At 47.6% G+C, this 278,838-nt stretch overlaps 13 protein-coding genes and 1 long non-coding RNA gene across 38 annotated transcripts in view; 7 read left to right on the top strand and 7 right to left on the bottom strand.

Moving 5' to 3' along the window:
• B4GALNT1 (beta-1,4-N-acetyl-galactosaminyltransferase 1) overlaps positions 1–4,988 on the bottom strand; it is a 6,211-nt gene extending 1,223 nt beyond the window's left edge. Inside the window, exons 1-9 of the mRNA XM_022571705.3 lie at positions 4,770–4,988; positions 4,068–4,232; positions 3,824–3,930; positions 3,334–3,374; positions 3,006–3,186; positions 1,897–2,004; positions 1,566–1,756; positions 976–1,116; positions 486–726 (exon numbers count right to left, since the gene is read on the bottom strand). Of these exons, the coding sequence (XP_022427413.2) occupies positions 486–726; positions 976–1,116; positions 1,566–1,756; positions 1,897–2,004; positions 3,006–3,186; positions 3,334–3,374; positions 3,824–3,930; positions 4,068–4,232; positions 4,770–4,987 (1,393 nt within the window). The 5' untranslated portion in view covers position 4,988. The remainder of the gene's footprint in view (positions 1–485; positions 727–975; positions 1,117–1,565; positions 1,757–1,896; positions 2,005–3,005; positions 3,187–3,333; positions 3,375–3,823; positions 3,931–4,067; positions 4,233–4,769) is intronic.
• Positions 4,989–25,378: 20,390 nt separating this feature from the next.
• OS9 (OS9 endoplasmic reticulum lectin) lies at positions 25,379–55,010 on the top strand. Of its 4 annotated transcripts, none has more exons than XM_022571694.3 (15): positions 25,379–25,571; positions 25,998–26,174; positions 27,323–27,386; positions 27,517–27,593; positions 27,779–27,877; positions 50,121–50,331; positions 50,445–50,546; positions 50,779–50,879; positions 51,081–51,132; positions 51,519–51,607; positions 51,809–52,084; positions 52,370–52,559; positions 53,491–53,655; positions 53,813–53,925; positions 54,237–55,010. In XM_022571694.3, exons 1-15 carry the CDS (start codon positions 25,410–25,412, stop codon positions 54,360–54,362), a joined length of 2,004 nt encoding a protein of 667 aa, XP_022427402.2. In that variant the 5' UTR covers positions 25,379–25,409; the 3' UTR covers positions 54,363–55,010. The 4 variants fall into 4 exon arrangements, with proteins under 4 accessions (XP_022427402.2, XP_022427404.2, XP_022427401.2 ...); XM_022571693.2 differs by having other exon boundaries at positions 25,380–25,571; positions 50,442–50,546; XM_022571696.2 differs by lacking the exon at positions 53,491–53,655.
• Positions 55,011–62,094: 7,084 nt separating this feature from the next.
• AGAP2 (ArfGAP with GTPase domain, ankyrin repeat and PH domain 2) lies at positions 62,095–78,735 on the bottom strand. 2 transcript variants are annotated; one of them, XM_022571688.3, is made up of 18 exons: positions 78,471–78,735; positions 71,923–71,981; positions 71,197–71,284; positions 70,925–71,010; positions 70,630–70,777; positions 69,454–69,588; positions 69,014–69,123; positions 68,427–68,585; positions 68,179–68,265; positions 67,991–68,095; positions 67,402–67,564; positions 67,108–67,227; positions 66,246–66,374; positions 64,800–64,948; positions 64,609–64,699; positions 64,270–64,492; positions 63,886–64,141; positions 62,095–63,706 (listed from the first exon to the last, which is right to left on the bottom strand). In XM_022571688.3, the coding sequence occupies exons 1-18, from the start codon at positions 78,628–78,630 to the stop codon at positions 63,464–63,466; spliced, it is 2,511 nt and encodes an 836-aa protein (XP_022427396.1). In that variant the 5' UTR covers positions 78,631–78,735; the 3' UTR covers positions 62,095–63,463. The 2 variants fall into 2 exon arrangements, with proteins under 2 accessions (XP_022427396.1, XP_022427394.1); XM_022571686.2 differs by lacking the exon at positions 78,471–78,735 and adding an exon at positions 73,655–74,837.
• A 2,308-nt stretch (positions 78,736–81,043) lies between these two features.
• Positions 81,044–83,971, top strand: TSPAN31 (tetraspanin 31). Its single transcript, XM_022571692.2, has 6 exons — positions 81,044–81,262; positions 81,811–81,978; positions 82,238–82,318; positions 82,616–82,747; positions 83,067–83,180; positions 83,281–83,971. Exons 1-6 carry the CDS (start codon positions 81,200–81,202, stop codon positions 83,353–83,355), a joined length of 633 nt encoding a protein of 210 aa, XP_022427400.1. The 5' UTR covers positions 81,044–81,199; the 3' UTR covers positions 83,356–83,971.
• Positions 82,238–86,931, bottom strand: CDK4 (cyclin dependent kinase 4). 2 transcript variants are annotated; one of them, XM_089920940.1, is made up of 8 exons: positions 86,770–86,931; positions 86,089–86,343; positions 85,795–85,930; positions 85,512–85,679; positions 85,238–85,347; positions 84,926–84,976; positions 84,650–84,785; positions 82,238–84,416 (listed from the first exon to the last, which is right to left on the bottom strand). In XM_089920940.1, exons 2-8 carry the CDS (start codon positions 86,304–86,306, stop codon positions 84,324–84,326), a joined length of 912 nt encoding a protein of 303 aa, XP_089777066.1. In that variant the 5' UTR covers positions 86,307–86,343; positions 86,770–86,931; the 3' UTR covers positions 82,238–84,323. The 2 variants fall into 2 exon arrangements, with proteins under 2 accessions (XP_089777066.1, XP_022427398.1); XM_022571690.3 differs by having other exon boundaries at positions 86,089–86,325; positions 86,770–86,930.
• Positions 86,932–89,484: 2,553 nt separating this feature from the next.
• MARCHF9 (membrane associated ring-CH-type finger 9) lies at positions 89,485–95,304 on the top strand. Its single transcript, XM_022571684.2, has 4 exons — positions 89,485–90,374; positions 91,429–91,584; positions 92,206–92,398; positions 92,650–95,304. The coding sequence occupies exons 1-4, from the start codon at positions 90,018–90,020 to the stop codon at positions 92,982–92,984; spliced, it is 1,041 nt and encodes a 346-aa protein (XP_022427392.1). The 5' UTR covers positions 89,485–90,017; the 3' UTR covers positions 92,985–95,304.
• On the bottom strand, positions 93,449–102,249 carry CYP27B1 (cytochrome P450 family 27 subfamily B member 1). Of its 5 annotated transcripts, XM_030763032.2 has the most exons (9): positions 101,173–102,249; positions 100,349–100,539; positions 99,634–99,836; positions 99,352–99,552; positions 99,096–99,268; positions 98,716–98,888; positions 98,429–98,507; positions 97,955–98,152; positions 95,353–97,626 (listed from the first exon to the last, which is right to left on the bottom strand). In XM_030763032.2, the coding sequence occupies exons 1-9, from the start codon at positions 101,365–101,367 to the stop codon at positions 97,513–97,515; spliced, it is 1,527 nt and encodes a 508-aa protein (XP_030618892.2). In that variant the 5' UTR covers positions 101,368–102,249; the 3' UTR covers positions 95,353–97,512. The 5 variants fall into 5 exon arrangements, with proteins under 5 accessions (XP_089777054.1, XP_030618892.2, XP_089777056.1 ...); XM_089920928.1 differs by lacking the exon at positions 95,353–97,626 and adding an exon at positions 93,449–94,839 and having other exon boundaries at positions 97,955–98,507; XM_089920930.1 differs by lacking the exon at positions 97,955–98,152.
• A 261-nt stretch (positions 102,250–102,510) lies between these two features.
• METTL1 (methyltransferase 1, tRNA methylguanosine) lies at positions 102,511–106,234 on the bottom strand. 2 transcript variants are annotated; one of them, XM_022571682.3, is made up of 6 exons: positions 105,923–106,234; positions 104,775–104,938; positions 103,664–103,848; positions 103,458–103,571; positions 103,199–103,300; positions 102,511–103,046 (listed from the first exon to the last, which is right to left on the bottom strand). In XM_022571682.3, exons 1-6 carry the CDS (start codon positions 106,036–106,038, stop codon positions 102,927–102,929), a joined length of 801 nt encoding a protein of 266 aa, XP_022427390.1. In that variant the 5' UTR covers positions 106,039–106,234; the 3' UTR covers positions 102,511–102,926. The 2 variants fall into 2 exon arrangements, with proteins under 2 accessions (XP_022427390.1, XP_089777067.1); XM_089920941.1 differs by lacking the exon at positions 102,511–103,046 and having other exon boundaries at positions 103,255–103,375.
• On the top strand, positions 105,985–112,556 carry EEF1AKMT3 (EEF1A lysine methyltransferase 3). 2 transcript variants are annotated; one of them, XM_089920942.1, is made up of 4 exons: positions 105,985–106,117; positions 106,412–106,830; positions 106,948–107,059; positions 112,165–112,556. In XM_089920942.1, the coding sequence occupies exons 2-4, from the start codon at positions 106,654–106,656 to the stop codon at positions 112,554–112,556; spliced, it is 681 nt and encodes a 226-aa protein (XP_089777068.1). In that variant the 5' UTR covers positions 105,985–106,117; positions 106,412–106,653. The 2 variants fall into 2 exon arrangements, with proteins under 2 accessions (XP_089777068.1, XP_030618893.1); XM_030763033.2 differs by having other exon boundaries at positions 105,985–106,830.
• Positions 112,557–114,470: 1,914 nt separating this feature from the next.
• On the top strand, positions 114,471–123,431 carry TSFM (Ts translation elongation factor, mitochondrial). Of its 3 annotated transcripts, XM_022571673.3 has the most exons (6): positions 114,471–114,551; positions 114,816–114,989; positions 115,644–115,772; positions 116,509–116,631; positions 120,465–120,552; positions 122,849–123,431. In XM_022571673.3, exons 1-6 carry the CDS (start codon positions 114,495–114,497, stop codon positions 123,253–123,255), a joined length of 978 nt encoding a protein of 325 aa, XP_022427381.1. In that variant the 5' UTR covers positions 114,471–114,494; the 3' UTR covers positions 123,256–123,431. The 3 variants fall into 3 exon arrangements, with proteins under 3 accessions (XP_022427381.1, XP_089777065.1, XP_089777064.1); XM_089920939.1 differs by lacking the exon at positions 114,816–114,989 and having other exon boundaries at positions 114,474–114,551; XM_089920938.1 differs by lacking the exon at positions 114,471–114,551 and having other exon boundaries at positions 114,560–114,989.
• Positions 123,432–123,893: 462 nt separating this feature from the next.
• AVIL (advillin) lies at positions 123,894–143,151 on the bottom strand. Of its 2 annotated transcripts, XM_022571669.3 has the most exons (19): positions 139,793–143,151; positions 138,352–138,426; positions 137,474–137,670; positions 135,969–136,077; positions 135,766–135,876; positions 135,300–135,502; positions 134,760–134,838; positions 134,533–134,631; positions 133,699–133,852; positions 133,496–133,596; positions 132,872–133,009; positions 132,609–132,767; positions 131,626–131,805; positions 129,995–130,140; positions 129,741–129,885; positions 128,086–128,274; positions 127,390–127,458; positions 126,123–126,239; positions 123,894–124,680 (listed from the first exon to the last, which is right to left on the bottom strand). In XM_022571669.3, the coding sequence occupies exons 1-19, from the start codon at positions 139,928–139,930 to the stop codon at positions 124,567–124,569; spliced, it is 2,523 nt and encodes an 840-aa protein (XP_022427377.2). In that variant the 5' UTR covers positions 139,931–143,151; the 3' UTR covers positions 123,894–124,566. The 2 variants fall into 2 exon arrangements, with proteins under 2 accessions (XP_022427377.2, XP_089777070.1); XM_089920944.1 differs by having other exon boundaries at positions 133,496–133,852.
• Positions 143,152–143,244: 93 nt separating this feature from the next.
• Positions 143,245–172,435, bottom strand: CTDSP2 (CTD small phosphatase 2). Of its 7 annotated transcripts, none has more exons than XM_089920933.1 (10): positions 171,880–172,435; positions 170,615–171,118; positions 152,822–152,970; positions 150,979–151,017; positions 150,444–150,545; positions 149,773–149,829; positions 149,416–149,457; positions 147,507–147,599; positions 147,217–147,420; positions 143,245–147,012 (listed from the first exon to the last, which is right to left on the bottom strand). In XM_089920933.1, the coding sequence occupies exons 2-10, from the start codon at positions 170,916–170,918 to the stop codon at positions 146,887–146,889; spliced, it is 1,116 nt and encodes a 371-aa protein (XP_089777059.1). In that variant the 5' UTR covers positions 170,919–171,118; positions 171,880–172,435; the 3' UTR covers positions 143,245–146,886. The 7 variants fall into 7 exon arrangements, with proteins under 7 accessions (XP_089777059.1, XP_089777058.1, XP_089777060.1 ...); XM_089920932.1 differs by having other exon boundaries at positions 170,615–171,296; XM_089920934.1 differs by lacking the exon at positions 171,880–172,435 and having other exon boundaries at positions 147,217–147,402; positions 170,615–171,833.
• On the top strand, positions 171,936–191,988 carry LOC149748020 (uncharacterized). The gene is made up of 2 exons (XR_016394962.1): positions 171,936–175,245; positions 185,469–191,988. It is a non-coding gene; the product is annotated as an uncharacterized LOC149748020 (long non-coding RNA).
• Positions 191,989–248,411: 56,423 nt separating this feature from the next.
• Positions 248,412–269,462, top strand: ATP23 (ATP23 metallopeptidase and ATP synthase assembly factor homolog). 5 transcript variants are annotated; one of them, XM_089920945.1, is made up of 7 exons: positions 248,719–248,830; positions 249,164–249,429; positions 260,326–260,371; positions 261,080–261,161; positions 264,716–264,853; positions 267,010–267,093; positions 269,013–269,462. In XM_089920945.1, exons 2-7 carry the CDS (start codon positions 249,369–249,371, stop codon positions 269,214–269,216), a joined length of 615 nt encoding a protein of 204 aa, XP_089777071.1. In that variant the 5' UTR covers positions 248,719–248,830; positions 249,164–249,368; the 3' UTR covers positions 269,217–269,462. The 5 variants fall into 5 exon arrangements, with proteins under 5 accessions (XP_022427375.1, XP_022427376.1, XP_089777072.1 ...); XM_022571667.2 differs by lacking the exon at positions 249,164–249,429 and having other exon boundaries at positions 248,412–248,839; XM_022571668.3 differs by lacking the exon at positions 249,164–249,429 and having other exon boundaries at positions 248,413–248,830.
• Positions 269,463–278,838: the final 9,376 nt, after the last annotated feature.

Consider the following 278,838-nt stretch of genomic DNA (forward strand, 5'->3'; position numbering starts at 1 on the left):
CCCTTTTGAGTCTTAGTTTTACTCTTGTATAAAATGGAGTCAATATCCTTACCTTGTGCTTTGAAAACTGATCCTCCGCCCCACCCCCCGCCCCTCCCTGCCCCGCCCCCAACACGCACACGCAGAGGTTCAATAAATGCCGAATGGGCTGCTCCGAGGTGGTCGGAACCAAGGGATACGGCTGGGAGCGAGATAAAGGTGCAGGTGGCAGTGGTGGGGAAGCTCAAGACGGACCCAGCAGTTGTACTGGCTGTGGAGGTTTAAATGATGCTCGGGGCTGAGAGGGTGGAAGCTCTCTCTCTTGCCCGGGCACAGGTCTTGGTAAATCTTCGTAGAACTGCTCTAGGGGCCCCGGTAGCAGCCGTGGGCTCCGCGGGGGTGGTCGGGGAGTAGTACCCAGGGCCCTTGGCGCCTTACTGCACCGAGCCCAGCCCAGCGCCCCGCGGGATTCCTGCCGGGCCCGGCCAGGAGGGGGCGCCACTCACCCAGGTGCGCCACGCGGCTGAGGCGCGGGTCAAAGCCGACCTCGCGCACCTTGTCAGTGCGCGCCAGGAAGAAGTTGACCACGCCGTCGGTGACCACGCACCCTGGGAAGCCGACGAGCTCGTGGTGGAAGCCGCGCTTCTGCCGGAGGCAGTTCCCGCGGCCTGGCGCGCCGGGCTCCACGCTCAGCAGCTGCCGGTAGGTGGTGGCGAAGCCGGAGATCTCGCGCACCGCGCCCCCCACCTGCCGGGGCGGGAGGACGGCTGCAGGCGGGGCGCGGACCGGAAGGGGATCCTCTCCCCCCCAGGGCGGCTCTCCTGCCCTGTCCTTTCCCGCTTCTCCCCTGCAGGACCCAGATAGTGCCCCAGGCTCCGCTTCGTCGTCCCCTCCCGTCCCAGGGCTGGCTGCCCTCAATCGGGTCTACCGGCCGGCCGCGGCCTTAGTCTGCCGAAGGCTCTCCTCCCACCCTACATCTCAAGGCCCCTCCCCTACCAGGTCCAGCGGCGTCCGCTCCAGCACGTCCACAAGCCTCTCCAGTCGTGTCCGCGCCGTGAAGACGAAGTCGTCGTCCACCCACAGCACGTACTTGGTGGTTACTTGGGATACGGCCAGGTTCCGGCCTGCGAACCAGCCCTGGGGAAGGGTAAGTACGGTTGGCGATGCTGTCGAGATAGAACGTAGCCCCCTGCCACCTTTCCTCCTCACTCCTGACCCCTCTCAACAGCCTATGCCCCTCTCCAAACTTTCGAGTGCTTACGAATGGCCGGGAGCTAGGTAAAAAATGCATTTCCCACTTGTGCGAGGCGCTGAGTCAGTGTTCTGGGGGAAGGTATTGGAATGCATTTAATTCATGCGTTCATTCATTCATCAACTATCTACTGAGCCCCCCACTAGGTGCTAAGCACCATTCTCAGAACACAGCGCTAGTAAGACACACGATTCCTGCTCCCGTGGAGTTTACATTCCAGAAATCCTCATGCTTAACAGGCGCCTCAGTGATTCTGAGGCAGGAGACTGCAGACTGAGGGTGCGCCCCCTCCCGGTGCCCTGTGGCGCACAGTTCAGCCTCGCTGGCTGCTCACCTTGCCAAAAGGCATGAGATAGTGCTCGATGTGGGGACCTCTAATGCTCTCTGGCTTGTCGCTGTCGTCGGCGATTACCACTGTGACTGTCGGGTAGAAGCGGCGGATGCTGGCGATGAGTGCCCGTAGCCGATTGTAACGAAGGAAGGTCTTAGTGGCAATGGTGACCAGAGCGCTGATGTTGTACTGGGCTGGGAGTGAGGGGCAGGGTTAGGTGCAGAGGAGAGTAGGGAGTGAAGAGCAGGAAGACATCTCCCAGGGGTGTCTCCCAACTTGTCGCCCTCTCCCAACTTGCTCCCCATCAGGGCTGGATCTATGTCCCTGAGCATACCAGTCTCACCTCCCAGGGGTAGAGACCCAGGTGGGTACAGCTGAGGGCTGGGTGGGTGTCTTATGCGTATGGTGAAGGCAACTTTGTGTCCCTCGGTGGAGAACCGGACTGGGAAGAAAGGACATGAGATGTGGCCCCTAGGGCTTGGACAACATTGTCTTTTCAGTAAAACAATATTTAAGCGCCTACTCTGTGTAGCACTTTTCTAGGCCCTGTTAGACAAGAATGCAAGGTTCTTATCCCCATGGAACTTACATTTTAATGGGTGGGAGAAAGATGATAAAAGAGTTCATTAAAAAGCTAACCTTTATTGAGCATTTACTATGTGCCAGGCACTTTTAAAGTTACCTTAAATATATGAACTCATTTAATCCTCACAGTAGCCCTATTAAGTAGATTCCTACTACAGAAAAAGAAGGCACAGAGAAGTTAACATGTCCATAATTACCCAACTGTTAAGCAACAAAGCTGGGATAGGAACCTAGTCAGTCTGGTTCCAGGCTAAGTAAGTAAGAAAATTCAGATACAGATAAGTATTGAATAGAAAATAAGACAAGTAATGTGATAGTGAAGAGGAGCCATTTGAGCTGAGATCCAAATGATAGGAAGGAGCCAGCTATGCAAAAATCTGCGGGAAGAGCATTCTAGGCAGAGGGAACAGCAAGTGCAAAGGCTCCAAAGTGGGAGTAGGTTTGGTACAGAAGCCTTGGAGAGAAGCAGGAGGACTGTGTTATGCCCCTTTTGCTAGAGGAGAAATGGGGGCTCTGGGAGATAAAGCCCTTTGCCCTCTAGTAAGTGGTGGGCTGGGAATAGAGCTTGAGTCTTCTGGCTCCTGGGGCAGGTCACTTCCTGGGGCCCCCATGGTTGGCCTGAAGGGGGGACACACCCAAGGCTCGGGTTTCCCTCTGGCCTGCTCCAGCCCCAGATGAACAAAGGCCCCTTCTCTCCCTCCCTGGCCCTGCTGGCCCAGCTGAAATGCCCATTGTGTGGCTGGGCAGCGCTGGCCATGGCCCGAGTGTCTCCCACACCCTCTGCCACTTGCTCGCTCCTGCCTTTCTGGGCTCCCTGTGTTCACCCAGCCTGTTACTACCTCCACCTGGGCCTCGCACCTATGTCTGCTGTGTTTGCCTGGTAGCTTCGGCTGCTATAAGTCACCAGTTGCAGCTGCCGATTGAGTTGGTCCAGCCCTGGGCTGGCGAGGGTGAGATCTGGCTGCCCCTCTCCAGTGAGAGTCACTCCAGTCACTTCCCCTGCCACGTCCCAGGTGCCCAAGGAGGCAGTCAGGTTCACCTGGGAGAGGGGATTGGAGAGTGCAGGGTGAGGCCCCAGACCCACCTCTTGCCTCCCTGGTTCCTCCATCCCTCCTTTGGCAGCTTTGTTGCCCTCCCGGCATCCTTAATGCCCACCTGGCCTCCTCGCCCTCCTGTTTCTTCTCACCTGGTATACCTCCTGACCAGAAGTGGCCTGCAGGCTCAGTCCTGGGAGGAAGGAGAGGGGATCAAAATCACAGACAATCTGGAATTCCTCATTTTCTCTTCCCTCTTTCACCACACCCAGCACAGAATTTCTCATGCATCCCTCTTGTTGAGGCCACAGCAGGGCACACTGCGGGGCATAGCCTAGAGTAACTTATTTTTTACTCCTTCCCATCAAAGCAGTAGCTCTTCTGTGGCCTGCCCTACCTGTCCACCTAACTTTGGCCAGTCAGCAAGAATAGACCCTTCTCCCCGAACCTCTCCAGTCACTGTCTTCTACAATTCCTGACAATCTTGGAGTCCCTTCTGTCCCCATCTCCCACCTCATGAGCCCTCCCTGACCTCAAGTCTCCTACCTCCCATTCCAATCTTCCCTCATTCTTCCTCACCCAACCTGGGCTCTGCCACCCCCCACCGTGGCTTAGGTCATCCCCTAGGACCGTTCTCCCCACCTGGCACCAAGATGCTCCTGAGGGGCTGGACCTCCACACCCTGCAGGGGGTACTGTAGTGGGGAGTTGGCAGGGGCTATGAGCAGCTGGTCAGCAGCAGACTGGCTCCTGGCAGTGAAGGAGGGGGAGGACAGAGGAGCAGTCAGGGGGAGACGGGCTCTCCCTCCTGCCACACCTACCCTCCAGGCTTCCCCCTGCTCTTCCCCTACAAGAGTCATGCCCTCCTTTCCCACTGGTACCGGTACCTTGAAAGGAAGGCCTGGAACTCCTGCTCCCTCAAGGCAGATGCAGCCCTCAGCTCCTCAGGGTCAAAGGCCTTGGTGAAGTCAATGGCTTGGACCCGCCTCTGGAAGGGGAGGTGAAGGCTCCCCCCACTGGATTCACAACTGCAGTTGTTCGTGGGCAGCAGCCTGGAGCCGGGAGGGAGGGTCCTCAGAGCCCAGCCGCGCAGCTCACTCATCCCACAGAACATTTACACAGGACCTACATCTTGGCCTTTCAACCCTGTCCATCCAAAATCTGTCCCCTTAAACACTGCTCTTCAAATAGTCCCCAGGAGGAGGAACCACCAAAGGAATGACGCAACCCCTAAATCTGGATTTTACAGAGGTGTAGAATAGGGCCAATTGCTAGGCGTTCAGAGTTGCCTACACGCCATTAGGACCCCACCTGGACTCTCCTTTCATAGGGAATCACCAGGACTCAGAAGGTCAGGGCCCTCCCCTGACGGCACACCCTCCCTTCCCCATACCGTGACAAGGTTCTTGGAGGACAGATTTGTCCCCCCGCAAGCACAAGACTCAGCGGCCCCCTCCACCTCCCACTTCACCCCTCTGCAACCAGTCGTGGGGAGCCCAGGCATCAGAGCTCAGCAGTGGAGGAAACAAGAGCTTCCCACGCCACCCCCCAGCGAGTGCCGTGCCGGTACCACGACTCCTTGCACTCACCCCACCACTTGCTCCTTGATCCTGACTGGGATGTGTGCGTACCGGGGCTCGGGGGCAAGACCTGGCAATTCTGGCCTGGGGTTGCCCTGCAGGGGCGTCCACAGCGCAAGAGGTGCCTGGAGGCCCGGCGCGACCCGGGTGCTCGCGTACAGGAGCCCCAGCGAGGCGCAGGCGAGCAGCAGGACCAGCACACAGAGGGCCCGGCGGCCCAGCCGCATCCTGGGTGGGCGGTAGGGATGGGAGAGTGAGAAAGGTGGGGAGCGAAGGCGTGGGTTGGGGCCCCCGCGCTTCCGGAGGCTCCTGCCGGCCACCTGGGGCTTTCCACATCTCGCGCGCCAGGATTTGCATAGCGAATCGGTACCCCTGTCCCCTCCCCTCACTTCCCGGGCCTCGGGTCTCCCGGCCTCCTTTCTTCTCTCCCTCTCCCGCATCTTGCTTTCCTCTCACGCCTGAGGCCGGGCATCTTGAAGCAAGAGAACGTTGGAGGTAGTGGTTTCGATGCGGAGGCTCATAAGTAGAAGAGTACCATTTTATCAGAATAGCGGGTGTTCCCGAGCCCGCCACCTCCCCTGGCCCGCGCATCCCCCAACCCCTCAGTCCGAGCATCACCTGGCCCCGGCTGGGCTGCAGAGGGCAGCGCCACACCTTGCCTGTCATGAAAAATGCAGAATCACGCCCGCGCTACTGGGTGGCCCCGGCGGAGGTGACCCCGTGAGTGGCCTCGGGAAGCTGTGCGGGGGGACAAGGTGGACCGGCGTGCGCGCCTCTTCCCGCCTCAGTCTCGGCCCCTCATCCCGCCCGGACACTGACCTGTCTAACGCTCTGAGGCCGCCGCAAGATTTCGGTCCGGGCTGCGCCAGGCTCTCACCTCCAGCCTGGGGGTCCTCATGGGGCTGGAGGCGGCCTGATGGGGGAGTCGGGTGTGAGGCTGAGAGTGAGGGGGATCCTCCTGCCTCCCGAGCGCGCCCGACCCCTCCCGCCTTCGGACTCTCCGGGCTTTGTAGACCAAGGCGCTGGGGTGGCTCTGGGCGTTTCCTGCGGGGGTGGGGATCGGAGTCCAGAAACCTCCGCACCCCAGTCCCAGAAACAAATCCGGGCTTCCCCGGTACCCTGTTCCACTTGCCGGGCCGGGAGAGGTCGGGCCGCCGCCCGGCTCTTCAGTTCGCGGTGCCGCGCGGCTCAGCTCCCGGGCTGGTAGCGGCGGAGGATCCGGCTACGCGCGGGGATGGAGAGCGCTGGGGCGCCTTCTGGTGGACGCCGAGGACATTGCGGGGGCGCGAAGCCCGCGCCGAGCGCAGGTCCTTCTCTCCACCCCCCCTCCCCCTCCAGCCCTTCGCCTCCGAACCCTGGCATCTCCCCCGCCTGCCCCCGATCCCAGTCACTCTATTCCCTATGCGTTCGGAGCCGCCCTCTCGTCTAGACTGTAGGCAAGGACAGGCGACAAGGGCTTCGGGAAGAGTTGGGGCGGAGACGCCCAGTAACCCCGTTTCAAGGAAGATTTGGGTACTTAGGGTGAGATAAAGGAAGACAGACAAGACTCTGGAAAATAAAAAAATGCCTGGCTAAGAAAAATAGGTTCACAGCCTCCCTCCCATGCTCGCCTCCCCCGTCCCCCAACCCCCAACCCCAGTTATCTAACGAACACTCAGTGATGTACCAAACACTCGGCAATTCAAGGGCCTGCTTCTCCTGACTGCTCCTTGTTGCAGGTTTGCGGGAGGAAAGAAACCCCAAACAGTGGCTAGATTGGTTGTAGTTCTGCGTGCAAGCCGCAGACCTGTAGACTCCCTTCTTTGTAGCTGGATTCTTGACGCTGCCCTAAGTTCCGTGGTTCCACGGTTCTAATAAAAGATGTCACGATTTAACAGGGAAAAAAGATATAATAAGAAATGTAAAATAATGAAAATGTGGGGACGGGGAGAGGGAAGGATGGATTGTTGGATGAATTGTGTACAAAGAAATGACGAATCAGCCGGGGAGAAAGTGCGATTCTCACCCTCCTTACACCGAAATAAATTCCAGATCTATCAAATATTTTAGTATTAAACGTGAAATCACAAAGAACAGTAAAATAATTCATGGCGTTTGTTTTGTTTTTTATGGCCTTGGAGTGGGGAAGAGATATATAAAAATATAAAAAATATTTAATATCAAGATATATAAAAAACTCGAGTGAAAACATTTCTATAAACAAACTTGAGAGAGAAATGACAAACTGTGAAAAAGTATTTGCAGCATGTAAGACAGATGAAGGTCTGCTTTTCTTAAGAGCTCTAAAACATCAGTAAGAAAAAATGGGGACTTCCCTGGCGGTCCAGTGGTTGAGACTTCACCTTCCAGTGCAGGGATGCAGGTTCAATCCCTGGTCAGGGAGCTAAGATCCCACATGCCTTGGGCCAAAAAACCAGAACATAAAACAGAAGCAGTATTGTAACACATTCAATCAAGACTTTAAAAATGGTCCACATCAAAAAAAAAAAAGAAAAGAAATCTTAAAAAAAAAAAAGAAAAGAAAAAATTATCAATTACCACCAAATGAACAAAAATTGTGATTAGGCAGTTGACAGAAAAAGTGAAAATGGCTTTTAAAATATATGAAATTATACTTGACCTTATTCATAATAAATAAAATGCAAATTAGAATAACAATGAAATGGTTTTTGATTACCAAGTTAGGAAAGGTCAAAGAGCTTGCTAGCACATTGAGTGGTCAAGTATTTGGAGAAACAGTCACTACCATACATTGCTGTGAGTGTAAACTGACACAACTTAGAGCAATTGGCCAATCTATTAACACTTAAAATATTAATCATTTAAATTTTAAATATTAGTAAGTTAACATTTTAAAGATATGGTTCAGGCAGACAATGGAACACTGGGTTAATCTATATCTATTGATACTGGATGATATCCAAAGCTGTTAAGCAAAATAAACAAGGTACAGAACAGCATATATAGTTGGCTCCTGAGTGTGGGTTTTAGCTTCTGGGTTTGTCCAAAATCTGGAAATGAAGTGCTGCCATAATAAAAACCTAAAAATGTGGGAAAAACTTTGGAACTGGGTCTTGGGTAGCAGCCGGAAGGAATTTGAGGAGTGTTAGTGAAAGACCTAAGAATGTTGAAGAGCATGTTAGTAAAAGCCTCATGTCCTTTAAGGAGGCTGCTGATAAAGAGAAGTGAGGAAAGTAGGGAAATTGAAGGAAAGGGGGTCCTTGTTATTGAGATACATTTAGCAACATTGTCACCAGCAGTGGGGTGGAAAGTAGACACTATACTAATGAATTGCAGATCTCATTGAGGAGATTTCCAAGCAGAATGTTGAAGGTGCCATCTGGTTTCTTCTTGTTGCTTTTTTTTTTTTTTTTAAATAAATTTATTTATTTATTTTTGGCTGCATTGGGTCTTCGTTGCTGCGCGCAGGCTTTTCTCTAGTTGCGTGAAGTGGGGGCTGCTCTTCGTTTCGGTGTGCGGGCTTCTCATTGTGGTGGCTTCTCTTGTTGCAGAGCACAGGCTCTAGGCGCATGGGCTTTAGTAGTTATGGCATACAGCCTCAGTAGTTGTGGCGCACGGGCTTAGTTGCCCCGCGGCAAGTGGAATCTTCCCGAACCAGGGCTTGAACCCATGCCCCCTGCATTATCAAGCGGATTCTTAACCATTGCACCACCAGGAAAGTTCTTTTTTTTTTTTTAATATTTATCTTTATTTATGCTCTGGGTCTTCTTAGTTGCAGCATGTGGCTTGTAGTTGCGGCATGTGGACTCTTAGTTGCGACATGCATGCCGGATCTAGTTCCCCGACCAGGGATCTAACCCAGGCCCCCTGCATTGGGAGTGTGGAGTCTTACCCACTGGAGCACGAGAGAAGTCCCTCTTTTTGTTGCTTATAGTAAAATATGAAAAGAAAGAGATAAGCTAAAGGAAGGAATGCTAACAAAAAGGATCTGGGGATTGTTGGGTTTGAAAATTCCTAGCCTCTCCAAGGACAAATGAAGCTAATATTTAAAAAATGGCTTGCAGGCAAAGATCATATCTAAGGAATGCTCAAGAAAACATGGTCTGAAAATGAAGCCAAGGAGGTGAACATAAATTCTTTGTTAAGAAAGAGTTAAGGCAGTGCCTCAGAGAATAGTTCAGTTTAACAATAGGACTCTCAGTGATCAAAGGAGAAGCTCAAGGAAGAGAAAGCCTTATCTATAGTATTTGTGAATATGGCTTTCATTTGATGTAGTTAATCTCAATAAGATTCACAGGAGGGCTTCCCTGGTGGCGCAGTGGTTAAGAATCCGCCTGCCAATGCAGAGAACACGGGTTCGAGCCCTGGTCCGGGAAGATCCCACATGCCGTGGAGCAACTGAGCCTGTGCGCCACAACTACTGAGCCAGCACGCCACAACTATTGAAGCCCGCGAACCTAGAGAAGCCGCTGCAATGAGAAGCCCGCGTGCAGCAGCAAAGACCCAACGCAGCCAAAAATAAATATAAATAAAATAAATAAATTTATTTTAAAAAAAAAGATTCACAGAAGACCTATAAAGATTTTAAGAGAGCTGTATCTGCAGAATTTTATTGGTGATAGAATGATTCTCTCTTATCATTCTGATAGATAAATGTTTGCTGTTTTAAGTCCCCCAAGTTTGGAGTAATGTATTACATAACAATAGATAACGAATACTGAATATTATACAATTGACCTTGAACAATGAGAGGGTTACGGGCACCAACCCTCAAGTCGAAAATCTATATAGGGACTTCCCTGGTGGTCCAGTGGTTAAGACTCCACATTTCCACTGCAGGGGGCACAGTTTAGATCCCTGTTTGGGGAACTGGTCGGAGAACTAAGATCCTGCGTGCCGTGAAGTGCAGCCAAAACAAGAAAAGAAAATCCGTAGTCAGCTCTCCATATCTGGGGTTCTGCATTCACGGATTCAACCAGCCATGGATCGTGTAGTACTGTACTATGTATTTAGTGGAAAAAAAAAAATCCTCATATAAGCGGACCCGCACAGTTCAAACGTGTGTTGCTCAAGGGTCAGCTGTATAGACTGAGAAGAAATGGTCTGCAACTATACACGACAACTCATAATGCTGAAAGAAAAAAGCCAAACACAGAAGATTACATTCTGTGTGATTCTTTTTATTAAAGTAGAATACAGGCAAAACTTATCTGTGATGTTTGTAGTCGGGATCTTGATTATCTTTGAGGGGTGGAGTAGTAACTAGAAGGGGTCAGAAGGAATCTGGGTGCCAGTAAAGTTGTGTTTCTGCATTGGAGTGCTGATCACACAAGTGTGCTTAATTTGTAAAAATACACAGAGTTGTATACTTGTAATCTGTATACTTTCCTGTATGTATATTGTACATGGATACACAGTTTAAGAATATGTGAGACTTTCAAATGCCTGCTTCACTGGGTCTCATCCCCTCCAACTTTCTCAAAGACTGTTTCTGCCATTACCCGCCCCATACATTGTCAGTCTGTCCTCCACTGGCATGCAAACATGCTGTCTTTTCTTCCTTCTTAATAGACCCCTCCCTTGACCCCTGCATCACCTTCCAGCTACCTCCCCATTTCTCTGCTCCTCTTTATGGGAAAACTTCTCCAAAGAGTAGTCAACATGTCCCTTCCTCCCCTGGATCCACATCAATCCAGAATCTACCCCATATTTCCACTGAGTCTGCTGTTATAAGATCCTCCATGGCCTCCTTTCTGCTAATCCAGTGATGACTTCCCTGTCTTCATCTTACTGAGCAACTCAGCAACATTTGACACCACTGGCCATTCCTCCTTGAAATCCTCTTTTCTCTTGGCTTCTGAGACATCATGCTCTCCTTGATCCTCACTGGCTGCTATCCTATCTTCTTCACTGAATCCCCTCCTTTGTGTGATCTCTCATTGTTAGAGGGCCCCACGTTCAGTCCTTAGACCTTTCTCCCTGGATTCTCTCACCAGACAATGTCACTTAAGCTGTGGGGGAAGAAAACTTTTTTCCCCTATGCCCTTAGGTTTTATACCTGGAGTACTGCAAATTAAACTGACAAAAGACAGATTAACATGAGAAAAGTCTTATTATGTATGCATACGGAGGGCTTCATAGAAAAGAACTGAGATCCAAAGAAGCAGTTAAGCCTGAGGCTTATATACCATTTTAACAAAGAGCAGTAAATTGCGGAGAAGTAATAAGGCAAAGGCAAAATGGGTTTGGGCTTCTAGGAGTGGTAAATTGTGAGACGGTAAAAATATGGGGGAAAGGAAGGTAAGGGTTATTTTAGTAAGGTTTGTTGTGCAGACTCCAATTTGTGCAGTCGTGGGGTGAGAAGTGTCTCTGGTTATTAAGAGTTGTTCTTTCCTGGTCTAGTTGAGGAGAAGGGGGGACACCTTCACAAAGGAAAATTTATACCCTACCTTTGGGCAGATAGGGAAAGGGTAGAGAGCTTTTCCTGAGTCTGCTGCCTCCAGCTCAAAATAATCCTTATGCCAAAGTTGCATATTTTGGGGTCACATCCTCTGATCCCCTTCACAGCCCATGGCTTTAAAGCCCACCTATCTGCTGATGACTTCCAGAAGAATAACCCCAATCTTCCACACTATGCTTCAAGACCATAGGTCTAAGGGCCAACTTGACATTTCCACGTGGATGTCTAATATGTATTAAAATTTAAAAAGACCAAAAAAAAAAAAAAGAATATGTGAGAACCACAATTGTAATCTGCTTTTGAAAATATTCAGAAGCTTTTTTCTTCAAGCAGTACACCCAATTTCAGTGGGGTGGTTCTTCTGATAGTCACCTTGGGTCAATCATGTAGCTGTAGCCATCTGGCAGCTCAGCGGGGGCTGGGTGATACAAGTTGCCTTTACTCACATGGTGGGAGTTTGGTGCTGGCTCTTAGCTGAACCTCTCTCTCCTTGTGGGCTTTCATCCTCCGAGAGGCTAACCTGGGTTTCATTACATGGCAGTTCCAGAGGAGCAAGTGGGTGAGAGTGGAAGCTGCATGGTCCCTTGAAGCCTTGCTTGCAATTCACATAACATTATTTCTCTCTCTCTCTTTCTCTCCTCTCTCTCCATATATTTCTCAAATATGTTTCTGCGCCAAAGCAAATTTTCAGGCCATCTCAGATTCAAGGAGTGGCTACACTCATAAGTGGATATGGATGCAAAGAACTTATGACCATTTTTAATCCACCAATATCACCAATGGCCAAATCTTTAAATCCAGGAACTGTTTCTTTTCTTTTTTAAAAATAAATAATTAATTAATTTTATTTATTCATTTGGCTGCGTTGGGTCTTTGTTGCTGCGCGTGAGCTTTCTCTAGTTGCGGCGAGCAGGGGCTACTCTTCGTTGAGGTGCGCAGGCTTCTCACTGCAGTGGCTTCTCTTGTTGTGGAGCACGGGCTCTAGGCGTGTGGGCTTCAGTAGTTGGAGCACGCAGGCTCAGTAGTTGCGGCGTGCGGGCTTAGTTGCTCCACGGCATGTGGGATCCTCCCGGACCAGGGATCGAACCCGTGTCTCCTGCACTGGCAGGCAGATTCTTAACCACTGTGCCATCAGGGAAGCCCCATTTATTTATTATAGAAACTAGATGTTTACCCCCTTGTTTTCCATAGTCTGCTTTTGCTGATTGCATCCCCAGGTGTCTTTTAATGTTTTCAGTCCCCCTGTATTTTCCATAAATTGGTAGTTAAATATTGATCAGATCAGATTTCTTCTTTCTTTTTTTGTTGATCCCACTTTTTGGCCACACTGCGCAGCATGCGGGATGTGGGACCTTAGTTCCCCAACCAGGGATGGAACCCATGCCGCCTGCAGTGGAAGTGCAGAGTCCTAACCACTGGATGGCCAGGGAAGTCCCCGATCCCACAAGTTTTGATATAACAATATTTTCATTATCAATAAATTATAAATGTTTTCTAGTTACATTATGATTTCTACTTTGAACCATGGGTTCACAAACAAATGACAGAAGAGAACGTGGGTGATCACACAGTATATTTATAGGGCCAGAATTGAGGGTAGTGTACATCACTTCACGCACCATTGGACAAAACTCAGTCATACAGTTCCATCTGACTACAGCAGAGACTAGGAAATGTAGCCCAGCTGTAGGATCAGGAAGAAAATGAAATCGGTTTGGTGAACATACGATATGGCTTTTACCAGAGTCTATCCTTTTAGTCACCAAATATTCATTTTATTTTTACTCACACGTGTATATAATACACTTACCTCAAGTGAGAGAACTCAAATTCCCATCTAGTTCTTGCATCAAGTTCAACCCAAAATCTCAGAGTGATTTGAAGTCCTCTTCCTCAGTTCCAGATGTGGCTCCTCTATGCCTCCCCACCCGCTCACTTATAAGTACAGAAGAGCTGCAAATAAACACTGACACTCAGAAAAGGAAAGAAGGGAAGGAAGACCCGCTGCAGTCAGTGGCTCTTAGTGATACGGGCATCCTGCAGGGCAGGCATAGTGAAGTTTCCTGCTGTGCAGCAGGGAATTCCTCTGATTAGACTTTGGTTCTGCTATTTGAATAAACCTTGTTATCTGTATTCTCCAAGGAGCCACCTTTGGCATGGGGTGGGGCGTTTACTTATTCTCTATCCTCATGATTGCATCTCATGTAGGCTTTGGAGAATATTCCCTCCTTGGGGCCATACAAGTTTTAGAGCCAGCTTTCTATAGTAGAAATTTGGAAGCCATATAGTAGTTTTACATTTGAACTGTCAGAGACAGTTTGTGGTTTCCTTGCAGTGCAATGCTGCAAAAACTTAGAGGAGATTTTTGCTGTCTCTTAATTCAAGAGAGGACACATTCTTAATCTGTGTTTTGCCACAAGGCTGGATATTAGTAAGACTTTTTGATCAGGGCCTTCTCAATTTTATTTCTCCCTGTTTTAAGTCTTAAAGCAATAGAGTTTTCCAACAGTTTAAGACCTAATGTTTCTGGACATGTAATTCCCTTTAATATTTGCTTGCAAAAAAAGCCAGTACTCGCCTGAGCTCATCTCTTTTTTGTAATGCATCCAAAATTTTCCAGTGCATGCTGGCCATTTGATTCTTTCCAACCTCTTCCCTTTGTGCTCAATAGCGTATACTGTGTTTTCCAAATTATTACAGGCATCATTTTACCAAGTATTTTGTCATTGTAGAACATGATGTTCCAGATAGTGTCTTTGGTCTCTTAGCTCCACACTTACGCTTTTGGAACATCTTCTCTAATGTCAAGTAGGACTACTTTCCTAATCATGTTGTTTCCTGTTATGTTCTAACAGCTGCTGGAGGGAGCTGCAGTGGTAACATTGGTAGCAATGGGATTCTGAGTTCCTGTTCAGGCATCTGGGTTTCAACAGCAGCAGCCTCAGTGCTCAGCAATGGTAGATTCTGGGTAACACCATTTCCCCTTTTGCTCCACTGGCCCTAGAGTTAGTGACTTACTGCACTTACTAATCATTGAGTAACCTTATCTACCCCTTTTTTCTACTCCATCCCTCGTGGCACTTTGTAAATGATTATCTGTATTAAATTCTCTCTATTTGAAATACCCAGAATTGTTTCTGTTTTCCTAACAGAACAGTGTTTACTGTCTTGTTTACTAACACAAATAGATTGCCATCCTTTGAGCCTCCAGTATAGTTTTCTCATTGCTGGCCATCTGATTGCTATGTCAGTGCCATATATTTTGGGTTTTGTTACAGCAGCACACCACTTCCACTATCATAACCCTGGTACCAAAGCCAGACAAAGAACTACAATAAAAGAAATCTACAGACAAGTATCCTGTATGAACATAATGCAAAAATCTTTGATAAAGATTTCTATTCTTTCTATTCTAGCAAATAGAATTCAGCAGCATGTTAAAAGGATCATACACCATGAGCAAATGGGATTTATTTCTGGAATGCAAGGATGATTCAATATACAAAATTTGATCAGTGTAATATCCCACATTAACAAAATGAAGGGAAAGGACCGCATGATCATCTCAATTGAATAAGCAATCAAATAAACATTCAATTGCTGGAGAGGGTGTGGAGAAAAGGGAACCCTCGTACACTGCTGGTGGGAATGTAAGTTGGTGCAGCCACTATGGAAAACAGTATGGAGGTTCCTCATAAAACTAAATATAGAATTACCATATGATCCAGCAATCACACTCCTGGGCATATATCCAGACAAAACTATAATTCAAAAAGACACGTGCACCCCTATGTTCATAGCAGTGCTATTCACAATAGCCAAGACATGGAAACAACCTGAATGTCCATCAACAGATGAATGGATAAAGAAGATGTGGTACATATACACCACATATATATACCATATATACCATTTGCAGCAACATGGATGCAAGTAGAGATTATCACACTAAGTAAGTCAGATATCATATGATATCACTTATATATGAAACCTAAAATATGACACAAATGAACCTATCTATGAGACAGAATAGAATCACGGACATAGAGAACAGACTGGTGGTTGCCAAGGGGGAGGGAATGGGGGAAGTGATGGATTGGGAGTTTGGGATTAGCAGATGCAAACTATTACATATAGAATGAACAAACAACAAGATCCTACTGTATAGCACAGGGAACTATATTTAATATCCTACAATGAACCATAATGGAAAAGAATATTTTTTTTTAAAAAAGCAGGGTCTCAAAGAGATATTTGTATACTCATATTCATAGCAGCATTATTCACAAGAGCCAAAATGTGGAAGCAACACAAGTGTCCATCAAGAGATGAATGGATAAGAAAAATGTGGCATATACATCCAACGGAATATTATTCTGCAATGTGCTACAGCATAAATGAATCCTGAGGACTTTATACTGAGTTAAATAAGCCAGTTACCAAAGGACAAATACTATACGATTTTACTTTTATGAGGTACTTAGAGTAGTCAAAACCATAAAGACAAAAAGTATAATGGTGGTTGCCAGGGGTTGGGATAGGGGATAATAGGGAGTTATTGCTTAATAGGCATAGAGTTTCAGTTTTATAAGATGAAAAGTGTTTACAGGATAGATGGTGATGGTGACGACACCGTGAATGTACTTAATACCACAGAACTGTGTACTTAAAAATGGCTAAGGTGGTACATTTTATATTATGTGTATTTCCAAACAATAAAAAAGTCCTTTAAGACAGTTGCTTGCCTATATACCAGCAATGAACAAGGGGAATTTGAAGTTTAAATCACAATCATTTACTTTAGCACTCCCCAAAATGAAATACTTAGGTATAAATTTAACAAAATGTGTATTACGTCTTTATGAGGAAAACTATAAATTCTGATGAAAGAAATCAATGAAGAATTAAGTAAATGGAGAGATATTCATGTTCATGGATAAGAAGACTCGATATTGTTAAGATGTCAGTTCTTCCCAATTTGATTTATAGATTCAACACAATTCCAATCAAAACACCAGAAAGTTAGTTCGTGGATATTGACAAACCAATACTAAAGTTTATATGGAGAGACAAAAGACCCAGAATAGCCAACACAATATTAGGGAGAAGAACAAAGTTGCAGACTGACACTGCTTGACTTCATGACTTCCTATAAAGCTACAGTAACCAAAACATAGTGGTATTGGTGAAAGAAGAAACAAATAGATCAATGGAACAGAATAGAAATCTCAGAAATAGGGACTTCCCTGGTGGTCCAGTGACTAAGACTCTGCGCTCCCAATGCAGGGGGCCTGGGTTCAATCCCTGGTCAGGGAACTAGATCCTACATGCCGCAACTAAGAGTTCTCATGCTGCAACTAAAGATCCCGTGTGCCGCAACTAGGACCTGGTGCAGCCAAATAAATGAATAAATATATTTTTTAAAAAAAGAAATCTCAGAAATAGACCTACATAAATATAGTCAACTGATCTTTGAGAAAGGAGCAAAGGCTGGGAATTCCCTGGCAGTTCAGTAGTTAGGACTTCACGACTTCACTGCTGAGGGCCTGGGTTCAATCCCTGGTTGGGGAACTAAGTTCCACAAGCCGCGAGGCACAGCTAAAAAAAAAGAGAGAGAGAGAGAGAGAGAGAGAGAGGAGGGAGCAAAGGCAATACAATGGAGAAAACACCATCTTTTCAACAAATGGTGCTGGAACAACTGGACGTCCACATGCAAAAAGAAAATGAATCTAGACACAGACCTTACGCCCTTCACAAATGTTAACTCAAAATGGATCATAGACCTAGGTATAAAACGCAAAATTATAAAACTCTTAAAAAACAACGTGAGGCGTAGAGAATGGACTTGAGGACACGAGGAGGGGGAAGGGTAAGCTGGGACGAAGTGAGAGAGTGGCATGGACTTACATATACTACCAAATGTAAAATAGGTAGCTAGTGGGAAGCAGCCGCATAGCACAGGGAGATCAGCTCAGTGCTTTGTGACCACCTAGAGGGGTGGGATAGGGAGGGTGGGAGGGATATGGGGATATATGAGGGAGGAGATATAGGGATATATGTATATGTGTAGCTGATTCACTTTGTTATAAAGCAGAAACTAACACACCATTGTAAAGCAGTTATACTCCAATAAAGAGGTTTTTTAAAAAAAATAACATAGGGGAAAATCTAGATAATCTTGGGTATGGCAATAACACTTTAGACACTACATCAAAGACACCATCCATGAAAGAAATTATTGATAAGCTGGACTTCCTTAAAATTAAAAAATTCTGCTCTGTGAAAGATGCTATCAAGAGGATGAGAAGACAAGCCACATACTGGGAGAAAAATCTGCAAAAGACATATCTGATAAAGGAATGTTATCCAAAATATACCCCAGAACTCTCAATTTCAACAATTAGAAAACAAACAAGCCAATTAAAAATTGGGAAAAACACCCGAATAGACACGTCGCCAAAGAAGATATACAGATGGCAAATAAGCTTATGAAAAAATGCTCTACATCATATGTCATTAGGAAATTGCAAATTAAAACAACAACACGATAGCACTACACGCCTATGAGAATGGCCAAAATCTAGAACACTGACAATACCAAATGCCAATGTGGGTCAACAGAAACTCTCATTCATTGCTGTTGAGGATGCAAAATGGCACAGTCTCTTCGAAGGACAGTTTGGCAGATTCTAACAAAGCTAAACATACTCTTAGCATACAGGCTAGCAATCATGCTCCTTGTATTTACTCAAGTGAATTGGAAACTTACATGCACACAAAAACCTGCACACAGATGTTATAGCAGCTTTATTTATAATTGCTAATACCTGGAAGTAACAAAGATGTACTTCAGTAGATGAATGGATAAATAAACTGTGGTACCTCCAGACTGTGGAATATTATTGAGCAGTAAAAAAAAAAAGAGTTATCAAGCCATGAAGAGACATGGAGGAAGCTTAATTGCATATCACTAGATGAAAGAAGCCCATCTGAAAAGGCTACAGCTTGTACCATTCCAACTATATGACATTGTGGAAAAGGTAAAACTACGGAAACAATAAAAAGATCAGTGTTTGCCAGTGGTTAATGGAGAGGAAAGGATGAATTGACAGGTCACAGAGGATTTTTAGGGCAGTGAATCTATTCTGTACGATACTATTAATGGTAAATATATGTCATTATACATTTGTCAAAACTCGTGGGAACTAAAGGCCCAGGCCGTGGAGGTAACACAGGTGGCTGGTTTCAGGTGGAGCAGGATTGTTTGGCCACAGCAGAGACCTCCCAGTCGGCCACAGGAGAGACCTTGAAGGACACTAAGATGCCTGGTGAACAGCAGACGGAGGAGGAGGTGGGAACAGGAGGGGGAAGAGGAGGAAGAGATGCAAGAGGAGACTGGTGCTGCTGGTGAAGAGTGAGCAGGATGAGGTTGAGAAGTATGAGATGATGAAACTCAAGATCCCCATGGACCACAAGGAGGTCTCCAGGGAGGCACCAGCACCCGTGGCCAAATAGGGCAGGTCCACACTTGGGCTGGCCTGCAGCCATGCTTTTGTTGGCCCTCCATGTCGACCAAGTAACCACTGACATGGGTGAGAGGCTCTTCCTGTACACCTAGCACAGCCAGGGCTCCTTGGTGAGACTGGTGCACAGCAAATATGGCCAAAGGAAAAAAAAGAAAGAAAAAACCCTCATAGAATGTATAACACCGAGAGTGAGCCCTAATGTAAACTGTGGACTTTGGGTGATGATGTGTCAATGTAAGTCCATTGATTATAGGGAATGTGCCACTCTGATGTGGGATGTTGATAGTAGGATAGGCTCTGCATGTGTGAGGACAGGGAACTCTCTGTACTTTATGCTTAATTTTTCTGTGAACCTGAAACTGCTGTAAAAAATAAAGTCTGTTTAAAAGAAAAAAAATGAAATGTGGCTTTCAGAATACCAGCTCCAACATCACAGTGGTATATAGAAGGGTGGATTTGAAGCCAAAAGACATAATAATCAGCATACTCTCCATGCAGACAATACAAGAAACCTTGAACAATTTACTTTATTCATCAAGTTCCCAATGTGTGTTATTGCTTTGGTGTGTTTTGATTCCATCTTAATAGTTAAACCCCAGAAAATATTAGCACTGTTTTTTCTACTGTCAATAATCATGTAGGATTTTTACCTATTTCTCCACTTCATTCCTTCTTACATCTCAGACCTTCCATTTTGTATCCCTGTCCTTTCCTCTGAAGTATATCTTTACTGGTTGCAAACCCTCCTGGGGGGTTGTTTTTTTTTTGTTTGTTTGGTCTGAAAATATTTGTATTTTTCCCTCATTATTGAAAGATATTTTCACTAGCCATAAAATTCCCAGTGGCAGTTATTTTCTTTCATCACACTGACAATATCATTTATTGTCTTCTGACTTCCATTGGTGTCATTTGAGAAGTCAGTTCTCAGTCCAACTGCTGCTTCTTTGAAGGTAATCTGTTTCTCTGGCAGCTTTTAATTTAATTTAATTTAATTAATTTATTTATTTTTGCGGTACACGGGCCTCTCACTGTTGCGGCCTCTCCCGTTGCGGAACACAGGCTCCGGACGCGCAGGCGCAGCGGCCATGGCTCACGGGCCCAGCCGCTCGGCGGCATGCAGGATATTCCCGGACCGGGGCACGAACCCGTGTCCCCTGCATCGGCAGGCGGACTCTCAACCACTGTGCCACCAGGGAAGCCCTAATTTTATTTTTATTGTGGTAAATGTACATGCAGTGAAATGCGTGGGCCTGTGTTGTAGGTCAATGAGTTCTGACACATGCATCCACCCATCCAACCCATACTCTGGATGCTTTTAATATCTGCTGTTATTCATTAGTGTCACTTAATTTCATGGTGATATGTCTTAAGTATAGACTTCTTTTCCATCTATTCTGCTTTAAATTTTGAGGGGCCTCTTGAATATGTGGATTTTGTATCTTTCATTAATTCTAGGATATGCTCAACAATTATCTTTGCTTCATTCTTTCTTTCTGTTTCCAGGACTCTAACCAGTTTTCTCACTTTACTCTCTGTATGTCTTATTTTCTCTTCCATATTTTTCTCTTTGTTGCTCTGTGTTTCATTCTGGGTATGTTCTTCTTATGTATTTTCTACTTCACTAATCCTATCTTCAGCTAAGTTTAAACTTTCTTTGAGTTTTTAAAAAGAAAATTTAAATGAAAAATTTCAAATACAATCAAATGTAAAGTATAATGAATCTCCATGTATTTATCATGCTGCTTCAACTAAAAATATGGTCAATTTTGTTTCATCTATACTCCCACCACTTCTCCCAGACTCCCACAGAATTATTTTAATGCAAATGCCAGTCATTATACTCTTTCACTGATACATACACGAGTATGTGTCTCTAAGAGATAAGGAGTATCTTTTTAACATAACCGTAGTAATACCATTATTACATCCAGCAAAATTGACAATGATATCTTAATATCATATAATATCCAGTCAGTGTCCAAATCTCCCTAGTTGACTCATAAAAGTCTTTTTCTAGGTAGTTTGATTCAGGATCCAAACAAGGCTATACATTGCATTTGACTGATACATTTCCTAAACCTCTTTTAACCTATAACAGTTCTCTTCCCCCTTTTTTTCTTGCAATATATTTGTTGCAGAAACTGGAATATTGATCCTCTTTTATTCTTGATTCTCATGGTGTTGTTTAACATATTGTCCTGTTTCTCATATTTCCTGTAAACTGGTAGTTATATACAGAGTCTTGGTTTTTTGGCAAGAAGCCTTTGTAGATAATGCTCTGTACTTCCTACTGTATCCCATCAAGAAGCACATAATGTCTGGTTGTTCCTCTTTTCATGGTGTTAAGTTTTATCAGTGTATGCACATGGTGTCAGCTTGATTCATCTATAAGCCTCTTAGCTAATGTTTCTGACAGTCATTGACTACTACTGCCTCGATCAATTATTTCATTAGGATTATAAAATGATGACAGTATATCATTCCTTCTGCTCTTATTAGCTGGAATTCTTCTCTGAAGAATAATTGCTTCTTAAACTATTTAGTTATTTTATTTAGTTTTTAATTTAAAACTCTATATTTTAATTTCTAGAAACTCTATTTTAAATATGTTAGATTATTTTTATAGTTTCCTGTTTTCTGATATATTTTCAAATTTCTTTTATTTCTTTAAGTATAGTAAGCATAATTATAATCAGTGTCAGGTAATTACAATACTGAATTCTTTGGGGCTCTGTTTCTGCTGTTGTTTCTTCTGGTTCTCATTCACAGTGTCTTATGTCATTTTGGGTTTAGTTATTTTTCATTATGAGTTACTAACTTCCCTTGGAAAATGATTTGTAGGAGTTCTTTGGTGCCTGGGATGAAGGGGATATTTTTCCAGAGTGGATTTGCATTTGCTTCTGCCAAGTGCCTGGGCCATTATTTTCTCCTCCTCGGAACCACTTAAATCTAAATTTACAGCTTGAATTTTTTTTAAACCATTTAAATATTGTGAAATTGGTCTGTAAATTTCTTTAAGGGCCTACTTGTGATTACAAATTCTCCTTTGTTTGGCACTGAGGCAACCTTCCTTGCAGTTCCCTGGAGCTGGGGACCTGGGGACAGGTTCACTACCAGGAGGATTTTCTCTCAGAGTCTCCACCTCTAGTGGACCTTTTGTCCCATCCTCTAGAAAACAAAAACACATCAACAAAGCTCAAATCTGTACACCTTTGGTGGGAATGTAAATTGGTGCAGTCACTGTGGAAAACAGTATGGATGTTTCTCAAAGAACTAAAAATAGAGCTACGATAGAGCAATCCCCCTCCTGGGTATAGATCTGAAAAAAAACAAAAACACTAATTCAAAAAGATATGTGCACCTCAATGTTCATAGCAGCATTATTTACAATTGCCAAGGTATGGAAGCAACCTAAGCGTCTATCAACAGATGAATGGATAAAGAAGACATGGTATATGTATACAATGGAATCCTACTCAGCCATAAAAAAGAATGAATATTTGCCATTTGCAGCAACATGGATGGACTTGGAGGGTATCATGCTGAGTGAAATAAGTCAGACAGAGAAAGACAAATACTGTATGACATCACTTACATACGGGATCCAAAAAATACAACAAGCTAGCAGACTCACAGATGTAGAGAAAAAACTAGTGATTACCAGTGGGGAGAGGGAAGGGGGAGAGGCAATATAGGGGTAGGGGATTAAGAAATACAAACTATTATGTATGAAATAAGCTACAAGGATATATTGTAAAGCATAGGGAATATAGTCAATATTTTATGATAACTGTAAATGGAGTATAACCTTTAAAAATTGTGAATCACTATATTGTACACTTGTAACTTACATAATATTGTACATCAACTATACTTCAATTTTAAAAAGAGTTCAAAAAATACATTAAAATAACAAAGGTTGGGGACTTCCCTGGTGGTCCAGTGGTTAAGAATCTGCTCTCCAATGCAGGGGATGCGGGTTCAATCCCTGGTCAGAGAACTAAGATCCCGTATGCTGCAGGGCAACTAACCCCATGCGCCACGACTACTGAGCCCACACGGCACAACTAGAGAGGCTGCAACTACTAAGCCCACGCGTTCTGGAGCCCGTGCACCACAACTAGAGAGAAGCCTGCACACCACAACTAGAGAAACCCGTGCACCACAATGAGGAACCCGTGCACGGCAACGAAAGATCCCGCATGCCACAACGAAGATCCCACATGCTGCAGCTAAGACCCAACACAGCCAAATAAATAAATAAAAATTTTAAAAAACTAAAATAAAAAAAAAACAAAGGTCAACTCTGCAACTTTGGCAAATGCCTTCCAAGCAAATGTGACTACAGGGTTTTGACTGTCAAAACCCTCTAGGTTTTCTGACTTCATTTAGATTTTGGTCTGTTAATTCTCCACTGTCTTGTTGGCTTTACCATGCTTTCAGAAGGAAGATAATTATATTTTACTCAGCATTTTAAGTTGTTTTTAGTGTGAGGATAACCAACCACGTTGAAGAAAAAAGAAGTCTGTTTAGCTTTTCCAACACAACTTTTTATTTTCATTGGAATTAATGTCTTTTTTCCCCCTTAACTTTCTACATAATGATACTTATCATTAATATATTCCCAGGCTCTCCTCTGGTTAAACAAATCTGTTCTCAATAAGTTCAAATGTATTCGTATTCAATCAGTTTTATTTCTTAAAGAAATCACTCCCAAATCCTTCTGAACTGCTCTAATCTTATGAATTGATCTCTAGTCCTGCCCTACAACTTGGAATCTCCTTTCAGCATCGCCTTGGGGATTCCTTTTGTTTCTCTTTTGTGCAAGGATACCTTGTTTCTTGGATTTCATACTTTTTCTGTCTTTTGACTAACAGTTGTCCTGGTGTAATAAATCCTCTCCTATCTTTCTGAAGAACAATGCATGGAATATCCATATTTTGAGACCTTGCATGTCTGAAATTGTCTTTATTCTGGACTCATAATTAGATCATAGTTTGGCTGTGTGTAGAATTCTAGGTTGGAAATAATTTCCTTCAAAAATTTGAAACCATTCTTTCTTGTCTTCTATCTTACAATGTTTTGATAAGCCTAACTGCTCTGATTCTTGATCCTTGTATGCAATTTGTCCTTTCTCTCTAGAAGCTCTTAGAATTGTTTGTCTGTGTCCAGTGTTTTGAAATTCTATAATGATGGATGTGGTGTGGGCCTGATTTGTTTTGCTATCAGTGTGCCCTTTCAATTTAGAGGCTCAGTTCTGCATTTCAGGATAATACTTTAAAATAATTTCTGTGATGATTTCTTCCATTCTGAGTCTCTGTTCTTTTTGTGGAACTGTCATTATTCAGATGTTCAACTTGCTGGACTGATCCTTTGCTTTTTATTAATTTTCTCCTAAAGTACAGCAAATTTGATTTTCAACTTTATCCTCCAGTCTTTCTACTGAATTTTTATTTCTGCTATCATGGTTTTGATTTCCAAGAGCTCTTTTTTTCTTACCTGAATAGTAGTTACTTTTAAAAATAGATTCCTGTTGTTATCTTACACACACAATATATTATCTCTCCGAGGATCTTGATGGATTTTTTGTTTAATTTTCAGTTGCTTTTTCTCCCTTGCAATTTGTTTCCTCTAAGTTGCTCTTTTTCTTCTTGCTTGTTTTGGTGTCTTTCTTGTACATTAAATACTTTCCTTAAATGTTTTATGATCCTTGGCTGTCAGCTTATATTTTAGAATGAGGATATTAAAAAGCTGATTGGAAAGATTGTGTGAGGGCTGGGGCACATAGGCCAAGGGCTTAATTGTAGGATTCCTTCACCTATTTCTTTAAGAGAAGCCTGATGAGAGTATCTTTGGGATTTCTCTTTGGGGCTGGACAGATTCTCCAGATGAGTTTTTCCAAAGATACAGTCATTTCATGTTTATGTTTGTTTAGGAATCAATTTCACAGGTTTGCTAAATCAGTTACCATTCCTCCATTTGCTTTCTAGCTTCTAAAATGTTGCTGCTGTTGTCTCCTTTCCCTGTCCCTTTGTTCCTACATGGCCTGGAGGATAATACGTGCATTCGCCGCCTGCCCCTCTCCCCCCAGCTCCCAGTTTTCAACTGGAAGTCCCCATTATTTCTTTAGGATAATTTTATTAGACGACAACTGCAGGATCGCGCTGAAAGGTTTTGACAGAAATTTACCAGATTGCCCTTAAGTTGTATGTACATGTGAAAAGAGGAATACTATTATATAATAATTGTTTTGCCACAAGTATTAAGCAGCTTTCAGGAGTATTGCGTGCACGCACCCATCCGCCTCAATCCTCCGCCTGGCGGCGGCCGGACACAATACAAGAAACGGCTTAAAAAGCAATTAGAGATGCGCACAACAGCTGGGCGAGGACCGAGAAAAACTGCTTAACTAGGCCTAGCGGGTAGACGGTGCCTCTCTGGAACTGATAGAGGGTGGGAGGGGGTCCGATATCGTTGGTGATTGGTTGGCCTCTCTGACCAATCGTGAGCAGCGAGTGGTTTTGCTAATCGTCGTGATCCACCTCCTCGTGGGCTTTGGAGCCACATTGGCAAATGGGACTAGGGCACATAAGAGGGACAGAACATTTAGCCAATAACACCTTGTGGCGTTGATGGGCGGGGTGAGGCCGCCGCCAGGTTTAGGGCGGAAGGAGTTGTTCTGGATTAGAAGGGGAACGAAAGATGGCGGCGGAAACGCTGCTGTCCAGTCTGTTGGGGCTGCTACTTCTGGGGCTCCTGTTTCCCGCAAGTCTGACCGGCGGTGTCGGGAGCCTGAACCTGGAGGAGCTGAGTGAGATGCGTTATGGGATCGAGATACTGCCGTTGCCTGTCATGGGAGGGCAGGTGAGGAGGCGTAGAGGGGACGAGGGTCCGGGGCAGAAGGGGAAGGGGGAGAAGGTAGAGGAAGAAGGGCAGCTGTGGAGTCTGTGGCGGGAGCCTAAGGAGAATCGGGAAGAGTTAAGCAGGGGTTTTATGAGGACTCCGGAGGGTCGTAATCAGAGACCCATTCCCTTGGGGCCAGGGCCTGGGAGGGGTGGGGCTTCCCACTGTCCGCTTCAGGTCCCAGTTCCTGATTGAAACACTCAGACTCCTCCCCCGTGGAGAAGTGGGAGTGCCCTCGCCCCTCACCCGCTAAACACAGCTGGAGGACTTGTGGTTCTCTCTGTCTTGACTGGGCTCTTCCCCAGGATATGAAGAGGGATCTCGTTGTTCTCCCTGATCCCAACCTCTCTTTGCCTCCCTGCCCCCCGACCCCCACTTCTTTCCCAGAGCCAAGCTTCGGACGTGGTGATTGTCTCCTCTAAGTACAAGCAGCGCTATGAATGTCGCCTGCCAGCTGGAGCTATTCACTTCCAGCGTGAAAGGGAGGAGGAGGCACCTGCTTACCAAGGGCCTGGGATCCCTGAGTTGTTGAACCCAATGAAAGATGCGCCCTGCCTGCTGAAGGTGAAAGGGACTGGGATGGAGGGAACTAGGGCTTGGAAACTATCTATTTGGGAACCATTGTGCCTGTGAATGAGGAGTGATGGGGAGGATCTGTTGGAATTAAGAAGGCCATTGAAGGAGTAGGCATATTGTACAGATAGGAAAGAAGCAAAGAATCCTGTAACCACTGATGACACTTTGCTGAATGTAGAGGAGAGTTAGAAGAGCTCAGAATAAGGGTTAAGCTAAGATTGAGGTGCTAAAGAGGGTCAATGTGGGGCAGTAGGGGCACTCCCCTAGAGAAGCCTTCCTGGTAAAGTCACCCCCTCCCCTGTCACTCTCTGCCCAGTATCCTATTTTATTTTCATCATGGCACTTTTCATGATCTGAAATCATCTTTTTAACTGAATCGTCCGTTTATTCATTTTTGGTCTGAGTCCTAGCACTAGAACGTAAGTCTGTGAAGTCAAAGAATTTATCTTGTTCACAGCTGTATCCCCCGTGGCTAAAACAGTATAAGGGAGTTCAATTAATACTTTAATATTCTATGTTTCCCTGGTCTGAATGCTACAAGGATATCATGGTTTCGTATCTTTATGGATGACAAAGAAGGATTTTTTTCTTTTTTTGGCTGTGTTGGGTCTTAGTTGCCGCACATGGGATCTTCGTTGAGGCACACGAGATCTTTCATTGCGGCGCGCGGGCTTCTCTCTCTACTTGTGGTGTGCGGGTTTTTCTTTTCTCTAGTTGTGGCACGCAGGCTCCAGGGCGCGTGGGCTTTCTAGTTTGAGGCACGCAGGCTTAGTTGCACCACGCTATGTGGGATCTTAGTTCCCTAACCAGGGATCGAACCCACATCCCCTGCATTGCAAGGCAGATTCTTTACTACTGGACCACCAGGGAGGTCCCCAAAGAAGGACTTTTTTATAAGAAGAGAAGAGTGGAAAGCCTACAGGTGCAAACCACTTAGGCTGTGGAGGTCTCTCTCCAAGTCACAGAAGGCAAACAGGCCCTCCCTCCTCACCGAGAACCTGGAGGATTGAGTGTGGAAGCAGAGGGAGATGAAAAGTAAATGAGAGATTATGTGTCTTGGAGCCAGGAGAGATTCTGGTTCCAAGAAGAGACATCTGTACTCCATCCCCCGATTGTTCATTTTTTTTTACTGTCAGACCAAGGACTGGTGGACATATGAATTCTGCTATGGACGCCACATCCAGCAGTACCACATGGAAGGTGACTCCCGCCTACATTTTTCCTAAGCCCTCAGCAACCTGTCATGGAAGGTGACCTGCCTCCCCAGTTCCCTTCCCTCCTAGTCCTCTGAGGACAGGGTAACCACGCTTCACTGTGCTTTCTCTTGCAGATTCAGAGATCAAAGGTGAAGTCCTCTATCTCGGCTACTACCAATCGGCCTTCGACTGGAATGATGAAACAGCCAAGGTGGCAGGATTGTGGGATTGGGAGAGAAAGGGGTCTGGGCTGCAGACTGAGGGCCCTGACGAGAAGGGGAGGGTCAGGATTAGCTGACGTGTTTCTTGGGGTTTGGTGGCTATTAGGATAAAGTGCTCTTCTTCCCCCTTGCTGTCTTTCTCACACCCCTTCCTCCTGCCTGATGTCCTCCCCAGGCCTCCAAGCAGCATCGCCTGAAACGCTACCACAGCCAGACCTATGGCAACGGGTCCAAATGCGACCTCAACGGGAGGCCCCGGGAGGCTGAGGTTCGGGTGAGTCTTGGGTGAGGGAAGTTGACACTCCCCCAGTGACAACTCAGATTCTAAGGGAAGAGGGCAGGTTTGCGTGGTATAGTCAAGAGTTTCTCTCCCAGACCCTAAACTCTTAAGTTTAAGACTCATATTTCTAGCTTCGCGTCACTGCCTGGATTTTCAGAGGCAGTTCAAGTCAACATTTCCCAAATCCTCCCCTCTGAACCCCCAACCACACTTTTATCTGTGTTTCTCCTTTTTGTCACCTAAGCTGGACATCTGAGTGTCATTATTGACTCTTACTTCTTCAATTTGTCCTCCTTTCATCATTTAACGACTCTGCAATGAGGTCGTGCTGGTGTAGGTATTGGGCTCTGCTCTGGGGGTACAGTGGTGAGCAGACACGCAGCCCCTGCCCTCATGGACTACAGTCAGGATAGGAAGACAGAGACTAAAGAATCACAGAAATGAGCCTGTGATTACAAACTGAGAAGTGATACGGAGGAAAGGAATCAGGGTCAACAACAAAGTCCACTCTCTACTTCTAGACTTCTCTCACAACTCGCCTCTTCTTTCCCATGCTTGGTACCTTCATCTCACTTCCATCACTGCCAACAAGTGTTGCCTCTTAACAAGTGTTCCCCATCCAGTAGTCCTTAACTGAGTTCAGGCAGACAGCTGTATGGTAGGCAGAGTTTCTCAGGCGATTCTAATGTGTATTCACAAACATAAACACCTGTAGAGAACCACATGACACAAGAATTATCTTCATGTAATACAGATTTGCACATGCAGCTGTGTGCTGGTAAATGTGGAGCACCGGGATCGCCAGGGTAGGGTGGGGTGGTGGAGGGGGAAGCCCAGATGTAATGTTTGCCAGTATCCATGGTATAAATATCCCCATCATGGCAAAATTCATACTATCACTGTGATGTCAATCATCTTGCGACATTCCTGAAAACTTACCAGTTGGCTCTGACGAACTGGCCTGAGTTGGCTTCAGCACACCACTATGAGCAAGTGTCCCTTCTCTACCGAGTTCTGGAAAACCTTCAATAATTATGCCTCACACAAAGGATAAGATCCAAATACTTCAGCACAGGCTGGGGTGGCAGCAGTGGAGGTGGTGGGAAGCAGCCAGATTCTGGATATATTTTGAAGGTAGAGGCAAGATTTGTTGATGGATTGGATGTGAGGTGGAGTCAAGTATGACGCCAGGGATTTTAGCTTGAGCAACTGGGAGAATGGAATTGTCATTTACTCAAGTGGGAAGAAACGGGTTTGGAGGAAGAAACTAGGCTGGTGTTGGACATATGAAGGTCAAGATGCCTATTAGATATCCCAGTGGTGATGGTCAGTTGGTAGTTGAGTCTGTAACTCTGGAGTTCCGGGACAGGGTCTGGGTTGGAGATATAACATCTTACTGCGTTTCTGTCCCACTGCCCTTCTTCCTGTCCTTTGAACCAGTGAGTCTTATTGTTCCCTCTGCCTAGCGCCATCTTCCCAGAGATCTTTGAATGGCTGGCTCCATCCTGTCAGGTTATATACACCTATGACACCTCCACAGGGAGACCTAACATAGGCACACAGACACACACACCCTTCCGCCTTGATCCTGGTAAACACCTATGGTGTTTTATATTCTTCAATGCATGTATCATTTCCTGAAATTAGTTTATTTTTTGAGTTTAATCTCTCTCTCTATCCCCAGTAGAATAAGCTCCAGGAAGTCAGGGACAATGTCTGTCTCATTTTATGCTGTATCATCAGTGCCTTCAACAGCGCCTGGCACCAAGTAGGTGCCCAGAGATTATTTATTGAATGAATGGAAGAAATGATAAGCCATTTCAAAGGTCACTTTATTTTATGTGACCTTTCTTGGCTAGCCCAGAAAGTTCATTGTGTTCCCTCAGCGCTTCATATACATACAACCACATCCACATATATCCACGTCTTAGCCTGTTTGGGCTGCTATAACAAAATACCACAGGCTGGGTAACTTATAAACAACAGAAATTTATTTCTCACAGTTCTGGAAGCTGGAAGTCTGAGATCAGGGTGCCAGCATGGTTGGGTGAGGGCCCTCTTCCAGGTCACAGACTTCTTGTGTCCTCACAAAGGAGCTCTGTGGGGTCTCTTTCATAAGAGCATTAATCCCATTCATGAGGGTTCCATCGTCATGACCTAAGCATCTCCCAAAGGCCCCACGTCCTAATACTATCACAGTGGGCATTAGGAATTCAATATACGAATTTTAGGGAGACACAGACATTCAGACTATAGCAACCCACAGCATCCACACACATATATGATCTATTATAGCACTTGATTGTATTGTTTGTTTCTTTACTTGTCTGTACCTTCAGTAGGCTGAGAACTGAAGGCAATTTTCCTCACATCTGCTGAACCATATGCCTGTGCTAAGCACTGGAGGTGAAATGGTGACTGAGAGACCCAGTCCTGCTCTCAGGAGACAGCCATTAAATAAAGAGCCACAGGAAGCAGGGTAGACTCTGATGGGTGAGGCACTTTTCACAGGGGAGCACACAATAAAGGAACTAATCGAGTCCAGGTCAAGGGGAGGCCTCTGGAGGAGGTGACCTTTGAACCAGCAGTTGAAGGATGAAGAGTCAGTCCAGCAGCTATAGACCAGTGGGAAGGAGAGGGCATTCCAGGCAGAAGGTACAGTGAGTGCAAAAGGCCTGGAGGCAGGAGGGATTGATAGCCGTTCCCAGTGACTGGAGGGAATTGTGGGAGATGAGGCTGGGCAGTCTTTAGGGGACAAGTCACAGGTCATGAAGCTCTGTAGCTGTGTTGAGGAGTTTGGACAATCGGAGAAACGAGGGGGAGCCAGTGAAGTATTTTGAGCAGAGTGGGGCCATATTCGGTGTTGGTTTTGAAGGCTCACTCTGGCTGGAGCATAGCAAATGGTTGGGAGACCAGTGAGAAGGTGGTTGCAGCAATCCAGGTGAGAAAACAGGGTGGTCCAGGGGTGAAGACATGTGAATTATCGGAGAGATTTAAGGGGCAAAATCAATATAGTAAGATTCCCAGGTTTCTGGCTTGAGCAACTGGATGGATGGTGATTTGTTTTTGAGATGGGTACAGTGGGAAGAGGAGTAGGTTTAGTGAAGGAAAATGATGATTTTGATGTTGAATACGATGATTTTAGTGGCTGTAGGCATCCAAGTAGAGATATCTGAGGAGGCTGTGGATCTGTGGGTCTGGAGCTGACGAGAGAGATCTAAATAGAACCCAGAGTGCTGGAGCCATCAACATACTGTTAATAATTGAAGCCATGGTATGGATGAAATCCCCCCCTGCCCCCCACCCAAGAAACAGGATATAGTGAGAAGTGGGACAGAACTGTGAGGAAGCCAGCATTGAAAGCCTGGGCAGAAGGGAGCTTTGCCAAGAAGAAGCGACCAGAAGGGAGACTGTGGTGACATGGAACCCAGGAAGGACATGTCGGCTCAAGGAGGGACTGGTCCGTGGTGTTGGCTGCATCTGAACCTTCAAGGAAGTGGAGAATTAAAAACTGCTTGTGGGTGCTCATAGGAATTGTTATTTTAATAAAAGCAAAACAGGAACATGGAAATAAAAATTCAGACTGTAGGGATGGGAACCAGATGAAAATTGGTAAGTCCTCTGCTCCCAGTCTCCCCTGACCAGTCCTTGGGTTGGACTCAATGCCAGAGGTCATTGGCAATCTCCACCAGAGCAGTTTCAGTGGGCTGGTGAAGCTGAGGTGTTGAGGAACGTGGTGAGGAAGTGGGAATCTTTGAAGAAGTCTGGCTGTGAAGGGAAGGGAAAAGGCGAGCACTAGTTAGCAGGGCTGTGGGCTTGGGAAAGTGGGACTTTGTGCTTGTTGTTTCATGTGTTAAGATGGGAGCGTGTTTAAATGCTGGGTGGACCTAGTAGAAAGGAGGCAAGGCTGAGGTTCAGGAGAAAGAATGAGAAGAGAATGTGGGCAGGGCTGCGATCCTGAGGAGGCAGCTCTGTGCTTGTAACTAGAACAGAAAGATGGCATATTTGCTGGGGAGTCTGGAGGTTTTAGTGGCAGAAAGTTGAGGGCGTTCCTCTGTGGCTGCTTTTATATCCTGATGGGCCACCCAAGTTCGTAGCCTGAGTGACTGAGTGAATCCCCCACTCCGGGGCAGGCCTGGTGAAGTTCCATCTTCCCAGTGCCTCCTTGGCGGGAGCAGTGTGCACAGCGTTTGGTAAAAGTGCAGCTTCCGGGGAGTTTTGGAGCAATCGGTTAGCCATCTGGAATTAAATAAATTTGGATCCCTATCTCAATTCGTACATTAAGTAAGATTTCAGAGAGATCTAAGATTTTTCCATTAAAATGTTTAATTATGAAACATTTCAAACACACAGAAAATAATGTCAAAGAGACCCATAAATCCACTGCCAAGTTAAACAGATGTTAACATTTTGCCATATTTGCTTCAGATCTGTTTTTTTTAATAGAAGGAATAAAATGCTAATGATATAGTAAAAGCCACCCTCTCATTTCTTCCCTCTCTCTCCTCTCCAGAAACAACCACAACCATCTCTGTGCTTGCTTTGTACTTTTATTAATGCTACACATATCACAGGCAATATATATATTTTGTATTTTAAAATTATACATCGGTATAGTTTTGCTTTTTCACTAATCGATGTTTTTACCATTCTGTGGAGTGACATGGAGATCCAGCTCGATGACTTTTTTAAAAAATAAATTTATTTATTTTTGGCTGCGTTGGGTCTTCATTGATGCACGGGGGCTTTCTCTAGTTGCGGCGAGCGGGGGCTACTCTTCGTTGCGGTGCGTGGGCTTCTCATTGCGGTGGCTTCTCTTGTTGCGGAGCACCGGCTCTAGGCGCGCAGGCTTCAGTAGTTGTGGCACGCGGGGTCAGTAGTTGTGGCTCACGGGCTCTAGAGCGCAGGCTCAGTAGTTGTGCTGCATGGGCTTAGCTGCTCCGCGGCACGTGGGATCTTCCCGGACCAGGGCTTGAACCGTGTCCCCTGCATTGGCAGGCGGATTCTTAACCACTGTGCCGCCAGGGAAGTCCTAAAATGGGTTTTTCTATATCTGTAAAATATGCTGTTGAGATTTTGATAGGGATTGCATTGAATATGTATATCACTTAGTGTAGTATTGCCGTCTTAGCAATATTATGTTTTCCAGTCCATGAACATGGAATGTCTTTCCATTTACTTGTATCTTCTATAATTTCTTTTAATAATGTTTTGTAGTTTTCAGTGTACAAGTCTTTCACCTCCTTGGATAAATGTATCCTAAATATTTTTTTTTGATGCTATTGTGAATGAAATTTTTTTTTTAATTTCCTTTTTGAATTGTTCATTGCAAGTGTATAGAGATACAACTGATATTTGCATGTTGATTTTATACCCTGCGTCTTTGCTGAATTCATTTATTAGCTCTAACAATTGTTTTGTTTGGGTTCCTTTGGATTTTCTTTTCTTTTTTTTTTTTCAGGAGAAGGAAGGATTTATTACTTACAGCAAGTACGAAGGACAGGGGGGATCTTTCCCAAAGCAGTGTCTCCCCGAACAGCAAAATTGGGGAATGTTTTAGCTAAGGGTACATGCATACTCATGAAGAGGCTTGAGTAGAGGAGATCAGCATAGAATTGGGGCAGAAGTGGACAGAGTCCAAGCTTTAGTGTATTGAAGTCAGGAAGGTCAGTATCATCATTCTGGCCTCTATCTGGGTGGGGGCCTTAGTTCCTACAGAACTCAAAGAGTGTATCAGATTGTTATGTATATCCCTTGAGGAGGAGCTAAAACTGCACCCCAGATGGGACTCAAACCCGCAGTCTTCCAAGTGAAACCACACAGCTTGTCTCAGGACTTAATGAAGCTCAGGTTCTTTATGTTTCAGAGCAGAAGGAATTCAGCAAGAGGGAAAGTGATAGGTAAGAAGTAGATTTATTAATATCCTTTGCAAAGAGGTTGCAGGAAAATGAGGCACAAGAGATGGTCATGTCCCAGGTCTCAGGTGAGTTCCTGGAATGGGCCATCAAGTGAGGGTCCTTGATTTTGTGCAGGAAAGAATTCAAAAAGCAAGCCGTAGTAAAGTGAAAGGAGAGATACACATTCCATAGACAGAATGTGGTCCATCTCAGAAGGCAAGCATGGCCTCCTTTGGATTTTCTATGTGTAATGTCATGTCACCTCTGAAACAGATAAATTTACTCTTCCTTTCCAATTTGGGTGGCCTTTATTTCTTTTTCTTGCTTAATTGCTCTGGTTAGAACTTCTAGTACTGTGTTAAATAGAAGTGACATAAAGTAGGCATCCTTATCTTGTTCCTAATATTAGGGGAAAGGCTCTCATTCATTCATCATTGAGTGTGACATTAGTGGTGGGGTTCTCAGGTATGGCCTTTATCATGTTGAGACATTCTCTTCTCTTCCTAGTTTATCAAGTGATTTTATCATGAAAGAATGTTGAATTTTGTTAAATGCTTTTTCTACGTGAATTGAGATGATCATGTGGCTTTTTTCTGCATTCTATTATATTAATGTGATGTATTATGTTATATAGATTGATTTTTTTTTATATGTTGAACCATCTTTGCATTCCTGGAATAAATCCCACATAAATCATGATGTATAATGCTTTCAGTGTGCTGCTGAATTTGTTTTCCTCGTATTTTGTTGAGAAATTTTGCATCTGTATTCACAAGGGATATTGGCCTATAATTTTCTTTTCTTGTAATACCTTTGTCGGGCTTTGGTATCAGGGTAATGCTAGCCTCATAGAATGAGTTAGGTAGGCATTTTTTTATATATTCCATATTTAATTCCTTAGTTATTACATTTTCTCTATAGCTTATCTTTTTCTTTTGTTTAGAATGTCTTAAATGTACTTTTAATTAACAAAATTTTTTTTCAGAACAAACTTTTTATTGAAGTAGAGTTGATTTACAATGTTGTATTAGTTTCAGGTATACAGCAAAGTGATTCAGTTATATATATTTTTTCAGATTCTTTTCCATTATAGGTTATTACAAGATATTGAATATAGTTCCCTATGCCATACAGTAGGTCCTTATTGTTTATTTTATATATAGTAGTGTGTATCTGCTAATCCCAAACTTCTAATTGATCCCTCCCCCACCCCCTTTCCCCTTTGGTAACCATAAGTTTATTTTCTATGTCTATGAGTCTGTTTCTGTTTTGTAAATAAGTTCCTTTGTATCATATTTTAGATTCCGCATATAAGTGATATATGATATTTGTCTTTCTCTTTCTGAATTACTTCACTTAGTATGATAATCTCTAGGTGCATACATGTTGCTGCAAATGGCATTATTTTGTTGTTTTTATGGCTGAGTAGTATTCCATTGTGTATATGTACCACATCTCTTTATCCATTCATCTGTCAGTGGACATTTAGGTTGCTTCCATGTTTTGGCTATTGTAAATAGTGCTGCTATGAACATTAGGGTGTTCTTTTTGAATTATAGTTTTATCCGGATATATGCCCAGGAGTGGGATTGCTGGATCATATGTAACTCTATTTTTAGTTTTTTTGTTTTTGTTTTTTTTGCGGTACGCGGGCCTCTCACTGTTGTGGCCTCTCCCGTTGCAGAGCACAGGCTCTGGACGCACAGGCTCAGTGGCCATGGCTCACGGGCCTAGCCGCTCTGTGGCATGTGGGATCTTCCCGGACCGGGGCACGAACCCGCGTCCCCTGCATCGACAGGCGGACTCTCAACCACTGTGCCACCAGGGGAACCCTATTTTTAGTTTTTTAAGAAACCTCCATACTGTTTTCCATAGTGGTGCACCAATTTACATTCCCACCAACAGTATAGGAGGGTTCCCTTTTCACCACACCCTCTGCGGCATTTATTATTTGTAGACTTTTTAATGATGGCTATTCTGACTGGTGTGAGGTGATACCTCATTGTAGTTTTGATTTGCATTTCTCTGATAATTAGCAATGTTGAGCATCTTTTCATGTGCCTATTGGCCATCTGTATGTCTTCTCTGGAGAAATGTCTATTTAGATCTTCTGCCCACTTTTTGATTAGGTTGTTTGTTTTTTTGATATTGAGCTGTATGAGCTGTTGTATATTTTGGAAATTAAGCACTTGTTGGTCACATTGTTCGCAAATATTTTCTCCCATTCCATAGGTTGTCTTTTCGTTTTGTTTATGGCTTTCTTTGCTGTGCAAAAGCTTTTAAGTTTAATTAGATCCCATTTGTTTATTTTTGCTTTTATTTCCACTTCTCTAGGAGATGGAGCCAAAAAAAATTTCTGTGATTTATGTCAAAGAGTGTTCTGCCTATGTTTTCGTCTAGGAGTTTTATAGTATCTGGGGTTTTTTGGGGGGTTTTTTTTGTTTTTTTTTTTGACTGCGTTGGGTCTTCGTTGCTGTGGGCGGGCTTTTCTCTAGTTGCGGCAAGCAGGCTTCTCATTGCAGTGGCTTCTCTTGTTGCGGAGCACAGGCTCTAGGCGTGCAGGCTTCGGTAGTTGTGGCATGTGGGCTCAGTAGTTGTGGCATGTGGGCTCAGTAGTTGTGGCTCGTGGGCTCTAGAGCGCAGGATCAGTAGTTGTGGTGCACGGGCTTAGTTGCTCTGAGGCATGTGGGATCTTCCCAGACCAGGGATCGAACCCATGTCCCCTGCATTGACAGGCAGATTCTTAACCACTGTGCCACCAGGGAAGTCCCAGTATCTGGTTTTATATTTAGGTCTTCTAATGGGATTGTTTTCTTAATTTCTCTGATATTTCATTGTTAGTGTATAGAAATGCAGCAGCTTTCTGTATATTAGTTTTGAATCCTTAATTCCAATATGATTAAAATTTTCAGTCTTTTTCTTTATAGTTTGTACTTCGGATCTTTTATTAAATACTTTTCTATTCACCTATAGTTTTGAAGTTTTAGAAGATTTCTTATTATATTTCGGACTTCAATCAAAAATTTAATGTATAGTGTAAGCTTGGGACCTAAATATACCTAATTTCCATCAGGATAACCAGTTGTCCCAGCGTCATTATTGAGTAATCTGCATTTCCTCTCTGATTTGTAGCACCTCAGTCATTTATCAGGTTCCAATATATTTGTGCACTTTCTTATTGGCTTCTCTTTTGTTTTAAAAGTCTGTCTATTACTAAGTTTCGTTATCTGATAATGTGCATTTTCCTTTGTTCTTCAAAACCATCTGGGCTATTATTGGATAAGTTCTGTGAAAAACTGGGGAGTTTTAACTGGAAGTATGTTGAATTTTAGATTAATTTGGAGAGAATTGATATTTTATGATATTGAGTCTTCATATACTATGAACATGATGTTTACTTCTTTTTATTGTCTTGTACTTTAGTAAGATTTAAATGTTCTCTGTGAAGCTCTCGTACATCTTATGTGAGGTTAGTCCTAGAGACCTTGTAGCTTTTGTTTATTTGTGTCTTGTGCGTATATGTACATGTTTCAAGCATACAGGCACCTTATAGTTTTTGATGCAATTGTAAATGGCATCTTTTAAAAATTACATCTTATGATTGATTGTTGCTGGTGTATGGTCACATTAATTGATTTTATGTATTGATCTTGTATTCAGCAACTTTGCTGAACTCTCTCATTTCTAATAGTTTGCAGATTCCCATGGATTTCCTGTGTAAATAATCATGTCATCTGCAAATAGGGACAATTTTGGTTTCTTCCTTTCTAATTCATATACATTTCATTTTCCTTATACTTACAGTGCAATAGAAATGGTGATGATGGCCATCTTTGACTTGTTCCTGACTTTAAAGGAAATGCTCTACACTAGTTTTTAAAAGTATTTTATTTATTTATTTAGCTGTGCCAGGTCTTTTTGTGGCACGCAGGATCTTCGTTGTGGCGTGCAGAATCTTTAGTTGCAGTGTGTGGGATCTTTTTTTTGGCTGTGTTGGGTCTTCACTGCAGTGCGTGGCCTTCTCATTGCGTTGGTTTCTCTTGTTGCAGAGCAGGGGCTCTAGGCACGCAGGCTTCAATAGTTGCGGCGCGAGGACTCAGTAGTTGTGGCTCATGGGCTCTAGAATGCAGGCTCAGTAGTTGTGGCACATGAGCTTAGTTGCTCCACGGGTTGTGGGATCTTCCCGGACCAGGGATTGAACCCGTGTACCCTGTATTGGCAGGCAGATTCTCAACCACTGCGCCACTAGGGAAGTCCCCGTGTGGGATCTTTAGTTGCGGCATTCAGGATCTTTTTTCACTTGCAGCATGCAGGATCTAGTTCCCTGACCAGGGATCAAACTTGGGTCCCCTGCACTGGGAGTGCAGGGTTTCTATTTATTTATTATTTTTTTTAAAATTATTTATTTTATTTACTTATTTTTGGCTGCGTTGGGTCTTCATTGCTGCGCACAGGCTTTCTCTAGTTGTGGTGAGTAGGGGCTGCTCGTCCTTGAGGTGAGCGGGTTTCTCATTGCGGTGGCTTCTCTTGTTGTGGAGCATGGGCTCTAGGCTCACGGGCTCAGTAGTTGTGACTTGCAGGCTCTAGAGCGCAGGCTCAGTAGTTGTGGCGCACAGGCTTAGTTGCTCCGCGGCATGTGGGCTCTTCCTGGACCAGGGCTCGAACCCGTGTCCCTTGCATTGGCAGGTGGATTCTTAACCACCATGCTACCAGGGAAGCCCGCGCAGGGTATTTAACCAAGGTTTTTGTTTTGTTTTGTTTTGTTTTTAATAAATTTATTTATTTACTTTTGGCTGTGTTGGGTCTTCATTGCTGCATGCGGGCTTTCTCTAGCTGTGGCGAGCAGGGGCTACTCTTTTGTTGCGTGTGCAGGCTTCTCTTGTTGTGGAGCACAGGCTCTAGGCGCGCGGGCTCAGTAGTTGTGGCTCGCGGGCTCTAGAGCACAGGCTCAGTAATTGTGGCGCACAGGCTCTAGAGCGCAGGCTCAGTAGTTATGGCGCATGGGCTTAGGTCCTCCGCGGCATGTAGGATCTTCTCGGACCAGGGCTCAGACCCGTGTCCCCTGCATTGGCAGGCGGATTCTTAAACACTGCGCCACCAGGGAAGCCCGGGAGTGCAGGGTCTTAACCACTGGACCACCAGGGAAGTCCCTGAAGTTACACTATTAACATATTTTCCTGTAGGCTTTTTGTAGACTCTCTTTATCAGGTGAATGAAGATCCATTCTATTCCTAATTTGCTGAATATTTTCATGATGCAAAGCTGTGGAATTTTAACACATGTTTTTCTGTATCTATTAAGAGGGTCCTATGGTTTTTCATCTCTGTTTTTTTATATGGTAAATTAAAGTAATACATTTTCTAAGGTTTTTTACCCTTGCATTTCTGGGATAATCCATCGTCATGAACTATTCTTAACACATTGCTATGTTCAGTCTCCTAATACGTGATTTTTACAGCTATTTTCATGTGTGAATTGGTCTATAATTTTCTTTTTTTGTATTGTGCTTACCTTCTTTTGGTATCAGGTAATATTAGCTTCATAAGTGCCTTGAGAATCTTCCCTCTTTGTTCTCTGAAATAGTTTGCTAAGATAGGAATTCATCTGTTCTTTAAAGGTTTGGGAGAACTCTGTAAAACTGCCTCATCCCCACAATTCACCACAGTATTGGTATATTGTGGGCATGGTTTTTACTACTGTTTTAATTTACTTAATGATAATAAAATTTTTTAGGTTTACTATGTCATGAAACATTAATAAATTATCATTTCTTAAGCCATTATTTCATTCCTAAATTTTCAAATGTATTAGCATAAAATTAGTGTTTTATTTTTATTTAAAATCTGTTTTTGTAGATATACCCCCTTTTTAATTCCTAATATTGACTTTGCCTTTTCTCTTTTTGTTGATCTGTCTTGCCAGAGATTTGTCTATTAGTCCAAGAGCTACCTTTTGACTTTGTTTATCCTCTCTATTGTCTGATTACTATTTCATTAACATCTTCATTATTTTATCTTTATTATTTCTTTCCTTCTTCTTCTTTTAAGTTTGTTCTGTTCTCTTTCTAACTTGGATTTTTTTTCACACTTAAAAAATTTCATATTTAATTTTTGAATAGGTATTAAATTTTCATAGCTCCAATGTAGAAATGCTTTACAGAGTATACAGAGAAAAGCCTCAACACACCTTTCCCCTCATCAGTCTCTTCCCATCCCCATAAAAAGGTAACCATTGTTAGCTTCTTTTTATACACTCAGAAATTTTTTTTGCTCTTATTAAAACATTTTTAAAAATTGAAGTATAGTAGTTGATTATATTATATAAATTACAGGTGTACAATATGGTGAGTCACAATTTTTAAAGGTTATACTCCATTTATAGTTATTATAAAATATTGGCTGTATTCCCTGTGTTATACAGTATATCCTTGTAGTTTATTTTATACATTATAGTTTGTACCTCTTAATCCTCTATCCCTATATTGCCCCCCTCTTCATCTCCCCACTGGTAACCACTAGTTTGTTCTCTATATCTGTGATTTGACATTAAGTTATTTATGGCTTTTCTAATGTTAAACCAATTTTGCTTTCCCGAGATGAACCCAGTTCAGTCATATGTATTACCTTTGACTATCCTTTTATATCTTGTTGGGCTCAGTTTGTGATGTTTTAAAGGATCTTGTATAGTGTATCTCCTGAGAGATATTGACCTGTAGTTTTTCCTTCTAGTACTGTCCTTATCATGCTTTAGTGACAAGGTTATGCTAGCCTCAGAAAATAAACTGAAAAATGTTCACTTTTTCTATACTCTGAAGGGTGTGTAAGATTGCAATTTTTTATTCCTTAAATGTTTGCTAGAATCACCTGGAAAATCATCTCGGTCTAGGTTTTCTTTGTGGAAAGATTTATGGAAACCCTCTATGATTTGTGGAAATCATAAACTTATGATTCATTTGATTTAGTAGTTTTAGGAATATTCAAAGTTTTCTATACCTAGTTGGGTCAGTCTTAGTAAGTTATATTTTTTAGGGATTTATCTAGTTTGTCTCATTTTTCAGATTTATTGGTATAAAGTTGTTCATGATATCCTTCTATTATCTTTCTAATTTCTGTAGCATCTGTAATTAGGTTCCTCTTTTCCTTGCTCATGGGTTATTTTTGCCTTGCTCTTTTGTTACTGGTCAGTGTCTCGAGAGGTTGGTCAGTTTTAGTAGACTTTTCAGAGAACTCATTTTGACTATGTTGACCTTCTGTATCGTATTTGTTTTCCATTGTATTTATTTCCACGCTAATCTTTATTTTCCTTCCTTCTACTTTTTTCAGCTTTAATTTCCTGTTTTCTTCTAACTTCTTGAAATGAATACTTAGTTCATTTCCAGCTTTTCCTCTTTTATAATACGTCTCTTATAAATTTCTCTCCAAGTACTACTTTAGGTATGTATCACAGTTTTCTAAGCCAATTTTAAGTTTATCTAATTTTCAAATGGATAATACTTTCCCATGACTCAAAACCCAGAAACTATAAAGAGGTGTACAGTGAAAAATTTCCCTCCAAACTTCCCTCCCACCTGCTCATTTCCCATCGTGCCCTCCTCCCACCCCCGCCCCCCAAGTAACCCTGCTTATTCTTTGTCCTTCCAGCCTTTCTTTGTGTGTTTAAAAGCAATTATGACTAGAGATTCTTATTTCCTGTTCCCTTTTTTTACACACAATACACAGTATATTAAACACACATTCTGCACCTTGTTTTTGTATATCTTGACAATAATTCTTAGACATCTTTCAGTGGCAGTACATCTAGAACTTTATTCTTTGTTTTCACATTTGCATAATGTTCCATTGTGTGAATATTCTATCATTTTGTCACCATTACTGTACTGATTAAAATAGTTTCCCCCCTACTTTTTGTCATTACAAAAGATTATTCCATTATACATATGTATATGTGTAACTGTATCTTGAAAGTGTAATTGCTGGGTGCAGGTTATATATATTTAAAGATTGTCTTTTTAAAATTTTTGTTATGGAAAATTTAAAACATAGAATCAGAGATAATTGTCCAGTGACCCACCTGTGTGTCGTCTGGCTTGAGCCAATATGGCCAGTCTCATTTCATCTATCCCCTTGCCCACCCCCCTGCACTACACCTCCACTCCCAGATTATTTGGAAACAAATTACAGACATCATATCATTTCATCCATAAATATTTCTGTATTATCCCTAAAAGACTAGAGCCCTTTTAAAAATATAACCACAATACCATATCACACTAAAAAATTAACCATAATTTCTTATCACCAAATATTCAATAATTTCGTTTCCCTGATTATCTTATATATCTCATAATTATATAGATTTTAATGGTGGTACCAGTTAATTTGAGTCCTCAAATACAAGTCCTGGACCATGTAAGTTTCAATTTGTTGAGACTTGTATGGTCCAGTATATGTCAATTTCTGTGAATGATTCCTTGTGCTTGAAAAGAACGTGTCCTCTACTGTTAGGCACAGTGTTTTCTGTATGTCTTTCAGGTCATGATTGTTCAAATCTTTTGTATCCTTACTGCTTTGCCTCCTGCTATAATTATGGATTTGTGTGTTATTCCTTATTATTCTTTCAATTTATTCATCATTATTCTGTCAGTTGTTGCTTTTGTGTCTTGGGGCTATGTATTAATTTGTTCAACAAATGTTTATTAAGTGCTTCTATGTGCCAGGCACTGTTCTAGTTGCTAGCGATATTTCAGAGAACACAACAGACAGAAATGCCTGCTCTAGTTGGGAGAGACAGACAATAAGGAAGATAAAGAATTACACACAATTTAAATTATCTTCCTCATAAATTGAACATTTTAACATTATGAATTGACCTTCTTTATCTTAGTAATTTTTTTACTTAAAGTCTCTTGTGTGATAATAATATTAGCTGTAACAGCTTTCATTGAGTTATGTTTACTTATTTTTTTCATCCTTTTGCTTTTATCTTTTCTATATTCTTATGTTTTAAATGTGTCTCTAAATAGCATATACTTGTATTTTTAACCATTTTTAACCATTTATATGTGTGTGTGTGTATATATTTGGACTTATGTCTAACGTTTTATTTTATGCTTTCTTCTGTTCCACTTTCTTTTTCTCTCCTTTCTTGCTTTTGGTTTGTTTTATTTTGTCTTAATTATGCCACTTTTCCTCTCATCTCAGTGGGAAGTTATGCTCTTTATTTTTTTAAATAACATCTTTATCGAGATATAATTCACATACCACACAATTCAGTGTGCAATTCAGTGGTTTTTTGTATATTCAGAGTTGTACAACCATCACCACAATCAATTTTAGAACACTGTCATCACCATAAAAGAAATCCACTACCCTTTAGCAGTTACTTTCCATTCCACCTCTGCACCAAACCCCATCCTCCCTCTAGACAACCTCTAATCTTCCACTCTATAGATTTGCTTATTCTGGGCATTTCATTTCATATATATATGCAATGTGTGACCTTTTGTGTCTGGCTTCTTTCATTTACCGTGTTTTCAAGGGTCATCTGTGCATAGCATGTACTAGTACTTCATTACATTTTATTGCCAAATAATATTCCACATTCTATTTATCCATTCATCAGTTGATGAACACTTGGGTTGTTTGCACTTTTTGGCTATTATGAACAATGCTGCTTTTAACATATGTGAACAAGTTTTTGCGTGGACGTATGTTCTCATTTCTTTTGGTACATACCAAGGAGTAGAATTGCTGGATCATATGGTAATTCTATGTTTAACCTTTCGAGAAACTGCCAGACTGTTTCCAAAGCAGTAGCATCATTTTATAATCCCACAAGTGGTGTATGAGGGTTTCAGTTTCTCCACATCCCCATCAACACTTGTTTTTCATCTTTTTGCCTATAGCCTTCCTAGTAAGTATGAAACGGCATCTCATTGTGGTTTTGATTTGCATTTCCCTGATGGTTAACGACGTGGAGCATCTTTTCATGGGCTTATTAGCAATTTGTCTATCTTCTTTGGAGAAATATCTATTCAGATCTTTTGCCCATTTAAAAATTGCAGTGTCGTTTTATTATTGAGTTGTAAAATTTCTTTATATATTCTGGGTACAAGTCCCTTCTCAGATGTGTGATTTGCAAATATTTTCTCCCATTCTGTGGGTTTCCAGTTCACATTCTTGATGGTGTCCTTTGCAACACAAAGGCCTTTAATTTTGATGGATTCCAATTTATCTGTTTTTTGTTTTTGTTGTTACTTGTGCTTTTGATGTTGTATCCAACAAACGATTGCCAGGAAGACTTACACCTATGTTTCCTTCTAAGAGTTTTATAGTTTTACATGTAGGTCTTTGATCCAGTTGGATTTAATTTTTTGTATATGGTAGGAAGTAGGAGTCCAACTTCATTCTTTTGCTTGTAGATATCCAGTTGACCTAGCATCATTTGTTGAAAAGATAATTCCCACTGAATCATCTGGGTAACATTGTTGAAAATCAAATGATGATAACAGTGAAAATTAATTTCTGGACTCTCAATTCTGTTTTCTTGGTCTATATATTTATACTTATGTCAGTACCACAATGTCTTGATTATTGTAGCTTTGTAGCAAGTTTTGAAATCCATAAGTACAATTCGAAATCCAATCCTGTTCTTTTTTTTTCAAGATTGTTTTGGCTATGGGGAGTTCCTCGAATTTTCATATAAATTTTAGGAACAGTTTGTTAATTTCTGCAAAGAACGTGTCTGAAATTTTGATAGAGATTGCATTGAATCTGAAGATCAATTTGGGGAGTATTGTCATCTTAACAGTATTAAGTCTTGTAATCTGTGAACTTGGATGTCCTTCTGTTTGTCTTTAATTTCTTTCAGCAATGTTTTGTAGTTTTGGAAGTTTTTTTGTTTTGGTTTGGTTTTTTCCTGGGACATAGTGGGTGTTAAAGAATAGTTAGCTATTGGGGGTTTTTTGTTTTTTTGTTTTGGCTGCGTTGGGTCTTCATTGTGGTGCACAGGCTTCTCATTGTGGTGGCTTCTCTTGTTGCAGAGCATGGGCTCTAGGCACGTGGGCTTCAGTAGTTGCAGCACACAGGCTCAGTAGTTGCAGCGCAGGGGCTCTAGGGCGTGCGGGCTTCAGTAGTTGTGGCACACAGGCTTAGTTGCTCTGGGGCATGTGGGAATATTCTCCAACCAGGGATAGAACACATGTCCCCTGCATTGGCAGGCAGATTCTTAACCACTGCGCCACCAGGGAAGTCGTATTGTTTTTATATTGTTATTTTTTAAAAATTGAAGTATAGTTGATTTAGGGAGTTCCCTGGCAGTCCAGTGGTTGACTCTGTGCTTCCAGTGCAGGGGGCACGGGTTTGATCCCTGGTCGGGGAACTAAGATCCTGCAAGCCACGTGGCAGAAAAAAAAAAAGTGTGAAGTCTAGTTGATTTAGTGTTTTGTAGTTTTCAGAATAATAGTTCTATACTTATTTTGCTACATTTATTCCCAATTACTTAATTCTTTTTGATGTTATTGCAAATGTAATTATTAATTTTATTTTTGGACTGTTCATTGCAGGTGTATAGAAATACAGTTGATTCCTATATCCTATAACCTACTGAACTCATTTATTGTAATGGTTTTTTTTTTTTTCCCTAGTAGATTCCTTAGGATTTTCTATATGCAAGATCAGGTCATCTTGTAAATAAAGATAGTTTTAGTTTTTCTAATCTAGATGCCTTTTATTTCATTTTCTTGCCTAATTGCCCTAGTCAGAACCTCCAGTATGATGTTGAATAGAAGTGGCATGAGCAGACATCCTTCTCTTGTTCCTGATCTCAGGGGGAAACCATTCAGTTTTTTACCATTAAGTATAGTGTTAGCTGTGGATTTTTCATAGATGCCTTTTTTTTTTTTTAATAAATGGCTACTTTTTTTTTTTTTTTTTTGGCTGCATTGGGTCTTCATTGCTGTGCGCGGGCTTTCTCTAGTTGCAGCGAGCAGGGGCTACTCTTTGTTGAGGTGTGCAGGCTTATTGCGGTGGCTTCTCTTGTTGTGGAGCACGGGCTCTAGGCGCACGGGCTTCAGTAGTTGCAGCACACGGGCTCAGTAGTTGCAGCACGCGGGCCCTAGAGCGCACAGGCTTCAGTAGTTGTGGCTCGTGGGCTCTAGAGCGCAGGCTCAGTAGTTGTGCTGCATGGGCTTAGCTGCTCCACGGCATGTGGGATCTTCCCGGACCAGGGATTAAACCCGTGTCCCCTGCATTGGCAGGCGGATTCTTAACCACTGTGCCACCAGGGAAGTCCTATAGATGCCTTTTATCTGATCGATGAAGTTCCCCTTTTCCTTGCTTGTTGAATGTTTTGATCATGAAGAGATATTGAATTTTGTCAAATGCTTTTTCTGTATCCATTGAGATAATCATGTGGTTTTTGTCCTTTAGTCTATTGATAGGATGTATTAATTAAATTAATTGATTTAAAAAATGTTAACCCAACCCTGTACTCCTGGAATAAATCCCACTTGGCCATGGTGTAATCCTTTTTATATGTTGTGGAATTCATTTAACTAGTTGAGGATTTGGGGGTTTATAATCATGAGAGATTTTGGCCTGTGGTTTCCTTTTTTTGATATCTTTATCTAGATTTGGTGTCAGGGTAATACTTGTCTCATAGAATGAGTTGGGACGTATTCTCTCCTATTTTTTGAAGAGTTTGAGACCGGTTGGTATTTTTATTTTTTGAATGTTTGATAGAATTCATCAGTAGACCCACCTGACCCAAGCTTTTCTATGTAGCTAGTGTTTTAATTACTAACTTAATCTCTTTACTTGTTACTGGTCTATTCAGATTGTCTATTTCTTCTTGAGTCAGTTTTGGTAGTTTGTGTCTTTCTAGAAATTTGTCCATTTCATCTGAGTTATCTGATTTGTTGGCATATAGGTGATCATCGTATTCCTTTACAATCCATTTTATATCTGTAAGGTTGGTAGTAATGTTCCTTCTTTCATTCTCAACTGTACTAATTTGAGTCTTTTTTTCTTGGTCAATCTAGTTAAAGTTTTGTCACTTTTATTTATCTTTTCAAAAATCAACTTCTAGTTTATTTTCTCTATTGCTTTTCTGTTCTCTATTTCATTCATTTCTGTTCTAATCCGTATTATTTCCTTCCCCCTGCTTGCTTTGGGTTTAGTTTGCTTTTCTTTTTCAGGTTGTGGGTTTGATATCTTTCTTCTTTTTTGTATTTTACAGGTAAAAATTTTCTTCTAAGCACTGCTTTAGCTGCATTCCATAAGTTTTGATATATTGTGTCTTCATTGTGTTTTCACTCATCTTAGTATTTTCTAATTTTCTTGTGATTTCTTCTTTGAGCCATTGGCTACTTAGGAGTATATTGTTTAATTTCCACATATCTATGAATTCCCCCAAATTCCTTTATATTATTGATTTCTAATATCATTCCATTGTGGTCAGAGAACATACTTTGCCCCTCCTTTCCTTTTTAAATTTATTTCATTGAAGTATACTGGATTTACAATGTTGTGTTAATTTCTGCTGTACAGCAAAGTGATTCAGTTATATATACATTCTTTTTCATAATTCTTTTCCATTGTGGTTTATCAAAAGATATTGAATATAGTTTCCTATACAGTAGGACCGTGTTGTTTATCCAGTCTATATATAATAGTTTGCATCTGCTAATCCCAAACTCCCAATCCTTCTCTCCTCCACCTCCCCTCCCCCTTGGCAATCACAAGTCTGTTCTTTATGTCTGTGAGTCTATTTCTGTTTCATAGATAAGTTCATTTGCATAATATTTTAGATTCATATGTGATATCATAATGTATTTGTCTTTCTCTTTCTGACTTACTTCACTTAATATGGTCATCTCTAGGTCCATCCATGTTGCTGCAAATGGCATTATTTCATCCTTTTTTACAGCTGAGTAGTATTCCATTGTACATGTGTACCACATCATCTTTATCCATTCATCCATCCTATTCATCCATTGATGGACATTTGTTTCCATGTCTTGGCTATTGTAAACAGTGCTGCTGTTAACATAGGGGTGCGTGTATCTTTTTGAATTATAGGAGAACATACTTTGTATGATTTAAGTTCTTAGCTCCTTGAACATATTTATAATGACTACTTTAAAATGTTTCTCTATTATAAAGCAGAAACTAACACACCATTGTAAAGCAATTATACCCCAATAAAGATGTTAAAAAAAAAATGTTTCTCTGTGAAATCTAACATCTGTGCCCTCTCACAGGCATGTTCTGTTGCCTGCTTTTTTCCCGTGTATGCGTCACACTGAACTGTTTCTTTGCATATCTCATAGTTTTTTGTTGAAAACCAGACATTTTTGGTATTATATTGAAGCAAGTCTGAATACTGATTCTTGCCCTCCACCACAAGACTTGTTTTGGTTGTTTGCTTGTTTATTTCTTTAGTGACTTGGCTGGGCTATTTTAATGCAGTCTACTTCTCCTACAATATGAGGCCTCTGATGTCACGTCTCTGAGGGCACAGCCTTGGACGTGCACACAGTCACACGAGATGACGGTGGTTTCAGCAGGGCTCACTTTGTCTCTTTTGCTGATGTTACCCTGTCTGCCTCTGCTGGTCTCATGCCCAGCTGTTCTTACCCACTAATTGCCAGCTGATTGCTCTGTAGTTTGTTACATGTGGGGCATAAGTTGGTCCATAGTCTGATCCAATTAAATTTGGGCCCCTTTACAGGGGTTGGTTTTTTTGTTTGTTTTTTGTTTTCTTTGCGGTACGCGGGCCTCTCACTGTTGTGGCCTCTCGCGTTGCGGAGCACAGGCTCCGGACGCGCAGGCTCAGCGGCCATGGCTCACGGGCCCAGCCGCTCCGCGGCATGTGGAATCTTCCCGGACCGGGGCACGAACCCGTGTCCCCTGCATCGGCAGGCGGACTCTCAACCACTGCACCACCAGGGAAGTCCCCAGGGGTTGTTTTTGATGCTACCAGCTTCTTTAGTGCTTACCATCAAATTTTTCATTTTTTTGAATGTGCCCGGAGGCTTAAACTTCCCCATACTCTGTTTTACATGAAGTCAGTTCCTTTGGAAAGAGCTTTGGAGCTCTCTGTTCTTATGGATTGCCTCTCCCCTGGGCAGAATCTCTAAGCCCCTGCTCCGGAGCTGGTATCAGGGACAGTGATCCAGTTCTGTCAGAGTGACACTCCTGGGCAGGGGTAATAGCCTCTGGTCTTCTCAGTTTGCATCTCTGTTGTGAAACCTCTGCCCTTTTAGTGATCTGTGGTGGGATCAAGGCCCAATATTCTTGTCCTGCTGCACCTGAGGTAGAGCCTCTGTCCTATGAGTGGGACTGGGTGGAGGAAGTGAGTCCTCAATCTCTTGACCACATTCAACAGGAATTTATTCTCTGCAACTCAGAACTAGAGAGGACTGAGAAATATTGGTGGCCTGCCCCTCTGGTGAAATACCATATCCCTTGGCTGGATGCTGAGGGGATAGGAAGACCCGTTTTTTTGACCACACTCACCTGGAGTGGAGCATCTGTCTAAGTGAGCTGTGAAGTGGTGGTTGGGGGAAGAGAGGGAGGGAGCAGGTCATGGCCCAAGTACTACACACTTTCACTGTCCAAGATGTAGCAGATTTTCTTGAATAGATGTTTTTTAATTTGTTGTATGTCCTTAGGAAAATTTCCAGAGATTTTAAATGTGAATTTAAAAAAACTGTTCACCGGTAATGGAATTTCACTAAGCAGTGGGTCTGCAGAGCTCCTGCTGCTATTCAGAAGTGGGGCCTCCCTTCTACTTTTAATAGTTACTTTAGAAATTACAATGGTGTATGCTAAATTTATCAAAGGCTAACATTAATTGATATCTTTGTTTCTTTCTGAATAATACAAGGACCTTAGAACTGTTTGACGTTGTTTTTAAAATCATACACACACACACAAAGAATATATACATTTCAAATACATATGAAAATATATATCAAATATGTAAAAGTATGTACATACTGTAATTATATAAAGCAATAACGTGAAACAAATCAGGTGGTTACCTACAGTTAAGCTGCCCAAGTTCAGTTCCTATTTTTACCACTTAGCAGCTAGTCAGCCTGGATAAGTCCCTCAACCACCTCAAACCTAAGTTTCTTGAGCCACAGAGTTGAGATACTAATACCTCCCTTACTGGGTTTCTGTGATAATTAAATGAGCTAATGCATGTAAAGTGCCATATGCACAATGTATGCACAGTGCCTGACAAACTGTAAGTGCTTAATAGAAGACCGCTGCTCTAAGAACTAACGGTAATTGTTGGTAATTACTATTTACTCACCCTCTCTGTCCTGGCAGTTCCTCTGTGACGAGGGCGCTGGTATTTCTGGGGACTACATTGATCGAGTGGATGAACCCTTGTCCTGCTCTTACGTGCTGACCATTCGGACTTCTCGGCTCTGCCCTCACCCTCTCCTCCGGCCCCCACCCAGTGCTGCTCCCCAGGCCATTCTCTGCCACCCTGCCCTGCAGCCTGAGGAGTACATGGCCTACATTCAGAGGCAAGCTGGTGAGTAATTAAAACGAGGAAGGAGAGACATGGGGAGGGACATGCAGAAGATGAAGTACTGAAGAGCTGAGAGGAATGTGTCCCTGTCCTGCCTACATGCTGTCTTTCAGTAGACTCAAAGCAGTACGGAGACAAAGCCATGGAGGGTCAGCAAGACCTGGACCCTCAAATATGGAGTGAAACCAAGCCGGGGGTGATGCCCCAAAAGAAAGCAGGTAGGCCTTTGTGTCACCTGTTCCATGAAACAGGTCTCCCATTTCTTCCCTTCTCCAGCGTTACCGTCCTATACACCCAGGGGTGTCTTGTCCTTAACAGTCCTGACTGTTGGGGTGGGTGAAAAAGTACTATGGGCCCCAATCCCTTAGTAATAGAGAACGAACCCCATGCTATTTGCTCCCTTCTGTTTCTCCCCTCCTTTCAGGTTCTCCCTTGTTCTCTGTATTCCAGGCGCAAGCCTAGCCAAGGATGATGGTAAGGAATCAGATTTCTGGAAGATGCTTCACGAGCCAGAGGAACAGGCGCCAGAAACGGGGGAGGCACAGGCTGAGGTGAGAGCCAGCTTCCTAGCCATTTCTCTGATGAGGCTGAGCCTGGGTTTTGGGCTGGAGGGCCACTCAAGCTGAGGTCATTATGATGAGATGACCTCCATTTACCTAGGGATGGAAGCATTTACCCAGAGTCATTGCTTTAAGAGTATGGTTGGCATGCATAAGCCTGCGTACTTGACTCTGCCCTTTTCTTCTCATCAGGAGCAGGAACCAAACCTTGAGGCAACGGATCCAGCGCCAGGCTCCCACGATGGTGAGTGAACCCTCCTCGTCTCCTTTACCGCTTGAATGTATTTTCAGGTTCTGCAGGGGGCAGGTGGGGGGGTAGGGATAGAGCTAAAACACTGGGAGGGAGGTTGGGCAGCCAGGCCAGCAGCAGATTCCTTTTTATAGGAGTGCGTGAAAGAGCAGGGGACTTGGCAGCTTGTTAGCATCCTTCTCTCTCTCACCTGTGAGGCCCCCTTAGGCCACATGAGCGCTCTCTGGAGGGGTGTGTTGGGCCCTATCTCTCACACTGGACAGGTAGTTCCTGCAGGCAGGGACCGTGTCCTTCCTTGGCCTCCTCAATTCCTCTACTTAGGAAGTAAAAACAGAATTAATTTAAGACACAATGGGTCTGTTCCTATTCTTTCATCACAGATTTCCAGAACAACGTGCAGGTCAAAGTGATTCGGAGTCCGGCAGACTTGATTCGATTGATAGAGGAGCTGAAGGGTGGAACAAGAAAGGTATGGGCCCTGCTCCAGGGAGGGGTGGAACCTGCCTCCCTGCTGGGAGCATTCGGAAAACCACCCCGACCTGGGCCTGACCTCAACTTCCTTTACTCCTCCTGAGTCCCCCGGTACCACCTCCCTGTTTGTCTGCCCCCCACGTGTCTACAGAAACCCCAGCCATCTACCATCTCCCTCTTTCTCCCGATCCCCACCCAGGGGAAGCCAGACGCAGGCCAAGAGCAGCCTGGAGATGGTGCTGCAGAAGTCGCTCCCAGGGGACCGGAGGTGAAGGAAAAGCGTGATCCAGAACATGAGAGCGAGGTGGAAGAAGAGGAGGACGATGAGGATGAAGAAGACGATGAGGATGAAAGGCAGTTGCTGGGAGAATTTGAGAAGGAACTGGAAGGGATACTGCTCCCGTCAGACCGAGACCGGCTCCGTGCGGAGGTGAAGGCTGGCATGGAGCGGGAGCTGGAGAACATCATCCAGGAGGTGAGTTCCACTCTCTCCACTCTTCCGCCGGCTGCTTCCGCAGCTGCCAGCGCCTGTGGGCGGGACAGGCCCAGGGACCGGAGGAGAACGGGGGCAGCACCTCGCCTGCCTGGGACATATGACCTGGCGCCCTGAACCGCTAGCTGCTTACTTAATTAAAAGGGGGGATGGTAGGGAAGGGGGTCAGAGAGAAGGATGAGACTCAGATACTACTCCTCCGTGGAGCATGGACTGCCCCTCACACTGCAGACCCTTGACTCTCCACCCCCACCTTGGGCCTCCCAGACAGAGAAAGAGCTGGACCCAGACGGGCTGAAGAAGGAGGCGGAGCGTGATCGGGCTATGCTGGCCCTGACATCCACTCTCAACAAACTCATCAAAAGGCTGGAGGAAAAACAGAGTCCAGAGCTGATGAAGAAGCACCGGAAAAGGAGGGTTGTCCCCCAGAAGCGTCCCCCATCCCCCCAGCCAGCAGGTGAGAACTGTCAGACAGGAAGGAGCAGCCAGGTCCATCATCTTCATCCCTTCTGAGAATGCTCACTCTCTCTCTCTTTCTGGGGTACTGTTCTCGCGCATGCCTTCTTCCCAACACCTCTGTCCCTTCGCCTGGTTACCTCCTAGTCGTCCTTTTGGGAAGCAGCTTTCAGAGGCCACAGGGCCTCTGGCTTGCTGGCGTGCCTGTTTGCCGGTTTGCTCCTGTACATCCAGTGCCATGCCTAGCACTTTGGCCGGCACCTCGTGGGTGATCAGTAGATATTAACCGAATGATGTGAGCCTGTGTGCGGAAGACCGCACGTCTGTGACAGGTGCTGCCTATCGATGGCTAGCACTGCGCAGGGAGCGGCTCCAGCTAGCAGGGTGTCAGTGGGGCAGCCCAGCTGCTCATAAGCCAGCTGCCTGGACAGACTCGAAGTTCCCTTCCTCTTGCGCCCCTTGTGTCCATTCCACGGGGCCTATGGGTGTGGAGACCAGGCATTCCAAATGGACTGTCCTAGTCTCAAACCTTCCATCCCACTATCTCTATTATAAACACTGAAATGTCTTTTGAGTCCCGACATTGTGGGGTGCCAAACCAGTTTTCCAACCTGCTTCTTAAAACAAACTTCTTTGCAGGCCCAGGTGGCCTGATTTTTGCTTCAGAAAACAGTCATTTTCCTGTAGGTGATGGGCAGAATTATCGGGTCGGGAGGGAAGAGAGGAGACTGCAGTTGGTGGAGGGGGATTTATGGGTTGCAGCGGGGTGGGATGATGGGCACTAGTTTATTCTGAGCACTGGCTCACATACATGTTCGAGATGGAATAACTGCCGAAACCAACTGATGGCTTAGGGAGAGGCGACCACCACAGCCCCTCACCCTGGAGTCACGGCTCTGCTTTGTGTCTCCCTGTGTGTCTCCCCCTCTAAGAGGAGGATCCTGAGCACAGAGTCCGGGTCCGGGTCACCAAGCTCCGTCACGGAGGCCCCAATCAGGATCTGACTGTCCTCGAGATGAAACGGGAAAACCCACAACTGAAACAAATCGAGGGGCTGGTGAAAGAGCTGCTGGAGAGGGAGGGACTCACAGCCGAAGGTGGGCCCTGGAGGGCGGGCTGGATTCAGAGCTGTTGGAAGGGCTTGCTGCCGAAGTGGAGGGGCTGGGAACCTCGGCCGGGGGCCCAGGGGCAGAGGACCTGTGCTGAAGCTCCCACCCCTCCTCTCTATTCACCGGCTGTCCCGATCCTTTCCAGGTAAAATTGAGATCAAAATTGTCCGACCGGGGACTGAAGGGACTGAGGAGGATGCGCGCTGGCTGACTGACGAGGACACGAAAAACCTCAAGGAGATTTTCTTCAATATCTTGGTGAGAGGCGCCCTGCCCGTGAGTCCTGGACCTCCAGCCTTCCCTGTCCCGCAACCAGCTGAGGTGCTGAGGGTGTGGTTGAGAATCCTCCAGGCACCTCCCAGCCTCGCCGCTGGCTCAGCCTCAGTTTCCTCATCCGTAAGACGAGGCTATTGGTTCTGGGCATCGGGCCCTCAGCCAGAGCCCCACGAGCCGTGTGTGCGCTGGCTCCTGCCTCCCCCATGCTTGCCCGCCCTCCCGGATCCTCCAGCGCCCGGGGCCTCCCTCGGCCTCCGCTCACCACCACCCCCCACCCCGTGCCCTCCCACCAGGTGCAGGGAGCTGAAGAGGCGCAGAAGGAGCGGCAGCGGCAGAAAGAGCTGGAGAGCAATTACCGCCGGGTGTGGGGCTCTCGGGGCGGGGAGGGCACGGGGGACCTGGATGAATTTGACTTCTGAGGCCACCGCCTTTGGCTCGCCACGGAGTCCAGAGTCTTCCTAGACTGGCCCTGCCTCCTTCCCCCCAAACCCCCGGGGTCCTGAGGCAAGACAGCAGAGGAGAGCTGAGCTGTGAGCTGTGGACCTCGAGGCCCTCCTGGGGGTGTGGAGGGGCCTCGGGCTGAGCGCTGCTGCTACTGCTGAGAGCGCCCTCAAGACCTCCTAGGCCTGTGAGATTTGCTCTCCTGGGCTTCTCCCCATACCCGCGTCCTTTCCTCCCGGCTTCCCCCGTGTCGTCTCCCAGCTTGTGGGTTCCTTTGCCCTCCCTACCTAGAGCGTTGTGAGATCTTTTGAGTGGAATAGGGCAGGGGGAGCAAGAAGGGCGGGGCGGTCAGCAGGCCCCAAGAGGCACGCCCACCCCTGCCTCACACCTGTTCAGAGGGCCTTCCCCCTTCCCCCAGACTGGCTTGGGATGTCCTGCCCCTTTCCCTTTCCACACTGTTCCCTACAATCTGTGCTTCTGAGTTGAAGCACCTTCTCTCTGTTGCTGAGAAAATGGGAAGAAAGTTGCCCACCACCTCTAACACGATCCCATGAAAAGGGTAGGCTGCGAATCCACCCACCATGTTCTAGAACAATCAGGTTTCTAAATAAAGAAATGGACCATCACACCGTCAATCTTTTTTTTCTTTTGGGAGGGGGTAGGTGGGTTTGGGGCTCAGTAGGGAGGAGACTTGGTGCTCTCCTCAGGCTGGAGGGCACGCTCTCTGACCCCATTCTGTGCGCCACAGTCCCGGCAGTAGCAGTGGGGCTGGAGTATGCAGGAAGAGACCAGGACGGTGAAACAAAGCCTGCTGGCCTGGCCCTGACTGAAACACTTGCAGTGCTGGTGTCCCTTCTTTTCGTCATCTGTCCATTTCTGTCCCTTCTCTTCTCCCCCTTTATATCCCGAGAGCCACAAGGTACACACGGAGTTACCCCACCACAGGGGCCTCCTGCCAAGCTCTCCTACAGTGCTGCAGACTCCATCCCACTACCTGCCAGCCATACCACTTCATTTCCCAGAAAAGACATCTACCTTTGGCCATGCCCAGAGAGAGGGCTGCTGCCCACACAGGCCAGCTTCCTAGTATGCCAGTGGTAGGCAGGCCTGGTTAGGTGTCTCCATCTCTTCCTCGTTGCCAAGTGCAAATCTAGGTCCCCTGCTTCCCCCACTTTCTCCCCTTGCTCTGTCCGCATCTCTCAGGTGTGCAGCATTTAGCTGAAGACTCCGCTGACTCATGGGGTAAGGGATAGAGGGCATGGAACTCCCACGTCTCCAAAGGTGGAAAGAAGGATTCAGTTGCCGAAGGAAGCTGTATGAGGCTGACCCTTTTCTTGCTGAAAGCAGTCTTGTACTTATTGGGCCAGTTACGCTTAAATTGTTTTATTTAAAAATGCGAATAGGTAGGCTTCTGAAACCCTGCTTCCCAGATCCATTTGTGTATCTTGAGGAGAGAGACCTAAGACACTATCGCAAGGGCAGCCACAGTCAGAATGCTGGATCCAAATCCTCGCCCTCCACTTACTATTAGTAGGGCCTTGGACAAGCTGTTTTAACTTTTCCAGCGCTGTAGCCTCATGGGTAAACTGGGTAACTGTACTGGCCTTGGGTGGTTGTGAGGACTGAATGAGATAAGAGGGTGTGTTGTACTCTTAGCACAGTACCTGGCCCACAGGAGGTGTTCAATAACATAATAAACCAGCTGCTGAGTTCTGAAGAGACTAGATGGTACTTGGAGGCAAGAGTCATAGAAGGAATACCAAAAGCTGATCAGAAGCTATTTAGAATGGGAGAGTGGGGACAGGCTGGGGCAGGAGGGTTACCTTTGATTTGATAAGGGTAGAGCCTTAACAGCATCAGAAAATGGAGTTCTACAGTTAGACTTAATTGATAGCTTCAGGCCACTACATCCAAAAAATAAAAACAAAAAACAACACACATTCTTTTTAAGTGCACTTGGAACATTCTCTAGGATAGACCACATACTAGGACACAAAATAAGCCTCAGCAAATTTAAGAGGAAAGAAATTATTTCAAGTATCTTTTCTGACTACAATGGCATGAAACTAGAAATCAACCACAGAGAGAGAAACAAGAAAAAAACAATTACATGGAGATTAAACAACATGCTATTAAAAATACCAATGGGTCAATAATGAAATCAAAGAGGAAATTTAAAAATACCTTGAGACAAATGACAGTGAAGACACAACCATACAAAATCTATGGGATGCAGCAAAAGCAGTCCTTAGAGGGAAGTTCACAACTATACAGGCCTTCCTCAAAAAATAAGAAAAATCTCAAATAATCAACCTAACCTACCACTAAAAGAATTAGAAAAAGAAAGACAAACAAAACCTAAAGTCAGCAGAAGGAAGGAAATAATAAAGATCAGAGAGTAAATAAAATAGAAATTTAAAAAACAATAGAAAAAGTCAATAAAACCAAGAGCTAGTTCTTTGAAAGGGTAAACAAAATCGACAAACTTGTGGCCAGGCTCACTAAGAAGAAAACAGAGAGGACCCAAACAAAAAAATGAAAGATGAGAGATAACCAATACTGCAGAAATACAAAAAAAATAAGAGAATACTATAAACAATTATATACCAACAAATTGGACAACCTAGATGGAAGGACAAATTTCTAGAAACATACATCCACCAAAACTGAATCAAAACGAAATAGATAATTTGAAGAAACCAATCCCTAAGTGAAACAGAATCTGTAATTTAAAAAACAAAACAAAACAAACCCCCCCCCTTCAAACAAAAGTCCATGACCAGATGGCTTCACTGGGGGAATTCTACCAAACATACATAAGAAGAACTTGTACTGATCCTTCTCAAACTCTTCCAAAAGATTGAAGAGGAGGGAACAGTCCCAAAGTCATTCTATGAAGCCTCCACCACCCTGATACCAAAACCAAGGACACTACAAAAAGAGAAAATTACAGGCCGATATCTTTGAGGAACATATAAGCTAAAATTCTCAACAAAGTATTAGCAAACCGAATCCAACAACACATAAAAAAGATCATGCACCATAATCAAGTTGGATTCATCCCAAGGTCACAAGGATGGTTCAACATACACAATCAGTGTGATATACCACATCAACAAAAGAAAAGACAAAAACCATATGATCATCTCAATAGATGCAGAAAAAGCATCCGATAAAATTCAACATCCATTCATGATAAAAACCCTTACCACAGTAGGTATAGAGGGAACATATCTCAACATAATAAAAGCCATTTATGACAAATCCACAGCCAACATAATACTCAATGGTGAAAAGCTGAAACCCTTCCCGCTAAAATCTGGATGAAGACAAGGATGCCCACGCTCACCACTTCTATAGTATTGGAGGTCCTAGCCACAGCACTCAGACAAGGAAAAGAAATAAAAGGTATCCAAAGTAGAAGGACAGAGGTAAAACTCATTTATGCAGATTACATTATACTATATATAGAAAACTCTAAAGACTCCACACAAAAACTACTAGAACTTGGCTTCCCTGGTGGCGCAGTGGTTGAGAGTCCGCCTGCTGATGCAGGGGACACGGGTTCGTGCCCCGGTCTGGGAAGATCCCACATGCCGCAGAGCGGCTGGGCCCGTGAGCCATGGCCGCTGAGCCTGCGTGTCTGGAGCCTGTGCTCCACAACGGGAGAGGCCACAACAGTGAGAGGCCCATGTACCGCAAAGAAAACAAAAAACAAACAAAAAAACCAACCCTTTTTAAGATCATATCAAAAAAAAAAAATACTTAGGAATAAACCTGACCAAGACTTAACATGCTGAGCACTATAAAACATTGATAAAGGAAAGTGAAGATGATTCAATGAAATGGAAATATAGCTCAAGCTCTTGGGTTGGAAGAATTAATAGTGTTAAAATGGCCATACTACCAAAGCAATCTACAGATTTAATGCAATCCCTATCAAATTACCCATGACATTTTTCACAGAACTGGAACAAGTAACCCTAAAATGTATATGGAACCATAAGAGAATTGCCAAAGCAATCCTGAGGAAAAAGAACAAATCTGGAGGCATAAACCTACCAGACTTCAGACAATACTACAAAGCTACAGTAATCAAAACAGCATGGTATTGGCACAAAAACAGACATATGCATCAATGGAACAGAACAGAGAGCCCAGAAATAAACCCATACACCTATGGTCAATTAATCTTTGACAAAGGAGGCAAGAATATACAATGGAGAAAAGACAGTCTCTTCAGAAGTGGTGTTAGGAAAGCTGGACAGCTGCATGTAAAACAATGAAGTTAGAACACTCCCTCACGCCATACACAAAAATAAACTCAAAATGGCTTAAAGACTTAAATATAAGCCATTACACCATAAAACTCCTAGAAGAGAACACAGTCAAAACATTCTCTGACATAAACCATAGAAATGTTTTCTTAGGTTATTCTCCCAAGGCAATAGAAATAAAAGCAAAAATAAAACAAACGGGACCTAATCAAACTTTGCACAGCAAAGGAAACCATAAACAAAACGGAGAGACAACCTATGGACTGGGAGAAAATATTTGCAAATGAGGCAACCAACAAGGGCTTAACTTCCAAAATACACAAACAGCTCATACAGCTCAATAAAAACAACAACAACAAAAAACCTGAATCAAAAAATGGGCAGAAGACTTAAATAAACATTTCTCCAAAGAAGACATACGTATGGCCAATAGGCATATAAAAAGATGCTCAACATTGCTAATTATTAGAGAAATGCAACTCAAAACTAGAGTAAGGTATCACCTCACACCGGTCAGAATGGTCATCATTAAAAAAAGTCTACAAATAATAAATGCTGGAGAGGGTGTGGAGAAAAGGGAACCCTTCTATACTGTTGGTGGGAATGTATCTTGCGGCAGCCACTATGGAAAACAGTATGGAGGTTCCTTAAAAAACTAAAAATAGAGTTGCCATGTGATCCAGCATTCACACTCCTGAGCATATATCCAGAGAAAACTCTAATTCCAAAAGATACATGTACCCCAATGTTCATTGCAACACTATTTACAATAGCCAAGACATGGAAGCAACCTAAATGTCCATTGACAGATAAATGGATAAAGAAGATGTGGGATATGGGGCTTCCCTGGTGGCGCAGTGGTTGAGAATCTGCCTGTCAATGCAGGGGACACAGGTTCAAGCCCTGGTCTGGGAAGATCCCACATGCCGCGGAGCAACTAAGCCCATGCGCCACAACTACTGAGCCTGCGTGCACGCCTAGAGCCAGTACTCTGCAACAAGAGAAGCCACCGCAATGAGAAGGAGCCCACGCACCATAGCTCGCCACAACTAGGGAAAGGCCGCGTGCAGCAACGAAGAGCCAACACAGCCAAAAATAAATTAATTAAAAAAAAAAAAAGATGTGGGATATATACGTATATATATGTGTATATATATATCTCAGAAAGAGAAAGACAAATATCATATATCACTTATGTATCTAAAATGTGATACAAATGAACTTACTTACAAAACAGAAACAGATACAAATGAACTTATTTACAAAACAGAAAACAAACTTATGGTTAACAGAGGAGAAAGTGGGTGGGGGAGGGATAAATTAGGAGTTTGGGATTAGCAGACACAAACCACTATAAATAAAATAAACAACAAGGTCCTACTGTATAGCACAGGGAACTAACTATATTCAATATCCTGTAATAAACTATAATGGAAAAGAATACAAAAAAGAATATATATATATATATGTAACTGAATCACTTTGCTGTTTACCAGAAACTAACACAACACTGTAAATCAACTGTACTTCAATAGAAAATAAAAATAAATAAATAATCAAGAAAATAGAGTTCTAGAGACCTCACTAGATTTAATCATTGTACTTTCAATAATAAATTCCTTTTTACTTTCCTTTGGCTTCTGGTAAAACTCCCAGCTGTGCTAAGGCACACAAGAGGAGGGGAGCAGGGTGTCTGGCAGATGGTAACCAGGAGGGGGTGAGGAAGAGGGGATGGCGAATGGCAGCAGGAATCCAGGTGAGGACACCAAGGGGAGCTGGGAAGATGGCATGGATGTTAAGGGGCAGCAGCTCCCCTTCAGCTCCCAGGGAGTCCCCTTCTAGAGTCCTATTCAGCTACAGTCTGGAGGGCTCAGTGTTCTGTCACCCCCACCCATGACCACCCTTCACATTTCCCACAGGCCAAGATGCAGCCCACGACAAAAAGGAGCCAGTGGAGTACTTAGTGTGGGGATTTGATTGGGTGCTGACACCTTGACCACCTTTCTCTGGTAGGAACCGAAAGGAACTTCCCGCTGGCCTGTGGTTCCCTGAGGTCATTTCATTCTCTCCAGGGTCCTTGTTTCCTCCCCATAGTCTCTCACACTCTTGAGCTTCTGAGGAAGGGAGGGAGCTTTTGCCACCAAGAAGGAAAGTGGGGATGGAGTCGGGGAGTCCAGGGTCTCTGATGAAAGAGGGGAGGGGTGGCTGGGTCTTCCAGTTGAGGCTTCTTTGCTACTTGCCTCTCTTCCTCTGGGAAGGTTTTGCCTTCCCAGACCATATGCCTGCATCTGCACCTGTTACTGCACCTGCAACTCTGAATCCACCTTTTCCTGGGTCAGGGTGCTGTGCTAGGTGGTCACCCAGCCTAGGGCCCTGTAGAACCCGGGCCTCCCATGTGAGTGGGATCTGGGCCTGTTCCTGCAACCAGCTCAGTGGTGCACCTGCAACTGAATGTCCCTCGTGGGGATGAGGGGTGCAGAGGGCCAGAACCAACCTTACCGGAGGACGCTGGGCCACAGACTGGTTTGTCAAGGTAGCTGACATGTGTGTGGCTTTGCCCAGCCCGTGCCGGCTGCTGGCCCACCGCCGCCCGCCCGCCCCCCCGCCGGTCCCTCTACCAGGTCAAATGCTTTCAGCTGCACACAAGGAACAGCGGGACTGCCTATATGCTGAACCACGAGATGCTGCAGCTCTTGGCAGCTGCGCTGGCCTCAGGCTGCTGTGTCCTTGCAGTCCTGTGCATGACATGGGGGTGGGCAAATGTCTGCCTCAGCTGAACATGGAGTTTGTGACACCAGGGACATCTGTGATTGGGAGACCTTCCATCCCTTCCCTCCCTGCCAGGAGAGGGACCCCTACAATAAAGCTCTACTACTGGTACCAGGTGCTCAAAGTGGGTAGGCTGGCCTGGGACAGTCCTCCAGGACTGATGCTGGAGCCCCTACCAGGTGCCCTCTGAACAGATATTGTTCAGATTACAAATAAACAGATGCCACCAAGGTAACCTGCCCAAGATCACCTAACTATGAAGTGGAGGTACTGGTGTCAAAATCAGATGTGACTCCAAAGTTCCTGCTCTTAACCAAAGCTACTCTATCTTCTCACCCCTCCAGCAGCCCCCCTCCCCTGTCCTCTTCTCTAAGCTCCACACCCCAACTCCTTCTCAAAACAGGAGTCATCTTGGGAGTTAGTGACTTCTCTGCTCCCTGAGTCCCCACTGTTGCCCTGACCTGCCTGTCTCCTTCCACTACATGAACCTGGAACTGTTGTACATGATGGAGCATCTGACCTACTGCCTCCACGCCCTTGGATACTGCCCTGACACCAGCCCCAGCAGGAGGCACCCTCCCTGGCCCTCTCCCACCTCCAATTCCCCACCTTGACCAAGGCCATTCCCTGACCCAACTCTTCAAGAACAGACCAGCAGCTCACCCCCTAGACAAAATCACTTCCTCTTTAATTGCTGTTGAAGAAGATTCACACCACCTGCCTTGGAGGAGATGAGGGGCGGTATTCCCCCCCTGCCCCCGCCCCTCTCCTCTCCCCAGTTACCTGGTCCTTTGCAAAATATTTTAGCCAGGAAAAAAAAAAAATACCGGAAACCACTGACACAGACGGCCCAAGGGCTGGGTTGACTGAGGGAGGCGGGGCTGGGCCAGGTAAATTCACCCCAGCACCCCCTTTCCGGGGATGAGGCAGGGGGCCTGGAGACCCTCCCAGCCACCTCACATTCTCTTAACCCTGGCTGGGAGGGATCCTGGGGTTGAGGGCTGGGTCTGGAGCTGCTCCAGTGGAAGGGAGGGGCTGGACAGGAAGAACAGTGGGGGAGGGGTCCCATTGTAGGGGTGCCACCTACCCCAGATCACCACGGGCGCTGCACAGTCACAGGTACGCAGTCACGGTCACAGACACTCACAACCCGAGAGCACCCCACCCCACCCCACCCTCTGCCCACCCTTGGCTTCCCCTACCCTGAAACGCCCTCCCCAAGCCCTGCCCGCCCCCGCCCCCTTGTTGGGGAACAAAGCAATAAATTACAAGGCCCCTCCCAAGTCCCCCTTAGCCCGCTCCTGCTCCATCCCTTCTCCCTCCCGAGATGGTAGTGAGGAGGGACCCAAGCTTTAGGCTCCCCCGACCCTCTAGCTTCCATCCATGGGTGGATGTGGGGGGAACGTCCTGATTTCCACTCCTCATGGTCCCTTTCACGGAAAGGGTTGGGGACCCCCTACCCCCATGGGCAGCAGGGGTCCTGCCCCTCGCTGCCCTTCCCCCTTCACTGGGCAGTGAGATTAGCATAGAAAGGGTAGGGTCCCCCTTATTGGCCTCAAGTCCCAGGGCTAGCCCTCCCACTTACTAACCCCTCCCTGTGGCGTGACGTCGCCCCAGGAGCCAGCCTGGGTAAGTGCTCGCGCGCCGTGGGACTGTCGAGCACAGGCAGGACTGGGTCTTTTCCCCCACCCCTAGGGGGCGCGAGCGGGCACATCCAAACGGCCAGGAGCAGGGACCGCGACGGGGGCGTCCCCTCCCGCCAACACCCAGAGGGTAGACCCAGAGCAATCCGAGGGTGCAAACAGTGGGGAGGGGGCGTGTCAAGATGGGGTCTCCATGCCTCGTTGGGGAGAGGGAGGTGAGTTTGTGTCTTCTGGGAGGCGTGGGGGCTGTGCCCTCTTGGGGGGTAAGAAGTGCTCCCATGGGACAGGGTGCGGATTGGAGAGGTGAGTGGGTGCATCTGTCCAGCGGTCCACCCAGTGTGGTCGTGCCCGGCCCGTGGTGGGGTAGGGGGTGTCTCTCCGGCGGCGCAACTATACCAGCGCGACGGGGGCGTCGGCTCGGCCCGCGCTGGCGGCGCTGCTCCGGCGACGGGGGCTGGGCGTGGCGGTAATGCTGGGGGTGGTGGCCGCGCTGGGGGTGGTGGCTGTGCTGCCGCCCTCACCCGGGCAGCCGTGCTGGAGGAGGATGTCGGCGCACAGCTGGCTGCCAGCCTGGCGGGCGTAGAACAGCGCCGTGCGGCCCTGCGCGTCGCGGGCGGACACGTCGGCGCCGTACTAAAGGGCGGAGACGGCCGCGTTACGGAGCGTCCCCGGGGCCAATCCCCGCCCGCCGGCTCCCCGGGATCGCCGGGCCCACTTCCAGGGTCCCTTTGGGGCCCTCGGGCTCTCCCGCGCCTGGCTGTTTGCCAGACGGAGCCCTCAGAGACCCCTTTACCATCTCCCCGCTCACGTACCCATAGCAGCAGTTGCGTGATGACGACGTGGGCGAGTTCGGCCGCCAGGTGAAGTGGGGAGCGAAGCTGCGGGTCCTCTGGGCTGGTGTCGAGCGGCCCGTGTCGCGCATGGGCCAGAAGCAGGAGAACGGCGGCCACGTCCTGGGCCTGCACCGCGGCCCACAGCTGGCAGCCCAGCGGCTCCTCGGAAGTGCCCAGCGGCGCCAGGAACAGCAGCTGCTCGTACTTGGCGCGAATCCATGACTCACGCTCCTCCCTGCAGGACCAGGGATCAACGGGAAGGGCTCTAGGGACCCCGCACCCAGGACCTCTGCTCCCTACCCAGGGGACCCTCTCGGGAGCCGCACACCCTAAGTCTCCCCTACCCCTCTCCTGCACGCGTACCGCGAAGAGTCCCGCGTGGGTTTGGCACGGCCCCGCGTGTCACTCTCCCACACGCGATTGGCCATGTCGTTGCCAATGGCTGTCAGCACCAGGGTCAGCTCCCGCGGCCAGTCATCCAAGTCGAGCGAGCGAACGCGGGACAGGTGTGTGCCCAGGTTCCGGTGAATGCCAGAACACTCGATGCAGATGAGCGCGCCCAAGTTCAAGCTGGCCCATGTGGGGTCTGGGGACGGAATGCAGGGGTCAGCTCCTGGCCGAGCAGCACGGGCACCCCAGCATTCATCAATTCCAGCGAACCACACTCCCTCCCACGTCCCTCCACTGCTCCCTTGAGCTCACTGGGGGCCCCGCAGTCCACGCAGATAGAGTTCCCCTTGGCGTTCCGGATCGCCTGGATGGCCACGGCTTCGCTTTGGCTATCTGTGCGCAGCTGCAGGAAGGGTTGGGGTTAGTACTGACTCTCCCTCTGAGCCCTTATCCGGACTCCTCAGACACTCACCTCTGCTCTCCGCCGACCCCCGACCCATTACCTTGACCTTGCTGCTCTCACAGCATTGCAGACTGGCTAGAATCTGACTTTCGATGGCCTGAACCCAGGCGTCCCGCTCCTCAAAACTGGCTGCCTCAAAGTGCCACGTCTGACCAGTGCTGGACACGATCAGGAACTCGAAGTTTTCCTCTGGGTGGGGGGATGGGATGGGGCCATGAGGGACAGAATTCAAACAGGAGCTGCCTTCCCCAAACCCTCTTCCTCCCTGATATCCATCCCAAGCCCCTGGGAGTGGGGCAGAGTCACTGGGGAAGCAGAGGGTGGGGGAGAGCAGGAAGCCCAAGCACATGCAGGGGAAGGCAGGAGCACCCCCGCCCCTCTGCACCCCAGCTGAGCGCCCCACCCAGCTCCCCGCTTGTTACCTGCTTTATAAATATTTCTTAAACTACCAAAGGATTTTAGTTTCCACATTTTGCGCTTGGCTGGTTTCCCGAAGCGAAGGAGATAGAGACAGAATGAAGAGCAGAAGAGAGAAAGAGACGAAGAAAGAAGAAAAAGAGGCAGATGGAGAGATGGAGAGAGAGATAGTGACAGACAGTTCCAGAGACAAAGCAGAACAGACAGATGGGGAGAGAAAGCAGAACTAAAGTCAGTGGCCCCGGAGCAGAGTAGAGCGGAAGCCAAGAGCCATGACAGTAGGCAGATCTGGAACCCGGGTCTGAGCACCCGGCAGAGAGCAGGGGCGGTGGGGACTGGTTATCATGACCAGTGAGGAGCCGGGTCTCTGGGAGGGGAAGGGATGGCCAGCATCTGAGTGAACATGGGGAAAGGGGACAGGAGTTCACAGGCCTGGGGTGAGGGGTCCCTGGGGTGAGGGGGGAGTCTCAAGGATCTGGGGGGAGTCACTAGGGGCAGGAATGGGAATCATTGTAGTCAAAGGCTCTTGGGGGAGCTTGGCAATCACAGGATGTTATTGAGAACAGGAGCTGGGTGGTCAGAGCCCAGGAGCTGAGGAGTCGTGGGGGACATAGAGGTCAGGGGCTGAGTCCCTGGGGGTCAGTGGGGGACACAGAGGTCAGGGGCTGAGTCCCTGGGGGTCAGTGGGGGACACAGAGGTCAGGGGCTGAGTCCCTGGGGGTTGTGGGGCCTTCTGGGTGCAGGGGCTGGGGCTGGGGTGACAAGCAGAGTTAAGGGCAGCAACGGGAATGAGAGGGTCATTAGGAGGGGGGGCAGGAGCTGCAGACGTGGGGGGTCACTGAGAACGGGCTGGGGACTACTGGGGTAAAAGGCATTGGCTGGGGAATGGGAGGAAGGACAGGGGCTAAGGGGCATCCATCCATTTTTCACTAAATAATGTACAGAGTGGTAATCATAGTCAAGCACTCAGCTCAGGCACTTTTCCTCCTCCTGCAGGAGTGAGGTCAGGGATCTGGAGTTTAGGGGTGAGGGTCCAGGGTGGGAGTAGAACTGTCCACCAGGGCCTCACCTTCAGCCTGCCCAGCCGAGCCTTCAGTTTTAGATGGTGTTGTCAACTTTTTCCTCCTCTGCTTCTTCACCATGGGAGAAGGAGGGGGTTCCCGACTCAGGGGGCTCAGGTCTCCAGATGGGGTACAGTCTTAGGGAGGGGGACACAGCTGCCTCAGCTGCCCCCTCCATAGATTTCCTGATTTCTCCATAGCCTGTCTCCCCTGAACTAGATTTGGCATTTTAGGGTCCCCCTCCTCAGCCAACCCTCTCTAGGAGGTCCCCCTTGATCATTCCTGGGGAGGAGGGCAGATGAGTGGTTTAGAGTCAGACCTGTACTCAGATCCTGGCTCTGCCACTTACTGGCCTTGAGACCTTGAGCAAGTCACTTAATCTTCTGAGCCTCAGTTTCTTCATCCCTAAAATGGGGATAATAATCTTGACCCGACAAAGTTGTTGTGAGGACCATTTGTTACAATGTTACTTGCTATTTTTAAAAAATACGTATTTCCAAACATTCCAAACATTGATGGCTGGCTATGTGCTGCACCATGTTCTTAGTATAAGCCTCAAAGCAACTGTCTGAGGTAGAAACTATTATCTCCCTCTTACAGATGAGGAAACTGAGGTGTGGAGAGGTCAAGTAACTTGCCCAAGTGGCAAGCCAGGATTCAAGTTCAAGTTCAGGCAGCTTAGCTCTAGAACCCAGTTGTGTTAGCCATTATGCTAAACATGGTATGACTGAGCTGGGTGCCTGGGCACCCAGTTGATGCTCAAGGTGTCCACTCATGCATTCAGCCTCCAAGCTCCCACCCCAATTTCACTTCCCACTGCATCCCGTCTGGATCTGGAAGACAGTGGAAGGAGGGTGAGTCCTCACTGACCAGTGCTGAGGGCTCGGGCCAAATTCCGGTCTGGCTTCAGCAGGTGCTTAGATGTCTGGTCTGGTGGTGGCTGCAGGGAACTGGGGCTGGGGCTCGGGCTTGGGGTAGGAGTGGTGGCTTCTGTCAGAAGGGGAAGAAGATAAATCCTCAGTGAGCTACTCAGTCTCTGGGCCCCACTCCTTACACGGTCCCTCTTCATCACCCACCTTCCCGGTTAACCAGTCCCACTCCCTTCTTCCCTACTACCCCTAGCCCGGGCCCCTCTCCTGCCCCTTTGTCATCAGCCCCACTCACCAGGGCCTTCCCCCATCTGGACAGTGCTCATGTCCTTCACCAGCCCATTGATGCTGGCTGAGGGGCCAAAAGCAGAGATGGCCCGTGGCGGCCGCTTGCCGGGGACTTTGACTGTTGTTCGTAGCAAGTCCATCTCCTTGCCATGGGTACTGTGGATGTAATCCTGCAGCAGTATAGGGGTTGAGAGTATAGGGAAGGTTGGGGTCCTCAGTGGTGCTGGGAAGCAGCCAATAATATCGGGCTGGAGAGGGGGCTCTAGGAGCGGACTGGTTGGGATGAGCTCTAGGGGATGAGCCCAACAGACCGGGCCCAGCACTGTCTCCTCCAGAAAGCATCCCCGAATGGCAGGCCAGGTGGAGGTCCTTCCTCCATTTTCTCCCACTGGACTGCAAGTCCTAGGGAGATGTATTTACATTTCCATCTCCTGCATGGGCACATGGTAGGTGCCTAACAGATGTTTGCTAAACTGAAAAGAATAGGACTAGCGCTTCCCAGAACCGATGTTGGTGTTTGTCAGAAGCACAGACTGGGAGAGCTAGAAGTGCATCCAAGGCCAGCCAGTGTGGCCCAGCCAGTCTCTAGCACTTACATTAATGCTGGGATGGTAGAGTAGGAAGCCATTACTGGACAGGGTCACATATTTCTTCTTCCATTCTTTGTTCAAGGAGTTGCCACTTCGCTTTAGTAGGAAGCTCTGGAGAACGGAAAGAGGCATATGGGAGAAAACCAGTTAAGAGCACCTACCCCCAGCCTGCCCCCGGTCCCTGGGCCACCCACCTGTTTGATGGGGATGGCTCGCCCACTCCCCGTCGTCTCTCCCCGACTGTCCAAGCTCCGCTTCTCAGAGTCACTGCCCCGACGATTCTGGAATGGTTACTGGCATCAGTTAGAGGGTGGATAGAGGGATATGCTGACGGAAGGACAGGGAAGACAGATGAAGAAGGGCCCAACAGAGACGTCTAGGGATGAGGGAAGATGGGCAGGTAACAGAGGACAGGATGATAGGAGGTTAGAATGTCCAATACCGCAAAAAGGCTGGTCCTGCGCTTGGCTGCCCGGTGCAGGGACCCTGGGGTGCTCAATCCAGCCACGGCAGCTGCCTCAGCTCGGAGCTCCCGGTGACCAACATTGGGTGAGGATGGGAGGGAAGAAGAGTAATCGCTAGTGTGGCCCCCGTTACTAGCCTGCAGGCAGATGGAGGGGTCAGAACAGTTGAGATGCCCCCCCCCACCAAGCTACAGTTACATCTAGTTCTGAGGAATTTGAGATATTCCTTCATCTCATCACCATTTATTTGTATTATCATTAATAATAAAACTCCTCACTAGCATTGTCACAGTGCTTTGGATTTTGCAGAGGTTGACTTCACAAGTATTATGCCATACAATGTTCCTGACAACCTTGGGACGTTTAGGTGAGTTGCTCAAGGACGCTGCAAAGGGTGTTTCAAGCCCGGTTGATTTCCAGTCCAATACACTTTCTACAAATGGTATCACTGCCATTTCCATCTGCCCCCCGCAACCTCCTTGGGTTCTCTGTACCTGTCCTTGGATCACCAGCCCTTCCTCTGATTCCTACCGGCCCCTCTGTGGACCCTGAAACCCCAACTCACCTGCCCAGCTACAGGAGTGGAAGCAGCTGAGTGGCTTGGGGAGCTGGGCAGGGACTTGCAGGCAGCCAGAAGCTGTTGCTGTTTGCGCAAGGTCACCACCTTCTGGGCCACTGAGGGGAGGGGGAGGAGGAGGAATGAGCGGGGCAGATACCCAAGACCACCCTTCGTTGCCCAGCTTTGAGAACTCCCCAAGAGATAACATAGGTCCCAACTTCCTTGTCACTGTGGCCTTCATGCCACCTGTAGCCTAGCCAGCTCCTCCTGTCCAGAAGGACCTGTGGCTATGAAGCAAACCTTCTCTGACCTTCCCTGGTCCCTCCTCCCTCCTATGCAGGTTAATTTCCTGTCACTCACAGAGAGAGGCCTGGATGTGTGACCTCCAAGAATATCCTAGTCCCCAGCTCCCTGATGCCCACATATGTGGGGATCGCCACACTCACCCTCTTGGAAGACCCGGTCCACATTGAGCCCATAGGTCGCACAAGTCTCATAGTAGCTGCAGCGCTTCATATCGGCACACAGAGCCCTGGCACGAGCATCGCCCACAACCCGAGGGGAGGAAGCACTGATCCGGTCTAAGGGGACAAGAAAGGGGGAGGACTGGATGAGGGGGCCCCATCCCCACTCTGCTGCTTTCCTTTCTCTTGGGCTCTAGTCCTAGACTGGGACCACTAGGACAGGGTATGAGAGAATATCCCTCCTATGACCCAGTGCAATGGGAGCATATAAGCCTTTTGTGAACGCTGAGCCCAGCTCACATGCCCAGCTGCAGCATGAGTAGGGTGGGTTAGCTCTGTGTGAGTGTCTTCAAAGAATACTCCAGAGGTGAACGGAACGTCCTGATAAGGTCTGAAATGGCTGAGACTCATGAGTGACAGTCACCCAGCCTTGCAAATTCAATGAACCCTGAGCTGAGTGGGAGGACACCTGGCATAGGAACCAGGAAGAGGTTGAATGTCCGCGGGTAACAGGTGGACTGTTCATCTGCAGCAAGAAAGCAGGAGGCGAGCGACAGGTGGAAGCAGCCACCTGCAAGGTGGGCATCCAGACAGAGCGTCCTGCCGGCTTCATACAGGTGGGCACTGGAGAAGCTTTTCCTGGCTCTGCTGGAAAAGATGGCCTGGTGGCCCTCTCTGTGTTTTCTCCATCATTTCATTTGTGTCTTCTCTTTGTTTTTAGATAAGTTCCTTTGAAAAGTGTCAGCCTGACCCAGCTGTAGCAAGGGGAAGATGCAGAAGGCTTTCAGGCCACACTAGGACCTGAGGTTTTCACTGTATTTACCATGGTGGTGGCATCAGGAAATGGCAGCGTGAGAAACACAAGGTAGGTGACATCTCAGAGGAATGAGGACTGCCACTGTAGCTGTCCCTTCCATCCTGGAGAGTCCTCTTTTCTCTCTCAGACCTTGGTAAGTTTATGCTTGGTTTAATGACTCTCTTATTTGGGAGACCAGGCTCCTTCCAGAGGGTTACTGAAGTTATTTGGAGACGAGGCTCCTTCCAGAGGGTTACTGGAGTCCAAGTAGCCGTGTCCACACATTACCAAGCTCTCACCTATGTTGGGTGATACCCAGTAGGAACTCCCCTGAAAGCAGCACTTCCCCAGCCCCTCCTTACCTTGTGTCCCCACCAATGCCAGGGCCAGGCCTCCTCGTCCCTCCCCCCGAAGGGAGCTCAGCTGCCCATGAAGACGGCTCACGGCCTGGAAACTGTTCTCATCCTCCAGGCTGAAGACGAAGATCACAGCATCTGCCCAGCCTGAGAACTTGCGGAGCGTGAGGGAGCAAATGGATGGTCAGACAGGTCCACTCCTCTGGATGCTATTCCCAAGGAGACCTGGGAAACCAGAGCCCTCTCCTTTGGCTAGTGCTGACTCCAGCCCACCTGCCTACCCCATCATCTCATCCCTCACCTTGGTATCAGGTGCCCCAGCTTCCTCTCGGATCAACACCAGATGAGTCTGTCCATCCACTAACATTTCTTTCTTGTGCTGCTCACCTGTCCAGAAGAGTTGGATGTGGTAGGAGGTCAGAGGTCACAGTCACCAAACCTCCCCATTCTCCTTGTACTTTAGCTATTCTGGCCTCATTCTTCCCTCTGGTCTCCATACCTGCATAGTCATTGATCACACTGCCTGGATCCCTGACCCCAATCCTTAGCTTACTATGGCTCCTGAGAACTTACTCTCTGTCTTCTCCAGCACCTGGTATGAGCCGGTCAGGAATCGGTGGATGAGCGATGACTTCCCACTCCTGGCATCACCCAGCACACCCTGAGGACAAGGTTGTAGAACAGAGATTGCAGGAATTAAGAGAAAGGAGGATAATTGAGTCTGGACACTCCAGAGAACTCAAAGGGACTGGCAGTGTTAAATCATCCAAGCAGGGTCCTACAGGGCCTGGCTGACAGTCAGTCAGGAGACAGCATTTGGGAGGATCAGGCCATGCATGTGTAAGAAATGATCTCAAGCTGGAAGTGTACAACAAGCTGAAGAATGTCAACAACTCAGTACCTTTTTTTTTTTTTTTGGTGTTGTGTTGTTTAGGAAACATACTAGATGCATGTCTGGTGGGGGGCATGTCACAGCTCTGGGCACCAGTTGGAAAATTTTACCCAATTCTAGGCAACAGAACATGAAGGGCTAGAGGGGAGATGTCAGAAATAAGAAGCCTGGAAGAGGACCATGGACAAGCAGGAAGAAGGGAGATTATAGAAGAAAAGGTTGTGCGGATGTATCAAGTCCTAGGAAGGTGCCATGAAGGTAGAATCTCAGGAGAACTGGAAAACTATTCCCCATTCTCACAGAGAGGGAAGGGAAGAGGTGAAGAAGAGAGAGTTGAGAGTTCAGTGGCGGGCGGGGTTGGGGGGAGAGGTCAGTCTTCATACAGACAAGGGGACTGGGTTACCTACCAGGCGCAGTTCAGGAATGGAGCGGCTCAAAGTCCATTCCTGGCTATTGACCACAGCTTCTGTAACGGAAAAGTTGTAAGAGGGGATGCTCCAGGCCAAGGAGGGCTCCCAACCCTCAGCTAGCCCTCCTCCTTTTGTAGCTGCCCAGCCTGGGCTGGAGAGCTGTGTGGAAAGGCTAGGTTTGAGGGTGGTCCCCAGTCCTCCCATCCTAGCCACTCTCCCCACAGCTGTTGCTGCCGCTCAGTGGTTGCTTAGCAACGGAGCCAGCAAGACAAAAATACTTCAGTTGGCATCTCCCTTTAAGCATATCCCCAAACGTAGGTCCCTGCTCCAGACCGAGGGACCAAGGCTCTGACCGTGGCGGGTTCTTCCCTCTGGAAGGAGAAAAGGTGTCCTCTCCACCGGCCTGACAGATTCTCAGGGCAGATCTCAGGAAGAGGGGCTGGGACATAGAAGGGAGTGGGTCTTCCTCAATCTCCACTTCACAGGACAGAAACTGAGGTGAGGATATCCTTCCCCCTTTTCAAGGTCAACGGCACGGTGGCCCTGACCCCTCCCCACAGCCCCAGAAATGGAGCTTGGATTTTTTCTATACCTCCCTCTCCCATACCCTTCCCACAAGCAACCTCCAAGAGAACGGTGGGAAAGGGCTCCACTCCCTGGCCGAGAGAAGCCACAGGCCTGGGGAGGGATGGGGGGCACGGGGGAGGGAAGGATGCTCCTTCCGCCCGCCGGGTCCAGCCCCCGCGCCTGACACTAGCCGGACGTTCCCGGGGCGCCGCAGCTGCGGCGGGAACTCTGGGATCCGGAGCCATCTGCTCCCACCCGCACCAGAGCCAAACCCCGGGGGCCGCCCGCGCTCTCGGACCCGCCTCCTCTCCCGAGAGTGTGAGCTGAACCAAGACGCCCTCGCCTCTCTCTTCCAGAAAATAAATAAATAAAGACACCCCCCTCCCCGCAAAAAGACACTACTTTCTCCGCACCCTCTCCCAAGTCTCCAGGGGTAAGAATTGCCTTTGCAGCAGTTCCACCCCCCTGAGTCACTCGTGGTCGGTCCCCTGCGGGTTTCAATGCTGCTAGGGGGCCGGGGTGGGCGGTGGGGGAAGTGAGGCTTCCTATCAGCCCCTCTCCCTTCATATTCAAGTATTCAGCATGTTCCAGCCCCCACGTACTCCCGTACTGCCCAATCGGCCTTCACTGCCTGGAAAGAAACCCACTGCCTCCCTGCTGCCTCGCTAGCCTGCTCTCGGCCCAGGAAAAGACCTGTGCCTGGCGAGAAGCTGCCTGCAAGGTCACGCTCATGCCACCTACCCCAAGTGCTCAGGAGAAACTGAGGCTTCCTCATCCCTTTCACCTTCAGTGTTCCTCTGGGTAAGGCAAAGCCCAGTTTCCATCTCCCAGAGTCCAGCTGAGGCTGGAAGTGGGGTCTGGGGCTTCTCTGGGAGCAATTTCCTACAGCCACGCTGACCAAGGGCATTATTTTCCCAGAAAGCTCTGAGGCTTTCTGAGTCCCTCTGAAATCAAGTCTCCTCTCATGTCCCGCAATGCCTACTCACCCCTCTCCAGGACCTCTCATCCTTTGCCCCAGTCCTTGGCAGAGAACTGAGCCTGGTTCATCCACCCACCCAAGAAAGAAGCTTCTCTAAGTCAGTCCTGCACACCGCTCCCCCACCCCAAGCTGAGCATTTCAGGTGCCCTCCCCTCGCTGTTCTCAGGCCCTGGTCCTACTCACTAGGGGAAGCGCGGAGCTCTGCACCCAGCAGCTCCCTAGACCCGCTGCCAGAAGACAGGACCGGGGGTCCTGGAGGAGGTCCGGAGCCAGGAGGCCCCCCTGTGCTCTTGGTAAAGATGCCGCTGATAAACTTGAGCATCTTGCGATCTCGAGTGGATGCTCGGCCCCCCTCCCGGCCCCGTTTCAGCCCCGGAGCTGGAGGCTCCAGAGTGATTGGAGGTGCAGGCCCAGTGGGCAGCGCGGAGGCGGCGGTGACAGCAGCGGCTGGAGCCAGGGTTGCTGGGACGGTTAGCGGAGGAGGAGAGCCAGCAGGCGGTCCCGGGTGCAAGTCACTGTTGTCCAAGGTCTTACTCTTGCCTTTCCGAGGGGACAACTTCCCGCGTGCTCCGGGCCCAGCCCCGACCCCACCTGCGGTCGTGGCTGCCGCTCCCCCTCCCCCGGCGGCGGCGGTGACAGCAGCAGCAGCGGCAGAAGCTCCAGTTCCGGTGCTGCTCTTTGACCCCTTGACCCTGGGCTTGCCCTCGCTTTCGGGCCATGACAGGCGGCTACCGGTGCCCTTGCCCCCGCCGGCTTTGGCGCCACTGGTGGTCACGGTCTTGCAAGGCTTGGGAGCCGGCGGAGGAGGCGCCACCTTGAGCCTCCGGCTGCCGGTGCCGGGGTGCGGGGAGGAAGAACCGGGGACGACGCCGCCCGCCCGGCCTTCGGGTTCCGGACCCCCCCAGCTCGGGCTGCTGAGCAGGGGGCGCCGGGAGGAGGTGGGGGCGCCCCCGGGCTTAGGGTCGGGACTCAATCCCCCGGAGAGTGGGGGCCCGGGAGGGGCGGCCCAGAGGGAGAGGCGGCGGCCGGGAGCCGGGGAGACGGGGCGGGCCGGACTGGCCGGAGCCGGGGACAGGGCGGGGGGCTCGGCGCCCCCGGCGCCCGCGCTGCTCGTGCTGATCCACAGCGCATCCTGCCGGTGGAAGAGACGCTCGTGCCGCTTCTTGCCCGGCTCCTCCGCGCCTCGGGGGCTACCAGGATCCCCGGTCTCGGTACCTCTGGTCCCCGGGGCACCAGCTGCGGCCGCAGACGGAGAAGGCGGCGGCGGAGGCACCGACTCGAGCTTGACCAGGGTCAGCGAGATGAGGTAGGTCGTTGTCCGGCGCTGAAGCGCGCCCGCGCCCCGGCTCATGGGGCCCCGAGACCCCCGAGCTGGGGAGGGGAGGGGACTCCCCCGGACTGCCTCAGGGGGGCCCGGCCATGGGGCCGCCCTGCTCGCTGCCCCCAGCCCCCGGACCCCGCTGAGCCCCCGGCCCGGCTCCGCTGTCGCCGCCGCCGCCGCCGCCTCCGCTTGCGCCCCCCTCCCATCACACGGGGTGCCCCCTCCCCATGCTCCCCGCCCTGCCCCCCCACCCCTTTGGAGCCCCGGGACCTTGGTGCTGCTCCAGGGAGGCGCGCCGGACCCCGCACCCCGGCCTGGGTGGCGGCGCTGAGATGGGCGGGGGAGGGCGGGGAGGACTGTAGAGGGGCAAAGAGGGGAGAGGGAGGAAAAGGGGGCAGAAAAGAGGAACCCGAGGCTAGGGAGAAGAACCGGTGCGGGGGAGGCGTTGGGGATGGGGACTCAAGGGGCAGGGGCCGCGGATGGGGGGTCGGAGAGGGGGTCTTAAGGAGGGTGGGAAGCTAATGGGGCTGGTCGTGCGGGGGATTCGCAGGGGCGCGGGGAGGATGCTGGGGATGGAGATACAGGCGCCGGCGGGGGAGGAAGGAGGGAAGCCGGAGGGGGTGGGCACCCACGGGTCTGGGGTCTAGGAGAGGAGGGGCGTGAGATCCGGGCGCAGGGTCTGGGGGGCTCGCCGGGGCTCGGCTTGGTCCGGATGCGCGCTGTGTCCGGGCGCTCCCCTCACAGTGAGGAGGAGGCGGCCCCCGGCCCCCCTCCCCACTCTATCTCCCCCCGCACCTTCTCTCCCCCAGCACGGCTGTCTGCGAAGGCGGTGCAAAATCCAGGACTGGATTTCCCTCCCAAATCCTGGGCTGGATTTCCTGGAACTTGGACTCACCTACTCCAACACTCCAGCACCCTCCCTTAGCACACCCCGGTCAGGGAGCGCTACTGTTGGGTATGACATTTAGGCGCGAGAGTAAAGATCGGTGTATGGGTGGGCGATCCTCGGAGAAAACGGAGCAAATGCGGGTTCACTGCCAACTCTGGGGAAGCTGATGTGGGAAAGTGGGGAGCCCTGAAATCCCTTTCCCAGGACCCCTTGTTTCCCCCAGGTACTTGCACGAGTCCCCTTCCCCATGACCCAGCCCCCTCGCCCACCCCCACCCTCCATACGCGGTGCATTGACTGGGCCGTACTTGAGCCTAACTGTCCCAAAGTGAACTTGGAAAGTGTTCCCTGGGGATGGGGACAAACATGGAACTTAGCAGGGTGGGTGGAAGGAGGGGGTGCCTCAGGAGGGGAAAGATCTGAGGAGTCGAGGAACACAGGCCGAAAAGTGAGTCAAAAGATTCCAGCTCGGGGTGGAAGGAGAAGGAATACGTCTACAGGCTGACACCACCCCCCATACCAAAATTCATCCGGTCTCCATAGCAACCGTAGCTCCAAGAGTGCCTCAGAAACAGCGGGGATAAGCAGAGAGGAGGATCGGTGTGTATGGTGGGCGGGGGCACCCGCCAGGGGATTTGGGGTTAATGGAGGCACCACCTTCACACCTGGTTACCCACGTGTGGGGTATTTAGCGCCCCGAATATAAAGACCGCCCTCAGTTGAGGCAGAGGGTACAGGCCTCTTCTGGGTTTCCATTCAATCTCCTGAGGTTTCCGGGGTGGGGCTTTTTTCGAAGGTTAAAGAGGAGACAGACAGAAAGAATGGAAAACGTCTGCTCTGTGTCCTCCACCCCTTTAGGGACCTTGGAGTTGAAGGCTTACTGTCCTCCAGCCCAGGGAGAAGGTTGAAGGGCCGATGGGGGACAGAGGCTGAGACCGGCAGTTGTGGGGCGGGCGTCGAGGGGGCCTCCTCTCAGCCTTGGAGACCCCTCCCTGGGACTCGGGGAGTCTCAGCGTTCCCCTAATTTGGCGTCCCACCCTCCTGACGCAGCGGAGACTATAATAAGTGCTGCTGTGGGCGGCTCTCGGAGGCTGAAGCCAGCGGCATGCTCGGCCTGGTAGGGGGTAAGGTAGGGGGGCAGTACCAGCATGCTGGGTGCCCTTTCCCTCCGCGGACCTGTCCCGAGGTCAGCACCGCCCCCCAGAGGCCCCCTCCCACCGCAGCGTCAGGATGACACCATCCCCAGAACAGAAGACCCTTCAGCAGCCTTTTCTGAAAAAGAAGGTGAAGATTTGCTGATTCTGGCTTAATTCTCCTTCCTTCCTTTGGTGGCCTCAGTTTTCCTTTAAGTTCAATGGGAACAGAATACTGACTCTTAGAGTGGAACAAAAATCACTTATGAAGAGTGGTCTTCTCAAAGAGTTCAGCCTCCACCCCTCCTCACTCCCTCCTCTCCAGAGCTAAACTGAGTTCCTCTACCTGACTAAACCTCTTTCCTCCCCCACCCTTTTCTTTTCCTGCTGGGGTGGAGCTTGGAGTTCCTCCCTAGGAGGCCCCATGGGGCCACTCCCCCCTAGGTCTGCCTTTCCAACAGCTGTAGGGAAGGTATCAGCTATAGTTCTTGGCAAATGGTGGGGGACAGGAGGTGAGAAGGGCACTACTGAAAGAAAGGAAATGGGAAGGGAATCAGACTGTTCCCTTAGGAACCTGAACCAAACTGGTTCTTCCCCAAGTTATGCTCTGACGGCCTCTACTATCAGAGGGGTCTGGCAGGAGGTATCCTTGATGGAAAGAACAGTATCTTGCCCATCCCCCCACCCCAACCCAGGTAAGCAGATAAGAATGGAGAGGCTGGAAGAGACCAGGATATGGTGGAGGATGTGCTTCCCCCAGACACCTTTCATGAGCAAAGTAGCCGGCTTTTATTGGCTCTTTGCAGCCTCGGGGCAAATTAGATGACACCAGACCAGAGGTGACCTCCAGTTCCACCAGTTCCTTAGTGGTGGGGCCTTGTGGATAGAGAGAAGCTGTTCCCGCCAGGGCCCCACCACAGGATTGAAGGCTGGGGTGGGCAGGAGGATGTGGCGGTGGTGTTGCTATACCAGCACTTCCTCCCTGTGTTGTCATCGCTCGCTCTAATGGCACGAAGGACGAAGGGCGGAAGGTGTGGGGGGGGCAGGAACGGGAGCACGGGGGAGAGGACCGAGGAGAGTCCTCGGAACTTCTTTGCACTTCGGCTGTGCAGAGCATGCTATGTGAGCGTTAGTGTACGTCTGGGGGACTGAGATACTCTGCGTGGTATATTTCAATCTGTTGTGGTGTGTGTGTGCGTGTGTGTGCGTGTGTGTGTGTGTGTGTGTTCTCTCTACAGCTGGAGAACAAGAGGTCACTGATCCTTCATGGGTCCTGGGAATGACCACATTATCCAGTCCCAGAACCTCCTGCCCCAAACTGCTTCCTGCCCCGGACTCCCCAGGCAGGGTCCAAGTCTACCATGGGTCTGTCACGGCCTGTCTTCCCCATGCTCACCCACTTCTCCATTGTCAAGTTCAGCTCAGCAGTGACCTGTATTTTGATCCCCTGGGAGAAGGATCAGAGTTGGGGAAAGAGGAAGAATGATACCTCCCATGTCTTTTTCCATTCTTTCCAAATATATTCTTCCCCCAGAGTCCCAGCTCCATCTTGGGGACAGAAAGTGGCTGATTGGGAAGTGCTGTATGATCCAGCAAGCCCTTATATGCCCCTGCTGGTCCCCAATACACCCAAGATGGGAGCTAATCCTTCTCTTACCTCGTATGCGGTCCACTGAGGTCTGAATGCTGTCCCGAAGTTCAGGGTCGCTCACCCTCTCTGCCAGCTTCCTGAGGCAGCTTAGAGCCTGCCTGGTCACCTCATGTCGTCTGACTTCTGCTCTCACTGCAGCTACAGCCAACTGCCTCTGGGCATTCATGTTGCCCAGATCTGTCTTGCTGGGCTAAAAGCAACCTCTGGCCCTGAAGCCCATGGCCCCGCAGCCCCCAAACCCCAGAAGGCCTCTTCTGCTGCGCCCCAGAACTCCCCTCCCCTGCCTGCCCTTCCGTCTGTCGACTTCACTTCCTGACTGGTGAGTTTCAAACCCACAGCCTGGGTCGGCACTACCTCCTACACCACCCACCCCCTCTAGCGTTGGCCTATCAGCTCTGCCAGCTGGTTCCTGCTATGATTCCCCAGCCAGGTGGATGGAGAGACCTTAACAAGCATCCCAGGGCATCCTGCGGGAGGTGGCTAATTAAGATGGGTGTTGGTGCTGGGAGAATGTGGCACACCAGGTCCCAGGTGTAATCCCAAACTCTTGATGACCTACAGGTTTGTATTCAGTCTCAGACTCTTACAGGAATCCGTACACACCCGGTCTGCCACCTGTAATGCCCTGCATTCCAGCTTACAGTTGTACTCCCCACCTACTCCGCACATCCAAAGAGTTCAAATACTTACCTCTTGCAATGTAACCCTTCCTTAGTCGGCTTCCCCACTGCAACCACCTCCTGCTTTAAAGGGCCAAGTAGGTACAGGGAGAACAGGTTATGGAGGACAGTAACCTATAATCAGACAAAACCACAAGGCTCCATGTTCAATTAGTTTCATAATAATTAACTCATCTATAACACTTAATAGTTTACAACACACTTTCACACATATAGACTTCACGACAGGCCCAAGGGGTAGGATTTTTATCCCTATTCTGCAGAAAAGGAAACTGCAGCTCAGAGAGGCCAGTAAGAGGTGACACAAGGATACCGATCTAGGTCTTCTGATTATAGTCCTGATACCCTTTTCACTGCACCAGCCAACTAAGATGCTTGCCAACAAGTTCCCCTTATCCCTAATACCACTGTCTTGCCCTTGATTTAGGACCTGAGAGAGAAGAGGGTGGATGAGGAATTGAAGGACAGAATGAAGATGCAGGGGTGGGTGAGGGGGGAAATAGTGGATAGTTTGATGTAATCATTTTGCTTCAGGACTCAAACCTTTCTGGCCCTGCCAAATGCCTCTTCTCCTGCGTATCTAACTGATACTAATTTGTTAAGGATAGAGGATTTTAATATATTAATGTGTAGCTGGAGAGGAGAGTTAGGGTTAGGATTACCCACGGGCAACTGTAAAATAGCCTGAACAATAATAACTAACAATGAGTGTTTACTATGTGCCAGGCACTGTTCTAAGCATTCTATATACATATATTAACTCATTCCATTTTCACAACCACCCAAGAGGCAGGTGTATTGTTATTTATCCCCATTTTACAGATGAGGAAACGGGCACAGGCCAAAGCTTAAGTAACTGGCCAAGGCTACACAGCTAGTAAGTGGCAAAGTTGGAACCCATGCAGTCTGACTCTAGCGGTTAGATGATGCCACTTACGCAGTCATAGAATCTAAGTACGCACAAATGTAAATCATTCTGTGGGTTTGAAGGGAGGTTTTTCATTTGTGTTCCTACTATGACTGCCTCTTTCTCTTGGGGGAAAGAGGAACTATGCCCTTTCCCATCCCCACGAAGAAGGCCGTGTGTCAAAGCACTTATTTAATAATAAATATTGATCAACCACTATGGCCGCGCCTAGTGAAAATGTGGACTCCTCCTTCCCCTCATATTTATGCATATTCCAGACCCCTCCCTTTGTCTTTTTTTTTTTTTTACGCGCCCAGGCTCAGGCGTGTACTCTGAAGACTCCAGCACACTCATGTCTGTACCTGTGGCTTTGTCACATACAGGAATGCGCCGGCCCGAGGCTGCTGTTTTTCATATTGAATGTCTAGCATGTTCACACATCCCGTTAGGAGGGGATATGGAACAGACTATGTGTACCAGTGGACGCACTTGCAAACATGTATTTGCTAGGTGTCGCTGTGCCCAACCCGGGGCCTCTGTAGCCGGGGTAAATAGCTCAATGTTTTGCTTCTCTGGGTGTTCCAGCGTGTGACGCAATAGCAGCGAACGAGGGCGTCATCATGAAGTCACTGCAGGAGAAGGGGAAAGGGGCGGGAGGGCACTCCCTTGAGGGGAGGAGCCCTTTCACCCGGCCCTCGAAGCGGCACCTTCTCTCTCTTCACCGGCACCTTCTCTCTCTTCACCGGAGTTTCTCTAGAGCCTCCTCCCTCGGATAAGACCTCTTCCAGCTGCCACCACAGAAAGCTCTGTTTTCAATCCGGGGTTTTGAAGTTTAGGCTCTGGTCACTTTGAGAATCTCTGGAAGCCCTGCCCCCAGTTTTAAGTTTCATCCAATAAAGAACCTAAAGGAGGGGCCGGCAGGCGGTTCAGTGACGCAATGCAGATTGATTGGCATTCAGGCCATCGACGTCCTGGATTAGCCCCGAGTTTCGCCAATGCAAAGGCAGGGGTGGGACGGTGCAGGCGCAGAGGATTGGGTTTGGCTGGACTCGATTTAAAGAGACAGAAGCTGTCGGGGTCCAAGAAGACGGTACCCACGACCCTCCCCCCAAGTCCTTGGGACCACTTGGGTCCCCAAAGCTGGGGAGATGGTTTGCGGAGGCTTTGCCTGCTCCAAGAATGCGCTGTGCGCGCTCAACGTAGTCTACATGGTGAGGTTTGGGAGGTGGGGGAAGCTTCAGGGCGGAAAAGCGAGCAGGGAGAATCTCTAGGGTACTTCCGATGGGGAGAGGGGTGTACTGGGGATTCCGGGAAGATTCCCGGGAACTTCCGGCGAAGAGGGAATTCCTGGGGACTTCCGTGGGATGAGGGGAGACTTCCGGTGACCAGAGGGTTTGTCTGGGGGTGGGGGTAATGAACTGAAGGCTGTGGGCATAAAGGCCCAGCCCTCCCTCTTGTGAACTTAAGTTTCTCCCAAATAGAAGTGATGGATGAAGCTAAACGTTCCATTTCATATTCATAGACTCTACTATCCCTGCCACCTCCCACCCCTATCCCAGCCGCTCTGACCTCTGATGGGAGGAACGCCCAGGGATGCTCCCGGCCCTGATAGTAGCACCTCCTCTCCTTCATTCACACAAAACTCAGTTCTTTTTTGTCCAACCCCCGGGCCCCGCCCCCTCCCCCCCGCCCCCGTCATGGCCTTTGGCTGTGGTGCACACTAGAATTCTTTGAGATGTACCTGCTCTGTTTCCCATAGCTGGTAGGCTTGTTGCTCATTGGAGTGGCTGCCTGGGCTAGGGGCCTGGGTCTGGTGTCCAGCATCCACATCATCGGAGGAGTCATCGCTGTGGGAGTCTTCCTTCTTCTCATCGCGGTGGCTGGACTGGTGGGTGCTGTCAACCATCACCAAGTACTGCTGTTCTTTGTATCCTGACCTGAAGTGATGGGGGCACTGGGGCTCGTGGGAGGGCAGAGTCAGCCCTGAGGTAGGAGACCTCAGGGATCTTGGGGATAGGCCTCCTTGCCCCCCCTTATACCATACTCTATGAAACAGAACCTGATGATTTTATTGTTTTCAACTGACATAATTTTATAAGTTCTAGGACTAGATCAGATAGTTATTATAGGTGGAACATAAAAGAATCCAGGACTTTTTTTTTTTTTTCCATAACTCTTCCTGTCAGTACATGATCATCCTTGGTTTGGTCTTCATCTTCCAGTTTGGAATCTCTTGCTCATGTCTGGCTATTAACCTAAGCAAACAGGTAAGAGGGTGCCCTTTCAGGTACTTGATTTCTCTCCGCCTCTAACCTCTAACTCTACTCTGTCTGGCCCCAAAGGTCATTCTTAGGTCCACTACTTCCAGAATCTGGAGCCATTTGCTTCCTCTGGGATGTCTGGCTAATTGTCCATGAGGATGATCCAGAGGAAGTGGACAGTTATCATCGTGTCTGCACCTTTGCTTCTGAAGGATGTTAACGCCCTTTACTCAAACTGGGATCAGCGTGTAGGGGGTTCTTAAGGTTAGCAGCAAATAATTTTCTTCTGCCTGTACCCTCCAGACAGATGTCATCAATGCTTCCTGGTGGGTCATGAGCAACAAGACCCGGGATGAACTGGAAAGAAGTTTTGATTGCTGTGGCCTGTTCAACCTCACAACCCTGGACCAACAAGATTATGCTTTCTGCACTGCAGTGAGTTGATGTGGGAAAGCGTGCAGGGTGCCAGGGCGGGAATGGACTGACACTGGGCAAGGCCAATGCCCAAACTGGCAGATTTGAGTTTGAACGTGATTGCCTCTCTCTAGTAGCTCACTTGTATTGGGGCTGTGTGCTGGTGGGAGTGGTGGGGTGGATACAGAGACTAGAGAATTAGCCAAGTGAGATTCCAGTCTGTAGGGTACTGATCAGGAACTGGAAGATAGTTTCTAGGGTCATTCACCATAGATATTAGGATAGAGCACTGTAGCGATTCTGCATCCTCCAGACACACATACGTGTGTTTTATCCTCAGATCTGCAAGAGCCGGAGCCCCACATGCCAGATGTGTGGAGAAAAGTTTCTTAAGCATTCCGATGAAGCCCTGAAAATCCTGGGGGGCGTTGGACTCTTCTTTAGCTTTACAGAGGTAACATTCTCTAGTTCCCTTATGTCCTTTCTCTGCATCTCTAAGGCTTAGCCCCAGAGATTCAGAATTGGTGCTTATCTCTTTCCCTTTGCTTCTACAGATCCTTGGTTTGTGGCTAGCAATGAGATTTCGGAATCAGAAGGATCCTCGAGCCAACCCCAGTGCCTTTCTATGAGACTTTGGATCCTTCTGACTTCTCTCCTGCTGTCTGCTTTCCCTAAGCTTTTTCTTCCTCCCTTAGGGAAAACCTGGGGTCTATAGCCCTTTTTGTTTGAGAAAAAGGAAAGGCCCTTTGCCATGCTCCCTAAAGATGACTGAATAGCTAGGCTTTATGCCTTGACATGTTTTGTTGGGAGTAAGATTATAAGGAATAAAGAAAAACCTTCCTTCCTCTCTCCCTAAGTGAATATGGGAAGCTCCTGGCAGTGCATGAAATGGGATGGGGGTTGGAGTCATTCCTGGCTGTTTCCCCTCTTCTCCCTTCCACATACTAGACCATCTCAACACATCTTTGCTCCAAGAGTAAATCAGGGACAGATCCAGAGAGAAAACCAAGCACTCTTGTAATAAGCAGGACTCGGTTTGGGGAAGTTCAGTGAATATAAAAATAAAAACCATTTAAACTCCATAATCAAAGAAGCAACGTAAGTGCCTTTTCTTCTCTTTAGTTAGTTGAGGGGCTCCACTGACTATGTAGGCCCTGTGACCTAAGGAGAATGTGCGGGGAAGTTCCATCTTCCAAATGGTTTTTTCAAATCCCCAAACGGCAAAGCCAACCAGAGAAAGAAACAAACATTAAAAAAAAAAAAAAAAAAAAAAGACCAGATTTCTTTGTTTTGTTGTTTTTCCTGTATAAAAAAGGATCCCAATATCAAGGTATAGGGAAGGGGAAGAACAAGGGACATACCCCTTGGCGTAAGGACACAGAGGGGGCAAGAGGAGGATAAGCCTCAAAAGGAGGGGTGGGAGGAGAATGTCATTAAGGCAGCAAAATATTCTCTATAAAAAGTTGGAGTCGTATCCATAGCCTCAGAGATGAAGGCAGAGGATCACCTTCTTAGTGGGGGGCTCTCCACTCAAATGTTCAAAATAAGGGAAATGTTGGCTTCTCTTCTCTTGGTTCTGCCGCAACCATTCCATGGCTCACTCTGGGTTACCTTCTGCCTTATGTAGATAGGAGTGCTGCAGGGCTCGGAAGGCAGAGATCCGCTTGTGTGGGTTAAAAGTCAGCATCTCCTGAGAAGGGAGGCAAAGGTCAGAAAACCATGAAAAAAGACTTCCGCTCACCCCCAACAATACCTGGGATGAGCTATTTTCTATATCCCTCTTTGTGGACAGCCATTCAAAGCAGCAATAAAAACTAGCCCATCCACCAACAAGTCTCAGTAACCACCCTGTGTTTGGGTCCCTTTTATCCTGCTCCATTTTCCACCCCAATCTCACCCCATGCCCACGCCCAAGCCCAGTACCAGCAGCAGCTGTGCCCCAGACTCTTCCATCTCAGGTACCACCGACTGCACGGGGCGGGGCCCTCTGGGGGAAAAGGCTCCTCGGGGTAGAGACACATCTCGGGGCCAGTCATCCTCTGGGGGCAGTCCGATCAGGCTATGGGGAACAGGAGAATTCTGGTCAGGAGGGCCCTTCTCCAGCCCCCATCTCCAGGGGCAGAGCCAGTTGCCATTCAGGGCTCAGCAGAAAGAGAAGGACTCAGAATGGAAAACTCTTCCCCTCTGCAGGTCACTTACTCAAAGATTTTGCCTAACTGGTCAGCTTCAGAGTTTCCACAGAAGAGAGGCCTAAGGTGAAAAGAGACATTCATTTAGGTAGCAGTCATTTTCAAAGATACGGTAGTAGAACGACTACTGCTTAGTGGCTCAAAACATAGGGTAAGAAGAATAAAGGGTTACGAAATTCCTAATTCCACGACATTTCAGAACTGCTGGTTACGGACAAGATGGCCAGTAGAATTCAAGTGGAAGAGTGGGCAGGGTATGGATGTGGTTTATGAATATGAGATTTGGGAAATTCAAGATGTTCAGGATACTTGGGCCCCATACTTTCGACGAAACATCTCTGCAAAGATACAGCCAACACTCCACATGTCCACAGGTGTTGCATATGTAGACTGCAAAAGAACTTCTGGAGCACGGTACCAGAGTGTAACAACCTAACGGGAATAAGAAGAGTGGATGAGGGCCCTACGAATTACCCTGAAGCACAACTGCTTCACTAAAATCAAGGATGTGAAAAACGCATGCCTTCTCAACTGCTATGGGCAATCACCCTCCTCCCCCAGCCAGAACCCATTTTGGCTACCATCATTCTACTGACCACAGGTGTAAGTGCCATCTGGTAGCTGTAGATTCTGGCCAGGCCAAAGTCGGCCAGCTTGACTGTCCCACCACTTGTCACCAGAATGTTCTCTGGCTTCAAGTCTCGATGAACGATGCAGTTGGCATGAAGGAAATCTAGGCCTCTTAGAAACTGGCGCATCAGATCCTGGTTTGGAAGGGAGAGGTACAGAGAAACTGAACTAGGCACCATACCTGAAATCACAACAGATGCTACTACAAAGGTCCCAATCTACCTCTCAGTGTCTGCCCACCTTACTCACCTTGATGGTCTCCACTGGCAAGCCTGGCGGGGGTGCCTTGTCCAGATATGTCCTTAGGTCTTGGTCCACATGCTCAAACACCAGGGTCACTTTGGTCTCCCGGTCAGTTCGGGCTGTGGCACAGACGTCCATCAGCCTGTCCGGAACAAATGGTAACTCACTGTGCAATCATCTTTGACCCAACGTGGCCTCCTCTATTCCCTCAGGGTCCCCACTTCTCTCCTGACCACCACTCCACACCTATAGGTTGTCTTTTCCCTTTTACTACCCACTCCCAACCCTCCATCTTCTCACCGCACAACATTGGGATGCTCAAAAGCCTCCAGCCGCCGCAGTAAAGCCACCTCACGGACTGTGCTGATGGGCAGGCCCCCTCCAGCACCTCCTCCATTGGGGACTCTTACGCTCTTGAGGGCCACAAAGTGGCCACTGTGGGGATCACGGGCCTTATACACCGTCCCATAGGCACCAACACCAATCTCAGCCACTGGCTCATATCGAGGGGTAGCCATTCTCAGACCAGAGGAGACCCTACAATCACAGAGACTCCTACCACCGAAATTCCTTCCACAGTTCGGATGGTATGAGCCTGCAGCAACAAAGTGACTCCCACAAAAGACATCACAAAGACAACACCAACAGCATCCCGTCCCTTTCCCAAACTTCCATGATGCCGACTCCCAGGTAACACAATGACCCTAACCCCAACCCCTCCAGCCGCGTGAGCTCCTAGAATAAAAAAATGCATTTTCCTTTGGGGCGATCGAACCCCGCACAAGGGAAATGCCACACGACACACTCCCTACATCGAAGACCCTACACCCAGTCCCTGAAATTGCACCTTCCTACGGCCACAAAGGAACATATCACACCCTGCCCCACTTCCCGCCCTCGAGCGACCCTTCCATAACCAACCCGCGTAGGAAGCCGTGGAGGGCGAGTATGGTCTCCATTCCTGGAAAGGGCTACACTTACCTCACCCCGTGTCTGGAGCTGCGGGGGCGGCCCGTTATCGGGGCCCCGGAGCTGGTTCCTGCCGCGCCATACACTAGAGCTCGGTTCGGGGCAGCTGGACGCTACGGGCCCGACCATAGACACAGGCCACAGGCTAGAGCGGCCCCCTTTACCCCCACCCTCACCATGTGACCAGCTGCCAAAGAGGCGAGCGGAAATCGAGGGGGCGGGGAGAACGCCGGACGTTCGGAGCACGTGACCATACTACTCAGGCGCAGAGGGGCAGCCGGGAGCGGCTTTGAACGGCAAGGGGGCGGGGAGGGGAAAGGGGCGGAGGGGCGATGGCAACCACGTGATCTGTTGCTATCACACGTGACCGCTTGACATTGCTTGGAGAAGCAGAGGTGTGGTTACGCAGCAGGGCACGTGACTGGCTGCCGTAACTCTGGATCGGGGCTGGGGCGGGAGAAGAGAGAGGGTGGAGTCCAACGCGATGCCATGGCAACCTGGGCCACCCAGGATTCCCAACACTGGGCTGGAAGCCGAGCCTGAGTGCATCTCCAGTCTCACTACCCGTCTCTCACTCTCTCTCCTTGTGGGGAGGTGGGTCGGGGGACGGGAGGTGGTGCTGTCGTCTTTCTGCTCCACCGCTATCGGAAAAACATATTCTCATTTGTGTCTTTGTTTCACTCATTCAACAAATTTTTACTGAGTGCTGCTTCCTGTATTTATGTGGGGGTTTTGTTTGTGTCCTTTAAACTAGTGATAAGGCTATCTATAAAGATATAGCCACATATTTTATATGTGGTCATATAAAATAGGGAGTAGACAGTACCCATATGAGGGCGAAACTAGGATTAAAGGGTTGATGGAAGGAAGATTAATACAGTAATCCAACAGGAAGAGTGGCAAGGTAATACCCTTCCCTCTTCCCAACTTTCACCTCTTCCTGGGAGTGTTAAGGCAGAGACCCGATACCTTCTGGCAGAGAAGTTATTGATGAGCTGGAAACAGGAATACTTGACCTTTAAGGTTCTTTTCTGCAGTAAGATGCTATGACATATGTGTGTATGTGTATATATGTGTGTATGATACTATATACAGCACATATAGATGGATAGATATAGGAGTGAGCATGTGCAAGGAAGTTACCACCACGCTGCATGAAAATGACTGTGCCCTTCTGCAAAACCTTGTGACTCCTTATATGGGGTCATTGTGTTTCCCTTTTTTCCCCTGTTGCAAGCTTTCTTAGCCCTTGCCCCTCCTCAGAACAGACTTTTCCCAAATAACCTCTGTTTACAGACATCTAGGTAGACAACAGGCAAGTTTCTCTGACTTCCCTTGTCTTACCGGCTCCAACTTCTTTATCTCCCAACCCTTTGGGGGAATGGGAATAAGGGAAGGAAGGAATCAGTGTCTCATTTATGATAAACTGTCTAAAATCTGAAACCATTCTATTACTCTATTTGCTCTCCTTGTGCCCTAACTTCTATTCTCCTTAACCATCTGCCTGAGGATGTAAGAGTTCAGGCTTGAGATTAATATAAACCATGCTCCAGGGCAAAATGGAAGACATGTCAGTATAGATTCCCTCTCTTTGCCTTCTGCTGGTTGTAGTTCTGGGCCCTTGCTGGCAAAGGCAACTAGGACACTAGTAAGAAAAATCTCAAGGTCCTAACTGGCTAAGGGGCTTGTGAGGGGTATGTTTCATTGGCTATTTTGCTAGGATTGGTTGGTTTGTAAACCTTCTGGAAGGCTAAGTGTCTCTGAGTGTGTCAAACTTCCATCCCACACCAGCAGGGTCCACTTTAGCCTCACCCTCCACTCACTGTTTTTAAAATAGAAGTCATCCTCTATGTTGACTTGGGTTCCAGCCCCTTTTTCTGATTCACTCATCCACCATCCAAAATATTGGAATGCTTCATAAGAGCGTTACTCTCCTTAATCACTTTCTGTTGAGGATCCTTAGTTTGACAGTCTGTCCCTGATTACATACCCTCCCTTCTCCTGTTAATTACTTTTACTAATTAGTTTTTTCCATTGTGTTTGATACAGTGAGCTCCCCTGGAATTCATTTTCTCTAAGCACTGAAAAGGAGAGGAGAGGGAGGATGTAAGTGTAAGGCAGAAATAATGTGATGAGGGGGTACAACTGGTTCTCAGGGGCAAGACCCCCATAAAAGCAAAGAGCTAAGCATGTGTGTGTGTTACGTATTGTTCACTTCAGTTGCAGTGGTGGTGGGTCAGGAGAATACCAGGAAAGACACTCATCCCTTTAGCACTCCAGTCTCCCTTGCTCACTCACCTCCCTCACACATTACAATTACACACTTCTGTTTCTCTTACAATCCAATTCGATCCCTTACACACTCATCTCTTTTCCATAGTCACACACTGTGCACACTTTTCAGTCTTTTGTGTAAAAGTGTTTATTGCTTGCTCACTCACCTCTGACAGTTGCATAGCTTGCTTTCTTTGCACACTCCCATTTTGCACAAGCCTCTCCCTCCCTGGTGCACCTGCGTCTTTGACCACTCACCTTCCATCCTCACCCGCTCACCCCCCCCAACACACACACACCCATTCACACACCTATTCTACCCTAGCGCACACCCCTTTCCTTGGCCACTCCCCTCCCTCCACCCTCCCCCGGGCTCGCACACTCGCCCCCGCCTCTGGGGACACCTGCTCGTGCCGGGCAGGGCGGGGATGCGCAGCCGCGGCCACTTCTCCTCCTCTCCCCTTCCCCGCCCCGCCCCTCCCTCCATCCCTCACCGGCTCCCCGGCTCCCGCCCCGCCCGCCCGCCGCTCCGGGGGGGTCTCCGCCGCCGCCGCCGCCGGAAGGAGCCGCCATTTGCCACCGCCGAGCGCACGGGCCGAGCCGGAGCCGCGAGCCGGGGCGGGACTGAGGCCAGGAGGACGGCGATGGGGGGCGGCCCCGCCGCAGGAGGACCGGGGCGCGTAACCCCGGGAGCCCGGCCCGCTCCGGACCCGGACCCGCGGGGCGCGACACCCTGAGCCCCCCTCCCCGCCCACTGCCCCGGCCATGGCTGCCCGCCCCGCCGCCCCCGGGCCGCCAGCCCTCTCGGCCCCGCAAGCCCCGCAACCCCGGCTGTGGCAGCAGTGAACGGCTCTCGCAGGCCCCGAAGACCCCGGCCGGGCTCGGCTCTCCAGCGCGCGCCCCCTTCCCGGCCTTGTCCTCTCCCTTCCCCCAGCCGCCCGAGAGTCCCCCTTGCACGCCGCCCCCCGTCCCCCGGCGCCCGGACGATGCTCAAGTCTCGGCTCCGCATGTTCCTGAACGAGCTGAAGCTGCTGGTGCTGACGGGCGGGGGGCGGCCCCGGGCCGAGCCGCAGCCCCGGGGGGGCGGGGGAGGCGGCTGCGGCTGGGCGCCCTTCGCCGGCTGCTCGACCCGGGACGGCGACGGAGACGAAGAGGAGTACTACGGGTCCCAGCCGAGGGTCCGGGGCCTGGCCGGCGACAAGGAGCCGCGGGCCGGACCCCCGCCGCCGCCCGCGCCGCCGCCGCCGCCCCCGGGCGCGCTGGACGCCCTGTCGCTCAGCAGCAGCCTGGACAGCGGGCTCCGAACCCCCCAGTGCCGAATCTGCTTCCAGGGCCCGGAGCAGGTAAGGCCCGGGCATCCGGCGGCGCAGGGAGGGGTGGGGCGCGCACCTGGGGCGCCCGGGGAGACCGGGAACAGGGGGCGGGGCCTGAGGAAGCTGGGCGGGACCCAGCGCCCGGGGTGGAAATGGAGTGAGGTTGGGGGGCTTGGCTGGAGACTCCGGGAGCGCAGATTTGGCGTGGAGGGGGATCAGGGGTCCCCAGGAAGGGGTGGGGCTTTCTCCTGGGAGGGCTCAAAATCTCTCCCCTTAACCGAGACACCCTTTCTCGCCCACTTCTCTCACCCCAGGGTCTCTGTAGGCTGAGAGGGCCTATCCTCTGGGAGGTGGGCAGAGAGGAGAATGCTTCTTGAAGGGAGGGGTCCAGCCGGTGCCCTTGCCTTCCTCGATAGTTCTCTACGTGGGGCACTTTTCTTCACTTCCCATTCCACAACTTTCCTTCTCATTCCGAAGAATATCCTCTGTTTAAATGTTATGGACAAAGTTGTCCCGGGATAGTATGGGGGGGGTCTCTATGTCGTGAGAAATTACTCTTTGATTAAAGGGGAACACCCTCCGCTCACACCCTTAGGATTTCCCCCTTTTTGATACGTGGAAACTGAGGACTGTAACCTATCCCAGTCTGCACCACATCTGTGAAATACTTTACAGTGATGGGGAGTGGGTTAGGAAGGCATGGCTCAGAAGCTCTGACCCTGCCCTCCTGTCTCTCCAGATCCTAAGTGGTAGCCTTCCATTTGGGAACCCTTAAAGAGCACCCTCCTCAAACTCTAGAAACAGGGAAGACCCAGTATTCACCGGCCAACCCTCCCCCGCCCCCCCAGTCCCTTTCCATGTCTCTTCTATTGGGCCAGGGAAGTTTACCTTGAGCTCTAATTTTTTTCTTTTAGGCTGCAGCCTTAGCTTCTTGCCCTGTTTTGGGTGAAAAGCCTGATTTTTTTTTTTTTTTTTTTTTTAAGGTGGGAGACTGACCTGGAGAGGAGGTTTTCCTCTCCTGTAGTGGAGAGGACTGGGGTCGGGTGGCGATAGCTGACAGGAACCCTCCTCACTCTTCCTCCAGGGGGAGCTCCTGAGCCCCTGCCGCTGCGACGGCTCCGTGCGCTGCACGCACCAGCCCTGCCTCATCCGCTGGATCAGCGAGCGGGGCTCCTGGAGCTGTGAGCTCTGCTACTTCAAGTACCAGGTCCTGGCGATCAGCACCAAGAATCCCTTGCAGGTGAGGTGCAAGGGGAGAACTCTGAGACTGGGGCAAGGGCCTTTCAGCAATTAGAATCAAGGACCCTCCAGGGAGCCTATTTATCCATTTACTCTTGCTTTCGAAGTCACCCTCCCTACCATTGCCATAATTTAGTATCTGTCTGTAAATCCTCCCTTCCTTCATTTACTCACAAAGACATTTATTGGGCGCCACCTGTGTTCCAGGCCCTGGGATAACAAAAGAGGAAAAGATGGTAGTGCTGCTGCTACTGCTGGTAGCAAACATGTAGAGTTTTCTATGGGTCAAGTTCTTGGTGTGTATTAACTCTTTTAATCTTCATAATAATCCTAATAGTTATGTTACTCAGCCAGTAAGTAATGGAGTAAGGATTTGGAATTCAAACCTAGATGGTCTGGCTTCAGAGCACCTGCCTGATCATGCCTTTCTAAAATAAGACAGAAAATGGTCTCAATGTGAGAGATGCCACCTTCTAGATGTGATCAAGGCACAGAGAAGCAGATTGTTAATCCTGCCTGAAGGGTTTCAGGAAGGCTCCTGGTGCATCCTTCTATTCAGGGCCACCCTAATCTGGCCCTCTGTCTCTTTCTGTGACTTTTTGGAGCCTTTTCTCCCACACAGTGGCAGGCCATCTCCCTGACGGTCATTGAGAAGGTCCAGATTGCAGCCATAGTTTTGGGCTCACTCTTCCTTGTCGCCAGCATCTCCTGGCTCATCTGGTCCTCACTCAGCCCTTCAGCCAAGTGGCAACGGCAAGATCTGCTTTTTCAGATCTGCTACGGCATGTACGGCTTCATGGATGTCGTCTGCATAGGTGAGGATGCCTCTCTCTCTCTCACCTGCTCAGCATCTTCCTCCAACTCACACACTTAATTTTCCCTGCCCACTCCCTCAGTTTCATGGCCACATTTTCTACCATTGGGGGCCTTTAGGGCTATCTCCCTTACCTGCTTCTCCAGGCCCTTTGCAAATCCTGTCTCCTCCCCCTGGAGAAATGCTTGCTTAAGTACCTCTGGCCTAGGTCTGGGCAGCAGTTGACCCTGGATTTCTTATCCTCTTGCTCAGGCCTCATCGTCCATGAAGGCTCCTCTGTCTACCGTATCTTCAAGCGCTGGCAGGCAGTAAACCAGCAGTGGAAGGTCCTGAATTACGACAAGACCAAGGACATAGGAGGAGATGCAGGGGGAGGGACGGCAGGGAAGCCGGGCCCCAGGACCTCACGGACGGGCCCCCCCACTGGGGCCACCGGCCGCCCCCTGGCCGCCCAGCGCATGCGGACGCTCTTGCCTCAGCGCTGTGGTTACACAATCCTGCACCTACTTGGACAGCTGCGGCCACCAGATCCCCGTTCCAGTTCCCATTCCGGCCGCGAGGTTGTCATGAGGGTCACCACAGTCTGAACTAAACTCCAGGAGTGGGGATCTTGAAACAATGCATCAGCCAGAGATAAGCTGTCATGGCTGCTGGAGGTACCACCTGGACAAGGTGTTTGGGGCACACTGCCCCACCACTGAGGATCTCTGTGGGCAGCCTCAAGCTGGAGACATTGTCTGGCCTCTACTGCCCACTGGGTAGAGGTGCCTGGATGACATTCCAGCCCCCAGTGACAGCTCCCCACACTCATATTGCGGCAGCCAGTGGGCAAGTGGGGAGAGCATCTTTTCTTCCCTAGAGAACCGTCCTTACCTCAGCTCCTAGGGCCTCCAGCCCCCCAGCTCCACTATGGTGACTTGGTGAAGGGGGTCCAATGTGAGAAGAAAGGGGCTGTAGACCCCCCCCCCAATCCCCACCCCATGGCCACAGGGCAGCTGGCAATAAGACTAGTGTACATTGACCTCCCATTCCCTGCATGAGGGTGGGGGTACTTCCCCCTGCTCCACCCCCCCATTGCATGGGGGGAGGGCATAAAGAATCATTTATATGCACGTGGAGACTCCTTTCTCATCTGGGGCTTTTCTGGAGGGTTGCGAGGTGTGGGCAGTTTTCTCTGCAGAGGCTGCAAATCCCAAATGCAGCCGTGGATTCTGAGTTGGAGGTGTAACTCCCACTTGGTGGTGAGTAATTCACATTGGCTGCCAGGTGGCGGTGCTCAGAAGTATCTAAGGGGTGGACCTGACACCTGCGTGTCGTGTGATTCAGAAAAAAGTCTCTCCACCGTGGTTTTCCTGTCTACCTCATAAGGTTGGACTGAGGATAAATGAGGGATAGGTTGAATGCCATTGCAAAGAAAATCAGTGATGGCATAAAAAGATCTCTAGACTAGTTGATGGTCCATTTATTTCAAATAATAGCTGGTTAACAAATTCCAAAATGTTTTTCATCTGGAGTTGCACAGAGCCTTGGAAATTTGTGTTAAATGTTATAATGGATATGGAGAATACGAGGGGAAATACACACTGCACATGTGAAGGATAGTGGTTATTTGCAAGAATGAGAGCTCCTCCAGCCCCCCTAAACACTGGGGAATGGGAAAGGCTGGAGCAATCCTTCTAGTTCTGGGGATCTTGTGGGTTCTAGTAATCCCTACCAGGTAATGTGCTCACCCAGAGAAGTGGTATGCAGTGAATTTGGGCTCGTTTGGAGTAAGACAGACAGAACTTCCTAGAGTTATGAGTCTCCAACCCCAGTTTAAGCTACTGCTATGGCAATTCGGGGTCACAGGTCTGATCCTGCTGTGTCCCAGCTAGTGATATTAACTGGAAGATGTGCTTGGAGGCAGCAGCATAGAGGGCTGTTGTTTATAGAGAAAAGGTTTGGGAAGGACTGGTTAATTGTCAGCCTAAAGCCTGGTCCCTTTCTCTCGAGGCCTTGGGGCTGTGTATTATATGAATGATGTCTTTTACGTGAACTATCCATCAGCAATTAAAATAATTACTTCATAACATTGCTTAAGTCGGATCCAGAGGCCTTTCCTATTATTGGTCCTTCTCTCAGGGAAGATTCTGCTCTGCCTTCTCCCTGGAGATGTTTTGGGGACAGTGCTTCTCTATTAAAGGTCACATATCCTTGCCCAGGAAATGGTCTTCTCCATCCCTCTCCAAAAGGGGTCTTGGTCGCTGTCCACGGTGCTGGCACCCAGACTCGCCTGGGAGTATAGGAACCAAAGCTGTACTTGGGTTTGAATTACCTGGAAGTGTTGAAGTGCATCACCTCCAACCTTGGAGGGGGTCAAAGTGGAGAGAGGACTGAGGCTGAGCCTCCTATTTTTCCAGTGGGAAATCGTTTCCCAGAGAGATAACCTTCCACATTCCCCACCTGGGGAGACAGAAGGGCCAGACTTCACTGACTTGCCTTTCACAGAATAGCTGGTGGAGACCAAAAGGGAGACAGTAAATCCAAGTGACTCTTAGTTCTTATCCTGGCAGACAGGGCTTAGGTAGTTATGACACAGTTGAGGCTTGTGCCAAGCCTGGGCTGTCCCCTACAATGGCCGCACATGGAGGCTCAGACATGCCCAAGAGCGTAGGCACGCTTACACACAAACACACTGCCTCTGTTTCCACCCTGCGTCCTAAAACGAGGCCCGGTGAGACAGTATGTTCCCCTCCCCTTCAGGACCATTGGAGGTCTCGGTATGGAAGTTGGGAACAGCGATCTGTAGGGTCCTCTCTCCTTTCCTTTTTCCACCTTTAAGAGATTCTTGTCCAGGAGAGGGGTCATAAGAACTGCTGCCCTCCTCAAGTGAGCCATCCTATTTTCCCATGAGGAGTGTGGGTGTGCAAAATCTTCCCCAGTGATTCCAGGGGAAAGAGTCTGAGAGGAAGCTGGGCGTTACTTCCCCTCCAAGCTCAAAACTGCTAAAAATCGGGTCACTTAGGTTCAAGTTGAGCTTAGTGGTAGGGAATGGGAGTGGAGACTGAGAACCCAGTAGAGAAGGAGCTGAGAGGAGGGGCAATAAGAGCACACAAACCTTGGTCTCTGCACAGGGCCTTGGGTATACCCTGCCCCTCTGTAGGTCTTACATAAATAGATACCTCCCAGAAGGCCAGTGGCTGACGGAGTTTCTGCAGTCAGGGAGCCATGTCTAGGGCAGGGGCTGAGGTGGTGAGAGGAGGGGGAAGTGTGAATTGAAATCTCTGTCTCCATCTGCTAATTGGAATGGAGGGGAGCAGGAGGAAGGGGAACAAGTCCTGACACGGGGAGGGTAAGCTAGGCTACAGAAGGAGCTGCAGGGAATGTGCTGAGAGATGTATTTGGATGGAAGATCAGTTAATCTATATACATCACAAGGGGAGAACGGAGCCCAGCCTCTGGGGGGCCAGATAATGCTGACTCAGGGAAACAGAGGCTCCTGCTGCCCACCCCTCTTCTCCTGCCTCGGTGCCCTAGGCCTCCTGGCCACCTCCACACTTGGCTTTCATCTTCTCTGTCTGACTTCACTTCTCTGTCTGTATCCCTGTCTTTCTCTGAAGGAAGTTGTCTTGGAGCAACTTCTCCAGAGAGGACAGAGTGTCCATGCTAGGGTGTCCTTTGGTCCTGGCACTCCAGGTTCCAAAAGCACTCTTCTACCAAAGAGTCAGCCGTCTCTGGCCATCTCAGCAAGTCCCTATCCACCCTTTTAACAGCCTAACCCTCGAAGCTACTTTTCACCACCATCCCCTTCATCTCTTACAGGGAGCCAGACTTGGCTGTTCCCACTACAGATAGAAATGTGTCTGGCAAAACTGACCAAACATAAAGAATAATTTAATAATTAGTTCTCTTCATGTACCTGTGATAGTCCCCCAAATTTTTATAAAATCTTGTCCTCAATGATCTCTATATTTTGGAGATAATTAAATGTAGAATGACAAGTGAATAGTAAGTTCTGTGGTTAGTCTTTAAGATTAAGTTAAGATAATAAAAAATTAAAGAAAATTGCTAAATTACCTAGACCACAGTTCTGTAATTTAAATCACTGCCTCAATCTATGACGGCCGTAATTACTAAAAGTATCTTCATTAATTAAGAAAAGAAAAGAAATGTGTCTGGGTTTGTGATGCAAACCATTCTCCCAGGTGTCTAGACCTCCCACTGTTATGGGGTCACTCCCAGGACCCAAGAAACCAAAGTGGAGGATTTGTATGATGGTCTGGCCTCCAGGTCTTATAGGAAATGAGAGTGGAAAATAAGTCAGTCAAAAGTCAAGGATGGAACATTCAATTTTTTTTTTTAATTTAAAAACTGAATATTTAAAAACTTCAATAGATAAAAGGAAGGCTTGGGCAGGGACAGGTCCAAAGATATCTCTGCCTGTGACCTAAATGGTGGGACAAGCCAAACCTAATAGTGACCAGAGAGCCAAGGAGAGTTTTGTAAAAATCATACACCAGGTGAGGATAGACTCACCTTCCTAGGGGCAAGATGAGGAAGGAGCAGGGTAGACAGAGCCTGGTAAGCTGCTTATCCCTTCTGCCACATTGCCCAAATACAATCTGAGAATCGATATGGTGTCAACCAGTCAGGGATAGGCCCTGGCAGGGTGTATAAAGACAGAATAAGACCTCATCCTTCCTCTCAAAGAGCTCACATGCAAGGAGAGAGGATCAACCAGGTGCAGACCAGATGCACAATTACTTAGCTCATGCCGTGATAAGTGCTTAGCCAGCAGCAAGAGTGAATACTGTGAAGCCCCAAAAGGCCAGTGGTCGAATTCTTCCTCAGGCCACCCAGCATTACTAGTTAAAATCAGAGTTGGCCCTTGAAGGATGCATATGATTTGACCAGAAGGGCTAAGCAGGCAAATGGACCATGGTTTTCTCAGGGCTTGCTGGGTCAGGCCAAGTGCATATTTCACACCTTGATCAGGGCTGCTTCAAGCACTTTGCTATGGTCTTTCTAAGCAGTTTGGTCAGATAGGCCACAGGGGAATACACGTATCTTGGCCTTGTGCCTGATAAGCCCCTATGATGGGAGAAACAGTGATGATGACAGTGTGCTTCCACGGGACTATCTGTCCACAAACTGTAGGTTGATGCTCCTCTCAGGCACCAGGACAGTCTGGGTCATGGGTCTGACTGGGGCAGCACCTGGCTCAGGCTGCACCTCAAAGTGGATCAAGATCTGGAAAGGGAGGAGGAAGGCTATCACCATGGGAGGGGTCGACAATGGTGGGCTTGATTGGTAATGGGCATTATTAGTGTTAGGATGGTCAGTGTTGGAATGGCACCTGTGGCGGGTAGGGGATGTCTTAGTTAATGATGGTAAGAGATTGTGGTAGGGAAAAAGATAGTCCAAATACCCTCACTCACCCTCCAGGCCTATGATGGGACTGACATATTTCAGAGGATTAGGTCTCCCAAGTCTTATATATTTTCCTATGCCTATCAGGAGAAGAGCTCATGGCTTTAGAGCTCCAGTCTGGGGAAGGTAGAAGATCTAGATCACTCACCTGGGCCAAAGCCATTTGCAGCTCAAGCTCTGCCAGGCGTCTCCCCATGCAGCTGCGCTTGCCAAAGCCAAAGGGGAGAGAGGCAAATGGGTGGGAGGCTGGGCCATCCCCTAGCCAGCGAGCTGGACGAAAAGAATTTGGCTCTGGGAACTGGGCGGGATCCCTTGAAGTGGCATAGTGACACAGAGTGACCAGCGTCTGGTGAGGGAGGAACACAAACTTGTCAATCTGGGCCCAGGAACGCCAGGAGGGAAGTAGAGAACAGGATCTCTGGACTGGGACGAAGGCAGGCTCTGGTTGGTTGTGATGTGGAAGTTTTCTGGGGCTACTTTTCTCTACTGCCCCATTATATCCTAGAGAGGCATTGAGGCCAAGAAGAGGGTTTGAAGGGCTTATTGGGAGTATTTGAGAACAGGAACAGTCCCAAGGTAGTGAGGGATGGCTTAGCAAAAGGGGCCCATAGGCTCTACTCACATTTTTGGGGATAATATATTCACCCACACAAATGTCTTTGTCTGGGACACGGGAATTTCCAGGTACCACAGGGTACAGTCTGGATTGCAGGGCACAAAAGGGAGACAACAAGATGAAGCTGGGGGCTATAGCCTCCCTCTCATGCCCACCCCCCCAACTTCCAAACCCATTCTTGGCCAGGCGTAAAGTACCATTTTCCTCTGATCTCTCTCCCTGCTCCCATCCGCTAGCTGCTTCCCCAGCCCTTCCCCAGCATCTTCTCTGGCTCTCCTCTTCTGCCCCCTCACCTTAGCACTTCCTTGATCACAGCCTTCAGCAGGGGCATTTGCGACAGAGCAGTGGCTGAGGGGTGGGCACTGGAGCCGGGGCCCAGGGCAGCTGTGATCTCAGAACGGAGTGCCGTCTGGACTTCGGGGTGCCGAGAGAGTTCATACAGAGCCCAGGAGAGCGTGTTGGACACCTGAGGGGACAGGTGAGAGCGTCAGAGGGGTTGAGAGTAGGGACCCAGCATAGGGGGCAGAATCTGAGGCAGTCTGGAACCCAGGAGGTGCTAAGCCAAGCTGGCCTGGAGGACCATAATGGATCCCCTGCAGCAGGAAAATGGCCCCTGAGATTGAGGAGGTTAAGCTGCGGAAGTGGGACTCCCAACATGGAGGGAGGACCTCACCGTGTCCACTCCAGCTAGCAGCAGCTCTGTCACATTCCCTAGGATGGACGGGGCAGGCAACTCTTCCCGGAACAGGAAGTAGGTCAGGTGCGCCCCAAATCCCGTGTCCCCCTCAGACTTTCCCTGGCTCCTCATGGCTACTTCGGCCTCTCGCCGCTCCACGTGCTGCTGGGCTGCGGGCACAGGGGACAGGGACGCCTCACTACCGCTGAACAGCTCTATGCTCCCCCACTCCTACTTCATTTCTGTGCTTTACCAAATGCAAACATCTGGTCCCAGTCTCGGCAGAGGCGGCCCCAGGGTCCGGGCACGAGGCGGTGCAGCCAACCGGGCATCGCCATGGTCAACAGTGTGGACACAAACACCGATCTCACCGCGCGGATGAAGGTCTCTGTGTCTGGCGGCACTTCGGCCTCCAGGCAGCCGAGGCGGGAACCCAGCAGCACCGCAGCGATGCCTGGCCGGGAGGGGGCGCTGTCAGGGCACCGGGAGACCCGGACCGGGTGCCTCCTACGCTTGCCCCTGTCTAGGGACTCACCTTCTAGTCCAAACTTGTAAAACTCTCCTGCCACGTCTCGAACCAGGGCGGGCGGCCCAGCGCCCAGTCCCCGCTGGCGCCGCAGTCGCCTCACAAGGTCACCGACCACGTCGTGCAGGGTCCCGGCATAGCGGGCGGCCGCCTGAGGCCGGAGGAGGAGCGGGGCCAGGAGGCTGCGGAGCCTCTGCCATTCTTCGCCTTCCCTGCGGGGGTGCGGAGAAGGGGCGCATCAAGGCAGACGGTGGTGTGTAGAGGCGGCCCGACGGGGCTGGCTGCGCTTGAGAAGGAGCGTGTTGGGCTGGGGTGGCCAGGAGGGAGACTGCGTCTGTTCCCTTGGGGTACAGAAACCTGCCCCTGCCTGCACCCGCTTTCCATCCACCCTCCTCCCCTCCTCCTCGTTACTCATTTCCTGCCCTGGAGGGGCCTGGGTTCCTGGGTAAGCTGAGTCACAGAATCTTACTTTACATCTAGATCCTGGTGCCTCAGCCCCTTCCGTGAGTTCCCAGGATTCTGGCTTCAAAAGAAAAGGAGCGGAAAGCGAGGCGAGAGCCGGGCTCTACCTGAGCTTGGGCGAAACAGACTGGGGTGGAAACCTCGATTTGCCAGAAGGTTGGGGGAAACGACCGACCTCCCTCCACATCCCCAGACTGCCTCCAGACCGGCCACAAAAGAGGAACGCAGCTGGGCGTCGGGGCTTTGGAGCCAGAGGACTCACGCGGTGAGCAGTCCGCAAGCCCGCTGGCGGCGGCGACGGTGCTCCGCCCAGGGTGAGAAGCTGCAGCGTTCGGGCCAGGGTCCCTCCTGTCGTAGCAGCTGCTCGACGAGTGTAGGGGTCGCCACGTACACAGTGCGCACCGTCCCGAAGCTGGCCAACCACACCGGCCCAAAGCGCGCGGCGCCCTGCACCTGGGAGTACAGGAGCAGCGGACACTGGAGACCCGGGCCGGCAACTGCCACCTCGGCTCGTGCCAACGCCAAGGGCGTCGTTTGGGGTTAGAAAGAGGGAGCTTCTGCTCTCAAGCAGTGTAAGGTTCTGGTGCTGCAAACCCCTCCTCCTCTTTCCCTCACTTCCCAGCCCTAGGAAGTTTGAGTGTGATTGGCAAAACGGGGGGCTGGCGGGCGGGGGGCGCGGGCGGGGAGGAAGGACTTGGTGCAAAGCTCACATTCTGGATCTCTCCTTGGTCACCTGGGCGGAGAAACCCCTAAAGGTTCCTCACGTGGGCTGTCCATCTCAGGACGAGCCTCCACTGAATGTACAGGAGCGCACTAACTTTAAGCCAAACGTGCCTCCCGCGCACTTGTCCTGGATCTACCGAGTCTCCAGAATTCTGCACAGCGAGAAGGCGCTTTCTGAACGCACTCCTCTGCTGGGTGTTGGGACAGACTCCGCCCCTGGCGAACCACCGACCCCAGTCCCAACTTGTCTTTTCCATAATTCATGGGCATCTGTTCTCACTGGTCCTCCCTCCTACGTTCTGCACTAGGGTGTTGTTAAAGCCAACCTCCCCAGCTTTCAGTCCCGAGAACGGTGCCCTCTACCTGAAGCTCGTGTAGCCGTGACAGTCCCCCCTTGCAGAAAAGTTCAGCAAGGAAGCCCGGCGTGGAGGGGCCTGGGATGTCCGCCAAGCCCCGGGGCGCTGAGTCCGAGCCTCTGGAGCCCAGTGAGGCGCCCAGCTCAGGAGGGCAGCGGACGCGATGGAACACTCTGGAAGCGAGCTTGAGGGTCTGGGTCATGGTCTGGCTGGGGAACCCGGGAAAGAGTGCTTCTCCGGAGCGTCTTGCCCCAGCCCCTATTTAACTCTTGGGCGCGATAGTGGCGACGCCCCCTCTTCAAGCTCCTCAGCCAATCCCCTCTCCTGAGTGGCCTGTGCTGGGGATTAGCACCCAGGAACAGTAGGCGGGGCCGGAGCTGCCACAGAGGCTCCCGTGGACCTCATGTTGCAATGACCATCTTGGGAGGGGAGGCTTCTCCTCCTGGGCTGGTGCCCTAGTCCTGCAGCCTAAAGATCTCTTCCTCGGAAAGGCTATTTGGTGAGGCTTAGGTGACCAAGATACAGGCTGGGTCCCTGGTATTCCCATCACTTCCTCAGGCCCACTGGGGCCCATCCTCAGGAATTCCCCATCCTCCAGCTCCTCCGGGAAGGGAAGCAGGGAAGAGGCACAGCTGTAGCTGTCCTCAGATTCCAGGCTCATCGGGATGCACCTTTTTGGTATGTGAGCACAATTTTCCTGCATTACTACATCTCCCCCTCCCCCTGTTCCTGACACTGGGCAGATAGCAGGTGGGTTAATGGGTTAAGATGGTTCCAGGAGCCTTCATCTTTATTCCTTGGGAAGGGGGCTTGGTCTCTTCCGTCAACAAGCCCTGTCCTTCCAGCCATGGTAATTTGGTGCTTGAGGAGCACAAATGAAGGAACTTTTTGCAAATTAGAAAAGTTGAGAGATTTATCTGGGCTCCTGGACAGAGCAAGGGCTAAGCGAGTGCTCTGAATCTCCAGCTGACTCAGTCCCCTTTGTGGGGCTTTCTAGTCAGCAGCCCCTTTCCACTTTTAGCCTCAGAATCCTCCCCAGTTCACCTCTGCTCCTCACTCCCGCGCCCCCGGCCCTGGCAGGCTCTGTGTCAGCAAGTCAGCTCTGAAGTTCTGGGATCAAAGCAAAGGTCAACATGAAGAAGGAGAGGGTCTCCACCACCACACCCTCCCAGAATCTCCAGAGACAGCAACAATAAACGGAACACAGATTCCCCAGGTCAAGTCTTAGGCAGGGAGAGGACAGGAGTGATACACACTCTAGCCTTTCCTGAGACACAGCAGCATGGGATGTGCACACATACACGTTACCCCCTGAACTGCAAAATAAACACGAGTGGGCAGGTGATTTGAGCTTAGAAGGCAGTTTAGATGGACAGTGGAGAACTGCGTTCTTCACTCCAGCTGAGAAGGAGAAATCCCAGGAGAAGGGACTGCTAAGGGAGAGCAAGATTCCACTCCCTTCCAAAGATCCCTTCTGGTCCAAGGTCTTTTGACCTTCCCAGTCAGCTGCTTTTGCTTTCTGCTGCCACTGGAAGGGTAAGAAGGTGAGAGGAGTCAGGGGTGGTCATGAACTCCAGGGTTCTGCCCTGGGCAGCTCCTCAACTTCTTTGAGAGACTGTTGCCGCTCAGCCCTAGCAGGCTCAGCTCGGAAGGTCCAAGGGCCCAGTCTTCTTTCCAGTCCCTGGAAGATGGGGTCCAACTAAGGCAAAGTCAGCAAAGGCAAAGTCAGTGATCAGGAAGGGTAGGATTGGGGGTCACTGCCTAGAGGGTGGGATCCTGTATTCTTCGGAAGATAGCTGGGAAATTCTTTCCTCCATTGCGTAGAACTTTCTTTCCCTCCTCGGTCGAGGTGCCCAGATGTCCCACAATGGGATCTTCACTCTGGGAGAAGGAAGGGTTCAATAAGTCCTTGCCCTGGTCCCCAGACACCCATCCCATCCTCCTGGCATTAAGCTAGGTTCAAAGCATACAGAACCACTCTGGAAAGGACCTTTCCAGAAATCTTTGCAATTTCCCTTAGGCCCCCTACTTACCAGCTCCTCCAGAGGCACGCGCTCAAACAGGGGGTGCCCTTCAAAATGGGTGCACATCCAGTCATGTAGCTCCAGCACATCAGTTATGGTATATACCAGCCCCTGCACAGGCAAAGTCACCCTAGATGGGGGGCTGCAGGCAACTGAGCAGCAGGATCACGGGGGTGGTGGTGAGTCCTAAATGCACCCCCACTGAATTCTTAGTGGAAGGTCCCTTATTAGGTCCCTGACCCCATCCTCCCTCCCACTCTCGACTCACCCCGACCCTCAGCACGTAGGCATATTCTGCCAGCAGCGTGGGACTGATGATTCGCCACTTGTGCTTTGTCCGCTTGAAATGTGGGTCAGGGAAGAGGAAGAACATCTTTGTCAGCTGTGAGACAGACGTGCACCAACAGGATTGTGAGAGCCTGGCCTCCATGCCCCACCTGCTTACCAGCCTAACCCATGGGTGCCCCTCCCCACCTGGCCCTTGCGGAAGAAGTTAGGAAGGTGTTTCATGGCATTGCTACGGAGACAGGCGATGTTCTGGAAACCACCTCCAGGAGCCGCTCGTAGGGCCCGAATCCGGTCTTGCACATAATCTGAGACTTTCACCCGGATCTCCAGACCCAGAATCAGCGTGTCTGGGAACAGCGGTGACAGTTCCACTGGTCACAGAAATAGGAATGGAATCATCAACCTCATACTTGCAGGATATTCAAAGGAGTCAACACAGGAAAGGAAGCCTCAATCTGCAATTACCAAAATCAATAATGACAAGAGAGCTACCTGTATGGATGGCTCTGTGCTGGAGGAGTGGGCTGGGGGAGACCCAAAAAAAGTCACCAGGACTGGAAGTGGGAGGGCCTGGGAATACATGTATCTTTGCATGTGCTTTAAAGTCTTCACAGTGTTTTCACACATGTCTCATTTAATCCTCATTACATTCTGTGGTAAATTGCAAAGATGAGAAAACTGAGGGTCAGAAACGCCCAAAGTCACAGAGCCAAGAAGAGGTAGAATCAGAACTTGAACCATGGTTTTCTGCCACCAAGTACCATGAGCTTCCTCTCTGTCATGCTGTTATTTCTATGGAAGATCTAAAAACAGAGAAGTCGGTCCAGCATGTATGGCTGGGACAATACAGACAACACAAGAGAAATTAGAAAATATGAGCATGGAGAAGGAATGAGTTCTGGTGAGGAAGGGGGGAGGGGGAGGGGTGGTGGTGGAATCCCTAAGAAAGACAGTTCAGGATCACTGGCCACAGCGACTAATCTCTGACGCTTGTGCTGACCAGCTCACTGACCCGGCACCTGGCAGGTGAAATGGCTCACGTAGGGACTGGGGCCAGGGGCAGGGCCAGACAAGACAACCCAATTTCTAAGAGGCTTTGAGGCAGCCCCCTCCCTTCTCCAGGGCAAAGGCCACAGACCCAGAGTGGAGGGAAAGTGGAGGTTCTCCACACTGATGTCACAGCACCAATGTCTGGTCCGAAGGGGAAAGGCCAACTATGCCCCCGCCCCAAACCTGCTGAGTTGGCAGAACCTAGGCGTTGCCTCTCCTTGCTCCAGAGAAAGGGCCAGAGTGTTACCTAACAGGCCGCCATAGCCACAGCCTATGTCTGCAAACTCCACTTGGGCTTCAGCTCTCTTTTCTTTCTTATCTTTTGGGTCATCGTGGCTCTGATTTTGAGTCAGTGGAGCAAAGAACTCTGGGTATAGCTCAGACCAATCCATGTCCTCTGGCTTCACAGGGCTATTGGAGAGAAGACGTGAGAAACATGAGAAGGTTGGTCATACCATTGCAGAAGCAGTACTGTGTGTGTGGGTGGATGGGTGAGGGTGGGAGATGGATGAGAGGAGGGTTTCTCAAAAATTCTGTCAGAGCAGGCCCTTTGGCCTCTAGGAAGCACAATGGAAACCACCCTTAACCTCCCAGTGTGAATCATAGGCCTATCAAGTGGCCCATTATTGCTGATCTGCCTGTCTCCATTTCCAGGGTTGATGTGACTCTGGCTGGGCGGCTCTCCTTTCTGAGGCTCAAGTTCCCCTTGTCCCAGAGACTGGCTTCCTAAGGCATAGGGACTTTGCTTTGTTGAAGTTCTCTGCGGGAAGAGGATGGAGTAAGGTGTGGGCAGAATTGTGTATAAGTTTGTCTACTTTTAAAATTAATTTTTATTGAAGTATAGTTGATTTACAATGTTGTGTAAGCTTCTGCTGTACAGCAAAGTGAATCAGTTATACATATACATATATCCACTCTTTTTTAGATTCTTTCCCCATATAGGTCATTACGGAGTATTGAGTAGAGTTCCCTGTGCTATACAGTAGGTTCTTATTAGTTACCTACTTTATATATATAGTAGTGCATATGTCAATCCTAATCTCCCAATTAATCCCTCCCCCCAAGTTTGTCTTTTTTTAAATCCCACAGATGAAACTGAAAGATGGAAACGACATTCGGCCTCCATTACTCTAGTCTCGGTAACAATTTCTTTCTCTTCCCAGACTTGCAACCCTACCCAGCCTTCGGCCAGAACGCCACGCCCCCTCCCAACCCGCCAACTCCGCCCTCTGCCCAATCTCCCAGACCCACCCTCCGCAAACTGACGTCACCCAGCTGATCCTCCCGAGCCTACCCTAAACCCTCCAACCGTCGCAGCACAATCGCTTTTCCCGGCTACTCTGAGAATTCTGCCCTACTCTCCCTCCCCCGCTCGCCCCTGCCCTGCTCACTCACTAGCGCAGCGTATGGTCCGCCATGGGGTTGGAGTGAGCCCGCTGCCGATAGTAGCGCTTCTGAGGCTGAGGGGCCTCGGCTCCTGCTGCAGCGTCCCCAGTCTCGGTTCCCGCCATGATCCCCAGCCCGGGTTTACCCACCGAACCCACGTGGACCACGACCGAGGCTCAGGGCGCACGAGAATGACGCACGAAGGCACGTAGTGAGCAGAGCCCACCCCTTAAAGCTCCAGGAGTGAATTCTAATGGGCTGGGCAGGGAGGAACGCAGAGGGGCCGCGCGGGAGGGCGCCTCCGGGCCGCTGGTCTTTAACTGGGCTGGCAAGGCCAGACCCGCACCCAGCCTCTTTCCTTAGCCTGCTTCTGTTTGGTCTGGGTTACCACCCCGGTTGCAGGCCCCGTGCACCCCGCAGGTGAGAGGGGTCCAGGGACCCCGCTTCCTACGGTGAGTTAATCCTCCCTCCTCTCCCCTTCTCCCGCTCTCCGAGCAGTCGACCGGGTCTGACCCCCGTGGTCCGGCGTGAGTCCCATCGTGTGTGCGCTGGGGACCGGAGCTAGGGAAGCAGCTCCTCATTCCATCTCCAGGAAGTGAAACTGGAGGAAGGAGGGCAAACTCGGGGAGGCGGGGCTCGGTGCCACTGGGCAGCCGAGACGGCCCGCGGTCCTCAACCCCCACGCCGCTTCAGATCCGGGATCCGAGCGCTGGCCGGCGACCCGGCACTCTCGCGGCCAGATGGCGGATCCCCGCCCAGATCCTGAATCAGAGCCCGAATCCGTGTTCCCACGGGAGGTCAGACTCTTCGCTGACTCCTACTCGGAGAAAAGCCGGTTCTACTTCTGTGGTCACGTGCTGAGCATCACGGAGAACTTCGGGTCCCGCCTCGGGGTGGCAGCGCACGTGTGGGACGCGGTGAGGAGTGAGCGGCCCTGGGCTAGGGTCCGCGGAAGGTCAGACCCCGGACTCTCGCTTTCCCATATGGAGCCAATCCCCGCTGCAGTCTTATCTTTTCTCTCTTTTCTCCCATAGGCTCTAAGCCTGTGCAACTATTTCGAGAGTCAGAATGTGGATTTCCGAGGCAAGAAAGTGATCGAACTGGGCGCTGGGACGGGCATCGTGGGTATCTTGGCAGCGCTGCAGGGTGCGTGAGCTTTGCGGTGGGAGGGGGTGGGGGGGAGGACGAGGATGTGGAGAAGTTGTCACTTCCTGTATTCTTGGGAGAGGGGAATGGTTTGGAACCAGCCTAGTCCCTTCTTTCTAACTTTTTTCGTGTGTGTGCCCCTACTTGCTCCTGTGTGCCAGACAGCGCTGATTGGCTGTCAGAGCACCCAAGGTGGTTAATTTGGGGGCAAGGAATAAAAATCGGGCAGGCCTTAGTAGAAGGAGTTTTTCCTACCTTTTTGCTCTTTGTGATTTCATGGATATTTACAAGGAAAAATCTCCTTTGCTTTATATATGGTCTTCTGTCAAAATGCATATATGGGTGTATCCTGTAGGGGGAGCAATTTGCAGGTATTAAACCTCAGGAGTACTTTATGACTTCATTGTGAATATATTTTTGATTCTTTAGGATTTCATTGCTTGGGAGGAACAAGCTTATGAGTTTCTGAGGGTTAGGGTGTGTTTTGTGGGAAGTGGGGTAGGAATTAGGCACTGCAGACTTGGGAAAGGAAAAGGTAAGGAAAATTTTGCTCCATTTTTGTCAAGAAGCAAAAACTACAAAGGAAACGGTTCCTTAGTTTATAATCTGATGGGCAGGCAAAACTTCACACCGAAAACGTTCCTTTAAAAACACTTATGATGTCATCTCCCTAGGAATGCAAATGAACATGTCCTTGTTCATAGGGACATAACACGAAACACATTCAGGGAAGTCTTCCCAGAGGCAGGCATTCTTTCTTCTATTCATCCAGCCAACATGTATTTGGAGTCCCCTATGTGCCAAGAATCATGCTAGGTATTGGGATACAACAATGAGTAAGATAGATTTCCTCTCCCCAAGGAGTTTATGGTCTAGTGGTGAAGATGGGGGAAGATGTTACTGGATGAGAACTATGGCAAGGTATGTGCAGAGCCAGTGGACATGCTCTGGCCGTGTCTCCCTTGACTCTCTGGGAGCCCATCAGGGAGAAGCTCTGTCAGATGAGGAATATGAACATAGCAGGCTCAGAAAGAACCGAGGGAGTGTCAACAGCAGCTTTCCATGAAGGAATGGGTGGATGAGAAGTGGGCAGATATGCTAAAATGGGAGAAAAATGGGTGTAATATGGATGGAAACATCTTTCACTTGCTCCCAGACTGGCTTCTCCTTCTTTTGCTCCCTATTCTGCTGCCAAGTCGGAAATCTGGGTGTCATTCTCACCTGTTGCCCTCTCCCCTCTCATCCTGGCAATCAGTGAGTCCTTTGGGTCATATGAACTTAATACTTCCCGAGTTCTCTATTCCTCTTCCCTTCATCTCTAGCTCAGGCCACTGCCATCTTTTCCCTGGATTTTCACAAGTGTCTTCGAGCTTCCCTATGGGGAAGTTTGGCTTGCCCAAACTAGATCTTGTGCTCTTCCGCCACCAAACCTGTTTCTCCCTCAGCCTTCCCCATCTCAGTGAATCAAATTACCATCCACCCAGTGGGACATCTAGACCCACAATTGACACGTCCCTTTTTCTCGCCCCCAACTCCATTATCCAAGTCCGATGGATTTATCTCCTAAAAATCTCTTGAATCTCCTGTTTTTCCATCCACACTGATGACTCCCCAGTCCTTGTCACCATCACTTGTCTAGAAGGCTACAATTAGTCAAAATGGTCTTCCTGCTTCTACCCCTTGCCCACACCTAGACCTCTGCCCATTCCACCCGACTGGCAGAGTGATCTTTCGGCATCTCTTCCCCATCTTTCAATGGCTTCTTGCTGCTTTCAGGATAGAACTAACCCCTTTGGCATGGCCTCCAAGGCCCTGCGTCTCCCTCTAGCCTCTTTCTCTGCCTCTCCCTCTCCCTCTTGTACTCCTTGTGCTACCTAGTGCCCTCCTATCAGTTCCTCAAGCCTATCTCGATGTCCCCTTCCTTGGAGCCTTCACACTGGGTGCACTCTATGTCTGGAACCCTTGTACCACCTGGTTAATGCATATGCCTTCTTCAGCGCTCAGCTCAAACATCACTACCAAGGGAAAGCCTCCTGGACGCTCCCACCCCCAGGCCCTCCTAGTATAATATACAACTGTGTTGACTGGTTTTATTTTATTTATTTATTTTGGCTGCTCCTCGCAGCATGGAAGATCTTAGTTCCCCCACCCGTGACCCCTGCAGTGGAAGCACAGAGTCCTAACCACTGGACCGCCAGGGAGGTCCCTGGTTTCATTTTAAATTTGTTGTCACTAGCCTCAGGTGCGTCCTTAAGCGCTGCCCAGCTAGCCTCTTAGCCGCCCTCACCCACTGACTCTTCTGCTCTCCTAAACATCTTGTTTCTTATCTTTTTGCCCTTCAAACTTCCAAATGTCTCCTCAGCTGATGGCTTTGTTTCCTAGCTCTTCTGATCGCTTCTGTTTTCTCATAGCAGATATCCACCATGTTCTTATCACAGCATCTCTTCCCCAGCTGTGTCTGCACTGCCTTCTCTCCTGTTACCATGGCAGACGTGCTGTGCTCCTAGTTAAGGTCAAGTGTGTGTCATGAGACCCCAAACCTTCTCATCTACCTAAAGACATTGTTCCTGCAAACACCCTGCTCCACCACCTCTCCTGCATTATCCGTTTTCCCTTCTCTCTGGATCATTCCATATGTGTGTTTGTGTGTATTATGCACATAAATAGGCTGTAATGTCTCCTATCAGAGAAAACTCTTGATCCTACACATCCCTCCAGTTCCCACTCCATTTCTCTGCTCTGCTTTATGACAAAACTCAAAAGAGTTAATGCTCATTGTCATTCCTCTCTTCCTATTGTTTCCTCAATTCCATTCTAGATTCTACCCCCCTCCCCAACCCAGCCTGCCCCCTCCACTCCAGTTGCTCCAGAAAGGCTGTGAGCTTCACTTCTGACTCCATGTTGTTAAGTACAAGAGTCAGTTATGAGCCCACCTTACTGGACTTGGCAGTGTTTGTCTCTCCCTCCTCCTTGGAAGACACTTCCTTTGGCTTCCAGGGCACCACACTTCTGGGTTCTACCCACCTCACTGGCATTTGTTCCATTCTCCTTTGTTGGTTCCTGTTCTTCTTCACAACTGAAAGTCTGAGCGCACCAGGGTTCAGGAGCCGTCCTCTGACCCCTCTCCTTTTCTGTCTACACTCACTTCCAAGCAGTTCCATCACGTCGTGGCTTTAAATGCCCTTTCCGGGCTTCCCTGGTGGCGCAGTGGTTGAGAATCTGCCTGCTAATGCGGGGACATGGGTTCGAGCCCTGGTCTGGGAGAATCCCACATGCTGTGGAGCAACTAAGCCCGTGCGCCACAACTACTGAGCCTGCGTGTCTGGAGCCTGTGCTCCGCAACAAGAGAGGCCCGCACACCGCGATGAAGAGTGGCCCGCACTCGCCACAACTAGGGAAAGCCCTCGCACAGAAACGAAGACCCAACACAGCAAAAATAAATCAAATAAATTAATTTAAAAAATAAAAATAAATGCCCTTTCCGGGCTGATGACTCTATGGCGCTCCCGCCTATATCTTCAGATTTGTTTGTATAATCAGCTACCTGCTCGGTATCTTCCTGTGGTTGTCGGATGCACATCTCAAGCCTAATGTGCCCAGAAGTGCATTCATGATTTTCCTGTCCATACCTGTTCCCCCTGCAGCCTTCCTCACCTAAATAAATGACAACCTAGTCTTCTAGTTGGTCAGGCCAAATATCTTGGAGCCATCCTCAACCTCCCGCTCCCAATGTTTCATATCGAATCTGTCAGCAAATCCTCTTGACTGTACCTTCAAAATATATTCAGGATCTGACCAATTTCCTAGACATTGCTGCCCTGCCTAGAATCTGGCCCTACTATTATTTCCCTCACTTACTCTGCTCCAGCTACTGGCCTTCCTGCTGGTCCTTAGACTTGCCAGGCACACTCCTGCCTCACGGTCTTTACACTTGCTAGTCCCTCATTTGGTACATCTTAACCTGAGAGACCCACAGAGTTTGCTCCGTCACTTCCTTCAGGTCTTTACTCAACCATAATCTGCTCCATGAGGCTTTCCCTAACTACCCAATTTAAAATGACATTCCTGCCCTGTCCCTCAAGCAGTTCTTATCCTCCTTCCCTGCTTAATGCTTCAGCATAGCATTTATTACCATCTGACTTACAGTGTGTTTTGTTTGTTTCATTTTGTTTGTTGTTGTAGGTCTCTTGCCACTAGACTGTAAGCCCCGGGAGCAGAGGGATTTTGTCTGATTGGTTCACTGCTGTATTCTCAGCACCTGGCATAGAGGCACATAATGAATATTAACGAATGAATTCTGAGTATTTTCTCTTTCTGTAATAATCACCATGATCGTGATTAAATAGTTTTGCATTACCTCATTTGTCTCTACCTCTATAACAGAGCTCAAGGAAGGCCAAGGTTTTGTTTTACTCATGCCTGTACCCCCAGAACTTAGTAGATGCTCAGTAAATATATTTACTGCATGAACGAAGCTTTCTGAAGTCCTAATCTAATCATGGTCACTCTCTGCTTCTGCCCTTAAAACCTATTGCTCTCAGGATCAAGGCTGAATCTCCTTAGCATGTCATAATCATTTTCCTCTGTACTCTCATGTTTTGACACTTTTCTCTTCCCTTCCACATCCTCTGAGATCCACCCTTCCTTGAATACAGTGTGCTCTCTCCCAACCAGGCCTTTGTACTCTCTGATCTCTGCTTGGGAAGCTCCACTTGACTAACTCCTCCTTGTCCTTTAAGGCTTGCTGAGGTCATGTCTTCTGGGAAGCTTTCCAGATCCATGAGGGCTGGTTTGTGTCAGTAAGGGGTGGGTGTGCAGCCCACCTCCAGCTTAGTCCTGCCCAGGCTTCTGCTGACATCTAATTGTCGTGTGTTGGGCAGAGAGGTTGAAGATTAGCTTAGAGAGAATGTTGATGTCGTAGAATGTAGAGTAATGAGATGGCTGTGGATGAGGTTGAGGTTAGGGCAACTCAAATTCAAAGTGTGGACTTTGGGCTGTCCAAACATTATCCTCTAAGCCCTGAGGTCCCTGCACCTTCTAAGCAGGAGCCGAAACCCCTTGGTTGGTCCCTCTGACTTGCATTTCTCCTCCTTCCTCTCTCTCAGGGGGGGATGTTACCATCACTGACCTGCCCCTGGTCCTAGAACAGATCCAGGGCAACGTCCAGGCCAATGTGCCGGCTGGAGGCCGGGCCCAGGTCCGCGCCTTGTCCTGGGGGATTGACCAGCATGTCTTCCCTGGAGACTATGACCTGGTGCTGGGGGCTGATATCGTGTATCTGGAGCCCACCTTCCCGCTGCTGCTGGGGACCCTCCAACACTTGTGCGGGCCCCATGGCACCATCTATCTGGCTTCCAAGATGAGAGACGAGCACGGGACAGAGAGCTTCTTTCAGCATCTCCTGCCCCAGCATTTCCAACTGGAGCTGGCCAAGCGGGATGAGAATGAGAATGTTAACATCTATAGGGCCAGGCACAGGGGACCAAGACCTGCTTGATGTCACCCTTCTGCTCCTCTGAACACCTTGTTCTAATGAAGGAACTGCCATATGTCCAGAGCCGTAAACATAAGGACCCAAAACGATGGATTTCCCTTGCCTCTGTCTTTCCTCCTTCCCTTTTTGTTTCCTGAGATACTCTTGGGCAGGTGCAGGGAGGTGCTATGTGCTAGGAATACTAGAGCCCTAGCTGTACTGGGCTAGAGTGCAAAGGAAATTCCCAGTTCCTGTTCTCAGCAGTGGAAGATGGGAGGGTATCCAGGATTTTATGGGAAGGGGAGGTAAGTGGGATGTGTGAACAGTGGCTGCAGAGAGACAGTCATGATCCCATCTAGTCCTGCTGTTGTCTTTTTATACAGAATGGATTTTTTTTTTTTCCAGATTCTACTGGAATTTTTTAAAAAGGAAAATAGGGCTTCCCTGGTGGCGCAATGGTTGAGAGTCCGCCTGCCGATGCAGGGGACGCGGGTTCGTGCCCCGGTCCGGGAAGGTCCCACATGCCACGGAGCGGCTGGGCTCGTGAGCCCTGGCCACTGGGCCTGCGCGTCCCGAGCCTGTGCTCCGCAGTGGGAGAGGCCACAGCAGTGAGAGGCCCGCGTACAGCAAAAAAATAAATAAATAAATAAATAAGCATTAAAGATCTCTTCTGCATCCAGAGAACTTGGGCTTTTACTGGGGGGCTGGGAAGCAAGAAAACTCCGACCACCCACTTCTTGCTTCTAGAGATAGTCTGGTGGAACCATGGCTCTAACTGGGTTAAGTCCTCCCAGCCCTGAAGTTGGGGATAGGCAGCAGAGCTGTCCTTTGGACCATAGCTCCTTCACTCTTTTTGGAGTTGGAGCCCTGATCACTAAGTACCAGGTTCTCTTTGATTTTTCTTTAGGTTTCCAGTCCCTATCAGTCCTTCCTTCCTAATGTGTTTTGCCTTCACCTCTTTTCTCCTCCCACTGTGGGGCCTCTCATGGGGGCTCTCCTGACTTACTCCTTGGGCCACACATCACCTCCTGGGGCCTCCTGGCCTCCATTCACTCCCCTTCAAACCATTTTGTAAACTCTGGTGATCTTCCAAAATCAGCTCTGATTAGCTTCTGCTGCTGCCCAACAGAAGCAAGAATAAGCTCTTCTGCTTGGTACTCAGTGTGTCCCGTGTGATCCCAAATTATCCTGCTCCTTCATTTCCTACTGGTCTCCGACATGTATGGCAACCTCTGGCCAAATTACAAAAGGTCTACTCTTTGTTCCCTAAATCCACACCAAGATTCCCTGGCTTCTTCCTTTATTCTTTTTGATGATTCCCTGCCTGGAAGGGCTATTTCTACCTCTGAAACTCTTCATTATTCTTAGCTTCTCTCCTGAAAAAAGCTTTTCCTGAGCCTCCTGTTTGAATGTGATTTCTTTCTCCCTTGAGACGCTTTAACTAACTGTTCGTCTTGTAAGGCTTACCTTGTCTCGTGTGATCATTTGTCTGCTCCCTATTTTCTCACCATTAGATTACCTTGGAGGGCAGGGCTATGGTTCCTGGCACACAGTTGGTGTTCATCAAATATTTTTGTTCGTTCAACAAATATTTACTCCTCCTCCCTGTGTGACCTTGGCCAAATTTCTGAACCCACCCAACTACCTCACAAGTTTGTCATGAGTCATAAATGGATAATGAATATGAAGTACATTGGAAATAAACATGAAGTGTTACCACGTGTCTTGTATTGTTATTTTGTGATACTTCTGTCTCATGCTTTCTGTTATTTTACCTGCGGGGGGGTAATTCCCTTGTGAAATGTAGTCTCAATACGCCAAGTAGGGGAGGCGAATGTGCCCCCCGGACAGCAGGTGGCGCCATCTCCGCTTGGCGCGTTCCGGTGGAGAGTTTTGGCCCCGCCGCTACGCCGTAGGTCCGTGGCCTCAAGGGTGCGGCAACAGTGTACGGCCCCCGGAAAGATGTCGCTGCTGCGCTCACTGCGCTTCTGTTTGGTCCCGCGGCCCGGGAGCTGCCAAGTGAGTGCTCTTGGCCCTGGCCCCGTTCTGCCTTCCTTGCAGGTCTCCCGTGCTCCGGGCACGCTCCCTCCCCTTCCCCTGGCTGCGTTCGGCTCCATCTCCCCCTTCCCCGCACCTCGGTCCCTCTTCATGGTGGAGCGTCTGGGCGCTGCCTTTCCCCACCCCCTGGGTCTGTCTCTACTAAGGTCGCCTCCCGGCCGACGTGCTCCCACCCCACGAGCTCCTTGCTGCTTCCTGCTTCTCATGCTTTCTTACTCCCTCCAGGTGGGGCCCCTTCTGCTTCAGTCGCCCCAGCCGTGGCATACATTTCACGCTGGGCCCTGGCTGTCCTCCTCGGCTTCCAGCAAGGAGCTCCTCATGAAGCTGCGGCGGAGAACGGGCTACTCCTTTGTAAACTGCAAGAAGGCTCTGGAGACTTGTGGCGGGGATCTCAAACAGGTGTGGGAGAGGAAGTAGAGGGGAGCAGGGGTGGGAGTGGGGTACTGGGGCCCGACCCCAGTGCATTTGGGAGGTCGCGTAGAAGTCAGATTTGCTGCCCAGGTGACCCATAACGACAGAGTCCTAGATAGAATTCTGACTTCAATGACAGTTTCACCCATTGACTCTTACCTATTTCGAAGCAATTGACTCAGGGTCGCAGGGCTAAGAAACTATTCCACGCAAGGCTGCTATGAGGTTTCCTGCTGCTTGGGGCTGAAAGGGCTCGTGGGAGCTTTGGAGTCAGACCGACGACTAAGACCGTGGTCTTATAAGATCTTATAAGGTCTTATAAGATCGTGGTATCCTCACACTAATCCTGTGACCTTGGACACCTTGCTTAATATTTCAGAGTTGCATTGTTTTTTTTTTATATAAAGAAAATAGTACTATCTTCCCCATAGAGTTGTTGTGAAGATTAAACTTACTCAAAACACCAGGCACAATGCCCACTGTTTGTCATTTAGTGGTAGGCTGCCAATAAATGATAGATTAGTTTCTCTTGTAGGGCTGAGGGGAAGGAGAAAGAACTGGGGAACCTGAGGTATTTTAGAGCCCCATTCTGTTCTAAATTCTGTGCCTTTGTCATCTGCTTTTTATCTTTTTTATTTATAGGCAGAGAGCTGGCTCCACAAACAGGCCCAGAAGGAGGGCTGGAGTAAAGCTGCCAGGCTCCATGGCAGGAAGACCAAAGAAGGTCTGATTGGGCTGCTACAGGAAGGAAACACGACTGTGTTAGTAGAGGTGAGTTGTCAGAGTTCCAGATGCCAGGAACAGCTGTCCCTTGGGTGTAGGCTTTGTGGTAGACCCTTTGCATTCTTAAAGAAGAGGTGTTTGAGAACCATAAAAGCTAGTTAGAATTAAGCCCGTGAGACCGCAGTTACTAGCTATGGATTCATTTAAGTATAGAAATGCACAGGTTGTGGGTGAGAAAAGGCCTAGTAGTGCAGACTGTTATTCCTAAATGTGAGTCCATTGTGGCCTTACACCTCGTCACTGATTGTTTCCTGGAATAGTTAGATTTTAAAGCTAGGAATTAGACTAATTAGATGATGGACAGCAAGCAGCTGTTTTAGAGGAGGTTTAGGGGCCCAGCTGGTGAAGAATCAGGTGTGGATTAGTCTAGAGCGAGAGAAGAGATAAACAAGCTGATAAAAGTGGTTTGGCATTGGAGGAGCCTAGGGAATTAGGTGATTATGGCATGTGCCACAGGCAGGTGGTGAACTTGTAGTGAATCCTTTGGGGGACGTTATGGAACCGTCCTGTGAATGCGCAGGTTATTGCTAACTCATTGGCACAGCAGGAATCCCTTCATTCAGTTTCTGGCCTCAAGCTAGTAGAGGAACTGTGGATTTAACCCTAGAGACATTTATTTCTGTTTTGTTGCGTCTGCTGCCTGTATTACCAATACCTTGCTTTAAGGCATTTTTGGAGACTGTTAGTAAACAGCTTATACAGCAACATCAATTTCTTCCCACAGGTGAACTGTGAGACAGATTTTGTTTCCAGAAATTTAAAATTTCAACAGTTGGTCCAGCAAGTAGCCCTGGGAACCCTGTTGCATTGTCAGAGCCTAAAGGATCAACTGTCTACATATAGTAAAGTGAGTTTGGGGGTTGTCTCCAACATGCTGGATTTGTTCCTCCCCTCTTAGGGTCTTTGCTATTCCATTTTTTCAGACATTCTCATGTTTCACTTCCTTATTTTATGTTTCTGCTTAAATGTTATCTCTCTGGAGAAGAGTACCTTCCTCCTATTGCTCTATCCCCTTATTTTGCTTCATTTAAAATTTGTTGTTATAGTTCTTATATATTACATTTTAATTTATTTATTTCTCGTTTGCCTTCCCCAATAGAATGTAAGCTTCATAAGGCAGGAGATTTGTCTTTTCACTAGTGTGTCTCTGGTGCATGAGGAGTGGGCCCAGCACTTGCTAGGGGCTCTGTTGAATGAATGAATGAATGCCAGTGGAATACAGTCCATAAATCAGGTGAAGCTTTGTGTTCAGAAATCTAGAATGGCCTGAGGAAAGGATTTCTAAATATAGATGCTGGAGAAGGCACAATTTAGGAGACTAAGCATATTCTTATCTATAGAAGGATCAAGGAAGGAATTGTATCAGTATGCCTTTGATCCATCCTTATTGCCAAGGCAAAAATGAACCAACTACTCACAATTTTTTTGTTTAGTACCACCTTTTTCCTTCTGTTTATCTTTCTTTTGAGATCTTGTGGTAAATGTTAATTATTACTGGCATTAAATAGTCATATTACATGGAAAACTATGTTGAGATTATTTTTTAGAATTGTACTGAATAGATGAGTCACTTGAAGTAGAAATTCTAATCTTGACTTCGCCAGTAGCTGTTTGTAACCCTGAGCTACTCACTTACTTTACTGTGCCTCTGTTTCATTATCTGTAACAAGGGGCTTTGGTCCCTTTTAGCTTTATTAATTTTTTCCTTTCGGGCTTTATCTTTTTAAAACTTTTATTTTGAAGAAAATTCAAATTTGCAGAAAAGTTGCCAGTATTCTACAGTAAACTAGAGAGTAAATTTATCTAGATTCACCATTTGTTAACATTTTGCCTTATTTACTTTATCACTTTTTATATTCATATTATCGTCATCCCTATTGTTTTTTTATCCTTTTGGGAGTATGTTGTGGACATTAGAACCCTTTATCCCTTCAGCATGTATCTCCTAAAAACAAGGACATTTTCCTATATAACCACAGTACAGTGATCACATTCAGGAATTTTAACATTGATACAATATTTTTATTTAGATAATATACAATATACATTCCGTTTTTGGCAACTAGCAGTTTTTCTTGTGATCCAGGATCCAGTCCAGTAGCATGTGTTGCAATTAGTTGCCATGTCTGTTTGGTTTCCTTCTTTGTTCCTCAGCCTTTCTTTGTCTTTCATTACATTGACATTTTTGAAGGGTACAGGACAGCTGTGTAGAACGTCCTTCAATTTGGGTTCAACTGATGTTTCTTCATACTTAGAATATGGATTTTTGTAAGAATCTTAAATAAATTACCCTCTGTTTTTCTCAGAACATCACATCAGGAGGCACAGGGGGTTGGGACTGTTGTCTTGTTATTGATGGTGCTAATTTTGATCTCTTGGTTAAGGTAGTATCTGCCAGGTTTCTCCACTCTAAACTTACCATGTTCCTTTTTTGTAACTAGTAAGAAATCTGTATGGGAGATTTTTTTGAGACTGTGTAGACATCCAGTTCCTCAAAAAACTTGTGCCTAAAAGTTTTAGCATTCCTTGATGATTCTTGTCAGGACCAGTTGTTACTGTGATAGTTGCATAGTGGTTATTTTTCTAACCCTTATAGTTTCTTTCACATGGGTTAGTTTTATTAGGTGGCATTCTATTGTAATAAGGAGATTTCTCCTTCTCCCTTTATTTAGGGATTTACTTAGTAGCAACATTGACTCATAGATTCTTCTTTTATACAATTCATTATACAATCCATTAGTCTTTTTCTTTTTTTAAAAAAAAAAAAATTATTTATTTATTTTCGGCTGCGTTGGGTCTTTGTTGCTGCACGCGGGTCCATTAGTCATTTTAATGCTCAAATTATCCCCGGATTTGGCAAGTTTAAGCCAAGCCTATGCAAACTGGCTCCATTGTCTTTTTGGTATGGCCTTATTATTTTCTGACTACTTCCGTACTTTTTGGCATAACAGAGTATTCTGGGTTTATGTCATACTTTCCTTGCCCCAGCCATGGGATTGGCAACTTCTCCAAGGGGTCCTGATCCTTTCTGGTGGGGGAATGGTTTTTAGAAACCAAGATCTGGGCAGCATTAGGTATGCTTAATTCTACTGAGATGTCATTGCTGCTCTGCTCTTTCAGCAGAGCTAGGAAATGTGTGTGTGTGTTTCAGTTCTAATCTTGCACCACAGCTTCTTTCTTTTCTTCCCCCTTTCTATATTTGTACCTTCCTTCTCTCATAGTGAATACACTGGCTTCTAGCAATTTCAGTATGTTTGCTTATTTACTCTCTGTAGGGTACACACTTTGTTTCAGAGTTACTATCCCTGACCACTGCAAATAACAAACGTTACTAAGGAGTTCAAGATTTCTTTGATGTTCTTTTTGTCCTTACTTTGAAGTTATGTGGCCAAAGGACTGTATCGAAAGTAACTTGGATTAGTTTTTTTCCCCCTTTTGAGATTGTGTTATTCCTTTGAAATACAGTTAGAATCTGTTTCTGTTTAGTCAGTGTTTGTTTTCACCCCCAATCCTTGTTAATTTAATTTTATTTTTGTGGGTTGTTTTGTTTTGTTTTGTTGCGGTATGTGGGCCTCTCACTGTTGTGGCCTCTCCCGTTGCGGAGCACAGGCTCCGGACATGCAGGCCCAGCGGCCATGGCTCACGGGCCCAGCCGCTCTGCAGCATGTGGGATCTTCCCGGACTGGGGCACGAACCCATGTACCCTGCATTGGCAGGCAGATTCTCAACCACTGCGCCACCAGGGAAGCCCCTAATTTTATTTTTGAATATGTAAAACATTAACAAGGTTCTGGAAGTTAAAACTCTCCTCCCCCCTCCCCCAACCACATACACAAGTCTTACTTCCCTCCTCTCCCTTCCACCCCATTCCTGTCCACTCCTGTGGATAACCATCTCCACTAATTTCTGGTTATCCTTTTTGCAAAAATAAGCATATTTACACAAATATTTATTACACAAGTGTTGGTATAATAGGTATGTATTCTTTTAATTTGTTTTTTTCACTTAATATATCCCGGAAATACTCCATAGCAGCTCATGGAGACCATCTTTTTTTCTCTGTCTTTTTCCAGCTGCATAGTATTCCATTTTGTGACTGTACTGTGGTTTATTCAGCCAGACTCTGCCTGTTTGGACATTTAGACTTCCCAGTATTTTACGATTAGAAATAATTGCTCAATGAATAACTTTGTGCCTATGTACTTTTGTATTGTTGGAAGTGTATTAGAGTAAATTTCTAGAAATAGGATTGCAGGGTCAAAGGATAAAAGTGTATGTAGTTTTTTTTTTGTTTTTTGTTTTGTTTTTTATTTTATTTATTTTTTTAAAAGTGTATGTAGTTTTGTTAGCTGTTGTCCAATTCCCTGCCATTGGATTTGCACCATTTTTCATTCCTACCAACAATCTACAAACCTTTTAGTTTCAACATTTTATGATTGTATGAAAATATTGTTTCTGATTTCTAGGAAACTACATTCTAAGAAGTTAGGCCAGAGATTGGGATGGGATTGGGGGTGGAGTGCTTAGCAATTTTTAACATTCTTGGCTTAATGAAAACATTATCTATTTATACTTAGTTGTCTTAAATCATTTTCTGAGAAATAGACTATATTTTTGCTTAGTCTCTTGGTAATTTTAATTATACAGACTGACTCGTGTTCATTTTCTTTGTGCACTTAGGGCTTCTTGAATTCCTCTGAGCTCTCTGAACTTCCAGCTGGGCGTGAGAGAGAAGGCTGTCTCAAGGATCAGCTGGCCTTAGCAATTGGTGAGTATTTGTAAGGATCTGGAAACTGGAGATTAATAACTGGATCTCCTGGTATCTTTGGTATTCCTCCAAATCTAGATCAAGAATTACAAGGTCAAGTTCCTTCAAGGGTCTGATAATCTGATTGCGAGAGGTGGGTTGTGTGTTAGATATTAGTGAGCAGTGGACACCCTGAAAAGCTCACACTCTGCTGAAGAAAACCATTACCAAGCCACCTGTTATTACTTTGAGGGAAATGGGATCCCAGTGTCATCAGAATTTTTAAATTCCTTTAAAAGAATTTGGATTTGTATGAAAAAAAATTTAGTTTCTAGCTGTTTGCAACTAATTAAAATTAGTAGGCATCACTGTGCTGACCAAACAAAGCATGTCTTTAGGCAGAGATGGCCTTTTGACCTCTGGTTGACTACCTCTCTGTACACTATGAAGGAAATAGTCCGTCAGAGGTCATTTCATCTTCTTTATGAAGGGATCCAGGAGTATTTCAGGGCATCATGTTTAGGAATTTGTCCTCTCTTAAAAAAAAAATCTGATCCTGAATTTGTGAAGGTACATTCTTTCAGAACCACTGGCTATAGGAGCCGTATCTGGATCATTGGCAGTGGGAGTAGTAGGGATTTTGCCTTCTTCGTACGTGTCCTTGATGGAAGGAGGGAGGTACGGCTGGGGTTGGAGCTTGCTGGGAATTTACTGCTCATCTGATGTTTCCAGTCAGGACATCAATTCTGTTTTTATCAGGTCATCTTGAAGTATGTATGATGTTTCAGTGAGTCATGGTTGAAAAATTAGATAGACAGCTGTGTATGGAACTTATTAAGAAATTCTGGAAGAATTGGGTGTTTCAGCCTTGCCAGTTTCTGGGAATTAACTATTGGGTAGATGCTTTGAGCTGTTTTAAGATTCCTTTTGGTTTCTGGATACTTCCCTTTTATGACTTTTAGTTACAACAATGGCTAATTCAGGGATATTTACCCAGACCCCTTTGTCTATTCTCCTACCCCTACCTACCTTTTGGCTTCTTTGGACTTGTGTTAGAGGGGATAGCATCCTAGAATCTGTTTTTGGTTCTTATAAATAACTCTGAAAATATTATCTTTTAATTTTTGTTGAGGGGAAGCTGAAACCACCATATGACATGGGGCTTTGGATTGTCTGGGGCTTTTAGTTTTGGGCTTTTTCCTGATACAATGGATGATGAGGAGTTGTCTGTGTCAGTTATAGTGGTTTTTGGGAGGGATGGTGATTTGGTGGGAAAAAACACAATTGGTTTGGAGTCAGATCTGAGGGGGTTATTTTTGTTTTTTTTAAGATTTTTTTTTGATGTGGATCATTTTTAAAGTCTTTATTGAATTTGTTACAGTATTGCTTCTGTTTGACTTTTTTTTGTTTGTTTTTGTTTTTTTTGCGGTACGCGGGCCTCTCACTGTCGTGGCCTCTCCTGTTGCGGAGCACAGGCTCCGGACGCGCAGGCTCAGCGGCCATGGCTCACGGGCCCAGCCGCTCTGCGGCATGTGGGATCTTCCCGGACCGGGGCACGAACCCGTGTCCCCTGCATCAGCAGGCGGACTCTCAACCACTGTGCCACCAGGGAAGCCCTGTTTGACGTTTTTGTTTTTTGGCTACGAGGCATGTGGGATCTTAGCTCCCCGACCAGGGATTGAACCTGCACCCCCTGCATTGGAAGGCGAAGTCTTAACCACTGGACCTCCAGGGAAGTCCCTAGATCTGAGTTTTAATTCCAGCTCTGCCATACATTAGCTCTGTAGCCTTAGGCAGCTTCCTTAAGCTCTCTAAGCCTGAGTTTAAGGTGGTGATGCTAGCCAGATTGGAGCACTCACTATGTGCAGGTACTGTAATAAGTCCCTTTACACATCTTATGTATTTCTCCCATAACCCTGTTTTCAGGTTATTTTAAGTGGCATCCTCTCCATTTTACAGAAGAGAAAATGAAGGCTTGATGAATTAGTAAATGGGGTTATATCATTAAGTTACTTGCCTAAGGTCGAAGCCAGTGAGAGGCAGAACTGAGACCCGCGCCCAGGATATGTGTGACACCAGAGCCTGTGTTTCTAAATACCAGCATGGCGCCTAGTTGGTGTTCACTCCATTTCTCCCACCCTCTCCCCCCACACCCCTTTTCCTGTTTACACTGAAAACGGTATCTCTCCCTCCGTGGCACATCCACGGTGTAAATGCGGAGGACTGTCTCCCAAACTTGGCTGCTTCTGTGCATATTTTGGTACTACCACGAGCATCATATTCTGGAAGTGTGTTTTTTGTTTTTGCTCTCTCACAGGGAAGCTGGGAGAAAACATGACTCTTAAACGAGCTGCATGGGTGAAGGTGCCAGCTGGGTTCTATGTTGGCTCTTATGTCCATGGGGCAATGCACAGTCCCTCGCTCCACAACCTGGTTCTGGGGAAATATGGGGCCCTGGTCATCTGCGAGACGTCTGAGCAGAAAGCAAACCTTGAAGACCTTGGCCGCCGCCTTGGGCAGCATGTGGTGGGCATGGCTCCTCTCTCTGTTGGCTCCCTGGACGATGAGCCTGGGGGAGAGGCAGAAACCAAGATGCTGTCCCAGCCGTACTTGCTGGATCCCTCCATCACGCTGGGACAGTACGTGCAGCCCCAAGGGGTGTCTGTAGTAGACTTCGTGCGGTTTGAATGTGGAGAAGGCAAAGAGGCAGCAGAGGCTGAATAGGTTCCAGAGACTTTTGGCCCAGGAGAAAATGTTTATTCTTAACTCTGGACATTATTACAAAGAGGAGTTATTTCCTAAGCCTCTTCAAACCCAGCATTTGTTTTTCATTTGAGTTTATAATGAAATTATATACTTCATGGGTTAAGCTATTAAATAAAATTGTTATATAATAAAGAGAGTAGAATCTTTTCTTTGTTTGTGTAATGCTGGGTCTAGCTTTTTTGTGCCTGACTTGTGACAGGTTTTAGAAAACAACAGGTGGGTCTCACTGAAGTGACTGACAGTGTCTGGGAGAACAGGCATCACCAACTGTGCTGCTGCCCCCTTCAATGCAGATTTATTATGGTGTCCCTAAAATGTCTACCTTGTTCCATCCTACTCCTGTGACATAGAACTCTTGTTCGGTTTTGCTTTGTGACGCTTTGGACTATGCTTCTATCCTGGAACTTCCCCAATTACATTACTTGTGCCACATGGATTCTTTGGAATTGTTGACTCAAACTTGGAGTTGTCTGGAAAATGTGGTTCATTTGTTGATGTCCATAGCGTGCTTTGAAGGCTCTCTGCAGTGGTATACACACTGATTCTGTCCTCATTACTGAAATTAATAACACATGGCCCTGTTTCTCCTCTGGATAGTGGGGTGGGGATGGGTGGGGACTGAGGTTTCCTGGACAGCTGTAAGGCAGATTTTGGCATTCTTAGGTCAACAGGGATTCCAGTTATCCAGAGAGCTCACTCAGCAGTGCCTCTTTACTTGCCCAGTACTGAGACATTTCTCCCAGTAGAACAAAATAGTTATCATAATGGGCAGACCCAAAATACTGAAAAAAACCTCCCTTTTGCTCTTACAGGTATCTTTACTTGAAAATTTAAAAATCTCTGGCACATACAGTTCTGAGCATTTAGATTTTGACCTCAGGGTGTATATGTGAATAACTTCAGTGATTTGTGGGTTAAATAGGAAATACCGATCTTAAGATTTAAAACAAACTCAGGCCCTTGCCCCAATATTAAACACTTTAAACTTAGTTTTTTTGTTCTCTTACTTTTGACTTCTCCAGATTCCTGCAGTTTTAGTGCTTTCTGCTGAGGCCAGAAAAATTAAAAAGTGGGTAGCTAACATTTTAGGTACATAACAACTAAGGAACGCAGGGATGAGAAAAATGGAGAACATGCTGTGCTTTGCAGAGCCTCCTGTGTCACCGTTAAGTAGCTGGACGTTAGGCAGAAGTTAGTAGAGAAATTCTTTCCTGGTACTGGCACTCTGCTTTCTCCTGGCGTCTCGCAGTAGGCAGATGCCTTCTTCCCTCAGAAAAGCCCCTTTTCTTTCTTCATCTGGAGCTGTTTCCAGCCAGGCAGAGCAGCAAATTGCCCTCTTGTGATGCCAAACACAGAAACAAAGTCCTGTTCAGAGAGGTAATTCTAAGAGAGAAGACAAAGCTTCTAGTTAGAAGGAAGACCTAGCACCTGTCAGTGCTAACGGGGTCGGGGAAATGGGGCCAAGAGAGAGTCCCAGGTAGTTCCCTGAAAGGGGAAGTAGAATGATTTCTTCAGAAAGTTTTTAATAGACTTAAATTATTCATCGGAGAGTTCTTTGGCTTGTGGAGTCCCACCTTGGCCTCTGAAAGCCCTGGCTGGATTTGCGCACAGTCCCACCTGGCACCAGTGTCTTGCCAGAAGGACAAGAAATGGGTTATATATTATGTACAAGTTCTGAACATTAGGCTTTGGCTGAATGGAGAACTAAATTGATGGTTTTCCTTGCTTTCTGCCCTTATCTGCCATTTTTTATCCGGACATTTTCAAATGCAAGATCAGGTGGACCTTAATGAGAGCATAAAATTCTCCTAACATTTATTTATTAATGATTAATGAATATTTACTGTGCAAGTAAAATTATTAAGATATGGTCTCTGTTTTCAAGAAAGTTGCAGCCCAGATACTTAAGAGTTGGTTAGATAAGACACTGTGGAAAATCCAGAGGCCCTTCCCCTTCAAGGGGGAAATAAATTAGTTCATTCAACATGACTGTTAATTCAATCAGCTGAAACTTAAGGTGTGCCTGTGATCTGCTGGGCACCATTCTAGATGCTGAAAAGCTGAGAACGTGGGCGTGAACAAAACAGACAAGGTCCTTGCTCTTGAGGGTATCACTGGAGCGGGGCAGATAGACGGTGACCCAGTATAAAGGGACTATAGGCGGTGAGGGAGGCAGTGTCGGGGTGGTCAGGGGAGGCCTTCCTGGGGAGGTGGCATTGCAACTGAGACCTGAATAGTGAGGAGGAACTGGTTGTCTGATGATCTGGGAGAAAAATGTTTTCAGGCAGGAGCAATAGCAAGCATAAAGGCTCATGTTCGAGGAACGGAAAAACAGCCACCGGCTGAAGGGCGGGAAGTGAAGAGGGTAGTGGTCTGTGAGATGAAATCAGAGGTGGGCAGGGGCCAGATCGTTTGGGGCCTTGGAGGCCATCAGAAGAACTTTGGATTCTAAGTGTAGTGGGAAGCCATTCAGGGTGTTTTAAATAGAAAAGTATCATCTGTTGTAGAAGCCCATTGGTGGTTATGTGGGGAACAGATTGTAGGGCAGGGGTGGAAACCAGTTGGGGGCCTATGGCAGTGGTCCATATGGCTGGACCGTACTGGCAGCAGAGAGATGGAGAGCAGTGAATGGAAGCTAGCTGATGGATTGATGTGGGAGGTGAGAAAAAAGAAGCAAGAAGGAGCCCTGGGTTTTCGGCTTGAGCTCCTGGGTGATTCAGATGTCTACTGAGTGCTTTACAGTGTTCCAGATCTGTCCTAGGCTGTATACTGAGAAGGTGCTTTACTCATGGAGAGCTCCACGTACATCAGATGCAGCCACTCACCTCCTTTTTGGCAGGGTTCACATCCTCAGGCAACTCCTGACTCTGATTTTTCAACAGAACTTCTATGGGGTAATATTTTGGCTCAGAATTTAGGGAGAGGGTTGTGCCCCTCATATCCTAGGGAAGATAAGAATGTAGACACTGGATAAGACTCTTCAGGTCTGTGCCGTTGAAGTTCTGTGTTTATAATATTTAAATTTTGGTTTTTACCACTTCATACTTTATAATCATCCTTTAGAACAATGGTCCCCAAAACTGGCTGCATGTCAGAATCATCTGGGAATCTAAAATATTCAGATTTTAGGGTCCTTCTTGGGAAAGTGATTCAGTAAGTCTAAGGTAAATCCTGTATAGCCAGTTTGGCGTAGATGTTTTGCTTGAACATCATTTAAATACTGTGATCACATTCCTTCTATTGGTACTTTTACTTGGGCTCTACATTTCCAGTCTTCAAATGACTTCAAATTCAAGTCATACTTCTTTTAAATACTTTTTAAAGATGCTACATTGCCATTAGCTTTGAAATCTTGAGTTTGTGCACAAAGGACAAAACTGCCAGATGGTTCGGACAGTGGTGCCATGTACTTGTCCTGATGTTAAAGAGCTGTTGGATTCCTGGCCAGAAGCTCCACTTCTTTTGGCCATTAAAATAGGGGTAAAAGGGCTTCCCTGGTGGCACAGTGGTTGAGAGTCTGCCTGCCGATGCAGGGGACACGGGTTCGTGCCCCGGAGGATCCCACATGCCGAGGAGCGGCTGGGCCCGTGAGCCATGGCCGCTGAGCCTGCGCGTCCGTAGCCTGTGCTCCGCAACGGGAGAGGCCACAATAGTGAGAGGCCCGTGTATCGCAAAAAACAAAAACCAACAACAACAACAACAAAATAGGGGTAATGGCCTGAGTTTCTGTGGACGCCCCTGTCTGAAACTGATAAACATTATCATGTGGGTTAGAAGCTTATTATTTCTGAAAAATACTAACAGTAAGTTTAATCTGTCCTGAATGACAGAGAGAGTTGAATAATAAAATTTGGTTTTGTTTTCATTGTTTTTTTAAACAGCAAGTCTGTTCTAAATTCTGGAAGGCAGTAAAATAAGGAACTTGGCTCTGAGACCTGCATTTCTACCGATTAAAACAATCTTCATATCAAAATAGACCACCAGAGTCATACTAAGAAGGACATGATAGGATTTTGGCCATGTTGCATCTGTAGCATTTGCTGTTTCTCTCTGGCTCTGGTTGTCTGTGAATAGCTCCTCCAAGAAACTCACAGCAGTGATTCTCGTGATAGCAGCAGCGTCTCCCAGCTCTTCTTTTAACTGTTCATATGATTTCCCTGCCTGAAAAGAAGAAATAGAAAATACAGCATGAGATGCTGCTTATAGGGGAGGGACATGTCAGGCCTGGTCTGTACCCTCGAGAGAAGCAAAAAAGCCAGGGGACAGAAGACATTTCAGGGATAAGCAAAAATGAAAATCCCCCCTTCTGGGTCTGTGCAGGGTTGGGAGGTACTTAAACATGGTCTGCATTCTTTGCTGGTGGCCCCTCAATGCTCCATACTAAAAGCAGTTGACTAGGAGTCAGTAAACCTGGCTTCTTTCCGCTGGTTAATTGTGACTTCAGACAAATAACTTCTCCTCTGAGATTCCTCATCTGTTAACACAGGAAACTGTTCCCTAGCTATCAGGATGTAGAGCTCAAAGAGTAATGTGTGTGGATATACTTTATAAACTTTATTACGTTTTCACACACTGCTTGCTCCTGAGGCAAGCTGTGAATTCTCTAACTGGACTTAGTGCCCTGGTGGGCTCGAAAGAGAAAGAAAGTAAAAAGCAGGGAGGGGAGAGGGAGTGGGGGAGATGCGGTCCTGGGTTTACTAAGCCCTTGAGTACCCCGCCATCCCACTGAGCTCTTAGTGCCGAGCGCCCTGGCAGTAAGCACACCTTCCTGGTCCTCTCTGTTCTTACGTTCCAAATGTGAGGGTCCCAGGCCAAGAACCAGCCTGTGAATATGGGAGGCTCAAACCCCTGTTTAATGATTAGGATTGGTGTGCCGGTGTCGCGGCCGCTGGGGTGAGTGTGCAGGTACTCCTGGGCGGTAGCAAGAGCGCTCTCCTTCTCTGTGGCGTTGGCCTCAGCCCCAATCCACAAGAACACCTGTTGTTGTAGAGATTATTTGTTATTGAGCTCATACCAAGGGCTAAGTATCAGTACTAGATCATACGTGCTGCCCTGTCTTTCCCTGTCAGTAGTTCACAGCCTCATCAGAGTAAAGCTTTTCTCAGATTCATTTTGATTTATGTATCTCCCCAATCTACATCTCCAGTCCTGAACTCTCTCTCTCTGAACTTTAGCTTCCTGGATCCAGCTTCTTGCAAAACACCTCCTCTTGGCTGACTCCAGGCACGTCAAGTGTAACACCCCCCAAATGTAGCTCTTTTCTAAACTTGTATCTGTGTCTCCATTCTTGGTGAATGGTGTCCATTCAGTCACCCAAGGCAATAACCTGGGAGTCATCCTAAATGCCTTCCATAACACCAGGACTTAGCTAATTTACCTCCTATGCTTTTGTCCAGTCTGTCACCATCCCTCTGTCTCTACTCCACAGCTCCTGTGTGGGCCGGCAGCTGCTCTTACTGGACTAGGACAGTGGTCTGCTGATAGGTCTCCCAACATACAGTCTTTTTCCTCACAAGCCATCCCTCCTCTCCTACACTCGCCAGAGTGATCTATCTAAAGCCCAGTCTGACCATGTCACTCGCCTGCTTAAATTTCAGTAGCTTTCCCGGATGAATTTCAAACTTCTTGACGTGGTAGGTAAGGCCCACCCCTACTTCTTTAGCTCCACCTCTAGCGTGCTCTTCAACTCTGTCTTATGCTCTGACGATACTATTTGTAGTTCCCTGTATACTAGACTATTCATGCCTTGGTTTTCCTTTGCCTGAATGCCCTCTTTACCTGATTAATGCCTGTTTATCCTTTGAGTCTGGGAGCCATCTCCTCCAGAAAGTCTTCACTGAGCCCCTAAACTGTGTTGAGTGCCCCTTATTTGTGCTCCCATGGCACCTCATACATACCTCCCTCATACTAAAATGATGTTTCTATGTCCGGTCTCCTCCACCCCCGCTCAGCCTTAAACTCTGAGAGTAGGATGAGGCCCTTGGCCTTGGTGACACCACACCTGGCACAGTGATTAGAACAGACAAGGTGTTGAGTATGTTTACTGAGCCAAACTGAAGAAAATGGGATGTGGTGAAGGGGTGGCCTTGAAGATACGCTTTCATATCCCTTTGTTCCCTAAAAGGCCCATATCCCTGGGTGTGGAGCCTGCTGCCCTTGGTCCTGAGAGAACGGAGTGCATGATGATAGGATGGCGTGATTTTCCTAAAGCAAAGTGGGAAAATTCCCAGGATGGTGAGTTTTAAACAACATTCTAGTCTCTCCAGCCCTGGCAAAAAGCAGGTTCTTCCTTTGGTCACCACTGACAAATGTTTGATTGGCTTGGGGATGGTCCAGGGCTACCCTGGCTTTATGTGGGGGGGGTTGGGGAGAGGTGCTACACAAAAAATAGCCTAAAGCTTGAGGATCTTTGTCATTTGTTCCAAGCTCTCTGGCTGTCTTACCTGGTCCCAGGTATCCAGGAGCATCACGTCATCTGGGTTCAGGTCATCCTGGGTGAAGTCTGTGATCTCAGTGACAATGAAACGGCCAGGCTTATTGGAACATTCAAAGAGACGGGACTGGACATCTAGGATTTCCTGCTGTAGTCTGCAATACAGTCCATTTAGTAGAGGAACTGAGCTGCTTAGAAATCATGTGCAGTTCACAAGTCTGTAGGCAGGGGGAGCCAAGAGGAGGGGATGCTGTGGTCCTGTACCTTTTGTCATTGGCATAGGGAGTTTTTCCTCCCAGCAGGTCCCAGAACTCAGCTGGCTCCTGGCCCTCAGCCACTGTGTTCTCGGTGCCATCACAGAGAAGCCCGGCCAGCTCCTTAGCCATTGCCCGCTCATCCCCACTAGACCCCTGAGAGTGGGATGGGGAGAACACAGATGTTAGCTGCACACAGGCACGTTGATGTGGGAAAAAAGTGTCTGAGACTAATAGCTCAGTGCAGCCAGGATCATCTACCAAGCCACAGTACCTCAGGACGGGGAGATAGATAGGTTTGTTCTGGTGCTGGGAAGGGCAGGGGGCAAGGGGCGGGGGCACGGAGGAAAACAGTGGTGGCAAAGGACAAGACTAAACTCTGAAACCCACAGTGGATATTGACAAGTCACCTTTGTTTTGCTTTCAGTTGGAATTTTAGCACCTACCTTTGACTATTTTTTAAGAGAAAATTTAAGTGTATTTTAAAAATTATATACAGGAAAATTCACTCTTTTTGCCGCAGAGTTCTGTGACTCCTGACGAATGCATAGAATCATGCTACCACCACCACAACAAAAACAGAACAGTCATCTCACCACTGCAAAAAATTTCCCTCGGGCTACCTCCCCCTTTGTAGTCAAACCCTCCCTGAATGCTTAACCTCTGGCAACCACTGATGTGTTCTCCATCACGATAGTTTTGCCTTTTCCAGCATGTCATAAATGGAATCATACACTGTGTAGCCTCTGGGCTAGTGCACTGTGCACTTAGCATAATGCATTTGAGATTCATCCTTGCAGTTGTGGGTATCAACAGCTTGTTTCTTTCCATAGCTGAGTAGTATCCCATTGTGTGGATGCACCGCTGTTTGTTTATCCATCCTCCAGTTGGTTTGCTTCCAGTTTTTGGTGATTACAAATAATGGTGCTATAAACATTTGTGTACAGGTTTTTGTGTGAAGATAGTTTTTTATTTCGCATAGGTACATACCCAGGAATGGGGTTGCTGGGTCATACGGTACGTGTATGTTTTATAAGAAACTGTCAAATTGTTCTCCAAAGGCCATATTTGCATTCCCACCAGCAGTGTGTGAGAATTCCTATTGCTTCGCATCCTCGCCAGCACTTGATATTATCTTTTTTTTTTTTCAGTCATTCCAATAGGTGTGTAGTGGTATCTCATTGGGGTTTTCATTTGCATTTCCCTAATGACTAACGATGTTGAGCATCTTTTCCTGTTCAGTTCTCTTTTGCAAAACAATTTTAGTGCTTTCTAATGCAGACGCAATCTAAATTGACAAAAATCACATTTTTAGTGTTTCTGTTCAGTGTTCATGGCCGTCCTGTTACAGTCCACCAAACTGGTGTGGAAAGATTGACTTATCCAGCCTGCATCCAGCCTCCATGTGTTTAGAGGTTTATGGAGGGTCTCCTGGATGTAAGCAGTGTGTTAGTGAGTTTCTAATTAGAGGCCTAATTGTGGGGAACATTGTCAGTCCCTTTGAAGATCCTTTAGGAAAGGGTTCCTTTTTTTGAGGACTGCTCCAGCCCACTCTTTAGTTCCTTTGCCCTTGCTGACAGGAGGGTTGGTGCAGGGCTGGGCTCTGAGGGGCTGGTATGACCACTGGGCCAGCCATCCTACCTTGCCATGCCACAGGTAGTGCTCTGCCTGGGTCCGCAGCAGAAAGACATCATTGGAGTTTAGGGAGGAGGTGAAGGCTGGAACCTCCACCGCTTTGGTGTTAGATTTGTCATTTCCTTGAATCTGGAAGAGCCTTACCGGAGGATCGGGCTGGGCATTTCCCTTCCTGGAAGTCCCACCCTAGAGAGAGAGAGAAAAGCAGCGTCTGGAACTAAGGTGCACCATGTGCGCCGGGCACTGGTCTAGCATAGTGGAGAACATGGATGTGTTTGACACCGTCTTTGCCCTCAAGGAGCGTCTAGGCTAACTGGGAGAGGTTGAGGTGAGCTGGAGTTATGGTACCAATAGTATTAGCTTTCATTATGAGACCCTGATTATATGCCAGGCTCTTTGCTGGTGCCTTATCTACATCATTTTATAGATCCTCATAATAACTTTGTGAAGTAGGTATTATTATCCCACAGTGCAGATGGGGAAACAGGCTTAGAAACTTGGCTAATAAATGACAAGACTAGGACTTGACCACAGACTTGTGTATATCAAACATGTGACATTATACATTCCTGGTAGTGCTTCAGCCAGGGCTTCATGGAAGAAATGGAACTTGAATCTGAAGGGGCACATTCTCTGGGGGAGGTGGACAGGTACATAGGTGGACAGGATATGGCACATCTGAGGTCTAACGAGGACACCCACCTGACTGGCGTGGAGTGTGTAGGCTAGGGAGCTGAGGGTGATGTGCCTGCACAGGTAATATGGGTCAGATTATAAAAGACCTTGAACACGAATTAGGCAGTGGTTTGGACTTGAAGCCCTAGGCAGTCGGGATTCACTTCAGTGTCTTTAGAGAGATTCACCCCCTTCTTGTCTATGTCTTCCCCAAGCCCTGCTCTCTACCCCTCCTCTCCTCTACTGTAGTCTCCTGCTGACCTGCTGGTTCTGAGCATTCTGCTTATGGTATAATTTTATCTGAGGGCTCTCACCTCAAAGATAACCAGCTTTCCTCTGAAGATGGCCATGAAGTGGCGTGGCTCCTTCCCCATGGTAACCCGAACCTGCACAGGGGCCCCATCAAACTGCCGGTCCACCTCCACTGCCTGGTATGCCGAGGCTGCCAGCTCATCCTGTGAGGCGTGGCGGCCCTGTAGTGGTGAGCGGGTGCGATGGGTCCCTGCTACCCCCGGCCCTAGCTCAGTGGCCAGAGGAGGCGCCAGGATCCAAAGCTGAGAGGCTGCCCCAGGCCTACCTGCCAGATGTACAAGATGTAGTGCGGCTTCCCGTGCATCTCGTACGTATAGAGAACCAGATAGCAGTCTCCCCCATAAAAGAAGCCATACCACTGATGCTCCACGGGGACCAGCTCCAGGTTTTCAATTCTCCAGACCTAGGCATAGAAGGAGACACAGTTCCCCAGAGATGGGAGTCCCGTGAAGAAACAGCTACCTGGAGGGAACTGGGCCATGCTTAGCAGAGAATCCAGGTGGGTGAGGCACTAACGTCCATTCAAAGTACACCTTCCCCCTCTGGTGCTTCTTTCCAGTGGTGAGGGCTTATCACATTTGCATGATTTGAATCCCAAGAACTGGATCGTCCCTGGTCAGATGCATCCCCATCATGGCTCAGAGATGATTTGAATATGTCTGCCAGGTGAGTTATTGATAGCACACTGGAGTATCTACCTTTCACTTCCGTGAAGAATTGTGGGAAAACCCTGCAGACTCAGACACCTCTTTGAATAGTCCTGAGGTGCCAGAGGTGGAAAGGAAAGGAAAGCAAAGCAGACACGGAATCACGTGTCCCTTCTGTAGAGCAGGGCAGCCAGGAGGGCCAGTGCTGCCGCCTGCCCTGGGATGTGGGTCACTGGGCTTACCTCAACGTTGCCGTTGCCGTCGTCGACCATTCTTTCCTGGGCTGCCACCTCTGGTTTGGTGTGCAGCAGAGTCACATCAAATTTATCCTGGAAAACGTTAGCTGCACGGAAGGGGTTGGGAGAAGCCAAGTGAGCAAAAAGCACCTGTGCCTGCCTTTCTACAGAGTCCCGGCAGTGAAAACACGATCTGGGGGCAATCTTACCGATTTCACCAATGCTGAACGTTTTCCCCAGACCCACGGTCTGTTCCTTCACTGACCACTTCTGGAACAGCTGCTTGAACATGGCTGACTCGGCACCGTCACTGACGGTCTCCACGTTGGTACTGCTGGGGTAGCCCTTCATCTTGATGAAGTTCTGCGGGTGCCCCCCCCCCCCAAAGGACAGGTCAGTCCGGGAGTGCACTGGGCTCTTGACTTGGCTGGTGATTCAACCCTGTGAAGCCAGTTGGTAGGACTGTTCCCTTCTCAGAGTCAGAGTCAAATTCTAACTCACTTCTGTCTAGGGACCAAGTCATCTGCCTCAAGGAAAGGACTGAGTAGAACATTCTGACATCTCTTCATTGGCCTGTCATGGTTATTACTGATTTTTTTTTTTTTTGTAAGATCCTCTATTCTGTGTTACTTCAGCACTCCTGTACTCTACTGACTTTGTATCACCTTCATTTGCCCCTTTTTTGCTTTGTAAGTGCATCCTGCCTCGTTCATCTGCATGGGTCTGCATAATGTCATAAGCTCCTTGAGGACAGGGCCATTGCCCTTGATATGTGACACCTCCTTCAATAATAACAGCCACCTTTTACTGAGCAGGTGTGTGCGCCAGGTATTGTTCTGAGTGCTTTATAAATGTTACTTAATCCTCACAACAACCCCAGGAGATGGCATTAAACCTGGATTTGAATCCCAGTTTGTCTGACTTTGAAGTTATGTATGTAACTGCGATGTTCTATACTCTGGTGCCTAATATGGCTCTCTGAGCACATCTGATGTGTTATGGACAGAATTTTTTGGACAATATTGCACATCCATAGCTCCTACCAGAGCTTGAGACATGGCCATCTGTTTCTCAACCTTTGTGGCTCCTCTTCCTTTCCACACGTAGATCTTGGTTCCACTTTGGTCTAGGATGTAGCAGTCCTGAAGCAGACGGTCAGGGATAAAAGTGGTTACTCCTGCCCAAGACCATGAGGAAGGCCTTTCCCTAGGGTCTGCCTCTGAAGCCAGGTCTGGCTACCCCAAGCCAAGCCCACCCAAGCTCTACTTACATCATGGTTCAGTAAGCCCTGGACCAGAGGCCTCGTTGCTACATCTGTGACCGCCAGCTGCCCAGCTGAGTCTGAGACACTAGAGGAGGGGAGAGGTTAGCCTGTACCTTCTCTTCTACAAAGCATCGTGTAGTCAATCTGATATTGCATGGCTTTGTCTTAGAATGGAGTTTCTGGGTAGAGTTCAACTTCTTGCGACAGGCATGGCTTGAATGCAGACAGGAATGTGATGGACTGTGTTCTGTGGAGGAGACTTTTGTGCATCTCTCTTCCGAACGTTATGCTGTCCACATCCCTAGGTACATATAGATCTGAGCAAAGGAATGGTCTCCCCCAGAGACCAGGAAGAGTTGCTAACAAGAGCAGATGGTAGCTGCTCAGGGAACACCGAGCTCCTTATAGAAGCTGCATTTGAAAAAGACTGAAAGAAAGCCAGTCACCTGTACCCCAAACGAGGAGCGAAGCAGAAGTGCTGGTTTTCTGGGGGGACACCTTCCCCCTACCCCAGCTTCCAGCCAGCAGCCAGGCTTAGCTACTCACTGATACAGCGTGATATTTGATTTCTGCTGCTGATCTGTGATCTCATCGGGGACCGCAGGCTTGATAATGGAGTGCCGGCCGAGGGTGTCCTGAAGGACCTTCATCAGCTCTGGACTGGCCGCCTCCTTGTCTCCTTCGATCACTCCTATTTCAGCACGGCCCCCTCGCTCCCTGTCCCGAATATGCTTTGCCAGGAGCATAGCCTGTAAAGAAGCCCGAGGACCGGAGGAGCAGCCTGGATCCCAGACACAGGAGTTAACCCTGATGCTGAGTCGCAGGCTCACACACGTGGCCTGTCTCTGAAACAGATGCTGCTCAAAGGCAGGGGTCTGGCTTGAAGGGCAGGAAAGAGCCAGTGAGGAAAGAAGAAGGAAAGGGCAACTGAGGGAGTGCAAGCCCGAGAGGCCCCGCGGGGGGTGGGGGGGGGGGGGGGGGGGGAAGGAAGGAGCAACAGAACAGGCCACACCTTCAGACGCTCCCTGCTGCTGCTCTCTGGGCCATTCCACTGGATGATGACCTTCCCAAGGTCCAGCAGGAAGACATCACCTCGGTTAAAACTGTCCCAGCTCATTTCCACCTGCAGGGGAGAGGTAGACATTATGTAGGAGGAGTTCTTAGGTGCTAGGCGGAGAGGCCCTGGGCCCAGGACAGACAAGGGGCAGGACTTACCTCGGTGGCCCTGATGTTTCTCTTCCCCTTCACGTGCAGCAGCCGCTTCACATCGTAGGTATTGGTCTCCACGTGCTTCATCCCGGAGGCCACACCCCCCTTCTTGTAGCTGAGGGAACATCCGTTATTTATTGAGCACCTGCTATGTGCTAGGTACTGGGGAGACAGTTGTGGATCACACACATGCAACCTCTGCCCACGTGGGTGACGACAGTAAATGAGCCAGGTAGACATAGATGCTGGTCACCACTGCCACAGAGGGGCACTCAGACAGCGTGTTCAGGGCAGTCTTCTCCGAAGGACTGACATTTGAGCTGGGATATTAAGAGTAGGAACCAACCACCAGAGGACTAGTTCTCCAGACAGAGGGTGCATCACTGATGAAGTCCCCAGAGCACAGAAGAACTTCTTTTGTTTCGTTCTAGAAACTGTCGCGTGTGATGGGGAGAGGGGCACAAGTCAGGCGGGAGCAGAAACATTAATGACACCGTGGCCTTAAAAACCATCTCACTCCAGGAATCCGCTCTCCCGCCTCTGGCCCTCACCCCAGCCCAGCCTCCCCCAGGGGTCCCATACGTGAAGGGCACGCAGAAAGCCACAGGGAGCAGAGGCTTCCCTGGTGACTCAGTGTGGTGCTCTGTGCCCAGTAGGTCCTCAGTGGGGACTGCTGACCTGCAAGAAGCTGGCCTTGGACCAGCCTCAGAACTGTCAAGCTCATTGGAATTCCTTTTTCTTTTCAATCTCAAGTGCAAAGTTTTGAGGTAATCAAGCTCCTCAGTTTGTGGAAGGTTTTCACCATTGGCCTTTATGAGACCCCTCTCTTGTAGTAAGTATTTATGTGTTCCCTTTTATCTGTATACCCTACCCCCCTTTCTCTCCCCGCCATAGGCATCCATTCTAACAGTTTAACATCAGTCTTTTTATTTTCATTCTGGTAAAATGTGGCCTGTTGTTTTGAGTTTATGTATTTTTTTTAAAACAGAAATTGGCATTCTGTTCTATATTTCAAGCCTGTTTCTACCTGTGCTCCCTAAGCCCCATGTTTTTAAGGTCTGTCCACATGTCAGATGTGCCTCTAATCTGTTGCTTCCAGCTGTGGCACTGCACTCCGCTGTGTCGCGGAGTGTTTTTCCTGTCCACATTGCCTGCAGCTTCCCACCACCACTAGTGTGAACGTTCTGGTTCATGTGCCCTTGTGGACCTGGGAAGGCGAGGGCTCCTTTGGGTCACACGCCGGGGGGTGAGATCTGCCCCAGTGGCAGCAGACTACTCTCTGGAATGTTGGGCCAGTTCTCACTTGCACCAGCAGGGCACCTGTCTCCCCAGAGCGTCGACGACACTTGGCGCCTCTCAGCTCTCTGATTTACGCTGCTCTAGTAGGCGGAAATGATGGCTTTGTTTGGATTTGCATTTCTCTGATGACTTTCTTCATATACATTTTGGCCCTTTTGGTTTCCTCTTTGGTAAACTGCGCTTACGTCCTTGCTCTGTGCATAGCTACTCACATGATGCCCTGCTTGAAGTAGCCGCGGAAGGTGTCGGACTCGTGGCACTGGACCTCCCGGTGCTGCACGGGGCTGCCCCCCAGGTAATCATCCAGCTGCGTAGTGTAGATAGCTGCGCAGCTCTTCTCATCCTGCGAGGAGTCCTTCCCAATCCAGAAGTGGATGTCCTGGGAGAGGATGCTGCCCATTCTCCGGGTCTGGGATGTAGTCAGAGAGATCAGGTCAGGGGCCAGCTCGCCTCCCCTTCGCTGCTGGCCCTTCTGGCGTGGGAAGAACGTGGCCTACGGTGACTTGTGTCCTGCCCTTGGCAGGCTCGGGGCCTCTCCCTCCCTGCAGTGGCCCGGGTGCAGACCTCCTCTGTGGCTCAAGCCCTGGCAGCGCAAATCCCTCCCCACATTTGGGGAATGTTGACAGCTTATTGTTCTCAAAATAAACAGAGACCAATGGGGATCTTTTCCGGGTTGGACTGCAGGCTTTTCTTGCTGCTCTTTCGCACCCCTGCGCTTGCACATCTGGCACAGCGCTGCTGTCCACCTGCATGGCTCTGTCAGTGCCGTCCACGTGGGAGATTGTTTCCTCCGCTAGATGAGTACTTCGAGGCCAGAGGTGGCCTTGTATCCACCTGGCCTTCCTTCACAGCACTGTGATCTGGGGTCTGGGTCCCAGAGGGAGAAGTGCTGCTGTAGGCGACTCGCTGAGGTTCAGACTGAGGGCCACACCCATACCCTCTGATGCAAAGTTTAAAACCCTGGCCTAAGAAACCCTTTGATAGTCAAACTGGAGGCCTGTTCTATATAAAAGCGAGGAAGAATCAAGATGGATACCAGATTAACCTCACGGGCAGATCTCCCAGTGGGGCCCCAGAGCATGGTGCTCACCGAGAGGATGATGTAGCAGTCCCCCTCATAGAAGGTGCCGTGGGCATTCAGGGGCACTAGTGCCAGCTCCATTTTCTGGAAGGACAAGGGGTGTGTATAGGCTGCATTCTTTCCCTCCTCCCCCGACCCCCCCCCAGGCCTCCCCCGCACGCCGTCATTTGACACAGGCGGCAGGGGAGAGTGGGGAGATGTCCCCACGGGGCGTGGCGGCCAGCCACAGGATTAGCGCGGTCACCCCTCTGGCTTCTGCTGAACTCCACCTGCCCAGCCCTGGGTCTGGATCTGGGTGCCTGTCCTCACCCCATCCTCCTCGCACCGCCTACCCGGCCTCATCTTGCTACACCGTGAAGAGCCTGTGTGCCGCCTCAGTCCTTTGCAGAGTTGGGTGTAAGCCCTCAAGTAAAAGCCTGTCTCTGAGCCGCTGCACCAGAGTGCCTCTAGCACTGACTCTGACCACCCAGAGCTGGCCAAGTTCTGACAGAATGGGGAGCCAGGATTCTGTGAGGCTCCGGGGGGGAGTGCCGGCCATGTGCAGGCTCCCTGCCAAGGGCTCTGTATTTGGAGTCTGGGTGGGAGCCCTGATGCACCTGTCACCAGCATGTGTGGCTTGTCCCAAGAGAGCCATTCCCATGGCCTCAGATGTGGACTTTCATCATACCTCCTAGTAGGTAAGCCTGCAGTCATGTTTGAGTGTATTCTGTGTAAAATACGTGTTAAATGTAAAAATGTTAAATATCCCCCAGTTTGCGTAACTCTTTTAGTACCTATTAGTTTTTAAATAAACCGGGAGCCTTAAAACAGTGGGAGTGACCTGGGCTCTCACAAGCTCTGAGCGGCTTGCTAGGGGGCTGTGACCCCCCTCGTGGTGGAGGATGGTGAGGTGGGGCATCATCTCTGGGTTTTCTGCAGCAGACCCACTTACTGGGCTCAGAGCAGGGAGGTGGGGTGAGGCTGCCAGGCCAGGGTGGTTCCCAACTATAGACCGTTAGAGCTCGAGGTCAGCCAGAGGGGCTCAAGCCCCGAGTGGGAGAAGGGATGAGCAGGGCACCGATCTGTGCTGTACCCGCCAAATCTTCCTACCACCTTGCAGGAGCCAGAGTGCCCCGTGGAAGACAGGTTCCATTGTCCTGACAGAAGCGGCCAGGTGTCTCAGGGCTCCGTGGGTGGGCCTGGGCCCCACCCATCTCTCCAGGGCATTTACTAGAAGTGCCGATGGCTAGATAAAAGGCAAGCCTATTTTTGCTTGGAGCCCTGCTCTCCAAGGCCAAGAACATTTCCTCCACCTGTCACCCGCCTGCTCTGAGCACCCAGGAGGGGTCAAGGATCGGAAAACGTGCCCTTTGGAGCTGCCTCTCACTGTTGATGAACCAGACAGGAGATCAAGGCACGTGGAGGGCCTTCAGCAGACCAGAGTCTTCTGCCCCCATCCAGCCCAGCTCACCTCTATTCTCCAGGTGATGATCCCAGGGTCGTTGCCCACAGCCTGAAAGGCACTGCTCAGAGACATGGCGCTTTGTCTTCCTGGGACTGAAACATCACAGAGCAAGCACGGAGATGACACGCCTCTCACAGCAGTCATCCAGCCAGTTTTCCTCCTAACTCACTTCCCAATCTCTTGTCAGCCATCCTGCCGTGTCCTTGTGGTGCATCCCTGCACTATCTCACAGTGATGCGGAAAATGACTTGTCCAAGTTCATGTCGTAAGGCTGGCTGGCCCAGGGATCCCCACCGGAAATTCTGCTTCCCACTTGCCACTTTCCTTGTTAAGAGCTCTGATAACACAGCCATGATTATTTACTGAAGGGGTGACAAATATGCTAAGCCCTGTGTTGGTTCACTTTATGTTCTCTCATTTAATTCTCATAAGCTGAGTATATTTTCTTTGTCTTACATTGTGGGAAAACTGAGGTTCAGAGAGGTTAAATAATTTACTCAGTATCACTAGAATGAAATCCATACCTGATCTTAAAATCTGTGCTCTTTTCTAGTTTCTGTGATGTACTGCAGCCCTTCCTAACTTACCTAAATTTAGTGGCACATGGGATTGAAAAGCTCAGGTCGGAATAAGTATTAACAAACTGGGTTTCCTTCTTTCATTCCCAGTCCCTCTAACTCTCCCAGACTCCCTGCTTGCCAGGTCCTCTCCACAGTCAACAATTTGAGCTTTTACTTCCCAGACTTTTTCAAGTAAACTATCCTAAAACTCAGACAACCCATTCTGCTTCTGTCACATGACTAATATATTCCCTGTGCCTCACAGAAGAGGGAAAGTGAAATGGCAGGGCTGGGCCTGGGACAAAGAGTTCAGGGTGCCAGCAGGGGCAGGTGGGCGTGGCCTGTGGGCAGATCCTCCCCCCGGCCCCTCCCACACAGACCCAGACAGTGGTGCTGTGGCCGCCCACAGACAGGGTGGGGAGAGGGAGGAAGAGGTCAAGAGAAGTATGGATTGTGTACCATCTCTGTTCGCAGTGTGTCTAGGGTTATTAAGCACCTACACATGTCCATGGCCACACAGGCTTTAAATAATGAAAATTCCTGCCTGGTTCTTTTTTTTTTTTTTTTTTTTTTTTTGCGGTACGCGGGCCTCTCACTGTTGTGGCCTCTCCAGTTGCGGAGCACTGGCTCCGAACACGCAGGCTCCGCGGCATGTGGGATCTTCCCGGACCGGGGCACGAACCCGCGTCCCCTGCATCGGCAGGCGGACTCTCAGCCACTGCGCCACCAGGGGAGCCCCTCCTGCCTGGTTCTTGCTCTCAAGGGGCTTGCAATCTGATTGATACACGTCACTGATGCTTCCAAGAGGCAAAGGAAAAAGGAAGGGCTTGACGAAGTTACATAGGATAAAGGAAAAGAAAAACAAAGAAAAAACAACCCCACCCAGAAAGGACTATCTGGGGTTTTGCTATTTGGAGGCATATTGTGCTTGTTAAGAGGAGCATGTCTGGCCATTCTTTTCTTAAGCCTTGGTGGATGAACCCAGGTTTGGAGAGTATGTGCCATTATCTAGTATGGACATTGGCAAAAAAACAAAAGAAAAGACAAACAAAAAACTCTCTTTGTCTACTGCTACAGCAGGACTAAAGCAGAGCAGTGATGCGGAGCTGCCAGTGTTTAAGGATTTAATTTGATAATTGGCACTGCCCCACCCTGTGCTGCTTAGAATTGCCAGGAAATATTTGTTCAGGTTTTCTTCAGACCCTAGATTTCAGTCATTAAAGGCAAATGCTGTGACCCAACTAGGGGAAGGGGACAAGGAATTCATTCCTTGGAGAGAGGTAAGAGTAAACCTGGTAAAAGTCAAACCAGCTGGCACTAATTCGAACTGTGAGTCCAGAGGCCAAAAGCAGTCCCATTTTCCAGCAGGGACTTGGCAATCAAAATGCTCACTGGGCCAGGGTCCCTGAAATGCAGGAGAGGACATGCTCAAAGCGGACTTTGCCATACTGGAACACCCAGGAAATGTGATTGGGGGACTGAGCAAAGTCCCCCAAAGCTCAGTCTCTCCCTCCCTCCTCCTCAAGTCCTAATTTATCAACTCAGCACCCTTTGAGACCACTGCACAAACCGCTGGGCGGGGTGCAGTTTTGAAATCCCAGCCTAAAAGCTGGTGGCCCTTAATTCTTACCAATACTCCTAGGAATGGACCCCAAGCACAGGAAGCTGGTTTAAATTTCTGCCTTGCCCCATACCATCTCTTTGAGATGGGTGAATCTTTCCAAGCTTTTGAAAGTGTCCTATGTTTAGTGGTCTCTAAAAAGCACCTCGACTTCTCAGCAGGAAGTTTGCAAAACTGGTCACAAACTCCTGGTTCAACCCTTTAAAAGCCTCATCCGAGAACACAAAGCCAAGGAAATTTTAATCTCTTTCTTTTGTTTCTTTCTAGTTCAAGTAAAATTGCTCTATTGATGTGCATCCATAAACCAAATAGAACTTACCTTGCCTTCTCTCTCAGCGGTCTTCCCAGTTTTCTGGCGGGTAAGCACTGTTGAGGAACCACCCAATGCTGGAGGTTCCAGGTCCTGCTGCCTTACCTTAGTAATGACTGCGCATACACTGGGTTATATTTGCTTGCGTTTGCATCCTAACCGCATTTTCCTAGTCCTGGCCAATCACAGCCAACCTAGCCCTGAGCTTGACTTATTCAAACCAGAGAGAAAGCTGTATCTGTTCCTATTCAAAACAGCAAAAACAAGAGCAGACTTTTAAAGGCTTCTTTTAACTCCAGCTCCACACCCTGATCTAACTGATTTTTTAAAAGTGCACAGCCCATCAATAATGCAGGAAAGAGGGTAGGAGGATATGAAATTTGCCATATTGTAGATATGAATGCATTACACTGATGACAGGAAGCAGGGGCTGGGGCTGCCCCCCGCCCTCCGAGTGCATGGGATGTCCAGGCTGGCAAGCACCTCCCGAGAAGCTCCTGGGCATTTCTCAGAGGGGAAGTCTGGGAGAAGGGCCTGGAGTGAGTTATTAGGTCATTCTGTTTTGCCCCTTGGGGTCATAGATCAGCCCAGTCAATATCTGAGTGCCTACTATGTGCCAAGAACCATGCCGGGCTCTGAGTTTCAAGGCTCCTAGTTTGGGGAAATCAGTAAGGGGCACAGAAGGAAGACTCTAAATCCCTTGGGGCTTCTGGTTCCTCCCCAGAAGTCAACAGGACACCAAGCATATGCTTATTAAGCACCTGGATGGCAATGCGGTTGATTCCACATGGGGGCCAGGGAAGAGCTAATGTAGCCCGACTTCTGTAACCTTGAGCAAAATCCCTGTGCTGAGTGCGCGGCTGGTCCCCCAGCTTGGGCACTCCAGCCTCATCATGACAGAGGCGTTTTAAGGGAAGAAGGGGGGGGTAAGTGCCCGAATGAACAACAGGAGGGTCAGGAGGCAGTGCCCATTCACGGATGGGTTTTTTAAACCCACTTTTATTCATTAATTGTAAGTAGTACAAATATTCCAAAAATATAAACAGACACTTAATGGCGTCCTACATTTCAAGTTTTTGAATACAAGTTTATCAAACCATGAACCTGTGAGCAAGGTAGTCAGAACCCCACAGCCCAGTCACATTGGGAAGCAGATCTCCCCCACCCTCCAAACGGTATCTTGAAGGGGGTTACGTGGCACAATGTGGAACATGTAAAATCTGAGATACTACAAGCAAAGAAGCTCACGGGGCGCAAAGAGGAGGGTCTGCTCCAGGGGCAAGCCCCACAGCAGTAGAGGAATGGTGCAGGGGGCCAGACCCCTGCCTTCCCTCCCCTGCTTGAATGCAAGTATTTACCAGTATTAAAATAAAAGGACAAAACTAAAACCCCATTTTACGAAAAAGGCGACTGAGGGACAGTAGTGGCAAGTAACCGACTGAAGACCTGAAGGGGAAAACAGGCTTACTTTCCGCGGACACTTGACCTGTCTGGGACATGGGATACAGGACAGCCTTACGGGGGGTTTGCCTTATTGAATGAGGCCTCATGAACAGGGTAGGGGGTAGCAAAACAGAACGGGATCCATTTCCCAGGGAATGACTGCCTTTAGACTTCCCATGCTTTTAGCACAGAGAAGTTTCTGGGCCACTGTTAACAGAGGTGAATTTATAAAATGGTCAAAATCTTTGGGAGGCAGGAGGGAATTAAACAGAAGGTCCCAGGTTAACTGAAGGCAAATTTACTCAACCTCGCTATAGTAAGGGACCCATGGACCTACAGAGTGTCCCCTCTACAATGTGCAGAGTGGAAACTCTTACCTGACCCTTTCCAAACCGGTCCTGTGTCCAAAGCTCCCCCTATGAGAGGGACACGAACATCAGGCTTTTGATTTAGAAGCCCAATCAGAGAGACACACTGTGTCCCTGAAGAGGCACCTTAAAGAACTGAACCTGGCAGGTGGGCAGATTCCTGGCACGGCGTGAACTGGGGTCGACCAGGCCTGGTGGCCTATTGCTTCCCGAAGACCAGCCTCAAACAGGAAGGGCTGGTAGGAAACCCCGGAAGAGATCCTGGGGTGAACTGGCTCCCTCTCAATCTTGCCTTCCTTCAAAACTGAGTCTGGCCTGATTCCTCTAAGGAGCACGTCTTGCAGTCATCTCTTGCCCCTAACACACTGTGAAACTGGAGACCAGAAGGTGCATAATGACTTCAGGCTGGCTCTGGTCCACACCGATGGACCCTGCTTAGACCTATTTGGCTGAGCTGCCTCTCCAGGGAAGGGAGGAGAGGGTGAGTGGGGGTGTGGCATTTCCAGTGAGGAACTGCATGGGGGCAGGGCAGGGTTCTGGCGAGAGCGAGGCCTATGGAGCCAGGCTTCATGCAGAAGCAGCGGGGACACTCCCACCAAGCCATCCTGGGCTCTGGTCATGAGTCCCTTGGAACACTTGGACAAGTCTGATAGGAAAGCGGGTGGCACCAGCTCTTCCTTCACCTGGAGGCAAGGAGACCCAAAGCAGGGCAGAAAGGGGCCTCGGAACTGGATCAGCTTAGAGCCTCTTATTGCTTATTTAGTCAGAAAAGCATAGCTGGACCCCATGGCAGATTTGGCCCAAGGGCTAATCCTTAGGATGGGGCTTGGGAGAGAGGCCCCTCCTGCAATATTAGGATAGAGGCCTAGGCCAGGGCCTTAGAATCAGAAGCTCCCATTTTCCTTCAGGAGGTGTCGCTCCTGGCCGACCCTGGAGCCCTCTTCCCCTACCTGCATGAAGCAGGATCCCACAGGCACCAGGGAATGATGCCTGGGAAATGATCACATGGGCTTTGGGGACCCTGTTCTACTCATGTGACACCAAAGGGAAAGACAAAGCCTCACAACCTTGGGACAAGGAGGGGAGGTGGCATCACAATGCTAGAGAAGGATGCTAGGCGGTCAGAACGCCAAGCTGCTGCTCCACCACCTGGTCCCGGCTAGCTCCTCACACTGCCCTAGTGTGTGGCCAGTCTGAAAAGGATAATGGGGGAAAGTCCTGAGTGGGCGGTGTTCTTGCACCTGAAGCAACTTACAAATGCTTTGTGACATCTGCCTCCAGGGAAAACAGAGAGGGGGATAGGAACCCCCTCCCGCCCGACGGAGGGAGGAGAGGCCATGGCTAAGGCAGTGATGCTGAAGTGGGGCTCCCTCTAGGGGATCCCTTGTGCTCCCAATTACAGCAGCACCTCCCCTTTTGTTTTCCATCCTGGGGAAACTTCCTTTGTGTGACTTATTTTTTAAAGCATTCACTATTAAGAAACTTTGAAAGCAAACAGACACGCAAAGCGCAGGTGTGTGAAGAGCTCACTCACACCTGTTACCATTGGCAGGAGGCACGTGCGTTACGTTGGCAAACTAAACGGTGAGAACACCCAGCCCCTCAGCCCAGGAAACGCAGGCGTGCCTGAGACCCTGGAGAGAAAAAGCAACAGCCAGGAAGGACGAAGACACCCGGCCCTGGGGGAAGACACGAGAGAAAAGAGCCCTGCCCAAGAAACAGGTGGGTGGGACCCAGAGCGCCCTTCCCAGGCTTGGGGACAAAGTCCCTGCGGCAGCACCAGCACAGAATGCCTGAAGAGCAGACTTCGGGACACATCTCGAGCCCAGCTGACCTACAAGCCAAGGGGACACACACACTCATGCCCTTGGGATTCTCCTCTTCCCTGCACCGCCAAGGGCCTCCCACGTTCACCTCAGGCCCAGGACTGCAGCCCTGTCAGAAGCAAAACAGCCCCAACACTCCATATTTCGAAAGAGAATTTTAAAACGGAGTCAAAAGAACGGAAATCAGTTATCTGTCCTCTTCCAGGGCAGGGAGAAGACCTCCTTCCCCACAGGTTCAAGACTATGGCTAGGTGATGAGGAAGGCAGGCCCGGCACCCAAGCCTTGGGGAGACACAGAAAGGGCCTGAGCCAGGCACTCGGCCAGAGGCTAGTGCAGCCCTTGGGCCACAGGACCTGATGGCCACTGGGGCTACCAGTTCTGGATACAAGCTTTCATCTCCCCAGAAGTGTCGTCTTTCTGTCTGCAGCAGTCGGCTAGAGAAAGGCTTCAGGAAGATGTGTGCCTGGGGTACCCGAAGGCAGCCTCTGACCCTACCTTTCTCCGTGGCATAAGCCTTACAATGCTGAGGAAAGGCCATAGGTTTGGCGACGGAGCCTTCAATGGTCTTCATCCCTATAGAGCTCGGTGGCTCTCAGGGTGACAGGAGAGGAGACAAACTAACTTGGGGAGAGTCTTGATCATTCACTTTCTCCCCCAACCTGAAACACTTATATCCCGGGACCACAGTTCAAGGCAAGAAACACACACACACACACACACACACACACACACACACAAATACACACACTCACATCTCGGGAACCCAACTCAGGGAGCAGGCAGCTCTGGGTATCGCTGGTCTGACATCTGCCCACTCAGCATCTAACCTGTCCTAAAGCTCTTTGCAATCACTTCTATTTCCAGGTCTCATTTGGTGAGACGCTCCAGATTCCGCTCTGTCAGGCTGATCATAAAGGCACAGTGTAGGAAAGTCCCCTACTGGGATGGCCATTGCTTGGCGGCAGGGAAGGCTAAGGGGCCCGCAGCTGCCCAAGGCTGGTGTAGACATCCTCTGCTGCGCTCAGCTCCTCAAAGACTGGGATCAGGTTCAGCAGCTCAGTGTCTGCCATGTCATCAAACCAAGACTGCACAGGCACCTGGAGAGGGAGAAGGCAGCGTTAAGCCTCCCGACCGCCACTGCTTCCCTCCCTTGCCCCAGACCCCGGAGGCTGGCTGGTCCACCTGGGATGGTGCCCTCCTCTGGTAAAGCCCATGGTTCCACCACCATCCCCTTCTCCCTCCTCCTTCCAGGGCAGGAACTCTCCCAATCCCTGCAATGTGGGTGTATCTGGACCACTCACTGCATTCTCTGGGTGGAAGATGTAAGAAGCAGGCGAGTTGTCCAGAATGAGGGTTTTCCTCAGGTCCCTTCCCAGGCGGCTGAGGTCCTTGACATAGCAGCCCTGGTGAAACACACAGGACTCACGGAACAGGCGGGCCCGGAATACCCCACACCTGTCCAGCAGATCCGTCACAGGGTCAGCATACTGAGAAGAGAGAAGAAGCTTTTTGTTTGGATGCAGTCCTGGTTTCCCCGTGGTATCCTGTGGACCTGCTCCCAGTTCTTTACTCCCCTCTTGCCCCCAGGTACCTTGGCTAGGCTGGCAGTGAAGAGAACGCATTCAAAGAGTTCCCCCATTCGTCTCAGGAACTCATCCACGTAAGGCCTCTTGAGCACGTACACCTGAGGAAAAGCAGAAAGGCTTGTTGGAGGCATCCCTATGAGGGTGAAGCCTCACGGCATCGGTCACCGTCACCACCTACACAAAGAGCAGTTAAGTAGGTTCAGACCTTACTCTGTCTGGACTCCCACACCCCAGCCTCTGGGACCACCTGGCTGGAAGCCTTCTGCCCCGCAGACCAGGGCACGAGCGTCACCTCCTCACCAGGCTTCTGCCGGCTCAGTGGTCCCAACCTTGACCCAGCTCAGGAAGAAACAAAAACACCTAATGTCCCAGGAGCCATCTGCTTCCGGCGGCGAACCATCAGCTGCCTCCAGAAACAAGTAATCAAGAATAGGCCTCACAGATGGAGACAGCCTATCCTGGATTACTTGAATCCAGCCACAGCCTCTGTGGGAGTCTCCTGTCCTTGGCTCTGACAGGACAGTTAGTCCAGGACCCCATCAGGCAGGGTTGCAGATACTTCCTGAAACCTCATGCCCTCGCAGAGCTTCTCTGAAATGCACCAGGGGAAAGTGACTTTTTCCCTCAGTGACGGCAGATCTGACACCCTGCAGCATCTTGCTCTAGTGACGCCCCCATTTTGTGCTTGCCCCTGACAGCCACCCCTAACCCTGGTGTCCACCTTTCATAACCTTGCACATTATGGCCTAAAAGCTTCACTGGCTGCATGTCCCTCATGGGCCTGCTGTCTATTGCTTCCCTGTCTCCATCCAGGTGTTCTCCTCTCATCTAGCCTACACAGGTGCTACTGGAACCACTCCTTCGAAGTTCTTTTCATCCAGCTCACTCCCTGCTCAAGAGCATGTGCCTGCCATGCCTCTCCCTCCTGGAGACGGCCTCGACTGGCCATAGACTCACCAGACCCCTCCCAGCTCTGCTGCAGGAACCCTCTGCTCCAGGTAGCCACAACTGGACCTCCTTTCATTTACCATTTCTTTTTTTTTGGCGGTACACAGGCCTCTCACTGTTGTGGCCTCTCCCGTTGCGGAGCACAGGCTCCGGACGCGCAGGCTCAGCGGCCATGGCTCACAGGCCCAGCCGCTCCGCGGCATGTGGGATCTTCCCGGACAGGGCACGAACCCAGGTCCCCTGCATCGGCAGGCGGACTCTCAACCACCGCGCCACCAGGGAAGCCCTCATTTACCATTTCTTTAACCTTCAACAAGTCCCTCCCTCCTCCTGGCTATTCATCAAGCTTGGCATCCTCTCAACACTCTTTGCTGAAAACGCACCTTCTGCAGGTAGACACCTCACCCCCACCCCCCGCTCATGTAAATGTCATCCCTTTTCCATTATTCACACCTCTCCTTGTTAGCCAGGAGTTCACAGTGTTTGAAGATACGCCTTCTTTAAAAAAATCTGTGGGTTCTGTGTATTTCTCTATACCCTCAACTAGACTGTAAAGAGCTGCTGTGCAGGGCCCAGCACTGGGACTGGGAGAGCACCTCAGCTGGGAGGAGGGTGGTGGGGTGAAGAAAGCTTCTAATGGACACAGGATAGTGCTGACCACCCATGGAAGCCTCAAACCCCATTTCCCTACAAGTAACTCTTCTATCTGACTATCAACACCACAGGATCCTTAACCCTGGACTGAGCAGGTGTGTAGGGCTAGAGCCTCACCTTATTTAGATTCAAGCGCTTTTTGACAGATGTGTACTGAGTATGTATTGTGGCAGAATCCAGTGTAGGGACCCCAAGGGAAGGGGAATTGGAGAAAGCTTTACAGAGGAGGAGATGCCTTTTCTGGGGAGAAAGAAATTCACCAGCTAGATGGAATGGGTGGGCAGGGGAGGAGAGAAAACAGCTAGTACTGACTTCGTTCGTTGTCTGTAACAGGCAGATACACCAACTCTTCAGCTTTAGAGAAAATGTATTAAGTCATATAACAGTGCTGGTCACATTCATTAGGGGCAGGGGAGATAAGTAAATGATAGCTATTACTACTATTAAATAATTTAATTTTAAACAGCTTGGCTGCAAAGAGAAAAAAGGTGACAGCTAGAGGGGGATGAGGGGCTGCATTTTTTAAGATGCGAAAGCCTCGAATGTGAAAGGTTACCAATAAAAGCAGAGAGGCTGAAGTTATAGGAAAGGATCAACTGATGGAACACAAGCCCCGAGGAGCAGAAGACCCCGAGTTCCTGGGCTGGGCGTGGCCTGGCAGCAGCTCACCTGGTGAGTGGTCCCTTCGATCTCTACAGGCACTATGAAGTCAGCGTTGTTGATTGGCTGGAAAGCAGAAGAGTTAATGAGTCAGCTCCTGGGAAGGGACAAGAGCCCAGCCACACCCCAGTCCCTGCCACAGCCAGTGCTCCGCCCCCTGGGCGGGGTGGGGAGGGACAGATATCAGAGGCCCTAGGAAGCTCCTGCTGTCCCAACTAAGTGGCTCTCACCCAAGTACAGGCTGCGACACCCCTTCTGGTTTTCCCTACTTACCACCACCTGCAAATTCTACCTGAGCTCAGACAGCCTCTGGGCTTTCTTAACAAACATCCTGATAAAATGGATAGGGGCATGGCCCAAGGCTGACTTAACCCTCTTTTGTACCCCTGTACAGAGCCCCGGTGGCTGTGCTGCGACGAGGCGGGGGGGGGGGGGGGGGGGGGGCGGGCAGCTGTAGCCTGTTGTCAGCAACTGCGGAGAGCAGGGGCTCCCACTCAACATCATTCTCTGGTGGGGCCTCCAGGTATCTGTGATGCAACTGTGGCCAAATGCCAGAGGCCGGCCCTCCTACTTCTGATCACTCTTCCATCATCAACTTTAGGCCACTTCACTGGCACCTGCAGTCAGGCTTCCAGGACAGCCCAGGATGAGTGTAAGAAGAGCTCCAGATGTCCAGTTACCTTAAAGGAGCTATGCACAAGGGTTTCATCCAAGTCAATGACCACGCAGATTCTTCCTTGATCTTCCTCTGTCACCTCCGGGAGCAGACAGGTCCCTGGAATCTAAAACCAGAGCCAGGCTACTGAATCTGCCACCAAGAAAGACTAATTTTCCCCAATAGAACTCTGGGAAGAGCTGGGCCCACTGAGGAGATGGAAGCCCCCTACTTTAACCCAAGAGAGGCGACACTTAAAGGCCAAGAGGCAGAGAAAGAAGAGACTGAGCGGGCTCCTTCCTTCAGCCTGGGACTGTGAAGTGATCCGGATACTGGAGATGGAGGCCAGAGCTGGTGATGGATACCGGCTGTCCCCTGCACAATCTAATGCCTTGCACGTGGTGGGCCCTCAGCAAATATCTGGGACAAACAGCTTCCAAGGGCAGGGAGTTAGCCAGCCAGACACAGAGGAATGAGGGCTTCACCGCATGGGGCATGGGGTTAGCAGGTATCACTGGGTGTTGGGGCTTCTGAGGCCATACCCTGTGAGATTCACATACCTGATAAAACTGGTACTGGAGACACTGGAGCAGATCCGACTAAGGGAGAAAAGAAGGTGGTCAGTGCCAGCCCACTAATGCCTTTCCTGGTTGTCTAAAGCCCACTCAGGCCTGGAGGCGAATTTTCTCCCCAAGACCCCAGCCCCCTGGAAAGCTCTGACACAACAAAAGTGGCTTTCCTTAGGAGCTGGGCAGGAAAGGGGCCAAAATCTTCCTTGCACACTCGGCCTGATGAAGGACGGAGAAGGAGGTGTCCCTGTTCTCAGCTGCTGTCGCCTCTCCAAGGAACGGGGCTCAAGCAGCTGAGGCAGGGGCAGAGTCAGAGGCAGAATCAAAATCGGAACTCCTCACTGTGGAGGTCTGGCCTCTTGCTTCGTCCTGAAACCCAGGCTTCTCTTTGAGAACATGTGTTTCCTCCATCCTCCTTGGGGGCCTAGATTAGGGGGAGGTGCACTGAGCCCCTACAAAACACAAGTAAGCCAATGTGAGCCCACACTGTGGGTCCTGAAATGTGAGGGGAGGTAGAGTGCAGAGAGCTCAGAAAGCCTCTTCCCGCCTTTGGCTAATAAGTAAAACGTTATGATGTAACAAGTAAGTGATCTTAATGGAAACCCTGAAGAAAAATTAAAATCCTAGCACTTAGAAAAACTTAATGTTGGCATTTTAGTGCATTTCCTTCAAGCTTGCTTTGGCAAGCAGTCTTTTTTCTTCATGACATATAATTTTGCATTCTGCTTTTTTTTTTGTGGGGGGGCGGTACGCGGGCCTCTCACTGTTGTGGCCTCTCCCGTTGTGGAGCGCAGGCTCCGGACGCGCAGGCTCAGCGGCCATGGCTCACGGGCCCAGCCACTCCGCGGCATGTGGGATCTTCCCGGACCGGGGCACGAACCCGTGTTCCCTGCATCGGCAGGCGGACTCCCAACCACTGCGCCACCAGGGAAGCTCTGCATTCTGCTTTTTGACTTAATGTTGCAACTCAGTACTCTTCCACATTGTTGTGAACTCTTAGTAAAAATTAATAGTTCAGTTAATACCGTCATGTTGTACTTCATTTAACCATTGTCCCCTTTTGGATAATGAGGTGATTTTTCACTGATGTGTATCTTTAGCCTGGTTTTGAAAGAGAGGAAGGACAGCTAAACCTTGGTGTTTCAGAAAGAAGTACAAATGGCACTGCGGAAAGGAGGATTTCTGTCCCCCGCCTCTGAAATGCCAGACATATCTTCTGGTAATTATAAGAATCAAAGACACCCACACATTTCCAAATGTCTCTCACAGGTACAGGTGATAGTGCTGGAAGGGGTTATCAAGAATGTGATCGAATTTCAATTCCTTGGTTCCCTGAAAGCCTAGTAACTTGGAAGGTATTTTTGCTTAGTTAAAAATAAAAAACAACAATCACAGGACTTACAACCAGAGAGATCTGAGTTCAAACCCTGATACTACCATTTATTAACCATTAACTATTCAGCGGCTACATACACCCTCTGAGTCTCAGTTTCCGTCTGTGAGTGGGAATCCTGTGGCTCTCCTTGCAGGGCTGCTATGGGTCACATGAGACAACCTACGCAAAACACCTTGCACGGTTCCTGGAACCTGGAAGGATCTGGACCGCGGGGCCCCTCAGAAACCACAGGGACATCCAGATGGCCCACACCACAAATGGGAATCAACAGGAAGAAGATGGACCACTATGGGAAGGACAGAGGAAGGGCCTCCTCCGGGCCAGAGATCTTCCAACTCAGGCAAGGCTGCCCTGTTTCCCTGCCGTGGTTGCAGGGACCCCCACTCGCTCACAGCAGTCCCGTCCTTGCTGGCATCACACCACCCTGGATCCAGCTACCTTAGCAATGGTGTTGGCTTCCTCCTTGTATGCGGAGAGCTCAGTGGAGGAGCTTGACTGGCCAACATGCTGGGCGCGAAAACAGCAGAAAAGGGCCTTGAAGATGTTACGTCCACGAGGCTTCTTAGGAGAGGACTTGGAGACCAGGCCTAGAGTGGAGGGAACGACAGAGGCGTTAGCTACAGGGCGTCTGTCCACAAATACCCACCCCCGTGCTCTATCCCCTCTAGTTTATAAGCTCCACTGGGGCACAAGGCACGTGCTTGGCGAACAACCAAATACAGTCAATGGTGAAATGTACATGTTTATTCCAACATCTTCTCTGTAAACTAGAAACAGCAGGAATCCCCAGTCCCTGGTTTGGGAAGTGAACTGCAGAAAACTTGCTCTTCATTCCGTGGGGGTGAAGGGGCACTGAGAGATGGGGCCAGCTATAGAATCTACTTTGGTAGCAGCACACTGAGGGAACACTCCAAGGTAATTCACAAAAATCCTCCCTAACACCAGTTCCCAGAATACTACCCATTCTAGAGAAGGGAGTGAGCTAGACCTCTTCAAGTCGGTGCAGCTACAGCCCTGTTCTAGGTCAGCTTCCTTCAATCAGTTAGTAGGCAGCACTGAGCCCAGGCTACAACAACAGACTAGAAAATAGAACAGCTTCAGCCCCAAGAAACTACAAGTTTCATTCACACCCTTGTGTCCATACCACACTCCAGTCACTTTCCTTAACACTCCCTCCCCTCAAAGACCACAGGCATATCACTCTCTTGGGACACATACATCCAGCGCTGGGTTCTGCGTTGACGTCCCTGCTTCTTGGCTACAGCTGCTAAGTCCTGCCTTGACAGTTTGGGCTTTGGAAATACAAAGCCATTTTAATAGAAGGCTTGGCAAGGCAGCCCCAGAAAGGCCAAGCTGATAGAAAGAGCTATAAGCATTTACAGGATCAACCAGAAATGGACTTCGGAAAGTCTTTTTCAGGTTCCTTTTATTATTTTTTAAATTGGAGTATAACTGCTTTACAATGTTGTGTTAGTTTCTGCTGTACAGTGAAGTGAATCAGCTATATGTGTATATACATCCCCTCCCTCTTGGACCGCCTTCCTCCCCTCCCCCCACCAAGCTCCTTTTATTTTAGAGGAACTGTGCCAGCAACTGTTGAGGATGAGCAGGGAGCCAGGATGGGTACTGTGGCCAGCAGGTGGCGCCGCACAACCACTGCCAGAATGGTCCTCAGCCACAGGTCTCCTCTCCGGGGGCCAGGGCAGGGGCCAGGCCTTGGGATGAAATCCACCCCACTCGGCTTTAAAGCACAGGGCAAACTCCTGTGCAGGGAAGTAAGTGCCAGAAATGTCTGCCTTTATGTGGGGGGGGGGGGGGCAAACAGAACGGGGCACTGAGGATAACCTTCCCCGTGCTGCTGGGTTTAAGAAGGGAAAGGGGGGGGCAATGTGGTGAGCCCCCCACCCCAGCAAGGCCAAGCTCCCTGGCTCAGTCCTCAGAGTACATGCTGCACCTGCACGGAGGCGGCTCTGGCAGAAGAGGTGATGGGAGAGCCATTAAACACCCAGTTACTGGGCTGCCTGAGCCCCTGGAGAGGAGAGAAAACCAAACTCTGTTCCCTGGGCCAAAGGTGAGGCCGCTGACCCTCAGTCAAAGGGCAGTCAGCACCGCCCCAGGACAACCAACTCAGCTGTGGCTCAACAGGAAGGCTGAGGGCTTCCTGCAGGTGCAGACTGGGCACCCCAGTCCATCTGGTCCAGTGCTCTCTCTCCTTCCCCTCCCTAGGTCAGGCAGATCCCTTGACACTGGTATGACCATTAGAAACCTTTTAGAAAATGTTCAGGCTTCCCCAGCAATTAGCCTAAAAACCTGGATATCACTCTCAAGCTCCTGGCCCTGCTGGAAGAGTCAAGATTTCCAGGGACTGAGGATTTTGCCCTGAAGGAAAAAGTTGCGTTGGAGGCCTCGCCCAAGAGACAAACTTGAGAGCAGAGCCCAGTACTTAAAGACAGCAAGATGAGAGGTTCCTCGGACTCTCTCCTACTCTGAATAATCTATCCAGAAATCGGAAGGAAAGGACAGCTTCTCCACCTGCCTGTACGGCCCACCTTCAATTCCGAGCCCAGGGACGCAAGCAGACGCTGACACAAAGCTCTAAGACCAAAGCTGAACCATCCCTTTTCCTTTGGTTTACGGTTTCTTCACGCAGAACCACAATCAGAGGCTTAACCCGGGCACTGAGCCTTTCTTAAAAGGCCACACAGCCCAAGCCTTTCCTGAAGAGAGGCCATCAAGAACGCACTCAGCATCTTAGTGACAGACGCTGTGAAGGCTGAGTAATCCTGAGAGGCAGGGGTTGAAAGGGGCAGCTGGCTGGGGCCGTGGAGAGGCCTCGCCGGTGCCCCCTGCGGGAGGCCCAACAGGCAGGAGCACTCCAGCCTCAGACAGGGAGCTTGGGAGGGGGCAGGGGCGCTCCTCAGCTGGTTCGGACTCTGCAGGGGATGAGGTCTTCTTAAAACACAATGCGGCCAGGCAGCCCCTGGGCCTCAGAGACCACAGATGCCTTGACCCCGGGGGCAGACGCTCGGAGCAAAGAGCTGTGGCGCCTGGGGAAGGGACCCCAGACCCACAACAGCAAGGTCAGCACCCCAGATATTCCTCACTACCCCCTCCCCCACTGGGGCCCCACTTCCCTCAGTCCTTCTCCAGGCTGTGTGTCCTCCTCACCTTTACAAACACTGCCACTGACAATCAGTGGCCATCAGGGCCTCTTCAGCCTCCCCCTAACATGGCTGCCTCCTGACGGGGCCTGCAGTGGCCTCACCCGGGTACATTCACTGGCCTCTGGCTTCTGAGCAGCAGGTGCTCGTGACTCTGGCTGAGTGAATAACTCTGGGGCCTCCAGGGCCTTTGTTGCTTCTACAGAGCCAGGACCTGTGGAAGCCTTAGCTGGTCTGCAACCGCCCAGAAGAGTTAGAAAGACTCCCTCCCTTACGAGGACAGGGAAGTGGGCTATGACGAGCTGGGCACCTGAGACAAGCCACTCCGTCTTTCTGGGCCTTGATCATGTTTACTGAGCACCAGTGATGGGCCAGGCCTGTGTCAAGACACTTGACATCATTACTTCATTTAATCCTCACTACAAACCCATTTCTAAGCACTAATTCCCGTTTCACAGAAGGGAAACTGAAGCACAGAGAGCTTAAGTAACCTGCTTGAGGTTACACAGGTAGTAGGACAGCAGAGCCAGGATCTGAACCCAGATCTGCCTGAACCCAGAGCCAGGGCTCTTAACAACTACTCTGTAGGGTCCCCTACAGCTCAGGCATCGTGTACGATTACTCCTGCAACAGGTGGGAAGTGGCAGTGCACTCTTGAGATCTCTCAAGAGTGTGTGCCCTACTCCTCTCTAGGCTGGGCTGGTGAAGGATCAGTTTGGGGACCAGCCCCCCTCCTTTGCTGTCCTCTTGGGCAGTCCATGAAAGGTGTAAGGGGTGAAATAGTACAAGGCTCCCTTCACCGCCACCCCGGCCCTGCACCTGCTCCGACTGGCAGATACCTCTGGGAGATCAAGAGGACAATGGGGGGGGCGGGGGGAGGAACGTGAACCAGGAGCTTTGGTCCAAGAGCCACTTTGTTGAGGGGGTTTAAGGATGAGGGGATACACCCAGAGAGGGATCTGAGACTCGTATCAAGAGCCTTTCAAAGGACTCCTTTCAACCAGCGCTCAGCACTGTGTCCCTGACAGCCAGGTGCAGGTCACCCCCACCCCTCTGTGTGTGACAGGAAGGGGCAGTGGCCCCCTCCCGGGAGACGAACACTGGCACAAGAGGGTTTACAGGCCGGTGAGGATTTCATTGCACAGGTTTCCCCAGTGAGGGAGGGCAGGATTCCAGTGGGTACCACAAAGCTCCATTACTGATGTGCATCTGGCTCCAAACATCTGGTTTGGGGCTGAATGTCGGAAAGGACCAGCACAGACCTAACGGGGGGAGCTCTGGCTCAAGAAGAAAGTGCACCGGTTGCTAAGAACAGGGAAGCCAAGCCACCCCTTCAGCTCACTGCTGTGAGGCTTCCTATGGAGGCAGGATGTGAAGAGAAGTGGGGATGTGGGAGGTATTCCCCTTCCCCCTCCCCCCAGGATCACCTGGGCTGGGGTCCAGGCTCTGCCAGTTACTACTCAGCCACACAGCCTCTTTGCGCCTTCGTTTCCTCACCCGTTAACTGGGATAACAGCAAGACCACTCTGACTGAACACAGTAAGGCACTGTGCAGACTAAACTTAAATGCCGTGCTCATTTTCACATTATCTAAGGGGAGATGACCACTCCTTGGCAACACTGTGACCACCCACCCAGCATGTGGTTGAAGCTCAAGAACAGGAGATGAGACAGGTGCCAGAGGAACTCTGATCGTGAGCAGGTTTCAGAAAGTCAAAACCACCCCTATACCTTCTCCCAAATTCACTACAAAACTTGTTTTCCAGTTGCAAACTCCTTGGCTGGTCTCTGCAAGTAACAGGAAAGCAGGTGAGGTTGTTCCACTTGAGACAAAGAATGCCCTCTCCCCTTGTGTCCACCATCACTGGCCCCCAAGAGACACCAGGTGGGGATACTACTTGCCTCTGACTCTCAAGAAGCCTGTGCGCATACATGTATGTGTGTACACACACATGCGCGCACACACAGATGAAGACTGGCTTTGCCTGGACAACACTATTTTTAACCTTCTTCTGAAGGTCAGGTTGAGATATCACTGTTGCCAACAGCACAGCTTTGTGTCCCAGCAAAGGAACTCCTCACACATCCGCCTGGGATTCGGCAGAAGGCAAGCTCTCAGGCTGTCGGATTTAAACAAGCCCATTCATGTAGAAGGATGCTTTCTTGGTTCATCTCTCAGAGTACTTCTTTCTCCACCATCTCTCATTCCCCCCACAGCAAAGGATTTAGTCTGGCTATCACTATAAAATGGCCTCCCGGAGGGGCCTCCCTCCCCTTAGCTTTTGGAGGAAGGAGAGTATTTGGAGCATTTCTGGCCTTTCTTGGCCAGCTGCCTGGGCCTTGCAGCCAAGATGCATGTGATTGGGGCTCCCCGTGGAGAGGAGTCCTCCCAGGTCCTCAGCAAGGGGCATCTGTGCCTTGGCTAAGGACAGGCCCTAAAGCGCCAGGTGGACAGAAGGACTCTTGGACCATCAGGTGAGTCAGCAGGGGAACAAGAAGGTGAGAGATGCCTAGACATCCCCCACACAGGAAAGACTGGAAGCCAGAGGCAGGGTGTACCAGTTTCCACAGTGCGCAACCGCTGACACTGCTCTCTTCAGGTGACAACGCAGGGGGGCCTCACCCAGCTCGGCACCAGTTCCCGAAGTTCCAGAAAGCAGCTGTGAAGTTGACAGCATGGACTTTTTTTTTTTTTTTGCGGTACGCGGGCCTCTCACTGTTGTGGCCTCTCCCGTTGCGGAGCACAGGCTCTGGACATGCAGGCTCAGCGTCCATGGCTCACGGGCCCAGCCGCTCCGCGGCATGTGGGATCTTCCCGGACCAGGACATGAACCCGTGTCCCCCGCATCGGCAGGCGGACTCTCAACCACTGCGCCACCAGGGAAGCCCAGCATGGACTTTTAAAAAGTAGTTTTAGCCATGTTGTTTGGCTCACACCAGCATGTTCTACACTAGCACCCTCCCTGCGACCAGCAGCCAGGCCGTCCTACCTACGCAGACGTCTCCATTAGTTCCCCTTCCCTGGACAGGACAGCTCCCTGCCTCTACCTGTCTTCTAAGAGAGGAGGGCTTCTTTCAGTCCTGGGTCCTTAATGCCACTTGTGGGGTGAGGGTGGGGGACCCGGTCACTCACTGCCTAGCCTGCCTGTTCCCTGCCCCTTCAGCAGTCGTCACTGATCTCAACATAGGGCCTCAACTTCAGGACCTTCCCTCAAGAAGCACTAAGTTTTGGAAGCAGGGGATCCCTAGCAACTTCTAAAACAGGATCAAGATACTCTGTCAATTTCCAAATCAGCCTTTAAAAGAGTTATTGGCAGAACACCCGCCTGGGCAGCTGTAACATATTTTAGAAACATGCTGGGGCTGGGGGTGGGTTCCCAGAAGCAGCAACAGGCCCTGGACCAGAGCAGTTTCCTCACAGATACATCAGCAGCAGGCTCAGCCCCCAGCCCCACACCAGAGTGCTCTTGGTGGATGTCAGGAAGTGATCTGATGGCTCACAGCAGCAGCAGGGATAGACCTGAGATGCCATCCAGGAAAACCCAAAGGGCTGCACCCTGCCCTTGTTTTACTGTATGCAGTGCCTGCTAGAGCAGAGATGTCATTGTGGGGGACTGGAAGCCATACTTGCCCGCCTTGAGCCTCCCGCACGCTCCCCCTAAGGAGGTGCGGAGCAAGGCCCTGTGGGAGGCCGGGAGGCTAAAAGAAACCTGCCAGCAGGACACAAACACCCTCTTAGTGGCTGTTTCAGCCCCTGACTTGGCTCTCTGCCCGATTCCTGAAACGCTTGGGTCTGGTGGAAGACCTGAAGAATCTAGTGCCTCTTTCCTCTCCAGCTAAGAAGCCTGCTTTAGGTGACATATGCATGAGAGTGAGATGGAGAAAGAAGAACGAAAGCTCAGGACAAAGCAAAGGACCCTCAACCGTCTCTCCTCTGACCAGTGAACAACAGAGTGGTTACAATAGGTGCCATGGACTTAGGCTTAAATCCTGGCTCTGCCACATATAAGGTGTGTGGCCTTGGGCCTCAGTTTCTTCATCTGTAAAATGGAAAGACTAACATTACCTATTACATAGAGCTGTGAGAATTACAATGCGGTCTGGGTGTGTCCTGACCCTAGTAAAACGCTCAGTAAATCTCAGCTGCTAGTCATTCAGTACAAAGCACTTTCATACCTTTATCTCACTCAGTCTCAGTCTCAAAATGTTCACAGTGAAAGAGAGAGCACAGAGATTTCTCATTCCAGAGGTCACAGAGGAGTAGTGGCAGGGTCAATCCTGGGAAATGGCCTTTTCCAGGACTCCACAAAAACCAATCCCAGTCACACACACACACACACACACACACACACACACGCGCGCGCTCGTTGAGGGTGGCCAACCGGTTCCTTCCGTCCTTCCTCTCATGGCTGGCCCCTGCAGAAGGAATGGAAGGAGCCTGCCAGGGAGTCTGTCCCACCTACAGGGTCACTCACCTACTCCTCCCACACCCCAGCTGCATCTGGGACCAGCCCACCAGTATAGGTGTGTCCACTGAGAGAGCACTGAGCTGGAGTCAGGAAGCCTGGCTCTTGCCCCACTTCAGCCTCTCAAGCAGCCTTGTGGTCTCACCTAAGGCACCACCACCCTGGGTTGTTTCCTCGCAGGCCGATCAGGAAAGGTCTACACTGCATGGTGTCTTACAAGGTGGCTTCAGATCCCCTGAAAGCTTGAACAGGCACTCTAAAAAGTGGAATGCACAACGCGAATGAGGCAGTGCGGGTCAGCGTTAGGTTTGACTCTGAGCCAGTCCTAGCTGACACGAACCAGCCACGTTCCTGTGGACAAGGTGCTTGGGGTTTCTCAGCGGAGGTTTTCCTCACTCGTCAAGTGGGGATCATTCCTATCTCACAAGGTCATTGTGAGGCTCAAGTGAGACACTATCAATAGATATAAAAGGCTAGGGCAGTGCCTGCCCCACAGTGAGCGCTCTATAAATATCACGCCATCATTACTGGTAAGTGGGGATCACGACTGTCCGTTCACACTCAGAAAACTTTTGGACTCCCCTTTAGGAGCCGCAGGATCTTTAACAAACAGGAAAACTGGATCCCTCCAGGGACTCTTCCTGCTCAGGGCTAAACAGGCAGCTGGGGCCGCTGCTGCGCTCACCTGGCTCTTCTCCAGGGACACCTGTCAGAATCACAGGGAGCATTTGGAACACACGGATGCCCGGCCCACCTGCTCATGCTCTGATTCAGTTAAGACCCAGGTGGGGTCTGTATTTTTAGTAAGTGTCACAGGAGTTTCTGATGTGTGTCCCTGGCTGGGAGCCAATGTCTAAAGGTTGCCAGTGGTCCCTGACTAACCCCTGCAGGACTGGAGGGTGATTCAGCCAGAGTCCCCGTGGCCCCTTTCCCCACCACATCTCACTGGCTCAATGTCTCTGCAGGTCTCAGGGGACTTGCACCCCAGAGCCTGATTTTCCTTTCTAGGGTTACTCGCTCTAATCCGTCACAAGGCAAAACACCCAAGCCTCCTGTCTCTTCCTGCAGGTCCCCGTTCCTGGGAAGGAGGAGCCCTAGCCCCATTCTGCCACGGAGGCAGAAGAGCTAGTACCCACGTCCTGGGAAGGGACTTCCACACACCGGCGGTATGTGCTCTGAGCCTTCCCATGAATCTGCTTGGCTCTCATTGGGGTTGGGGCCACATTTGTTCCCTGAGAACTGTGTGGGTGGGAAAGAGCAAATTCTACAGGATGCAAAAACTATTCATATGTCAAGAGAGAAAAAGAAGGTAGTGAATAAAAAGAGAATAAGAGCAAAGCCTGATTTGGGGTGGGGGGCAGGGTGGGAGGGGAGGACGGCGCACCTGGGAAAAGAAAGGAAATGCCAGCAGGTCCACTGACAGATCGGGTTTAAGGCTATAACCCTTAGAATAGCTGACGAATATAAAACAGGACATCCTTGCACCTCCTGCCCAGAAGGCCGTGTGCTCGCTGGAGTACCCATTCTGTAATAACAGACCTGGTGCAGGCACACTCAGACCTGAAGGGCTGGGCACTCTGCCAGACAAAGAAACTCTGTTCTATTTGGCCTCTGGTCCAGAGAGGCTTCAAGTTCTAAGTCAACTTCTCCACTTTGATTTCTACTAGTTCCTTCATAAGATTTGCACGTTAATAAGCTCATCTGCATCCCAGTTGGGAACTATTCCTCCATTTCAGAAGAGGGAGGGAATCATGACAGCCACACCCAACCCGGTGTCAGCAGGACAAGTGAGTTAATTCTGTGCTTCCCGAGCTGGCTGGCCTGAGACAGGGTGAAAAGCAATTTAATGCTGAGTTTGTGCTTTCTCAAGGTTATACCCCAAAACCACAGCAGCAAAGACATAGCTTAAGAACATCTATTTCTCTTCAAAATCCCAGCTTCATTTTCTTTCCTTGTTACTAGCATTCCTTAAAGAAATCTGAATCTCACTGGGTTCTTTAACTCTCAAAACAAATGCAGACGGTAAGAGAACGCAGCACACAGTTGTCTCAAGTCTTCATTACATCCACTTCTGAGGGGCCGAGCAACTGCTCACAAGGTTTAGACTTCAGAGACTCTTCACAGGAGGTGCGTGGCTCCCCGGCCTCCTCCCATCCCAGATGCCCAGGCACCAGGCAGGATGGCAAAAGCCCCAAGGCACATGCTACTCACATAAAATCCCATCCTATGTAACAGGGGCACAAAGAAGGGGTCTGTGCAGCAAGGCTGTTTGTCAGTCTCAGAGGGTGATTCTTCCAGAAGGCCTAAGCCCTCACATTAGTGTCCCCTCTGACCCCCGGCCACCTGTCTTTAACAATAAAACCCACATGACCGTGTGCTGTTTGCACTATGTCCTTGGGGGAACGGAGGAGAGCCGGAGTGGGGGTCTAGCTGTCTAAAAAGGAAGGACATTAACATCTATCAATTATCTGCTAAGTACAAGGCATTGGAGAAGGGTAGAGACCCGTACTCCTATTTTATAGATAAGTCACCCAGCACAGTAAAGTGATTTGTCAAGTCTCACTGCAAATAGGGATTTGCATCCAGGCCTGAGGCAACCAATTTTGCTCCTGGAGCAATTCTTCTGAACACTTCTAACTGCTGCCCCTGCCCCCCAATCCCCTCTTCACCCTGAGAGACAAACTTCCCAAGATGGTAATAAAAGACAATAACCCAACTTACCCAAAAGCTAGGAGGAAGAAAGTTGAGGAGAAGGGGAAGAGATATATACTTACATATAAATACGTATTGTCTTTCTCTTGCTTAGTTATGAGCACATGTATTAATTTTCCACAGAAAGGCTGAGAGCATCAACTCACCTTGGCTAGAAATGTGACTTCTATCGTATTTACCGTTTTAACAAAGTCCGTGTTCATGAGGGATTTGGAAGGTCCCACCGAGAGCATGAAACGGGACCTCTCTTCCACCCAGTTTCTTTAAGACCCCTATAGTTGAGAAGGAGGAGACAGGATTCAGGGACACTACCACCCCTTGCCGTCTCTCAAGGGGTTTTCACAGCACTTCCTGAGTCCTGGTCCGTTGCAAGCTCTGCAAGTTAAACTCAGCAGCAGAACTGCAAACTCCCAGTCCCGGGATGGTGGGCATTTACAAACGTTGCTGCTGAGTTAGCAGGGCTCCCTTGGGTTGCTTCGGGAGAGAGCAAACACAAGCTTAAGTCACCACACAAGCCCCTACCTCACTCCAAGATGGGGGAACAACTCCAAAGGAGACAGAGGAGCGAGACTCAGCAGCCACAGAGGCCAAGGCTGAGACTGAGCAAGGAGGGGAGAGGCACCAGTGGGGCGGGAGGAGCCAGCTGCGAACACACACCCTGGATGCTCACAGAACAAGCTAAGGAAGAAAGCCCCAGGGAGACTGAGTCTTGGTCTAAACTTTTCAAGTTAAGGGCCTAGCTACAACCACAGTGAAAGGTGTTTAAGCTTTTACATGAGAGAGTAAGGCAGAATTTCTCCCTTATGGGGAGAAAGCAAGAGTTAGAAAAACCTGCCACCTGCCTAACTCTTAGGGGTGGTCAGTTACCAGAACCTGTTGTTCAGTTCTACATGTGAAAAGACAACTCAAGGCATCATCACCCACTCCCTGAAAGGAAGGGGCTCAGGCCTCACAGAACAAAACAAAAAAGGTCCCAACTCCCCCAGAGGGGCTGTGGTTCACTCAAGCTCTGGAGGAGCTTGCCTCCGCCCTCTCATTTCACACTGGGAGGTTATAAGGTGGGCCCATTTCCCTGGCTTCTCCCCATCTAACCTCGAAGCCCGAGGCACAATCTCCCAGCAATGGGGCGACACCCTCGTATGGGGCTGCAATAAATGGCATTTTCTGGCCAAACTGATATTAACTTTTCTCTTTTACTTTGGTATCGTACACACCCCTATCCTTGCTGTACCAGGAAGCCATTTCACCCTTCTGTCTGGGAAGATGATCCAATTTTGGTCCTTTTATCATCAATGCTTTCAGCAACTTTGTTTGTTCTACTTCCCCTACTGTAATTACTTTTGAATCATCAACACACCCAGCCAGCCTTAAAGCTCCCAGAACAAAATGCTAAAAAAGAAGAAAAAAAAACCTGCAATGGCAAACAACTTCACTAAAAAACCGCCCATGCTAGGAGCAATTTGTATTTTTCTAGAAATTTACTGATTAATAAACTGCCTCAGTACTCCTTCCCCTTTTTCCAAAGGGAGGCAGAGCCTAGAAATGGGACACTGTGAGAAGGGGAGAGGGCATGGAACTCCAAAGGAGCTAAATAAAACATCTGCTCCCCACCCCTACTTTTATTTTATTTTATTATTTTTTTTTAAAGATGCAGGATTTGTTTCTAAGCGATGAGGGATTCAAAAAGTTGGTTTGCTGGTTGCTGGGTGCCCAAGCAGCCTAGGAAGAAAGTATGTCTTCTCTGGAATGCAGTCAAATTACACGGGGGGGAGGGGGAGAGACCCCCAAGCTGTCCGCTTGAGAATTCAGATTCCTCCAGGGATAAGTCTGAAGGACAAACCACACAAAAAACGAAAAACGTAACTCTAAGAAAAATCCAACCAACATCAGCAGCTGAACACTGTCAAGAAGCCAGCTGCTTGCCTTCTACTGTCATCTATTCTGTTCCCTACCACTTGCCCTGGTGGATGAAACTTCCAACTCTGATTTGTAAGCTCTACCTTCAGAAGTCCAGCTTTCCCTCATTCCTGGTGTGGTCCCCTCACTGGGAAGGCACCCTCCTGAGCCCCACCAGGAGGAGAGGACCAGAGTAGGGAAGCTAAGGACTCTTCTTTCCCTTCTCATCAACACTGCCCCCTCTGGAATCCTTCCACATCCACATTTCTTCATTTCTGGCTAGCACTTGGAGTCCCTTCCTGAGATGAGGTTAGGAAGAGAGCGGGAAGAGTCCGAAGTTAAGTTATAAACACAGAAAGCCTCCCCTCTTCAGCCCTCAGCACAGCTGAGCAGGCAGTAGAGGGGTGAAGTTGTAGCCTGGTTAGTGATGCAGTCAGGAGAGCATCGGGTCAGGGTCTTTTGCGGGGGTTGGGATCTGAGCAGGCAAGGCTTACTGAAAGTAGGGCCAACGATGCAGGAAACACACACTACACCCCGCCGCCCCCCTCCCCCCCCATTGCACCGGGGAATTAGGGAATGGCTGAAACCACCAGGCCAGCCCGTTTGCCCCTAGGCAAGTTGGGGGAGCTCCTTGGGACCGGGAACCCCTGAAATAAATGGTCTGCTGACTAATGTTGCCAAATACGGGGATGTGGGGCTATACCCAGGCTCCACAGCTGGGCCCCCCCGCAGGCTCTAGGCCTCAACATGTTCAAGTGCAGCACTGGCCCTTCTTGCCCTCTTCTGGGGGCGTTGAGGGGAAGGGCAGGGGCGCTCCGAATTTGGGCCCAAGAGCGTGATCTCCCCAGCCTCAGGCCAGGTGGCCCCAGTCTGGGAAGTTGTCCAGAAAAAAAAGGCTAGTCCTTACTCCCCGCGGAAATTCTGTCCACTATTTTAGACACATTCCCCAAGGCCCCGAAGAAGAACGTGGGGGAGGGGAAAAGAGTTTCGGGGCCTCCACCGTGACCAAACTCAGAGATTCCACCCTCAGGCCTCAACCTTTCCCCCGCCCCCAGGAGAGGCCTCGGCCTCATCACCCTCCGATCCCCAAATCCGCCCCCGAGAGCGCCCGCGACCCCCCTCGTGTCTCCACCCGACCCGCAGGAAGGCGGGGGCCGCGAGCCACTGCCCACGAAGAGCTCGCACTTTTTCGCGGCGCGATTCAGAAACACGCCGGGTCTGATGCCATCCGGAGAATTATATAACCAGGGACACCAATCTCGGGCTAAACAAACGCGGCTCTGTGTGTGCGGCGGCGGCCCCGGGGAAGCGCACCGGGGCAGGGAGGGGCTCCGGCCGGGCCTCGGGGTCGCGCTTGTTTGCTCAGCGAAAGAGGCAGGAGGCGGCCGGGCCAGAGTCCCGCGCGCCGAGGTCCCAGGCCGAGCGCAGGGCCGCGCGCGGACCAAGTCCGGTCAGCCAGAGCTCGGCCCCTCCCCCACCGCGGCTGCCCCCGCCTCCGGGCGGTGAACTTGGTCCCAAGTCCCGCCGGACGCCGTCACCGACCACTGCCTGAGCAACCTCGGGCTTGGGGGCGGGAGGGGTGGGGGCTGGGAATTGCTGGACTCCAGTCCCGGCTCCATTCTAGCTCAGGATCGTCCGGGACCCCCTCGTTCCCCTCCCCTCCCCACCTCTCTCCCCGCGGTCCTGGGGCAGCCGCGCGCTCTGGTGCGGGAAAGTGACGACCCCACCCCCCAACTCTGGAGAGAATGGGCGCGAGTGGACTCGCGCTACAAGCGCTTACCCCTCTGTCTCTCTGCCCGGGGGGAGGGAGTGCAGGACAGAGTGACAGCTGCGCGGATGACGCCCCTCCCCCTCGGGCGCTGGGAGCCCGGGGCCCCGCGCAACCCTCCCCGGGGCCTGGGTGCGCACCAGGTCGCAGAGGCGGATGGAGTAGGGGGTTGGGTGGGAATCCCCCACTCTGAGCCCCGGGAGATCTGGGGCCGAGACTCGGGTTCTGGGCTGTGCTAGCCCCCTCCCCGCCCGGGGGCGACGCAAAGTTTTGGGAAGTTGCTGCCCCTACCTTGCTTGGTGAGCACCAGGGCGTCTTCCCTCCGCGCCTGGGTGATGATGGAGCCGTGTTCCATCTAACAATCCCGCGGGCCCGGGCTGGCTGGGCGGGAGGACGCGCGGGCGCAAGGGCTGGGCTGGGCTGGGGGGCCTGGGCGGGGGCCCGCTCCGGCTCCGGCTCCCGAGACTCCGACTCCCACTGCTGTTCACATCCCTGCTCTTGTTCCTCCCCTGGGCCGGGAAGGGAGGCGGCCTGTACGGAGAGCGGGAGGCCCGGGCAACGGCTCCCCCGGTTGCCCCCGGCCCCGATCCCCCGGCGGCAGCTCCGGGCTCCTCAGTTTGGGTCCAACATGGAGAATCCGGAGCGAAAACAAGAGGAGGAAATGGGACACGGGGCGGTTTCCAGGCTCCCCCCTCCCCTCCGTACTCCAGATAAACAACCCGCGGCTGCAGCGCCCACCCCCGCGCGCCTCCAGGATCTCAACCCGGCCTCTCTACAGCCCGCTGGCGCCTCCCGCTCCGAAGCACCGTCATAGGCCCCGGGATCCTCCACCTGTGAGCGGCCCGGGTTGCGGAACATCCGGAGCTTTGCAATTTTGTTACGGAAAAAGCGAATCCCCGAGGGGGGTGGGGTAGCGGGCGGGCAGGCTGGCAGGGGAGACTTGAAACCGCTCCGGCGTTCCGATTGGCCCTCTCCGAGAAAAGGGGCGTGACCCCTCCTTACTATGCGGTGCGAGGACCCAACAACATTCCAGACGCTACGGCCACGCCCCCGGGCCACTCCCCCCCTCGCCGGGCTGCGGCCTCCCAGCCTCCTCGGCCACACCCCCTTCCCAACTACTTAAAAGGACACTCCAAAGCTCACGTTTCCCTACTCTGTGCTGGGGTGTTCCCGTCTGTGCAGTTCTACATGGGTAAGGTAGAATGGTTCCGCCCTTCCGGTAACCGAGCAAGCCGCGAAGCCTACTCACGTCGGGCCAGGATGAGAGAGAGGGTTCGGACAGTTGTTTTACTTCCTATTTGGCGCTCGAATTGTGGACCTACTGTTTCACATAAGAGTACAACCATCGAACCCTGAAAGGGATATGTGTGTGTGTAGGCGGACTCAGGACCTCAGAGAATGAGAGCTGTAACTGACCTCGGGATGGTCTGACCCCCCGCCCCCCCCCACTTCAAATGAGACCTAAGGAGCCAAGCTTTGCTCAAAGCCACTCACTTATTCCCATTCAAGTCTTCCCCCGCTTTCTTCCCCTCCTCCCAATCCAGCCCTGCCCGCTTCGCTCCCCCTCCCTCACAATCCCAGCCTCAGTTTAGATGGATAGAGGTCTTTAAGGGTAGAGCTTCAGCTCTGTGGACTCTTGCTGCCCTCCCTCCTTGCTTTTAGGCCCCAGGCACCCTTCGCTGGCTAAGGCTCCTGGGCTCTCGTGAGCCTCCGGCTCAAGATACTAGGTGAGGGATATACATTTGTTCCCAAGAAGTGGGAGCTCCAGAAGGGCAGGTTTCAGCTCAATATCAGGTCTTTTCCAGTGAGCTACAGCTGTCCACAGGTGACACAGGCTGCCTTGGGAGAAAGGGAGCTGTTCACGTCAAGGCTGGTGAGAGTAATGTCCAGTGAGATTGCACTGGGTGACTTCTGAGCTACTTCAACCCCCGTAGTTTATGATTCAATGGAGCTTACCCTGCCAAGGAAGGAACTTTCAGGAAGGTCAGGATTTTTCTGGTCCCTGGGGGGGTGGGGGCAGCTGATGGCCTTCCTGCTGCATTTCCCATTGCCCAACACGCACCAGGTCTCACTGGGGGTTGGAGGACAAGCAAGCGGGTCACACCTTAACTCACCAGGAACTATCAAACACCTGCTCCCCATGAGGACAGGTGAGGTTGTGATGTGTATGTGCCTGTGTGCCTTCACAGTGCTCACGTGTACCTGTTCCTTCTGTTCCTACACATACATACATAAAACCTTTTTATATAACACCATTTTAATGGAAATGCAGTTTTTCCAAAATGAAAGTAGCTGGTACAGATCTGAATGATGCTTATGTAACTTTAAACACTGAGTTTGGGTAGATCCTAATTCATTAACAGAAGGGGAAAGGGAGGAGTTCTCACATATTTACCTCCCATCTTTGTCAGAAGGTCAAAAGGTCATGAATAGAAAAGGATTTTTGAGGTAAATCTTTAATAGGTTGCTAGGGGGCCTTTTGGGGCCCTCCCCCCACCCTCTAGTGGGGTAGTTAAGCTGCTGCGGTGGGAGGAGGGGGGAGTGCAGGCAGGAGCTGAGGACTGAGGATTGAGGGGTACCTGCTCCGCCCCACCCCTCCCATCCCACTCTGTAGTGTTGGGCGGGACACTTCACCTCTCTACACTGTAATTTCCTCCTCCATAGAGACAATCCCTCCCCCTTTTATAGTTTACAAAGTACTTTCACATACATTTTCTGTCACATTTGATCTCTTATTGCTTCGAGGTTGACAGAGCAGATATGCCCATTTTGTAGATGAGGAAACAGGGTTTGGAAAGGTTAACTGACTCACCTAAGGTCTCACAGCTTGTTAAGAAGAGGAGGCAGGACTAGAAGTTGTCTTTTTATTTATCTATTTATTTATTTTTGGCCACGCCACGCAGCTTGCGGGATCCTAGTTTCCGGACCAGGGACTGAAACTGGGCCCACGGCAGTGAAAGCGCTGAGTCCCACTGGACTGCCAGGGAACTCCCTAGAAGTTCTCTTTTGACTTTAAGACTTGAATCTTGACACTTTACCTAGTTCCTTTCCTATCTATAAGATGGAGGAGATACCAGAACCTAGTCACTGTCCTGTTTTTTTTTTTTTTTTGGTCACTGGCTTTTCTTGCTAAGAACTCTGACTGCATCACCTCCTCTGGGAAGCCCTCCCAGATACCCACTCTCAAGCCAGAGCTTTATAGCCTCCTATGTACTCTCTCAGAGCACTTAGCATCATTTCTTGCAGATAGTTTGCTTACAGACTTCCCCACCAGAAGATGGATTAAGACTGTATTATTCATTTTGGATCTAGCATAGTGCCTGACACAGAGCAGGCAGACTTTCTTTATGTATTTGTGAGTCTATGTCTTAACCAGTGCTCTGAACCAGGGGTTCAGTAAGACACACAGCAAGAAATACATTTTGTGTTGTGAGATAACTGAAACAAAAGTTTCATGGGACAATACTTATCCTTGCTATGTGCATGCACTCTGATACTTTCTATTTATTGTATTCTGTTTTTTTAAGATGCTGGTCATGACTCTCTAAATGGATCTCATGACCCACCACCAGGTTGTGACCCATAGTTGGAACCACACTGCTTTCATCTCTGTGTGCTGTGGACGCCTTCCGTGTGTAGGGCTCTAGCTGTCCCTGAAAGATACAGAGGAGGTGGCCCTCAAGTACCTCTTGCTCTGAGGTCAAAGAAAGGTTCATTTTTAAGAAAACACACAGAACCCTTCTAAGACCAGAGGCACTGGGGTGCTAATAGAACCAAGGGCAGAGGGGTGAGACGATGGAAGGTCCCTGTGAAGCCTGGTGAGCACCTCTGTGCCCCCAGAAACTACAAAAGCAATGGCAGCTTTACTGGAGCCTGGAACACAGACAGGCAGGGCTTGCACTCTTGATGCCATGGGCTTCTCACTGCTCTGTCCCCAGATTACAGGTCTTTAGCCCAGAAAGCTGTCTGGGGTCATGATGGGCATCTTTCCTACAGTTAAGGGGGTTGGGGAAGTGGGAGGCCTAACTTCTGCCTCAAACAGCCTCATAAATACCCTCCTCCCTCCAGGCCCTGGGCCAGTTGCTGGTTGTGTGACTTTGGGTGGGCCCCGTTTAATTAGGTTCAAGGGTGACAGCTGAGGCCAGGGCTTTCAGGGCCTAACACCTCTCCCAAGAGAAAGCTTACAAACTATCTCTGGTCACCTACCTGTTTCTTCCCCGTATCTTACCTTTACCTCTACCGGAAGGCTGTTGAGAGGCAATCTGGAAGCAACAGCCCCTTCCTGCCCCTACTGCCACCTGAATGCAGGCAGTGGGGTAGTGAGGGTGTGGCTCAAAGGAGTGCCATTCCTGTCTCCCATGGCTCCTCCGGTTGGACTGGCTGTTCCTGAGCCAAGGTTTGGGAAAGGGAAATAGCTGAAGGAGCTTCCTCCATGGGAGGTGCACGCTTGCTCCAGAACCCTGCCCCTTTCCCCACAGAAAATAAACACAGGGTTGGGCGGAGACAGACCTTTCTTGACCCTCTGATGTCATTGAAATGTTCCATTAAAATGTTTTAAGAAAATTTTTATTACAAACAGAACACATCCATGTTCTTGCTTTCTCTGATTGTTCTTGCAGAGTCTCAGTTCCGTTTTGTATTGTAACTGGGAAGGTGGGGTCTCAGCACCAGGGTTCCGGACCCCTGTGCCCTCCTGTCACAAGGCTTTTGCCTGGCTGTTTCAGGCAGGGTCCTGGGGGTGAGGTGGGGTGGAATGAAAAGACAGATCTGGTGACAGTGACTGAACAGTTGTGGGGGGTGCCAGATGTGGAGGCTGGGGAGGGAGGGAGGAGCCAGTGGTGGTGAGTATAGCTTCTACGTAGAGTCGCCCGGGGAACCTCACTGGGGCTTCAGATTTGGGATGATGCATTCTGCAAGGTGCAGGCATGTTCATCATCCCAACCTTACCACTTAGTTATTGAGCCTCTTGATTTAGTTTCCTCATCTTAAAATGGGGATAATGTTAGTACCTACTTCATAGAGCACTGTGACGATTAAATGAGATAATATGCAAAGCGATGAGCGCCTGAAACACCGGAGGTGCTCAATGGATATACTCCCATCATCATCAGCCTTGCCTTCTGCATCCACCACCTGCCCAGTTCCCCACACCACAAACCTGAGGTCACCCAGGACTCCTCCTCCCCACTCACACCCACCCCCACAATCCATCCTGAGGCCAAGTGGCTCTTCCCCTTGCAAGTATTCGTCAGGCCTTTTCATTCTCCCCATTCCCACTACCACTCTCTCAGGGGACGCTGGCATCAAGCTCTCTCCTCCTCTAGGGCCCAAATCCAAACCCATCCCCAGCTCTCCTAGAAGATGATGCAAATCTGATCCTGGCTATATGGAATGATTCAGCAGTTCCCCACGACTTTCAGAACAAGCACAGATGCCTGGCTCTGGCTCCTGGTGGCTTATCCCACCCATCTCGCACACCTTCCCCACACTCACCCGTGATTCTGTCCGGAGGAAAGAGGCACCTGTGATCCTTTGGCACCGTGTGCTTCCACGCTTTTGCAAAGGCCGGTCTTTCTGCCTGCGTGCCCTTCCCCCTCCGGTGTGTGATGACTCCTCAACCTTTAAAATACAATTCAAGTGCCACCTCTTCCTCAAATCCTCCCAGGTCCCAAGCGGGACTTAGATGCTTCTCTGTGCTCCTGTATTTTCATTCTGGTTTACTTGACTGTTGCCCCCACTCCAGAGTAAGCTCCTTTGAGGGCAGGCACTGTCTTTTTTCCTCCACTCCCCTCATGCCCTCACAGAGTGGCAAACAGTAGGCTCTGTTGGAAGCCAGTCCCGCTGGGCACTTTCCTCCCCGGGCACTGCCGGTCTCCCGGGCCAGTGAGCCAGGGAAGCTCGGAGGCAGAACGCCAGCCTCCTAGACACTTTCTCCACCACCCAGGACAGGGAGTCCCAGACCCGGAGCGGAGCCTCGGAGCCTGACGGCCACCACAGGCACAAGAGTCTGGAACTCGGAAGTCTGGTCACATCTAACCCGGGCTTTGCAAACGAGGCGGGAGCCGACCGAGGCTTGGTGAAACCGACAGACACACCTCGCCCAGCACTCAGAAAGGGCGCGTGCCGTGGACGAACCCGCAGCAGGGTACGCCCTCGACCCTCCCACCCCACAGGCAGTATGTGAGCGTGTAAGATAAGGACAAATGAAACTATTTGGGACAGGAGCCGCCGGGCCTGGCCGGGATTTCGGCCTCCCTAGATCCCGGTTCCTCGGGAGCACTGCCTCCCCTCCCCCCACCTAGTCCTGGGAGGCCACGTGACCTGCGCCCCCAGGAGCCACTAATCGCCTGGCTCCGTCCCTTCTCCTAAATAGGGAAGCGACAGGAGTAGATCGAGTTTCTCGGCCCGTATTTACAGGTTTCCTGGACGAAGCCAAACCACCTCCTTCCCTCGCTCCCCCAGCGCTCGCACTGAGGAAAGGAGAGAAGGGCCCCCTCCTGCGCCCCACCCCCACCCCTCCAGTCCTCCGAGCCGCGGGTGCGGCCACTTCTTTCTCCCTCCCTCTTCCCTCCCTCTCTCGCTCCGCAGCCGCTCCGCCGGCCCCTCTGGGGGCAAAGCAGAGGTTGCCGCATTCCAAACCCCGGACGGCCCTTTGAGGTCACGTGGCGCGATGGGGGTGGGGCGGCAGGACGCCCCTGACCTAGGCTGGCGACCTAGAGGCTTTGCAGTGAAGCGGATCCTGGTGCCTTCTCCCCAGGCCTCTTGGAGGCCAGCTTCGTTTGGGGAGTGATGCAAGGCGGATTTTTACCCTCCAGCGCCTACTGTGTGCCTGGCCCATGCTGAGTACTCACGCTTCTTACCTCCAGGCCTCCCTGCACCCAGGCAGGGGGCTCACGCCTTTCCCACTGGAAACACTGGCCGGGAGTCACCAAGGCAAAATGGATAGGGAGGTGAGAGACTGGCTTAGTTTATGCCAAGACGGGTCTTTGTTAGGCCCAAGTCCAGAGCTAACTGTGTCCCCTCTGCGTAGCCTGGAACCCAGCCTGACCTCTGAGAGCTGTACTTTGGGCCCCGGGGACAAGAGAACTAAGAGGGGTGTGCTTTCCTTCCGGGCTGTGCAGACAGTCTCTAAAGTGCTCCGTCAATTTTAGTGTGAACTCAGTTGGAAATCCCTTTACTGGAGCTGAACCTGGTCCCGTGAAGGGGCCTTGGCTGCTTTATGAGGTCAAGGCGGGAGTGGGTAGACTGGAAGTTGAGGCACTGGCCACAGCTAACTTGCCTGAGAAGTTTGACCTTGTAGGAGAGGGAGAGTATGGAGGGTAGAATGGAGATGCCAGGAGGGAGGCATATTTTGGATGGAGGGGGAGGTCTGCGTCTGAATATGTATTACTCTTTCAAATCTTTATTGAGCCCTTACTAAATGTGAATCACGTGTTTAGCCATTGGCATGATCATTGGCTATTTTACTAGTCACAGGCCCTGACCTGGAGCTAGAGTGATTAAGAATGAATTCCTGTCCTCATCGAGCTTACAGTCTAGTGGGAAAGCTAAACAAGTGAGGGGCATTTACAGAGCGGTGTGCTAAGAGCGACAGTGGGGACGCAGAGTTGTAGGAAAACACAGAGGAAGAGCATTTAGCCCAGACTAGGTTGGGAAGGAGGATGGCTATGGAGTGTTATCTCTGCCGAGGGCTGAAGTTTAAACTATCCTATATAGGTTGGGGTGAGAGTGGAATAGGAAAGAGTAACCTTCCAGGTAGAGGGCACGCACGGTGCATGCGAAGTCCCAGAAGCTCGTTCTGGACCGTGGAGTACAGCCACCCTGCGAATGGCTGACAGAACAGGAGGAGATGGAGGGGGTGCATCTGGGAGAAGAGGGCTGAGCTGATGAGTAAGGCCCATCTGGGAGGGGATGAGGCTGGGGAGACCCTTGCTCCTCTGAGTCTACGGAGTTCCTCAGGCATTCTGTAGTGGAGGATGTGACACCTCCTTTTATAGTTGCTTTATAAAATTAATATTTTTTTTATCGAGCTAATACAAACACATTGCTTACAAATCAAGTCATTCTAAAGGGCTTGGAATAAACACAGAAGTCCCACTGGCCTTTCTCCCAATTTTAATCCTACTCCCCGGGGGCAACCGCTTTCAACTCGTTTAGCTGTGTCTTCTGGTATTTCCTTCCTTATTTCTAAATAATATATGTACTGCCATTCTGGGTTCATTTATCTAATTTGTCGACTCCCTGTCTTGGTAGATGAGGATTTTGATTCTCTTCCTTGCCTCTTCCCCTCTACTCCCATTATGTTTATATCACAATTTAGGGTTAAATCCATGTTCAGTGATCTCATTATTGACTTTGAAAATATTGTTTACTTTTGAGGCAAGTATGCTGGTTCCATTTCCTTTTCTAATATAACTTTTTGTTGTGTGCTCTGTTTACATTTCCTTTCTTGTACTACTTTTTTGTTTTTCCTGGAGTTAATTGCCTCATTTTTTATTTGCTTGGTTTTCTTTGAATCTCTGACTCCATCTTCCCACACCCTTCAACAGCTCTGTAAAACGCCTTCTCAGTACAGTTTTGCATATGGCCAAACCTGTCATATAATCTTATTGGTTCTGTTTCGTTTCTCCTTGGAGACATTTGTCCTGCGGTGCTCCATCCTTCTGCTTTTCTCTGGATGCGTTGCTCTTGAGGCCTGTAGCACACCTGTCACCCTGGGACTTCTCATGGCCAGTAATTAAGAATTCACTTTGCCCTTTTCCTCTTTCAGGGACCCAGTGTCTTCCTCTTCCTCGGTTTACTTCGTTGTTTGGATGAAGCACACCCTCCAGTAGCTTCCTGAGAAAGAATGCCTGGGAGGTAACAGTTTAGAGACTTTTGCCTACCTAAAATGATTTTATCCCACCCTCACTCTTTCTTTCTTTTCCTTTCCTTTCCCTTCCTTCCTTCCTTCCTTCCTTCTTTTCTTTCTTTCTTTTTTAATATTTATTTATTTGGCTGTGCCGGGTCTTAGATGCAGCACGCAGGATCTTTGATGCATCATGTGGGATCTTTAGTTGGGGCATGTGGGATCTTTAGTTGCAGCATGCAGGATCTAGTTCCCTAACCAGGGATTGAACTTAGACCCCCTGCTTTGGGAGTGCGCAGTTTCAACCGCTGGACCATCAGGGAAGTCCCTCCCTCAGCTTTTTTTTTTTTTTTTTTTTTGCGGTACGTGGGCCTCTCACTGTTGTGGCCTCTCCCGTTGCGGAGCACAAGCTCTGGACGCGCAGGCTCAGTGGCCATGGCTCACGGGCCCAGCCGCTCCGTGGCATGTGGGATCTTCCCGGACCGGGGCACGAACCCGTGTCCCCTGCGTCGGTAGGTGGACTCTCAACCACTGCGCCACCAGGGAAGCCCCCTCCCTCAGCTTTTGATCCCACTCCTTCTTCTCCCCCTGACCCCCCGCAAAGTCCAGAATCTCTCTGTTTCAATACTGTATCTCCAGAATCGATCTTCCTGTCTCCTGCATGAGTGGGGAAGGGGACACAATAAATCACTTCATTGTGCTGGGTACCACTGAGTTTCCTGACGATCAAATTGCACTTTAAGTAGGTCTTTGAACAAGCCCCCAGCTTTTAGACCCCGGCCTTCTAGTTTACTCACTCCTTCCAATTCCTAGCCTCTCTGAGGGGAGTGTCCACTTGCTTCTCGTGGGCACATGCCTGTGGATGTTCTGGGCCTGCCTTTCTTGCCACTCTCCCATACACCTTCTGTTTTCATACGATGTAGTTCAGGATTCTTTTTTTTTTAAAAATTTATTTATTTATGGCTGCATTGGGTCTTCGTTGCTGCGCGCGGTCTTTCTCTAGTTGCGGCGAGCAACTATTCTTCATTGCAGTGCGCAGGCTTCTCGTTGCGGTGGCTTCTCTTGTTGCGGAGCACGGGCTGTAGGCGCACAGGCTTCAGTAGCTGTGGCACGTGGCCTCAGCAGTTGTGGCTCACGGGCTCTAAAGCGCAGGCTCAGTAGTTGTGGCTCACTGGCCTAGTCGCTCTGCGGTATGTGGGATCTTCCCAGACCAGGGCTTGAACCTGTGTCCCCTGCATTGGTAGGCAGATTCTTAACCACTACACCACCAGGGAAGCCTGGTTCAGGATTCTTAATGTCTCTTAGTTTAGTCGAAGGTGAAGTTTGGGTTTCTGTTTCTGATTCTCCTTGTTTTGAGGGTGATGTTTTGAGAGAAAAAGGGGACAGAAAGGGCTGTACTCCACCATCTTGTGACCACAAGTCTGAGATGTCTCCCTGAGGTGGACGGTAGAGCCAGTCTGTGCCTGACACTCCTGCTGACAGAGAGGGAGGGGCTTATCTGTAGGAGGAGGTGAGCAGGGGAGAAGAGGAGCTTCAGAGCTTAGAAGAGCTGCTGTGGGAACCTGATTGGGAGGCCCCCAGAGATAACAAGGATTACTGGGCCCCAGTGAGGCCTGGGTGAGGTGAGACTGAGAATCAGCAGAGAAGGCAGCAAGGAACAGGGATGGAGGTAGTGAGAGGCAGGGAGTAACCCCTAGCTGGGAGGGAGAGAGTGAGGGGCTGGGGGCCGTTCTAGAATGGGGGGGTAGGGGGTAGGGGGGAGGCAACAAAGTGACTGGCTTTGAGGCAGGCCATTGGCCAGGAGGCAGGAGAGGATGAGATAGTCTTGATAACCACTAATCAGATGTTGATTATGTGCCAGGGGCTGAACCAAGTTCTTCAAAGCGGGCTCAGAGGAGTGGGCAGCCAGAGGAGGAGGGGAAAGAAAGGAGTTTAAGGTCAGAGAGGGCAGGTCTGAGGCTCAGGTTTGAAGGTGAGGCAGGTCGGAGTGACAGTGGAGTCTTGGGTCCAGAGGTGGGAGAGCCCCTCAGGGCAGAACCACCAAGCGGGCACATCCCTGAGGAGGGTGAGATGTGAGGTGGGGGGAAAGGGCTGTGTTATTGCTCAAGTCTTCTGCAGGAAACGCGGTGGGTGGGAAAGGCCAGTCATTTCAGTCATCTACATGGATGGCCTCTTGGACACCGAGGAAGGATAGAGTTTTTAAAAGGGAGGGTGGTCACTTCAGTCCACTTCAATATTTACTGAACTTCCATGTGACCCACCTTCCCCAGGTTACATAGCCTGGGGGTACAATCAGAGTAAAGTCACCTGAAGTATACAGCCTCTGGCTCTAAGCCCTAATCATGCAGCTCTCAAAACCCCACAGGCTGTTTCCGGGGTCTTAGAGCTCTTTCCCGCCTGCTCCTTGTGTGGCCGTTCTATTCCACCTCTCGGCTGTGTGCTGACATCACTCCTCCTGGCCATGAATGCCACTTCTGTCATTCCTCACTGTTCAGCCCCAGAGCTGCATCAGCCAGGATTCTGTGGTTACAGGCCACAGAAACCAACTCTGGCAAACTTAAGCAGGAAAGCAGTTGATTGGAAGGTTTTTGGGCAGCTCACAGATTCAATAGCCACTCCCTACCTTTTTTTCTGGGCTGGTAAGCCTTGATTTTGTTCTGGAATTAACCTGCCCTGTACTCAGGGAAGGGGACCCCCCTCAGCCACAGGAGTTGAATGTTGATAAATCTAAGCAGCCAATCAGGGTGCTTCTGCCTCCTTGCCAGTGATTGGTTTAGGCCTAGGCATGTGATACAACCCTGGTCAATGAGACATGAGGTGGGAAGCCCACTAGGCCAGGGGTCTCCACAGAATCACAGAGAAGCTGACTGGAACCTTGACCTTATTGAAGGTGGAATCAACCCTGTGTGCCTCTGAAAAATGATATACTTTTTTTTTTTTCTTCGGTACACGGGCCTTTCACTGTTGTGGCCTCTCCCGCTGCGGAGCACAGGCTCCGGACGCGCAGGCTCAGTGGCCATGGCTCACGGGCCCAGCTGCTCCGCGGCATGTGGGATCTTCCCGGACCAGGGCACGAACGCGCATCCCCTGCATCGGCAGGCGGATTCTCAACCACTGCGCCACCAGGGAAGCCCGAAAAATGATATACCTGTTCATTGTTTAAGCCACCTTTAGTTGGTCTTCTGTTGCTTTCCACCAAAAGGTCCTAACCGACACATAAGACACTGCCAAGTATCTTTCCCTGGTAGCCTGGGGTGAAGGAGGAAAAAATAAGCTGATGGCTAAGGAGTACGATTGATAAGTTTTCAAAATAAAGGAGACTGATGCATCTTTTGAAGATACAAGAATTACCTCATAAATAAGAATTGACTAAAAATGCTAGAGAGAAGGGGAATAACTCTGAGAGGGGACCACCAGTTATTAAGTAGACACTTGCTATATACCAGGCATTGTGAAAGCGGCTAAGGTGTGGTGATGAGCAGAAGACAAGATCCCTGCTCTTAGGGAACTTTCAGTCTGAGTGGAGCAGAGAGACAATAAGCATGTAAATAACACAATAAACAGGATAAGGTAATGGAAGGTAATCTTAGGGGGGTAGTTAATTTTGATAGATGGAGGTCCAGAAAGTCTGCTCTGAAGAGGAGACCCAAAGGGTGGGAATGAGCCAGCTACGTGAAGAACCATATGGAGATTCCAGAAAATGTCTCAGGGAGCAGCAGTTGGCTCTGTCCTGGCTGGGAATTCCAGAAAGGGAAAGACATGGTGGCAAAGCTTGCCTTGGAGGCTCTCACTCAGGCCAGGAGTGACAGAATAGCTGAAGACATGTATTTTCCTGGCTCTGCCTTGGACATTAGCTCCCCTGTGACAGAACAGGCTGGGAACCGAGGTGTCGTTGACTTTCTAGAGGCTGAAAAAGTTTGAATGCAGTATTTTGAGAGAGAGCCTGTGGGTTGAAAGAAAGACACTTGGGGCCAGCAGGTGACCCTGGTGCTACCACGTGTCTCCCCTTGTCCCTCCAGTCTAGAGTCCCAACCTGTTCCTCTGTTTTAACATGTCTTAGTTCAGACTGCTATAACATGATACCATAGACTAGGAGGCTTTATAAACAAGAGAAATTTATTTTTCACATTCCCATTTCCAGATCAAGGTGTAGGAAGGGTCAGCGTCTGGTGAGGGCCCGCTTCCTGGTTCCTTAGATGGCTGGCTTCTAGTTGTGTGCTCACATGGCAGAAGGGGCAAGAGAGCTCTATGCGATCTCTTTTAAGAGGGCACTAATTCCATTCATCAGGGCTTATGATCTAATCACCACCCAAAGGCCCCACCTCCTAATACCATCACATTGGGAGTTAAGATCTCAGCATATGAATTTGGGCGGGGCCGGGGGGGGGAGTGGGGGTGGTGATGGATGGACACACACACACACACACACACACACACACACACACGCCCCTTTAGTCCATAACAAACAGCTCAACCAAGCCAATAAGCACTTCCAGAGTATTTACTTTTTGTGTAGCTTCTGGGAGTTTCTGTGGGGTGGATACCACAACAGAAAGATAAAACCCAACCTCAAGGAGCTTGCTGGTAAAGGATTCAAGAACTCTGCATCTGAAACAACTAGAAAACAATTTATCAGCAGAAAATCAAGGATACCTCATAGGGTTATATACCACGGTGACCATCACAATTCCCTCACTGTCTACTGCAGTGGTGACACCCTCCCAGCCTAGCACCAATGGTCCCGTCTCCTCACCTACTGTTCCCTTCTTCCCCCAGGGTTAAGGGTGACCTATTTCTGACTGAGCTCCCCCCACCCCATCCCTTTAAGGTGATTCATCGAGTTGGAGCCTGATGCATGATTTCTGTTCGTCCTGTGTTGCCTTCCTCCAGTCTCCTGGGGATGTGAAGGAGGAGATGGGAGGGACCAGTTAGCTGGATTAGTTGCCCATAGGTGACAGTGCCACAGTGGGGCTCTTCAAGGGCCTATCCAGCAAGAGGTCCTAGTTTGGGGGATCCTGAAGCTGAACAAATAAGAAAAACATTGAACGCGTTCCTTGTTGATCTGTTGAAGAGGCAGACGCTACCAATTTTCTTGTGCTATCTCATTAAATCTACACAACAATCCTTCAAGGGCGGCGGAGGGGGGCGGGGGGCGGTTTATTCCATTTTACAGTGGAAGAAACTAAGGCACAGAGAAGCAAAGTCACTGTCCTAATCAAACAACTAGTGGGTCGTGCAGCCAAGATTTGAACCCAAGCCATGTGACTGCAGGTGTCCATCCCCGTTTGACACCACAGTCCACACTGCCAAACTGGCTCATTCTAGGAATTTCCCTTCTCCTTGCCACAATATTAAGAACTGAGCTAGAGGCCATTCTGAGCAAGGACCAGTTCCCCTCCTCCCTGTGTGAGGAGAAGGAGCTGGGATCCAAGAGAGGAATTCCGGAAGAGACACTGCCATTTGGGCTCTTCTTCCTCAATGTTCCCCAGGCGGGGAACGCTAGCTTTTGATTTGCTAGGTGTCTCTCTGTTCTTCTAATTAACGCCAGGGTCAGCTTGTAGCCGGAGCCCTGCCTGTAGCTGGAATCCGTGCCCCTGTGGCTCAGGGGCCAGTCCCCTGTGAGAGCAGGAGAGGACAAAGCAAGCCCTCACTCGGGGTGGAGCTTCCTGTGATGATGTTCCCTTCGCCTCATCTATAAAAAGCTCCAATCTGATCTACCCCATTTCTGGTGGAGGCCAGGGTGGCAGAGTGTGCGGGAGGAGGAAGAATCAGGCTGAAACAGCTCCTCTTTGCCTCCCTGGATTCTCTTCCAAAATGCTGGCAGCACTGCCAGTTGGAAAATATTTTTTTCCCTCCCTTTGTCTTCTTTCTTATTTAAAAAAAAAAAAAAAAGCCATCTGGTGTCAAATTCACTCCTGGCACATCATAAAGGGTAGCACTAAAAATGTCCCTGAAAAACTAAAAGCAAAACCACAGCAGTACACATGGGATTTAATCTCAGCATCCTAGAATTTCAGAGTTGCTAGGGGCCTCAGAGATCAAACCGTTTGTTGCACCGAGAAGGAAACTGAGGCCAGGAGGGATTAGATCACACTTTCAAAACTGTTTATTGAGCGCCTACTCTGTTCATGGCACTCTGCGGGGGGGGGGGGGACTAATCGAGATCATAAAAGACAAAAACCTCTGCCTTCCTAGAGTTCTCAGTGGGAGATTCTTGCCTCTGTCCTCGGGCCTGCCTCTGCCACCGCCCTTCCCAAACGGCCCGGCCATCCTAGCCCCGCGCTGCACCACCGGGCCGCGTGGTTGTCACCTCCAGGCCGTGGGCCGGCTGGGGCCTGGGGCGGCCCAGCTTTGCGCGCCGCACCCGGGGTTTTCATGGGGCCAAGTTTGCAGCGCGCCGCCCCAGCGCGGTCCCCGGCCGGCCGTCGCTGTGATCTCCCGCCGCTTCCGCCCGCCGCCGCCGCTGCGGCTACGCATTCCTCAGGGTTGAGCAACAACTTTCCCTCCGAAGGCGGCTGGGCCGGGGCCAGGCGCCCCGGGCCGCTTGCGCTGGGCCCTTCGCGGGGCACGGCGCGGATCGCCAGTGTGGGCCTCCTAAGGGGTGCGGTCCGCTCTCCGGTACCTGTCGCGGCGCTGTCGGCCCGGATCCCCGTCCAGGGCGCGGCGCCACAGCCGCCGGCCCTTCCCCTGGGAGCCGAGGCGGGCGCAGGCCGGGGACGCTCCGCGCTTTCCTGCCCGCTGCACCAGGACTGTCTAAGGACCAAGCGGCTGCGTGGGCCTGACCCTGGCTGAGCGCGCAATGTTTGCCTCGATTTTTTACCCCAGTTGCGAAGGTTCTTTGACGACGGAAGGAGGAGAGTTTGTAGTAACTACAGAAGAGAGGTCCTAACCCACTTCTTAGTCTGAATCTAAATATTTACAACAATCGTGTTAATGCAAGCACTTTTATCCTTTGAATACACATTATGCCCACTGAACTTAAGCATATCTCTGGGAGAAAGTTGGTTTCTTACTGCTTTACTCATGTTACAAATGAGAAAGGCCAGGCATGTAGTTCCATCTCTAGTCAGAAGCCAAGAAGCAGCCCAACTCGGTGCACAATCCGGGGCCGCCTCAGGCCTCCTGACTCTCGCTGGTCAAAGCAAGCCCTTCCTGGACCCTGATGTGACCCTGAGAGGAACTGGCCCAGCTTTTCAGTCCTGGGGGCTGAGTGTTGGAGCCTGTAGGGTGGAGTGGGGTTAGACAAACAGATTCAGCTCTAGAGTGTAGACTAGTGAGTCTAGACTCACTAAAATGTAAGCCCCAGGATGGCAGGGATTGGCTCTGTTTTGTTCACTGCTGTAACCCCGACTCTGAAAACAATGCTTGGCACATAGTAGATGCTCAATAAATATTTGTTGAGTGGATAAATGCATACAGCAAAGGTCTTCAGATTTCTAACTAAGAATTAAACATATATCCCACTTTCTGCACCTTTACCTTCCCTTTGAACTTTTGCTTTCTCTCTTTTTCTGCCTCTTAAATCTTGAACTTATGTTTTAAAGGTTTTGGGGGTTTTGTTTTATTTTAATATATTTGGAGTAAGTTTAGACTTCCAGAAAAGTTGCAAGATAGTGTAGAGTGTTCCCAAATACTTTTCATTTTACCTAGCTTCCCCTAAAGTTAACAACTTCCCTAACTGTGGTACATTTGTCAAAATGAAGAAATTAACATTGGCGCAATACTATTAACCAAACTATTGACTTCTTGCGGATTTCATGTTTTCCACTCATGTCCTTTTTCTGTTCCAAAATCCAAATCCAATCAGGGATGTCACATTGCATTTAGGGTGTGAAGCTTTTTTTTTTTTTTTTTTTAAGAGTTTAAAAAATTTTTAATGTGGACCATGTTTAAAGTCCCTGTTGAAAGTACCACAACATTGCCCCCGTTTTATGTTTTGGTTCTTTGGCCCCGAGGCACATGGGGTCTTAGCTCCTGACCAGGGATTGAACCCACACCCCCCGCATTGGAAGGCAAAGTCTTAACCACTGGACGGCCAGGGAAGTCCCTAGGGTGTGAAGCTTTTTAATATGTGAGCCAGGTCTCATTGTGTAGGGTCTCTTTCCTTGGCAGTGAGGTAGGAGAGAGTGTCCCTTGTCACTGGACTGAGCTCCCTGTCCTGGGGGCCAAGGAAATACCTTGAGCCCTGGATTTCCTGAGAGTGCTGCTAAGGGATTCCTTCTGGGCCTGCCTGCTGGATCTGGTAGCATCTGGTTCAAATCCAGACCCCACTGGGTCTCCCCTCCCTGCCCCCTTCCCTCCACCATGCACATACCTGCCAGGGAATAGCCATGCTGCTCCAGGTCTGCATTTCCTTTGGGACCTGACTCTTCTCTATGCCCCTCACTATCTGGCTGCCATTCCTTGGTCTTCATGAGGGGGCAACCCCCCATACACCCCTCCCCGGCTTCACTGTTCCTCTTTCTCCGTTCTGGAGTCGTCTTCCAGCCTGAAACCCTCAGGGCGACCTCTCTCTTGAGCTGTGTTACTTGGTCACAGGTCACCATCCAGTGAGCCTTGGGATTAGAGATGAATGAAGTGAGACAATCCATTTATTTGGTCAGCCAGGATTTTTGGAGCATGGCTGGGTCACAAAGATGAACAATTCTGGTGCCTGCTCTCCAGGATCTTACCATCTGGAGGAGGAGACAATGTGAACAAATAATTGCGTACATGGGGACATGCCCTAATGGAGATAATGTGTGTGAACAGTTGTGTGGCAGGAAAGGGGGCAGAGCCCAGCTGCTGGGGTTGTGCAGGACCATAGGGACAGCTTCTCAAATGAGGTCATGCTTGAGATGGGTCTTGAAAGATGGATAGGAAGTGGTAGGTGCCCAGAAAGTGGGCAGGGAGAGGAGTGAAGAAGGGCATTCCCAGAAGGATTGAGAGCAGGTGTGAAAGCGCAGGGGTGTTTGAGAGCAGGGCATTTTCGGGGAACTGCAGGGTAGCCCAGCGTGGCTTACCCTCAGGTGGTTTAGGAGAGGGTGGTTAGAGAGACCAGTGGGACAGGTGGAACAGCCAGGGCTTAGGTGCCATGGTAAGACGTTTGAACCTTGTTCAGCAGGGGGTGAGGGCTAGGAGTCAGTTTACTTCTTGGAATGGTCACTTGGGCACTCTGTGGAGCCTGGACTGGAGTTCAGGGGCACCTGGTAGGTGGCTGCTACGAGAAACCAGACAAGAAGCAATGGGGTGTGAACCAGGGCGGTGGGTTTGGGGCAGAGAGAACAGACGCCAGAGAAGCTTAGGAGGCAGGACTTAGTGACTGGATGGCAGGGGCCGTGGTGAGAGGTGAGAGGGGTTAAGGGTGACTTCAGAGCCCTGGCTTGCAGGAGGAAGGGAAGAGAGGCTCAGGGGGCTGCTCATCACACAGATGAGCATCGTTTTTTCTTTTCTTTTCTTTTCTTTTTATTTTTTGTGATACGCTGGCCTCTCACTGTTGTGGCCACTCCCGTTGCGGAGCACAGGCTCCGGACGCGCAGGCGCAGCGGCCATGGCTCACGGGCCCAGCCGCTCCGCGGCACGTGGGATCCTCCTGGACGGGGCACGAACTCGCGTCCCCTGCATCGGCAGGCGGACTCTCAACCACTGTGCCACCAGGGAAGCCCTCTTTTATGTTTTATGTTATTTATTTATTTATTTTTGGCTGCGTGGGTCTTCGTTGCTGCCCATGGGCTTTCTTTAGCTGCGGTGAGTGGGGACTACTTTTCGTTGCAGTGCGCGGGCTTCTTATTGCGGTGCTTTCTCTTGCTGCGGCGCACGGGCTCTAGAGCGCAGGTTCAGTAGTTGTGGCGCACGGGCTTAGTTTAGTTGTTCCGTGGCACGTGGGATCTTCCCAGAGCAGGGCTCGAACCCGTTTCCCTGCATCGGCAGGCGGATTCTTAACCACTGCGCCACCAGGGAAGCCCCAGATGAGCGTCTTGAGTGGGGGCCGGGGATGGGGTGTTGCACACATGGGCCCGCTGGACCCCCAGCTTCACTGCCCAGAGGAGAGCTGTCTTAGGGATGGGAGGCAGCTGCAGAACAGGCCAACTGAGGGTTGTAGCTCCCTCAGGTGGGTCGGGGGCCCTGACCTGGGAGACATTGGTGGGAGGGTGGGGGAGTGGAGAGGAGGGGCACTGAAAGAAATGGCATGAGGGATGGAGAAGGAGGGCAGTTTGGTTCAGGGAACTGAGGGAAGGTCACCATGTCATTCCAGACACAGAGCCAGAGCAGGATTCAACATCCTCCCGGAATCTGAGAATGGACCACCTGGGGACGAGGAGGTCCATGGGGCCCTGAGAGAATGCTCAGGGGCAAGGAGGCGAGCAACTGTTTTAACCCCACCCCCCAGCTTTGGACGTGTCAGCACCTGCTGGAGTTCCGGAAGTGGCTGGAGTTTAATCTGAAGGCTGATGCTTCTGTTTGCTTGTGGGAGCGGCAGAGGTACCTGAAAACACCTATGTGGACAGTTTATGCAGCTGGAAGGGACCTGTGGCAGGTTTCTAGTAACCGCCCCACAGAAACCCTGATTCTCAGCTGAACACTGTTGAGAATTGTGAAGGTCTGAGATTTTATTCTATTTACAAGGTAGCGAATGAGCCCCTGTGATAGCTGCTGGGGAGCTGAGACTCCTGGTCAGAGATGAAGGGCAGTTTATTACAGCAATAGCAGTAGAAGAGTATCAACCTCAGTTCCCATAGGGCTTCACAAGGATGGCCAAGTGATGATGTCAGGACACACAGTCAGTTGCATTTCAGGAGAGGAACCCCGAACTTGGGGAACCCAAATCTTTTATAATGGGAAGTATGCTTGCCCTTCACTCTAGAGGAAGGCACTATATACCTTCTATGGATGTTCACTGTATCCTGGAAATGATAATCTAAAATGGAGGACAGTCAGTGCTTCACTTGCAAGATACGCAGAAATGGAATAGAACCATGGAGAATTCTCTGCCAGGAAACACATGGCCAGAGAAAACAAACAACACATTTCCCAGCCTCTCTTTTTCTTTTTTTTTTTAAATGAGAAGTGTTGGGTACAGAAGCCCATAGGTAAAACAGCCCTAATCTCTTATTTTTTAATTAATTAATTTTATTTATTTATTTTAGGCTGCGTTGGGTCTTCATTGCTGCACGCGGGCTTTCTCTAGCTGCGGTGAGTGGGGACTACTTTTCGTTGCAGTGCGCGGGTTTCTTATTGCGGTGGCTTCTCTTGTTGTGGAGAACAGGCTCTAGGGTGCGTGGGCTTCAATAGTTGGCATGCGGGCTCAGTAGTTGTGGCTCATAGGCTCTGTAGTTGTGGTGCACGGGCTTAGTTGCTCCGCAGCATGTGGGATCTTCCTGGACCAGGGCTCGAACCTGTGTCCCCTGCATTGGCAGGTGGATTCTTAACCACTGCGCCACCAGGGAAGCCCCCAGCCTCTCTTGCAGCTAGGTGTAACCATCTAATTAAGTTGTGGTCTGTTAAGTGTAAGCTTTTGTGTGGCAGCTTCTGGGGAATTGCAAAAAAAAAAAAAAAGGGGGCTGGCATATGCCCTGCGCTTCTGATGGCTGGAATGTGGATATGATATTGGAGTGTGAGCAACCATGTTAGGCCAGGAGTGGCACGTAAGGACTAAGGATGCCAGACTAGCAGATGCAAGGGGCCTAGGTCTCTGATTATGTTTGGACTTCTTTACATGGGAGAAAAAGAAACTTCCATCTTAACTTTTTTTTTTTTTTCTATATGCAACTGAACTTGATTCCAACTGATATAGGGCTAGCACAGAGAAAGACCAATGGAGGATTAGACTTGTCAGCAGAGAGAAGGGTTAGGGTACTTCTCCCCCTTCCTTCTGCCTCAGCCTCAACAGGGACAGGGGGAGGGGATGGGGAGTCGCTCTGGCTTGTTCACCACCCACCGGTGATGCCCCATTCACAAGGGGGCCCAGGCTGGCCACGCGACCCAGCAGCATCCTTTCGAAGGCAGCAAGCAACAAGCTGGCTCCATTCACAAACCCTGTCCTCCTTTGAAAACCAATCATCGTGCGAAGCGTGACTGGGTGGTGGCCAGCGCTGGCCCATCTGTCATGCCCTTTCAGAGAGCCAGGCATCAGCCGCCCGTCTGGGCCGATCCAGCCCCTCTCCCTTTGTACCCCAGGGACACGCACTGTAATGAGATCACAGTGCCTACTGAATTATTCAGAGCTGCCCTGAGTGTCAGTGTTATTATAAACATGCAGATTTCTCCGGGCTCCAAACTTCCAAATCTCCAGCAGCCATCTCCCTCCAGGAATTTTCATTGGCTGCTTTGTGCCTGTGATTTCAGATTCCCCAGGCCTTGATGGCCTAATCTGCCTTTGACTAGCTCCTACCTGCCGCCAGGCATGAAGGCCTCGGTGCCCTTTACGCACCACTTCAGGCCCCATTCTTTGCTCAGCAGCCAGTCCTCACTGGCACCCCAGCAGCCTGCCTCTTCCCTGTCTCCTCCCGGCTTCACCGCCCAGGTTGGTGACATCAGACTCTCCCAAGTGCCTGCCTGATGGGGACACGTTAATAACAGCATCCTCCACTTCCGTGGGTCTCCGTCTCATCTGTGTCCTTGTGAGGCTTTAAGCTTCTGGGTCTCCCCTCCTATCCCCATGTTCTAGCTCCAGCACAATCTTCCCCTTCCCCACAAGTCCCAGATTCCCGGTTCTCTCTGGAGTTGGTCTGGAGAATACCCCCCAGCTGGTAATGAGGCAGAGATGGTAATGCACATTTAAGAGTAATGAAATGCAGTGATATTTCAGGCCTGACAAACCTATTTCTGGCAGCCTTAGAATTAAAGTGTGAGGCTTTGTACTGCAGCTGCTACTAGGAGCCTTCAGAGTTTTTCTAAAGATGTGAATAAAGCTTGCAGGGTTTCAGCTCAGATCTCTGTGGCTATTTATCCTGCTGATGCTTTCATTGTACCTTTTTATTTGAAATTTTAGAGCTTTTAGATGAAGGAAACGCAGCAGCAAGTGTAAAGCATACAAAACACCCTGGTGGGGGAGAACGTCCCGGTTTTTCTCTCAATTGTCCGTGACAGCTCTGGGGAGGAAGAGGGCTCGCAGGGCTTCCCCGGCGTGGCCTCCATCTCCCCTTTGAGTGGGCTCCACCTGGATCCTTGCTCTGCCAAACCAGGGAGCAGGGCCTCGTGAGAAAGCTCTAGGAGGGAGTCCATGCCACAGAGATGGATGGGACCGCGCAGCCAGCCCTCCCTCACTGCCTCACTGCTGTGTGAGCTGAGCCTATGCTGTCCCTGGTTGGGGCATGTGGCAGAGGGAGTAGATCCACTCTGGGCCAATAGTGAGACCTCACTCTCCAGACTCCAGACAGGAAAGGCGGCCTGCTGACCCCTGCCTCGGCACGCAGCTCCATCCTGCCAGGCCACCAGGGAGGCTGGAACCATTCACGAGGAGAGCTACAGAGGGCAGTGGTGCGAATCTCAGGCTCTGCCATCAGACCAACCTGGGGGTGAACCCTGGCTCTGCTCACCAACTGCATTGCCGGGGACAAGCCACCGACCCTTCTGGGCCTCAGTTTCCCCACCTGTAAAGTGGGGATAATAATGCGTCTATCATTTAGGTCCTTGTGATGTATTAAGGTACCTGGCACATCTGAAGTCACAGTATCTATTACTAATACGAAAGTTACCTCAGGAGTCAGGATAGCTGGGTTTCCTTCCCGACTGCCACTTGTGGGTCAAGTCCCTTCCCCACCCTGGGGCAGTGGAAAGAGAAGGGGCTCTGGAGTCAGAACCAGGTTCCAACCTGGCTCCTTCATTTTCTGGCTTTGTGAGTTGGGCGGGTTGCTTAACATCTCTGAGCTCCAGTTTCTTCATCTGTCAAAGCCGTGAGAATGAGCACTCACCTCAGAGGGTTGAGGTGGGGATTAAATGAGATCAACTTCCTAAAGAGCCCACCCACTGCCTGCCATATAGTAGGTGTTGTATAAATAATGGCCCCCTTCCCTCTTCCCTTCTCTTCCCTCTGCTTCTGTTCAAAGGGGAGAAATTTTAGATCCAGAATTTCAGAAATTCTATAGGAAAAATGACCCAGAATCCTCAACTGGTAAATGATGAGAGAGAGAAAGAGGGAGAAGCAAATGGAATGTGTGGACCTTATTTGGATCCTGATTCAGACAAACTGACCGGGAGAAGAAAAAGAGACCATCAGGGAAATTTTGCTGTTGGCTGGATATTCAATAATGTTAAGTAATTGTCGCTAATTTTTTAGGTGTGATAATGGTATTGTAGTTACTCTTAAAAAGAGTCTTTATCTTTTAGGGTATATACGGAAGAAATTACAGATGAAATAATATGGTAGTTGGGATTTGCTTTAAAATAATTGAGTGGACTGAAGTGGGCGCTGGGGCATAGATGAGGCAGAATGGGCAATCCACCATGTGTCGATGACAGTTAAAGCTGGGTGATGGGACTTCCTTGGCGGCCCAGTGGTTAAGACTTTGGGCTTCCAATGCAGGGGGTGCGGGTTTGATCCCTGGTTGGGGAACTAAGATCCCACGTGCCATGCAGTGTGGCCAAAAAAAAAGCTGAGTGATGGTCTCTGGGGGGTTGGTCAACTATTTTCTATGCTCTTGTATAAAAAAGGCAGTGATCCTTCCTAGATGGGAAGTGTCTCTTCCATCTGTCTCTTCCTGTGCATCCTTCCAGCTCTTCCCTTGCTTCAAGTCCACCTTATTGCTCTCCTGGACTATTATGACAGCCTCCTCCTATAGTCTCCCAGCCTTTGGTCTCTCTCCCTTCCAGTCTCCTTCCCATTTTGCTGCTGAAGTTATCCTCCCAGAACACAGATCAGATCATGTTACTTACCTGCTTAAAAATCTTTCGGTAACTCCCTACTGCCAATAACCTATAGGAGTATAAAACCCTTAGTATGATACACAAAGCCCTTCACAGTCTAAACTCAGCCTTTCTGCCCAGTCCCAATCCCAGCCTGATCTTCACCCCTTGTGAAGCCAGGCTTTGGTCACACTGGCCAGGCACTTTCAGACCTCCGTGTCTTCTCCTGTGCAGCTCTCTGTTTGGCAGGTCCTCCCACCTCTCCCCTAACTTCATCTATTAAAGACTAAATTATTTTTCAAAGCGCGGTTCGAGCGTCATTCTTCCTTCATGCTTTCTGGAAGTCTTTGCACCGTTCACCGAATATCTGTCTCTCTGTCTTCTGGCATATGGCGGGCTCTCACTTCCTTGGCTCTCTGAGGTTGGATGGGGCCATGTGACCAGTTTTAGCCAATGGGTTGTAAGTGGAAGTCACACATTTCACTTCTGAGCCAAGAATTCAATTGCTAATTCAAAATCCTCCCAAGCTCTCTTTCCCTCTGGCTCAGCAATATCCAGATATCTGCTGCTCTGTCAGGCTGGGTCTGGCATGAGCGTGATGCTATGGAGCAGAACCTCCTGTCCAGCGTGAGGGCTAAATAAGTGTGGGAGAAATAAATTGGAGGGGGTGCTTGTTTCTTCAGCATAACCGAGTCTATTCTGACTGATAATGCTTCTCTCTGTGATGTAGAATCAACTGTGCTGTTCTCCTTATGTTTGCGCCATAGTCCTGTGTGTGTAATGTGTCTAGATGATACAGCCCTTCAGGTCAGGAATTCTATTTTGCGCTGCTTGTATTCTGGCCCCCAGCGCTTAGTATGGTGACATGCAGAGCGGAGGTGTGAACCGAACATCCAGCAGTGCAGAGCTGTGGTTGGTGCAGCTTGTGGGGCGGGTCGTGCAGGGGTTAAGATGTGCCGTCCTTGTGAGGGGCCCCCACACTCATTCGTCATGGGAGTCGTGATGGTTTGGAGATGGAGCTGGGATGTAGCTTGATGTTCTCAATGGATGCTGTGCCCAGCCCCAGGGAATGGGTCATGACTGGTCTAAGCCAATCACAATCATCCCCTTCCCTTGTGCTCATGAGTAGTTTACACGTGGGCAATTACATGGTCCAGTTCTGGACAATGAGATGTAAGGGAAAGTCTTGTTCTCTCCTTGAAAAACAGAAAGAGATGAGAAACACAACTGGTCTGTTTGGAGTTTGGTTTTCACTGAAAGCAGAATCTGAGAAAGGACTCAAATGCTAATGTTTCCATGAGAGGTTTCCGTGAGAGGGGATCCCAGGGAGCAGAGGAGAGGGAGAAGAGAGGGTAGAGTTGGGAGAATGAAACAGGAAAGGAAGACAAGCCAATAAAGGGTGTACTTTTGAGCTTGTTGCACTGGGGCTTAGTCCTGCTGGGGACCCTCTGAAGGACATCCGAATTGTCCCTCCATAGGCGGGAGGCTGGGGCATTTACCCAACGATCTTCATTGGTTGCTGGTCACTCCTCCTTTTCCTGGAACTGGATGTTCACTGGTAACTTCCTGGTGACCAGAATCCAGTGGGCATCTTGCTATTCAGTTGCTTCTTTGCTGTGTTTGTCCCCCACTTCCTGCTCCTGAGCTCTCTTCTGCCCTGGTTTCTAGGCCAAGTCTTCCTCCATTGCTTCTCTGCAGCCTCTCTGGCCACCTCTTGGTTTCCTTCCCAGGCTCCTTTCCCTTTTTCCACTCTGTAGACATCTCCTAGATTCTATTCTGGTCTTCCCCACTTCTTCTACCTACTCTCACTGGGCAAACTGATTCATGAAATGGTTTCAGCTGTTACTGTTGTGATGCCAGCTCCCGAATCTACACCCCCAGCTCCCTGTCCTGAGTTCCGCAGGCATGTATCTATTCAGCCAACCAACAAATATTTATTGAGCAGTTTTTTTCTTTTTTGTCCTTTGTCCACGCCGGGCGGCTTGCGGGATCTTAGTTCCCCGACCAGGGATCGAACCTGGGCCCCTGGCAGTGAGCGCACCTAGTCCTAACCACTGGACCGCCAGGGAGTTTCCTTTATCCAGCAGTTTAAATCTGCCAGGAGTTGGGATAAAGCAGTAGACAGGAACTCACCTTCTAGGAGGGCTAGACAATATGGAGCAGTAGACAAAATCCAAATAAACCAGATAATTTTAGCTAATGGTAAGTGCTACGCAGACAATAATACAGGCCCGTGTGATAGAGCGTGTGCGTGTGTGTGCGCACTATTTCCGACTGACTGCTTTGAGGAGGTGGCATTTGAGCAGGGATCCTGTTGTTTGTGGTTGTGCAAGTGCAAAGGTCAGAGTGAACTTACCAGTGTATCTGAGGACGGATAGGAAGGCCGGAATGGCTGGAATGACGTCAGCACAAGGCAGTGTGGTGAGAGATAAAGTCAGGAAAATGGCAGGGCCGGGTGAGCAAAGTTTTAACAAGATCTGCAGGGGATGGTTACATGCGCTTTTGCACACATTCGAGAGCAACTGGGGGAGGTGGAGAAGGGAAGAGATGAGAAGAGAAACTTCACTTAAGTTATTCTCCCAGGGAATTCCTTGGTTGGTCCAGTGGTTAGGACTCGGGGCTTTCACTGCCAGATACCTGGTCGGGGAACTAAGATCTCCGCCAACCTCGCGGTTCGGCCAAAAAAAAAAAAAAAAAAAGAAAAGAAAACAAAAAAAAATTATTCTTCAAAAGTATCTTGGGAAGTGTAGAACACAGAGAAGTATAAAATACTACCACGCCCTCCTCTGAGCCCATAGCCAGCTTCAACACCATTAACTTAATTTGACAAAGGAAACTGAAAGTAGCAGCCCGGAATGTAGGAGGAAAACCAGGGAAGTACTATGTCCATGAAGCCTGTCAAAGAGAGGGGTCATTGGTGGCAAATAAAGGCAACATGGTCTTGTAGGTTTCTTTTAGTTTTAATCTCTTTACTCAAGTATAGCTGATTTTCTTTTTTAAAAAATTTATTTATTTATTTATTTGGCTGCATTGGGTCTTTGCTGCTGCGCGCAGGCTTTCTCTAGTTGTGGCGAGCAGGGGCTACTCTTCGTTGCAGTGTGCGGGCTTCTCATTGCAGTGGCTTCTCTTGTTGTAGAGCATGGGCTCTAGGCTCACAGGCTTCAGTAGCTGTGGCACATGGGCTTCAGTAGTTGTGACTCACGGGCTCTAGAGCGCAGGCTCAGTAGCTGTGGCACACGGGCTTAGTTGCTCCGCGGCATGTGGGATCGTCCCAGACCAGGGCTTGAACCCGTGTCCCCTGCATTGGCAGGCGGATTCTTAACCACTGGGCCCCCAGGGAAGTCCACAGCTGATTTTCAATATTGTGTTAGTTTCAGGTGTGCACCATAGGGATTCAGTACTTCTGCAGATTATACGCCGTTATTGGTTATTACAAGATAATGGGTATAATTCCCTGTGCTATACAGTATATCCTTGTTGCTAATCTATTTTATATATAATAGTTTGTATCTGTTAATCCCATACTCCTAATTTATACTCCTTCTTCCCTCTCTGCTTTGTAACCGTAAGTTTGTTTCTATGCCTGTGAGTCTATTTTTGTTTTGCATATACATTTGTGTTATTTTTTAGATTCCACATACAAGTGATATCCTGCAGTTTTGTCTTTCCCTGTCTGACACTTCACTAAGCATAATATTCTCTAGGTCCATCCGTGTTGCTGCAAATGGCAATATTTGGTTCTCTTTATGGCTGAGTAATACTCCATTTATATAAGCATACCACATCTTCTTAATCCAGTTGCCTGTTGACGGGCACTTGGGTTGCTTCCCTGGCTTGGCTATTGTAAATAGTGCTGCTGTGAACATTGGGGTGCGTGTATCTTCTCGGATTAGTGTTTCCATTTTTGTCCGGATATGTGCCCAGGAGTGGAACTCCTCAGTCATACGATAGTTCTATTTTTAGGGACCCTCCATACTGTTCTCCATAGTGGCCACACCAACTTACACTCCCACCACCCGTGTAGGAGGGTTCCCTTTTCTCCACGTCCTCACCAACATTTGAGAAGCCTTTCTAAATTTCTCAAGGCAGACTTAGGTGCACCTTCTTTTATCCCCCTGGTTAATGTTACAGTCCTAACCTCATTTTGGTAACACCATTTAGGTGTCTGCTCCCCTCTACATTTGGCTATAAACTCCTTGTTGGTTGCCTACCCAGCAGCCATTCCCTCCCTACTGCCACAGTGCATGGTTCCCCTTAGAGGATTTCGCCCATTCCCAGCACTGGCATTTGGGTGGGATGGACTCTTATCTCCAATTATCCCTTAGCCACTCAGCACACTGGCCACAAGGGCTGGTTCAGGGGTGGGTACTTGACCCATTTCGAGTGAATGAGAGAATATGAGTCTCAGGACTTGTAAAGCAGATACTAGTATGAGGATATGAGTCAGGAATTGCTGTGGCCACTTTATGACCAGATGAACCTGGAGCTGATGGAAGGCCTGAAGCTGCATGAGACATGGTGATGAAGCCACCATGAAAAGCTGAGTGGGAGACGGGGAACAGAGTCCTTGATGACACTGTATGCACTCTTGCATCAAGCCTTGCTCAGAGCCAGCTCTTCCTCTGGACTTTAGTGTAATGTGATCCAATAAATTTTCTTTATTGTTTAAGCCGATTGAGTTGGATTTTTGTTTATTTCAACCTAAAAAGTCCTAACTAGCACAGAAATTAGTACCATGAGCCAGGGGTTTCAAGAGGCAGCTCCCGCCTTAAATGATTCAACCCTAAAATGATTCAACCCAAGGAGGTAAGATGATGGGCAGTAATAACCCCTATATCTTGGGTTGAGAAACTGGCAGTCTGACACAGCTAGTTATACAGTTTCCTATTGTATCTTGGGATGCAGCCCATGTGCCTACTGTGGTTATAGCAGCACATTACTTAGTAGAGAAATTTAGAGCGTTAGATAGGGTTAGTTCCTTCTTGTTGCTCTTAGTAAGGTGCTATAAAAAGGTAAACTTATGTTCAAACTAGCCTACCCAAAAACAGAAAAGGAAGAAAATAGAGTTTTGCTAAGAGAAGCTCTTTCTGCCTATGGTCAAAAGTGGCTAAGGGGGCTTCCCTGGTGGCGCAGTGGTTGAGAGTCCGCCTGCCGATGCAGGGGACACGGGTTCGTGCCCCAGTCCGGGAAGATCCCACGTGCCGCGGAGCAGCTGGGCCCATGAGCCATGGCCACTGAGCCTGCGCATCCGGAGCCTGTGCTCCGCAACGGGAGAGGCCACAGCAGTGAGAGGCCCGCGTACCGCAAAAAAAAAAAAAAAAAAAAAAAAAAAAAAAAATGGCTACGATTCTGGAAACTGGAAAGACAGGGACTTCCCTGGTGGTCCAGTGGGTAAGACTTCACGCTCCCAATGCAGGAAACCCGGGTTCAATCCCTGGTTGGGGAACTAGATCCCGCATGCATGCCGCAACTTAAGAGTCCGCATGCAGCAATTAAAAAAAACGATCCCGCATGCTGCATCTAAGACCCGGCGCAGCCAAAATAAATAAATAAATAAATATTAAATAAAAAAAAAAGACTGGGACACACATGAAGTCTGATCCCTAGCTCTTTCCTAAGTACCTCCTGGTTTTCATTACCTCCAAGACAAAGGGAACCATCAATTCCATTAGATATGTAAGTGGGATATAGCCTACAGGCAAGGACCAGACTTGGGGTGTCTCTCCAGTTGTCCTAAGGTATAGCTCAAGATTAAATATAAGGCTGAGTGTCTGGGAAAGCACTAAGGCCTGTTACTTAGAGAAAGGTATACCCACGCCAGACTCCAGACCCAAAGACTAGTTTCAACAAGATTTGTGGGGTTTTTTTGGGGTTTTTTTTGCGGTACGCGGGCCTCTCACTGCTGAGGCCTCTCCCGTTGCGGAGCACAGGCTCCGGACACGCAGGCTCAGCGGCCATGGCTCATGGGCCCAGCCGCTCCGCGGCATGTGGGATCCTCCCAGACCAGGGCACAAACCCGTGTCCCCTGCATCGGCAGGTGGACTCTCAACCACTGCGCCACCAGGGAAGCCCAAGATTTCTGGTTTTATAGACTAGCTCACAGAATCCACCAGAAGCAAACAGACTGGAAGCCTATCAAGGGAGTTACAGTGCCAAAGAAACTCTAAGCCCAGATGCCAATGGCCAGAGACTTTTCAACTCCTAACAAATTTCTTAGGTTTCCAGACCCAGTGAATCAACCTTCATAGGGATAAAACATTAAAGCAGTATTTCTTACACTTTTATGTGTATAAGAAGCTTATTAAAAATATCAATTCTTGGGAATTCCCTGGTGGTCCAGTGGTTAGAACTCCATGATTCCATTGCAGGGGACCCGGGTTCGATCCCTGGGATCTCTGGTCAGGGAACTAAGTTCTCACAAGCCGTGAGGTTTGGCCAAGAAAGAAAAGAAAGTATCAATTCTTGGGCTTCATTCCTAAAGAATATGATTCCTTCTGTCTGGGAGTGAGCTCTGGCATCTGCATTATTAATAAACTTCCCTGACGGTTCACTTGCAGGTGACTGGGAACCCACACTTTGGGAAGCATTGCATTTAGGGAAATTATTAAATTCCTTAAGGACAGCAGGACTTCTTTTGTCCTTGTAGCATCTAGCACTGTGTAGGGCACAGAATGGGAGCTTGGCAGGGCCTTGCCCACTAGACCTGAAAAGCATGGGTATCCAAGGTTGATTTGGGAAGTGTGCAGACTGTGATTCCAGAGACTGATCTGCCCTGAGTCGTCCTCCCTGTCTCCTTGATTCTGTTTGTTCCTGCTTTGCACCTATTGGGGTGGCCTTATCTAGACACTGAGCTGGCAGTGAATATGTCTGGGATCCTCTGTCAGTGCCCCTTGTACAGGCAGAGAGTTCTGGATACATCTGTGGGCGTGAGGAGAGTGTTTACTAGGTTTCGCCATGTTTATTTTCTTCCTTCTACTGCACCTCAGACAGGGAGTGTTCTGAGAGCCTGAGTGAAGCAGCTACACTTTTCTAGTACCTTAGGTGACTCATGTGCCTCAACTCCACACGCCTTCCATCGAAGGCCTTGGAATTGTCAAGGTCAGGATATTTAAAGCCACATTCTTGGGAGTGCCCTGGACACTGCCAGCTCAGCTCAGGAAGAGGGAAGTGCTCAGAGGACAGCTGTCAGAGTTAGTGCCCACTGTTTATGGCAAGTCTGAAGCATATACCAGCCATGAGTATGGCCGTATGGTTCTGATTGGTCATGGCCAAGTGATCATAGATTTCTCTTTATTCATTCTCCTACATATTTAATTCAGCACCTACGTATGCCAAACACCAGGGAGGATACAAAGCTATGTAGACACGACCCCACCCCAAATGAGCTCACAGATGAAGAAGTGACATAGTGGCCCAGTCACAGGCAGGGTATTATAGGCTCACTAAGGAAGGGCATACAATTTGGAGAGATGGAGATGATGGTGGGGTGTAGCGAAATCTTCTGGGAGCAGGCTCCCGGCTGAATACATAAACTTAAGTATAAGTAGCCCAGGTCAACTTCAGCTTCTGGCCAAGATGGACTAACAGGGATGGGATTTACCCTCCCATCTGAGGCAATGGAAAGGTTGTACAAAATATATGAAGCAATCGTTATGGACATCAGACAGCACAGTGATCCTTGAGAGAGGGAGAAAAAATGAAATGAGCCCTGTGAGCGCTTCAGCCTAGTTCCTTGAGAGAGTTTCCAGGAAGCAGCACAAAGAAGAGGAACACAGGTGGAGTCCAATAGTCTTTCTGAGTTGGGGAGATGGACCAGGGAGTCCAGGGAGGCCAAGGCAGCTAGACTTTTCAGGGCAGAGTACCAGAGAGTGAGATGTGGAGAGAGGAAGGAGGATAGAGAAGAGAGAGAGACAGAGACAGAGATATCCAGAAATCTGCAGAGGGTTCCTTCAAGTTTTCAGCTGAGCACCGGTCAGAGCATGTGTATGAGGAAACTACCTGAGTCTAGAGAAGCAACCAAATAAAAGCAGCAGAGGAAACAATCCCTGGAAGTCACACAAGACAAATAATAGTTTTTGTTCCCACTATAGCCAGAATGGCAAACCTCATACATCACGAGGCATCAGATAGAGTGCTCAGAAGGGGATCACCTCAGTAGTGGGGAAAAATTAGCTCTAGACTAATGGATATTCTGGTCCCAACTAACAAAACTGAAAAGCAAGCCTCAAAAGGATTAAACTATTTCCAAGTAACTTAACTGTATCCCAGAACAAAGCTCAAGAATATTTATAGGAATACAAAAATATCCAGCACCTAGCAAGGTAAAATTCACAATGTCTGCCATTCAGTTCAAAATCACCAGACATGCAAATAATTAGGAAAATATGACCCATAACAAGGAAAATCAATCAATCAATGAAAGCAGACCCAGAATTGACACAGATGTTAGAACAAAGATATTAGTAGACAAAGACATTAAAACAGTTATTATATGCTCAAGAAAGTAAAAGAAATATTAAGCATGTTACGTAAAGGCATGGAAGGTATAAGAAAGATCCAAGTCAATCTTCTAGAAATGAAAATTATAATGTGAAATAAAAAATACCCTGATGGGATTAACATCAGATTAGACACTGAGGAAGAAAACACTAGTGACCTTGAAGATATAATTATAGAGACTATTCAAAATGAAACACAGAGAAAATAGACTGAGGAAAGAAAAAACGAACAGGGTATCAGTGGATCTGTGAGAAGACTTCTGGGAGTCTAATATATGTGTAATTGGAGTTTCAGGAAAAGGGGGAGGGCAGAAAATATATTTGAAGAAATAATGGCCAAATATATTCCAAATGTGATGAAAACTATAAACCCACATTTCCAAAAAGTTCAATGAAACCCTAGCACAAGAAACTGAATTTCAACAAGGGACGTCATAATGAAATTGCTTAAAATCAGTGCTAAATAGAACATCTTAAGAGTGGGCAGTGTGGGGGGAGGGAGAGACATTTTATGACAAAGGAACAAAGATAAACAATTTCAGCAGACTTTTTTTTTTAAAATAAATTTATTTATTTTTGGCTGCATTGGGTCTTCTTTGCTGCACGTGGGCTTTCTCTAGTTGCAGTGAGCAGGGGCTACTCCTCGTTGCAGTGCGCGGGCTTCTCATTGCGGTGGCTTCTCTTGTTGCGGAGCACGGGCTCTAGGCGCATGGGCTTCAGTAGTTGTGGCACGCAGGCTCTAGAGCGCAGGGTCAGTAGTTGTGGCGCACGGGCTTAGTTGCTCCACGGCATGTGGGATCTTCCCGGACCAGGGCTCGAACCCGTGTCCCCTGCATTGGCAGGCAGATTCTTAACCACTGCGCCACCAGGGAAGCCCCAGACTTCTTTTTAAAAACAATGAAACCAGAAGTCAATGGAGCAACACAGTTAAAGTACTGAAAGAAGAAACTGTCACCCTTGAATTCTATACCCAACAAAAAATACCTTTCAGAAATTATGGTGAAATGAAAACTTTTTTAGACAAAATGTGAAAAAATTCATCGTCAGCAGCCCTGCACTATGAGAAATGTTGACATCAGTCCTTCAAGCAGAAGGACACTTCTACTGTTGGGTTGGCCAAAAAGTTCATTTGGGTTTTTCTGTAAGATGGTATGGAAAAACCTGAACGAACTTTTTGGTCAATGCAATATATAGAAGTCTGGATCTACATAAGACAGTTAAGAGCAGTAGAAATGAGATGTTCCAACTAATAAATGAAGAGGGAATGGTATAACTAGAATATCACAATTTTAAAATTATTTATTTTTGGCTGCATCAGGTCTTAGTTGCGGTGGGCGGGCTCTTCGTTGTGGCAGGCGGGCTCCAGAGCGGGTGGGCTCTGTAGTTGCGGCACTTGGGCTCTCTAGTTGTGGCTCAAGGGCTTAGTTGCCCCGTGGCATGTGGGATCTCAGTTCCCCAACCAGGGATTGAACCCGCATCCCCTGCATTAGAAGGCGGTTTCTTAACCACAGGACCACCAGGGAAGTCCCAAGAACATCACAGTTTTGAAACCCCTACTGAATTAATGGATCTAGGCAATGAAGAACAATGGCTGATAGTATGACAAAGAGAGACAACCAGGTATTATACACATTGTTAGAGGCACACTTCACCACCTATGTGCTATCAAAAAACAAAAACAAAAAGATAATAATAAACCTGAATCTAGCCTCGAGATCTAACTACCAATTTACAAGGTATCTAAGGGGAAGAGAAACATGTTAAATGACGCCACTGTGTTTTAATTAAAAAAAAAATCTAGGCTTGGGAAATTCTGTAGGATAAACAATCAGATTGTTTTCATCAACAGAGAGATTGACATTTACACGGATGGGGAGCTACAAACTACAAGAGACTTAAGAGCCATGTCAATCAGTCACAAGGTATGGATCTTTAGATTCCTAATTCAAACTAACTAAAAAGGGACAAAAAAAAAACCAGGTAAGACATTTAGGGAAATGCGAACACTGACAGATATATTAAGGAATTACTGGAGGAAAAAAAAAGTTATCCAGGCCAAAGAGAGGAGGAAGATCCCTTCAGTGGGTGGGGACAGCACTGGCAAAGGCATGACCTCTTAGGGAGAGGGGCAGAGTTGGCATTTACAGGAGAAAAGACTCCTGCTGCATACGCGTCGTGTCCTCTGACCTCCCCCCCCCCCCCCCCCCCGGGCTAGGGCTGGCTGGGGTGCTCTGGTTTCTGAAAAAGGAAAATGCAGAATATTGACATGGAGACTATTTCTGTTGACTTCTTCTGGCCTCCCTGGGTGTAGGGACCACCTCGGGGGAAGAAATCTTGTTGAGGGCTTTCAAGGCCACCCTTAGCAACAGGGGACAAGCACCCAGCAGCCTGAGGGAGACAGAGGCTTTGAGCACTTCAGCCTCCTCCCACCTTCTCAGCTCTGCCTGGGGGTAGAAGACCAGGAGAGAGGAGAGAACTGGCATGAAGGAGAGGAAAGAAGAGAGGGAAGGAGAAGAGGGAAGAGAACAAGGAGAAGAGAGCTCAGCGTGCACTCAGATGCTTCCGAGTACCAACTGACTTCAGCCTCTAGACATTAGGTGGAACGCTACCCTCCTCCCCTCGTGCTGCCTGCAGTTCAGTCCAGAGACAAAGCTGCTTGTAAGGAGGGATAAAGGGGATGCTCCGGCCACAGAGATTAAGGAGTTTGCTCAGGTCGATGGGCAAGTTGAGATGACGAAATGGCTGAAGGACAAGCCCGGGGCCCTGACCCTGTTTTATCCACCATCACTCAGGATTGACCTTGTGCTCTGTGGTGCCCGTCCTGTGGTCCCTTGCTGCACCAAGTGCCCAGTGACAAGTAACAACCAGACTCTTATCAGCCAACATTACTGAGTGCTCACTTTGCCAGGCCCTATTCTAACTGTTTTACATATTAATTCATTTCATCTTCTCAACAACCCTTTGAGGAAGATACTGTTATTAAACCCATCTAATAGATGAAGTAACTGAGCTCAGAGAGCGTAAGTCGCTTACTTAAGATCACACAGAGAGTAAGTGGCCCCCCTGTAACTGAACCTAGGAGAGGTCTGGTTGCAGAGCTCGTGCTCTTCACAGCCACCCCAACAGCAGTGGTGACTTCGACACACTCCCCCAGGGGCCTGTCCACGCGCCTCCTTTCCCCCCTGGGCAGCTGAGGCCCAGGGCTGGAATCAAGGCTTCCCGGGGCTCTGAAGGAGGCCTTGGGGCCACACTGGAAAAGCCACCCTGTGCATAAAAGGCTGGGGGCCCCCAAAGCTGGGGAAGATCTTGCCCAAAACAAACTGTGTGCCTGCCCTAAACTGTTCTCAGCTGAACAGCCTGGATGCAGGGCTGCTCGGCCCATGATTCTTATCAGCCGTCCAAGAGAGAAATCTGCATCGTGACATTCTGATCCCAGGATATGAAGGGGAACTGGGGAAGGGGGTGTGAGGCAGCGCCGTGTCAGGAGGGCTCGGGCCTGGAGGGCCGCCCAGCCTAGCTCTCGGTGGGCAGCTGGGTCTCCTCCCCAGGTTCTGGCAGAACACCCTTGAACGATTTAGCCTGAAATAGCATAAGAACTTCTTTCCCATTTTTTCCAGGCTTTTGGATGAAATTATATTTTACAAATGACTCATTATTATATTTATAGCTTCTCTCCAAATGATTCAAATTGTGGTTTGTCGCCTCCCTGTCTCTCAACTCCCCCCAGCTCGACAGGAAGAAGTGCTGTTTACTGTACGGCCAGGTGTGGCCCCGAGAGCTGCTGGGCCCCCTATAATTACGTGCCCTGAGCCCTGACAGACACTCAGGCACATGGAGTCATGTGCAGCCTTTGTTCCAGCACGTCGTCGTGGTCGTGGTGGTGGTGGTGGTGGGGGGAGCTTGGGCTCGGAATCCGCCGCTGTAGGAAGTGCCTGTGTGTGCCGGTGGGGGGGGTGGTGGAGTGGGAAGGCTGTTCCCTGGAGGCTGTGACAGAGGGTGCCTTTGTGAGGGCAGAGGCTGGAGGAGCCAGAGCTGCACTTCCTCAGAGCACCCTGTGAGAAGGCTGGGGAGGGGGTGGGATCTGGGCCTAGGACCCCCCCCCCCCCCGGACGCCGGGCGCTATACTCCTTCCCCTCCCCCAGCCTCCACTGAGGAGCTGAGAGGGTGGCCGATGGAGGAGGTGGCGGCTCAGACATTTCAGGCTGTGCTAGTGTCTGCTTATTGACACTTGACGCTTTCTTGTGAGGAGCCACTCTGGCTCTGTGTCAGGAAGGATGGGGGGTGTGCGTCTGGTGCTTGAGTTCCCTCCCCCTTCCAGGCTCCGCTCCCCCGTCCGTACCCTCCTACCCTGGCTCCCCCCAGCTCCCAGGAAACTGTGGTCAGGTTAGTGTGAGAGCAGCTTGCTCTTAAACAGGCCACCTTTGAAAGGAAGAGTGGCGAGAAGGCCCCATTTGCACTGACAGTTTATTCCACCAGGTGCCTGTGGGATCAACGTCCCCTTGGTCTGCTCTCCTGCGTACTTAGAAAAGTTGAAAGCCCACAGAAGGGGACAGAAAGACATTCTGGAACTCACAGTGTTAGTCTCAGAGCCCTCACGACAACCCCCTGTCCCTGGGGTCCTTGGACCTCAGGCGTGGTGACCCACAGACGCCTGTGGCTGGCTGTGGGGTGGGGGCCCTGGGGCTGCAGCAACGACAGGCCGCCCGGGCGCCCGGAAGGCCCAGAGTTGAGAAGGGAAACAGGCCACCCTAGAGGGAGCTGGCTTCTTGGGACACGTCTGCAGACCCCTCCCTGTGCCTCAAGGGAAGAATTGGCTCCTTGATGTTACAGATTCTGCAGCTGAGGGGCAGCGCGGGGCAGGAGGCTGGGCCCCGACCAGGTCGGAGCTTGGAGTTGCACGCAGTCCAAGCCTCGGGCTCTGGTTGTGTCCCCAGCTCGTCCACCAGGGTTCCTTCGGGACTGCTTCCATTTTCACATCTTGGCACCGCCTGAGGGAGTGGGAAGGTGGCTCCGGAGGACGTGCTGTGGGAATGGGTGTGGACGAGCATAACGTAATTATTGGTGAAATCAGTGTGGAGCCTTAACCGGATGACTTCCATCTGGGCTGAGCCCGGTCCCTGTGAGGTGTGTGAGGCTGTCCTGAGGAGCAGCCGGGGCCCTAGACGTGGAGGCCTGGGAACCCCTGCCTCTGGGGTGTTCCATGCAGTGGGGAGGGGCCTTGACAAGCCCCTCCTGAGAGGGAAGGGAAGGCTGGGAGAAGGACCAGAAGGGGTCCTGGTGAGGTAGGGGTGGCAGCAGGAGGAAAGGGAAGGGCCAGGTGTGGACTCACCTGGGCTGTGGGTGACCTGAACGTCCTCCTTGGGCCTGAGGGACAGAGGGACTCTTGTTGGAGAGAAGTGCTGCCTCCTGCGTCCCGTGTAGAGCCGGGGCTGGCGGGCTTCCGACAGCAGCAAACCCAGCTGGTGGTCAGACTGAGGGGCAGCCAACTCAGCTAACTGAAGCCACCTTTGGACCACCTTCTTTGTGGGGTTTGTGGTCCTGTAGCCACCCTACTTGTGCTGGCACCTTTTCACCAGTCAAATTTTGACAGTCATGTCAACGAATTAGAGTACCTTGAAGATCGTTAGAAGATGCCGTTTTTGAATATGTGCTCGAGGGGTTCAACTCTCCCTGGCCTTTCACGTACCCCTCCCCCAACTCTGCCCCTGCTTGGAACCCCACTGCACGCCTGGTGGAGGTGATGCGATGAGCAGTCTGTGGGCAAAGCTGGATCCCAGCTCTGCATTAAGAGCGAATCGTGGAGAAGATGTGTCTTGACAAAATGGGCTTTCATGGCGGAGATCAGACTGGGAAGGACTCGGCTTCATTCCACCTCTAATGAGGATGATGGTTGAGGGTGTTGGTGAAAGATCAAAGTCATTATCTTTAGGTCGTATTTATGGAGTGATTTACTGTCTGCCTCCCTATTTTCAGGCAGCAACTTCCTTCTGATGTTTGAGATGTTTCTAGTTTGACAAAGTGGAATTAGAGGTGGATGAAACCAGCTTGCATGCACTCCTCAAACTGTGTTCACATCCATTATCTCATGCGGGGCGGCCTGTTCCCTTCTCCGTTTCCTTTATAAGGATATTGAGATACGGAGACTAGATAATTTGCCCAAGAGCACACAGCTAGTTACTGACTAGGTTTAGAGCCAAGGTCTGAATACTCCTTTTCCAGTGATGTCTCTTCTGTGGTCCTTCTGCTTTCCATCAATTTGAAAAGGGAGCAGAAGCCTACAGCCATGTAGGTGGGGTCAGCAGAGAGATGACTGAGAGCAGGTGAGGGTGCCCTCCTTAGCCTGGAACGCTGTGACAGGTGTTCACAGAGCTGCTGAGATCCAAGGTGGCAGAGGGAAAAGCCCCCATTTGTTGAATTAACTGCAGGTCTCTCTTAGGGTCAGAGTGAATGTTGCTGACATTACGTTTTCACTGTGGTAAAGTATGCATCATATAAAATTTACTACTTTTACCACTCTTAAGTGTACAGTTCAGTGACATTAAGTATATTTACACTGTTGTGCAACCATCACCACCATCCGTCTTCAAAAACTTTTCCATCTTCCCAGACTGAAACTCATACCCACTGAACAGTAACTCCCCATTCTCCCCTCTCCCCAGACCCTGGCAGCCACTATTCTACTTTCTGTCTCTAGGAATTTGAGTACTCTAGGGACCTCGTGTAAGTGGAATCATACAGTATTTGTCCTTTTGTGTCTGTCTTACGTTGACTTATTTTTTATTGGATCACCATTTTTAACTACAACTGGGATACAGATTAGCAGTGCTCCATGCCCATAAAGGGGTAAAAAAAAAAAAGAGAGAGAGAGAACAAAAGTGATTTGGGGTGAATTTCTCAACTGGGAGGGGTACCAGATGTAAGGGGGCGGTGGTGGGGAGTGGAGAGGGAGAAAGTGTTACATAGAAAAAAATGGCGTGCTTTATCATTCCAGGGGAGGGGTGCATCCCCCCTGGAGATAGATGCCTCTTTTTTGAGGATTATGAACCCTGATGGAGAAGCCGCTTTGTCTGGTGAGAACAGTGTGCCCCTCTGGGCATGCTGAAGGCAAGACAAATTGTTGTGTGAGAGAAATCCACAGGAACTTGGAGTTTGGATAGAAGGGTCTAGAGGAGAAGAGAGAGGTTGGAGAAGATAGTATAAGTTGGGACTTAGGAAATAGTGAGAAATTTTTCAAGGCTGGGAGATGGTGGACAGATTTTCTGGAGAGTAATGTCTACTAGTAGATTCGAACGTGCTTACTGTAATTCCCCTCCATTTCCCCAAACTTTAAGTAAATGTCTACTACTGTGCCCATTAGCCTGGTGGGAGTTGGAGGGGTGGCTGGTGGGGAAGCGGGAAGGGGGCATTGCACGGGTGATAGAGGGGTGCTGGGGGAGCACGGCAGCTACAGGAGGTGAGATGCAGAAGGAGGGGAGAGGCGGGCAAGCAGGAAATAGAGCCAGAGGTCGCCAGAGGAAGCGTTAACCTTCTGAGGGTCCTGCGCACACGGTCCGTGATGGAGGCAAGAGGCCAGAGGGACTGTGAGGCTGAGGGGGGCGACACAGTGATGGGGTCCCCATAGTTGGGATGGGGCTCAAGTCGTTTCTTGAATATTAGGGGCAGGCATTCCAGTTAGATAGCCTGAAGGAATGAGTGGCTGTGGATTTCTCTTCTTGGAGACATTCTGGCAAAATCTAGACAGGGCACAGCCTGGGTCATTAGGAAGCAGAGGCTCTCTGTGGCCCCATCAGCTAAGTTCACTGCCTCCAGGATGTCCAGATTCACGGGGAAGAGAACTGTTTTTCTGAGAGATGGAGATGGGGCTTAGAGCCAAACCCAAGCCCAGAACATGTCTTGAGCTTTCAAAACACCCTTCTCTTTAAAATCGTCTGAAAGCAGAGATCTGGGGCCGTGACTGTCTCTGATGGAGACAGATGTTTTTGGGACCTTCCAGACATAGCAGGAGCCCAACGAGAGGGTCTGGCTGCTCCCACCCAGAGATCCCAGAGGAATCTGGCATGGAAGGCGAGCTTCGTGTCACCGGGAACGTTGGAGATTCCCTCACCAGGTCCTGGGCTAAGTGTGGGCCGGGGATGGAGCCCTGCCTGGAATTACTGATGCATCCAGAGATCTCAGGACCAGCCTGCATGGTGGAGGTGGGGCCGACTGAGGACATTTCCCTCTGGTCCTCTCCAGCCTTGGCCCAGAGAACCAAGACTCAGGGCTTGACTAGCTGGATCCCATTTTGGTCCCAGCCCAGCATCCCTTCGTTAGCTGGGTCCTGGGGAAAAGGGCCCGGCTTGGCTCACACTTGAGGAGGTTTGCCAAATGTGTTAGTTGCCACTAAAAGCTTGTAAACTGGGGTGCAGGATGCTGAGGGGCCTGGGCTGGCCCGAGGATGTGCCGTTCAGAAGTTCCAGAAGTTCCCTGCAGGTTGGGAGGGAGGAATGTCGCTGCAGAATCACAGGCAAGCCTGTCCTGGGGCCGGGCCAGCTTTCCCTTCGATGGGCCCCTCTGCTCTGGGGGAGCTGTGTGTTCCCTTCTACTCAGGCAGCTTGGGAAAGACCAGAGGCCCTTTCAGGGAAAGGAGAAAGAGGGAAAACAGGCCTGAAAACACTGTAGTGAAAGCCTAATTCTGAGCTTCAGCTGCGGACCCAGGCCCAGGGCACAGATGCATTTTCTACTCCGTTATGAGACTGTGGATGGGTTCTGAAATAGGTTGTTTAGGGGAACTGCAGAGCCTCAGAGCTTCGGTGCTAGAAGGATGTTGAAGACCAGCTAGTACAGCCCCCTCATTTTGCTGGGAGGCTAATTTGAAACAGAATGGAATTTGGCAGGGGCTGGGATGCCTTTTTTCTTCTGAGGCCCCGTTTCCTGAAAGAGACAGTCTCCGAGATGAGTTGATTCCACTCATTCACTCAGTGGCCTCCTTGGTGCATTAAAAAAAAACAAAAACAAAAACAAACAAACAAACAAAAAAACGCTCAGAGGTCCAGATCTGGCTTCTTTGAAATTAACAGAGTTTGTGGCTTCCAGGGGGTTTTCAGTTTGGAGCCATCATTTCTGTTTGTTCATTAAATTGTTTGTTCACCACAGGCTTCTTGCCAGATCTCCTTTTGCACGTTATCAGGCTGTGCTTGTGAATGGCCCAGGGAAGCCAGAAACCGAACTCAGGAAAGGACTGGAATAAGGCAGGGGCTGGTATGGTCTGGGTGGGGGTTGGAAGATGGAGGTTGACAGGCCTGTGGTTAAGGGTGGAGGTCTGAGCACCCTCAACGAGGAGCCTTACAGCAACAGAAGAGACCTTGGTGCCGCATCTGTGCCGGGCTGGACGCTGGGGCCGCCTGTGGAAGCAGAGAGGCCGCCTTAAGAAGATGGCACTCGGATTAATAAGGGAGGGCTCTGAGGATAGGCAGGCCTCTGGTACAGGAAGCTGAGGAAAGAGGAGACCTGGATGCGGGACAGCCGGCTCTATCAGAAAAAGAGCAAAGAAAGAGACAGAGTAAGGGGCACGGAATGAAGTGGGGCCTGAACTGATTATAAGTTTTGGGAGGGGCCCAGGAGGCTGCCAACTTTGATCTCACTTTCTGGACAGGCCTTTGGGTTATTTCTTATACCCACCACCCAATCACCAGAGAGCTATCACCTTCTGATATAAGAAGCTCTTGGCAGACAAGTGAGACATATGCAGCTGGAATTGGGGGCAACACAAGCTGGGTGTGGGCTGGGGAGGGGACATACATATGCTGGTGGAGGAGAGGAAAGTCTTTCAAAGGCTCCTGTCTGGGGAGGCCAGTGGGAGGAGAAAGTCAGGGCTCAGGGCAGGGGCATTGTGTGTGCTGTTCCCATGGTCCCCCTGTGCCCGGCTCGGGGCCAGGCACACAGAAGGTGCTTACTGAATAACTGAATGAATGAAGTTGGTATCTGTCTGAACGCGTGGAGTGCTGTTCTCTTGAATCCCTATGTTAACTACTATTTTTCTTCTTCAGGATTTAAAGAATAATCAAGAATATTTGCCTAACTTGAGCCTTCTCCTTCAGGAAGGATCTTACCATTGGTGTGACAGAGGGCATTAGGCACTGTTCTGGAAACTATCTCAGCATAAAGACCCTCCATTTGGGGAGGGAGGGGAGACAGGAGGAGGGCCAGAATGACCTCTCAGGGTCCAGCTGGCTTTGTGGGATACAGAGGGTGGACTGAAATTCGCCAAGCTGTGCTGGTGATGCGGAGGTCATCGCAAGACGATGCATTAGCAACTTTGTTAATTGCATCATGTTTTTCTCCATGTGACAGCGCCCGGCTTGTGCCTCATCCCCAGCAGATAACCAGTGGGGGAAAATAAAATGGAACTCAAATCTTTTCTCTGACAAGGCTTAACTCCCGGAACTGGTTACTCTGAGAAACCATGGGTCACCTTCCTTGGACAATTTCAGGGCCCATTACTGTGGTTTAGGGAAAAGACACGGCACTGAGAGAGATTTCCTCCCCTCCCAGCTCTATGCCTTGCGGGAGGCTCTCATCCCCCAACTTCGCTTGGGCTTGGTTTTGGAAGTGATGGTTAATCATCTCCTGCTGTGAGCATTTCCTGGAAGGGCTTGGTACAGTGCTCCTCCAGAGACAGGGGGATGCCTGAGATGACCTCTCCAAGTCTTGCCCACTCTACAGTTTCTGCATCTCAGGAGGATCTAAGCATTTCCTTTCCTTCATAAGTTGTCAGAGTTAACTCCACGTGGGCGTGGGCCTGGGCTCCTTGTAGCTACACCACCCTCCCTCTAATATTTAAAAGATCTGTGCTGGTTCTTAGGGCCTTAAAATCATCGATTTATTTTCCTTGGCTCTGCCTGAAAAGGCCACATCGGTCTTTTTTTTTTTTTTTTTTCCTGAAAGCTAGGTCCTCTGGGCTAAACACAACCGCCTCTCAGCTCTAGAAATGGCTGATTTTCATCATGCCCTTTCCCGATCAAATTATTTCTTAAATTGCATTCCCCCCTGCTGGGTGTTCCGGGACACAGGAGCCAGTCCGTGGGGGCCCCTGGTGTTTCTTCCTCCCGGAGTACTTGAGGGAGAGCCTGTTTCTCCTTCGCACACTTTGGCCCGAAGGGGGCAGGCGGCCCCCGGCCCTGGGCAGGGGATGCTCGGGCGGCGCGGTCGCGGGCAGCTGCGACCCGGGGCGCAGACCGCGGGGCCGGGTAGGGGCGTCTCCAGCGCTCCTGAACGTGACCCACCGCCAGAACGCTGGGGAGCAAACCGCTGCGCCCCGGGGCCGAACACCGCCCTCCGCCGGCGTCTGGGGCCACCGGGCAGCGCCGCAGGAATGAGGCACCGTGGACCGAGGCCCTTCTCGGTCACGGCCGCGCCCCGGCTCGCGGGGCTCCGGCGCTCAGAGAGGCTCGGGGTGCCCCCTGGCCCGCCCGCCTCGCCCCCTCCCCTCCAGCCCAGCCCGGCGGCCTGGGCCCCTATGGGAAGGGCTGGAGGCGACACCGGGAGGGGGCCGGTGGAGGAGGGAGCGTTCCTGCAAATCACATGATTTTCCCGCTTATATAAATCACAGCTTGTTTTTCTCAACTGGCTGCAGACTTAAAGGTGCAGTGTCTTCTTTCTCTCCCAAGGGCAGGGATGCCCCGGGGTGTTTCTGACGGCCCCGAGCTGGCTGGAGGTGGCTTCACTAATGAGAGCGTCAGGGTTTAGGGAGCCCCCCACTCCCATCCCACCCCCACCCCATACTCGGGGATGTTTCCTTTTAGCTGGAGACCAGGGAAGGACGTGGAAGTATGATCACCAAAGGAAGCAGAGTCAACCCGGGTTGGCGGCGTGGGTCAGAGACCTCTCTGGAGACCAGCTCCCCCTGAAAGCTGCTGACGCCCTGGATGCCCCTGGGGAGCCCTCAGCTGAGGGGTCAACATGAAGCTGTCCTGTGGGAGATCTGTTGTGGCCAAAATCAGGCTTCCGAGGCTGACGCTTGTTATTCTGACCAGCCCTGGCTATTTGAGGCCAATGTATGTGGGAAGAAAAAGGAAATCAACACGCGTTGAGCACCTACTATCTAAGTATGAGGCACCGCAGGGAGAAATCTACTAGACCCATTAGACCGTCGTCTTCAAGTGGTTTATACTGCTTGGGGGTGATGAGATAGAGACTTGTGAGAGATTACATAGCACTAGCATGTTTCAAAGCCTGTTCCAGGCCAAACAGAAGAGTTACAAGGCAGTACATAATTACTGCCTGATGAACAGTACAGATAATGAGTCTTGCAGGCTTTGAGAGGAGGGCTGGCAGGCCTGAACTGAGAGGTGGCAGGAGGGAGGAGGGGACAGCCTCCTGGGGGCACTGGGGCCACAAGTGGGGAGGAGAGGGGAGGAAAGGAGCTTGGTGTTGGAGGGGTGTGTGCAGCAAGCAATCCTTTGCTAAACTGTGGAACAGAGGAGTGGAGGATGGGGCTGGAGGCTGGAAAGACACGGGGCCAGATGCAGGCAGCCTAGGGAGCAGGGCTGAGCGCGGACTCGATTTGATGAAGGCAGCCTGGCATCCAGTGAAGGTGAAGGGCAGGTACGAGGTGTGATGTTTCTGGCAGCAGTGTACAGGTGAACTGAAAACCCTGAGGGAACCAGCTGGAGGCTTCTGCGGGGACCAGGCAGACAGAAGGTTAACAGTGCTAGGCTGTGAAGAGAAAAAGTAGAAACGAAAAGTGAAGGGTAAGAGAGATTTTGAAGAAAGAATTGAGATCATTGAGGGATTGTGTATATGCAGGAGAAATGACCAAAAGTGATGGTGATTTTGAGCTTGGGATGCTGGGAGGAGGGGGTATGTGAGTGGTGAGGTGAAGAGCTCCTTTTAGAAATGTTGGGTTTGTAAGGGGAGTGGATCTTAACCGGGAACTGTCCAAGGGGCTGGAAATCAGAACAGAGGATCTGCACGGAGATGACCCAAGGGGTGAAATGACCCAAGGGGCGAAATGACCCAAGATTTTTTTTTTTAATTAATTTATTTTATTTTTGCTGTGTTGGGTCTTCGTTTCTGTGCGAGGGCTTTCTCTGGTTGTGGCAAGCGGGGGCCACTCTTCATCGTGGTGCGCGGGCCTCTCACTGTCGCGGCCTCTCTTGTTGCGGAGCACAGGCTCCAGACACGCAGGCTCAGTAGTTGTGGCTCACGGGCCTAGTGGCTCCGCAGCATGTGGGATCCCCCCAGACCAGGGCTCGAACCCGTGTCCCCTGCATTAGCAGGCAGATTCTCAACCACTGTGCCACCAGGGAAGCCCTGACCCAAGATTTTAAAGGGAGATAACAGAAAGGGAGAAGGAGACCCAGGGCCTGGGAATACCCACGTTTAGGGGGAGGAGCCAGTGGGGAGGCTGTGGAGGAACATACAGCCTCAGTGAGTAGTGTCTCTGCCTGACCTTGGCTACGTTGTTGATTCTCTCTGATCTGTAAAATGGGAGAAGCACACACAGTTATATTCTGTGCAGATTACGGGAAACACATGAAGCCTGTTGCACACTGCACGGTGTTTGGCACATAGCACGCGCTTAATCCCAGTGTCCTCCCTCTCTGCACTGCCCTTCCCACCTCACTCCCCCCACCCGCATTTCATTTAAGTGACTGGCACTCGAACAGGGCCTCTCCCTTCTTAAATTGTAACTGAACTGTTGTTGCTGTTGTTTTTCTTCTTACCCAAGTCGCCTTCATCTTCTTCTCCTTCTAGAAGAAACAGTCTTTGCGTGACTAATTATTTGAACCGGAGATACCCTCCGTTATAAAGGAAGGAAATAATAAATTTGTTCCCTAAGGATCTCTTAGCTGAAGATGGCCATTACCTCATTTGATCCTTCCAAGCTGCCCTGCAAGGTTCGGGAGGGCAGTTATTGTCAGGCCTTTTTGTCCCCCTGAAAAATGGAAGAAAGCTTGTAGAAAGTTTGATTATTATGTTTGAGAACCAACCACATGTCTAGTGGTACCCTCGAGTTCAAAGATTTCCAAACTTCGGAGATCTTTTCAGCCCTTTATTTTTTGGAAATAAATTTTACCAGGAGTCAAATCAGATACAGGCAACCGAGTTCTGGTTTCCGTGGAATCAGGAGGCTCTGATTCTCGATCGCTGGGCTCTGCTCCTACTGCTGGTCCCCAGGCCAGGCTGGGAAATGGGGCTGTGCTTCTGGGATGGCCCTGCACCCAGAGCCTCTGTCTCTACACTCAGCTTCTTTCCCCTCCTTTTCAGCCACAAACTTCCTGACTTTGAAGGCCTGGCTGGAGCCCAAGAAGGCTTCACAGACCCCTGGGTATGCCCATCATGCAGGTTAAGTGTTGTCTCTGGTGATGATGCTGCCTGGAGCATGAACCAGCTGAGCAGGACCAGCAGGCACTTGGACACGGAAGGCCTGGGGTGCTGTCTCTGGTCAGACACGATCAACAGCCACTCCTGGCGTCCCTGGTCCCAGGAACCACCCCGGCTGCTGTGCCGGGGTGCTCTGCATACGCAGTGTGCTTTGAGTTCTTATTTCCTTTTTGAATGTGTTTCTTGAAAAACAAACCCTTAGAGGTCAGAAAACAGTTTATGGTTTTCAGAACGGTGACTGGAAGTAAAACTATAGTGTAACCTGTTCAGCAGATAGTTTATATAAGCTGTGAAAGAGCCACAGGTAATGTCCTCTCACCGCGGCACTGTTTGTCACCCTGTTCAAAGCAGCCACCTGTAGGATTCATTTCTTTGAGTGCTACCATTTCCCCAAAGAGATAAGCATAAAAAATGATTAAAAGAATTACATGTGATTTTTGCTTTTAAAATAAAATCTCGGTAGGTTAGCATCCTAATCTTATAGCTGTTATTTATCTTTTCCACTGATTTATTTATTTGCGTTAGAAAGGTAATACACACTAATGGTAAAAACAGAAATGCAAATCTTTCTGAAGGGTGTAAAATGAAAAGTAGAAGTCCCCTCTCATTACCCAGTCTTACTCCCCTGAGACGATCAAGGTTAATGGTTTCTTATGACCCAGAAAGTTTTTATGTTGTGTGTGTGTGTGTACACGTAATATTTTAACACAAATGATCTGGTTCTGTGATTACCTTTCCCACTTAAATATATATCTTGGCATACAGGCCTATCTCAGTCTTTTAAATGATTGTCTAGCTCTGGCATTTCATTGAATATTTTATATAATATTCCCATATTTAGGTTGTTTCCAGTTTTTCCCCTTATAAACTGCTATAATAAGCATCTTTGTATAGATTGTTGCATACTTGTATATATGCTAGTGTGTATGTAAGATAAATTCCTAGCAGTGGAGTTAGGTGAAAGTACGTGTACATAAATTAAAAAAATTTTGTTCTGCACTCCTTAAGACATATGAAAAGACATAAAGCATAAAAACAGCTTAAAAACATTGTTAACACACATAAGTTCTCCTTTGTACAAGCCTGATCGCCATCCCTCTTGTTCTACCCCGAGGGTGCCAGGATCCTAAATTTGGTATTTATTGTTCCCATGCAATGCTTTGAATGTTTTTATTTATTTATTTTTTAATTAATTAACTTATTTGGCTGCAACGGGTCTTAGTTGCGGCACATGGGCTCTTCGTTGCCGTGTGCAGGCCTCAGATCACGCGGGTTCAGTAGTTGCGGTGTGTAGGCTCTAGAGCGCGTGGGCTCAGTAGTTGTGGCGTGCAGCTTAGTTGCCCCGCGGCATGTGGGATCTTAGTTCCCCAACCAGGGATCGAACCCATGTCCCCTGCACTGGAAGGTGGATTCTTAACCACTGGACCACCAGGGACGTCCCTGAATGTTTTTACTTTTACATAAGTAGTACTTTGCTGTATATATTCTTCTGATACTTGCATCTTTTCCTCAGTATTATATTTCTGGGAGTCTTTCATGCTGATACCATTTCAGTACTGAAGTTATTCGGTACTGAAAAGAATACCAAGTTATTCTTTTCAGTACCGAATAACTTCAAATTATATGAATACACCACAAATTATATATCCATTTCCTGGTTAATGGACATTAAAGGTGTACCAGTTTTTTTTCTGTTACAAACAGTGCAGCGGTGAACATTCTTGTGTATCTCTCTTGATTGTATATGTCTGGGGATTTCTCTAGGGTATTTGCCTATGAGGGAACAGCTGTTCACAGAATATGAGAATCTTCAATGATATTAGACATTGTTCTCCAAAGTGGTTTTACACTCTCACTGCAGTCAGTTACTGGACATCCTCACCAATACACTTGGTATTGTCCAATCATTTAATTTTGCCAGTTTGATGTGAAATGCTTCTTGTGGTTTTCGTTCACATTTCTTGGATTACTCATGAGGTTGGGTGTCTTTTCATGTATTTTGTGGCCATGCGTGTTTCCTCTCGTGTGAATTGCCTTTGCCCATTTTTTTCCTGTTGGAGTGTTTGTCCTTTGTGATCTCCGGTGGCCTCGGCCTTTAGCGGCTTGAAGCAGGATTTCGGTTACCCAGCCAGAGGCTGAAATCAGGCCGAGGCAGTGAGAGCGCTGAATCCTAGTAACTAGATCAGTGGCCAGTGACAAGGCCCTGGCCCATCGGTTTTGTAGAGATGAATTTCCTCAAAGAGACGGAAAATAGTGAAACAAGTAAAGTGTTTATTAGGAGGAAAAAGGGTACGTGTGGATACACAGGGGCGGGCTCAGAGAGAGAGTCACGCCCTCGTGGTAGTTTGAATCACTTGTATAGGGCATTTCTTCCGGGTTTCCTCTGGCCAATCATCTTGCTTTGCCTGGCGCTGAGTCCTTATTTGGTTTATCTTAGAGTCCTCCCCTGTGCGCGCGTGGGCATCTCTTAGCCAAGATGGATTCTAGCGAGGAGGCCTATGGGTAGGTTGACATCGCCTACTATGGGGTGGTGCCCCCTCCCTTTTTGATCCCTGAGGAGCCTTTCTGCGCATGTGTAGTCGGTAAGGTCTCCTTGACCTCAAGAATGAGAAATATGTGGTCTCTTTATCTTTTATCTGGGCAGAACTCAGCTCCTCTTTGCCTCTGCCATTACTGTTATCTTGAAGTGTCCACCGGAGGCGAAGTCCAGTTATTTACCGTATTCCTGTTGTTGTTTTTATCAGGAAGTGTAAACAGGAGGCTGGCTGTAAATGTCTAACCTGGAGCCCATCTATCTCCTGCCTCACTTTCCTTATTGATTTATAGAATTTCAGTATATTTTGTGCTTACTGGTCTGTTATGGGTTAAATAATATCTTCTCCCAATCTGTTGATTCTCTTTTCACTTTTTTAAAATTTTTATTTTTTATAATTAATTTTTATTGGAATATAGTTGATTTACAATGTTGTGTTTCTGAGTCAGTTATACATATATCCACTTTTTTAGATTCTATTCCCATATAGGTCATTACTTAGCATTAAGTAGAGTACCCTGTGCTATACAATAGGCCCTTATTAGTCATCTATTTTATATATAGTACTGTGTATATGTCAATCCCAATCTCCCAATTTACCCCTCCTGCCCTCCACTTCCCTCTTGGTAACCATAAGTTTATTTTCTACATCTGTGGCTCTATTTCTGTTTTGTAAATAGGTTCAAATGTACCATTGTTTTAGATTTCACATATAAACGATTTCATATAATATTTGTCTTTGTCTGACTTACTTCACTCAGTTTGACAGTCTCTAGGTCCATCCATGTTGCTGCAAATGGCATTATTTCATTCTTTCTGTGGCTGAATAATATTCCAATTTATATGTATACCACATCTTCTTTATCCATTCCGCCGTCGATGGACATTCAGGTTGCTTCCACGTCCTGGCTATTGTAAATAGTGCTGCAGTGAACATTGGGGTACATGTATCTTTTCAAATTATGGTTTTCTCCAGATGTATGCCCAGGAGTGGGATTGCTGGGTCATATGGTAGTTCTATTTTTAGTTTTTAAAGGAACCTCCATACTGTTCTCCACAGTGGCTGTACCAATTTACATTCCCACCAACAGTGTAGGAGGGTTCCTTTTTTTCCACACCCTCTCCAGCATTTACTGTTTGTAGATTAAAAAAAAAATTTTTATTTATTTAGCTGCGCCATGTCTTAGTTGTGGCATGTGGGATCTAGTTCCCTGACCAGGGATCGAACCTGGGCCCCCTGCATTGGGAGCCTGGAGTCTTAACCACTGGACAACCAGGGAAGTCCCATATTGTTTGTAGAGATTTTGATGATGGCCATTCTGACCAGTGGAAGGTCATACCTCATTTGCATTTCTCTGATAATTAGTGATGTTGAGCATCTTTTCATGTGCCTCTTGGCCATGTGTATGTCTTCTTTGGAGAAATGTCTATTTCTTTTCACTTTTCAAATGGGTGACTGAATGAACAAAAGCTGAACTAATGTAGTTTTTTTGTATTTACATTTTTGATAGTGTTAATTGCCCAGCTTAGACTTCGGTCAAAGGTGTATAAGAATGCCTGTTTCTCCACACTGCTGCCAACACTGGGCATTATCGGTTTTAATTTTTATTAATCTGATACCTGAAAAATGGTGCCTCATGGTTTTGATTTGTCTTAATTATGAGTAAGCCTGAACATATTTTCATAGGATTCTTTTTCTGTTCTTATTCTTCATTTCTTCTATTGGGTAGTTTGCTTTTTCTTAATTGACTTTCCTAATGGATTTGTAAGCGTTTCTGAAAGTTAAAGAAATTTGCCCGTTCTGCCATGTGTGTGCCTATATGTTGTACACATAGCCCTTCACTGCGGCCCACTGGATTAGGGAAACCTTAGCCTCTATAACACATTTACCCTCTTTGGCCCTTGAACTCTTGGCCACATTGAGCAATAAAGTAAAAAGTTGCAGTCGGAGGCTGTGGGGACGGCAGAGGGAGGAGTGTTGTTCTGTGTAAGTGGGAGCAGCTGAGGTAGGGAGCGCGCGTGTGCGTTGTGGACGGCCATCTGATATTGAGGCGGTTATAAAAATGGAGGCTGGGGAGAGAGTTTGAGTTGGGGTGACGGTGATGTGGCCTGCGTTCTTATTTCTTAAGAAGTGGAATGTTACTAATGCCTGGATGAGTAAGTCTGAGGTGTCTTGGGTGTAAGGTCGGATCTTAACAAAGGGCACCGCGAAACAGAGCAAAGCTTCAAGTGAGCTTTATTAGGGAGCGCTCCCGGGCGAGGTTCACTGGTCCGAGAGAAAGGGGCCAGAGAAGTCGCACCCGGGCGAGGGTTTGGGCAGAATTTATAGGGGAAGAAGGGAAAGGGGTGTGGTGAATCCGGGAGGGCACAGGGTATTCCTTATTTGGTGGTCTTTTCGGGTATCCTGGGGGACCGTTAGTCCCGCCCCTCGAAAGGCGGGAAGGCTGGGCCCGGTGCAAAGTCCCCAGGTCAGTGTCTGGAACTGGGTGGTCCGGAGAATTTCGGTCTGATGCAACCTGTGAATCTGATTGTGTTCCCCGGCCTCGGGCCAGTTGGCCTTACATTGGGTAGCTTGGCTACTCTTGGCTGGCAGTGAGAGTAGGGGATTGAATAGTTCTGAGGGTCCAGATGTGCCAGGCACTTAGCCTGATGGGAGGCGTTACTGGGTGGGGAAATGGAAGCTTGAGAAAGCTGATTTGCTCCAGGTCACTAGGCCGTAAGTGGCCAAGCTGGGTCTCAGCTCGGGACTAGCTCCCTCCCCAGGCCAGGTCTGTGCAGTAATACTAATGGTTCTACCATGATCAGGCTCAATTAGGGGAGGACTCAGCTTTCATAAAGAGATTTGTCAGGAGAACCTTCTAACAAGAGCATAAAATTAGGACATATTTTAAATAGATTGCCATCTCAACAGTGAAATTTCACATTTCTATGTTTTAATGTTAGTAATTGGCTTAAGTAGTCCTTCCAGGAGAACACAGGTAAATGAACAGTAATTATAATTGGACTCTATTGAAAAAGGTCAGTCATCTTAATAGTCCTGTTCACTCCTGGAAGGATGTTCAACACAGGAAACCAGCCATGAATCTATTTTCCCCTTCTTGCATTTGGTAGAATTAGATGACACTAGACTTTCTGTTCACTCATTTTTTCACTCAACAACTCTTCACTATGTGCTCACTTTGTGCCGTTTTGCTGAGAGCTGAGTGGTGAACAGAACTGACTCAGGTCCTGCCCTCAGGGAGCCTAGAGTCTAGTGGAGAAGATAATAAACAAGTAAACAAACAAATACTTAACGGTTGTCATCAGTGCTGTGAAGGACATTTGCAGGTGCCGTGACAGAGAATAATATGGGGACCACCTTTAGATGGGGGGAGCCCGGGAATGTCACATGCATTTTGTGGGTGATTGGGTACTAACATTTAATTTTTGGTTAAAAATCCCTCCTGTAATCAGCCTGCCTCTCAACAGTTTTCTTTTAGCACAGGAGAGACAGCAGCACTCTATGAAGATGAAAAGCAGGACATGGAATGATTTCTTCTGGGGGCTACAAAACTAAGACAATGACGAGGCTCCCTGGACAGCCTCTCCTGCTTAGGTCTTCTGAAGGGAAGTACCATGCACCCCCCTAGCGCAGTCTTTTCTTACTATCTGGGTGTGAATCATGATTTTTAATGGAAATCTCTTCCTTGAGGTAAATAACTACCACCCATCTTTTTTTTTTTTTTTTTTTTTGCGGTACGCAGGCCTCTCACTGTTGTGGCCTCTCCCGTTGCGGAGCACAGGCTCTGGATGCGCAGGCTCAGCGGCCGTGGCTCACGGGCCCAGCCGCTCCGTGGCATGTGGGATCTTCGCGGACCGGAGCACGAACCTGTGTCCTCTGCATCGGCAGGCGGACTCTCAACCACTGCGCCACCAGGGAAGCCCGCTACCACCCATCTTTAATGGGAGGACCTGAAAACATCTAAGGAGAATACAAATTCTAGAGTCTGTCTAGAAATAACATGAAAAATTCCTCTCCTGAGTTTGCTGCCCTTCAATAAAGCCGCTTCCTCCAAGCGCATCTGGAAGGTTTGCTTTCTGCTCCCCACCCCTTGCTCCCCTTCCCACCTGCCAGCCCAGCAAGGGCCAAGTAGCAGCACTCGGCTTAACCGTCTTCTTGGCCCAGAAGTCTCTGCCAAGCAGAAGTTTCCTCAGTTCATAAACACTTTCATTTTGGTTGTTTGAGCCATGATGAGAGCACCAGGTTTTCAAGGATATAATTTGATGACTGTGACTAGGATTCACCACCCATCTCCCAGGACTTTCTTAGAGAATTTTAGTTGGTGTGTTTTCCCTTTAGTTATGTGTATGTAGAATCTGGATGACATTAAACTTTCTCTTCACTCACTCAACAACTGTTTACTAAACGCACACTTTGTGCCATTTTGGTAAGAGCTGAGAGAGTGGTGACCAGAAGAGACCCAGGTCCTGCCCTCATGGGCAAAACACCATTAATCAAACCACCATCCTTAAGCAAAACACCATTACTTAACACACCTAAACAAATTAACGATAATTCTTTGCATTCACCTAAATCCTCAGTCCACATTCAATTTTCTGGTCTTTTATTTGGCCTGGAAGAGGGCCTCTCTTTCTAGCCATTTTTAAAAAAAATTCTTAGTGTTGCTTTGCTTTCTTCCTATTCCCTCTTCCTAAGCAAAGTAACGTATAGCTCTAGACGATTTCCATGTATTTGGTCACCTGTGGGAGAGATTTCACTTTTCAGGGAGAGGGAATAAAAGTAACCTGAGTCGGACGTGCACGCGATGGAAATCAAATCCTTGCCGCCATTAAACTGGTGTTTGGGGTCCATCTTGTGGCCAGAAGGTTCTTAACACAAACCTGGACTCCCGGTTGCCCTCTCGTGGCAATAGGCAGCATGACACCCTAGGACCCTTTCCCTGCCTTGTGTAGGATTACAGAAGTAAAGATACAGATGAGGAAGGGAGTTGAGTTAACTTTTAACTTAACAGCCATAAAGCAGATAGGACTCAGAGATGAGCCAGGAGAGTGCCAACACTGGCATGGCATTTGCAATTGCTGCCTGCTGCCCTGCAGGATATTTAAGAAAACCCCAAATATGAAAATCCAAATTTACAATTTTGTGTGGCTGCGGTATGAATATATGACATATTCTCAATTATTAGTTTTTGATCATTATCCTGTGTCTGAATCACAGAACTTTAGAGCTGGAAAAGATCTTAGAAATTAGTCAACAAAATTGTGTTGAAGTTTTACTATTAGCCTCTGTACTAAGTGCTGTTAGAGACCTAAGATGATTTAGATACGTATAAACCCTCTCCTCAAGGAGTTAAATGTGTAGAGGTAAAGACAGATGAATGAACAGGTAAATGCCACGTAGTATGCAGTGACAGTGGAAGACCATGCTTGCTGTAGGACAGAGATGTGGAATGGCCACTTCTACCTGGAGGTCAGGGAAGGCTTGAAAGAGAGGAGGTAGCAGCGGACTTGTGTCTTGCAGAAGAGGGAGTTTTCCAGGTGGGCTGGGTGAGGGTGGAGATAGAAGAGGGAGGCCTGGGCAGTTGGAAAGCACACGCAGGGAGGCGGGACGTTGCATTGGGTGTCCAGGTACTGCAAATACGGCTGTAGCATGGGGTGGAAGGTACATAGTAGATGCTCCATAAATCCTTGCTGAATGAATGAATGAGAGAATGAATGATGATGACGGGAGTGGTGAGAGAGGAGTGTGAAGAGGTTATGTGGGGGACAGATCATATGAACATTATGGAATATGTTGCATAATTATGTTCCAAAATTCATAAGGAATATGAACATTATGCTGGAAGAGGTGAGGGAGGGTGGGGCAGGGACCACTGAAGTGCTTAAGCAGTGCAGCTGCAGGATCAGATTGATGTTTAAAAATAATTTGGCGAGGATTTCCCTGGTGACGCAGTGGTTAAGAATCTACCTGCCAATACAGGGGACATGGGTTCGAGCCCTGGTCCAGGAAGATCCCACATGCCGCAGAGCAACTTAGCCCGTGCACCACAACTACTGAAGCCTGCGCTCTAGAGCCCGGGAGCCACAACTGCTGAGCCCACGCGCCACAACTACTGAAGCCTGCGTGCCTAGAGCCTGTGCTCTGCAAGAGAGAAGCCACCGCAAGGAAGAGTAGCCCCCGCTCGTGGCAGCTAGAGGAAACCCGAGCACAGCAACGAAGGCCCAACGCAGCCATAAGTAAATAAATAAATAAACAAATAATTTGGCTAGAGAATTCCCTGGTGGTCCGGTGGTTAGGGCTCCGTGCTTCCCCTGCAGGGGGCACCAGTTTGACCCCTGGTCAGGGAACTAGAGCCCGCATGCCACAACTAAAGATCCTGCATGCTGCAATGAAGATCCCGCACACAGCAACGAAGACCTGGTGCGGCCAAAAAAATAAATAAATATTAAAAAATAATAATTTGGTTAGCAGTGAGAAGGAAGCAGAGAACTAATTAGCAGGCTACTTTAATAATTTGGTGAATGATAAGGGCCTGAGATGGTGGAAATGGAACATTGAGGAAGGAATGGATTTAAGTACTATTTATTATTTTTATTTTACATTTTTTCCAGTGTTATTGGAACATCATTGACATATAACTGTGTTAGTTTAAAGCATACAACATAATGATTCGATAATATATGTATATTCAAAATGGTTACCATGGTGTGTTTAATTACCATTCACCACCACCCATAGTTACAAATTTTTTTCCTTGTGATGAGAACTTTTAAGATTTACTCTCTTAACAACTTTAAAATATATAATATTGTTAACTACTACAGTCACCATGCTGTAAGTTACATCCCCAGAACTTATTTATCTTATAGCTGGAAGTTTGTACCTTTTGATCACCTTCACCTAATTCCCCCACCTCCCACCCCCCCCACCTCTGCTGACTGCCAATCTGCCCACTGTTTCTATGAGTTTGGTTTTTTTAGATTCCACAAATGAGATAATACAGTATTTGTCTTTCTCTGTCTGACTTATTTCACTTAGCATAATGCCCTCCAAGTCCATCCATAAATAAAAGGATTTCCTTTTTTGTTATGGCTGCATAATAGTCCTGTGTGTGTGTGTGTGTGTGTGTGTGTGTGTGTATGTATATATATATATATATATATATATATATATATATTTATATACCATATTTTCTTTATCCACTCAACAACACATAGATTGTTCCCATGTCTTGGCTATTGTGAATAATGCTGCAATGAACATGGGAGTGCAGATATCTCTTTGAGATGATTTTGTTTCCTTCGGTATGTATACCCAGAAGTGGAATTACTGGATCACATGGTAGTTCTATTTATAAATTTTTTAAGGAACCTCCATATTGCTTTCCATAGTGGCTCCACTTTACATTCCCACCAACAGTGCACGAGGGTTCCCTTTTCTCCACATCCTCACCAACACTTGTTATCTCTTGTTTTTTTTTTTTTTTTTATAAATGTATTTTATTTATTTACTTTTGGCTGCATTGGGTCTTTGTTGCTGTGCGCGGACTTTCTCTAGTTGCGGCGAGCAGGGGCTGCTCTTCGTTGCAGTGTGCAGGCTTCTCATTGCAGTGGCTTCTCTTGTTGCGGAGCATGGGCTCTAGGTGCACGGGCTTCAGTAGTCGTGGCACGCAGGCTCAGTAGTTGTGGCTCATGGGCTGAGTTGCTCCGCAGCATGTGGGATCTTCCCAGACCAGGGATTGAACCCGTGTCACCTGCACAGATAGGCAGATTCTTAACCACTGCGCCACCAGGGAAGTCCCTGCCCATCTTTTAACTGAATTGGGTTTTTTTTGTTTTTTTTTTTTGCGGTACGCGGGCCTCTCACTGCTGTGGCCTCTCCCGTTGCGTGGAGCACAGGCTCCGGACGCGCAGGCTCAGTGGCCATGGCTCACGGGCCCAGCCGCTCCGCGGCATGTGAGATCCTCCCAGACTGGGGCACGAACCCGCGTCCCCTGCATCAGCAGGCAGACTCTCAACCACTGGGCCACCAGGGAAGCCCCTAACTGAATTGGTTTTGCTTTTGTTTTGTTTGCTATTGAATTGTATACGTTCTTTATATATTTTGAATATTAACCCCTTATTAGATTTATGATTTGCAAGTATTTTCTCCCATTCCATAGGTGGCCTTTTGATTTTGCTGATGGTTTCCTTTGCAGAAGCTCTTTAGTTTGATGTAGTTCCACTTGTTTATTTTTGCTTTTGTTGTCTTTGCTTTTGGTATCAAATCCAAAAAGATCATTGCCAAGGCTGATGTCAATGAGCTTACTCTCTATGTTTTCTTCTAGGAGTTTTATGGTTTCAGGTCTTATGTTCAAGTCTTTAATCCATTTTGAATTGATTTTTGTGTATGGTATAAGATGGGGGGTCCAGTTTCATTCTTTTGCATTGGCTGTCCAGTTTTCCCAACACCATTTATTTTTTATTTATTTTTTTTGTGATACACGGGCCTCTCACTGTTGTGGCCCCTCCCGTTGTGGAGCACAGAGTCCAGACGCACAGGCCCAGCAGCCATGGCTCACGGGCCCAGCCGCTCCGTGGCATGTGGGATCCTCCCGGAACAGGGTACGAACCCACGTCCCCTGCATCGGCAAGTGGACTCTCAACCACTGCACCACCAGGGAAGCCCCAACACCATTTATTGAAGAGACTATCATATCCCATTGTATATTCTTGGCTCCTTTGTTGTAATTAATTGGATATATGTGCATGGGGTTATTTGTGAGCTCTTTATTCTATTCCATTGATCTGTGTCTGTTTTTATGCCATTACCATAGTGTTCTAATTACTATAGCTTTGTAATGTAGTTTGAAATCAGGAAGTGTGATGCCTCTGGCTTTGTTCTTCTTTCTCAGTTTCTTTGGTTATTCAGGGTCTTTTGTGGTTCCCTACAAATTTTAGGATTGTTTTTTCTGTTTCTGTGAAAAATGCCATTGGAATTTTGATAGGGATTACACTGAACCTGTAGATTGCTTTGGGTAATATGGACTTTTTAACAATATTAATTCTTCTAATCTATGATCATGGAATATCTTTCCATTTATTTGAGTCTTATATGTCTTACAGTTTTCAGCTTTATCTCTCAGGACTCCTCTGCTCACTTCCTCCAAGCCAGACCCTTAAACACATTGGAACACATTTCCCCTTCCTCTGCATTGCCACCAAAATTCTTTCCATCCTTTAAGGTCAAGATTAAACTGTCCTTCATTCAACATTCCCTGATCCTTCCAGCCCAAACTTTTTTTTTTTTTTACTTTTCTGAACTTCTGTAGCACTTAACACATACTGTCCTCTTCTGTAGTAATTTTGAATCCATTTTATTCCCTCTAAGCCTGTTAAGGTAGAAAAGTTTTGTCTTATTTCCCTTGTTTTCTCCTAAGAGCCTAACAAAATGTCTTATATGCTGTATGCTCAGTGAATATTAGAGGAATAATTGATTATACAGAAATCCTTAGGAAGTAGCTTAAGGGGGTATGTGCTATGGTCTGAATGTACCCCCCAAATTTGTATGTCAAAATCCTAATGCCTGGTGTGATGGTATCAGTATACTGTAGTAGGTAGAGCCTTTGGAGGTGCTTAAGCCATGAGGATGGAGCCCTCTTGAATGGAATTAGGGCCTTATTTATTTATTTATTTATTTTTGGCTGCATTGGGTCTTCGTTGCTGTGCACAGGCTTCCTCTAGGTGTGGCGAGCAGGGGCTACTCTTCGTTGCGGTGCACGGGCTTCTCATTGCGGTGGCTTCTTTTGTTGTGGAGCACAGGCTCTAGGCATGTGGGATTCAATAGTTGTGGCACACGGGTTCAGTAGTTGTGGCTCACGGGCTTTAGAGCGCAGGTTCAGTAGTTGTGGTGCATGGGCTTAGTTGCTCTGTGCCATGTGGGATCTTCGCGGACCAGGGCTCGAACCCATGTCCCCTGCATTGGCAAGCAGATTCTTAACCACTGCATCACCAGGGTAGCCCACAATAGGCACTTTTCATCCATTGTTTCTGATCCTCAAAAATAATACTTCAAGGTAGGTATTATTATTATCCACCTTTTACAGGTGAGGAATATGAAGCTCGATGAATTTAAACATCTCACTCAGGGCCACATAGCTAATAAGTGCTAGAAATAGTCTTTACATTACTTTCTCACCCTTGCAGAGGGAGGGCGAGGTGGGGGTGAGGAATGAAGTATGACTGGTGGTGGCCTGGGGAGGCAGTGAGGGCCTGTGATGAGGTGAGCAGAAATAGAACCAGGTTTTGTGGGGCTGAAGTTTTTACAATTTGGGGGGCCCTTTAAGAAAAAGCATGCAAAAGTATGTACAAAATTGCCTATTTAGATACTTATTTAGGATGAAAAAATAAATCACAATGAATGACTGATACTTTGGAGACTCAGCATACTTTCTTCTGATTCTTTTTTTAATATATTAATTTATTTTTGGCTGCATTGGGTCTTTCTTGCTGCGCGCGGGTTTTCTCTAGTTGCGGCGAGCAGGGGCTACTCTTTGTTGTAGTGTGCGGGCTTCTCATTGCGGTGGCTTCTCTTGTTGCGGAGCATGGGCTCTAGGCACGTGGGCCTCAGTAGTTGTGGCACGCGGGCTCAGTAGTTGTGGCTCCCGGGCTCTAGAGCGCAGGCTCAGTAGTTGTGGCACACGGGCTTAGTTGCTCTGAGGCATGTGGGATCTTCCCGGACCTGGGCTTGAACCCATGTCCCCTGCATTGGCAGGTGGATTCTTAACCACTATGCCACCAGGTAAGTCCTTTTCTTCTGATTCTTTTTAGGCAATTCAGTAGAATTGCTCACATAGAAATACCTTATGATTGCTTGGCCTCCCCATCTAGACCCTTGACAACTCCAACATGCCCAGAGGCCTCACAGGTGAGTGCCCTGAGGCTGAAACTTCCTTAGCCTCACTGTGAATCACCTTTGGAGGTGGCTAGGGTGTGGAGTGAGGGATGAGGGAGAGATCAGAGATGGGCTATAAGTATCAAGAGAAAGATGTGTATACTACATGTTACCTGATGATTCTACAAAGTGAAGGGGTTGGGGAGAGAGTGCGAGGAGAAATGATGTTTTGTCTTTCAGACTTAAAAAAAAAATAACTCCACATCAGAACAGCCATGTTAAAATGTGAAGTCCCCCTTTCCACCCTCGCCATCTTGTCTGTTGCGTCAAGGAGATGGTTTAGTGAAAGGTACCTGGAAACTGAGTTTTGAAAATGAAATCGTCCGTCAGCAACAAAACATTTTTAATATTTTAGGGGTGTGTGTGTGTGTGAGTGCAGACACTTGTGAGAGAGGGAGAGAGGGAGAGGAGAGAGTTTTTAAGCAAGCCAGACTTCAATCTCTGATTTTTTTTCTTCATAACTTTTTAGATTGGCTGCTAAATCTTATTTTAAGCTAAATATAAAACACATCTTCACATCTGTACTGTGAAGACAATTATTCCCAATACCTGTTTACATTGATTATTTCTAAAAAACAAGGATGCTATGAGGAAATATCTAGGGCAGATATAAAGGAGACAGTTGAAGGTGGTCTAGGCCAAGAAACCTGTTTTCCTCTGTAATGCAGACTCCTTGCCTGGTTGTCTGTAAGCTTAACAATAGGCAGACCCGTGATGTTCTCTTGGAGACCTGTGAGCTGAGCTGGGCCTGAAGGTCTGGCCCAAAAGATGAGTCTCCTAGAAGGGAGAGGGATGAATGGTAGTCCCCAGGGTACAACCAAGTGAATGGGGTTGATTGCTGATGATAAGAAGAAAACAAAGAGGACGTGGGTGAGCAGAAGTATTTAATAAGCCTTGGACACAGCTTAACTGAAATTCACAGACATTTAGTAATAAATTGTCTACGTGATTTAAAAATTTTTAAAAATCTGTTTTCTTGCTCTATATTATTAGGGAAGAATTACTGCTTATTAGTCTTCAACAATTTAGAGGGACTTATTTTATTAGATCCTTTCCAGACAGTAAATGTCGCACTTTATTTTTTTTAAAGAGGAGAAAAGGTGGAGAGTTGGGGGTCTAGCCTGGTCTGAGGAGCAAGAGGAGTGGGGTGCTGTTGGGGCCTATGTGCATTGAATCTTTTGTAGGGGGGGACTTAGGTGGTACTTCGCTAATTAGTAACTAAAAGAAGACTGTGGAAGCTGTTGAGGACAAACATTGCCTCATACACTTTCTGTTGAAGGACACCTTGCATAGGAACTGGTCACCAACCCCACTTTCTCTGTGATTAGAATGGAACAAGTAGCACAAATGTGGGTGGAAAGGTGTGGTAGATAGAATAATGGCCCCCTAATTCCTGGTGTCTTTGAATATGCTAAATTATACGGTAAAAGAGACTTTGCAGAGGGAATTAAGGTTATGAACTTTAACATAGGAAGATTATCCTGGATTATCCAGATGGGCCTAATGTAATCACATCGTAATCACATGAGCCTTTAGAAGGGGGAGAGAAAGGCAGGAAAATGAGGTATGAGAGGTATGAGACTGAAGAAGAGGCAGGAGAGACTTGAAGCTTGGAAAGGACTCAAACCCTGGCTTTGAAGATGGAGGAAGGGGGCCACATCCAAGAGGGCAGCCTCTAGAGCAGCAAGGTGACAGCCAGCAAGGAAGTGAGGACCTCAGTCCTACAACCACAAGGAACTGAATTCTGCCAACAACCTGAATGATCAAGCAAACAGATTCTCTCCTAGAGCTTCCAGAAAAGAATGCAGCCCTGCCAACACCTTGATTTTAACCTGGAGAGACCATGTCAGACTCCTGATCTACAGAACTGTAGGATAATAAATTAGTTTTACGTTTCTAAATTTATGGTGATTTGTTACTGAAGCAATAGAAAACTAATACAGCAGGTCAGGCACTTAGTTTCTTTCATATATGTGTATATATATATATTTTTTTTATGTTTTTTGTTTTTTGGCCACACCACGCGGCACATGGAATCTTAGTTCCCTGACCAGAGATTGAACCCACACCTCCTGCAGTGGAGGCATGGAGTCTTAACCACTGGACCACCAGGGAAATCCCACTACTTAATTTCTTATGTCAGTAGTCCTTCACTTTTTGAGAGTCATAGACAGCTTTGAGAATGTGATGAAAGCTACGGGTCTTCTATCTAGAAGAATTCATATACACACAGAACTGAATATAATTTCAAGAGGTTCATGAACCCACCAAAGCACCTCTCATGGATCAGGTTAAAAACCTTTGTAGAAGGTAGTGTTTAGTGGAGACAAGCAGGGTACAAGTGGCTGCCTTGTAATCTCCCACCGAAGGCTGTCGCAGTACCCAGGAGAGCACTTAGCTGGGTTGCATTGAACTAATTCAGTTTCAGTGAAATGAATTTCATAGATAGTGAAGCTAAAAGGCCACCATCTCAGCCTGCTCTTTTACTGATGAGCTCCTTGGAGGGCACACTGTTGAGTGTGACAGTCAGTCTTCATCAGATAGCCACTGATATCTAGTGATTTGAGGATCATCCAAAGGTTTAGAGAATAATGAAGCATTGAAATCAAATTTTTGAGGTATAAACATTATTTAATAACTCATATATACACATATATGAAAAGAGCCTCAACAGCCAAAGTACTTATATGTAGAGGAATGATTGTCACTTGCTGCTCCTTTGGATCATATACATAGTGATACCACTGGCAAGAATGTATGAAGGAAGGAAAAAAATGAAAATCTAAAGATTATTTTTTTCAGCAGATTTTAATTTAATCTGGTTCACCTAAAGAAATTTTATATGACCTTCTTTGCACATAATAGGCCTTTAGTATACATCTGTTTATTTTAGCCATTAAAACTAGAATTTTAATATTGAGACAGACCTTTAAAATAATTCCTTTTTAAAGTGAGGAAGCACAGAATAGAAGGTGGAAAGAAGAGAAAGTATGAAGATACCTTTCTGGCTTTCCTTCCATGGGCTTTTTATGTAGGAAGCTGAAGTTCCTTCTCTCCTCCTTCCATGACCACAACCACTACCAGTTATTATTTATTGAGCTACTAATGTGTCAGATATCAAAACCATCATTATTAATCCTACAGCAATTCTACAAAGTAGATCTTATTATCCCCACGTGTAGATGACAAAAGTGAGACCTGGTGGGACTGTTATGATGTTTCCAAGTTCATAAAGCTCATTAATGCAGAGGCAAGAGTCAAACCTACCATTTTTTAGTCCAGAGCCTGTGCTGTTTCCAATATGCCATGCAGCCTCTGCAGGCTGGGAAGGAGATGACCACAGTGGGCTTGGTGAAGTACCAGCGGACGATCGGTGAAGCGGCCAAGGGAAGTCGGGGTGAAGGATGAGAGAGAAAGAGCAAAGGAAAGACAGAAGAGATGTGGCATATGCAGAGAAAGGTGGCTGGATGAAGGGTGGGAGTTAGCAGAGTGGTTTCTTCCACCAGCCATGGTCGATGGCTTGGAGGCCCTTCCTTGACCGCCGGCCAGGCAAGTGGGCTTTGAGGAGGTGTAAAGGGAAGACATTGATGAGTTGCTTGACTCCTTCAAAAAGGAGCTGTGCCTTGTGACTGGTTCCAGAATCTTCGTCCATTGACAGATACACTTTTTCCTGCCTGGGATTCTATGGTATGAACGGTACCATAGAATGGTAAGAACACAGTGAGGGTTAAAGGCATGTACTTTCTATTCATTCTATTCACTCAGCATCCTTGAGCTTCTTGGGGTTTGCAGTGTGCTTTTAGTCAAACCCAGGAAACATCTGCAGTATGCTGTCTTCTCCTTGCATGTATCTCTTGGTGACATTTAGTTTCAAACCCATAGGTTTAGCATTTCCTTGTTTCTTTGTGCCAAAGTTTCCAAAAGTGGAAACTTATTTTCTTACAGGATGAAAATATGTAAAGGAAACTAAGATACACGTTGCAGGGAAGATAAACAATAGCACCTAGTCTTTGAGACAATGATAATGACAGGGATGGGTGGGCGTAAATTTGAGTGGTTGTCCTCAGGTTACATTTCTACTGTAGCCTGCTGCAGGCTGATAGCCAGACTGACTACAAGTTTCAGACATGCACCATGCCTTTTTCCAGGTTTTCAACCACATTGTTCCAAAGCATAGCTGCCAGAGAAAAAAAAAAAAAAAAAGGAAATCCAATAGAAAATTCACGTGGTTCCAAATCCACATAATGAAAACCATGAATGCGAGGGGTGCTTATAGGTCTATGGACTTCCACCTAAAATTCTTTTGGGAAAAGTATCAATTTTAGAATATAAAAATAGACATGAATGATGGTTATGGTTGTTGTATTTTTAAATTTTTAATTCCTTAATTTAAAATCATCACTAATTATTTTTAATTTTTCTTCCAGTTTTATTTTGATATTATTGACATACAGCACTGTATATGTTTAAGGTAGAATGATTTGACTTACGTATATCATGAAATGATGATCACAATATGTTTAGTGAACATCCATCATCTTATATAGGTACAAAATTAAAGACATAGGGGCTTCCCTGGTGGCGCAGTAGTTGAGAGTCCACCTGCCGATGCAGGGGACATGGGTTCGTGCCCCAGTCTGGGAATATCCCACATGCCGCGGAGCAGCTGGGCCCATGAGCCATGGCCGCTGAGCCTGCGCGTCCGGAGCCTGTGCTCTGCAACGGGAGAGGCCGCAACAGTGAGAGGCCCGCGTACCACAAAAAAAAAAAAAAAAAATTAAAGACATAGAAAAAAGAAAAAAAAATTTTTTTTGTTAGGATAACTCAGGATTTACTCTCTTAACAATTTTCATATATAACATAGAGCAGTGCTAATTGTATTTATCATGGTGTACATTACATCCCTAGTTCTTGTTTATCTTATAACTGGGAGTTTGTACCTTTTGACTGCTTTCATCCAATTCCCCCTCCCTTCTCACCCACCTCTGGTAACTACAAATCTGATCTCTTTTTCTATAAGTTTGTATGTTTGTTTGCTTTTAAAGTATAATTGACCTACGACACTATGTTATTCCCTGTGACACAACATAGTGATCTTTTTCTCTGCATTTCAAAATGATCACCACAATAAGTCTAGTTATGATTTGTCACCATACAAAGATAATCCTTAGTTATTGACTATATTCCCCACACTGTACATTTCATACTCATGACTCATTTATTTTGCACTTTTAAGTTTGTACCTCTTAATCTCCCTCATCTATTTCTTTCTTCCCTCCACCGCCTTCTCCTCTGGTAACCACCTGTTTGTTCTCTGCATCTATGACTCTGTTTCTGTTTTGTTATGTGTGTTCATTTGTTTTGTTTTTTAGATTCCGCATATAAGTGAACTCATACAGTATTTGTCTTGAAGAGGGAATTTGGCAATATCTAAGAAAACTACATATGAATTTACCCTTTGACCCAATTCTGTAGGAATTTATCCTGAAGAACCATCTCCAACAATACAAAACTACATATGCGTAAGATTATATGTCGCAGTGTACTTGTAATTGCAAAATGTTGGAGCTAACCTCAATATGTATACATAGGAGACAGACTGAATATACATACTAGAGTGCTATACCCATAATAGACTACCAGGCAGCTTTTATGGAGTGATTTTCAGGATTTACTGTTCAGTGAAAAAAGCAAAGAACAAAAAAGAATAAATAGTATGCTACATTTGGGGTAAGAAATAAGGAGAAATAGGGCTTCCCTGGTGGCGCAGTGGTTAAGAATCCACCTGCCAGTGCAGGGGACACAGGTTCGAGCCCTGGTCTGGGAAGATCCCACATGCCGCAGAGCAGCTAAGCCCGTGCACCACAACTACTGAGCCTGTGTGCCATAGCTCCTCAAGCCCGGGCGCCTAGAGCCCGTGCTCTGCAACAAGAGAAGCCACTGCAATGAGAAGCCCATGCACCACAACGAAGAGTAGCCCCCGCTCCCCACCACTGGAGAAAGCCTGCACACAGCAACAAAGACCCAACGCAGCCAAAAATAAATAAATAAAATAAATAAATTAAAAAAAAACCTTTACAAATAAGGGGAAATAATATACCTGTATCTGCTCATTTTTTACAAAATGATATATTGAAAGAATAAACCAGAAACGAATGAAATTTACCTAGAGGGAGAGTGGGAACAGAGTGGAAGGAATATAAGAGATAATGACACTTCTCTGGATAAGCATTTGTGTACAGTTTTGACTTTAGAACCATGATTTTTTGGGTCTCCTACTTTAGTTTGTTATAAGGATAGCCAGACAGGTAAAATGTGGTATAATGTATCTATTATGCTGTTTAAGCTAAAGGTCTACATCTTTCTTTAAGGAAGTGGGATATTTTCCAAGGTACTCACTTTTCCAAATTTAAGTAGAAATGTGTGGACCTTAGCTCCATTCTTGGCATTAATGTAATTGAGTGACACCTTGTACTTTTCTGTGTCCAACTTGTCAACCTAGGGATTGACTACTCTTGAGTCAGAAATGTGCTTTATCAGTTGTGATGCTCTTGGCCAAAAGTAATAGAAAATCCAGTTCAAATTTGTTTAAACATTTACTATCTTATATAACAATCTGGAGAAAGGGCATGTCCTCAGTGACCTCATCAAGGACCTACGTTCCTTCCATCTTTCTGTTTTTTTTTGGTCATCCTCAGCATGTTACCTTTTCCTCTGAAGTTGCCTTCTTTCATGATTCCAGGTTGTCTGCCACAGCTTCAGGGGTTGACAACACCAGGAAACAGGAAATGAACTGTGCCTATCATGTGTTCCTTTTAAAGAGCAACTTTCTTAGAAGGCCTCCAGCATATTTCCCCTTGGCATCTCATTGGCAGAGTTGGCAAGGGAAATGGCAATTATCATGAATCACTTAGAATAATCAAGATTAATCCTCTTAGGCTGAGGAGGAAGTATAGTAATGCATTTGGACACTGATATCTAACAAATAAAACAAATACCTAAAACAAATAAAATTTTCCACAAGAATGGAAGAAGGGAGAAGGGGGACTGATATTGGATATAGTGCCACATCCCCTCGCCCAATGAGTGATGGTGATGGTAGGTAGCTATATGGTGCGGTAAATGGTCCTTTAGGGAAAAAAATCTGTGCACAAAGCAAGTTCCCTTAGAAGAAGATGTGACCTGGCAGACAATTATCAGCATCTCTCATATATTATTATTATTATTATCATCATTATTATTATTATTTTGGCCATACCTCGCGGCATGTGGGATCTTAGCTCCCGACCAGGGATCCAACCCGCGCCCCCTGCAGTGGAAGTGCGGAGTCTTAACTGCTGGACCACCAGGGAAGTCCATGTCATATATTAACAGTTGTTGCATCAATTAACTAGTGATGAATGTGATTATCTGATGGGAACATTATTTTTAAAATTTATTCCAAAATAACAACTTTTTGTTAAATTATATAAATATATAATTCTTGTAAAGAAGTTAAACCATAAACTAAGAAAATAATTGCAGTTGTAAAGAGGAAGGAGTAGTATGTTTATTTACTACAATGGAGTGATCTTCAGGTCTACTGGTAAGTTAAAAAGCAAGGAGGGATTTGAAATTAAGAAAAAAAATTCTGTTAAATTACATGAATCTTTGTAAAGGACAGTAATGAAGGCTGGAGGCCTAAGTAAGTCATGATGAAACACTGATACTAGACAGTTATAACATTGTATGAAAACAGTTATAAATGCATCTGTAATACCTCTTTTTTTAAAAAAAATAAATTTATTTATTTATTTTTGGCTGTGTTGGGTCTTCGTTGCTGCACACGGGCTTTCTCTAGTTGCGGACAGCGGGGGCTACTCTTTGTTGTGGTGCGCGGGCTTCTCATTGCCGTGGCTTCTCTTGTTGCGGAGCGTGGACTCTAGGCACGTGCGCTTCAGTAGTTGTGGCACACGGGCTCAGTAGCTGTGACACGCAGGCTCTAGAGCGCAGGCTCAGTAGATGTAGCACATGGGCTTAGTTGCTCTGTGGCATGTGGGATCTTCCCAGACCAGGGCTCGAACCTGAGTTCCCTGCAATGTCAGGTGGATTCTTAACCACTGTGCCACCAGGGAAGGCCCTGTAATACATCTTCAATTGATCTTGTACAGCAGATATTCCTTAACGTTTATTTTCCTGCCATACTAATGCTATATTGTTCCCCTTCTCAGGATCATAATGTTTTTTTTACTTTTTAATTGAAGTATAGTTGATTTACAGCATTATATTAATTTCAGTGGTAAACATAGTGATTCAATATTTTTATGGATAGGATCATAGTTTTTATTTATTTCAATTTTGGAATTGACTTGAAAAGAGATAGTATGTATCCAAAATTCCAAAATAAATAGATCAAGTTTCTAAAATTGAAAAAAAAAAAAGAATACAATTCCCTTTGCAATAGCATCAAAAAGAATAAAATACTTAGGAATAAATTTAAAATAAAGTGCAAAACTTATACTCTGAAAACTACAAAAATATATAAAAGAAATTAAAGAAGACATGAATAAATTGAAAGACATCAAATATTCATGGATTGGAAGACTTAATAATGCTAAGATGGATGGCAATACTTTCCAAATTTACCTACAAATTCAACACAATCCCTATCAAAATCCCAGTTGGCTTTTTTTTTCCAGAAATTTATAATTTATATGGAAATGCAAGGAATCAAGAATAACTAAACAATCTTCAAAAAGAAGAACATGGTTGGAGGACTCAGTTCCTGAGTTCAAATTTACTACAAAGTTACAGTAATCAAGACAGTGTGGCACTGGCATAAGGGTAGATATATAGATCAATGGAATAAAATTGAGAGTCCAGAAATAAACCATTACATTTATGGTCAACTGATTTTCAACAATGGTGCCAACACAGTTAAATCAGGGAAAGAATAGAAAAGTCTTTTCAACAGGTGGTGCTAGGACAATTGAATATTCACATGCAAAGGAATGAAGTTAGACCCCTACCTCATGCCATACACAAAAATTAATTCATAACTATGAATCAATCATAGATCGAAATGTAATAACTAAAACTATAAAACTTTTAGAATAAAACACCAGAGTAAATCTTTGTGACCTTGGGTTATGCAAAGCCTTCTTAGACATGATGCCCAAAGTATAGCAACAAAAGAACAAGTAGATAAATTAGACTTCATCAAAATAACAACAATTAAAAAAACCTTTTGTGCTTCAAAGAACACCATCAAGAAAATGAAAAGACAACAGAATGGGAGAGAATATTTGTAAATCACACATTGATAAGGAACTTGTATCTAGAAGATATAAAGAACTCTTATAACAGCAATAGAAAGACAAATAACCCAATTGATAATTGGGTGAAGGATTTGAACTGACATTTCTCCAAAGAAGATATACAAATGGCCAATAAGCACATAAAAAGATGCTCTGCATCATTAGTATTAGAAAATGCAAATCAAAACCACAATGAGTGGGACTTCCCTGGTGGTGCAGTGGTTAAGAATCCACCTGCCAACGCAGGGGACATGGGTTTGATCCCTGGTCCGGGAAGATCCCACATGCCGCAGAGCAACTAAGCCCGTGCGCCACAACTACTGAGCCCGCGTGCCACAACTACTGAAGCCCGCGTGCCTAGAGCCCGTGCTCCACGACAAGAGAAGCCACCGCAATGAGAAGCCCATGCGCTGCAACGAAGAGTAGCCCGCAGTGGCTGCAACTAGAGAAAGCCCACACGCAGCAATGAAGACCCAATGCAGCCAAAAAATAAACAAAAACAAACAAAAAACCCCACAGTGAATTAACATCTCACTCCCACTAGGATGGCTATAATAAAAAAGATGGGTAAGAACAAATGTGGCAGGAATGTGGAGAAATTGGAACTCACATTGGTGGTGGGAATGTAAAATGGTACAGCTGCTTTGGAAAACAGTCTGGCAGTTCCTCTAAATGTTAAACATGGGGTTATCATATGACCCAGCAGTTCTACTCAAGAGAAATGAAAACATAAGCTTACACTACACAGTAACTTGTACACAAATGTTCAGAGCAGCATTATTCACAATAGCCAAAAAGTGGAAACAACCCAAATGTCCATCAACTGATGAATAGATAAGTAACATGTGGTGTATCCATACGATGGAACATATTCCGCAATAAAAAAGGAACAAAGTACCGATACACATACAATATGGATGAACCTTGAAAACATTATGGTAAATTTAAAAAGCCAAACACAAAAGAACGCATATTGTATGATTCCATTTATATGAAATATTCAGAATAAGCAAATCTATAGAGACAGAAAGTATCAATAGATAAGTGGTTACTTAGGGCTAGGGAAGATGGGGGGATTGAGAGGGAATGACTAAGGCAGGCAGGGTGTCTTTTGGGGATAATTAAAATGTTCTAAAATTGTGGTGATTGTTGCATAACTTTGTGAATATACTAAAAACCATTAAATTGTACAGTTATTTTTATTTTTTATTGAGGTATAGTTGATTTACAATGTTATGTTAGTTTCAGGTGTACAGCAAACTGATTCAGTTATACATATATATATTTTTTTTTTTCCACAGATTCTTTTCCCTTATAAGTTATTACAGAATATTGAGTATAGTTCCCTGTGCTATACAGTAGGTCCTTGTTGGTTATCTACTTTATATATAGTAGTGTGTATATGTTAATCACAAACTCCTAATTGATCCCTCCCCACTTCTCCTTTGGTAACCATAAGTTTGTCTTCTATGTCTGTGGGTCTGTCTCTGTTTTGTATATAAGTTCATTTGTATCATTTTTTTTAGATTCCACATATACGCGATATCATATGATATTGTCTTTCTCCGACTGGCTTACCTCACTTTGTATGATCATCTCCAGGTCCATCCATGATGCGGCAGATGACATTGTTTCATTCTTTTTTATGGCTGAGTACTATTCCATTGTATAATTATACCACGTCTTTTTTATCCATTCATCTGTCAATGGACATTTACATTTTAAATGAGTGAATTGACTGCACAGTAGCATACCATTTATTTTAAAAGAAAGAATATAATTGCTTATATATCTAAAAATAGAAGGATAAACAGTAAAATGAATGGTTGTTTATATGGCAAGGGAGGGATAAGCACAGACAGGACAGGGGTAGAAGCTAGATTTTTTTCTAATAGCCTTTGTCCTATAGACTTGACTTTAGAACCATGTAAATATTTTATATAGTTAGAAACCAAAGTTAAATTAAAAAATATAATGGCTAAAAATTGAAATCAAGAATAAACAAATTAACCTAACTATGTATTGAGTTGGTGGCATAATCACACGAGGAATCTAACTGACTTTAAAACACTGTAATTGACTACACATCCCTATTAGAATATATCCTGATAACAAAAGGAGTTACAAAAAGCTCACCCCCGCCCCCAACAAATAACAGTTTTCAGTAATCATACTGTGGTGGTAGTGCCAAGACTGTTGCTCTGAGACTGTTGTTTGTACATGGTGGGATAAAGCAAATGAGTAATTGTTGTAGTTTAGGCATGGGTAAACGCAGATACAGATTTGAGATTGATGCGGGTAGTCCTGATTTTGAATTGGACATATTAGTATAAACTCATGTTGCGTTGTATCTTTAACCAACAATGACACATTTCCTAGCTCCACTAACTGGAAAGGTCTAGAAACAATGAACCACTCAGTAGCAATAAACATCTTTAGCACATTGTGGCCTCTAAAATAACCATTTCCCACTCAAACGAACCAGGGTTCCTTGGAGAAATGGCTGGTTCCATGTCTGGGGCAGGAAATGCTGAAGATGAGTCTGGAACATCTTGTCATTTAGAAGGCAAGGAAGCTATCAGAGACTTAGAGAGTTGTGTCAAAGGACTCAGGAGCTAATCAGAAGAGATTCCCACTGGCTAAAGACAGGACAATTTGAGCAACAATAAGAATGATAATTGAGAAGGATTAAACACATCAAATATTTAATTCTTTTTTACACATCAAATATTTAAATACATGAGTTTAAATAAGTAAATAATGATACTAAAATGATACTTAAAAAAAAAGACCTCTCACTGTCAATCTTTGATAGATGTGAGAGAACCAACTCATAATTTTGAAAATTGGTAAATAGAAAGAATTGTGTTCATCCTGCCTTTCCTATATGAACTGTATTTCAGGGGAACCAAATAGATTTGAAGGGAAGTTTCTTTGTCTTTGAAATTTTCTCCTTATAGAAGCATTTCAGTAAATAAGTGAATTATAGAATAACACCATTTTGTAAACCCAAATACATTAATGTGTCAAGGTAATGATTATCAATAGCTGCTAACAATATAAAAAGAGAGACAACTATAAACCAGAAAGATCGCCAACACCAAATGTTGGAGAGGATGTGAAGCAACTGGAACTCTCATACACTGTTGACAGAAATGTAAAATGGTACAACCACTTTTAAGAACTGTTTGGCAGTCTTTTTTAAAGTTAAAAAATCATTTTCACTCCTAAGTATTTACCCAGAAAAAATGAAATGCCCGTAAGACAATATGTATAAAAATGTTCATAGATGCCTTATTCATAATAGCCCCAAAGTGGAAACAACCCTAATATCTATAAACAGGAGAAAAGATAAATTATGGTACATTCATATAATGAAATAATACTCAGCAATAAAAAGGATGAACTAGTGAACTGATATATCAACAACATGGATAAAGTTAAAAGGTAATATGTTAACAAACGACACAAAAGAGTACATGCTGTATAATTCCATTGGCATAAAGTCCAAGAACAGGGAAAAGTGTCTATGGGGATGGAAGCGAGAAAGTGGTTGGCTCTGTGGGTGGAGGGGAATTGACTGTAAAAGACTCAGGAGGTAACTTTCCGGGGTGATGGAAATATTCTATTACTTGTTTTGGGAGTAAACTACATGGGTGTACACAATTGCTAAAACGAACTGAACAGTTAAGATTTGTGCATTTTATTTTAACCCATTTAAAAAGACAACCAGATTTTTTGTGCCTCCTGATGGGTGTACACAAAACTCACAAAATATTCTTGACAAAAACATTGAATCTGAAATCTGATCAAGCTCCTAGATCTAAGTATCAATTTATAGGAAACAGAGGGGACAAAGAAACTTATTTAATAACATTCTGGGGATGTGAGAGCTTTATTGTGGGGAACTTTATTGAAGTATGGTCTTTAGACTCCCGCAAGGGGCCCTACTCGCGCCCTCCTCTAGCTGCGTCCTTTCAGATGGGGCAGGAAGTCCACGGGACCAAGGGGATATGCCACTGCCCCTTCCAGACCATGTTCTGGCTCCCTAGAACCTGAACTTCTCACTTTATACAACCTATGCCTGCTTTCAGGGCTTGCGTGGGCCTCTTCTTTAGTTCATCTTCCCAAGGTTTGACTGTGCAGCCAGGGGTAGCTGTTTGAAGAAGATGTAGATTGAGCTTAGAGATGTGGGTGGGAGGAGGGGTGGGGGCAGGAGAGGTGGGCAGGGTGTCCTTGAGAAGGAGATGGAGCCAGGGGTGGAAAGAGAATGGGACAGCCTGTGGGCCATGGGCCAGCTCTCCTGTACAACCACAGTCCAGTGAGGAACTCTAAGGAGTCTGAGAACTCGAAATTCTAACTTGGCCTTCCAGGTCTAAGAGGGTTTATTTGTCAAGGAAGGATCATAGAACATATTTATCTGTTAGCTGGAGTTATAGCATTTAAATACTTAGATATATGGTATTTCGGGCTCCATTTGTACTACTGTCCCAGGTCTGTAAATGTTAGGGTCAGGCCTACCTCAAAACTCCTAAGCTCAAACAGCCCAGTTACTTCCCCAAATAAATTGCAAGAAAAAAAAAAAAGAGGAGGGAGGGAGAATCTATAGATTAGGAAATATGTGAACCGATTGGAATGTCTGGATCTCAATCTAACTGTAAAATGATGTATAAGATAAAAAATTGGAACACTGATTGGATATAATTGATCTTATGAAGAAATTGTTAGGATTTTTTCTTTTTAGTGTGATAATGGTATCAAGATTATGTTTTAGGGAATTCCCTGGAGGTCCAGGGAATTTAGGGCTCTGGGTTAGGGTTAGGGTTAGGGCTCTGTGCTTTCACTGCCAAGGGCCTGGATTCCATCCCTGGTCAGGGAACTAAGATCCTCCAAGATACACAGCACGGCCAAAAAAAAAAGAAAAGATTATGTTTTAGAAGCATCCTTGTCTTTTAGAGGTACATATTAATATATACATATATATATATATATATATATGTATATATATATTTATTTATTTTTGGCCGCGCCGCACGGCTTGCAGGATCTCAGTTCCCAACCAGTGAAAGCCTGGAATCCTAGCTGCTAGGCCACCAGGGAAGTCCCCGTATTAAAATATTTACAGATAAAATGTTTTGGATTTACTTCAAAAATTGGGGTGGGAGAGGGAGTGGGTTGGAATATAAACAAGGGTGTCAACTGAAGCTGAGTGGAGATACATAGGAGTTCATGCTCGTCTCGCTTTTGCATAACCTTGAAAGTCACTCGCAATCCCACCAGAGATTTCCATTACTAACATTTTGTTAAATATTACTTCTATGTGCACTTACCTATTTATATAAATAGGATCACAATGAACATGATGCTTTGTAACTAGCTCTTTTCACTCAAAAGTATATTTAGTCTCTTACTTATAAAACTTTAAGTTGTTTCTAATTTTTAACTAATATCATAACAAATCATTTTCTGATTTGCCTGATTATCACCTTTGAATTCATTCCTAGAAGTATCACTGCTGGTTCAAAGTATACATATTTAACATTTTGATATATGTTGCCAGATTGCACTCAGAAAGGCTGAACATACTTATATTCCCACAGGACCCTCTTTCACTTCTCTGCCAACACCAACCTTTGTAGCTTTGCTAATCCAATGAAAACATGTCATCTCATTGTTGGGATTTTTTGTATTTCATAACTAGCAAGAATAAAAATATTCTCCTATGCTTATTAGCCATTTGTAGAGTGTGTGTGTGTTGTTTGCTTGTTCATGTTCTTTACCAGGTTTGCCTGTTAGGGTGTTGAACCTTTTTATTGACATGTAAGAGCTCTTTGTGTATTAATGACATACATATTTGTCATATATGTTGCAAACATTTTCTCTTCGGTTGTTGCTTCAACTTCAATTATGGTATATGTGTGTGTGTGTGAGTGTTGTTTTTGTTGTTGTTGTTTTCCCATGTAGTAATTTTTTTTTTTTTTTTTTTTTTTTTTGCGGTACGCGGGCCTCTCACTGTTGTGGCCTCTCCCGTTGCGGAGCACAGGCTCCGGACGCGCAGGCTCAGTGGCCATGGCTCATGAGCCTAGCCGCTCCGTGGCATGTGGGATCTTCCCGGACCGGGGCACGAACCCGTGTCCCCTGCATCGGCAGGTGGACTCTCAACCCCTGCGCCACCAGGGAAGCCCTCAAATATTGTCTTTTTTAAAAAAATTATTTATTTTTTTGGGGGGGCTGTGTTGGGTCTTGGTTGCTGCGTGTGGGCTTTCTCTAGTTGCAGCGAGCGGGGTCTGCTCTTCATTGCGGTGTGTGGGCTTCTCATTGCGGTGGCTTCTCTTGTTGCAGATCGGGCTCTAGGCATGAGGGCTTCAGTAGTTGTGGCACATGGGCTCAGTAGTTGTGGCTCGCAGGCTGTAGAGCGTAGGCTCAGTAGTTGTGGTGCACGGGCTTAGTTGCTCCGCGGATGTGGGATCTTCCCGGATTAGGGCTCAAACCTGTGTCCCCTGCATTGGCAGACAGATTCTTAGCCACTGCGCCACCAGGGAAGCCCACATCATCATTTTAAATGGTACAAAGCATCCCACTAACTGCGTATCAGGGTAGTCAGTCAGACTGCAACTCTACATTCCCTTCCTAGATAACCTGCGGATGCTCTTACTTAAACTAGTATGAGTGAACTTCTCTTATCTGCAACAATATTATCCAAGTCTAAGAAGTATGGGTGTAATATATTTAACCTATCTTTTTTGGTGGACAAACTGAAATGAACTCCACCCAGCTTAACACACGTATGCAGTTTTGATTATTTCCTTTTAAGAACATCCTGGAAGTATAGTTGCTTAGTTAAAGTATATATTTTAAGGATTTTGATACATATTTCTAAAATGCCTGGGGAAGGGGGACATGTACCAATTTCTATCCCCACCTGCAATGCTTGTTTCACTGAACACTTGCCCAATGCATATACTAATTTCTTTTTAATCTTTGCCAATTTAATAGGCATTTAATATGCCATTTATATTTTTAGCTAATGTGGCTGAACATACCTATTTATTGGCCACTTTTATATATATCTTTTGACATATTTTTGTTACTCTTTTGCCGATTTTCAGTAGTTTAAAAATTACTAACATCCATACCCACCTTGACATCCTCTTTCCTAGTTCTGCCGCCTATCTAAGCTAATTTATGTACCTGATCTATGGATCTCATCTCCTCTTTTTTTTTTTTTACATCTTTATTGGGGTATAATTGCTTTACAATGGTGTGTTAGGTTCTGCTTTATAACAAAGTGAATCAGTTATACATATACATATGTTCCCATATCTCTTCCCTCTTGCATCTCCCTCCCTCCCACCCTCCCTATCCCACCCCTCCAGGCGGTCACAAAGCACCGAGCTGATCTCCCTGTCATCTCCTCTTTCTTTATGGAATCATTCAATCAGTTATTCTCTTTCTTGGCAGTATCTTTAACTACCAGGTTTTTTTCTCTTATACTAACAAACATCACTGTCTGTTCTCCTTACAGAGAAACTAACATTTTTCTTTCACTTGCCATTCTCCTCTGGCTACTGACCTTTCTCTTCTCCTTTACAGCCAAACTTCTTGAAAGAATTGTCTTCACATGCTGCGTCCACTTCATCCCTGTTTCTTCAACTCATTACAGATGATTTACATTAAGGTCTTCAATGCTGTCTTTGTTGCTAAGGTTTTAGTAACAGAATTATATCATATACATGTGAAAAAGCAGGACTTAAAATGGTTTTCCCCAAATATACTCAACTATGCAAAAAATATTTATGCAGAGAAAATAACTTATATGTAATATATGAAAATTTTAAGTTACTTCTGGATGACTGGTGAGTTTTATTTTCTTCTTTTAAAAAATATCCTCAGGGGCTTCCCTGGTGGCTCAGTGGTTAAGAATCCGCCTGACAATGCAGGGGACACGGGTTTGAGCCCTGGTCCGGGAAGATCCCACATGCCACGAGCAACTAAGCCTGTGCGCCACAACTACTGAGCCTGTGCTCTAGAGCCCACGAGCCACAACTACTGAGCCCGTGAGCCACAACTACTGAAGCCCGTGCGCCTAGAGCCCGTGCTCCACAACAAGAGAAGCCACCACAATGAGAAGCCCGCACACCGCAACAAAGGGTAGCCCCCACTCTCCATAACTAGAGAAAGCCTGTGCGCAGCAACAAAGACCCAACAAAGCCAAAAATGTATATATATCCTCAGGACTTCCCTGGTGGTCCACAGTTAAGACTGCGCTCCCAATGCAGCGGGCCCGGGGTTTGATCCCTGGTCAGGGAACTAGATCCCGCATACCGCAGCTAAAGATCCCGCATGGGGCAATGAAGATCCCATGTGCTGCAACTAAGACCCCGCACAGCCAAAAAAAAAAAAGTCCTCAATTTAATTAATTAATTAATTTATTTCAGTGGTTACCCTTGTTTATTTCATTTTAGTTCACATTCCTTTAGACTAGTTAACAAAGGTAGTTTACGTTTATCCAACAAATATCTGTTGAGAACCAAATGAGCCGAGCCTCAATTCAATTGAGATAAATATAAAATATGCCCTGCCCACAAGGAGGTCTCCAAAGTTGGAAGAACAGATATCACTAAATGAATCATAATTACTATGATAAATATGCAAATGTTCATAAAGAAGAGCATATTCTATCTTGAATGGGAGGTGGACAAAAGTCCCAGGGAAGGACTGTAAAGGACATAATACCTAAATGAGGATTTGAACAAAGAAAATTAAGGCAAGGAAGAGCATTTTTACCATTTGCAAAAGGAGCAGACTTGAAAAAGCATAGTACTGCAGAAATTAAAAGTTAGCTGGAACATAAATGGGGGAGTTTAGCATGGAGAGGGAGGAGGGTGGTAATTAATGTCCCTTTGTGGCCAGAATTACACTGTGATCACTGTTACAAGTGATTAATCCCACACACTCTATTTTCTGTTCATTACATGGAAAAAAATATTCACATTATTTCCCTAACGGAATTCAAAAATTCCTTTTGGGGAAAGTAATTTCCCCAAAATTTCTTCATCTAAAATCCTTATGCCCTTACCATATCTCAAGGGGCAGTCTACAATTTGAGTGTGAATTTTAAGTTCTCAATTTGTGGCCCCATAAAATGTCCTTAAACAAGAATTTTACGTTGATATTAGAACACATTACAGCGTTAATCAGAAATTCTTAACTTACATTTTCTGAGAGGAGGCAGAAAAGTAAAGTAAAGAAATGACAGGAGCCGCTGGGCTACTTCATTTGGCCGAAAGGCTGAAAGAAGAAGGGGATCGTGACCCAGATTCTCAGAGCTGGCGCTGCCTCCTAGGGCACGACTAGATAACCTGACAGGACAACTGTCTCCTGAAAGGGCCCTTCTTCCCTCTTCGCTCATCCCACATGGCCTCTGAGCATCTCAGACTGTCCAGTTAACGGCGCCAAACCACGGATAACCGCCAAGCGCCTCTGGTTGCCCCGGTAACAGCCAGCCACACCACCCCGGCTCCTTTAAATCTTCCCAGAATGCTGCGTGCCTTCTCCCATTCACTTCCGGGTTCGGAGGGCTGACTCCTGCTGGAACTAGGTGTGTTTGTTGGTGGGTTGCGTTTCCCAGCGGTGTGGGATTACCGGGCTGAGTGTGGCGTGTTCCCGCGGAGAGTGGTGGAGACTGTTTTGTTCTTTCCCTGTATTCAAAATGACTGGATCACTAAGGAAAGGCTATAATGTCCCTCAAGTTTTGGCGGCCCTGGAGAAGTGGATTTATTAGTTGCAAAAAACAAAGCTAGAAAGCACTTTAAAGTTATATGCAACTTCATTTGTTGCTGTGATTTATTTAAGCAGCTTCAAACAACTTACTATAAAACAACTATTTTTGCTTTAGAGAATGAAGGCAAGCACAAACAGGTGCAAACAAAACAAAACTCCCAAATTTCATCTTTTGCTCATGTGCATGATGCATAGTGAGCCCAAACCAAAACGTGGGAGTTTGGAGCATAGAAAGGTATGTTGCAGGGCCCAGCAAGGAGAAGGGACAGAGCTCCTGCTCAAAATACCCTGAACTCCCGGAAGGGTTTCAGCAAAGCATTTTTAAAAGCCAGGTAAGGGAGACTGGTTGCAGGGTATGTGATCAGGTCCTGCACAATTCTCTGGTTGATATTGAGATAATAGGGCGGTTAACATTATCAATCCTTAGGGGCCTATAGGGTCTGGGGGCTCATAATCATCAGGTAATTTCTTCCATTTGGTGGTGGTTTTAGCATCTGTAACTCAGGAAGTGTGCATCAGATACTGTTATCTAGGTATTTCAGAGGAGCTACAGCGAGGATATGGGGGAGGGGGTCCGTCCTGGGAAGGCCCCATAGAGTCCTGCTCGGTTACATATCCACCCAGAAACAACCACTAAAAACACTTTGCAGCAGTCTTCCAGACCCTCTCTGTGCATATAATAAATTTCCAGCTTGTACATGCTATTTTGTAGCCTAAAAAGCTTTTATGAACATATTTCATTTAAAAAACAACATGGTTGTATGTTTTCCATTGCACTTTTTGTTAAAACAGTTTCTATCCTTTTTGTTCTTAATTAGTATTGCAATGGAGAAATGAAAATCCTTATAGCTAAGTCTTTGCCCATGTTCTCATTTCTTTGTGGTGATTATTTTTCTCTTTTTACCTTAGTAATTTGTATTTGCACTTCCCTCTCTCTCTCCTAATGCCGTCCCATTCCACTCCTATGTCTTTATAGTATAAATGGATGAAGTTAACATATATGCCATCCAAAGGCTACTCAATTTTTTTAAAGTATACCTTTCTGATTATAAAGGTAATACATGCTTATTGTAGAACATTAGGAAAATTTGGAAAAATAATAAAAATATTCTGATACCTAGACAACTACTGATCATATCTTGGTGTACAATTTTCTAGTTTTCTCTCTGTTGCTTTCAGCAATGAACATTGAAAAAATGTTTGCTAATTTGGTGCGGGGAAATGAGCGCTTTTAATTTGCATTTTTTTGCTTATTCATATAGCTGAATAGTATTTCAAATGTTTACAGTCTGTGGTCCATTTCAGGCCCCATCTTTTCTATCTAGCCTTCCCTGAGAATTCCAGACTAATTACACTAACTTGAAATGGTCTAGTTTTCCATATGTGTATATTTTAGTCCTCTAACTAGATTAAGAGCTAGTTGTGTGGTCCTGGATTATTCAGTTTCGCTGAGCCCACTTTCTTTATCTGAAAAATATAATGATAACAATATTTATTTTGCAGGGTTGTGGTAGGGATTAGAAATAATGTATTGCAGGTGAGCTCAATAAAAAGTAGCTTTTTTTTGTTACAGCTTTAGTAGTCTATGTACATAGAAGGTGTTCATAATATTATTTTTCAAATGAGTAATCCTAGCATCTCACTCAATTTAGATATTTATTGAGCACCTATGACACATAGGTACTGTTCATAATCCTCAATGTCTCTTGAACCTTTATGAATTAGATACATTTCTTACATAAATCATATGCTCCTCTCAACCTTAGAAATTCTCTTATTATCCTGTTTCTGCTGCCATGCCTGGCCCATCATAGCAGGTACTGAATGTGTGAGTTGAACTGAGTAAATTTACTGGGAAAAGAGAAACACAAATTAGTTAAAACCTGTCAGGCAGTGATGAAGCCATAATAGGTATGAAGTACTTTGTACATTGGGAGATCAGGAGAGATTAATTTTGATTAAGGTATCTGGGAAGGCCCTGTGGATTAGGTAGATTTGATCAGGACCTGGATCATAAGGACTGAGGACTGACTTAAAGATGGAAATATGAGTTAAGGCTTGGAGTTATAAGTAAAAAGGTTGTATTTTGTTATGTTGATGAAAAAATTAATAGTCGATCTAAGAAAGAAATGGAAAATTTTATTTGAGCGAATCTGAGGATTATAACCTGGGAGACAGTCTTTCAGAAAGCTCTGAGCACTGTTCCACCCACTAGAAATCACAGCACAGTTAAAGTTGTTTTTGAGACAAAGTGTTATACGTCAAATGAATTATTGACAGAAGGAAGGTTATCTCCCAAGGAGTTATGGAGTAGTGGGTCATCCTGACCCTATACAAGATTAAGAAGGAATATCTTCTAAGGAGGTCTGGTTAATGCAGATGCACAATATACTGTAAGGGGGAGGGAGGAGGCCCAAACTGGCAGAGAAAAATTTTGTTTAAATTTTTCTTGCCTTGCCATAAAATATGAAATTTATTTCATCAATTATCAGAGAGTTATTTGGAGTGGCCAAAGAGTAGGGTGGGCGAATGGGCCTAGAAGAGGCAGAAAAAAAGTAGTTGGGTCTTATATTTTGAGGGTTTTGACGCGACCATTCATTATAATTGCAGCTTTCAAACGTTTCTGAAAAACAGGGCTTTTAATATGGCTTGGGGCGTCAAGAGAGAGGTGGATCAGAGGCTGCAATTAGCTTGCTGGTGGACAAAGCAGGGAGTGCGAAGATGGCAGAAACCTTCAGAGGGAGAAGGGTATTTAATGGCCAGTACTGATCAGGAGGTAAGGAAGGAGTGTGCACGAGTAAGCAGGGCTGCGGAACAAGGCTTATGGGGACGGCACAAGCACGCTGAGCGGTAAAGGCCGAGCCCACATTAGGCGGGTTGTAGCCTGCGAGGGTACTCGCTAACCCCAGCTCAGCCAGCAGGCGCTTGGCCCCGCCCCTTGCCCGCCTAGCAGCCGTCGCCCCGCCCCGTTACCGTCTTCCCTCCCGGCGCCTGTGGCCCAGCGCTCCTTCGGTTTCCGGGCTTGTGGACCCCAGCGGCCGTCGCCCGGCTGGCGCCAGGTCGGCTCGGCGGAGGGAGGGCCTGGGCTGTGGGTAGGCGGGAGGGAGGTTGCCTTTCCCTGTCTCCCCTCGGGCCGCCTGAGGCGGGCGGAAGCAGCTGCAAAGTCCGTGGGCGGCATGGCAGCAGCTCCGGATGAACGCGGCCCGGGCCCCGCTGCGGGGGAGCAGCTGCAGCAGCAACACGTCGGGTGCCAGGTCTTCCCGGAGCGGTTGGCTCAGGGGAAGCCACAGCAAGGGTTCCTCTCCAGCTTCTTCACCAACAACCAGAAGTGCCAGCTTATGCTCTTGCAGACGTTGGAGACAAGTAGGAGCCGTGAGCCTGGGGGCTGGGCGTCTGCGGAGGGTGCGGTGGGGGGTGTCTGAGAGCCGGCGGGCAGGGAGGGGCCTTGGTGCCGCTCCGCTAGGGGGCTCCGGGTTCAGCCCAGGTGTGTCGGGGGCGGGGTTCAGGCACCAAGTGCAGAGTTAAAGGCAGATTCTTGTGAGGGCGGGTGTGGGGGTCTGAGCCTCAGTTTCCATCAGAGGAAGCGCTGAGGCCCCTTTCAGGACTACTTTTTCTTGCGGCGTGAATGAGGAGTTGGGTTAGGAGTTTGCCCTTTCCGTCACGCGCACTGGTCTGACAGATCCTTTGATATTTTAGGTAAATTATGCAGTAATAGAGGAATTGAGAGTCCAGGTGAAGCAGAGTTTTAAAGAACCATGTTAATTAAGGCATACCTGCTGAAACTGCACAACTCAGATGGGATTTGAACCCCGCCAAAACTCAGCTTGGGACTTGAACCCGCAGGCTGGGACTCGAACCCACTGCCTTTTAATTGAAATTGCACTCCTGGTCTCAGGACTTAATGAAGCTCAGGTTCTTTATGTCTCACTGCAGAAGCAATTCGGCGAGAGGCAAAGTGATAGGTAAGAAGTAGATTTGTTGAGAGAGAGACACACACTCCATAGACAGAGTGTGGGCCATCTCAGAAGGGGAGAGGTCCTGGGAGATACACATTCCATAGACAGAATACAGTCTGTCTCAAAAGGTGAGAGCAGCCAGGAAATATGGGTGGTTAGTTTTTATGGGCTGGGTAATTTCATAGGCTAATGAGTGGGAGGATTATTCCAACTATTTTCGAGGAGGGGTGGGGATTTCCAGGATTTGGGCCACTGCCCACTTTTTGGCCTTTTATAGTTAGCCTTGGAACAGTCATGGTGCCCGTGGGTGTGTTATGTAGCATATGCTAATGTATTACAATGAGCGTATAATGAGGCTCAAGATCTACTGGAAGTTGAATCTTCTTCCATCTTGGGCCTAATTGGTTCTAACCAGGTTTTAACCAGTTTATGTCGTGTCCACAACAGCTCTGTCATTCTTTAAGGGTTGTGCCCTGCCCTCTTCCCTCCTGTTAAAAACAAGTTTTGCAGTCCTACCCTTTGATGGAAAGGGTTCTTAACCTTCATACATGGGTGGACTTCAGAGTGTAGAAATTCCTGACATGGACTATGAAACCGTATGTGTATGCCCCTAAGTGCATTTTTCTGGGGAGAGAGTTCATAGCTCCATGATATTCTCAGAGAGACCCACGATCCCAAAAAGGTTAAGAACCACTGTTGTGGGTTAAATAGGGACACCATCTGCTGACCAATTTTTCTCTAATCCCAGGGACATTGCACTAGAGATTTCTTAACTTTTTTACATTGCCATCTAAAGTTTACTTTAGATACATTTAGAAAATCAAAGACTTAAACTTATTGTTCCAAAGTAAGGTTACTGTTTCATAGCTGGCCAGTCACACTTCAAAAGTCAACCACCCAATTATTTTCCAGCCTTCTTGAGATTACCTGCATCTAGGGAGTCAAGGGAGGAGGAGGGGGAGTAGAGAAAATGATGTCATTGTATTTACTTTGCAAATATGTATTGAATGCCTCCTAGGTTCTGGTTTGGGCAAATACAGAGGAGTTGGGACCCTGCCTTTAAGATGTTTCAAAGTGGAATGCAGTGGAAAGAACATAGGCTGCAGAATTAGACATGGGTTCAAATTTTGATCCCTTGTTACGTATGGAAGAGTGATTTAACTCTCTGATCCTCTCTATCTTTATCTGAGGGAAAAAAAAAAGGGAGTGGGGGAGGGATAAAAATACCCCTTTTAGGGTTGTTGTGAGGAATAGATTTTATGAGTGTGAAGTGCCAGCATATCAGGAGCTGAGTAAAGAAAAGGTAGCTGTTCTTACAGTGGCAGAGCCAAAAAGTGGAGGAAGAGTTGATATAGGCAGGATATGAGGAGGGTGAGGTGCTAAACTTGAGACCCAGTACGAATTAACCCGCCTCAGCCTTTCAAGGGGAAGGCTGCTGGGAGAACCTGTTGGTAGTATTAAAGCATCAACTTGAAGCTGTAAAATCCTATCCCTGGGGCGAGTGTGATGGGAGAAATCAAACCTCAAGGGCGACCTTTGTTTTCTTTTTCTCCAAAGCAAATCCATTCCAAATACTGCAGGTCCTTTCTGAAGTACCAAACCAATGTGCTCCCAGAAATTTTTTTTTTTTAAGAGGACTGTAGGCTTTTGAATCCATTTGAACTTTGTAAGACTCTTAGTTGCTTGAATAATAATGCACTTAGTATGGTGCCTGATACCTGATATACACTAAGTAATATTATTAATAATAATTGTTTTATTGTTAACACTCTTAAGAGGGGTCAGGTTAGTAAAGCAGTAACCTATACCTAACTTTCTCATCCCACACTAATTTTACTCACCTGTTTTTGCTTTCAGCACTTAAAAACCTTGATTTTTTTCTCTCTTTTTTTTTTTTTTGCTTATGTCACGTAATTTGCTGTGCATTTATACTCTCAGATAGGACATCTATGCGAAAAGTTGATATTAGAGGCACTTGGGTTCATAATACTTTGCTGTAATTTTAGCAGGCACATAGATTCTTTTTTTTTTTTTTATAAATAACAACTTTTATTTGTATTTTTCTCTTCTTGCTTTTTTTTTAAGCATCTTTATTGGATTTTAATTGCTTTACAGTGTTGTGTTAGTTTCTGCTGTATAACAAAGTGAATCAGCTATATGCATATGTATATCCCCATATCCCCTCCGTCTTGTGTCTCCCTCCCACCCTCCTTATCCCACCCCTCTAGGTGGTTGCAAAGCACTGAGCTGATCTCCCTGTGCTATGCAGCTGCTTCCCACTAGCTATATCTATTTCACGTTTGGTAGTGTATATATGTCAATGCTACTCTCTCACTATATCCCAGCTTACCCTTCCCCCTCCCCATGTCCTCAAGTCCATTCTCTACGTCTGTGTCTTTATTCCTGTCCTGCTCCTAGGTTCCACTTTTTTTTTTTTTAGATTCCATATATATGTGTTAGCATATGGTATTTGTTTTTCTCCTTCTGACTTACTTCACTCTGTATGACAGACTCTAGGTCCATCCACCTCACTACAAATAGCTCAGTTTCATTTCTTTTTTTTTTTGCGGTACGCGGGCCCCTCACTGCTGTGGCCTCTCCCGTTGTGGAGCACAGGCTCCGGACGCGCAGGCTCAGCGGCCATGGCTCACGGGCCCAGCCGCTCTGCGGCATGTGGGATCTTCCCGGACCGGGGCACGAACCCGTGTCCCCTGCATCGGCAGGCGGACTGTCAACCACTGCGCCACCAGGGAAGCCCTCATTTCTTTTTATGGCTGAGTAATATTCCATTGTATATATGTGCCACATCTGCTTTATCCATTCATCTGTCGATGGACACCTGGGTTGGTTCCATGTCCTGGCTGTTGTAAAGAGTGCTGCAATGAACATTGTGGTACATGACTCTTTTTGAATTATGGTTTTCTCAGGGTATATGCCCAGTAGTGGGATTGCTGGGTCATATGGTAGTTCTATTTTTAGTTTTTTAAGGAACCTCCATACTGTTCTCCATAGTGGCTGTATCAATTTCTATTCCCACCAACAGTGCAAGAGGGTTGCCTTTTCTCCACACCTTCTCCACCATTTATTGTTTGTAGATTTTTTGATGATGCCATTCTGACCAGTGTGAGGTGATGCCTCATTGTAGTTTTGATTTGCATTTCTCTAATGATTAGTGATGTTGAGTGTCCTTTCAAGTGTTTGTTGGTAATCTGTATATCTTCTTTGCAGAAATGTCTATTTAGGTCTTCTGCCCATTTTTGTGTTGGGTTGTTTGTTTTTTGATATTGAGCTGCATGAGCTGCTTGTGTATTTTGGAGATTAATCCTTTGTCCATTTCTTCATTTGCAAATATTTTCTCCCATTCTGAGGGTTGTCTTTTCGTCTTGTTTATGGTTTCCTTTGCTGTGCAAAAGCTTTTAAGTTTCATTAGGTCCCATTTGTTTATTTATTTATTTTAAAGAAGATGTTGGGGGTAGGAGTTTATTAATTTATTTAGTTTTGGCTGTGTTGGGTCTCCGTTTCTGTGCGAGGGCTTTCTCTGGTTGTGGCGAGCGGGGGCCACTCTTCATCGTGGTGCGCGGGCCTCTCACTGTCGCGGCCTCTCTTGTTGTGGGGCACAGGCTCTGGATGCGCAGGCTCAGTAGTTGTGGCTTGCGGGCCTAACTGCTCCGCGGCATGTGGGATCCTCCCAGACCAGGGCTCGAACCCCTGTCCCCTGCATTAGCAGGCAGATTCTCAACCACTGCGCCACCAAGGAAGCCCCTATTTTTGTTTTTATTTCCATTTCTCTAGGAGGTGGGTCAAAAAGGATCTTGATGTGATTTATGTCATAGAGTGTTCTGCTTATGTTTTCCTCTAAGAGTTTGATAGTGTCTGGCCTTACATTTAGGTCTTTAATCCATTTTGAGTTTATTTTTGTGTATGGTGTTAGGGAGTGTTGTAATTTCATTCTTTTACATGTAGCTGTCTAGTTTTCCCAGCATCACTTATTGAAGAGGCTGTCTTTTCTCCATTGTATGTTCTTGCCTCCTTTATCAAAGATAAGGTGACCATATGTGCGTGGGTTTATCTCTGAGCTTTCTATCCTGTTCCTTTGATCTATATTTCTGGTTTTGTGCCAGTACCATACTGTCTTGATTAATGTAGCTTTGTAATATAGTCTGAAGTCAGGGAGCCTGATTCCTCCAGCTGTTTTTCTTTCTCAAGATTGCTTTGGCTATTCGGGGTCTTTTGTGTTTCTATACAAATTGTGTATTTTTTTGTTCTAGTTCTGTGAAAAATGCCATTGGTAGTTTGATAGGGATTGCATTGAATCTGTAGATTGCTTTGGGTAGTATAGTCATCTTCACAATGTTGATTCTTCCAATCCAAGAACATAGTATATCTCTCCATCTGTTTGTATCATCTTTAATTTCTTTCATCAGTGTCTTATCGTTTTCTGCATACAGGTCTTTTGTCTCCTTAGGTAGGTTTATTCCTAAGTATTTTATTCTTTTTGTTGCAGTGGTAAATGGGAGTGTTTCCTTAATTTCTTATTCAGATTTCTCATCATTAGTGTATAGGAATGCAAGAGATTTCTGTGCATTAATTTTGTACCGTTACTTTACCAGATTCGTTGATTAGGTCTAGTAGTTTTCTGGTAGCATCTTTAGGATTCTCTAGGTATAGTATCATGTCATCTGCAAACAGGTGACTTCTTTTCTGATTTGGATTCGTTTTATTTCTTTTTCTTCGCTGACTGCTGTGGCTAAAACTTCTAAAACTATGTTGAATAATAGTGGTGAGAGTGGGCAACCTTGTCTTGTTCCTGATCTTAGAGGAAATGGTTTCAGTGTTTCACCATTGAGAACGATGTTGGCTGTGGGTTTGTCATATAGCCTTTATTATGTTGACATAGGTTCCTGCTATGCCTACTTTCTGGAGAGTTTTTATCATAAATGGGTGTTCAATCTTGTCGAAAGCTTTTTCTGTATCTATTGAGATTATCATATGGTTTTTATCCTTCAGTTTGTTAGTATGGTGTATCACATTGATTTGCATATATTGAAGAATCCTTGCATTCCTGGGATAAACCCCACTTGATCATGGTGTATGATCCTTTTAATGTGCTGTTGGATTCTGTTTGCTAGTATTTTGTTGAGGACTTTTGCATCTAAGTACTTCAGAGATATTGGCCTGTAGTTTTCTTTTTTGTGACATCTTTGTCTGCTTTTGGTATCAGGGTGGTGGTGGCCTCGTAGAATGAGTTTGGGAGTGTTCCTCCCTCTGCTATATTTTGGAAGAGTTTGAGAAGGATTAGGTGATAGCTCTTCTCTAAATGTTTGATAGAATTTGCCAGTGAAGCCATCTGGTCCTGGGCTTTTGTTTGTTGGAAGATTTTTAATCACAGTTTCAATTTCGGTGCTTGTGGTTGGTCTGTTTATATTTTCTATTTCTTCCTGGTTCAGTCTCAGAAGATTGTGCTCTTCTAAGAATTTGTCCATTTCTTCCAGGTTGTCCACTTTATTGGCATATAGTTGCTTGTAGTAATCTCTCATGATCCTTTGTATTTCTGCAGTGTCAGTTGTTACTTCTCCTTTTTCATTTCTAATTCTGTTGATTTGAGTCTTCTCCCTTTTTTTCTTGATGAGTCTGGCTGATGGTTTATCAATTTTGTTTATCTTCTCAAAGAGCCAGGTTTTAGTTTTATTGATCTTTGCTATTGTTTCCTTCATTTCTTTTTCATTTATTTCTAAGCTGATCTTTATGATTTATTTCCTTCTGCTAACTTTGGGTTTTTTTTTTTGTTCTTTCTCTAATTGCTTTAGGTGTAAGTTTAGATTGTTTATTTGAGATTTTTCTTGTTTCTTGAGGTAGGTTTGTATTGCTATAAACTTCCCTCTTAGAACTGCTTTTGCTGCATTCCATAGGTTTTGGATCGCCGTGTTTTCGTTGTAATTTGTCTCTAGGTATTTTTTGATTTCCTCTTTGATTTCTTTGGTGATCTCTTGGTTATTTAGTAACGTAGTGTTTAGCCTCCATGTGTTTGTGTTTTTTACATTTTTTTCCCTGTAATTGTTGATTTCTAATTTCATAGCACCGTGGTTGGAAAAGATGGTTGATATGATTTCAGTTTTCTTAAATTTACCAAGGCTTGATTTGTGACCCAAGATGTGATCTATCCTGGAGAATGTTCCATGTGCACTTGAGAAGAAAGTGTAATCTGCTCTTTTTGGATGGAATGTCCTATAAATATCAATTAAATCTATCAATTAAATCTATCTGGTCTATTGTGTCATTTAAAGCTTGTGTTTCCTTATTAATATTCTGTTTGGATGATCTGTCCATTGGTGTAAGTGAGGTGTTAAAGTCCCCCACTATTATTGTATTACTGTCGATTTCCTCTTTTATAGCTGTTAGCAGTTGGCTTATGTATTGAGGTGCTCCTATGTTGGGTGCATATATAATTCTTTCATCTTCTTCTTGGATTGATCCCTTGATCATTATGTAGTGTCCTTCCTTGTCTCTTGTAATAGTCTTTATTTTAAAGTCTATTTTATCTCATAGGAATATTGCTACTCCAGCTTTCTTTTGATTTCCATTTGCATGGAGTATCTTTTTCCATCCCCTCACCTTCAGTCTGTATGTGTCCCTAGGTCTGAAGTGGGTCTCTTGTAGACAGCATATGTACAGGTCTTTTTTTGTATCCATTCAGCCAGTCTGTGTCTTTTGGTTGGGGCATTTAAGCATTTACATTTAATGTAATTATCGATATGTATGTTCCTATTAACATTTTCTTAATTGTTTTGGGTTTGTTTTTGTAGGTCTTTTCCTTCTCTTGTGTTTCCTGCCTAGAGAAGTTCCTTTAGCATTTTTAGCTGGTTTGGTGGTGCTGAATTCTCTTAACTTTTGCTTATCTGTAAAGGTTTTAATTTCTCCATTGAATCTGAATGAGTTGCTTGTTGGGTAGAGTAATCTTGGTTGTAGGTTTTTCCCTTTCAGCACTTTAAATATGTCCTGCCACTCCTTTGTGGCTTGCAGAGTTTCTGCTGAAAAATCAGCTGTTAACCTTATGGGGATTCCCTTGTATGTTATTTGTTGCTTTTCCCTTGCTGCTTTTAATATTTTTTCTTTGTATTTAATTTTTGATAGTTTGATTAATATGTGTCTCAGCGTGTTTCTCTTTGGGTTGATCCTGTATGGGACTCTCTGCACTTCCTGGACTTGATTGACTATTACATTTCCCATGTTAGGGAAGTTTTCAACTATAATCTCTTCAAATATTTTCTCAGACCCTTTCTTGTTCTCTTCTTCTGGAAGCCCTATAATTCGAATGTTGTTGTGTGTAATGTTGTCCCAGTGGTCTCTGAGACTGTCCTCAATTCTTTTCATCCTTTTTTCTTTATTCTGCTCCCTGGCAGTTATTTCCACCATTTTATCTTCCAGGTCACTTATCTGTTCTTCTTCCTCAGTTATTCTGTTATTGATTCCTTCTAGAGTATTTTTAATTTCAGTAATTGTGTTGCTCATCACTGTGTGTTTGCTCTTTAGTTCTTCTAGATCCTTGTTAAATGTTTCTTGTGTTTTCTCCATTCTGTTTCCGAGATTTTGGATCATCTTTACTCTCATTACTCTGAATTCTTTTTCAGGTAGTTTGTCTATTTCATCTTCCTTTATTTGGTCTTGTAGGTTTTTTATCTTGCTCCTTCCTCTGTAACATTTTTTTGTCGTTCATTTTTTTTTTTCTTTTAATGGGTGGTGCTGTCTTCTTGTCTTACTGGTTGTTTGGCCTGAGGCGTCCAGCACTGGAGTTTGCAGGCAGTTGGATAGAGCTGGGTCTTGGTGCTGAGATGAAGACCTCCGGGAGGCCTCACTCTGGTTGATATTCCCTGGGGTCTGAGGTTCTCTGTTAGTCCAGCGGTTTGGACTCAGTGCCCCCACCACAGGAGCTTGGCCCGATCTCCCACCTGGGATCCAAGATCCTGCAAGCTTTGTGGTGCATTAAGAAAAGAAAAAAAAAAGGAAGAAAGAAAGAAAAAAGGAACAGTACAATATCAAAGAATAAAAAACAAAATAAAATTAGAAAGATAAAAAATATATTAGGAAAAATAAAACTGTAATTGAAACAACTGCAACAGGGTAAAATAAAACCACAAGAGAAAAAAGAAAAAAAAAGGGGGGGGTGAACAAGCCAAAAGGAGAGAACAATAACAAAGTATAAAGAATAAAATAAAATTAGAAAAATAAAAGATTTATTAGGAAAAATAAAAATATAAAAGAATGAACAACAATGAATCAACAAGGTAAAACAGAACTCCAATGTAAAAGTGGAAAAAAAAAAAAAGCCTTGGCTATGGGGGTGGAACTTAGACAGGGGCGAAACTCAGGCAGGGGTGGGGTTTAGGGTGGGGCAGGACCTAGGCAGGTTGGGAGTGATGTTTGACCGTGGCTGCTTAGGACCTGCCCGCGGAAGGGGAGAGGCAGCACGTCAAAAGGATGGCCTCTGGAGTGTGGAGTTCCGGAGTTTGGAGGTAGGGTGCTGAGTGAGGGTGTGTGGGTGGGGTTTAGGTCCATTGCGTTGGAGGGGGTCTCAGAGGGTGTCTCTGAGTGTAGAGGTGGGGCCCTGGGTGTGGGTATAGGGGTGGGCCTTGGGCTCTGCGGGGCACAAGGGAGGCTCCAATGGCAGAGGATTAGGGCCGGGAGCCCAACAGGCCTCCCGGTGCCTAAGTGGACAGGGAAGGCACTGGCCCCATTCCTTCGTGCCCCTCCCCCACCATCTCCCGCAGGGTCTCCCCCATCGCCACTGGACACCTAACTGTGGGGGGTCCTGCTGGGTGTAGGAACTCCTCCCCTCCCCCAGCCACCCCTCTGGGGTGCTGGTCCCAGAGGTCCGGCCTTTACTTTTGCTCCCCCTTCCCCTCCTCCCACTCCCTCAGGACCCGTATGGCTGGAGGGGGCCTAGGTGGGCAGAGAATCAGGCCCGGGATCTCAGCAGGTTCCTGGGGGCCCAAGTGGGCAGGGGAAGCATGGCAACTCTCCCTTTTGATACTCTGCCCTCCCAGTGGTTCCCCAATTTCCCCCTTCGGGCGTGGGAATCCCTTGCCCTCCCCCAGCCGCCCCTCAGGGGCGCCAGTCTTGTCCGGCCTCCGCTTCTCCTCCCCCTTCGCTCCCCCGATGCCCCACGTGCTACCCAGCTGCTGGGGGTTCCTCCCATCCCCTTAGGTGTCTGTGGTCCCCCACTGGTGCCTGGTAGGTGCCCTAATTGTGAGGAGACGTGCATTCTGCATCCTCCTAGTATGCTGTCTTGACCCGGCCCCCACTTTTTTTTATAAAGTTTTTTTGGCTGCATTGGGTCTTCGTTGCTTTGTGCGGGCATTCTCTAGTTGTGGCGAGCAGGGGCTACTCTTTGTTGCAGTGCTTGAGCTCATTGTGGTGGCTTCTCTTGTTGCAGAGCATGGGTTCTAGGCGTGCAGGCTTCAGTAGTTGCAGCACAGAGCTCAGTAGTTTTGGCGCACGGGCTTAGTTGCTCTGCGGCATGTGGTATCTTCCCGGACCAGGGATCGAACCCGTGTCCCCTGCATTGGTAGGCGGATTCTCAACCACTGTGCCACCAGGGAAGTCCCTCATAGATTCTTAGAAGTGGGGGGCCTCAGGAGTCATCTAGGCCTTTCCAACCCCCATCACTGACCAGAAACCTCTGTGCCATCAATTGACCAGAGTGTTTATAGACCTCTGCTGGAACAGGTTATCTCTGAGGCCCTTTGAGGCTATTGGGCTCTTGTATCGTCAGCTTTAATTGTTGGAAAAATCCTTTCTCATACTGAGTTGAAATGTGCCCTGTGTAACTTCTGCCCTTTGGTCCTTGTACTGCCCTCTGAAGAAATGTTGGCTGAATTTATTCCCACATGGCACCCCTTCAGATACTTGAAGCTACTGTGGCCCTAGTTAAGTCTTTTTTCTCTTTTCCAAATCTACAGATCCCTTTCTTGCTTCCTGTGGAAAATAGTCCTGAACTGTTCTAGTCATTTTCTCCCATGGAACAGCTTCGGTTGGCAGGTCCTGTTTAGAGTATGGTACTCAGAATGGGACACTATTCACAGACCAGGACAGACAATAGTGGGGCTACGTACTGCCTTCCTCTAATCTGGATACTATGCTGCTATTTGTTTCTATGGATATTGGTCCCAAATTTTCTCAGTCTTTTGGTGTGTGTGTGTGTGTGTGTGTGTGTGTGTGTGTGTGTGTGTATATATTTTTTGATTAATTTATTTTAAAAATAAATTTATTTATTTATTTATTTTTAGCTGTGTTGGGTCTTCGTTGCTGCATGCAGGCTTTCTCTAGTTGCAGTAAGCAGGGGCTACTCTTCGTTGCGGTGCGTGGGCTTCTCATTGTGGTGACTTCTCATCGCGGAGCACGGGCTCTAGGCGTGTGGGCTTCAGTAGTTGTGGCATGCGGCTCAGTAGTTGTGTCTCACGGGCTCTAGAGCACAGGCTCAGTAGTTGTGGCGCACAGGCTTAGATGCTCCACGTCATGTGGGATCTTCCCGGACCAGGGCTCGAACCCGTGTCCCCTGCATTGGCAGGTGGATTCTCAACCACTGCACCACCAGGGAAGCCCCTTGGTATATATTTTAATACATTGTGTTTGATCATTTAACTGAAAAGCATATTTGATGTTATCTAAGATGTTTGGTACTACCCATTTTGGTATTTCTATCAGTGTTTCATTTCATTAAAGACTTGCTTTTATGTTAATTTAAGCTTATCTTTTCATATTCATTTTTTATCATTTTTAAGATGGTATTACTTTGCTAAGATTTGTGAGGTTTTGTTTGATAATATCTTATACTGCTATTTGGATCATTTAATTGGTGCTCTTTTTTTCCAGTTACCATATGTAACTGAATCAATATCTTTCTAGATCCATATGTTAAACTGCTGCTTGATGCCATGAAGCATTCGGGTTGGTAAGTGAATCTTTTTGAAGGGCTGCTCTATATTCTGGCTGCTGAAAACAAAAAATCCCCACCCAGACTGGAAGTACTTCAGATGTTTCACTTCAGGCCACAAAGCCCTTTCCATATGGTAGGTGGTGGTGGTTGGCTGCACTCTCTCCAGGCAGGCCTTGTTCTCTCTGTACCTCTTCAGCCCTAACTCCACATCTCTGGCTCTACTATTCACCTCAGGTATTTAGTAAAGACGATACTTAAAATCTTACTTGTAAGTAATCACCAAACCTGGTTTTTCCACTATGCCAGTCCCAGCATTATCCTTAATGGAGAAGAAATCTCAGCTTGTTATGCATGTAGAAGCCTTCCAGGTGTTGTTTAACTTTGAGGAGATCGGAAGAAGTGATTTCTGAGGTCCACTTCTTAACATTCTGGCCCAAGGGCAGAAACTCCAGCATATTTCCAATATGGTCTTAATGAGTTGATCAAATTCTTTATGGAATCATAGCATAGAATTTGAACTGGGATAGATTTTGCAGAGATAGTTTCCTTATTTACAGATGAGAGAACTGAGTCCTGAAGGTGTTGAGTTGCTTTCCCAAGGTGTCCTATGTGATAGTGATGGAGAGATGTGTCATCTGGGTCTCCTGGCCCAGGTCTGTTTCCCCTGTGCCCCATGCATACTACTTCTGGACGTAGTCTTTTTAATCCATTCTTACCTTCCAGCGCTGTTAACAAAGAAAGACACTTTTCTTGTGAAGATTGTAATGGAAATGTCAGTGGAGGTTTTGATGCTTCAGTGTCTCAGGTAGGCGGTCTACCAAGCTGTCTTCTTTCCTCCAGTTCTCTCTCCTGATGTTTGCTGATTGCCTTCTACGTGCTGGGCATTCCATTTGGTAGACTTTGTGTAGAATTCAAAAAATGAGTTAATTGTGGTCCTTACTCTTAAGGTCCTTACTTCTCACAGGGGAGACAAGACAGGAACGCAGAGACAATGATAAAATTTGAGGCGGGTTAAACTCTTTGAGGTGGGTGTGGTTACCACAATGGGACAGTGATGTGATTGACTGAAAGATGCCAGCAGATTCAGCTAGAGGATGTAAAGGCTCTTCAGGGGCAAAGAAGACAAAGACTGTTGCCAAAAGCAGGGGGAGCACGAGCAAAGGTGACATGTTGAGAAAGCACAAGGTGTATTTGGGGAATGGCATGTTGTCTAGTTCAGCTGTAGGGCAGGAATGCATGGGGAATGAGGAGAAATAGGATTGGAAAGAAAGATAGGCTATATGGTGGGAGGCTTTGAATGTCAAGATAGAGTTTCACCTTTACACGGTGAGAAGTGATAGCTCTTTGAGAATTTTTGATGAGGAGAGTGAGTTTTCTCACCTGTAAAATATGGGTAATGATTGTATTTATCTTATAGAATGGTTATGAGAATTAAATGCAATTTCTCTTGTAAACTACTTATCATAGTAAGCAGAGCACTTAAGTCAATAAATGTTATAAGTTTTAAGTCAATGGGGGGTTTTGACAGTCGTGAGGTGGTAGATGGATGTGTCATGTGATATGAGGGTAGATAAAAGTGTTGTAAGTCACTGTTTCCATCATGAATGTGTGACACATTGACGTACATTTAATTGTTTCCTGCTAGGGAATTTTATATGTATTTGAGTTATTTATAGCTGTTTCATGGTAATCATGGGAAAGAGCAACATAGGAGAGGGGTGAGGTGTCTGAGTTTTGGAGTCACATAGACTTTGAGTTCAAATCCTAGTTCCCCTGCTTATTAGCTGTGGGGCTTGGGCAAGTTATTCGTTTTATTCTCATTTGTAAATTGATAATCGCAACACGTATAGCTCCCAAGATGAGTCTTGGTAAGTTCATCCTCTTTGGGGGTTAGAGTGAATCTAACGTTTTGAATCTTCATCTTATTTCTCAGCAGTGTTATACATAGTTGGGCACTCTTTTTTTTTTTTTTTTTTTTTAATTAAAATTTTTGTTGTGAAGTATCTCATTCATATAGAAGAGTAAAATACCTGTATGAACACTTTCAGTCATAATAGTAAAATGAACATCTATATAACTACCACCCAGATTTGAGAAATAAAACACTGCCAGGACTTCAGAAGCCTGTGTGCCCCTCTTGGGTTACAACCCCCTCCCTTCCTTATTCTGACTTCCGTGATAACCATTCCCTGCTTGTCTGAATGGTTTTGCCATCTGTGTGTACAGTCCAACAATGTGTTTAGTTTCCTCCTTTTAAGCTTTATACTTGGGGTCATGTGTAATACTTTGTCATTTTATGAAATCATACAGTCTTTGTAACTTAATTCTTTCGTTCAACATTGTGAGATTCTTCTGTGTTGTTGTATGCACCTCTGGTTAATTTAGTTTGTGTTGTATATTATTCCATTATATGTCTGTACTAGAGTTTACCCTATCGAGTATCGATTGTTTCCAACTTTATTATTATTATAAACAATGCTGCTGTGAATGTTCTTCACCTTCTCTCCCAGTGCTCGTGGGCAAGAGTTATTCCAAGGTATCTGGCTAGAGTGGAGGTCCTATCACATGCACACACTTGACGTTAACAGCTAATGCCACTTTCTTGCCATGGTTTCCAGTATGCCACACTCTTGTGGTTGCTCCTTTGCTAACTTAGCTTCCTCTACCAGCCCTTAAATGAAGTCCCTTAATCCTTGGTGTTAGAGCCCCTTCTTTTCTACTCTGCATTCTACCAAGGGGATCTCATTTACTTTGCTGGGTCAGAGCTTTCTCTTAAACTCCACATCCATATCGCCAAGTGTTCACTGAACACCTACACTTGGGTGTCCTAAAGGCACCTCAGACGTGCCATGTCCAAGTTCAAATTGATTTTTACGATCCTCCATCCCCACCCAAACTGGTCTTTTAGTTTTGCATATCTCGGTGAACGGTACCACCATCCGTCCTATTACCCATGCCAGAAATTTAGGGATCATCCTTGATACCTCTGATTCCCTTCCCATATTCTGTCCAACACCAAATTTTGTCCCTCCTAAATACCTTTTTAGGCCCCCACCATCCTAGCTCTGGGACTATTATGTCTTGCCTAGAATACTTCATTCGCCTTCAACTAGTCTCTGTGTATCCAGTTTTGATCATCTTTTGTTTATTTTTCCAACTGTGGTCAAAAGGATAAAAACAAAATAAAACACCCCCCGTTTCACTACTCCCTTTCACTGACTTCCCACTGTTGTCAGGATAAAGAGTAATTTGGGCCCTGCCCTATCTCATGCCTACCGCCTCCAACTCTGTGCTTCGTACTACATACAGGCCTGCCGCCGTCAGCTTCTCCAACATTCTTTTCCTTCAACCCTCCCCCTACCCTTTGCCTATGTTGTTCTCTGTCTGGAATGCTCCCTTCCCCTCTCCTCAAATTTAACTCCTGTTCATCCATTAGACCCCAGTTTAAACATTCCTTCTGCAGAAAAGCCTTTCCCAACCCTGCAGACCAGGTCAGGCACTCTCATTGTATGTACTCGTGACAACCTGGGTTTTTCTTCATGACAACTGTCACTGCATGTGTTTAAACCTTTTGGTAAATATTTGATTAATTTCTGTCTCCATTAGTAGATTATAAATCTCTAGTAGGTCTTGATAAATATTAGTTGAATAAATGAATGTTGAATGAATGTATATAAAATACCTGGGACATGTCCCAGTGTCTGGCACACAGTAGGCACACAGTAAGTGGGGACTATTATTATTAGGACCCCTCACGTCTTTATTATTCTTATAGGGTCCTGTTCAGTGTGCTGCTGGCTTTTTGCACTTCTTTCTGAAGCTCTTTCTGAGGACTTTTCCTGGCAATTCTAGTAGGATGGGACAGTGTGGTCATTCATTGTTGATTCATTGCTTATTGAGAAACTTGATAAGAAACATTTTACACATATTCTCATTTAATTCTCACAATTCTAAGAGGTAGGTACTCTAAGTCATCTCCTTTTTTATAGTTGAGGAAACTGCGGCACAGAAAGCTTAAGAAACTTGCCCAAGGTCACTGACTTAGTAAGGAGTGGGGCTGGAATTTGAATCTCCCTGCTTCATTCCAGAGTCCACTCTAGGTGGTGTGTGAATAAATGTCCTTAAACTAAGTGCTGTGTAGTCCAGAGAGAGGAGAAGGGAGAAGTTAGCCATTGGGAAGGCTTCATGGAGAATGTATGGTGAAGACCGAGCCTTGATGGAGGGGTGGGTGTTGGGTGGATAGAGTGGGTGAGGCTTTCCAAGCAGTCGAGCCCACTCAGGTGAGAGAGAAGATGGAATCTACGAAGTGAGAGTAGATCTTAGAAATAACCGAACTTTCCTCATTTTGGTGCTTCTTAGATTGTTTTGTGCCAGAATAATATCTGTAATCAGGCGCATATGAACAGAGTGGTCACCCATGAGCTCGTTCATGCATTCGATCATTGTCGAGCTCATGTCGACTGGTTCACCAACGTCAGGCACTTGGCTTGCTCTGAGGTAAGTTTTATTGTAGAAGGTACTTTTTCCCCAAGGACACTCTTGTGCGTTTGAACATTTTATTCAAGGATGATTTATTTAAACGTATTCCTTTTCTTGTCATAATTCCACATTAGTCTTCAGTTTACATTTTTAACTATTGAATACAATTCTTTTAGATACAGCAGGTAGACATTTTTAAGTATCTTTTTAGAATTGTCTTAAATATAACCTTTAAATCCTAATAATAGTGATGACTTTTAATAATAAGCTATTTTTCCTATGGAATAAACTATATAATACAAAAACTTTATAGTTAACGTTTACTGAGGGGCTGTGTGCCAAACCCTAACCCTGTGCTGTTTGTGGACTCTTTTTCTATTTTTGCGGTACGCGGGCCTCTCACTGTTGTGGCCTCTCCCGTTGCGGAGCACAGGCTTCGGACGCGCAGGCTCAGCGGCCATGGCTCACGGGCCCAGCCGCTCCACGGCATGTGGGATCTTCCCGGACCGGGGCACGAACCCGTGTCCCCTGCATCGGCAGGCGGACTCTCAACCACTGTGCCACCAGGGAAGCCCTGTGGACTCTTATTTAATATTCACAACAGCCCATTGAGGTAGATACTGTTATCCCCATTTTATTTCTGTGAAAAGTAAGGCAGTTGTTCAGATACCATACATAGTAAGTGGCAGAGGCAGGATTACAACCAAGGTTCTTGAGTGGCTTGCTGTGCTGCCTTCCATAGGTAAAGTTCCTAGCTTTCCCTAGAGTAAAACAGTTCGTTTCAAAAATACAACATAGGAAGATACTTATTATTAAGTATTTTGGATTGCTGTCAGAAATACACACATATATATGCTCCTAGACAGACATTCGTATTTCATACTTGCATTTCATTAATTGAAGAGTGCAGTGTGCTGAGAAGCTAAAGAAAACTAATATAAATTTCAAGCTTATACTTTATAACTTAGATTATTTTCTCTTTCCCTTGAAATTAATAAGTAGCCTCACTGCATCTGTTTATAACTCATATTATTTGAAAAGAAGACCGAAATCTGAGCTTTTAAATATTTCTCTCTCTTGGGTGTCATGAGAATTAATGCCTGTTAGCTAGTTAAAGTGTGTTAAGTGCTTTGAGCTCCTCGGAGGAATGAAGCCATGTTATTATAGAAGTAACAAGAAGTGGACCATTCTGATTGCAGTGAATGAGCAAAAACGTGGCCAGGTTGGCTGTAGAATCCATGTGGGTAATTCCATGACTTTTTCACCTATTAAAGCTGCTTTTTACCTTAAAGATATAGAAAATACATACTAACTTCAGGCTGTCATGTTCATAGCATGCCCAGTTTGGAATGTTCTTGATTCTCTGTACCACTTAATTTTTCATAGGCCCATCAAGACCCTGGAGGAAGGGCATGAACGTACACGGGTTTAAGGGAAGGTCCAAGAGAGTTTCAGTGATTTGGGCTAGGAGAGCTGGGAGGTTTGTGTGCCTAAAGTGTCTTAGGTACTGATGTATTCAGTTTTTTTTTTTTTTGTGGTACGCGGGCCTCTCACTGTTGTGGCCTCTCCCGTTGTGGAGCACAGGCTCGGGACGCGCAGGCTCAGCGGCCATGGCTTACGGGCCCAGCCGCTACGCAGCATGTGGGATCTTCCCGGACCGGGGCACGAACCCGTGTCCCCTGCATCGGCAGGCGGACTCGCAACCATTGCGCCACCAGGGAAGCCCACTGATGTATTCAGTTTTAAGCTCACATTGAAACTCAGTTTGTAGATCTTTGGAAGAATGCTTTCTTGAAGTCCTTTTGGTAATTTCTAGAAGTGTTTGTATTTTGTAGAGAGCATAATCTTTAACTTTGAGGTCCAACTCTTTGACTTTTGGTTCCAAAAGAAATTAGTTCTGTCTGTAAGACTCTGGTGGAAAGTTTTGAAAATTCCCTTTGAATAGGTGATTGCCCACAGTGTATCTGGCGCTGCCTAGTGTAGCTCATGGATATCTGCTCTTTTTCTTAAGAACTTCTTAAGTCAATAGAGTTAAAAAAAAAAAAATCTTACAGGTACTCTGTTCTCAGAAAAATATACCAATTTTATATTTTACAATTAAAAAATCAGTTGATATAAAGGTATAGAGCACGAGTGCTTATTTTCTTTTTGTTTGCCTTCTGTCTTTGTGATAGGTTCGAGCTGCTAACCTTAGTGGAGACTGCTCACTTTTAAATGAAATATTCAGGTTACATTTTGGATTAAAACGACACCATCAGGTAAAAACTAACATATGAAATCATTTACTGTTAAGAGTGCTATGAGTGGAAATAATGAATAGGAAAATGAGAAGTATATTCAGTATTTGAAATGTGAAAGAACTACTTATGTGAAAGAATACAAAATGTGTATCACTTAAGCCAAATAGACGGAATTCAGTTCTATTTTATAATTATGGGCAAGCTATGTGACTAAGTGAGAGATTTTCACAGTGAAAAGCGCTACGGTCTCACACGTGGGATACTTTTGGATGGGGGTAGATAAGGACTGGAAGTGAAATCACAGCCTGTCTTACTTTTATCCTAACAGTACTGGACTTGTGTTTTGAAACCATCACAGTATTCTCTAGACAAAAAAGTAATACCTGTCAGCACAGAGACTGCACTGCAGTGCATTGTGTATTAGCACACCTTTAAAGGCCGTATGACGTGACAGCAAAGCTTTGGATCAGCACGGACTTGATTATCATGAGCTGAGCTGAGAGATTTTGTAAACAAAACAAAATGAAAACTGTAGGCCAGATCATCCTGCTAGAAAGCTTTTTTGTTGTTTTTGTCTAAAAGAAACACTGTATATTTTTTTATTGGAGTATAGTTGTTTTACAATGTTGTGTTAGTTTCTACTGTACTAGAAAGCTTTTAAGGTCCACGATAGATGGGCATGGGGAGAGGAAGTTTAGAACTGATGGACTGGTGAAGAATGTGAGCAGTTCTGCCCATAGCAACCAAGGGGCTCTGTGTCCACATTTAGGAGAAAGGCTGGTCAGAGCTCTTCTATGGGAAGAGGTTACTGGGCCAGTTTGTCAGGTACATGGGCATCAGGATAGCAGTTTTAACCAGATGCAAAAAGGACAGGCTTGGAACAACAGCAGGAAGGCCCTTGGCTCTCCAGAGAAAAGAGTAACTCAACTCTGGGGAGGAAGGTAGAAGGTCACAGAGAACTACGAAGAGAAATTTTGAACTCAGTGAATGGGAGTTAGTTAGACGGCAAACCTGGGGCCTGGGAAGGGTGCCTACTCTGATAGGGCTGTTACGCTTTCAGCCTGTGCCAAGTCCGCTTAGTGATGTGCCACTGACTTGTGCTGCATGTCTTCCGTGCCCTCCAATCCCTGCTCATCTGGTGAATTCAGCTCAGGCAGCCTTTGAATGGGCGGTGTGTTCTGGCTCTCAGTGGAAGTAGGGTGCACATCAGAACATCCCAGAGAAGAGGCTAATGCAGTTAAGGCATGTCATCCGGAGTCCAGAGTCTTTGAAAGAGAAACCTCTCCTCTTTTTAACTTGGGTAGCAGCGGCAGAAAATGAACAGAACTAGCAATAGGATGGAAAATACGTGGAGGTAGTGGGAGAAGAGTCCTAGAGAACAGAGTGCCTGCTTTTGTACAGTATGTACCCAAGAAAAAAGTTGTTTTTTTTTTCCCCCTGAAAAATTAGGATGCCTTCAAATTTTGTGTGTATGTGTGTAGGTGTGGTTTCCTGTTGCCTCCAGGGGAGATGCTCCTCTCGAAGGAAAAGTTATCTAGCATTCGTCACCTGAAAAGCTAAGGGAGAGAGGCGCACAGGAGTATGTTTCATATTTATTCAAATTAAAAAGCTCAACCAGAACCTTATTTATAGACTTTTTTATGATTTTGCAAAGCTGGAGTTATTGTTTAGCAGATACTGCCTAGAAATTATCATCATTAGGAAAGATGAGAAGAAGGGAGGAGGGGAAGGAGATCTTACTTATACCTAAATAATTTTAGGTTGAGCTAAACATGTTCCATAATTTAATCTTTCTTCTTTGGACTGACAGAAATTAATAAAATAACATGAGAGGAAATTAATTTTGACTGTGGTTCACACATTGTATAAAATGTTACTATTTCATGACAAAATTTTCATATATTAATAAAATTAAAGCCACGTACTTTTCTCCTTAGACTTGTGTGCGAGACAGAGCCATTCGTTCTATCCTGGCTGTTAGGAACATCAGCAAAGAAGTAGCTCAGAAGGCCGTTGATGAAGTTTTTGAATCTTGTTTCAATGACCATGAACCTTTTGGAAGGATCCCTCATAATAAGACTTATGCAAGATATGCTCATAGAGACTTTCAAAACCGGGATCGGTACTACTCAAATATATGAAGACGATGACATTTTATATGGCAGAGCTTCGGTGATCATGAAGAAAGTATGGTTCCCAAGTGGACAAACATAAAACGTAAATGATCAATTAAATACAGAGAAGACACAGAAGATTCTAGCATCAGAAAAAGTAACTGTGGTAAGAAATGAAACTGCCTTAAACTCCAAGGCAAAAATTGTATCTTTGTAGCTAACCATTTGGTAAATAAGGCAAATAAATAGCATTTTTAAATTTTCTACAATGTACTTGTTATTACTTGTGTTTTATTTTTTATGATTGTGATTTGCTTTTATTACATTTTAAAACTTGATTATGAAACCTGTGAAGTATGCCCTTTATGATGTGTATGTCTTCTTTGGAAAAATGTCTATTCAAATCCTCTGCCCATTTTAAAATCAGGTTGTTTATTTTGATATTGAGTTGTATGAGTTCTTTGTATATTTTGGATGGTAACCCCTTATCAGATATTGTTTGCAAATATCTTCTCCCATTCAGTAGGTGGCCCTTGTCATTTTGTTGATGGTTTCTTTCTTTCTTTTTTTTTTTTTTTTTTTTGTGGTACGCGGGCCTCTCACTGTTGTGGCCTCTCCCGTTGCGGAGCGCAGGCTCAGCGGCCATGGCTCACGGGCCCAGCCGCTCCGCGGCATGTGGGATCTTCCCGGACCGGGGCACGAACCCATGTCCCCTGCCTCGGCAGGCGGACTCTCAACCACTGCGCCACCAGGGAAGCCCATCACCTGCATTTTTTTCTCACATTATTTTCTTCTTTCTCTTCCCTGCTGATTTCTGCTTCTAATTTATATAATGCAAGTGTTAGAGTTCCCAAGAGCAGAATTTGGTTCTACAGAAATTACCAAGTAGAATATCTGGGATTTTATGAGGATAATATTTTTTCAACAGGTACCAAAGCTAAGTTAAAAGGGAAAAATTAATCACGTGACATCCTAAGTGTCAAGTGGCAGCTTCTCTGAGTGCTAACTGCGTTCAAACCACCTCACATCTAAGGTGGTAAAATAAGGGGGGAAAGAACTGGGTCAAGGAAACTCTCCTAACATAATGCTTCTTTTTCTGAAGATTAATAAGTCCCAGAGTCCCACAGCAAAGGCCAAAGCTATATGTACGTACCTTTCAAATCTGGATCTGCTGGGTCAAAGCCCGACATGTCTGGAGGGGCCAGGCTGGCCCCTAGAGTGGTCACTTATTAGTAGGAGGCCCTGAGGAGCCTTGTAAGCGTCAAGTGGCTGGACTCAGCATTCACTAATGGAACCATAGCTCCCCCTCATTCTCCCAGCCACAGCCTAAGGAGGAGAATCAATCAGAGGGAAAAAACAGACATTGCATTAATTCAATAAATATTTATTAAGCTCTATCTACTATGTACTTATGTAGGCACTAGGGATACTGAAGTGTCCAACATGGGTTGGATCTTTGTCATCGTGGGGAACAGCTGCACCAGAGAGGAAGTGTGGAGTTGTTTGGGGATATAAAATTTGGCACCTAACCTAGAGAAGTGATATTTAAACTCGAGACCTGAGAGGCTTCCCTGGTGGCACAGTGGTTAAGAATCCGCCTGCCAATGCAGGGGACACGGGTCCAAACCTTGGTCCGGGAAGGTCCCACATGCTGCGGAGCAGCTAAGCCCATGCGCCACGACTGTTGAGCCTGCGCTCTAGAGCGTGCGTGCCACAGCTACTGAATCCCGTGTGCCTAGAGCACATGCTCTGCAACAAGAGAAGCCACCACAATAAGACCGTGCACTGCAACGAAGAGTAGCCCCCGCTCACCGCAGCTAGAGAAAGACCGCGCAGCTACGAAGACCCAGCGCAGCCAAAAAAAAAAAACAACTTGAGATCTGAGTATGAGAAGGAGTTAGCAAGTCAAGGGGGTGGGGAAGGAGACTTCCAGACAAGAGGAGACCCTTTGTGTGAAGGCCTTAGAAGGGGGCAGGGACAGTGAGAGAAGGGTTGTGGAAAGGGATAATGTGGAACAAAGTACCTGGTTCCCAAGGAAGCTGGTACCCAATTCCCAGGGAGAGAAGAAGCTCTGTGACCTGAGTGTCAAATAAAAAAGGTAAGCAGTGGGAAAGAATGAAATATTCTGTAAACGGTTTGGCGAAAACTGGAGACCTGGAAAAAAATTAAGTTAAATGCCTCACTCATTTATACCACAGTAAGTCCCAGAGATATCAAAGATGTTAATAGAAAAGAAAGCCATAAAAATACCAGAACATGGGAGAATTTTTAACATAATCTTAGAATGGGAATGCCTAAAGTGGCATAAAAATTGCAAAACCATAAAACAAGTTATTGATATACTTAACAGCATTTTTTAATCTTCAAAAAATTTAAATATTTTCAACACGGTATCCTGAAAGATGTTATTCATAATAAAGTGATGACCATTTACATCTATATTAAAAAAAAACAAAAATGAGGAAATAACATGAATAGAAAATGCAAGTAGGTGCCTCTTTAAGCATACGACTTATGTGACCTTACTCATAATAAGAAATGTGTAAACTATGGCATACTGTTTTCACCGAAGAGGTTTACAAGGGTGAAATATATGATATACATCAAACTAAAGAGCTCCTGCACAGCAAAGGGAACCATTAACAAAATGAAAGGCAACTTACTGAGTGGGAGAAAATATTTGCAAATCATATACCTGATAAGGGGTTAATACCCCAAATATATCAAGAACTCATATAATTCAATAGTAAAACCCCACAAACAACCTGATTAAAAAAATGGGCAGAGGATCTGAATAGACATTTTTCCAAAGAAGACATATAGATGGCCAACAGGAACATGAAAAGATGCTCCGCATCACTCATCATCATGGAAATGCAAATCAAAACCACAATGAAATTATCACCTTACACCTGTTAAAATGACTATTATAAAAAAGACGAGAAATAATGTGTTGGCGAGCATGTGGAGAAAAAGGAATCCTCATGCTCTGTTGGTGCAGCCACTGTGGAAAACAGTATGGAGGTTTCTCAAAAAATTAAAAATAGAACTACCATATGATCCAGCAGTTCCAATTCTGGGTATTAACCTGAAGAAAACTAAAAGACTAACTTGAAAAGCAGAAACTTACACAACATTGTAAAGCAACTATACTCCAATTAAAAAAAAAAGTTAAAAAAAAAGACATATGCACCCCTACGTTCATTGCAGTATTATTTACAATAGCCAAGATATGGAAACAACCTAAGTGTCCATCGCTGGATGTGGATGAATGGATAAAGGCATTGTGAACAGGTTGATGGCTGCCTGAGGCAGGGGGTGGAGGTGTGGGAGAATGGGTTAAGGGGGTCAAAGAGTGCAAACTTTCAGTTATGAAATAAGTCATGTGGATGTGATGTACAGGATGGTGACTATAGTTAATAATACTGTATTGCATACAGTAGTCCTCCCTTACCTGTGGGGGATATGGTCCAAGACCACCCCCCCATGGATGCCTGAAAACTTGTATAGTACAGAATCCTATATATACTATGTCTTTTCCTATGCATACAGACCTATGATAAAGTTTAATTTATAAATTAGGCACAGTAAAAGGTGGACAATAATAGTAAAATAGAACAATTATAACAATACACTATAATAAACGTTATGCAAATGTGGTTTCCCTCTCAAAATATCGTATTGTATTGATACAAATTTAATGCCTTTCCCATCATAATCAAGCACTTACACATTGTGGCCATAACTTTTGCAGTTTGAGGCATGACAGCAAAACTAGCACAATTTTTTTTTCCTTTTTTCACGATTTGATAGAAGATTTGTTCTCTACAGTGAATCTTAGCAACCTCAACATATGATTTTTTTTTCTTTCCTAATTAAGGTGAAAACTTTCACCTATTCACTTAAAGAAAGTACTTTATGGCTTCAGTTTGGTGGATCTGAATTGCCAGTATCACTACTCTTGCACTTTGGGGCATTATTAAGTAAAAGAAGGGTTATTGACCACAAGCTCTGAGATACCATGATGGTTGACCTGTTAACCAAGTTAGCTAATAAGTGACTAATGGGTGGGATACGATGAGCAAAGGGATGATTCATGCCCCAGACGAATGGATTGGGACAGTGTGAAATTTTGTCACGCTAGTTGTGTCAGTGCACAATTTAAAACTTATGAATTGTTTATTTCTGGAATTTTCCATTTAATATTTTTGGACCATGGTTGACCGCAGGTAACTGAACCACGGATAAGGGGGGACTACTGTATTTGAAAGTTCCTAAGAGAGTAAATCTTTTTTTAAAAAAATATTTTTTTTATTTTTTTGGCTGTTGGGTCTTCGTTGCGGTGCATGGGCTTCTCTCTAGTTGTGGCATGCGTATTTTGTCTCTCTAGTTGTGGTGCTTGGGCTCCAGGGCACACAGACTTAGTTGCTCCGTGGCATGTGGGATCTTAGTTCCCCAACCAGGGATAGAACCCGCGTCCCCTGCATTGGAAGGCGGATTCTTTACCACTGGACCACCAGGGGAGTCCCAGAGAGTAAATCTTAAAAGTTTTCATCACGGGCTTCCCTGGTGGCGCAGTGGTTGAGAGTCTGCCTGCCAATACAGGGGACACGGGTTCGTGCACCGGTCCGGGAGGATCCCACATGCCGCGGAGCGGCTGGGTCCGTGAGCCATGGCCGCTGAGCCTGCGCGTCCCGAGCCTGTGCTCCGCAACGGGAGAGGCCACAGCAGTGGGAGGCCCGCGTACCGGAAAAAAAAAAAAAAAAAAAGTTTTCATCACAAGAAAAATCTTTTTGGTAACTAGGTAAGGTGATGGATGTTAACTAGACTTATTGTGTTGATCATTTTGCAATGTATACAAATGTCAAATTATTATGTTGTACACCTGAAACTGATTAAAAAGTAAATTAAAAAAATATACTCTCAGACATTATTAGGGAGTAATTGACTGTAACCTCTAAGGAGAATAATTTGACAGGTATTATTTAAATACACATACTCTTGATATGGAAAGCTCTCCATGATATATTAAGTGAAAACAGCAGGGCATTGGACAAGGAAAGGAGGAAAGAGACAATATATACATACATACATACATGTTACAGGTTTCTAGAATATCCCTGTATGTAAATACAATGAGCTATAAATAGAAGTCTTCACCAGGGAAGGTGAATTGAATATTGGAGAGAGGGAAGTGTTACTATTCTCTGTGTACACTTTTGAACCTTTTGAATTTTGTACAGGTGCTTGTAGAATAAAAAAATTAAATGCACATTTACTTATTCATCATTTTTTCAAAATTGTTATGTCAGTATAACCAATGTCTTTGTTCTAAGTGTGAGCAAATAGTTGCAGTGTTAACCTCAATGTTGTTAAATATATGATAAATTTATTTTCATATTAGTTTCATTTTTCAAGATATAGTCCCAAGCACACTTTCTTTTTTAAAGTGTCTACCATAAAATTCCCATTTTAATTGGATTCTCTTTCAGTAGTCTTACTGCTGGCATTAGTTATCTGTTATAATGAGGCGTTCCAAATACCTGTTTCCAAAGCTACAATGCATACCAGCTTCACCACAATCTTAAAAGTACTTAGTACAAACCTTGTTTGTTTGTTTGTTTTCATTGTGCTACCATACATATAACATTTGACATCTTAACCATTTTTAAGTGTACAGTTCAGTGGTATTAAGTACATTCATACTGTGCCGCCATCACCATGCTTCATCTCCAGAACTAATTTCATCTTGCAGAATGGAAACTCTATATCCATTAAACAAGTCCCCAACCTTCACTCCCGGACGCCCCCCAGCAACCAACATTCTACTTGCTGTCTCTGTGATTTTGACTACTGTTAAGTACCTCAGAAGTTTGTTGTGAGGATTAGTTTACATATAAAAGACTTGGAAGAATCCCTGGCACATACATTACTAGCTATTGTTATCTAGGTATCACTGTCCAGTAGAATTTTTTTGTGATGATGGAAAAGTTTTTTACCTGAACTATACAATGTGGCATACACTAGACGTATGTGGTTATTCAGTATTGAAATGTGGCTAGTGAGACTGAGGAATGGAATTTTAAATTTTATTTAATTCTGATTAAAAAATTTCAGTCACATGTGACTAGTAACTGCCCTATTGAACAGCAAGAATCTAGAGCTTAGAGGCCAGGCCTGGAGTTACAGGTGGAGTTATCACCTTATGGCTGACAGTTGAAGCCATATGAATGAAGGGCAATAAATGAAAAGGGAAGAGAAGAGGGCCAAGGATTAGAAGGGGGAATACCAGCATCTAAGGTTTTGTCAGAGAAAGAAGACATGAAGAAAATATTGTGAAAAAGAAAAATAGGTGTGGTTCCCTGTAAGAAAAACAAGAGAGTTCCAAGAGGGGGAGTGGTCGCAAGGTTACATACCATTGATTGAGTTAATACAATGAGAACTGAAACTATATCGTTGACCTTACCTGTGTGCTCCAAGTAGGTCTTGTAACTTTGCAGGTAGTCGGTGGGGAGATTGGCTGTCCAGTGGAATCTGAGGCACCATTTGTAATGCTTCTGCCTTCTCTGGTGAATACACGGCAAAGACCTTGTAAAGGCATTGGCTTTGAGTGCTAGAAGAAATATTTCAATATTAATTTCCATGACTAATTCTGGTGAGATTTTAAAGACAACACTATATGCACTGCTTTCTTTCTTTTTTTTTAACATCTTTATTGGAGTATAATTGCTTTACAATGGTGTGTTAGATTCTGCTTTATAACAAAGTGAATCAGTTATACATATACATATGCCCCCATATCTCTTCCCTCTTGCGTCTCCCTCCCCCCCACCCTCCCTATCCCATCCCTCTAGGTGGTCACAAAGCACCAAGCTGATCTCCCTGTGCTGTGCAGCTGCTTCCCACTAGCTATCTATTTTACGTTTGGTAGTGTATATATGTCCATGCCACTCTCTCACTTTGTCCCAGCTTACCCTTCCCCCTCCCCATGTCCTCAAGTCCATTCTCTAGTAGGTCTGTGTCTTTATTCCCGTCTTACCCCTAGGTTCTTCATGACCTTTTTTTTTTCTTAGATTCCATATATATATGTTAGCATACGGTATTTGTTTTTCTCTGACTTACTTCACTCTGTATGACAGACTCTAGGTCTATCCACCTCATTACAAATAGCTCAATTTCGTTTCTTTTTACGGCTGAGTAATACTCCATTGCATACATGTGCCTCATCTTCTTTATCCATTCATCTGTTGATGGACCCTTAGGTTGTTTCCATGTCCTGGCTATTGTAAATAGTGCTGCAGTGAACATTTTGGTACGTGACTCTTTTTGAATTATGGTTTTCTCAGGGTATATGCCCAGTAGTGGGATTGCTGGGTCATATGGTAGTTCTATTTGTAGTTTTTTAAGGCACCCTCCATACTGTTCTCCATAGTGGCTGTATCAATTTACACTCCCACCAACAGTGCAGGAGGGTTCCCTTGTCTCCTGTGCACTGCTTTCTAAACGTAACTCTGTTGGGCTGCACCCTGCCCGCCTTCAAGGCCTGCACTTGCACAGCTTTAAGACCAAAGAAAGAGCCCAGAGTCAGCAACAGAGACATCAGTGATGGGATAGCTTAGACGGCTGAAGCAAGGTCCTGGACTGACACCCCACCGTGTGAGGTGGACAGCGGGCAGGACACGGTGGCAGGCTTCCCTGGGGAGGAGGGGGAAGGGGAGATTGCCAGTTACAGGTTGGGAATTGGGTCAGGTTGGCTCATTAGTTGTCAAGGAAACCAGCAGAGGGGCACGCCCCTCACCACCCCTTTAATCAGAACAGTCACTAGCTGGGCCTGGGGCAAGTGTGTAGGAAGGTCAGTCCTGTGAGTAGGTGTGGGTGAAGCAGGCCCTGGTTAAGCCGGGTGTGTACAGGGAGAAAGAGAGCAGCCGTCCTGAGTGGCCTGACTAGATACTCCACCCCTACATACCCTGTATGACCCTTAAGTATCTCGGTCCAGCCCCTCTTCCATGACATCCCTGGGGTCAGGTATGTAGGGGGCACTGCAACCAGCTGCCACAATACAATACAGACAGCAGCAGCCAAACAGCATCAAGAGTAAGATACCGGGCTTCCCTGGTGGCGCAGTGGTTGAGAGCCCGCCTGCCGATGCAGGAGACACGGGTTCGTGCCCCGGTCCGGGAGGATCCCACATGCCGCGGAGCGGCTGGGCCCGTGAGCCATGGCCGCTGAGCCTGCGCGTCCGGAGCCTGTGCTCCGCAACGGGAGAGGCCACAACAGTGAGAGGCCCGCGTACCGCTCAGAACAGTCATTTGCCAGGATGTGGGTACATTCTGGACCCAGGCGCTTACCAGGTCAACGAAGCGGCAGTGCCCTGTCCAGTAATAAGGAAGGTAAGGCCGCCCCTGGTTTTCACAAACCCAGAGCCACCCCCATGGGGAGGGGAAGGCCTGGCTCTAAAAGAAACATTCTGGTGGCCTCGCCAGGGCTCAGCCGCCCTAGTACACATCTGTCACCCCGTGTTATGTTGCGTGCCATTAGGGGTGGACACATTAGGTCTTTCCAAGCAGAAAATAGTCCCACTAGTTGGACTTCTGTGTCCAGAAGCCAGCCTGTCCCACTCCACACACAGCATAGCCCAGGGAGGGTCACGGGCAGTCAGTTGTACAGTAACGTTTACGGTGGGAGGTCTTTCTGACATGTTGCACGTGGGACTGGAAGCTGGTAAGTCTTTCCCCCCCATGGTCAGTCGTCCCATATAGTCACATTAGCCGGGTCAGTTTTTCATGGAAGTCCAGGGGAGGACAACAATGGTATCTCCCTGTAGACCCAGCAATAAGACTCATTGCACAGTGAGGCCGGTGTGGCTGCTCAGCCCTCGAATAGATTTCCTCTCTCAGGCTAGGGACAAAATGTAAGACATCTAACAGGCACAACACAGGGAGATGATGACAATTAAGCAAAATACAAGCGGTAGCCACATTCTGAGATAATACCACATCCGCCTGTGGTTTCTGTCCTGGTCTGCAATACAGTTCAGAAAACTCAAGTTTTCAGTAACAGAGGACTATGTCTAAAATCATGTGATGGCCACCTCGTTTTACCTTGGATGTCTGAACCACAGCTACTCCATTTTGACTTTCAAACGCATTCCCTTCCGCAATGGCCAAAGCAGATGTAAAATGTATGTCTGAAAGGCCACAAAACAGGCTGCTCTTCTCAGTAAAATTTAAGTTAAACCATGTATAAGCCTCATATACAACCCCATACCTCAATATGTGTAGATTTTACCATCATTTCCCCTTTGGATTGCAAATCTTCCAAGAGAAAGCATTGATGATCAAAATATCCATCCCTCAATGCCGGGGTGCTGGCTCCTACCCCAGGTTCAGATCATGTCCCTCGGTGCTGGACCTCCTTTATTTTCCCCTGGTTATTCACACTGGGGGAAACTTAATCAGATCTTGTGAACAGACTCAGGGGTATGTTAATGGGGAAACACTTTATAGGCCATACATTTTATCACTTATACCAAATTGTTATGCAAGACTTGTACATGTGCTTTTGGCAGCCGACTTAAAAGCGAGCAATGTTACAGACATCATGAGTAGTTACACTGTGTGACAACTTCACTGGATAATCTTTTCCTCCT

Source organism: Delphinapterus leucas, chromosome 11 (assembly GCF_059928025.1).
Source record: "Delphinapterus leucas isolate spDelLeu-1000000601 "Yukka" chromosome 11, BTC_Dleu_Yukka2, whole genome shotgun sequence".
NCBI lineage: Eukaryota > Metazoa > Chordata > Mammalia > Artiodactyla > Monodontidae > Delphinapterus > Delphinapterus leucas.

Coding starts and splice junctions, on each gene's coding strand:
- CTDSP2 (XM_089920933.1), bottom strand. CDS start 170,918: ATGACATCAGAGGGTCAAGAAAGGTCTGTCTCCGCCCAACCCTGTGTT. Junction 152,971..170,614: donor GCCTTCCGGTAGAGGTAAAG/GTAAGATACGGG, acceptor CCTCCACTCTAG/GCCTGGTCTCCAAGTCCTCT. Junction 151,018..152,821: donor AAGCCAACACCATTGCTAAG/GTAGCTGGATCC, acceptor TTTCTCCCTTAG/TCGGATCTGCTCCAGTGTCT.
- AVIL (XM_089920944.1), bottom strand. CDS start 139,930: ATGACTGCTGTGAGAGGCGTGTCATCTCCGTGCTTGCTCTGTGATGTT. Junction 134,632..134,759: donor AGGGCTTACTGAACCATGAT/GTAAGTAGAGCT, acceptor CGTCTGCTTCAG/GACTGCTACATCCTAGACCA. Junction 126,240..127,389: donor CTATCACGAGAATCACTGCT/GTGAGTTTCTTG, acceptor TATCTTCCCTAG/GATATGAGGGGCACAACCCT.
- METTL1 (XM_022571682.3), bottom strand. CDS start 106,038: ATGGCGGGAACCGAGACTGGGGACGCTGCAGCAGGAGCCGAGGCCCCT. Junction 104,939..105,922: donor GCGGACCATACGCTGCGCTA/GTGAGTGAGCAG, acceptor TCTCTCCAATAG/CCCTGTGAAGCCAGAGGACA. Junction 103,572..103,663: donor ACTTCTTCCGCAAGGGCCAG/GTGGGGAGGGGC, acceptor TCTGTCTCACAG/CTGACAAAGATGTTCTTCCT.
- EEF1AKMT3 (XM_030763033.2), top strand. CDS start 106,654: ATGGCGGATCCCCGCCCAGATCCTGAATCAGAGCCCGAATCCGTGTTC. Junction 106,831..106,947: donor CAGCGCACGTGTGGGACGCG/GTGAGGAGTGAG, acceptor TTTCTCCCATAG/GCTCTAAGCCTGTGCAACTA. Junction 107,060..112,164: donor TATCTTGGCAGCGCTGCAGG/GTGCGTGAGCTT, acceptor CCTCTCTCTCAG/GGGGGGATGTTACCATCACT.
- TSPAN31 (XM_022571692.2), top strand. CDS start 81,200: ATGGTTTGCGGAGGCTTTGCCTGCTCCAAGAATGCGCTGTGCGCGCTC. Junction 81,979..82,237: donor ACCAAGTACTGCTGTTCTTT/GTATCCTGACCT, acceptor TCTTCCTGTCAG/TACATGATCATCCTTGGTTT. Junction 82,319..82,615: donor CTATTAACCTAAGCAAACAG/GTAAGAGGGTGC, acceptor TGTACCCTCCAG/ACAGATGTCATCAATGCTTC.
- CYP27B1 (XM_089920927.1), bottom strand. CDS start 101,367: ATGACCCAGACCCTCAAGCTCGCTTCCAGAGTGTTCCATCGCGTCCGC. Junction 100,540..101,172: donor CACGGCTACACGAGCTTCAG/GTAGAGGGCACC, acceptor CTGTACTCCCAG/GTGCAGGGCGCCGCGCGCTT. Junction 98,508..98,715: donor GTGATCAAGGAAGTGCTAAG/GTGAGGGGGCAG, acceptor CCTGCAATCCAG/ACTGTACCCTGTGGTACCTG.
- AGAP2 (XM_022571686.2), bottom strand. CDS start 74,822: ATGAGCCGGGGCGCGGGCGCGCTTCAGCGCCGGACAACGACCTACCTC. Junction 71,982..73,654: donor AGAGCTCCGCGCTTCCCCTA/GTGAGTAGGACC, acceptor TTTCCGTTACAG/AAGCTGTGGTCAATAGCCAG. Junction 66,375..67,107: donor GGCCCGAGCCCTCAGCACTG/GTCAGTGAGGAC, acceptor CCCCTCCCTAAG/ACTGTACCCCATCTGGAGAC.
- ATP23 (XM_022571667.2), top strand. CDS start 248,644: ATGGCAGCAGCTCCGGATGAACGCGGCCCGGGCCCCGCTGCGGGGGAG. Junction 248,840..260,325: donor GTTGGAGACAAGTAGGAGCC/GTGAGCCTGGGG, acceptor ATATCTTTCTAG/ATCCATATGTTAAACTGCTG. Junction 261,162..264,715: donor TTGATGCTTCAGTGTCTCAG/GTAGGCGGTCTA, acceptor GGTGCTTCTTAG/ATTGTTTTGTGCCAGAATAA.
- OS9 (XM_022571693.2), top strand. CDS start 25,410: ATGGCGGCGGAAACGCTGCTGTCCAGTCTGTTGGGGCTGCTACTTCTG. Junction 51,133..51,518: donor AGCGCCAGGCTCCCACGATG/GTGAGTGAACCC, acceptor CTTTCATCACAG/ATTTCCAGAACAACGTGCAG. Junction 53,656..53,812: donor GGAGGGACTCACAGCCGAAG/GTGGGCCCTGGA, acceptor GATCCTTTCCAG/GTAAAATTGAGATCAAAATT.
- MARCHF9 (XM_022571684.2), top strand. CDS start 90,018: ATGCTCAAGTCTCGGCTCCGCATGTTCCTGAACGAGCTGAAGCTGCTG. Junction 90,375..91,428: donor GCTTCCAGGGCCCGGAGCAG/GTAAGGCCCGGG, acceptor CTCTTCCTCCAG/GGGGAGCTCCTGAGCCCCTG. Junction 91,585..92,205: donor GCACCAAGAATCCCTTGCAG/GTGAGGTGCAAG, acceptor TCTCCCACACAG/TGGCAGGCCATCTCCCTGAC.
- CDK4 (XM_089920940.1), bottom strand. CDS start 86,306: ATGGCTACCCCTCGATATGAGCCAGTGGCTGAGATTGGTGTTGGTGCC. Junction 85,931..86,088: donor GAGCATCCCAATGTTGTGCG/GTGAGAAGATGG, acceptor TGTTCCGGACAG/GCTGATGGACGTCTGTGCCA. Junction 85,348..85,511: donor AGATGGCACTTACACCTGTG/GTCAGTAGAATG, acceptor TATTCCCGTTAG/GTTGTTACACTCTGGTACCG.
- TSFM (XM_089920938.1), top strand. CDS start 114,681: ATGGTGGAGCGTCTGGGCGCTGCCTTTCCCCACCCCCTGGGTCTGTCT. Junction 114,990..115,643: donor GTGGCGGGGATCTCAAACAG/GTGTGGGAGAGG, acceptor TTTTATTTATAG/GCAGAGAGCTGGCTCCACAA. Junction 120,553..122,848: donor TCAGCTGGCCTTAGCAATTG/GTGAGTATTTGT, acceptor GCTCTCTCACAG/GGAAGCTGGGAGAAAACATG.